The sequence below is a fragment of the Varanus komodoensis genome, unplaced genomic scaffold (assembly GCF_004798865.1).
Source record: "Varanus komodoensis strain SLA01 unplaced genomic scaffold, ASM479886v1 scaffold13_3, whole genome shotgun sequence".
NCBI classification, from domain to species: domain Eukaryota; kingdom Metazoa; phylum Chordata; class Lepidosauria; order Squamata; family Varanidae; genus Varanus; species Varanus komodoensis.
Genome location: NW_025335409.1, coordinates 1777773 through 2057385, shown reverse-complemented (window position 1 = coordinate 2057385; position 279613 = coordinate 1777773). Strand labels below are relative to the sequence as shown.

Sequence of the window (279613 nt, the reverse complement as noted above, 5' to 3'; positions counted from 1 at the left end):
GGGGTGGAAAAACATGTAGTGCAGATCTTGGTAGGTTAAAGGCTAACTGACAATACTGTGATGCTGACTATATTATGATTATATTAGCATTTAACAGTATCTGGTCTGTGACACATATTTTGTAGCCATTATCAGCAAAACTTTCTCCATTGCCTCAGCTGATGAGAAACTCAAGAAGTGCTGCTTGATTGGAGAGCACTTAAAACACAAAAGAAAGAGCAGCTCTTTGAAGAATACAAAGAACCTGGACTAGGTGATAATATACTACAGCAACATTTGGTCGCAAGATAGAACAGCACTTACAGGATGCTAGATTCCCTTCCCAAAGTTAAGGTGCTGTTGGTCAAAGTGGGCTTCCTTCATTGGAGCAGAACATGATATAAGATGGGGTCACTGTTCTGCCACTTGAGACATAGCTCATACACAGCAGAGAAGCTTCGGTGCAACATTTCACCAGTCAACTTTCCAAAATAGAGCAGTGCTTCTCCATTCTGCCACTTATAATTTTGAAAAAGACAATGAAACAGTAACTGAAGGTTTCCAAAAGTATACTAGAGGTAAAGGAGACCTTCATTGAGCCTTTAGTCCAGCCAAAAAATTAAAACACACACATACATCTGCAACCTCCTATATTTGCAGACTTGGCTGAAAGCCAAATGATTACTGGTGCTATCCTCCATAGCATGTTTAACTCTGAAGTAAGACCCACTTCTGTTTAAGCCTTCTGAGGCTTACCAAGGATTGGAATCTAACCCTAACCCTAACTCTAACCCTTAACCATCTTGGGGGAGGGGCATTTTCTGTAGAACCCTTTTTGAAATTATAGTCTTCTTCCCTTCATGTCCTTTCCTGGAAAATTAAGGTTTTTCAGTGACATGTTTTTTTCTGCATTCTTAACGTTATTGATTTCATAAGTGGCCAAATTAAGATACAGATTTCTAAACCAAAATCTTATGATTTATTTGACAAGCTGTTACTAGCTAACATTCTTGTGATTTTCAAATGCTGCTACTTAATACTATAATAGCAACTTTGTGGGTAATTATAGTAATATATCATTCTAAAAAAAGCTATATGTAATTTCAAGATATATTTTGTGCCCTTTAACTTACTTTATAGCATTAACAGAAAACCTTTTAGTACAAATTTAGAAAAGTTTCTCAAGGTCTATAAAACAGGTCTATAAAATATCTTGACCTGTGAAGAGCCAGGATTTCAAACAGTGAGATTATTGGATGATTTTTCAAGAGTTAGAAAAAGTTAACCAATTGTCTGATTAAAGGTGTTGCATTCTCTCAAGAGAAACTGTATCTGAATACCCAAACGATCCTCTGGTCTTTTCTTTTACTCAGGTTGGCAATGTCTTTAACCTAGAAAGGTGAAGCCTGACCCCTTGTGGACAAAATGCACCCCAGGTATCTATATAGAAGCCAAATATGCAAGTACACAAAAGAACTGTCAAGTTTAACATGGTGGCAGCCTGGTTGGAGATTGCCTAGCACTGGAAGCTCTGCTCTGGTTTTGTAATTTAGGGCTTGACTTTCCAAACTCTGGAAGGTGGTGTTTTCAGAGCAACTAGCTGTCCTGGGGGACTCTGCAAGCAAGCAGTTGTAACCCGGTGTCCACACAACTAAATTGTGAAGAACGCACCAATGTGTAAACTTACAGGATCTCAAAAAACTTTCTGGATGGATCCAGTAAGGTGACCTGTATAGCATACTTGTCATAGGCATAACCTATCAAGCAGCAAAAGTAACACACTCACCACAACAGAAAGGATCCAATAGAGTCACAGCAACAGCGCTACTAATGTTGCACTAGCATAAACAAGCACTAGAGCAACAGTGCTTGCTAATTCAAAAGCATACCTGTTGGTTTACACTAGTGCAACATTCTTGGAGCCACTGGATCCTTCCAGTGAACATTATTTGTTTTTGGTTGTTTATTATGATGATTGTTCTTGATATATAAATGCATTCATGAACAAATTATTCTGGGCAGAAAAACAGTGCGTGGCATGTTTATTCAGAAGTAAGCCCCGGTGGACTCAGTGGGTCTTGCTTCCATTTAAGTGTGCGAAGGACAGCAGCATGAATGGCATTATCTGATTATCATATGATTTTCACTGTGAATTATGTTCACTCTCATTCATAGGCATTCTTGTATGTCTTATTTGATTGTGTGGCACAGCATAAGTGACAGAAAGGAGACATGAGGAAAGGATACATAGATAGTCCCTGAATTATGAACTCCAGAGTTACAAATAATCCATACTCAAACTGCTGTAAAACATATTATTTTTTGAATACTGCAGGAAATCATCATCACCATAGAGAGAGAGGAAAAAGAAGGAGAGAGAGGGAAGATCTCCAAAGCATCACCATAGAGAGGGAAGAAGTGAAAGGGTAGAGAGGGAAGCCTCCGAAGTAGGCGTTCCTATCTTGCCCATCCACAGAGGGAAATCTTGCCAAGTATTTCCTTGCTACAAAAAGGAGGCCTGGTGAGTTTTGACAGGGGGCAGGAGAGTTGCAGTTTTTCCACTCTGTGGCAAATCCCTGCAAATGTGGAGGGTTGACTATATGTGATCTGACTTACATACAAATTTGACTTAAATACAAATTTCTGTTCTTCGTTGTGGCCTTAGTGCATCACACATATGGGTGCTGCGCCTGCGCAGTGCCTTTGGCCGGAAGATTACAAGCTAATGATTTTTTGGCAGGAAAAGCTCCGCTCCCCTTGCCCCACAGCCTATAAAGAGCGGAGCATCCACCATTTTGTTCAGTCTTTGCGACCGCCATTCGCTGTGCCTCGTGCCGCTTTCGACTATCGCTCTGACCGTTACTCGTATAGTTACTTCTTCTTCTTGATTATTCTCCCAGTTATTATATCCCTGTTAGTTCTTGCTGCTTCTTATAGTTCTTGTTAGTTTTATAGTTCTATCGTTCTACCTTCTTTCAATCTTCTATAAAAAACAAAAACAAAACAAAAATATATTTTTACCCTCTGCACTGTCTTCTTTTTTTCCCTTTCTTGCAATGGCACAGTGAGCGGCTTTCCGCAAATGCGCGGAATGCGGGTCAAAGTGTCTCCGACTGACCCGCATGACCTATGCCTCCTCTGCTTGGGGGAGGGGCATAGGACAGACAAGTGCTCTCACTGCCTGGCCTTCTCTAAGCAGGCCAGGAAAAATCGTGAGAACTGCCTCTGGAGGCTTCTGTGGGATCGGGCTCTCATGCAGTCCGACCCACTCGTCGTGGCTCCGAAGCCTGGCTCTACTACGGTGGTCCTGCCCTCACACCCTTCGGATGAAGGTGCATCTACCATGGGGGCCCCACCCGCTTCTCCAAAGAAAAAGCGTGAGAAGCGTAAGCGTGCTGACACCGACAAATCAGCAAAGAAGGCCAGGAAGGAGAAGCCTCCGAAACCAACTCAGAAGTCGAAGGACCCGGAGTGCCCATGGCATCATGATTCGGGTTCGACGGCCCCCTCCGTACCAGCGGCAGTCACTGTACCGACTCCACCCGATCCGGTACTCCAAGCGGCTATGAGGGTTACCCCTCAAGGGTCCCTTCGACGTGTGGCTGACCTTCCTGCCGAGCCGCTTCCAACTCTTCAGCAGGTGTCAATTTCTGATGGGGAAATTCAAGACTCTCCCCCCAGGGCTAGGTCACCCATGCCTATGCCCGTAGCCACGATGGAGGCGGATGTGGAGATATCCCTGCCTAGGGTCTGAAGGAGTTGCTCGAGGGAACAGTGATCCGAGGGATGGCATCGCTCCTACTATCCATCCTGGGGCGAGCCACACTCTATCGGGTACTATCCCGCTCCTAGGGGTCAGTCTCCACCACCTTCCCGTGACCGTCTGCTGTCCTCGGACCCGAGGCACGCGTCCCCGGTTCCTTGGGATGAAAGTAGCCAGTCTGTCTCTCCAGTGGAGTCCTCTTCTTCGGCTCCCCCGTATTATGGTGCGGACTCCGACAACTTGGATTTCGACTCAACCTCTCCTGATGTCACTGTGACCTCCCAGGGCCCTGCGTCACCGGAGTCTCATGTCTCCTTCGCGGAGCTGATGTCCCAGCTTGTCCAGTCCCTTGATATCGATGCCGTCCAGCGTCGAAGACCTTCGATGGACAAGTTCTACGACGTCGTCCGCGGGGAGCAGTCCACCTCAATCGTCCTGCCCTTGATTACCACCCTACGACAGGCGATGATGCAACCCTGGAACTTGCCTTCTCACCCTCAACCCACGTCGCGGAGGTACGAATCCATGTACCAGGTTCGGGAGGAGGACATTCCCTTCCTCCTCCACCACCCCAAGCCGAACTCGGCGTGGTGGAGTTCTCCCAGGGTAGAGAGGCAAGAGGCCACACCGCTCCGAGGGATAAGGAGGGACATAAAATTGACTCCCTGACCAGGAGAGTCTACGCAGCCTCAGGCCTGGGGCTGCGTATTTCCAACTACGAGGCGACATTGGTGAGGTACCAGTACTTTATAATGCAATGCCTCCACAATGTCGTCTTGACCCTCCCGGACCACCAGGGCGACCTGGCCAAGGTGCTAATAAAGGAGGCGATGCAGGTCGCCGTCCAGCAGTTGTCCACAGCCAGGCACCATGTGGACACTAACTCAAGAGCCTTGGTCGGTGCTGTCTCTCTCCACAGACATGCGTGGTTAAGGAGTGCCAACTTCCCGGAGGAGACTAAGCACCGAATTAAGGAAATGCCCTTTGACGAGTCCGGGCTTTTCCATTCCAGGACTGATCATCTCAAAAAACTCCATGAGTCCCGCATGACGGCCTGACGGATGGAGCTCCAGTAAGTGGGCATGGACCCGTCCGCCCTATAGACAGTCTTACCAGCCCAGGCAACAGCCCCAGCACCAGCCGCAGCACCAGCCGCAGCAACAACAACACTGCTGTCAACAGGCCCAACAGCGTTACCAACAGGGCTGTCACCGTTATGACGGAGATAGGAGGCAGCGTTGACGGGACTGGTGAACCATTCCTCTGACCCATCCCATACCCACCCCCCTCTCATCTGGGGACCGGCTGCGAAGCCAACTCCCCATTTGGGAGTCCATTACATCAAACCGGTGGGTATTGTCCATCATACAGCACAGCTATCAGATAGATTTCAACATCGTTCCTCCATCGAGTCCGATCCAGTTTACATCATGCGCACCGGTATTGCTCAATGAAATACAACATCTTCTTCGTAAAGGAGCGATTCATCAAATAACTCCACATGATGGACTCCACGGATTCTACTCCAGATATTTTACAGTCCCAAAGCAGGATGGTGGCCTACGTCCAAATTTGGACTTAATTAATCTGAATCGATTCATCGTGACGAAAAAGTTTCGAATGACCACCCTCCAAAATATTTTGTCGCTGCTAAGGAAAGCTTAGTTGGTTCGCCTCATTGGACCTGAAGGACGCCTATTTCCATATTGCGATCCACCCCAATTAGAAATGTTTCCTTCACTTTGCTGTTGCTCCCAATTTGTACAAATTTACGGTTCTACCCTTCGGTCTGGCCACCACTCTGAGAGTGTTCACTAAATGCATGGCCCCTATCTGCGCTTTCCTACACCTCCAGGGCATACAAGTTTATCCTTACCTTGATGACTGGCTCTTGGTCTCCCAGTCTAGGGAAACACTCCTCACTTCCATCCGTACTACCTATGTCTTATTGGATGATCTGGGCCTATGCATTAATACCGAGAAATCTTCTCTTCTTCCGGTACAGAAGCTTACATTCATCGGGGATCATTTGGATTCGACGTTGGAAAAGGCCTTCCTCCCTCAGGACAGACAACTGACTCTCACTCGCCACATCCATCGAATGTGACAAGACGGGACGGTTCCAGCGAAGTCCATCCAGAGGCTTCTGGGACATATGGCTTCCTCCGTTGCTGTGGTACCACACGCCAGACTCTGACTTTGTCCTTTGCAACTATTTCTCAACAAAGTGTTCCATCCACAGAGAGCTCCACCATCTAAGTTGCTTCGAATCCCATCCTCGGTGCTCCATTCTCTACTATGGTGGTCGGTCCTGGCCAATCTGACTGTTGGGGTTCCCTTCAGGTCCTGATGCCCATTGATAACCCTCTGTACCGATGCGTCTCTTCTGGGGTGGGGAGCGGTATGCTCCATCCTATATACCCAGGGCATGTGGACTCATCAGGAATCCACGAATCATATCAACTTCCTAGAGCTGTTGGCGGTATTCAAAGCCCTACGTTCTTTTGAGGATGTTCTTCAACATTGGGTCGTTCAGATAACATCGGACAACATAGCCACCGTCTTTTATCTGAACAAACAAGGTGGTATGAAATCCCCGACCCTGGCCAGACTTTCTATGCAGATCTGGGACTGGTGCATTTCGAGAGACATTACACTAATGGCAGTCCATTTGGCTGGTATGGACAATGTGGAAGCGGACCTTCTCAGCAGGCGCATGTTCACCTCTCACGAATGGGAGCTAGATCCTCAGACATGCGACGATCTTTTTCATCGCTGAGGGTTCCCCAATGTGGACTTGTTCGCCACCCAACAGAACAAGGTGTGCGAGACTTTCTGTTCGAGAGCGGGAATCGGGTACGGATCCCTAGGGGACGCCTTCATGATCCCATGGAACAACCTGAATTTTTACGCCTTCCCGCCGATTCTTCTTATGATGAGAGTCATAGCGAAGATTGTATACGATCGGGCCACGGGGATACTAATTACCCCTTGGTGGCCACGCCAACCTTGGTTTGCCACACTGCTCGACATCTCTCACAGGGAATACCTTCATCTTCCACTGCTTCTGTACCTCATAACGCAGCAGGACGGTGCGCTTCGCCATCCAGATATATTATCGTTGAAACTAACAGCATGGTGAATCCGATAGCTAACTTTGCTCCATCTGTACCGACGGCAACTTCAAGTGGTTCGAATCCTGCCTTCGAATCTGCTGCATTTGGAACCTTCAAATCCGCTGGGGTCAGCGATGCTTCCTCTTTTGATCCACCAGTACTGTCGGATCTGACGATTGTTCTACCGAATCCAACAACCTTTCATCCAGATATTCAACACATCTTGGATTCCACTTTAAAGCCTTCTACACGGAAGTCTTACGCGGCTAAATGGAAACGATTTTCCACCTTTGCCGAGTCTCGTTCGTTCTCTCCATTTACATCATCGATACATCAAATTCTTCAGTTCCTCTTAGAACTGCACCACTCTGGACTGAAACCATCTTCAATTAAAGTGTATACGGTGGCAATCACCTATCATCATGGCTTGGTGGACGGATTGCCCATCTTCTCTCAACCATTGGTGGACGGATCGCCCATCTTCTCTCAACTATTAAGAGGTTTCTTAAGGGTCTTTATAATCTCAATCCATCAATCAGGCCAGTAATGCCTACCTGGAGTCTCTCTGTTGTTTTGCAAGTGCTTACAAGAGCTCCTTTCGAACCGTTGGCAACAGTCGATTTACATCTTGTTTCGTGGAAGACAGCATTTCTGGTGGCAGTTACCTTGGCCCAAAGGGCCAGTGAGCTCTGTGTTCTCTGCATAGACCCCCCTTACCTCAACTTTCACAGAGAAAAGGTCGTCCTGCGGCTTGATCCATCCTTTCTCCCTAAGGTGTCCACACCTTTTCATATGGGACAAGATATTATTTTACCTGCCTTCTTTCCATCTCCGTCGACTCCCTTAGAAAGATCGTTGCACTCACTTGACGTTCGGCGCTGCTTAGCCTTCTACAGATCTAGGACGGAATTTATTCAGCGCTCAAATAGACTTTTCGTTAAATATGCTACCAGAGATCAAGCCGCTCCTGTCACTCCGCAGAGACTTTCTAAGTGGATAGTCCATACTATCACTTTGTCTTACCAACTGGCTAAGATTGACTTACCCACAGCTCCTCGAAGCCATTCGACTAGGGCTGTTGCTGCCTCCTCTGCCTTCGTAACAGGAGTCCTGATTGACGATGTATGTCGGGCTGCTACTTGGGTGAACCCCTGCACTTTTGCCAAACATTATCGTTTAGATGTTCAGGCTCGACAAGATTGCTCCTTCGGCAGAGCCGTTCTTTCATCTGTTCTTCGTTGAGGACACCTCCCCTCCTCCATTATGGTAAGCTTGTTAATCTACCCATATGTGTGATGCACAGAGGCCATGACGAAGAAAAGAAGGTTGCTTACCTGTAACTGATGTTCTTCTAGTGGCCATCTGTGCAGTCACACAACCCACCTGTCAGCCCCGCTTGGTGAGTGGACTTTTTCGTCAGTACCGAACATTTCCAATTTTTTTCTTGGTACTGATGTCTACAGTAGGACTATTTTTCCACATGAGGGCGTACATTCGGTTGTCAAAGACTGAACAAAATGGCGGACGCTCTGCTCTTTATAGGCTGTGGGGGAGGGGGAGCGGAGTTTTTCCCGCCAAAAAAACGTTAGCTTGTAATCTTCCGGCCAAAGGCACTGCGCAGGCACAGACCCATATGTGTGACTGCACAGATGGCCACTCGAAGAACATCAGTTACAGGTAAGCAACCTGCTTTTTTCTTAGGAACAGGACTCATTCATACCCTGAGGACTGCCTGTACTCTTGCCACAGTAAGAACAGGAACACTCCACTATAGTCAAAAAGTAGTCTCTCTGTGGAATTCTAGCATTTAAGAAGAGGACCTTTTCTCCCTGAGACTGCATGAAATACCTTGCCAAAGCAAACCAAAGGTTCTCAGTAACATCCACTGATGTCTTGAAATGACAGTTTGGTGCCGGTGCGTTCCCTGAGGATCCCAAGGGGCCAGTTGCAATTTAGAGTAGCCCTTTTGGACTCTTCATTGAGTGGACAAACTGGAAGTGAAGTGATGCTATTGCTATTTTTACTCATTCTGGAATGGAAGTACTTCTGCCAGAATTAAAATAATTAGGACAGGGTCAACTGTACCATGAGGTAGGGTAAGGCAGCTGGCTTGGTCAGCAGATTTTAGGTGTCATGATAGGGTGGTACATTAGATCCTAGAGTGCAATTACATGCTTAGGAGAACCGTAAGATTATTGAGAGTCCCAGTTCCAAGATCCTACAGTCTTGGAGAATGGACTCCAGAGGCTGAGCCCCTGCCCTGATGCCCCTTGCAGCCAGTATGGGAAGAACCACACTGGATGTCCCCAACAAGGTCACAGCTGGGTCTTGGAGTTGAAGAAAGAGGGAGTGGGAGGGGAGGAGATTGGGGCCAGTGACTTATGCTGTTTCCTGTCTGCATTTCAGGTTCCTTCACTCCCTCTCCACAGCACTAAGCCTGGACAGAAAATACATGATGTAGGGCATGGCAGTGGTGAAGCTCACTGCCATTGTGTCTCATACCAGGCTCAGGGTGCATGTAAACATCCATGTGCAGAGCTTTACATGCATGGAGGATGCATGGAGGGCATAAGCATCTGTACTTAATTTATTGGTTTCCTGCTTTTTTATTTTTACTGAGAAAAGCACAATGGCTGGACTGGTCTGGGGTACTATGCATTTAATTTGTGAGAGCTCAATGGTTGTTCAGACCCAAACAGCAAAATGGCTTGAGCTGGTGCTAGATTATATGGTGGAAGAGAACACATGTCTCTTACCTTGCTTTTTCTTGTCATTACATGATTTGGGTATCAGATTTACATTGCTATAGATTTGGATTTTTATATATATCTTTAATATGATGTATTTTGAGTGTACATGATTGCAAAGATCATGGAAAGCTTTCATAAAGAATACAAAGGAAGGAAAAATTGCATACGGGAGCATGAAATTGTACAGGCCATTCCATCTTGGGTTAGGTAATAACCAGAGATATTTGTCTTGCAACCCATGCCGTGGAAAAACATCCTACTGCAGAGCTGGACCCATTCTTTGCTTCAGCAATCTTGGAATAAGAACTGTTCTGATTGTTTTCTTGGCGAAGCATGATGAATTTGAGTAGTTTCTGGTTTCCAAGGGCCCAGTAATCTCTTAGACTTTGATTTTCAGAGGAGGCTCTCTTTCGCTGCCAACAGAACAGGGGAATTAAGAGTGTGAGTGGTGGCATTGTCAGATGTTCCAGATAACCTTGTAGACAGCAGCTGACAGCAGGCAGCCATATGATACCTGCTCGGTGCACATTTGGGTGCCATGTGCCAAATCTGATTGCCTTCAGGTTCTGTTTTTTGTTTTTAAAGCAAGTACATATCCCAGAATTGGTGAAAAGGAAAATGCACGAGCAGTGCTTGTGATCATGAAAACGATTCTTGGGGTCTTTCACTAAGGGAAAGCTGACTGACTCTTCTGAAAACTGCCAGATATCTAAAAATACATTTGAACATACTGGCTCATGAATTTAGGGGAATTCTATATTTTCTCATGCCTATGGATTGGTGGTCTGGCATCAAAAGACTTAAGGCAGCAGTCAGAATCCCAGCACTCTGCCAGACCCACTGGCAGTCTGACCCCCATAATATAATAACAGTGATGGGGGGAGCGGATTTTGATTTCTCACAATGCTGATAACAGCATTGCTCTGGGGCACTGAGTAAGACATTTAAATGGAGAAGGCCCACCAGGGGGTATTTCACTGCAGGTCTCTTCAAACCTGAGCAGGCCTTGATGGGCTGGGTTCTGGTTTCATCCATCCCAATATTTTATTTCCCCAGAATTTAATAAAATAAGGCAACCATGTAAATAGTGGAATCCTGTTCAGTAGTGTGAACCAATGATGTGTTCAAGTCTTACTCCAAATCTCGAGTCAAGTCTCACATCTTTACTTTCAAGTCCAAGTTGAGTTTCAAGTCACTGCAAGAAATTTTCAAGTGCCTTCTCAAGTCTTAAGAGCCAGCTTTAACAGAAAAAAAGGAAGGTGGTAGTTGGGTGTGTGTGTATGGGGCTGGAAGAGTTGTAACTCACTGATGTTCCCACCCTAATCCTTGCCTTCCCTTCTTCCTACCCCAACCCCCTCCTCCCTATCCTGCCCCCACCCATTGAAACGCCCTCCCTTCCACTTACTGCCTCTGCTGTGTTCATGTCCCCTTCCAGCCCATTGCAGATGCCTTTTGCCGAGATTGCCACAGGATATCTTGCCACACACCAGATGCGGGTGGTAAGTCCTGGAGCAACTCAATGGTAAAAATAGCAGAAATCTTGAGTCAAGTTGAGTCACTATTTGCTCATTGCTCCCAAGTCAAGTCCAAGTCAAGTCACTGACGCAGTTTGAGTCAGACTTGGGAGTGAGTCACTCAAGTGGAGTCCGCAACACTGTGTTAGCCACCAGAAATTCTCATCACATCTTTCCCATGTAGAATCACTGAGGAATTTCAAAAGCCAAGTTTATTTTGAAATCCCTGAGAGGTATGACTTGCACTGTTCTAGAGACTTTGAACCCAAGATTGGCTCAATTTTCTTGGGGCTTCTTGGGCAAGACCCTCTCTGTGCCTGCTTGCCTGCCTTCATGCATGAATCTATCTTGTAACTGCCATTGTCATTGAATGCTCTTGCTCCTTTCTCATCAATGCCTGTTTGACAAGCAAAGATCTAGTGAGCAAGTAGGTTGTGCCTAAGGACGTGCACAGAATCCATTTTGGAGGCTGGATGCATTGGATTCCCTAAGTTTGTTTCCCTGGACTCTGGCCCACTTTCTTGCTGCTGGGAGTCAAAGCTCCTGAGCAGTGTCCCTCTTCACACATGTGACTTGCAGCTTTTGTTTGTGCTGTACGTGAAGCAGGAGAAGGCCGCTGGTTGTGCAGCTGGGGTTCCCTGAGCATTCTCGGACTTCTTGTGAGGCAGCACCAAGCTTGGGCCAATTCAAGATCTTTTCTAAGGCAGGGCCAAGTGTGAAAGGAAGCCCACGATCTGAAGAGGAATGGATTCTGTGCAGCTCCATCCCAACACTAGTTTGGCATCTTCTGCTCCTCGCCACCACTGTTGCCTGGGCCATAGTGAACAGCAAGTGAAGAAGCAGGTTGCAAACCATGGTGAAGAGGAGATGCAACTCCAGGAGACTCTTGTCCTTGGGCCTCTGCTGGGTTGGAGGCTGTCGGCTGCTGCCTGTCTATGCCTAACCTTGACATCAACCCTGTTAGGCCCATTCTGAAACCTTCAAGCACTTTGTGGGAAGTCAGTGCCCTGCCTGATGAAATGAGTGGTGCTCCTCACAACTGCTAGACTCCTAGGGTTGGTTCAAGGAAAACATGTTCAACTCATACATCATAACAGATACATTAATCAGAAAGTACAAGATGGCTGAAATCCTTGGAGTGCTCGCTCAAACAAAATCAATGGGGCATGTTAACATTTATTTGGGATGGAGTGCTAATGTGGCAGATGGAATCATTGCCCCTCCAGGAAAGACTAACATGTAGGGCAGAGCTCACCTCCCCACAACTCCCATTCAGAAAGCAAATTCATCTTCTAAGCTTCCCACCCCCAGTATTTCCTTCTGGGATGACCACTGGGGGTCCTTCACAACTTTGGCTCTAAAACAGTGCTGTCTCTATGTGTCTTTAGTGTTCTTACATACAAATTACACGGAGACATGTATGTACCACAAGTCCATATTCCCCCACATCTTTCTGGTACTGTCACTCAACTGTAATGGTCAGAGCATTGGACCAGGACTGGGAGGTGGGTGGGGGGTCTAGTCCCCATTGTGCCCACCAGGTAACTTTGGGCCAGTCACAGACTCTCAGCCTAACCTACCTCCTACCTCCCAGTCTTGTTGTAAGGATAAAATGGAGAGGAGAAGAAACTTGCAAGCTGCCCTGAGTATTTGCAAGAAGAAAGGCCGGGTAGAAATGTGATGTGATGTGATGTGATGTCTTGAGGGTTATTCCATTCCCTCTGAGCAGGGGTTGCTGTTGCTGTTGTTAACCCCCAAACAGACACCCAGTATTCTGTGATCACTAAACACATTCAATCCCTGCTGAACTGAGGGATCATCAGGAACTTTTCCCTTAAAACGTTTGGTTCTTTTATCAACTTTTGAGGTTACCTTCAGCATGCCAATACCTTTCTCTTGTGTTTCATTGGCTCCAGTCTGGCTCCAGCTGTGTCTGCACTCACTGCCTAAGTATACTAGTAGGAATAAAAACTATAATGGCTCTCACTCTGACGACACAGTTCAGAAGAAGGAAAAAAAGGATGCCTGCACTGATGCTTTATTAATATGCAAGCATACATTCGACATTCAGTACTCTTTGTATTTTTAATAGTTCTGAGCTTTAAAAGTCCGCAGGACAACAGCCTGAATTTTGCAGCCCAGTGCACCACAGTACTTCCTGACTAGGAAACGCCTTTGGCTACCTGCCATACAAAGTGATGCTCAGCATGGACTAATCTCATAGAAAAGCACACTGTTTAATGAGGATGGTGCTGTTCTTTGACCTTTACAGCTCTGTGCAGAAGCTTATCATAAAAAGTAAAACCAAACACTAGTTTCATTCATGTGTGAAGGAGAGCTTATAATACTCATTTTCACAACAGGGCTCTCTTGATGGCATGTGTGTGATGCTTTTGTACCTGCCATTCCAGTAATGCACTCCAAACATACCGCAAGTTGCACTGGTAAACTACATAGATTGATGTTGTGTCCTGGAAAAGTTAAAGAAATTACAACAAAGGAGCATGAATGCTTCAGCATGATCCAAAGCAACCAAGTCATCACTTTGCATAATCATTGATGTTGTTAGTTGTGAAGTCGTATCCAATTCATCGCGACCCCATGGATGACACTCCTCTAGGCCTTCCTGTCCTCCACCATCCCCCAGAGTCCACTTAAGCTCACACCAACTGCTTCAGTGACCCCATCTAGGCACCTCATTCTCTGCTGTCCCCTTCTTCTTTTGCCGTCAATTGTTCCCAGCATTAGGTTCTTCTCCTGTGAATCCTTCCTTCTCATTAGGTGGCCAAAGTATTTGAGTTTCATCTTCAGTATCTGGCGTTCTAAAGAGCAGTCAGGGTTGCTCTCCTCTAGGACTGACTGGTTTGATCTCCTTGCAGTCCAAGGGACCTGCAGGAGCCTTCTCCAGCACCACAATTCATAGACCTCAATTCTTCGGCGCTCAGCCTTCCTTATGGTCCAGCTTTCACAGTCATACACTGCAACTGGGAAAACCGTAGCCTTGACTATACGCACATTTTTGGCAGGGTTATGTCTCTGCTTTTTAGTATGCTGTCTAGATTTGCCATCGCTTTCCTCCCCAGGAGCAAGTGTCTTTAATTTCTTGGGTGCAGTCACCATCTGCAGTGATCTTGGAGCCCAGGAAAATAATTGATCATTTATGCAGTTTGGTAATTTCAGACTCTGAGCTTTATGGGCTCTTGTGGGTAGGGATTTCATAGATGGTATTGCATCTGATTGCATGATCAAACAGACTCCTGTGACTTATTTATGCTGCAGGTCAGCAGTGCATGCTGGCAGCCAGTTTTCCATATTCCAGCCACAACCACAGCTTGTTGGGTCATCCAAACCTGGCAAGGGTGGGTTGTGTGAGGGTTAAGTAGCCTTCACAGGACTCATGTCCAGTTTTAGGGTTAAGCTCATGTGTGGCATGGCTCATTGCAGCTTAAATAAACCACAGCAAGCTGCAGCAAGCATGTGAACCAATGAATATTACCTCACCTCCTTCAAAATGTGATAAGCCAACCCTCTTGCATGTGGAAGACGCCTTGTTCATTCTGCTGAGCAGAGCTCTCGACTTTACAGCATGGCAATAATTTACACCTATCTGAAGAAAATATATTGTAGAATGCCATAATTCAAGAGTTGAGACACTGAACTACAGTTGCTTAAAAGTACATGTCTTTGTGGCATATTCACAGTCTGCTGAGCATCTGGTACCAGCAAGAGTCCCTGCTTTAAAGTCTGGTCCTTCCATTCTCAATATGTTCTGGCTGAGCTTACTGTTGCCAAGTCCCACGCAAGACTGAATGCCCTTTCTGCCCTTCTGTACCTGTTGGAGGCTTAGTTGCAGGTTTGGCCTCCTTTGCAAAGTTCATATTTCTGCCTGATGCTGTTGAAACCAAAGCTGTGGCAGCAGATAACCATCCTGCGGAGCAGTCTTGGCAGAGGAAACTGATCCTACTGGTAGAGTTGTTCAAGGAACAAAAGCTTCACTATGGATGGCAACTGGACAGTTGGTCCAAGGCAGAATGATGACATCACTGCTGTTATTTTGGAGGATAAGATAAACGAGCTTTCAATTAGCAGCTGGGGATACTTGTTGTTAACCAAGGGAAAACATCCATAGTTATTCACACTGCTATAACGTATAGTCCTGAGTGGTACACTCTGGGAAGGGATATACCACATGCTATCTATTTGTTGAGCCAGAGTAGTGCAATATAGTGGTTAGAATGTTGGACTAGGATATGGGAGGTTTGAATGTTAATTGGCCATGAAGTTCACTGAGTGTCTTTGAGCCAATCCCTGAGTCCCAGCCTGACTAACCTGCCTCACAAGGAGAGGAAATGGAGAGGGAAAGGATAATGTAGATTGTCTTGTGTCTCTTGCAAGAGGAAAAAAGAGGGGGAAAGGTGAGAGATTGATGTAATACAATGAATAACTTATACCTTTCCATTTTTGCACCATGGAATGCAAAGTGGTCACCAGGTGTTCTCCCTTCTAGGGCACCAATTGGATCTAGACCTCTTTAGCTTAAAGGAATGTGGTTGCATCCTGCGCCCTCAGATCACACTCTGGGACTATACTGCAAGCTACGTCCGCTCATTCGAATCAGACCTGATGCTCTTTCCCCTCTGTAAGAACTGGGCCTCAGAGCAGAGCAGTCTCTGCTTGCAGGATGCCACATCACAAAGACCGTCTTGCATCCATAGGTTCTGTGCCCAACGTACAATTGGTGGGAGGTTGCTGCAGTTGTCTTTTTGTATATCTGTATTATTTCATTAGATTTATGCTGGTATAATGGCTTCCAGATCAGCTGCATGCTGGAAGGAAGTATCCATATCCAAAGGCCTTTTTAAAAAAAAAAAATGCTATATGGAATGAAAAAGATTGTTTTCCACTGACTCTCCAGTAGATGGCAACGTTTCTTCTGTACAAGAGCTGTGAGTCCATTGGTCAGCTACACCAAGACCAACAGAACTGCATTGCATGGGCATTCAAGGAAAAAAGAAGTTTGAGCATGACAGGGCGGTAGCTTTCAAACCGGATGAGACAAGGACCATTGTGAGCCCTTAGACATGGTTTTAGGTGCAAAGCAACCTAGGGTGTAATGTAACCTTAAAACCATGAGAACAGCAAAACTCTGCAGGCACTTAAGTTTCAGTCACAAATGATCAATGAGACCAAAAAAAGTGAAATGGTTTATGAATGATGAGCTGCATTTTGCCTGTTCTGCAATCTTATAATTAAAAATAGTGTTATAGTAATAAAATTCAAAGTAAGTTGCAAGCAAGGCACCTTTTCCCTTAAAAAACAATAAATTGAAACACTGATTAGTAGAGCAATCTAAATGATAAAAAATGAAACTCTCACAGTTAAGATTGATATGAATTTTGGAACAGCAGTAAGCAGAGAAAATATTGCAAAGAGTGAAGAAAAGCAAAATTAGATAGCCAAAAGACAAATCTGTGGAAAAGTTTTAGAAAAGTCTTATGAGATTGGTATGAAAAGAAGTTGAACAATAGGGTGTTGGGAATTGACATATGCTAAAAAGGTAAGGAGAAAAGAAAAGAGCATAGTGCATAGAAATGTATAATGTATGGGTTAATGGAAATATACATCGCATCAAGAAATCCATTTTATTTCTTTGTCTCAGCACCCTGTGAAATCCCACCCTATGAAAATGAGCTTGTACGTACGTACGTACCCAACCATCTGTGTGCTTTGTCTCATACCATCCAGCCTGAAGTAGCAGCATCAGTCCTGCCAGTGGTAGCAACCAGAAGGCCCCAAATGAGGTGTTACCAGCTTGGATATAGGGTCAAAGCCCCGCTTGCATCTGCTTCACCCAAAGCAATTCCATTTCCACGAAAGAATCACAATTAGGACTGTTTCAGTCTATCATGGAAAGACAGTGAAAAAGCCCTGCTGCTCCAGGGGGAAAAGATGTGATGGGTCCTCGATCAAATCGAGCCAGAACTTCTCCCAGAGCAAACATGACAAAACTGACACTGTCATACTTTTGGCACATCAGGTAAGACTCCCTGGAGAAGACAATCATGCTACTGAAAGTCCAAGGCAGAAGAGGGAAGAACAAGTATCAGATGGCTTAACTCTGTAAAGGAAGCCACAGCAAGAGTTGAGGAGGGCTGTGAAGGACAAGACATTGTGGAGGGCATCATTCATTGGGTTACCATAAGTTGGAGACAACTTGATGGCACATAACAATAACTAATAGGCACTTGATTTCCCATTCCATCTACAGCACTTCTGATTGCTCTACCCATCTTTCTTGCTTGGAATAGAAAGCCCAGCTGAAGTGCTCGATTTCTTTCCTTAGAAACATCACTTCTAATGATAAAGTATCTTGGAAAAAGTAAAATAAGATTAGTTATTAATATTTTCTTATTATATGAGAAATGGAGCAGCACCAGGCAGTGTTCTTCTGGTACAGGCAGGCAGTCCCAGCAAGCACTGGGCACAGCCTCGTATCCATGTTATGTTTGAACTGGGGCTAGCTAGATATATATCTGCAGGCATTTCCATTCCCATACTAATGGCAGCATATTTTCAAACCATTGTTGGTGGGGGGGATTGCTCTTTGGAGCCAATGGGGTTTCTGCCCCAAACAAGTATCAACTTCAAAAGAGGGATTTTCTTCAGGAATGCAACAGAGCAGAAAGCATCACATGCCCCCATCTGTTCCCATGGTCCTGCTCACTATCACTCCTCCCCCAGCATGTGTGATGCACACACACATCAAATGATGCTATTTTTAATTGATAGTTCATTAATAAAATTTTACTGCAGTTCTGAAAATTCTACAACATTTACCAATTCTTGAGGGACGACGTGTAACTCTGAAAGTTAAAAACTCTTACTTCCTAGCTGCAGCTAACCAGGTATAGGAACTAGTTAGTGTTAATTTAGTGGGAAACTGGTGTTCATCTGCTAAATACAATGGCCACACGAATAATGTCTTTAAATTGGTTGCAATTCAGTCGAACAGACTTTGGTTGTTTTCTGTCTGTTTCTAGCCGGAGTTGCGGGAAGCTCAGGGCAAAGTTACGAGAGAGAATGGGCAAGAATGGAAAGGGTTACCAAGCATCCCCTGTCTATTCTATCCCAACATTCATGTTAGAGACTGGGTTCAGATGATAATCCACACTCCAAGTTTGAGTGTGGGTTGTCCCTGAACTGTCAGTTGTGGTTGAAATGGGGGTTATTATCTCGTCTGAACTCAGCTGTGCTCACAAACCATGGCTCTTCAAACAGCCCTTGGAGAGAACATGTGGTCTGTTGCTGGGTAGTAGATGGTGGGTTTTTTACTATACTTTGTTATCTTAGTTGGGTTCAGACAACATGGTAATCCATGTTTCAACAACCCACTGTTCAGCAACAACCCACACTTGACCTATGCTCAGCCCTTGAGTATCGGTTATTACGTTGTCTGAACTCAGCAGTTCTGTGAAAGAAGCACCTCAGGTCTTTAAAGAAATAAATTTGTGATATTTTACTCAAGAAATGCTAGTTGCAGCCCAGCATCCAGCCCAAAGTCTTTCATCCCTTCCTCTCACCCAAATTCCCACTGCATCCCTTAGGAATAGTGCACCATATAGAGGTGATACACATCACAGTCTCAATATAAGGTAATTATCTAAGTCTCCAGAAGTACAACATGTGGCCTGGGAAACACAGAATGGATCTGATAAATGCATGTCTTCCTAGAGTTCAGGACTTGCAGGCATGTTTTTTAAAATTACCACAGATATTTGAGAAACAGTTACAGAGACCTTGTTGATCCTGTTGGTTCAAAGATAAACCATGACTTGATAATTCCACTCAGACGGTAGCAGGAACCTAGCTCAAAAGGGCGTATCCTGTGGTTCCCATCCTCAACACACATGAGCCTCTGAATTTGGAGGCTTTTGGGCCTCCTGTACACGGTACAAGTTAAGACAGCAGCAAACTTCAGTGCCCTGCATCATACACTCTGCATGTCCCCTAGACCAGCCTTCCCCAACCGTGTGCCTTCCAGACATGTTTGAACTGCAACACCCAGAATTCTCAGACAATGGCTCTGCTAGACGGAAATTCTGGGAGTTGTGGTCCAAATGCCTCTGGAGGCCACCAGGTTGGGGAAGGTTTTCCAGATGGCCATTTTAGCCCTTTAGCTGAAGGGCCATGGAGGGAGAGGGAAGGATGCTGGGGTGCCATTTGGATATGGCATAAGCCTTGGGTCATGGGATCCTCCCCACCTACCCCTTGGCAAGCCCCTCTTCTTCCCTTCTGAGGCCGTTTTCCAACCTTGGAGAGGCAGCCAGTGTGTGTGTTTTTCCATGCCAGATGGAAGGGGTTTGTGGCAGGGACTCCCTGTTCAAAGTGGGGGTTCTAATTGATCCTATACCTCCCCACCCCCAGGCAGGAGGCCATATTATTTCACCCCAAATGAGTTAGGCTCCATTTGGTTTTTGCAGCTCTTACTTAGATAATTGTAGTTACAGAACAAGTAGTATAAAAGAATGGCATGACATGAATGCCACATTTTTGTAATAGTAGCTTCCTCCCTCCCCTCCCCTTTATTCAAACACCATTTTCATCTGTGACTTTAATAGACCTCTTTTTTTTTTTTACAGCGGTAGAGTACAACAGCTCCTGAAAGGCTTTTGTTCCACTTTAAGTACAGCCAACAGGAGATTGATAATTCTGAGAGTGAAAATTAATCTTGAAGCTAAAATGAAATTCCCTGTACTGGGTATTGTTTTCCACACCTTTACTTCGGAGATGGATATACAAACACCCATGAATATTTATAGACATGGAAGAAAAGGCATTGCCCATTTTGTGAATTTTTGCAGATGTTGTGCAACATTATTCTGGTGAAACTGACAGCTTGACAGACTGCCTCAGAAAGGTCACAAGACATAAAAGGTATCTCCGCTGAAATACGAAGACTAATGCAGTCGTTTCTGAAGCTCTTCTGTATTTATGGCAATATCTGTTTCTTTCTCTGAATATTAATCTGTGTCCAGGGAAAACCCTAAAAGAGTTTGTAATCTAGCAGACAAATGTGCAATAAATTACAAGTGCTGGAAAGATACAGTGGATAAATTTAATGGCAACCCCTCCCCACAAGAATCACAATTTTGACACAGAGAGAGCATAACAAACACAGTAGGTGAGCATTCTCACATCTAAATTAAAAGACTCATCTGCATCTTTCCTATCACTGCAGCTCCCTGTGGCACAGACCAAGTTGCAGCTGAGCATAGTGGCAATATAAAGAGAAAGCCTGCAGTTACTTGGAGCCTGTTCATTGGAATGGACTGAAAGGACAGGAAAAACCTCGCTTATTGATAATGGTTTGCACCTATGTTTCAGTGGTGCCCTCCTATGCTTGGCTTTTTAAAGTTTCAGTATGCATTTTCTTCTGTTTTTAACTGCTTTCTTGTTATTTCTGTGTGTCTCCTTTAAAGAACTTTTCTGCCCCAAAAGGTTTCAGATAAATAAAGTTATTGCTAACAGGAGGAGCTCTGGTGTGCCATTCTAGTATCAAATTCAGCCTGCACCTCTTCCTATGCACAAATGGAAAACAGAAATCTGTGCAAAGTTTCAGGGCTTGACATATAGAAACAGATCCCTCGGCAGGAAACCACAGATGTTCTCGGAGAAGCCCATGGTGAGGTGAGCTGTGTTGCATTTCACTGATTCTGATGAACAAGTTTCAAGGACAATCTCCTCTGATCCCAAATATGAAACAACATTAGCACACACTCTGGAAGCAGCAACACCAAAGCTGTAATTAATGCAGAACTTTGTGAGAAAAGATCTTCATTTAAATTAGGATTGCCACAGCTACTGGTTTCTCACACAGATAGTGTATGAAGTGGAGGTTTCAATATCCAGATCTGGATGCTCAAAACCTAAGGAAGGGAGCAGATTGGACAGGGCACCATTTTCCACATTTCATCTGCAGCAACTCAATTCCTGTTCTGGACTTGCTGGTGAGAACCATGCTTAGCAGAGGAACCTAATGTTATAGATTTGGGCTTTGCTGTGTGTTTTCAAGCTATAGTTCCAGTATCTAGAAAGCTGGAGTTAACTAACTAGCTGATTAATGCAGTTCAAACAAAGCTTTTACCCTGTGAATGTTCTGTCTTTAAACCCAGTGTGCACTGCAGCCTTTTCAAAGGTAGCAATTTCAATAAAATGGATAAGTGACCTGTGCAAGGTTTCAAAGCTTTATTGGCTTATTTCCAGACGATTTTAAGGGTAAACTTGGCATACAGCATTTCAAAATGATTTGATTTTAACAGGACATGAATATGAAATAATGTAATAGGTATCAGATTTAATCAAACATTATGGGCATAGGCCGTAGAGAAATGCATGTGACCGGCGTGCAAAATTGTGGAAGAATATAAAGGGCACCTTATGCATTTGCTTTTAGTAACATGAGTTTTGTGCTTCCCTCATTCCTAAATAGGTAGTTAAACATGCATTTTTCATGCATAAACAAAGCAAGCCTCTATTCACATTTCCCGCATTCTGCTTTTATACATTCATTGATTTTCTAAGATTTACATGTCTATGACTACACTGTGTTGCAAGATATATACAAATACAGAGAAAAATATAAAGATAATCATGCCAGGGAAAGTTGAAGGCAGAAGAAGAGGAAGATCAAGTATGAAATGGAAGGAAATCGTAAAGGAGGCCACAGCCTGACTTTTCAAGAGCTGAGCAGGGCTGTGAAGGACAGGACATTTTGAAGAGCACTCATTCATAGGGTTGCCAGAAGTTGGAGATGACTGGAGGGCACATAACATCCTTACGAGACTTTGCTTATATAAAGTTCTCTCTACTACAGCTTTATATCAAGTCTCTATTACATTTTACACACACAAGACTTGTCGGTGATGGCAGCTGTAGAAAACAAATTATACTGCAATCGAGCATACTGATTACCTGTGTCTACCTCATTTTGGGTGTATACATGATTCAAATTCAGTATTTACAAAAAAAAATTATTCCTCAACACCAAGTAATTATACAACACTGCATTGCACTTTCCACAAGTGCGCGCGCGCGCGCGCGCTCTCTCTCTCTCTCTCTCTCTATATATATATATAAATGTTGGAGTCATAAACAAATGCATACAATACTGAGCAATACGGAATAATTTTCATAAAAGTATTTTCATTTCAGAAAAACGTTCAGGTTCAAAACTGATGCAACCTTTCTTGAAAGCTTTTGAGATTAGATAATTTCCAGTAGATATGCAGAAATTGATAGAGATATATAGATATAATTCAAATAGTCAGAATAAGTTTTATGTTTTTGTTGTACTGCATTTTGCACATTCTCTCTTTGTCACATTTTCATTTTCTAAAAAATTTATAGCCTCAAGAAGACATTCCCGTCTTTATGAATTCATTAATATCCCCCATACACCCTCCTCCTTTCCCCACAACATCGTTTTATTCTATAGTTAAGTTTTCAACAAGGATATTTCATCAGGTGGCATTTTTTTCTCCATGATCCTATCAGTTTGAGATACTACATTTTTTTCATCCATGGAAGTGTCATTTTTATGAGCATATGCAATTCTGAAGATTTTCCAGGGAACATTGATGGAGAGACCCATATTGGCAAATGGTGCCCTCCCAGACATGTTCATCTTCTGAGAGTTACCTATGCAGAAACTGTGTGCTTGGGATCCTTGGAGATCCTAGCTGCCTAAGGACCTAGCTGCCAGGAAGATAGCACAAGGTAGAAGAAAGCACCACCTTTGAAGAACACTGTGATGTAAAAAGCTCAGAAGACATAAAAGGGAAAATGGAATATTGATAGAATATTGATTTCTTTTCTCCTAGTACAACAACTCGGTGTTTTGCAATATTGTGTTTGCCCCTGGAATCTGTTACTTCCCCAAGTGTAGCAGGTTGGATCAAGATTTAGGTGTGCAACTGGCCTGGCCAAAGGGCCAGCATTTCCCCATCCCCTCCTCCCAACAAGACCTGAAAAAGCCATACAGAAAGTCCCTGCTGCATGTGTTAAGCTATGCCGTAAGAGAGGGGGAATCCTTGACCACCAGGCTGAGGCACCTTGGATGAATGGAGCCCTTCCATCCATAGACAGCAGATCATGGGTCCAATTCAGTGTGCGATCATAGCAGACATACTCAAAGATAACGTAGTAGATGTCACATGGTAAGAGCAGGTAGAATTTTACCCTTTAAAGTCCTAAAGCTGTGGATTTTATGCCCATAAGGAGCTTTTCAGAAACATGGGATCCTCAAGCAGAATAGTTTGACATGTTGTCAAACAATTTTTCTTTTGAAGACCTCTAGGTATATGGGATTTATTCATGAGTAAAAATAGTAGAAACAAAGGCTGCAATCCTGGGTACCTAAGTGGTAGTAAATTGTATTAATTCAGTGGGATTTTCTTCTTAATAGACATAAAGAGTATTAGGTTGTCAAGGGAACAGGTTGTGACTAGAATGATTGTCTGTATAGTTAGGTATACTTTTAGAAGCTTTTCAAAGGGAAAGAATTTGATATGATCTTTTCAGCCAAACTGTAGCCCAATATAATCCCTAAAAATGAATTTTCTCATTTCAAATTACTTAGAAATGATGGCATTTCCCACATTTCAGATTACAATATATTCATTTGTATGTAGAGCTGTGTCATTTTACAGAAAGGGGAGTCAGCCAGGATCGCCTCTGAAGAAGTCTGCTAAGTCATCAGTTTAATCAAGGGTAGCATGCAATGATTTTTATCCTCCACCAGTTTACAATTAATAAAAACCATCACCACCACCATCATCAAACAGTGAATTTAGTCTCTTAACATAAACTTGCCAGGATTCATGTATCCCCTAATCACTAAAGTGACAATTACAGCTTGGTATTCAGCAGTCTGAAGAATTTTTCTGATCCTTTTAAATTGTGCGAAGGAACTGGTACAGAATCTATAGTGGACAGTTATAGCTATCCTTTCCCTTTCTCCCATATTATTTGCATTTTACTTCAGCATCACATGCAATAGCCTCTGCAGCTCAATTACACCTACTGAGATGGAAGCTCCACTGACTTTGATAGGTCTTATTTCCAGGTAGGTGTGTATAGAATCTCATCCTGAATTATTATGAAATGCCAGTGAGCCTTTCTGTTAGTTGAACTGAAAAGTATAGTTGTTAAAATCACTGCTTTGTGCAGTTTGGCCTATTGAACAATCTGTGATATTTCTTCCCTTTCCTAAAGCTCCTCTTTCCAGATTGACTGTACTAACCACTTACGTTTTCTTATCCATCCAAAAAGTATTTGTACTTTCATTTGCCCTGCCTCATTCAAGAAATCTTACATCACACCAAGGGATATGGGCATCCAGTCAATGCTGTCTTTAGTTTGAAACCCTTCTGCATTTTCTTACTGGTTCTTCCATCTTGTACCTTATCAGGGAAAAAATTAGGTAAGTAGGAAAAGATAGAATTGTAGCTGCTCAAACTCCTTTCACTGGTAGCGGTAGGAACCCTCCATCTGGGAGCACCAATACACACTTTCCGAAAGGCTTTGAAAGTACATCATTACCCTGCCCACTAAAGACTTCAGGTGAATCCTTTTTTTCCTGGCCCTTGGGTTGATCAAAAAGAAAACTAAAACAAAATCAATATGCTGCAGCTGTCACTTCCACACAGTATTTCTATCCCAGCCTGCAGATTTTATACAAGAGCACATCTTGTGGAAATGAGGCAGAAGGATAACAGATGAATTTATAAATCACAAAGTGAGGAAGGAATAATAAGATCTCATTTGTTTAAAAATTCTTATGCATCTTACACAGAGATGTTTTGCTACATTACAAGAATTGTGTATTACTGCTTATTTCCCAGCCAGCCAACTTTTTAAAAAATCTGTTTAATGGATTTAAGTCACCCTTCATCTCTTTCCCATTAAAGTTAACAGCCTCAGCTGAAATTTGATCTAACATTTGTTTATTGCAACTACGTAAAACACTGGCTGTTATCAAGTAAGACTTTGGGAGTTTTGAAAAATCGTGACATCTAGAACACTGCAAGTTCTGACAAAGACTTTTATACTTTCCATTTTTCTCTAGCTCTCTCCATCTTTAAAAAGAAGATGCAAAACATCAAAATGCCTAAGCAGAAGGGAGAAACATATAAACACATTTTTTTAAAAAACATAGGTGCTTCAAGGGTATAAACTCATTGTTTCTGACTGCAGTTTTGTACAGAAATAACACTCCTTGAAGTTTTCTGGGTTTTCACTGACTTTACCAAGAATTAAAGGGCTTCTTGAGATTCTCTTTCACAGTTTCAAAGATGAAATTGCCAATTATTTTTCAAGATCAGCTTCTTTATAAAGCATCAAAGATCTCTTGCATCACAAAGAAATACACCTCACCTCATCTGGTCCTCCACAGTCAAATAACAGAGTTAATAACGTTGGCTTCTTTCTTTCTTAGGATTTCTTCCGTTCCACTCAGGTTGAGGTGACCTTTCATGTCACACTCCCACTTTCATTCTAAATACAGACACAAATTTACTATACAAATCTGTCTCCTGTAGGCTATCTGCCGCTCATCCTTTCTCCTTCATTTTCAGGAAAGTGGGCAAAACTAACAAGGACAGAAGTACAGTGATGTTGCCAGTCTAGAGGTAGGTGGGTCCAATCCAGAGATAGGTGATGAAATATTTTAAGAGGAAAAAAACAGGTATTTTTCTCAGCCAACAAGAAATAGGGAGATACAAGGTGGGTTTCTGACACTGTAGCACCAATAGCATCATGAAAGACAGCAAGCAAGCCGTGAAGAATCAATAACAATTTTGAGAGTTCCCAGTCAGAGGGACGGCAAAATCCGAGGTGCCATGACAGCATGTGAGGCAAGTGTGGTAGGAGGGTTGGGTCTCATGTCCAGCTGGTGGTGAGAGAAGGTTTGGAGGATGGAAGGGAATGACAGTACCTTGTGAAGAGAGGCTGGAGAAGGGAAAGATCTTATGGCTTTGCCCAGGTAGGTTACACACCGTGTTCAGTGTGGAATGGCTCCTCTCTGTGGCTCAGCATGCGGCAGAATTCGGGAAGCCAGGAGGCAAGACAGGACGATGCCAACGACCTGCATGAGTGCCAGTCCAAGTGCAGCTGTGGCAATGTAGAACACGTTGTCACTGACGAAATCATACACCTTGCTGAAGCATCCCTCATGGAAGATGCCCCGGGCATCTGCTGGGAGAGGACTGTGCAGGCAGCCTTTGCGTGTCCTGCAACAGCTCACAGGAACCGAGCCATTGGGTGCCTCTTGCTCCATTGACCAGGGCGAGGAAAACCAGTCCCGGTAACTCTCTACCCCACAGCAGTCCAACATGCGCTGGATGGAATCCAGAGCCTCTGCCTTTTCCTCATCCTCGGTGTAGGAACGGATGGCTTCCCGCAGCCCATTCTGGAAACCTTCAGCAATATCCTTGCGATAGAACAAGCTAGAGAGCCCCGCTGCTAAACCAGCCACCAACACAGCCAGCTGAAAGCTCCCGTAAGTGCGCAGGAGGCAACGATGTTCTGTGGCAGCACTAAAGCAACCCACAAAGCCCCACACAATCACAGCAGTGCCCGTGGCCAGCAGAATGAAGGGGGTGTTGGGATATTCATTGGTGGACAGCACCAAATAGGTGCCCAGTGAAATCTTGGCCCAGACACCTATGGTAAGCATGGTCAGACCTGCTGCCCAGAAGACAAAGCTGAAAGCCATCAGAAAAAGCTTGAGCAGAGCCATGACACCTTTCAGGTGATGAGAGGTAAATTTCTTCGATGCTGATAAATGTTTCGGAGGAAGGGGTTTGATGCCTGAGTGCTGCCGATGAGTCTCGATGGGTGCCACCTTCGGATAATGATTTGTTAAAGATGCTGTTAATCTCCACTTGGATGCTGGTGAGGGTTGGTTACCTTTGTTGGGGGTTCTTGAGAAATGCCAACTGTTTTCTAGAGTTCTTGCCAGATGATGGCACAGGATGGTGTTCCCTTTAGGTTCAGTAGCTCTTGTGTGCCAGTGGATGTCGTCAGTGGCTTCCCAGGGCAGCTGTTGCAGAGTGGAACCTGTGTTGCTCTCTGCCTGCCTTGCCTGGTCTGAATCCAGTACATAAACCCCTTTCTCTTTATAGCTGCAATTGGAACCACTGGTGGCAGGGCTTGCTATAGAATACAAAGGAGATTGCAAAACACAGATCCAGTTGGATTGTCTCTCTGGTCAATTTGCGGTCCTGGCTGGTATGTCAGTGGGCTTGTAGTAAAAGTGTTTCTGACACACCAGAGACTCTCCAGGGAGGTGGAGACTGCCTCCTCCTTGGACTGTCACTCAAAGACTCCACTTGCATTCCCCCCGCCTGCTAATGGACTCGTCATGGTCTCTGCTTTCCCTGTACTTGTGCACTTTTCTAGTTCAGAAACTGCTTTTCATTTAAGTGCCACAGAGCAAAATTAACTTCACTAAGAGAACTGATTTCCCTGCTCAGATAGCTGCCAGTTCCTGCTTTTAATCTTGTTCATCTCAAGCTTTTTCTCCACCCACAAAGCTGAGGATCACAGTATTTGCCAATATTTCCCCATGAGTGATAAAACTGGAAAATTTCCTCACTCCTGTCTCTCAAGTTGGTGAATTTACTTCTTGTCTCAGATGCTGATAATTTGCTGATACAGCTGAGGGTTGTCAGAATAAAATATAGAAAATGAAAGGAGACATACGCACAGCTGGAGTGTTCCATAATATAATTTCTTTGGATCAGCAATATCCTGGAATTTAGGAAAACCTTTAAGATATAGGACACTTGACAATGCTATACCGTACTATGGAGATGAATGAGAACTTTGCAACCAGCCACTCCCAGAATCTACTTCACTAACCTTTGCATTAATCTAAAGATAAGAAAAAATATTGCCAGAAAGCAGACTGTTGCACTAAGATAATGTAGATTTCTGAGCTGAACATTCATCCCTTTCACACCCCTGCTACCGTTCATGCATAGCAAGCAGTATGGAATTCCAGGAGGGGGAAATAAATAGATTTCTCTTTGATAGATTTATGGCATAATAAATTGAGAGCTGTATTGCAGATCGATTATTCACTCTTTGCTTCAAATTGGAAGTCATAAAATGAAAAGGATTCAGCAGCTGGCAGCACAAGATTAGTCCTGGACACAATTTATGGTGGTCCCAGATTATGCTTTTAAAAAGAGCAGCTATTTCCTAGTCATACTTTCTATATCAACACAGGAAGACTGGCACAGGAAGGCAATATAACCTGTTAAAGAAAATTAGAAAAACATGCTTGTTTCATTTTTCAGTCACTGTCTAATATAGTTGAGGTCACACACACACACACACACACACACACTCATGCAACAGTATAACAAGTGTGCAATTGCCAAAGAATTCAAGGCTAAACAATCTGCCTTTATCAGATTGCTTGTGCAAGAGTGTTCCAACTCAGCCGCATGAAAGATTCATAAAATTGTTGCACATTGTCCAACACACTTTGTAAGCAAGTTTCTTATTATCGGTACCAAGTTTATATATATATATAGATATAGATATAGATATAGATATAGATATAGATATAGATATATATATAGTGTGTGTGTGTGTGCGCGCGCGCGCGCACGCGCGCGCAGTGTGCAGTGAGATGGAAAAGCCTGTCTCAACATTGCAATGGGTGCTTCATGCAAATGGCTTACTACATGGATGATGTATATATTGCCATCAGACACACAATCTAGCTAGCACTGTCCAGGAGAATTGCTTGAGAGGCACTCTAAAAATGCTGCTAGCACCTTCCCCTTCAAAACCACACAGACCTGCCTGGAAACAGAAATCCAGACTTCCAGAGTTTATCCAAGGAAGAATTCCTAGCCAAGTCTTTCTTTACCAGTTGGAGAGTGCAGCTTAGACACCTAGGTGGTGTATACTGTGAATTCTAATGAACCAGGCATTTTCAACACCTCAGATTCAGGAATTTTAAATTAAAGATTTAAGAGAGAGAAAAGTACAAATATGAGACATTGCTTTTAAAAGAAAATACAACATAAGCACCTTGAGCTAGTGTTTACTCAGAGCAGAGTACTCTTCCTAAGTGAAAGGGAATTAGTCATGTTCACCACCTGACTGGGCAGACAACTCATTAACCCAATTCAAGGTGTTAGTTATTACCTATAAAACCCTAAATGGCTTGGGTCCTGGTTACCTGAAGGAGCACTTACATCCATATATGCCCAACCGCCCCTTGAGATCTGCGGGAGAGGCCCTTCTCCGGGAACCCTCCATGAAAGAAATTAGGAGGGTAGGTACTCGGAGGAGGGCTTTCTCTGCAGTGGCGCCCAATCTATGGAATGCGCTCCCCAGAGAGGTCCGCCTGGCTCCGTCGTTACTTGTTTTTCGGCACCAGGTGAAGACCTTTTTATTTAAACGTCACTTTAATTGTTAACAATATTTGCTTATTTATCTGGCCAGGGCGACTTCTTTTATATTTTATATTTTTATTTATTTTATATTGTTAATTTTAATTTTATATTGTTATTTTTGTATTTTATTGTGTTTGTAAGCCGTCCCGAGGCTTCGGCAAGGGGCGGCATAGAAATGTTCTAATAATAATAATAATGATGCTTCAGCATCAACCTATGCTATTTCATGAGGCCACAGAGGGGGTCAAGGGATGTCCTTCTCCTCCCCATACCAGAATCCTGATCTAGACTAGCTCTCCCGAGTTTACTTAGGAGTAAAAAAAGGAAAAAGTCATTGCTGCTAGCTACATCTTTAAAGTAACATGTAGTTTGACCCCAAGACTGTGGAACTCAAAGCAGGAAGCTCATAGTCTGATGGTAGGACTTTATCTAGTTTGGTGATCCTCTTGAGACTTTTTAAAAACAAAGCCATTTGAGCTGATATGTATATAAAAAGCCACATTAATCAAAAAATGAATGAAGTCAATGGAAAAAAGAACACTAATTAAAATGTGTAAGAATGGAAGGACGTCAATTTTATTTCAAAAGTCTGAAGTCTATATGAGTTCTGCATTTTATCGTATAGTCCCACACATTCAGGTATGTGGGACTGCAACTCCCATAATTCCCAGACTGCAATTCCTATAATTCCCAGTGACCATGCCAGGAGAGAATTATCAGAGTTACAGTCCAATACATGTAAAATTCACCAAGCTGAGGAAGGCACAGCTATTTCTTGCATCAGGGCAGTATATAAATGCAATGATGATGTACACAACTGATACCTTCCTATTGTACATGTGCCATTTTGGCTGTGTAAGCTAAAATATTAGTGACATTTGTTGATATCCCCCGTTTAGTAGAACTATTAAATGTTCAGGAGCCCTCTTCTCCATGGCATCAGACTACCCTAAGCAACAGTTTCTAATTACTTAATATGCTAAGATCCAGAAGCAGTGATTTAAGTGCTGGTCCATGTTTGTTGTTATTTGTCATCAAGACATTTCAGACTTATGCTGACCCCATGTATGAAACCTCTTCAGAATTTCCTATCCATGACAGCCATGTTCAGCTGTTGAAAATTCCAGGCTGTGGCTTCCTTTAAGGAGTCAATCCATCTCATATTTGGTCTTCCTTTTCTTCTTCTGCCTTCAATTTTCCCTACCGTGATTATGTTCTCCAGGGAGTCTTGTCTTCTCATGATGTATCCAAAGCACGTCATTTTTGCTCCTAGGGAAAACTCTGGCTTGATTTGATTTAGGACCCACTTGTTTGTCTGTCAGTCCAGGATATTCACAAAGCTTTCCTCTAGCACCATGTTTCAAATGCATCAATGTTCTTCCTGTCAGCCTTCTTCACTGTCCAGCTTTCACACCCAAGATCAAGAATACAATGGCATGGATAATCCTAGCCTTGGTCTCCAGTGAAAATTAATACACTTGATTTTCTTTTCTAGTTCCTTCATAGCTGCCCTTCCAAGTTCCACTCTTCTTCAAATTTCTTGGTCCTAGCCTCCCTTTGAACTGATGACTGAACCCATGGAAGCAAAACCTTTCACAATTTCAACTTGTTGTTGACATTAAAGCTATGTAAATCTTCTGTGATCATGATTTTTTTGTTCTTAATGTTCACCTGCAATTAGTTTGCACTTTCCTCTTTCACTTTTCATCAGGATCCATAAGTGTGCCACTGCATTATTATCTGAGTCAATTAACAAATGTTATTAAGGATCATGTTGATTTTTTAGGTAACCCAGAAGCCCTGGTGAAGGCAATCTGAGTTGTAACCCTGGTATATAGTGTGGGCTGGTACATCACACTTTTAAATGAATTCAGTTATACTATCCCTAAAACATGAAAAAGGAGATGGAAGCTCCCCCTAGTGACTAACTTATAATACAGGATTTACCTTTCAAAGCCAGCTCTGCTTTCAACATGCCTTTCTATAAATTGGAAGAATTAAATATCACTGCTGCTTTGATCTGAACTGTCACTGTTTTCCCTCTACTGGATGCCAAATATTAGCTTGCTTTCCATAATGCCATCCAAAATTGTCCCATTTAGATATGCAAAGGAGGCAGAAAGAGAGATAAAGTGCAGGTGGTTCTGCCCCTGAAGTTTCAGCCATGGGAGAACTGATCTAAAGCACGTAAGATGTACCTGTTTGGACATCTCTGTCTAAACATACAGAGGGATGCACCCAAGAGCCTCTTTTATGTATCAGTTTATAGGAGTTAAGCTGTCAGATGAAACCTAGAAAAGCTGTCAGATGAAACCTAGAAAAACTCTTTGCTTGAAGCATGCAGTGTATGGGACTTCACAGCAGGGTTCTTTTGTTGGCAGCACTCTCCCTGCTGAAAAGCCAGGGCCACTTTTATTATTATTTTAGAGCCAGCAATAACCAAGAAGAAAAAATGATTGTGCTACTCTTCCTTTATTACAATTACTTAATATATTAATCTCCTTTCCCACCTAGCATGGAAGGAAAGCAAGCAAGGTGCCCGTGGAGGAGGTGACTCAGTTCTTGCTCCAGCAGTCTGGGTTCTTCCCCACCCAGCATGGAGAGGTAAATGTGTAAATGGAGGGGGGAATAGAAAGAAAGTGTGGAATGGGAAATGGATAGGTGTTTGTGTGTGCATGGATAGGTGAGCAGGATAGGTGGAAAAGAGAGAAAGAAGGGGCTTCAGTTCCCATCAACCCCAGTCAGCATCTGGAGGTGTTGTAGGCCAGCATCTGCAGGACCCAATGTTCCCCACTACTGTTACAGTATGTGAGTGGAATGAAGACAGAAATACTGACAAGGCTCTTGTGCACTCGCATGGGCTGATCACATGAGAATGCTAAGCTCCATGTAGCTGCTCTGTGATTTTTCTCTGATTTTTCCTTATTTTTTCACATCAGAAAAATAGCATTAATTTTATAAGGCATAACAGAATCCCACAAAGTACTATTTGTGTGATCCCTAATTTGGGGAGATGCCACATATTTGTGAGGGCACGGCTTATTTATTTATTAGATTTATGTGCCACTTTTTTCAGTTAAAGCACTCAAAGTGGCTTATAGCATTCTCTCCTGCTCTCAGTCTTGTCCCCACAACAACCCTGTGCGGTAGGTCAGGCTGGGAAACTATGACATGTTCAAAGTCACCCAGTTGGCTCCATGGCCAAGGGGGACTAGAACCCAGATCACCTGAGCCCAAGTCCCAAGCTCTTAACCATTACACAATACTGCTCTCTACATACTGGTTGTGATGTGCAATGTGGTATTTCACTGTGGGTGTGTCCTCAAGGCAATTCCCTTTTCTCCTCCACAACCTGCACCATATTGTCTACAACCCAAAAAGGGAGGATTTTGTAGAAGTAGGCCCTTCTCAGAATAAACAGCTTTCAGTTTTGAGGCTGACAGCATTTGTATCTGATTTTGTGAGTGTACTTGCCTTCTCTCTCTCTCGCTCTGCACTCGTGTGTGTGCATGCACAAACACACACAAGCACATGCACAAGTCTGGTAGATCTGTATGGTGGGCGCCCACCTATTGTGTAGCGTCGTTGTTGCAAACTGTCCGTGCCATTCCCATGAATGATCACATAGCAATAATGGTTGTATTTTCATGATTCATTCTTTGTGTGGGACTAGACAAAAGGTTCATTCTGCAATGGGAGATCTTCCATATTCTCTTTCCCTCAACCCCTGATTAAAGTTTTAAAATTGGCATTAAGTATTCCCACCACACCAACTGGTAGATGGATCAAGCCGGTCTTAGCACACTGTTTCTCTCTTCACCAGACGGCCCATTGACCAGCAGAAGCAGCAAGTTCCGCCTCCATTCCTACCATCCCTTGCTCTGCAAAATACAGGCTACACAGCCTCATGGTAGTATCCAGAACAGAGCCTCAATGCATGCATTAAGTTGTAGGAGTTATAAATGCAGCTCCATGGAAAAGAAAACAACTCAGGTAAAGACTGCCTGAAAGCACACCCAATGAAGAAAAGCAAAAGGGAACAACTTCAAATACCTGGAATTACATCTTGTTCAATTCCTCTTCCCCCGCCCCCACTACCTTTTTTAAAGCAACATGCACATGAGTATATTCATCTGCACCTGCTTACAGAGGGGAGACCAAAGAGAAAGGAGAGAAGATGGTGCAGGGGCAAGGAACAGGCAGCGAGAGGAAGGAATGAAAAACAAGATCTGCAGCACCATAAACTGCTTGTCTGACAAGTGCAGATGGGAGATTGCACAATATACTGGGAGAAATACCAGAAAAATATGGGAGACTGCAACAGAACCCATGTCGTTCCACTTCTAAGCCAAACCAGTGCAAAGCAAGCCAAACGCCTCCAAGAAGAGTAGGATGTGAACAAACCTGCAGTGCTGTAGTCCCACAATGGCATGCATAATAAGAGGAGGGATTATTTTTGTTTTGTATCCTAGGGCTCCAGAAAAAACTGGCTAACTAGTGAAATGTGCTTCTGTAGCAGAGAGCTGCAGCGAATATTCCTCCCCCTATATTCAGCATGCCCACACACTTCTGCAAAGCTTCTCCAGAGATTCAGGGCTCCTCCGCATGAGGCGTTTACTGAGTGGTCATGATCCTACACTCCCCAAAGCTGGTGAGTGTTTTCTACAATGGCATCATCCTCTAGGCCTCTCCTGTGTTTTGTAGCCACTTTAACAGCATTTTTAAAGCAAGGACAATGAGGTATTACATGTTAAAGGTTGACAAACTGCAATAAAGGACCAGATAAGTACTTTTCTTCATATGACATATAATCCTGCACTTTCCCAGACCCCTTTCCCATTACAGCCTCCTGGTGCTTCCTCTCTGTCTTTTCATGTTCCATGAAACAACACAAGGTGGGGTTGTGTCACAGAGTAAAATTGCAAAACTAAACTATGCTTCTGTGGCAAATTATGACACCATCTATGGAAATACGATCTAAACAAAAGCCGCAAAAATGGCACTCTAAACTCAAGAGAGGCCCTGTCTGGAGGATGATGGCATTATGAAAAGGCCCTGCAAGTTTTCCATGACTGAAGATCATGAGTGCATGGTGTCTTGTGTAAAGAAGCCCAAATTCAGCAACTGGGCTATACCGCAGCACCACTTTGAACTTGTGTCTGTCTCATCTAAGATTTTGCACTCAAGGATTCCATGGATACAGCTTTTGATTAATATGTTGTTACTGCATTGATTCGTGCCTCCCCACCCCTTGCCAGGTTTTGTTCGTAAAACATTAACCATTCGACCCGCAGAAGAAAGGTCTGTAGAAAAACACTGAAGAAACAAGTGGGATTTATATTCATTGCTTTTTTTAATATATCCAACAGTAGTGTAAAGTATGAAAAACATAAGTACCTATGTTTGCAAAAGGTGAGAAGAAAGTGAGAAAAAATGTAGAGCTGTATAAGAAGAAATGTTAGTTTTTTGAGCCTGCAAGTTTTCTTGACATAACAGCATAAACACCCCGTGACTAAACCACTTTCCAGTCTGTGCTGCTTTCTTTGCTATGCAAGCTGGAAAAGCCATAGGCACAGGTTTGTTTTCCTATTTTGCCCAGTCCCACAAAACTTTGTCCATGCAGTCTGCAAGAACCTGTAAGCATTCCTAAAGGAAAACGTATTTCTGAAGTCTTGAGCTGCAATGAGTTTTCATCATAGAATAGAAACATAGAATAGTAGAGTTGGAAGGAGTCAAGAAGGCCATGGAGTCCAACCCACTGCTCAGTGCAGGATTCAAAGTTAAATCATCCCTCTCAGATGCCTATCCAGCTGCCTCTTGAATGCTCCAGCGTGGGAATGTCCACTGCCTCCCTTGGGAGATTGGTTCTAATGCTATATTGGTGTAATAGTAAGGAAGCTCTTCCTGATGTCCACCTGCAATCTGGTTTCCTATAATTTGAGTGCATTATTCTGTGTCCTGCACTCTGACAGGATGAAAAAGAGATCCTAGCCTTCCTGTTTGTGACAAGCTTTTAACTACTTCAAGAGAGTGATATTATCTCCCCTCAGTCTTCTCTTCTTGGTGCTAAACGTTCTTTCATAATCCAAGAATTTCAGTTTCTGACACCCATGAATGGTTCAGTCGTGCAAACAGCATGACTGAGCTGGTGCAAGTTTGATCCTAGGCATGAAGTCAGTGCTGCTTATATGTAAATATGCATTAGCATGGAGTTATGCAGCTTACTTTAGTGTACATTTGTCCCATTCGGCCATAGTGGTATATACATAGGCAGAACATTACAATTTGACAGAACAGTCCTATGCATTTTGTTTATGATAACAGATCTTTATATCCTGTGTTTTCATAAACCATGTCCAAGGTGGCTCACAAGACTGAGTTCAGTGGGAATTAGTATGTCTAGGTCTACCACTATTTGCAACTTTCGCTGTTTTTCGTTAAGACACATTCTGATCTCAGGTTGCAATCCTATGCGCTTCCTCATAAGCGATCTCCACTGGATCTCCGAAGGATCAGACGGAACAAGTAACTCAGTTGTTGCAAACCTGGAAGACTTTGCACTGGAGCCAACGAAAGACTTATGGATTGAAGGCAATGCTCCAGTCCCTTGACCACAGTTTCGGTTCACTCTTATCGCAGGGAGCATAAACAACCCCTCTTACTCCGGAGCCGCAATATGTGCGCGTGCAGAACATACAAATTGCCCCGAAACACACCATCCGCCGAGACGGGCTGATAAAAACCAAGCCTCTCACACGGCTCATGCGCTTTGCTCTGCACCTTGGGAGCTGTAGTAGGCCAGTCTTTTCTCCGCCCTTTGCTGTCGCAGGGGCCGGAGCAGGAAGCCAAGATGAACTACAGCTCCCAGAATACATCGCGGAGCAACTCTTCCCCCCCCACCCTCCCCATATGAATGACTAATACAACATGTTGTCTGGCTAATGGGCTGCTGCGAGTACCTGGGAGGACTCGCCTCCTTTCGGATCCGCTTGCTTCTTTAAGTTCGGTCCCGGAATCGTTTGGAGTTTCAGCCGGGGGTTCCCAGGCGAGAGGCATCTCCCTTGGACGGGGGCGGCACTGCTCACAAAGTAAGTAAGGGGCGAGGTACTTAGCATTTCCTGATTAATTGCGTTTGGAGCGCAGAGTTGGCCCGGTGGGGGTGGGGGGAGGAAGAGGTTGCATTTGCGTGGCGTGGCATGCCGAGGAGCGGCCACTGCCTGTTGTTGGCCAGTCGTACGCTGTGCAGCGACGACAAATCCTGGTTTATGTTCAGGTAGCCCCCTCCCTCCTTTCTCCAAAATGGCCAAGAAGGAGAGTGCAGGGTGAAAAAAGAAGGGGATGATTTTCATATTTCTGGAAGTCTTGCTCGGAGTTTCTTCCCAGCCATGCTTTGTTATTGGCACGGAGATGAAAGGGAGGGGGGTAGCTGTGACGGAAGGACGAAGTTTTTCAACGCTGCCGTTGAATCTGTTCTGGAGCACCTCTACAAGCTCCCCGCCCTCACCCCGTTTCCCAGCTTATATTAGTACACGTCGCTCCTGGAGAGTTTCTCATACGCGGGGAGACTGCTTGAAAAGCTGTGCGTTACTTTTCCGTATGCATATGGCACTGAGGAGGCAAGTATCTGCAAAACTTTTGTGGGCCTGCGTTTGTAGGCGAAGACAGTAGCTGACAGTGCCACTTTTTAAAGTGTCAAACAGTACATAGCAAAAGTGATGGGATCTCAGCTCGTTGAGATATTTTATTCTCCCCTACTTTTCTGAGCCAACTTTTATTTTGCTAGGAACAGCTCTGTAGGGCAATTAAATTCAGAACGTGTTGCCTTTGAGGCTATCACTAAGTGAAAGAATGTGCGAAGCTGAGTATAAATTACTATTTGCCTTGTCCTAACTCTTTTAGTGAACAAAAATACTACTTGGTCAAGGCTGTTAACCAGACCCGAAGTTTTGCTGTGCCACTTCATTCCCCAAAGCTGGCCTACACAGTATAGCCATCACATAAAGGCTGTTGCCATATGGCTGTCGGTAGCATGTACGTGTAGTTGCACATGAGGTGGACCTCGTGGAATGCAGTAGTGGCACAGCCTTCCTGTAGTCAAGCAAGTTCTCTGGACTGTAAACAAAGTTGCCTAGTGTGATCCGCAGACCATTAAAGGCGTGCCGTGTAATGATAGCCACGTTTAAAGTGGCCATGAGGCTCTTCTGTGAGGCACAGTGAAATGTGCCTAAAACACTGGTTATTCCTTGATTTGTATTTTTCCTTTTTAAAAACTGCCCCCTCATCCTTAATTTGGTGCCACCAGAAGGATGCCATTTTGCATGCACTCTCACATGGATGCCAAAATGCCTTGGGCTGGCCATGGCGGCTCTAATGCATTGATCCTGTCAGCTTTGTTTTAATCGCATTTATGCAGAAGAACGTTGCCCTCGGTTCAGTTGAATCTGTTCCCTAATAGGTTTGCTTAGGATCGTACCTTCAAAGTAGCCTTCTCTATCGTGGTGCCTGCCATATGTGATGGAGTAAACCTCCACGCCTGCCCCAGCCAGATTGGGGAAGTTTACTTCAAATGGTTTCTGCCGCATGGTACTTTCATATCTCATGCTCCAGTGAAACTGATCCAGGCCCTCCAGCTTAACCTGCTGAACATTCAGAGGCCCTCATTTATGTCTCCGTTGTTTCTAATGCTTTAAGCGATCCCAAGGCCAGAGCGCAGGCCAGCCAAGACTTGAATTGAACCTGGGTCAGCGGCAGTCATTCCTATCAGCTGAGCTGACACATACTCAGTTGGCAGTAGAGAGTATGCAAGCTGTGTTGGTTTTACCTGACAGATGTTTTGCTGTATGGGAACATCTCCCCTTGTGCTAGGCCACAGAATGATAGTAGGGAAAGATCTCACATTTCTTGAGCCAATATTAAGTTCTTCAGTAAGAGTCACTTAAAAGGATTATTGCCCCTTAGCAAGTCCCCTGCATATATTCTTTTAAAGACAATGACAGCTATAAATTCTTTTGCCATATTATGTTTATATCCGGCCTTTTTTTCTCTTGCAAGAAATTCAAGGTGGCTTCCCCATCTCTGTTTTATCTTCCCAACAACAACCACTTTGTAAGATAGGTTAGGCTGAGAGTCATGGCTGACCCAAAGTCACCAAGTAAGCTCATGGGCAATGGGGACTAGAACCCAGATCCCCTGTGTCCCAGGCCAGAATTCTAACCATTACACTATGCTGGTACCATGTTTGTTTCATGAATCTGCTACCTAGACACGTAATGGGGAACCATTGTTGACCCTAGCATTTCACCATGTATTTTCAAGATAGAATAAGTGCTTATGTTCCTTTTGTGCATTATGAGGTATAGCAAATGTATGTGGTGTGGAAAATGCATAAATTAATGTCTCAGATGAACTAGTTTGATTGGAAATTAATTTGCTAAGATGGTAATTCCAGAATTTTATGACTTCCTGGCTTACATTAGTGCATGTGAAGCAATTGATAGTTCACTGGCACAGAACCAGTATGACTGGTGCAACCATCAGATGTTTCAAATTTAAAAACTAAACATTTCTGTTCACTGAAGTTGGTAATGGACTATCTTTTAGGTTATGTTATAAAATAAGAGGAGCAAACATTAGCACAGTCAGTCCCTGAGTTATGAATGTCCGAGTTACTAACATCCTATACTTATGAACAAACTGCCATAATGCATTTTAATTTAAAAAAAATTGCAGATAATCATCATCACCATAGAGAAAGAGGAAGTGAAAGGGGAGAAAGGCAAAGCATGTCTTCCTGCTCTGCCCATCTGGAAAGACAAATTCTCCAGCATTTCCTTGCTGCAAAGAGGAAGACACTGGTGTGTTAGGAGGGTGGTTAGAGATATTGCCGTTCTTTCACTTTCCTGGGGGTCCTGTGCCCCAACCCCTGCGAATGTGGAGGGCTAACTATATGCAATAGAACTTTCATGCAAATTCAACTTAAAGATAAATATTCGTTTCTCAGGAATGGAACTTATTTGTAGCCCAGGAACTAACTGCGCATTTTTAAGGTTATGATGGAAATGTGTAATAAACTATCATACTTGGTAGCTTTTAGATTTGAATGAGTGTTTTTGTATAGAAACAAAAATCAGTTTTGAGACAGATGAAAAGTCAGGTTGCAGACTTTGCTAATATGAGAGATTCCAATATGTTTTGGAGGTTAAACAAGTTTACCTTGCTAGTATTTGTTTTGAAAAACTTTTAAGTCTAAATGTAGCACAAATTTTCATCTAATCCAATGGTGTTGGAAGAAAATAGGAAGAATCTAAAATGCATAATAATGGATACAAAAATATTGATTTCAAATTTAGTAAAAATATGTGACCTTTATAGAAATTAAGTGAGCTATTGAGCTGAGGGATGGAAGTATGGGGAGCTGGAAAAAATCTAAGATTGTTAAAACAGAGAAATAAACATCTTTCCATGTAAGGATATTTTAGATCAAAATAATGTGGTTTCTTTTGCAGAGATAAAGAGAAGTTTAATGATCTAACTTTCCTATGGTTTGAATACTTTCTAACATAATATTTTAGTAAATGAATTGTTAAGGAATGCAACAGATTTTTAAAAACTAATTAGGAATGAAAGGTAATTTATCTTAATTTATTAATTGGTATTACAACACAGAACCAGTTAAGGAATGTGTTATTAAATGGACTCAAGATGCTGGCAAAAAACTTCTTTTGGAGAGATGAGAAAGGCTGATTTGAATATGTCATTCAGAGAAAATATGTCTAAAACATGCTTGGGCAACTTGTGGCCCTCTAGATGTTTTGAGTATAGCTCCCATGATCACTCACCATGGGCTGTGCTAGCACAGGCTGATGGGAGTTCATAGGTGAAAATATCTCGACAGCCACAAGTTGTCCACCTTGGTATAAAGTAACAACAAAGTGGTCTCTAACTCCTGTTCTTATAAACCATATTAAGAAATACTTGTCTAATTCTTGGAAATCTCAAGCAGAAAACCTTTATTATATATGCCAGGAATCATCATTGGCAAGAAATACTGGATGATAAGAAGGTAACTAGAAAAAAATATTAGGCTATGAAGTTCCATTGGATCCTTTGTTTTCCTTACACAATTATATAGTTGGATTTGTTAGTCACATAAGGAATTAATCATATATGATGAAAAACAAAACTATGTGGGAAAAAACTAGATACTGCAGGTTTCTATATAAATAGCTGAAATGTGGGATTTTGCTATTATAGCAAAATTAAGACATTATATTAGAATGACCAAAAAAAAGACAACAGTGGGACAGATTTGTGGAAAATTGGTAAAAATTTTATTGAATTCTGCAGGGTTAATATATCCAGATGCATATTTCAGCTTTTTGGTAATTTGATTTAATAATTCATAAAGATTATTTATTCTAGTTATTTTTGTTGCAAAAATGTAATGTTGAAAATGGATGTTAATTATTACTATATATTGTAATGTGCATTCTACTTTTTGAACAAAAATCAGTTTTTTTCTTTCTCCTGGGATAAAAAAGTGGGGAAAGTGAAGTTAAGCGGATTGCAAACAGTGAGTGCTTCCTGCTGAATTTGGGTCATGAAACCACATGGGAAGCTCGCTCGTTCTGAGGAACCTATTTGGTACTCCATTTTATTTATTTGAGTCTACCCTTCCATAGGCAGCCTCAGGGCATGATATGCTGTCTCTTCTACCTCAGCTCTTTGCCTTACAAAAACCCAGTAGGCTTGAGTGAGAGACAGTGACTAGCCCAGAGACACATGATAAGCCTCATGGCTACACAGGTATAGCATAATTTCATCAATTCATCAGTTTGGAATAACTGCACCCACTCCTTAACTGATCCAGCTTATTCAACCAAAGCAGCTGGTTGGTTAGATTCCAGCTTTCTTAAAAGGATGTAGGCACAGCATCTTTTCATGGATTGAACTATCTGGTTCTCTACTTTCAAGCACAGTGCATGTGTATGAGCTAGGAGCTCATCTTGTTACATGTGAACCAAACCATAGTGAATTTAGCATGTTGTTCCATTACACCTGAAGAGAATCAGTATATATCAGGTCACTTTCCAGTGATTTCCTTTGCCTCAACACCTTTGAGAGTATTATGTAGAAATTTGTGATGCTTTGTTTACCTATGAAGATTGTATGTTCAAAACCATACATAGTCCATATGGAACCTTCTAATTTATTTAAACTGCACACTTTATTTTACAGACCGAGGGACTGGAATGATCCCATTGCAAGCAAGACCAACTAAACAAACAACAAACCTTCTATCTGTAATTTGTTTAACCTTGCTGTGCAAACCAGAAACTTTGACTTATCTCTTCCCTGACGAGCAGAGCCCTAAGTCATAATTTATTCTCAGAATTCTCAGTTCACATATCACGGTAAGCAAACCACAGATGGAAGGTGTGTGGTTTGTTTAGCGCCTTCTTTTGCATCTGAAGCAATCTGGCAGTGTGCACCAGCTTAAAAGCAAAGTGCCAGGTGACATTCCAAACCAGAACATAGACAATGATGAGGCCAGCTCAAAACTAGCCAGGTGGTAACTTTAGGCACAAGTGGGATTGATACAGGCATGGTGGTATGTCACCTTTTCTTCCTTCCTGCCAAAGTTCCTCTGACACGTCCTCATCAAGTTCACAGACTAAGTAAAGGACTCTCTGTGGTTCTTATACTGGGCTTGTAAGTTTTCGCAGGGAAAAGTGAACCTCCATGGAACTCACTTCAGCTGGAATATGGTTGAGCTGCTATCCAAATTTTGTCTTCCTTGGTAGTGCTGTTACACTGGGACCTGATCCTTCTAGGTAAATGGAAAATTTGCATTCGTGCCATGTTTATGTGAGCTAAACTGGTGTGCTAATGTGTACTTTTCCCTGTAGTCTCCTGAGTCAAGTAGTTGGAAGTTGTACAGTTCAGAAAAGGCAGGTAGAAATACTGGCCTTACTGGAATAGCCAGGTTTACAGGTCCTCTTGCAGACATTTGCAGGAATGTCAGCCACATCATTGGAGAAAAACCTGGCTTAAAATGATTTGCTCTATGCTTATGTCTTTACAGTTCTGACTACTTCTAGAGGGATCACATATTCCCTAGTGCAGCAAAAACAGCAAATCCTTTTGTGGCATCTTAAAAAATAGCACATGATTGTAGACTAGTGAACACTTCATCAGCTTGCTTTCGGCTTATGCTAGGCAGGTCTGGACATGGTTTTGCACCATCCTGTATCATTTGAGAGAAGGCCACTTAATTTGAATTCCATTCCTGGCTCAAGGACAACTAGTTCTATCAGGGAGCAGGAGAGGGAGTAATTGAAAACCTGTTTAAGTAAGTTTGACCAAGCTGAATGTAAGTTCTGTCCATAGGTAATTGGAGGTTACAACTGTGAACTTACCTTTGCTCACCTGTTAGCCAAACAAATAAGCACTAGGCTTTAATACAACAACACAAGCTGATGGCACATCCTATCACATTCCTTGATGAGCTTCAGTAGTATGATTCCTACCATGTTGATTGCAGCAGCCATTGGAGGCTTGGGAGGAAGCTTTATTGTGAAACACTGTGTGGTAATTTTACGCTGAGAAAATGTTTACAGAAATGCTTTAGACATGGTTAATTTAACTCTTGAACTTACTTACGCTGTACTCTTTTGCAGGTCTTCTCTGGCTGGTGAAGTGGAAAGAACATTCAGGTGATGGAGGGGGAGCAACAGCAAGAGGTAAGTTTGGGAACTACAACATTTTGTGTAGTTGGCAGGAAGCAGCTCACTGGAGTGTTTGACGTTTCTGTAATGTTTCTGGAGCACTGCAGAGTTTGCTTTTCTGTGTCTATGCTTTTTAAGGGCACACAAACATCCTCAAGAGGCAGATGTCTGATTTAATGTGGAATGCATTTCTCATAGCAACAGTTAAACTAATCAGAAGTATAATTGCACTCTGCTTGTGCTAGGGCCCACATGGTCTACTCAAAGTAGGATTGACATTGAATTCAAACAAAGCCATTTACTTAAAGGCACCTGGTTTGGGATTATCTAGTAAATCTCGGGTTGGATCATTCTGCATCTTTCCTCTTTATCTTGCATGTATATATGCCAGGAGAGGCCAAACAAGGCGATGCACTGGAAGTGCTGTACTTAAAAGACAAGCAGGTTGGGGAGTAGTTCACATCTCCAGGGTACAATTGGAAGTGATTTCAGGTTGAAAATGAGACAGTCCTTTTGCTAAGACCACACAATTCAGCCTTCAAAATCCACTCTGTGTTGTGCAGCAGCAGGGATTGGTGAGCTACAGATAGCTGTAAATAACTCCAGATGACTCTTGAGAAAGCCAGGCTACCCACTATTATAGGTGGCAATAAAGCCCCCAGTGTCAATAAAGCAGGGGTCTTGTGGCCCTCCAGATCTTTCAGCCTTAAATCCCACCATACCTCATCCTTGGCTATACTGACATGAGTTGTGGACAAAATCATCTTGTGGGTGACAAGTCGCCCCTCCCTGCAGTGCGTCCTTCCACTTCAAGAGTTAAAGCTTTATGTGGTAGAGCTCTGCATGTGCCAAAAATCTTACTGACTTTTGATTTTTTTAAAAGTACCACATATGGTTGTATAGCTACTGATATAACCCAAAGGACGCAACTGTGCTTTCACCCATTGTCTTCTATGGAAAAAGCAATGAATGCTTGACTTACCCAATAAGACTCCAGAAATCAGATGAAAATAATATGCTAGTTTGGGGAACCTCCAGACCTTACCATGATCCCACAGAATGTGATCATTTTCTTGAGATCATAGTTATGTCATTCTAATACAATCTTCCCAAAAGGTGAAACAATTGTATAAGTGCATCTTTGTCTATATGTTAACTAGTTCGAAAAGCATGTGAATATATTTTACTGAAATCCCTTTGATCTGCCCTCTCCTGTTCTTTGTTTTTATTCAACACAGGCTGCTTCAGAACCTGCACCTTTGCCTGATGCCCGAAGAGATGGGCCAAAAGATGCTTCCGTCATCGCACCAAATATTTGTACGTTAAGGTCATAAATCATAAAGTTACTTTGCCTCATATATGTCTCTTGGTCCAAAGCTTTTTGTTAACTTTCCTTCCAAAATTTAAGTCTGGTCTATATATGCAGCAGAATGAAAGTGCTAGAATGGACTACACCATTTCAGGTGCAGGTCTTTATAATGTGGTGGCAGTCAGGTTCTGAATGCTCTCATATATAATTTTTAAAACTTTCCTACATTTTGCAAATGGCTCCAGCAGACTGGGACTTTTCTTCCAACTGTATTTATTTTTAACCTACAGTAGTTGAGCCTTCTGAAATGGGTCTGCTGGAACTCACTGGGTGGCTTTGGGGCAGTCATAATTTCTGAGCCTATTTCAACACACAGAGAAGCTGTAAAGGACAGATTAGCTTCCTACATGAACAGTGGGCTAATAAATGTAATAAAATAAACACCAGCAGTCAGTTCCTATATAAAATGTTCCTGTATTGAAATATTGTAGGACAGCTAATTCTAGTATTCTGTTTCTTGACACAAAGGTAAGTATAACCCTTAATTGATTTAATTAATTCTTCCTGTTCTGGCACTGCCATCTTGTAGAAACACATTATTTTCCATGAAGTAGCCATGTGTTTATATAAACTGGTGGTGCCAGAACAGGAAGACTTTTGTAGAAAATTGCTGCTCCAGAAGTGTAACACCTTCTCTCTTTCAGATTGTTGGATAGAGGAGCAGGGCAAGAAACATTGTAAAAAGCTTTCTTATTCAAAGTTGGGCAAAAAGCATTTGTCCTTGCTCTGATTTGGCTTTATGAGGTTGTCATGTATCCAAATCTGATTGGCTGTGTGGCAGTAGGAAGTCTGTACTCTGCCTATATAATCCCCTGATTGGCTGTAGTCTCCTGGCCAAAGTTTTTCCTTTCTGTTTTTTGAATGGCATCAAAGTTTCAGATTAGGGGGAAAGCTTCTGTGGAAAGATGGTGAACAGACCACAAAGGCAAGATGAAGTTTTCCTAGACTTTTTTCACCTTGTATTTTGTCCCGAAAGTATAAATGAGCAAAAATATGATTGGTTAATCCTAGCTTTAAAATTCTGGTCCATTCATATCCAGTTCAGAGATATTTGAAGTGAATATGTTTTTATTCAAATTTATGTAGCTGATGCTGATGCTTTAAAAATTCTTCTGGAAATGAAGATGAAGAAACGACAGAAGAAGCCAAGCCTGCCAAGCACTGTGACAGAACTGGCCACTGAAGAGGGCTCCAAAGTTTATGTTGTTGGAACTGCCCACTTCAGCGATAGCAGTAAAAGAGATGTAGTGAAGGTACATTTTAATATTGGGAGCATTTTTCTATTAAATTGCCTAGGAATCTTTCTGTGAAACCTTGAATATTTTAATGCTCAAAAAGAAAAGTACTTCATTACAGTGAGTTTGAAATTACAGCAGTGGTGTTTAACTTTATATAGAATCGGTTAGTGGACCACTTGTAGTATATACAGTGATTCATATTCCATTCATCCTGATTATATACTTGTCAAGGCATCCTCTTATTGTTGATGTTTTGAATACAGTTCTGAATAAAAGGAGGTGGGATAAAAGAAAAGGAAGGGATACTGAAAAATAGGGAGGAGAGGAGATGCTCCTTCACAGTTTGATACAAGAAAAACAAAATTTGAGGGGAAGGAGAACTTTTGTCATCATGGACTTGTGAGCTTATATGGAAAAACTAGGAAAACCTTTCTTTGATTAGCAAACTTGCATCTTTTTATTTTCTTGTTTGTTTGTTTGTTTTACTTAAATATTTGAAAACTCTAAGCCACTCTGGGAATTCTTGGAACCACACTATAAATATATGACACTTCAGATTCTCCTTCAAGTCCATTTTTTAAAATTTTATAAAATTGTGGCATGGGAATTGGTTATGGTATCCTTAATTTTCTCACTTTTAACATCAGTGAAGCCTTCAGTGCTTTTTAATCTTGTCTGCAAGCATGCAACTGAATCCATCTTTTTCAGACAATACAAGAAGTACAGCCTGACGTAGTTGTGGTTGAGCTATGCCAGTATAGAGTTTCCATGTTAAAAATGGATGAAAGGACATTACTAAAGGAAGCCAAAGAAATCAATCTGGAGAAACTTCAGCAAGCTATAAAGCAGGTATAAGTTCCTCAGTGACACTACCATCTATTTGTGTGTATGAGGTAATACATCACAAACTTACTACAATAATGCTTTCCCAAATTTTATAGTCTACTGCAGTTGAAACTTGTGCAATTATGCAATATGGTTTTTCACAAAACATTACGTTGCCTTAATGTTCACATTCAGGCATGATTCAGTAGGGAGTCTTCAAAAATAGAGGTAGGTGGAAAGCAGATTTATACCATAGCAAAGCTAGGAATGCCTGTGAGAATTAAATGAATGGATTAAAATCAGTGGTGCCCCATTACCACTTTTTGCATCTGGGTTAATTTCATAAACGTTCAGCTTTGTATGTTTCCTGGCAGGAAAAGGGATGAATTCTTTTATGCACTTGTTGTCTGCACCTACTGCTATGGTAGAGATACAGCAAAAATTCAGGGAATGTGAGGGAAGGACCAACTGGGTGTTTCTTAAGATCTTCTCCCTCAATCTGATGTCGTCATTAGAACCATTCTGGGTATTTGCATTTTCCAAACCTTGATTCTAGAAGCAGTAAAAGAAGAACACCTTGTTTTTCTCTTATCTGAATAGGCCTCAGGCTGAATTGCGGTGTTCTGCAAAGAACCAGCATGATGTGGAAAGCCATGGTCTCAATTCTTGCTCACCTGTGAAGATCACTGGGCAGATTTCGGGACATTCTGTTCTGAATTTCAAAGAAATGAGCCTCATATATAGGGTTGGAAAGAAATTTTAAAATGAAGAGCAGGGGTAACAGGAAAGAATTATATCTTGGAGGCATGTGCTTCCTCGCTATCCTTTTCAGCCATTTCTAAACTTGTAGGCACAAAAACATAATCCCCATTTGTTCAGTGGTAGACATGTTTCTATATGAGGGTTCATATCCTGGAATCTCAAATTACTCAAGTAATAAATACATTTTTAAATATTTATGAAGCCACACCCTCACAAAGCAACAAATAAAAGGGAGAGAGAGAAGATATAGAAAGATCAGACAAATTTTTGTTTTATTTTGAAAAAGCTGCATTATCTTATCAGCATGTGGTGATCTCCATTACAAGCAGCACTGAAAAGGAAAGTATTCATGGTATTCATGATATTGGAGGGACAAGGCACAGATAAATTGGAAGAGTTCAAAAGTTTTGGAGCCACCATCAAGGAGGACCTGTCTCTTGTGCATACTAGTCTAACCAATCTTAAGAGCAGGTGCACAATAAAAAGATGTTAGAGTACGGACAGGATTATATGGATGAACACAGTCCTAGCCTTCTAACCTACCATCCTTTAGGTAGGTCTTTGCTGGAAACATTAGAGAACTGCGAAGGAAACTAGACAGTTCTGAGATAAATGAACCAGTGATATGACTTGGAAGCAGCTTCATATGATTAGCTCTCACAGATGCTGATCCAGTTGCTACTAAGGAGGTAACCTTGAGGCTGGGCTGGACCACATCAGACTTGATTGAATACCCTTTTATACAAAAAAAAAAACCCCTTTCCTGTATATCACTAACATGGTCAAAAACGTTCAAACACTTTTCTCTTGACAGCTTCCTGTGTACAATATACAACTTGTGTCGATCATATAATATGATAGTATGTTAAATGGGTGTGTGGAGGTGTTAGTTAATTTTTGGTACAGTTCTCAGGCACAGGCTTGCCTTTTCTTCAGCGAGAACTAGGTCTGTGAACCTCATAAAACTCTACCAGTAATTTTTATGTTATTTCCGGACAATGATACAATCATGTAATAACATATGTAGTATTGCATATGCAATAGCATTTTACACCCATAGAACTCTGAACTGCATCCCTTCTCAAGGGAAAAAATGCAGTCTTTGTACCTGTGACTCCCATCATTTCCCCCTCAAGGCACTCATGCTAAACTTTATTTAACTTGGATATTCTGCTCTGTTTAGCCACAGCCTCTTTGGAGGGAAGGGGGGATGGAAACATCATACATAGCTTGGGGGACATTTAGATGGGCAAAGCAAATCAAACAGAGAGATGTGGTTTAATGAAGTGTTGTGCTGGCAGGCCAAGGTAAGAGATTGCACAGTATATCTGGATAATCAGGAGGGGCTAATCAGCAAAGACTCTGAAATGATGGCAGGGTTTATTTTGTGCCTCTTCAGCAATATTCCGAATAGTAGTGCATCGTTGGCATGACAGATCTTTTTTGAGTAGGCTTAGCTGGCCCATCTCATACACATTTCTGTTCATAGTGACCACTGCCATTGAAGTAAGTAGGCCCATTAGTCATTTGGCATCTGCAGAGCTGTCTGTTTAGTAGCCTAATGTGCAGGCAATGAAAACAGCAAAGCAGAAGCGAGTGTCTGAAAGTGCACGGACTCTAGCAAAGATCTGTCTAGACACAATTTGTGCCTTCCCCAAAGTTCTGTTAGAAACAAGACTCATCAAAACCTTTTCACCATCCCAGGATGTCTAAATGTTTGAGAAAAGGACCATGTGACGCTGCCTCTCATTGAATGAGGCCATTGTTTATCAAGCCGAGCATGCTCTGATGATCAACAGCTCTCAGCCAGAGGCCTTTTCAGGCTTTGATAGTTTGGTCTTTTAACTTGAAATTCCAGGACTGAACTAAGAATACTCTCCATGCAAACCTTTGCCACTAAATGTTGGGTTATCCCTACTCTTCCATAATTAATTCAATTTTTGTTGCTATGCCAAGAAAGGAAAAGGTTCAGTATAAGCATATATATAGTTTGCATAGTTTATTCATCATCTTCTGCATGTTTTTCTAAGTTGTGTATTCTGTGCTGGTTGTGTTCATGGAAGGAGCACAATCTAAACAGAGCTCTGATGCTACTCTCCTCACCACTGAAAATTGTATTCAACCACTTCTCTGGCTTCTAACATTTCACAAATGTTTGGTGCAACTTCACACTGTTAAGGACTAGAAACTTGCTAGGTCTCAGTCTCTCTCTCTCTCTCTCGGCAAGTCTATCCCTAATACAACTTTCTAATGTTGTCTGTACCACAAAAGCAGCATTGAAGTACTCTTGAAGGCCTCTGTGACCTGGTTCAAAACTCTCTCTTTTCCTCAGTCAGCATTTATAAAGGATTTAAACAGGATGTTTTTCAGGTTATGTTTGAAGGAAGGAACACAAGCACACACGTCTATGCAGCTACATAAAAGTCTGGAACAAACTTTTTGTAAAAAAATATTAGATGCATAATACTGGAACAGTGCATAAAGAGCACCATGGAAATTTCAATCAGTTGGCACTAGAGAAATGGTGATTAAGTCTGGCATATGTAGTACCTGAGGTATAATTTTGGAACAGAAACATCACTGGAAAATCTATAACCTACTTTAGTCAGTCTTTCAAACTGAGAAGGTATCAAAAAGCTAGGCCTTTTTAGTTGGTGTTAAAAGAAACTGAGAAGTACTTGTAGAATATTTACAAAAGGTTCTCATTTTAGTCTTTTACATCAAACACAAGACTTTGCAAGGATGTGATCAGCATAATTGTCTGTGAAGGCTCATTATTGATCATGTGATAATTGTCAAAGCTAAGATGGACTGTTTCGAGGTGCTTTTGTTGCATTAAGCATTTATTTTGATTATAACTGTTGTGACTAGTTTTAAAATGGAATGGTTCTTTGTTGTGTACTAAAGCTTACTGGTAGGAAGAAACAGATACATGCTTGCGGAGGAGGAAGTCTGTCTGAAGGCCTGGTAGTTATCGTGGAGTTGGGAAGGTACAGAAAAGGGTAACCAAAATGTTCAAGGTGCCAGAGCAGCTCCCTTACAAGGAAATGTTTGGGACTACAAAAAGGCAAGGAAAGGGATACCTACTAGAGATGCAGAAAATTATGTTTACAGAGAAAGTAGATTGGGGGATTTTCCTTCTGCTCTTATGATATTAGAACCAGGGCCTCCCCATGAGGCTGAATGGTAGAAAATTGAGAACAGATAAAGGAGGTAGTTCTTGTAGTACATAGTTTAACTGTGGAATTTGCTGCACTAACATGAAGAGGGGCAGCTTTAAAAGGGAATTAAACCAGTTCATAGAGAATAAGGCTATCAGTGGTGCAAGTCATGGCTCTCCTTTTGTTCTTGGTGAAAGCAACCAGTCACAATCACCATCCCAACTAAAACTTTTGTCTCCAATAGCAACACGTGTTATCAGTACCATGAACATGGCCCCAAACTGCTCTTCTTACTCTGTTCAGAGACAATGCATCAGCTGGAAGCCATGTAAACCAGCAAGGGAAAAGCACTGATCCATTGTACAGGCACAATGTTCTGTGAAGATGCAGTGAACGATTAAAGTGTCCCTCACTGGATCAGACCGGGTACAGCTGTAACTGGCAGTATGCCCCCTTTCCTTTCTCAGTTCCTCTTTGCCCAGAGAGTGGTCTGGAAGCGTGGATTGACCCTGGACTCTTAAGGAGGGTCAGTTGGCTATCCTGTAATAAAGTAATGAAGGCCTGCTTTATTACATGTTAATTTGCATACAAGAGTGTTCCAGAATGGTATAGAATCTTATATACTATATTATATGCTGAGCCGAAGCCAAACCCTCTAGTCATTGCAAGTCACTCTGTCCCACATGAAAATAACCACAGGTGTAAAGGGCCCACTGCTGCCTATCTATCATTAGAAGCATGTGTTAGGTGCTTCCAAATGGCTTGGTCACATAAACCTTTGTTCATTCTCTGTGCATAGAGGATACCAAAATACATACAAACAATGTGTTTCTAAATTGTGCAAGCACTTCATGTCCTGCTTCCTTCCTCACCCCTTAGTTACTTTATGCAGCATGTAACTAATTCTGTGATGTGTTTGATCCATTTTAATTACTGTGTTAGGAATTACTCTTGCTATTCTGTGGAAGAGAGCCATAAACAATAAACATTACCATGACAAAGCCAGAGAGATTAATTTAGTACTACTTTCTCTCCTCTTCCTTCTCAAGGAAACAAATTAGCAGATGACTAAAATGCTTTTTAGCAACCATCCTGTATATATGTATTGAAGTAATGGGAATTGTGTTCCACAATAAATCAGCTCCAAAAAAGGAGCGCTGCTGTTTTCTTCTCTTTTGCCAGAATGTCTGGTGCTTCTTCATGACTATTAGCAGCACCATGTCTATCCTTTATTTAAAGCAATCTATAAAATTATCTCATTTTTTCTAATGCATTCCCCCTCCTTTGCTAGAATGGAGTCATGTCTGGACTGATGCAAATGCTACTGCTGAAGGTCTCTGCTCATATCACAGAACAGCTGGGAATGGCTCCTGGAGGGGAGTTTAGGGAGGCTTTCAAGGAGGTAAGCTTTCCTTTTCTTTTTTCAAAGAATACAATGTGCATGTTTTTCTTCCCCTCTGAGGCAAAAATGCTGAGTGAACTACTGGAGACAGGCAACTAAAAAAGAAAAAAAAATGGTGTGGGATTTCACTTACTCCGAGTCTGTGTGCACGTCCTGCTACATTGCTACATAAAGGCCTTATGTTCAGACTTGCTGGGAATACTGGACTCCTGGAAGACTTGTAACAGCCCTGCTTTCCCCCCTTTCCAAATATGTTTGACCATTTAACAAAATAGTCAGCTATAGTCTCACCATAAGGATACCGTGCCTTCCCCACTAGATACTTAACTTAGTTTGTGACTGCAGAACCACCAATGTACAAACTGATATCCTGTTCTTTATTTATTAATTAATACATTTCTATGCCGCCTCATTCGCCGAAGCCTCGGGGCGGCTCACAACATTAAGTTAAAATACAAACATTAAGTTAAAACATTAACTTAACATAACATTAAGTTAAAATGTTTGTAAAATACAAACATCAAGTTAAAATACAAAAAATAACAATATAAAATAATTTGGTTTGATTCTTACACTATACATCCAAGGAGAAATAGTTTGGGAAAATTTTGCTGATATTTACAGTTCAAGATTTCTCCTGGTACTATATTAATTTAGAACTTTCAAGGATAGTCTTTTCTGCTTTCAGATTTTTTTCTGGGGGGAATCAAACAGTTAATGAGATAGATAATGATTTAAATTAAGAATTTCTTTAATTTTATTTTCTTCAGTTTGCTAATCCAAACTCACTTTATTCATAGACATCTATTAAACAGATGTATGGTTTTGAAATAAATGAAAACAATTTTGGAGAATGTTGATTTAAACTGTCAAGATCAAATGTTAGCCCACTTCTATATGCAGTCCATGATGCTTATGTTGTACAAGATTTTTTATTTCTCCAGTTAACCATACTCCCAGTTTTTTTAAAAGCAAGGTTCAATATCTAAAGTGAAGATTGGACAACTTGTTGCCTTCCAGAAGTTTTGGCCTACAACTTCCATGACCATCATCTTTGTTGTGCTTTCTAGGGCCAGTAAAACTTGTAGGCCAAACCATGGGGAGGGTCACAGGTTGTCCATCTAAAATATAGCTGTTAAATGAATAAGCTCCTCTTCATTTATGCCTTGGAAATTAAAGTCTATCTACATCTTACTAATCTTCTATTCAGATACGCTTTCACATGTCAGTATTAAATCCTGTATGGAGATGATGCAGTTATCAATTACAACTGAGTAGAAAACCCCATCTGCGGAACCTGTGTGTATCAGGCACCCTTCAGGTTATGTAGAAGGCTATGAATTTGCTTGTGTGTATTACAAAAGCAGTAGTGCAACTTCTTTTAAATATGCGAACCCTGAAATAGTCTTTGTACAGGAAGCATGCTTTTCCTGGTACTGCAACTGAAAATGAAAATGTTACTTGTGTACCTTAATTTGTAGTGCCTTGACTGAATGCCGTATAAAGCATTAGGTTTATGGCTAATGGCTAATTCTTTTGCAGGCTAGTAAAGTGCCATTCTGCAAATTTCATCTTGGAGACAGACCAATCCCAGTCACATTTAAGAGAGCCATTGCTGCACTTTCTTTCTGGCAAAAGGTGAAGCTTGCTTGGGACCTCTGCTTCCTTTCTGACCCTATCAGGTAGGAATGAATGTAGCAAATCATGGACTGTACTGCCCCGGTCTTAGAAGAGAATGTCTGATTCCTGCAATATATTTGCTGAGGGTATTTTTGTGTGCGTGTGTTTGTGCGCATGTGTGGGCCAGTAATGGAATTTATGTCTCAAGTACAATGGAACACCAAACCAACAGCACCAATTGCAATGACAGACAGTGAAATGCTCTCAGCATGTGAATATGAGTCCACTGCTGCACATAATGTGATATGTAATAAACAATAGTGACAAAATGGTAAATATTAATCACACTGAAATGTAAACATGAAAAGAACTGCTTATGATAATGGACAGGATCCTTTAAGCTGCTCTTTCTTTGAGTATTCAATGCCAATTCATGGAAAACCTCTGTGGAGCAGTGAAGGTAATGCACTTGAGATAGACAATCTGAATTTGGAGCCTGCCATGCAGACATCCAGTTCGACACAGACTTGGTTGTACTTGTAATGGGACTTACCATATTTTTCAGTCTATAAGACGTGCCTGACCATAAGACGCACCTAGTTTTTAGAGGAGGAAAACAAGAAAGAAAATATTCTGAATCAAATGGGCACATAATCACAGGCACATTCCCCATCACTTCCCCATGGGCTGCACATCTGACAGACTTACTGCACACACACATTCGCTCTATAAGATGCACAGACATTTCCCGTTACTTTTGAGGGGGGAAAAGTGTGTCTTATAGAGCAAAAAATACGGTAGGTTAGTTTACTCTGTCAGTCTGGATGCAATCCAGTGGGTCCACTCACAAGCAGGCTAACCCACCTTGACGATAAGCAACAGTGAGTTGTTTGTTGGGCAAATAACCCTCAGTAGCTGTATATGGGTGCATTTTCCTATATACGACAGAAGAAGCAATGTGCAACAAGGGCCAGGTTAGAATTACAGCATGTACTAAAGTGATGCAGCCATGTTGGATATTTAAAGGGTATGTGTTGGCTTTACTCATGTGTCTCAGGAGCACTGTATGGGGCCTGTTGCTTATCAGAAGCCAGTTTCATATGTTCCATGGAAGCCAGGATATAGCTGGTGGCTGGAATGTGTTGTTTCTACAATCCAGCTGTTAAACTGCTGCCCTCAGAGTTGAAGATGAGCAGTGTAACATGCAAAACACAAACCTAATGAGTGCTTATATAAGCAGTTAGATGCAACTATCATTATTGCTCAATTAAACATTTTAGGTGGGGAAAAAAGTAATGATAGTTAAAGAATATGTTGTCGCATTAGAAAGTTCATTGTCTCTTCAGTAGCCTGTTGAAGGGTTTTATAAAAATTCCTTCTTTGAGCACCATCTCTTACAATGCTGCTATATGATATTTGTCAGTTTAACAATGTGTTTCATTTGGTGTCTTTTGGTTCCCTTTAGGATTACATTGAATAAGGAGAACCATCTATTTTGTCAAGCATAGCAAATATATATCCTGAATCACTGCTTCAGTCAAAGGGCCACCATTAAACCAATCAGAAGCAACTGAAATCCATATATGTTGGGATGGGTCCAGACTTTTCTCCCACCAGTGGAAGTCAGAGAGGAGACTTTTGTCAGCTCCTCATCTCCTTGCAGCCCTTTGTGCTCTCATAAACTCACCTCCAGTGAATTGGGAGGACTGTCAGGAAAAATGTGAGAGGTGCAAGCAGAGGGAGAAGTAGCAAAAATCACCTTCCCGTCTCTTGTGCCAATAGGATCCATCTGGTGATTAGAGGAATCTTTTCCATTCATGGCTGGTGAAATCAGGATCCAACCCAATGTCTAGAAATTGTGACTTTAAAACAAGAATTGCTGTATATAATTCAAAAATCTGTATGCAGGAATATATATACCTATGAAAGAAAAGTTGCATTTAGAGAGAATAAATATAGCCAAAAAGGGACATTTTAAGGAAATACAATTTACCATGAGGCTAACAAAACTAAAAGGAAAATGAGAATCTGCATTTGTGCTTGAACTGTATTTTAAGAATTGTAAGAACATCTGCAAAGGTCACATTGACCAGAGGTCAAATTACCTCCATATAGTATGTTTTAAAAATCTGCCTTGTATACACATTCTTGTGAGGAAAATACCACTTTAGTGAATATACTATATGTAATTTCAGCAGCAGTCTCAGATTAAGAGAAGAGCCACACTGAACAGATTGTATTCAAGGTGTGAAACTGCAGGCATCATTCTCATTTTTGGCTGCAGCTTTTATTCTTGACAAAATTTACAATAGCAATGTCTTATTCCTTGATAATGATCTTAGGTAAGCAACCCAAGCACATTCTGATACTCCTTCATAATGAGCTGGACCAGAACATTACATGCTGATACGGGAAAAATTTAACAGTGACGCATCACTGACTTGCTGAGGACGTGTTTGTCTTGTGCTGCTGCTTTGTGTTTTGCCAGCCTGGAGACCTGCATTGTAGCAAACACAACATAGCCATAATAGCAAAGTGAGGCTAAACTTCTCCAAGAACTAACATGTTATAATTAGAATGAGTTTTAGATGTGTTTTTTACTTCTCCACACTTCCCACTCACTACTTGCATATACAAGGGTAGAAAATGTTTTATTTTTATTTTCCTTGCACTAGACAGCAGAAAGGTCTGCCACATTGGTTTATACTTATTTCTATGCAAGCACAGACAAACAAATTTGATTGGCTTCAAAAATCCTAAAAGTAGGATTCTATAGCACTAAATTCAAGGGATGCACACAACACGTCTTACACTGTTAAACTGTAATATGAGTCTTCAGTAACTGAACAGTGTATAAAAGGTTTTACAAATAAAAATAAAATAAATTGTTCTTGCAATTCCAATTTTCATACAAGGAAAATTTCGTAAGAATGGTAAAGACAACTGAAAACCTTCATTTGGAACTGGAAAAAAAAGCAAGGATTGGATTTGAAGTACTACAGGATGAAAAGAAAGAGAAGGTCTAGCATTACATAATATTAAATTATATTATTATGCAGCTGGATTGGCTTGGATTACAGAATGGATTAAAAATCCTGATGAAAGGCTAATGAAGTTGGAAATAGTAGATCTTGAAGAATTAATACATAAGTATTTGTGGGACAAGGAATCTATTAAAAAAGATCCAACGCAAAATAAAAGTCATATAATTAGAGATGGCCTAGAAAGAGCATGGAATGCTTTAAGGAGAAGGATTAGCTCTTCAATATCTCCTTTAGTGTCTCCAATAGAAGCATATTATGACAAAATATTCAAGGAAAAATAATGTTTTTTTAACATACGGATAGAGGGGATCCCACCAATACCACCATCCCCTGCATAAAACTGACCATGTTTAAGATGCTGAATTTCCCCGATGCTCATTGTGCGGGGGAAAGTATGACAAAAATCCTTCTCCGAGACTGGAAGGCTACCACCTCCCCTCACCTTGTGTTGTTGTTCCAAAGACTATCAGTCCCCTTCCCCATGCCTGGTATTTAATTTAAAAATAACATTTTTATTATTGCATGTAGCAGGACTTTCATTTCTGAGACCATAATATAGACATTGAGACTCTTTGTTTCAGTAAAGATGATGTGGAGAAATATAAACAAAAAGATTTGTTGGAGCAAATGATGGCAGAAATGATTGGAGAGTTTCCTGACCTTCACCGAACAATCATCTCTGAGCGAGATATTTACTTGACGTACATGCTGAAGCAAGCTGCAAAGCATACAGAACTACCTTCTACTTCTGAATGTAAGTTAACATGTATGATCAGAAAATATGCCTGGTGGTGTGGCCCCTTACCCATGATACTTCTCAGGAAATCTGATCTAGAGAAACAATGACTCAAATCAGAGAAGCTTGAATGATCCAGGATAATCCCTTGGCTAGTCATTTTGGAAGCTGTCTAGATATCAGATGGAAATTAGAAAATTTGTGGATACAGTGCTGAATCTGGATTCAGCAGTAGAATTTACAATGACCTTCTTTGCATGATTATGGAGGATCCTATGGAGTGCATTGTTTGTGTAACAAAATCATACATGTTCAGATCTTTTTTTCTGTTGAAAGAACTGGCCTCATGTGGTAGTTTTATACACCCATGGCAAGGTGATACGCCTAGTAGCAGATATTAAGCTATTTTTATGATTATTATATCACATTTCTATACTACCCATAGCCAAAGCTCTCTTGGAAGTTCACAATATTTAAGTCACCCATCCAGATTTCAGCCTTGCTTAGCTTCCAAGATTAGGCAGGATCAAGCACTTCAGTCTATGTAGAAGACTAAGACTATGAACAAGCAAACACTAACCCGCTATCCAGTTTCATATTCAGCTATACAGAGAAGGTCTCTTCATACATTACTCACAAGAAAGGACAAAGTTTGTACAAAGGTGTTGCAAGGCCATTTTTTAAAGATATCAAATGTAACCATTAAAATAATGCCAACTTAAAAAAAACTGCTTAAACGGTGGCATATAAAAATGCATACAAAATAGTCTTCACCACTACTTGCTAGCACAGATGGCCTGCTGAGTTTCTCTTGAAAGGAGCCTTCCTTAATTATAGTACCACTTTTGGAAAGGCCTCTTCTGTGGTTTGTATACTGAAGAGCACGTTAAAGTAATTTGTTTCCTTGAACCTCTTCAGCACTGGTTTTGCCCATCAGTTATTGGTACTCGGCATCTTGGCTAGATACTGATTTGATTTAAAAAGCAAAACAAAACAGGAAGCTGCCTTATACTGAGTCCACCCATCAAATCCAGAATTGACAACACTGATAAGCAGCTGCTGCTCAGGGTTTCAGGCAGTAATTCTTCCTGCCCTACTCAGAGATGCTGGGGATTGAAGCAAGGGCCTTCTGTACGCAAAGCATGTGCTCCTCCACTGACACACAGTCCTTCCTGTTAAAGGACAAGTGAAAATCAACAGGCTCAGGTAACTTAATAAGAAATGGCCACAAATAGCTTGGCTCTGTTCCTGCCATGATGTCAAGAAGTTTAGTGGCTTCAAAATATGGCTGTAAAGTAAGAATACACTGACCCTGAAAAGGAGCATCTTAGCAACATCACATTGAAATACTTGAAAAAGGGCCCTTTTCACTTATGGTATCTCCATTTTTAGAACTCCTTGCCCAGAGATGCCCGTCCAGCGTTCTTGGTGCCAAGTGTTTATACTCCAACCCCTTGTGGATTTCCTCAGCTGTAAGAATCATTGTATCTAGTGGAGTTTACTCTCTAGCAGAAATATTCTTAAGCTTGCAGCCCTAGTTGTTTGGCTATTTACCTTTGTAAAATGCTCATGGCATGAAAGGCATGACAAAAGAAAGCTAAAGATTTAAATGAATGAATACTATCCATTCAATACAGGGTCTTTGCTTGTGTTTTTTTTTTTTTTTCTGCATTTTAGCTGAACCCAGAAGATGTGTCCCTTCTGTTGTAGTTGGGGTAGTTGGAATGGGTCATGTGCCTGGAATTGAAAAGAACTGGAACACCGACTTGAACATCCAGGAAATAATGAGGTAATTCTCCCATTGGTAGGTCTGAGCATTTTCCTAATAAGTTACTGTGCCTGCAGTTAACCTGGGGACAGGAGGGGAAATGCCAATGAATAAGTATTGGGCAAATAGACAGTTGTACTATGGATGAAATAGGATGATTTTGAAATTCAGGTAATGCAAAAAAAAAAAAAAAACCCAAAACAAAACAAAAACCCTTGATTAGGCAGAAGTTATTTTCTTGAAAATAAATATTTGCAACAGGGCTTGTTAAATTACTTCCACATGAAAATATCTTGTCACATAACAAATTTCTATTCATTTATTCTGAGCAGTGTTGTGGCCTGAGATGCAAAAATAATTTCCTCTTAGCTGTGGCAAATAAAAAGTTGAGATAATGTGAATACAAAGACAAAAATACAACGCTCAAACACCTAATAAGAAACAAAAGTATCCCTATATAGCTATTTTAATAAAAATAATTTTATATGCATCAGTTAATTATTTATTACAAAACTGTATGTGAACAGTAGATACAGTGTTCTTCTACTGTTACAGATACAGTTACAGATATGTAACTATATGTTGATGAATGTACATAAATGGTAAAATGAAAAATTATGTTTTGGGAACCCTAGAAAGTTAATTTGAACTGAACAGGTGGCCTTCCTATTTCCATACTCCTTCTCTAAATTGGAAGATACAGTGTAAAAATAAAAAGGATTTCAAAAATCGCATCATAGGATTATAATGTACATAGTGTTTATATTATCTGGTTACCTCAACATACCTTATATGCTGTTATTCACCAGGTAAGTGCCAGAATGCTGTACGTTCAGTGGTTGTGGCATTAGTCACTTCTAAACAACTGAATGCTGCATTAATTAATGTCTGAAACCTGCTATAGCATATATAGTGGATTTAACACACTCATCTGGGTTATGAAAGTAATGGCAAAAATGGTAACGTTCAAGTGAAACAATGATCAGTCATATTTCTTCTAGCATGACTAGATGGTAATTTGTTTTCCTTCCCTCTCCTGGTTTCAGTGTGCCTCCTCCATCAATGTCCAGTAAAATCCTCAGACATGTTTTCAAGGCCACAGTACTTGGACTAGTGGGCTACGGCTGCTACAAGATGGGACAAAGGACAGTGCGATTTATTCTCTCTCTGCCTGTTGCACAGAACTATCTTCAGAAACTAGCAGATATAAAATCGCAGCATTGAATTGGAAGCTTCCACAATTAGTTGGAGCAATAATGTAACATACCTGAAACTGGATTAGGAAAATGACGGAGAATTTCTGTTCCACAGTCTCATCTGATACTGAGTTACGGCCTAACCAATGGAGTGATAGTAAATGCTATACCAGCTGTGACCCAAAAGAATAAACATTCTTCTACCAACCTGATTCAATGTGTGGCATAGAAGTATATGCCAGTGTAAGGTACATAAAATATGTACACATATCTATCATACTATTATGTGTATATGACATATTTATAAAGATGATATCATAGACAAGAGTCATATTCATGGACACAATCCACTGGAAACTTCCAGCATGTAAGCGTTGTTGAGATGAATGAGGCCTGTTCAAGAATGCAGTTCATCATTTAAACTGGAAAATATGCTGGTGAATTGTGTCTTTGAGCTCTTTCCAGAGAAACAGAGCAACCAGACATGATCTCTGTTCCGAAGCAGAAAGCACAGTGGCCCATTAGGTATGTGAGTTTTCGGTATAAGTAATACCAAGTTATCCTTCCTGGTGCCAAGCACCTATAAAACTACTTAGAAGGACCTCTTCTTACTGGAAGACTTTTATACATAGTGGCTTTAAAAACAAACTGCAGCAGCTTTTGAAATATCGGAAACATGCTGGCTATTGTTGATGAACCTCTTATCTTTTACAAGCCTTACTGAATAAAGAAATAAAGAAGTTGCCTTCTTTACACTGTACACAATGGGGATGATCCAACCAAAGTTAAGTACTTTAAAATCTCATTTACTTCGATGGAAGAGCGCTTAACTTTGGCTGAATCGTTCTTTTTTCTTTCTTTTCCTCTTTTTAAGGCCATCCAGCTGTCCCCCAGTGCTGGCATTAACAACATTGTGCGAGGGTAAATCAGTGTTAGTGCCACATCACTAGCATTTGCTAAGGCAATGGGGAAAATGGCAATGTGTTAGTAGATTTCAGTGGTGCATGGCTTTCTTGCATTGGCTAAACAAGCACTACATTGTGCAAGTTTTGCTTTATGCTAGCACATCACCCTTAGCACTAGTTTGGGGCAGAGTTGGATACGATCCAGTTATTTGTTTTATTTTTTCTTTGAATAAAAGTTCAGCAGCAGTATGTCTGTCTTTTTTCAGTTACAGTTAGGCAACTAATGTTTACATAGGATCCAGTTCCTCTGGCTTAGATTAATTTTATTCATATTAGTGAACCAAATCATGATGGCACGAATTTGAGAACTGCAAAACAATTGAGGAAATATTCCTTATAGAGTTTACGTTCTTCCACTCTGGGAGAAAAATACATCTGAAACCTGATAAATGCATAGTATTTACCATTCATTTCTTGGATGCCATATAGGCAAGCTATCACAAGTGCACTCGAATGTAATAAAATCCTGATTTTAAAGAGAACCAATGGAATGTTACTTTATCATTGACCAATCATTTTTTAAAAATTGCCTGGACTTCTGTTTGTGTAGCACCACTCTGAATTTTTAATATATACATTTTTAAAAGTTTTCATGTACATTTTGTAGACATTTATATGTCCTTAAGATTACTTTTGAATTTATATTGCTATCATCCCAATAGAATATTGATGATAGAAATTATGATAATTAATTTGTCCTGTGAAAGCGTCTTCTACTGTGACTTCTATGTGACTGTCCATTGGATGAAGAAAAGACAATTTAGTCCTCTCTCCCTTCCTCTTTGTTTGGGCAAGTGTAGTTTGGGCTCTGATCAATTGAACAAAGATATCAGTTGATTACCAAAGAAAACCTTTTATCTAGCCACTTATGTATTAGACCAAAATTTGTGCTGGTCGTATTTCTAAATCCTTCATATGACAAATTAATACCTTTGCAGCCTCTCCTTCCTAATCACTAGACACAATCCAGCACAGGTAAGTGCAGGTTGGTTCTGTTAAAAACTAGGAGGACTTAAACCCAATTCTCCATGTAATGTGTGCACCTGTTTTTGGTTCTTACCTTAAGGAGACTATAGATTGGATTTCTTATTGGTGATTTTGTAACAGCCATGCTAAGGGGACCTTATAACTTCCTCAGCTTGGTGTCTTCAGATGTTTTGGACTTCAGCTCTCAGCCTGCATGTCCAACCATGAAGAATACTGAGAATCAGTCTCCAAAACATCTGGAGGGCACTACCATTGAAATTAATACCAGTGGTTATACCAGCAACATCCCAGTGGATTGTGCTATCCAACATCAGTGGAAAAATATCACTGAGATTTGATCTGCTTTTTTGTTGTAACGTGTTGCAACTACATGTACAGCATCTGAGTTAGCTGGCTCTAGAAGTGTACCACTCAGCTGTCCTGAACAGTCAACAACTTGTATGCACAATGTTTTGACTCCAAAAGTGATATGAATACATACACCAGCAATCCTGATGCAGATAAGTCTTTCCTCATTGTAGGGATGGAAGGAGATTCTCATATAGATCACCTTTTCCAATGAGGAAAGGGCAATACTTATAAGGGACTTTGGGGGAATTAGTAAGAAAGAGTGGTCAGGACACCTTTGTAAGCTGCAATGAAAGCTTTGCGGGGTCACATATAGCCCTCAGACTATAGGTTGTGCATCCCTGTCTAAAGGAAATGAGTTGAGCTCTAGGGATACGGTAGCTATAGGACATGTGGAGAAAATATCCTTAGGCATGTCCTCCATGGCAAACCTGTTGATTAGCTTCGTCACTTGAAAAAGAACTGGCCCTTTGAATTAGTGAAGTAAGGGCAGGGGGGATTCAGGTTGATCTACACAGACTGATTTTTGGTCCATATTTTAAGGAAATGGTGCATAGTGTCATTGGTTTTCAGAACTCCATATTGGTTTGCTGATGCCTTGGCAGAAAAAAAAGGAGGCTGTGTGTTTTGACGGTGCCATGTGTAAGTAATTTCTTATCAATTAGAATAATAATAAATTGATTCTAATGGATTCTCCTTTAACTATCACAGAATTTAATAAAATGTCTTCAATGAAACTATTATACCCTTTGGAAATGGAAACGTGTCACAAAACCTGTTGGAATATTAAAATGTGTCTCTTTCCCCTTCCCCACTTCCAACTTGTAGGTTAAGTATATGCTGTTTACTTTAAGTATTCAAATGTGGGTAAATTTTACAAACCATGAAAAGCAAGGTAAATGGCAACATGTGAGCCTTAAGCTTGGAAGGACTCATGCTAAATGAGGAACTTGCAGCATGCTGCACTGTACGTCTTTCCACATGCCAAAATAATAATAAAATGTCTACCTGTATGCAGACATTTCATCTTTACCCATGGATGACGTGTGCTTTATTCAAAAGTGTATGTGCTCTAAAGCTTTATTTTCAATGCAGGGAATTCACATGAAGATGTGCTCATGATTAAATTAAATGGAGCAGCCTGCAGTGTGATGCTACATTGAATATTACTTGGCTGTAAACCTCGCTGAAAATAGGTATCATGATGTCCGATATATATTTACTTCATTACAGTTCTATTATCCATTAACCAATGTTCTCTGAGCTGGTCACAAAACAGCCATAACAGCAAAACATACTATTAAAATCTTAACTTCAGAAACAGAATAAACGAATAAATAGAAAACAAGCAGCCATGCAAAGATACAAAAAACAAAAAGAGTATTTTTTAAAAAAATGGAAGGACTATAAAGTTTTGGAAAACAAAAAGACCACAACACAAGTGCAGACAAGTAAAGGGAAGGCACCACTGAAAATGCCCCATCCATAGTGGTTACCCCATTTGGCAGAAGCTCCTGGAAGAGGAACAGCTATTCTGTAAGACTATCAACTGAACTATGAGCAGATGCTACAAATGTAGAAAGGCAAATCCTACTTTCAGGTTCAGCCTCAGGCTTCAGTATCCAGGGCAAATATTAAAGCAACTGTTTTTCCTCTTATGTTTGTGGGTCTCGCATCCTTGCAGCTGAGTAAACTGAGAAGAGGGTTTCGTTCACAACCCTTTATTAGCATAACAATCCAAGTTGGCTTCTTTCTGCACTGATATTTCCACTTATTCCTTTTCTATCCGCTTGAGATGGGCTGCCAGTGATTCATTTTCCCAATCATAACAAGCCCATAAGTGGGCCAATCTAAACTAGTGCTTAGCACGATGCTGTTACCATCTGGCTCATTTGCCTAGCAAACAACACCCCCCCAACCCTGGACCACCCTTCCTATTGTTTTCTCTTAGTGATTACTGTTTCCATGTGCTACCGAGTGATCCAGCATAGCAATGTTTTAACTCCAAGCAGTGGAGGTGGCTTCACTGTTGAGCCTGTTTGCAGTATATTCCCCTACTGTGGGTGTGTGTGGGGTTGGGGGGTGGGGTGGATTTGCTTGCAAGGAATCTAGATTATTCCCCATTTCTTCTTCAAAGAAAGAAAGGTTGTGCTTATTTAGCCACAATTTTGCTGGCTGGCTATTTTTTCAATATGTGCTGATTATTATTTTAAAACCTGTATAACTGCAGGTATGTTTATTTACTAAACATGCTTTTTCTACTGTAAGCTACCTAAGAAGGGCTTGGTAGTTATAGGCAACCTATAAATACACGTATGAATGAACCTGAAATGACAGACTTCTGCAACTGCAGTGTAACACTGTGGCTTGGCCTTGCACTGCAACCACAAATGAGAAAAACACATGAACTTTCAACTTCTCCCATAATTACAACAGTATGCATTGATACATGGCGCTCATTCATAAACACAAAAGATCCTGTGCCGTATGCATCAATACATGCCCACTGCATGCCACCTGCATTGGTGATGGACGTGGTGGAAATGCCCCAGCACACCTGCACCTCAGATGTGACTGTAGAGTCTATACTATTTGGACATGAGTCATGCACGAATTTTAGTGCAAGTGCAACACTATAAACAAATCAAGGAAGGTGCTTGTTAGTGATAAAATCAGCCTGAGATGAGTTTTCCCTGCTGCCTTCCTTGCTTCCTTACCTTCAAGTCTGCAGCCAATTAACATTGACAGGAGTGAAGAAAGTACCCAGAGAGTCCACTGGGGGTGCACAATCAAAAGAACATTACAGTTTATTCAGACTTACAGGAAATCTATGCAGGGTACAGGAAGACCTCAAAGGGACTACAAAGATGGGGTCTGTACAAGATTCTTTTATAACTTTATAATAACAACAACAACAACAACAACAACAACAACAACTTACCAGTTACATACACAGTTTGGAGGAGGGGTGGTGGATCAAGTGGAGAATCTTATACACAGTATACTAGAGGCGCATTAGACTAAAGCAATAGAGATGAACACAATACAAAAGAGAAGAACCTTCAGGGCAGACAGAGATTAGCATGTGTAAGGAGGGCCTTTCAGGACAGAGGCACTTCTAAGGTGTTAACAAGAAGCAAAACTTGTAACATGAATTCTATTCAGAACAGGAAATCGGGAATGCCATCCTAAGTCTAAGGCTGTTCTTACACTGCCAGGCTTTTATGCAAACTCCTTCATGGATCACTGCCTTTTCGTGGCGAAGGGGCTTGTGTAGCTCAATGAAACTATGAGCTATGCCGTGCAAGGTCAGCTAAGACGGACAGGTCATAGCAGAGAGCTCTGATCCACTGGAGATCCACTGGAGAAGGAAATGGCAACCCACTCCAGTATCTTTGCCATGAAAACCCCATGGACAGTACCAAAAGGCAAAAAGATATGACGCCGGAAGAAGAGCCCCTCAGGTCGGAAGGTGTCCAGTATGCTACTGGGGAAGAGCAGAGGGCTAGTACTAGTAGCACCAGAAAGAATGAAGCGACTGGGTCAAAGCAGAAAGGACACTCAGTTGCAGATGTATCTGGTGGTGAAAGGAGAGTCCAATGCTGCAAAGATCTATACTCCATAGGAACCTGGAATGTCAGATCCATGAACCAAGGCAGGCTGGATGTGATCAAACAAGAGATGACAAGACTGAACATCGACATCTTAGGAATCAGTGAACTAAAAAAATCCCTCCAAAGAAATGGAGTAGTCTTCATAGTCAATAAAAGAGTAGGAAAGGCAGTACTGGGATACAATCTCCAAAATGACAGAATGATCTCAGTTCAAATCCAAGGAAAACCATTCAACATCACAGTAGTCCAAGTCTATGCCCCATCCACTGGTGCTGAAGAGGCTGAAGTTGACCGGTTCTATGAAAGCCTACAAAACCTAGAATTAACACCGAAAAATGATGTCCTTATCATCATGGGGGATTGCAATGCTAAAGTAGGAAGCCAAAAGATAACTGGAATAACAGGCAAGTTTGGCCTTGGAGTACAAAATGAAGCAGGGCACAGGCTGGTAGAATTTCGTCAAGAGAATACGATGGTCATAGCAAACACTCTTTTCCAACAACCAAAGAAACGACTACACATGGACATCACCAGACGGTCAACACAGAAATCAGATTGACTATGTGCTCTGCAGCCAAAGATGGAGAAGCTCTATACAGTCAGTAAAAACTAGACCAGGAGCTGACTGTTGCTCAGATCATGAGCTTCTTGTTGCAAAATTTAGGCTTAAATTTAAGAAAGTAGGGAAAAGCACTAGGCCACTCAGGTATGACCTAAATCATATCCCTGATGAATATACAGTAGAGGTGACAAATAGATTTAAGGAATTAGATCTGATAGAGTGCCTGAAGAACTATGGACAGAGGTTCACAACATTGTACAAGAGGTAGCAACTAAAACCATCCCAAAGAAAAAGAAATGCAAGAAAGCAAAATGGCTATCTGAGGAAGCTTTACAAATAGCTGAGGAAAGAAGGGAAGCGAAAAGCAAGGGAGAAAGAGATACACCTAATTGAATGCAAAATTCCAGAGAATAGCTAGAAAAGATAAGAATGCCTTCTTAAATGAACAGTACAAAGAAACAGAAGAAAACAATAGAATAGGGAGGACCAGAGACTCTTCAAGAAAATTGGAGATATGAAGGGAACATTTCATGCAAAGATGGGCATGATAAAGGACCAAAATGGCAGGGACCTAACAGAGGCAGAAGAGATTAAGAAGAGGTGGCAAGATTACACAGAGGAACTATACAAGAAAGAGCTTAGTGTCCTTGATAACCACAATGGGGTGGTCACTGATCTCGAGCGAGACATCCTGGAATGTGAAGTCAAATGGGCCTTAGGAAGTCTGAGCAACAACAAAGTTAGTGGAGGTGACAATATTCCAGCTCAGCTATTCAAAATCTTAAAAGACGATGCAGTAAAAGTGCTACACTCAATATGCCAGCAAACTTGGAAAACTCAACAGTGGCCACAGGATTGGAAAAGGTCAGTTTACATTCCAATCCCAAAGAAGGGCAATGCCAAAGAATGTTCAAACTACCCCACCATTGCACTCATTTTGCATGCTAGCAAAGTTATGCTCAAAATCCTACAAGCTAGGCTCCAGCAGTATGTGGACCGAGAACTACCAGAAGTACAGGCAGGATTTCAAAGAGGGAGAGGAACTAGAGATCAAATTGCCAACATACGCTGGATCATGGAGAAAGCTAGGGAGTTCCAGAAAAACAACTACTTCTGCCTCATTGACTATGTTAAAGCCTTTGATTGTGTGGATCACAACAAATTGTGGCAAGTTCTTAAAGAGATGGGAGTACCAGACCATCTTATTTGTCTCGAGAAACCTATATGCGGGTCAAGAAGCAACAGTGAGAACTGGACACGGAACCACTGATTGGTTCAAAATTGAGAAAGGAGTTCGGCAAGGCTGTATACTGTCGCCCTGCCTATTTAACTTATACGCAGAGCACATCATGAGAAAGGCGGGGCTAGATGAATCACCATTTGGAATTAAGATTGCTGGGAGAAATATCAACAACCTCAGATATGCAGATGATACCACCCTAATGGCAGAAAGTGAAGAGGAACTAAAGAGCCTCTTGATGCGGGTGAAGGAGGAGAGTGCAGAAGTTGGCTTGAAACCCAACATTAAGAAAACTAAGATCATGGCAAATGGTCCTCTCACTTCCTGGCAAATAGATGGGGAACAAATGGAGATAGTGACAGATTTTATTTTCCTGGTCTCCAAGATCACCGCAGACGGGGACTGCAGCCAAGAAATTAAAAGATGCTTGCTCCTTGGGAGGAAAGCGATGGCAAATCTAGACAGCATACTAAAAAGCAGAGACATCACCCTGCCAACAAAAGTGCGTATAGTCAAGGCTATGGTTTTCCCAGTTGCAATGTATGGCTGTGAAAGCTGGACCATAAGGACGGCTGAGCGCCAAAGAATTGAGGCCTTTGAATTGTGGTGCTGGAGGAGACTCCTGCGAGTTCCTTGGACCACAAGGCGATCAAACCTGTCAGTCCTAGAGGAGATCAACCCTGACTGCTCTTTAGAAGGCCAGATCCTGAAGATGAAACTCAAATACTTTGGCCACCTAATGAGAAGGAAGGAATCCCTGGAGAAGAGTCTAATGCTGGGAAAAATTGACGGCAAAAGAAGAAGGGGACGGCAGAGAATGAGGTGGCTGGATGGAGTCACTGAAGCAGTCGGTGTGAGCTTGAGTGGACTTCTGGGGATGGTGGAGGACAGGAAGGCCTGGAGGAGTGTTGTCCATGGAGTCGCAATGGGTCAGACACGACCATGACTAACAGCAACAATTATGGCAAAGCTTTTGCTGATTTTGTCCTGACAACATCCTGATCTGCAGTGGGGAGGGCATAAAGACAGAATAAGCTAAGGGGGAAAGGTTCTTGTGCACTTAACTCTCAGTTACAATAAATGAAGGCTCCCTAGCCATCTGGGCTCAACCGACAGATCTGGAATGCTGGCTGATTACCCACTAACATGATTGCAGAAGTAGCTGGTCAAAAACTCCCGTTTCTCAGCAGCAAAAAATGGGCGAGACTAACAGAAAAGTAACTTGTCCATAAACCTAAATAAAAGGCAAAGATGGGCTATAAGCTCCAAACCACTAAACCACATTGCCGCCTCCAGCCCACAGTCATTTCCCAGAAGGCAAAGTGCTGAAGCTCCGAGATGTAGCGGCTGGAAATTTCCTAGGACGTAAAGGTAATGCTTGAGGGTGATACTTGCTTTGCAACATGACTGCTTCCTGTTCTTTTTTTATTATTATTAAAAACTTTTTTCCCCCTAAAAAATCAGAAAGGTTGCAAAGCCCAAAGAACATTGAGAGGTGTTTACAGGCACCTGAATGCTCCCGGGTCCACTTTGGAAACTACTGGTACACACATTTTATATTTTATTTGCACCATTTATATATCGCTAAATATTTTTAAACAGTACGCAATTTCCATATATTCCACTGAGAATTAGTTGCAGGAGACTTTTCTTCTTCCTCCTGAGAGGAAGTGAGAACTACTGATAAAATTCAGTGGAAAAACCCTCGATTTTACCCCCCCTGCTATTATAGAGAAGGTGATTTGTCTCCCTCACCCTTTTTACTTTTTCTGACTGGCCATTTTGTGTCAAATTTTAGCAGTGAAATTATATGCGTGTCTACTTAGAATACGCCGCATTGAGGTCAACAGAGCTTCCTTCCAAGTAAATATGTGTAGGTTTGTAGCCTTGATTTATATTTTATATTTTTATTTTTTTATTTTATTGGCGAGGGTGTGTTTTCAGTTCAAAGCATTTAAAAGCAACTCAGAAGCATATACTGTACCACAAGATACAACAACGCTTTCACGTATAACTGGCCTTGGAGTGGGTCTGAAGGTACAATGCCGCTATTTGGTTTTGCTGCGATCTGGAAGGCGCCTGTATGGTTGCAAATCAGCCTTGCCTCACCTAATTTTCCATATTTACGGGGGACTACATTGCAGTATAAGAGTAATGAACTGTACGTGCATTACATTTTTTTTAAAATGAGTATTTGAAAAGGATTAAATATTCCACACCAAAGCAGTAATCCTATTCCAGTTCAAACGCAAGGTAAATCCTACAATACCCAGCATTCCCCAGCATGATCAGCTGGGCGTTTTCCCTCCTCGTCTATATCTAAGAGAGAAAGAACAGAAGTTCGTTTTTCAGTTGCAACCTGCGGGAGGCTGCGCTAAATGCTTTTCCCAATGTCTTTTGCGGGCGGCGGAGGGGGGGCCACTGTCGGCACATTTGAAAATGGCTTCTATTGTGAATCCGCAAATTCTCTCGGAAGGCAAGAAGAATATTTTAATATTCGTATTCATATTAATATTAATATTTTAATAATAAAAGCAGATTAACATATCCTGTCTGCGATTGGTTATTCTCCTGGAGCACTGTGATGGGCTGAAAGGCGGAGACGGTGCACACGTGAGAGCTCGGATAGGCCCAATGGGGACGGGGGCGGGGCGAAGCGCGCGACGTCAGGCGCCCGCTCCCCGCAGCGCCCCCTTGGCGGACGGAGGCCCAGAGGCCGCTGGATGGCCTCGGTCTTTTCCCGCAAGTGGCGCTGCGTCCGTTGCTTGCTGCCGCGGACGGAGCCGCGCGTCCCGGCAGTCGCGTCGCGAGCGTCGGCTAGCATGGAGCCCGCGCCATCTTCCTCTCCGCCGCTCGCTCCTCCTGGCGAGGCCCCGAAGTGGCTCGGGGCACTCCGCTTCGACAACCGGGCGCTGCGGGCGCTGCCGCTGGACCCCAGCGAGGAGAACGCGCCTCGGCCTGTGGCGGGCGCTTGCTTCTCGCGGGTGCGGCCCACCCCAGTACGGAACCCGCGGCTCGTGGCGGTGTCCCTGCCGGCGCTGGCGCTCCTGGGCCTGCGGGAGCCGCGGACGCCGGAGGAGGAGGCCGAGGCAGCGCTGTACTTCAGCGGCAACCGGCTGCTGCCAGGAGTGGAGCCCGCCGCCCACTGCTACTGCGGACACCAGTTCGGCAGCTTCGCCGGGCAGCTCGGCGACGGTGCGGCCATCTATCTGGGCGAGGTGTTGAACCCGCGTGGCGAGCGCTGGGAGATCCAGCTCAAGGGCGCCGGCCTCACTCCCTTTTCCCGGTAACAACTGCACCAGCCTTTCCACCCAGTGAAGTCGGAGGCCAGGCCCCGTATTGGTCCACGAAGGAACTGGCTTGGCTTGGCTTGGCTCAGGATGTAGCCTGCAAGGCTTAGCTCTGGGGCGTAGTAAATCCCGTTCAATTTAGTAAGCCTTACTCTGAATGAATACGCCTAAGATCGGGTGATATCCGTTATCACTGCTGATATCCGTGGAGCTCACTCCAGTGAAAAGCATTGCACCGCAGTCTTAGTTTCTTCTCCCCTCCTTTACTCTTGAATCATGGCTCATTTCTCTGACCAGCTTCTCTTGTAAAGATGAGGCTGGAAAATACAGTGACTTCATAGCATGTCTCTAAACAGGTGCAAAATTTCTTTTTCAAACTGCTAAAACGAGTAGGGAATGTATGGCTTTCAAGCACCCATCAGTGTTGCCAGCATGGCCAATGCTGAAGGATGGTGCAGATTGCAGTCTGACAACATTTGGAAGGTAGCACATTCCCCTTGTAGCCCCTTGAAGGTGCTTATAGTTCACAGGTAGCTAAATGTGTGAGTAGATAAGAGGGCTGTGTGCAGAGGCCTCAGACATCATGTCCCAGTATGTACTGACCCTTCTGGAGAGTTCAGATCTTGCCACCTTTAGTGCCTTGGCTCAGAATGTAGCCTGCAAAGGTTACTTTATATCCTGCTTTTTCTCCCTCTTGTAAGACACCCAGGGAGGCTTGTGAGGGCCTTTTCTCCATTTTATCCTCTCATTGCCCTGTGTGGCAGCTTGGGCTGAACACTAGTAGGCCTTTCCAGTGTGATCAGGGATCCTGCTTTATTCACTGCAAAACGTCTTAACTTTGCTGCCAAGGCAAAGGTTGCTACAACCTTTTGCTGTGCTATTGGGTATTTCCAGTTACCATGTGTATGGTGAGTTCTGGGTGCAGAGATTTCACATGCTTGACTTATGTAAAATGGTTGCTACTAGTACAAACTAAAGTTGAGCAGTTTCTACATGTGTTGTGCAGTTCAAAGGAGGGATGATACTGCTTTATCAATCTAAAGTCTGGAGATGGGAAACTTGTGACACTCCAGATACTTTGGCTGCAACTCCCATCAGCCAGATCCAGCATAGGTAGTAGCAAGGGATGATGAGTTTTGGGCCAAAATATCTGGAGAGCCATAAGTTGTTCAACCCTAGTAGAGGCTTCTAAACTAAGGTTATTCAAAAGAATTAGCAGTGTAAATTAGTTAAATAACTTGTATAGCCAAATGAGTCAACCACAAAGGATTCTTATATATGAATGAGTGTTGCGCCTTTCTGCTATATGCAGTGTTCATAATAGAATCTGGTTCATTCAATTGCTTCATAGACTGGACAGTCCAAGAGCACTTTTACTGATGGAATAAATGGCTCTTTAAGAGTTTAGTTCAGGTACATGATTTTTGGATATTGAGTACACTTTTTGGTTAATTCCATCCTATAAACCTTATTTAAAAAAACAAAATATTTAGCTTAAAATATGTAACATTTATTCCATTAATTGCAGGCAAGCAGATGGTCGTAAAGTTCTACGGTCAAGCATAAGAGAATTCCTTTGCAGCGAAGCAATGTTTCATCTAGGAATACCCACAACCAGAGCAGGAACATGTGTAACATCTGATTCAGAAGTTATTCGGGACATATTTTATGATGGAAATCCCAAAAAAGAAAAGTGTACAGTTGTCCTGAGAATAGCACCAACATTTATTAGGTGAGAATGCTGTTTGAGTTCAATATGGAATAGGTATTCTAGTATAGAGCATAAATATATTCTGCCCATAGGATGTACATTTCAGGTACCTGGGGCTTTTGCTTGCTATAATTGTAAATATTTAGCTTCAAAGCTTTCTGACTGTGTTGCTGTCAATGTGTTTGTAATGCCTTCTGTCGTAGCTATTCCTTTTATAGAAAGATTCCAGGGTCAAATTTCAGCATTAAGAATATAATTTCTTTCCTGTGCTGTAAAAGTAAAGCCTGGAATATATACTCTGAGTAGCATGATAGCTAGTAGCTTTTTCCTTAAAACATACTTCATTCTCTCTAATAACTAAGGAAAGTATAAATTATTATATTTTTATAAAATACATGGTCTCATAGATTGAGTTTTAAATTAGAGTCTCCAGCTAGAATCTGTATTGCAGTAGTAAAACTGTACCATGGGCGATCATCATTGCAGCCTCATCCCTAGATGTTCCCCAAAGACCATTTATTTTCGTTATTATTTAAACATATTTTAAATATACTAAAATATTCTATTAATAAATTACAGTAATTAATACAACTTTTATTTTAAACAGATTTGGATCATTTGAAATTTTTAAACCTGCTGATGAATATACTGGACGTAAAGGCCCTAGTGTTAATCGAAACGATATCCGAATACAAATGCTTGATTATGTAATCAGTACTTTCTATCCAGAAATTCTACAAGCATACTCAGATGACAATGTTCAGAGGAATTCTGCTTTCTTTCGAGAAGTAAGACAGCTGTTTGTTGTTACTATGTACCATCAAATTGTCTCTGACTTAAGGGAGACCTCATGAATGAAAGCCCTCCAAAATATCCTATCCATGACAACCCTACTTAGCTGTTCAAGACAGCTGTTACCTGATCATTTAAAACACTTAGGGTGTAATCATAAGTTCCTGAACTTGGAGGCTTATACTTACCAAATGTAAAGTAGGAGGAGTGCTGCAGATTATTGCAAGATGGGCTGCTGCTTCTTTTTTTAACAACTATCTAGCAAAGCATTTGAGGAGGGATGGGGAACGTGCTGGAGAAACCCTAGGCTAGCTCAAATCCTGACCTCTCCAGTCTCTTCCCCTCCCTGCCCACCAAAAGTCTCGCCCTGGCCCTGGTTGAGTTCCTGAACTTGGCAAGCCAGCCAACACAGTTCTTTCTACATTGATGGGGAGGAGGATGGATCATGGATTCCGCTCTCTCTGGTTGCAGTGCTGTTCCCAACCTTCGATATGGAAATGCAAAGAACTCAGTGGATCCTCAGATACTGTCTAGGGATCATCAGATTGTTACCCTATTATTTTTGCATTCCCTTCTTCCTCCAAGGCAGATCAGGTGACATTTTAGCATTACGTCTTTTCAGTACAAAATGTGGATTAAGTGATAGGGAGTCTTCCAATGCCGCCCAGTGGCCTTTATAGCTCAGCATTTTGAATACAAGCTTCCCACACCCAAACCTGCTCATCTAGCTACTGTGCCGTGATAGCTTTAAGGGCATCTCTACCCAAGTAATTTATTGTATGCTCATGCTCCTTCACTTTTAGAAGTTTCCACATGTTATCCTTCAGGGCCTCTCCCAAATTCTCCAACCATTTTAACACTTCTTAAAAGAACAAGGAAAGGCTGGTATGTTCCTTTATGATGCCATTATTCAGCACAGACATTCACCACAGCTCCACCAAAAGGAATATAAAGAAAGGCAGAGAGGAAAATCCCCAGGAAATAACCTTGTGTGAAGGATGTTCCAATTCTCCTGCAAAGAAAATGAAAGACACTTCAGTAAAGCACCAGGTTATATGCCTCATGCAGAGAAGCCCTAAGACTATAAACATAGCTTCTCAGTATTTTGATCTGCATTGGTGTGCAACAACATGAATTACTCCTTTGCAAAGATTTTCAAATTTATTTTGATTCATATTCATGAATCTGTGTCTGACAGAGGACTTGTGTGCATGTAGTTGTATTCCATTTATTTAAAATTTCTTATATACCATCTGATTATTATAAAATCTCAAGACTTTATATAAAAAGTCAAAAATATAAATATAAAACCATATTGCAGCCATGAAATATTTAAAATCTCCTTAGTGTCCACACTTGCTACAACTAATTAAAATACATTATTAATTTAAAAACAGGAGAATGAACAAGGTTTTGGCCTGGCACCAAAATGAATAAAGCATCAATGTCACATGCACCTCTTTGGGGAGCGAGTTCCATAATTGGGGTGCTATCAGAGATAAGGCCCTTCTTGTAACCATCCTTCTCACCTCTCTCAAGGAGGGCTCTTGGATGAGGACCTCCGTGACAGATCCCAGGGACAGGCAGGCTCATGGAAGAAATTTCCTTGGATAACCAGGATTGTTTTGGGGTGTGTAAATACTTTGGAAGGTTATACACCTGAAATAAGAACAAAATGTGTATTGTTTTGTTGCTGTGGATATGTTGCATATAGTGAGATCTGAAGTAGGATCTGCTACTCCGTTTTCTACTTTGTCCCATGTGTGCCAGAGTAATTTCACAACAAAGGAACTTTTATTGTTTGTTGGTGGTCTTAAGGATCTATAATTAATGGCATATTTGAAAATGTAGAAGGAAAATGCTCAGAATTTTGCTCAGAAAATCTTAGGGTTCCTTGTATACTCGAATTATTTTGTGTTTATTTCATATTACTATAGAGTATGTATAAATAGCATTTTTATATATCAAAAGAGCTTGAAATCTGATCCAGTGCTATTTTCAGGTTACACGGAGGACAGCAAGGATGGTTGCTGAATGGCAGTGTGTTGGATTTTGTCATGGTGTGCTCAACACTGACAACATGAGTATAGTTGGACTTACAATAGACTATGGGCCTTTTGGATTTATGGACAGGTTTGTGTAGTTACAGCGTATCTCTTTAGTTAAAACACAGAAATATTATTTTGATTGTGTAAAATGTTACTAGCCTCTTTGTTTTTTTAATTGTCTAGTGGACTCTGGAAGAAATTGCAGCTTCTGTGATATATTTTAAGATGAAGTTATGAAATTTTTGTAACTGAAATTTTCATACTGAAATTAATAGAAGATACCCAGAATGATTCTGCTGTCTGTTGCAACATTAGTCTTGTTCAGCTGGTTAGATCTCTGTCACAGGCTTTTATGTACAAGTTTACATGGCAATTTGTCTCTGTCCCAGATTTTATTAACTAAGGTGAAATAATACACAATAATGTTTTTGCACATGATATAGAATATTCCTAAAACAATTTAAATGTATTTGTTAAGGTATCTAGTGACAATTCAGTCATGAAAAATAAACTATGTGGCAAATGTTTCTCTTTTCTAGATATGATCCTGAGCATATTTGCAATGGATCTGATAACACAGGACGCTATGCTTATAATAAGCAAGTCGAAATTTGTAAATGGAATCTAAGCAAACTTGCTGAAACCTTAGTCCCAGAACTCCCACTGGAAATCAGTGTACCCATTCTGGAAGAAGAATATGATGCAGAATTTGAGAGACATTATTTACAAAAAATGAGAAAGAAGCTAGGATTAATCCAGCTCCAATTAGATGATGATAACAAATTGGTGTCTGACTTCTTAGAAACTATGCATATCACAGGTTAGTGTAAACCATAACATTTGAACAGTATCCTTTTTTAACTTTGGTCAATCACGTTTAATAACCTGAATCATTTTAATACATTGGAAGCAATGGCATGGTGAAGCAGTTTTAATTGGGTGGAAGAAAGTGAAATAAAAAAGCTGAGAAACAGGGCCTGTTCACATGAACAAGAACCCAGTGATTTAAAAATTCAAGAACAAACTGGTTTAACTGTTGGGTCATTTAGTCCAGCTGATTCAGATTTTCATGCCATGCTCCACAATCCATAAAGGAGCCCTTTGTGGGATAAAAGGCAGAGATGGGCAAGCCCACTTGTGCCCAGCAACCCTTCAGTTCTTAAAGGAAAGAAGTGTGTTTATGTACAGAACCAGATCGTGCTTTTGCATGACCAGTGTAAAGTTTCCATTAAATCTGTTTCTCAGGTGCAGATTTTACAAATACTTTCCATTTGCTGAGCTCTTTCTCAGTAGACTCTGATCCTTCAAAGTTAGAAGACTATTTAGATGAGATTTCAAAGCAGTGTGCATCTTTAGAAGAACTGAAAGTTGCTTACAAGCCTCAGATGGATCCCAGGTATGATGCAGTATATTCACTGTTTGTTCCAGGTTTTACATTTATTTCTATGAAGGAAAATGTGAGCAAAATGGCAACAGTGAATCCATTTTTAAGTTTTAGAAGCTGACATACAACAAAGTTGGAATCTGCCCAGACAAAACTTAGGGAAAGATGTTTGTCATCTTACATTAAAATGCTTCTGGAAGTAAAACATTTTGACTGCCGTTATAAGTGACTTCATAGACTTTATGTTGAATAATAATATCTAATTTATAGCTAACACATAACTGATGCTAACTCATTTCTGTCAGTATTTGATTGTTTCTTATCTTTTTTTCTAGACAGCTTTCAATGATGCTGATGTTAGCACAGTCTAATCCACAACTCTTTGCTTTAATTGGAACAAAATCAAATATAAATAAAGAGTTGGAACGCATAGAACAATTCTCTAAACTACAGCAGTTAACAGAATCTGACTTACTTAGCAGAAATAAAGGGCACTGGAAAGACTGGTTGCAAAACTACAGGTAGGACTAGTGGGTATATTCTATTTATTTTATTCATGTTGGTGGAGATTTTTAAAATTAATTATAATGAATAATTAGCAAGCACAAACTGTTCATACGGCCAGCCTCTCATACACAACTCAGGGGCTGAAGGTTTCAAAGATTAAGTCTTAGCATCAGGGTATGGTTATAGGATATATTCTTGTCTTCCTTGATTTGGATGTTTTGGTGTTTCAGGAATGTGAATTAAAAAGAAGTATTGATTCTTTTGTTTTAAAAATCCTCTTTCCTTGGACTCAGCTTTGCCTTCTCATTTCTGTGTGCTTTCAGAATTCGCCTAGAAAAAGAAATGGAACATGTTAGCAATGCTAATACCTGGAATGCTGAGCGTGTAAAAATTATGAATTCAAACAATCCAAAATATATCTTGAGAAACTATATTGCTCAAAATGCTATAGAGGCAGCAGAAAATGGTGACTTCTCAGAGGTAAATCGCATCACCAGATAATGCAAAATAAACCTGGAGGGCATAGTAACTAACTGGGAAGTTTTCTGGTCTCAAAATTGGTATAGAAATAACAATGCTTCTTATTGATGCTAAACATATGTATTTTGTTGCAGTCATTGTGTTACTTCTCTTACAGATAAGGAGAGTCTTGAAACTCTTAGAAAAGCCATATGAAGACGCAGAAAGTCATGAGGTAACAGAGGGGACCGAAGAGGAAGCAGCGGTGGCCGCCGCAACTGCCTGCAGTTCAGCAAGCCAGCAAAGGATTCCATATAGTAGCAAACCTCCTCTCTGGGCCTCCGAGCTCTGTGTTACATGATCTTCGTAACTGCCTTGTTAGCCTTCTCCGCAAAGAGAGCTTGCACTTCTCAGTTGTGGATGGTGTTGCAAGGCACAATAGAAGTGCTGTTAAATCTCAAACAGATTGTTTGGATGTTGACACAGTTTTACCTGAGCCATGTTCATTTTTGGAAATGTGACAATCAGCTGTCCGTGGACACTGTAAAGGTGTTGGGAGGCAAGCCAAAGTTTTTCCTTCTGTTCATCCTCCACAAAATGCTGTTGCATATTTATGCACACTGAACTGAAAACATCCAAATAAAATCTGTGCTTGTGAAGACAAAAATAGCAAATCAAATACTGGATATATTTTTGTCTGAAAATGAGTTAATAGTACTTCCTAACAATATTTACGGCACTTTTCTTATGCAGGGATAGTTTAATTCTCTCTTTGTGGGGAGTGAGTTTAAGCTAATCATTGCTTATTTGAAGCCATGTTTCTTTTAATTGTGTGTTCATGCTTGTATCATTTTTAGAAAATTATCATTGGACACTAGGGAAAAGAGCAATAAACTGAAGCAAAAAGAAAAAGAAAGAAGAATTTTCAACTTAACTACATAATGACTTGTTTCACACACACTGCTAACCAAGGGTTGTTGGATTCTAGGTTGTCAGGAAACAGAGCTGTGCTGACCCGCTATAGTGTGTTAACTATGGAAAACCCAGAAAGAGAACCCTTGGTTTCAAACACTGAGCTATTTAAACTATTGTTATATGTGATCCCGGGGCTATGGGTTTTCCATGGGTTGTTTGCCAGGAAACAGAGGTGGCAGTCAAGAGTGGTAAAAAAAACAAACGAACCTCCATTCCTCACGCCTGTACTGCAGTGCCACAGGGCCATTTAAGATACAGGAAGGGAGAGGTGAAGGGAGGAGGAAGGCAAACCAGAGATCGAGAGAATAAACTACATCTTGTTTTATAAGCTTCCAGGTAAAACCTTGGTAGAGGAAAAAAACATGAGTTAGCATTATGTGCAGCCTATGTTTATATGTGGGGGCAGTTCACATGTCACTGGCATATCATGGGTCAGTTCATGATTTGTGGATATGTGCATCATATGCAAGATGCTTCTGTTGTTGGTAGACAACCTGCAGAGGACATGATCAAATGTTGTTAGTGGGACATGAAAACCCAGACCAATGGATTGTTTAGCTGCCCATATGTTGCTGCTCTGGTAAGCAAATGGCCCTAGTGATTTGCTTTACCTAAGATTATGTGCATACAGAAACTTAGGCCCTTACATGCATCTCCAGTTGGATTGGGGCGTGTGTATGCAAATGGTTGCTGTGCTTATAGATCAGCAGTATATTCTGGTTTTTGCTTAGTACTTGGTATTACTTTCATCGGATCAGGCATCAGTGCAGTCCCCAGAAAGGAGATGTTCAGTGCCACATAGTTGCTTGGTGCAACAGTTGGGAGAGCTGAATTATGCCTCCCTCCTGCCATATGATTAGCCCTGGCAGGAATGGATTCTGGACACTGAGAACAACTTTAAGACAGATTTTGCCAGCAAAATGATTCTGTCAAAATTTATTATGGATAAATTGCTTAGTATTCAAACAATGCTTTCCATTTCCAAATGTTGCGTACTTTCAAGCTTGCATTTAGTATAATGTATTTCTTTTCTATATTTCAACTTTGCTACCTCAGGAAAGTCTTCCATTCTTGCACCTTTTGCTCTTTGGGATAATTAATTATATTTTAATTATAATACCATTTGATTTTTAAAAGCCCAACACATTTAGCATGTATCTTGTCAGACTGCATTGGGGGTTTTGTTTATTTTACGGAAATTAAAATCAGTAGGATGTAGCTTTTATTGATTTGGAAAAACAAGTTATGATGTGCCACTAAGGAGAAATTGTGTCCATTCTGCCTTTATAATAGAAATACAGGCTAGTAAGATCACTTGGTGATGAATATTGGATAGTGACCAATGAGAGATGGTATAGACATTTCTGCAAATAAATACAGGCTCTCTCACTTTTCAGTAATAAGCAAAACTTAATTGTGGCTTCTGCATATCCTATGTATAGATTTGATTTAAAAAATATACAATGCCCAGGGCAAGTGTTATGAATGGTTTGCTTAATGTTTGTAATCTATTTGAATGAATTTCTGTTGAATTTTTGCAAAATAAGGAAACCATGAATGTTTTGTTAAGCTTTAAGTATTGCACTTTATATTTTCAACAGGTATCACAGACTTTTTTGTTCTGCATATAGTTAAACTGGACATTAACATCCTGGAACAGTTTTAATTGAAAATAAATGAGTTTGACCATATTAATATTAAATGTTGCCTTTTTTTTCTTGACTATGATATCCAGAAAACATACCTCTTGTGCTACAGTGCTATAGCTGGTCAATGCAATTTTGAAGATTCCCATATGAGCATTGTTAAGCTACTCAAGTCCTGCTTGGAAAACCTTGTGATATGGCATGAATTGGAACAGATAAAAAGTTAATTGAGGTTTGGAATCCCTGCAAACTTAGACATTCGACTTAACCTTTCCAAATGACAGTAACTGCATAGCAAAGTACTGTTAAATACTGGCTCTTTCAAAATCAGTTTGTGATAGAATGCAGGCATTTGCCACTTAAAATGTGGAGTGGTGGGGAGGAGAAGACAGTAAAATCTCACTAGGCGTGCAAAAGCTCTGGGCAGTCCTTGTAGCAGCTGTTTGGTTTTAACCATTGCACCATGTGAGGGTGCAAAAAGATCAAGCCAGTGAAGGGAAAGGCATAACAATAACTGAAACGAGAGACAGCAGACTCCAATTTAAGAAAATGGCTAAAAAGCTGAAAGTTTAGAAGGCTGGGTTTAGGGGTGGTGAAGCATAGAACCTGGAAACAGCCATAGAAAGGCCTATCAGGCTAAAGGTCAAGAGATACAACTTGGAAACTGTAAAACAAGGCAGCCTTTTAAAATCCAGAAACGTAGAAGAATGTAGCTAGACCAGTTAGTCGTGCCAGCTCCAGCTTTTCAGAAATACCTCACGTCTTTTATGTAGATACTATCTTCAGGGATCACGTAACTCCAGCTTAGACACGTCAGGACACATCCAGGTTATGGCAAGGATCATATATTACTTACAATGGTCACTCAGGGTGGCAGTATGCATACCATTAATGATGTGGCAGAGTATGATTGGTTATTTGGGGAACCGGCTTAGGGGAGGTTCGCCACCAATTGGGATTGCATTGGATTGGTCTGGGGACTTCATATGAACCATGTGGCTGAAATCCAAAATGAAAGAGCATATAGGCAAGTATAAAAGCCAAGGTGAGTGAAGCCATGCATCATTTGATGCATAGGTAGAACTGTACTGTGAAACCGAAGTAGACATGACTTGGGGTTTCTTGCTTCACTGCTTTCACTGAGGGGATCCAGTCCTTCTGTCATCATCACTGGGATGAAAGGTTTGCCCATCTGTTTCATTCTGAAGCATCCTATGATCCACTTGGACAAGGTATAAACCATGCTTAATTGTTCTTATTGCCAGTGTGCTGTGCTAGTATGCTAGAATAACTGGATTATGGTCTGAGAGTAGGGTGGTTTGCTCTATTTACCTTTCTTTGGAATTGGAAGAGCCTGTATATTGCAGTTAACCCAGGAAAGTGCTACAGAATGGAACAGACTAAGCAAGTCAGGAAAAGGGTTTAAGAGGAAAGAAGGCCAAGCAGAAGTCCATGGCTCCATTGTTTCCTTCTGGAAACATTTCCCTATGGATATATTGTATATCTAATGAGCTACACTGAATTTATTATTATTATTATTATTATTATTATTATTATTATTATTTTATTATTATTATAACATTTCTATGCCGCCCCTTGCCGAAACCTCGGGGCGGCTTACAACATGATAAAATACATTGAAATACAATTGCTAATGATAACATGATGTAGGAGACTTTGAAGAAAATTTCTTTCATTACAAAAATAATTTTGATAATCCCATTTTTTACTTTTCAGTTACAAAAAAATGTGTTTCCCTTTCAAGAGCATTGCTGTGTTTTTATTAATCCTGGACTTTCAGCAAGTCAAGATTAAGGTAGTAAACAATGATATTGGTACTTCAGTGGAAAGAAAGTAGAACTCCGGGTGATACACAGTAGATTTGAATCTTACCTCGAAAGTGGTGATGGGACAGCATCCTGCATTGTGCTTGAAGGCAGTATAGTTCAGGGAGCACAGGGCAGGCCTAGCGGTACACAGCTTTCTCCTCCAACGTTGTCAGTGCTTTGCACTCCTGTCTCCTCAGCATTTTCTACTTGATACACAAGGCTGATCCGATGGTTAGGCAGCATGAGATGGCAGCACTGGGTGGCCATTATATTTAAGAGACTTCCCCCAACCAAATACTCGGATGGCATTTATTAAGCTTCGAAGCAATGGCTGCATGCAAACATGGGCATGCACATGATGGTTTTTTACTTGGCTGGATCTAGGTATGCTTGTACCAACAGTAGATCAGCTGAAATCAATAGGATTACCTTAGCCATGACTAAGTTAAATCTGTTTGATTTCTGTGGATCTCTATATAAAAATGACTGAGTTTGAATGGCTGGCATTTGCCAAAGTATGCTAAAAATATAATTTGCCCTGGGAGCAAAAGGAAGTGCACTCTGGCCTCTGCCACTGGCTGGGAGAGGTTGCCAAGGGCTACTGATAGGTTGCACCACTGCTTCTCGGGAAGACCATGATAGCACAGGAAAGAACGGGCCTGGCCAAATCCATCAATTGGAGAAAGAGCAGCTGCGGGAAGTTTGCTTCCTCACACCTCTTGCTCCTCTGTTCCTGTTGCCCTGGGACTCAAGAGGAGAAAGAGATGCACACTCTGGGCCATCCATCAGCCCGAGAACTGGGGGCTTCTGGGTTGTGGGTAAGGGATCTATGGTTGTGGGAAGAGCAGTTGTGTTGGTTCCTGGTTGCTTGATTGAAAAGTGAGGCGCACACATTTTAAATAATAATTTTTAATCTTTCTCTACAGGCAGGAACACATCAAGGTATATATATTGTTATATGTTTTCATGATAATTTGATCTGCATATAATACAAAGCAGGGACAGATCCTTGTTCATCTACCCCAGATCAGGGCTTGATATGAGATACTGAATGTGAGAAGCCTCTTCATACTGCAGTGGAATGCCAGGAAGCATTTGTAAAAGTTGTCACTCTTTAGCAAGGGAAGAGGCTGCGAAATTGACAAAAGCAGCATTGGCCATTGCAAAATATGGGCAAATTGTGGCAGGGTGGGGGCAAGGTTGTTGGAACGCCGTTTAGAAGGTGTGATAGCATCTCTGGATGGCCCTTCACTGCTTTGGTGACTTATGCATCTGTGGCTGGAGATCCCCTCCCAGTTCTTGCTTTGACTAGAACAGCAACTGAAGGAAAGCAGCTGGAGACCGAATTTCTTATTCCTCTGCACAAGAAAAAGCACACACTTCTGGAGGTGAGTGATAGCAGCTGTGGCCTCTCTTCCCTGCCTGAATGCTTAAGGAAAACTGCTCCCATGTGCTTTACACCAAGGTATCTATGGGAGATCTCGACTTTCTCTGAACTTAAGAACCACTATTCAGACCTGCAAGACCTGAGCAGAAAACCCTCTGTGAACACTGAAATATCACTAGTTCACACAATTCCAGGCTGAGATTGTACCTCAGTCAAGCATTACCAGTTGGAACTGGGCTATTATGAATTTGGATGCAACCCCTGCTCATCTTGAGAACATCTGCCATTTGCAGTAGGTGTGCATATAGACTCCAGAGTCCGTCAGGCTCCATCTAGGTCCAGAGACTAGCCAAGCCAGGCTTTTCTCTTGACTTCCCAGGTGCTGGTCTACTTTGCTTCTCTCCCACCATGCTTCACCTTCTGAACTGTTAACTATCACCGCTTAACTCCACTCCTTGTATTCGGAACTCCAGGGGGAATAAGTCATCCCTTGAAGCTGTCTTGAATCCTTGGAGCAGCAATCTTCATCTGCTTCTCTCTCCTTCCCATTCAAGGATCTGATTGTACAGAAATATTTGCTGCAAATTCTTCCCTCAAAAGTGGTGCTTACAAGATCCAACCAAATGCATCTTCTGATCCTTTTGAGGTGAGGCATGATTCCACAATTACATATTCACTTCTTGACAGGGCCATCTTAATGCATGGGCCTGATGGGCACTTGCCCATGGGCCCCATACTAATCTGTGTATGTTAACCCTTGGAAAATTGGAAAACTTCCAAAATTAACAGTAGTTGTAGTTGTCATAGGGGCCCCAGTACACTGCTTTCCCCGAGGCCCATCATGCTGTTCAGACAGCCCTGCTTCTTGAACTAGCTTCAGTAATGCCAAATTCTAAAGTTTCCTATATTGAGTTCAAGAAATTAGCTTGGCCATCAAATGACAGCTTTAGTTTTGCTTAAATTGCCTCTGAGTGTTTGTCAAGTTATAAAGTTTAGGTCTTGGATTTCTGTTTTTCAGATTTGAAGATTTTTTGTTTTGCTCTTTTTCAGATTTGTGGTTAGGATTAGAGAAAATGGTGCTTGATTGTATAAGTAGCAATCAAAAAATGTGCTTGGTTGCTGCTTATTTTTCAAAGAATTCCTTTTTTTATTCTTTCAGGCCAAAATGCAGGTGGGATGGGGGAATGAAGTGCTTTGATTAGCAAAGTCCTGGTTCTGTGTTGCCTTATGAAGCATCCACAGCAAATTAAAGGTTTATTGAAAAGGGATTGTGTATGAACTTAATAATTAATATGGTGGACATTCTAGGTGTTCTGTGAAAAGCGAGAAAATGAAGGATGGACTGTTATCCAGCGACGCAATGGGAAAGGCGCAGATGGGAATCCTGTGAATTTTGGGAGGCCTTGGGATGACTACCAAAGAGGATTTGGACATGTCAAACGTAAGTAAATTCTTTTAAGATAATGCAAGCTCCCAGATCTGGTGGCTTGTATGTTTAAAAGCCAGTCTGTCTATACAAGGGGTATAAATATTTCTCCTCAAGATTGTTAAGGGCTGATCTACATATGCTGCGTTGTGTAAGTGGAAAGGGAAAGGATCATCATTTGAATAAGGTCTGACCACCAATTAAATCATTTCAGTTGACCAATCACCTCCCTTTAATCTATCCATTCAATGCAAATACATTCAATGATTCCCAAAAGTTCACTGGGAAGTTTTTCTTAGGTACTGAAGGAAGTGCAGCTGGCAAATGTAGCTGTGCGGTCCAGATCTGGGTGCATGTGCCTGGGCTGCCTGAAGGTGGACTCCCACATTTCTTTCTCCCACACGGTAGCCCCTCCAAAATGACACATGGAGCATTGAAGGGCCCTGCTAAGTGGGGCAGGCTGTGGGATAGGGGCAGGAGACCCCTCCTTTACCATGCATACAGAGAGATGCTAAGAGAGATTAGTAGGCCAAGAGAGATTAGTAGGCCAAGGAAGAAATGGAGTAGACATATTCCTCCCTTAAGAGGGTGAGGGTTGCACCTGTCAGGGGGTGTGCCTGGGGTGCCCTCACCCAGGTAGAGAGGGTGAAGTAAGTCCAGTCCTGTGGCTTTGCCTGAAGTCATCATGCCACCAAACACAACCTTTTGTCCACACTCTCCTCAGAACTATAAGTCAGACTATTTGTCCAACTAGTCCTATGTTACCTATTCCAGCAGTGGATCTGTTACGGTCTTTCCCACCTGATCTTTTCACACTGGAAATGCCAGGAATTTGACCTCAGATAGCCTTCCCTGACCCAGCACTCTCCAGTTATTTTGGATCACTTCTCCCAGAACTCTTGACCATTGACTGTGCTTTCTCGGGCAGATAGGAATTAAAGTCCAAATCACCTATTTGGAAAAGTCTGTCCTAAAACTGCATTCATTTCATCTGGCTTAATGTGGGAAATAAAAGCAGCCAAGTTAAAGTCCTCCAGCCTTTTGGGATCAGTGGGTACTTTTGGAATGTTGAGAGCTTGTTGTGGGCACTGGCACAAAATGGCTGCTGTGGTTGGAAGTCTTGCCTGTTTGTAAACACAACTGTATTTCTTCCAGATGAACACTGGCTGGGGCTGGAACACATGCATGATCTCACCAATCAGAGAGACAAAACATGCCAGCTCCTGGTGGATATGTTTAACTGCAAAGGGGAATGGGGCTATGCTTTCTATGACAGCTTCAGCATTGGCAGTGAACATGGAAATTACTCCATCTTTTTAGGAAACTACAAGGGAAATACAGGTAAGATTCTGCAGTGATATGAGCGAAACAGCTCTGGCAAGTAATAAACAGTATGTCATTTCTTACCATTTAGGGGCAAATATATTACAGTAACACTCACCAAAAATACTTTGAGTAGTGTTACAACTGTCATCAACTCTCAAGATTGTTACAGCTCATATACCAACCCTCCCATTGGTGTTGAGTAAATCCTAAACCTAATTCAGTCACTTTCTTGAAGAGGGATGAGGGAAGTGGGTGATTTTCCTATTCCCACCTAGCAAAGAGGGAAAATTCAGTCCTGCAACCCTTAAAATTGAGACTAGCATTCCTTGTTTTGAGCAGGATTGGTAATCCTTCTCCGTTAAAAGCAAGACAAAAACTCTTTCCTGGATATTAAAAAATTGTGGGAAACTGTACAGGTAAAAAAAGGGTTTGATGTACAGCATTATTTCATCAGACTTGATTTGGGAAATAAATTCAGCTAGCTTAAAGTCCTCCAACCTTTTTGGACTAGTCAGTACTTTTGAAATTTTGAGAGCCTGTCATAGACACTGCCACAAAATGGGTGCTGTGGCAGGAAGCTTTGCCTATTCATAAAATGGCTGCCATCATTTGTATGGCTGGACATAAAACACTGGTTGCTCAGAAGACAAACAGGGGAGACTACAAGAAAAGTAACATACTGATGATTCTAAAGGAGAGGTGGAATTCACACTATTCACCAAAATCTGCATTCAATCCACAGACAGCTGTTCAATTTTTTACTGAGCCACCCGCAAGGTGCCAAGTCCATGTTCAGGTCTGTCGAAGAAATTAGTATTCTGTGTCTTCAACTATAGAATCAGATCTTCCACATACCCAAACAATATAATCTTAGGTTTGTGGGAGACATATCTGATGTTTCACTAAAACACACTTTTAAAATATAGTAATCTTCAGAGGTGTTTTGTTTTTATTTTTTTGCTTTGGTTTAATGTGGCTCATGGCGGCAACTGTACCCTGATAGCTCCAGCATATATTATACTGAGGCCTGTATGTTTTCATTCCCAAGGAATTCAATAGCATTGCCATCCTGCAATTCATGAAAACTCTTAAGAGAAGTCTCTTTTCCTCCCATTCTTTTGATGTGTATGTTCAGTTTGGTGTATTAGCGTAGTGCTGGAATTTTGTTTGTATACTGCAAACTAATATCGACTCCAAGTCACTGGGCGAAAGATAAGTTATGTTTTTTTAGCATATATACTACAGAAAAATTCTTGTAAGCACTGCATTGGGGTGGAGAAACTTTTCCAGCTCCAGTGGTGAAATCAGTGCAGCAGTTCTTTGGGTCAACTTCCCGTGATGGACAGGCCAAGGGCAAAAGGGGAAGGGTCCAAATCCACCAAGGACCTGCATCTTTTAGCCTAAAGCTCTTCCAAGAACAATCTCTTAGGAGAGGCTTCTCGACTCTTCAGGATGTGGGGGAAAACAGGCAAGAGCCAGGAAACTGATCAGCAGCCAGCTATCGAACCAGAGGGCCAGGTTGGGACCCCAGGAGGGCTGGATTTGTCCCCCATGCCTAAGTCTCCCCAATTCTACAATAGATGATGCTATAAGCCAGGTGACCTGCTACAGAGGACTGTAGAGGACTGCCCCTTTTTCCCCCAGTGCAGGAGATAAAAAAGACTGATGTTCCTGTTCTTTTTTAGGAGATGCATTTAGAGGAGACCACCAGTCTGGGAGTCAAAATGCTCATCCCTTCAGCACGCCGGATAGTGACAATGACGACTGTGACATCTGTCTAAGGGGGGATGAGGCATTCAGCAGCTGTGCTGGGCAGCTCTATGGCTCTGGATGGTGGTTCAGCAACTGCGGCCAGGCAAATCTCAATGGAAACTGGCACCCCAGCAGTGATTGCGTGGGCTGGGTGTCTGGCATATACTGGGAAACATGGAGGAAGTCTTATTCGTTAATTTTTAGTGAGCTCAAGGTGAAATGTACCTTGCAGGAATAATGTGAGGCAGTTTGCATGCCCCTTTGCTGCTGTAAAACATCATTTATCTGAAGGAAAAGGTCACAACATTATTGCATAATGTAGAATATTTCTTCAGTACAAGGAACAGCAGCTGTCTAGAAAACCATTAAATATGTGGCATGTAACCCATCACCATGTAACTGACAATAAAAAAATGAATTTGGCTGATAAAAGCTCAAAAGGTCATCAGCTTTCATTACTTGTTCATTGAGCATTTTGGTGTATTTCAGTGCAAGTTGTTTCAACACCTGTTCCTTCCTCCCTCCCTCATTCCCAATTTTGTGTCAGCCAAAATTATTTTGGGGTCAAGAATATGTTTTACTATAGCCATAACTCTATATGCGAGTCTGTTGAGTGCACATTCCACCATCAATGGATGGAAGGGCTCCATTCGACTGCTAGTATATAATTTCTGGGGTGCCCTCCTTTCCGCCATCACAGCTCATCCATTCTGACTCTCCATGTAGCATTTTCAAAAGATTGAACAGACCTCTGTGGGGATGGGCCGAGGAAGTTCATTTCTGCCAGCCCAAGTTCATGAAAGTAAATCTGGATCCAGCCCATTATCTCCCCCATAACATGACTGGGGAGATGGTACATCCAAATCTACTGGCAGAGCTCTGGGTGATGAGCAGAATAGATGAGAAAGGATTTGCAATCCCAAGTGCTTAATAATAGGATCAACAAAATGTAGATAACTTGTACCGCTAAAATGCAGAAAGTAGCGATATGATGAGAAGTCCTCTGCTGTGGAACAGCTGAAACCAGAAACTCACTCATGTTGCTATATTGCCACAGCCCAGCTAGGAAATGGCTTGATTCCATACAGGAAGACATCACAACCTCGAGTTTGCCAGAACTGAGTAGGGTTGCCAGGAACAGGATACAAAAGAGTGCATTCTTTTGTAGGGTCTCTGTAAGACGAAGATGACAATATATAGCAACACAAAGAGAGAGAAAGAAGAAAAATGGGGCAAAATGAGTGAAACTTTGCTTAGGAAGTAATAGATATGTGTTGTGTATACTTTAGCAGGACAACAGATTCCTGTAGGCTAGTTTGAATTTTTGTCAAATCTGAAATTTCTCAAGGATACCACTTTTTTCCTAAACCCTTTCATATTGCCTTTGAAGTAGGAATACGGCATTAAAGGTTTAGGAAATACATTAGATATTCCATCCCTCTCTAATACGTTAAGAGGGAGTTAAAGATGTATCTCATCTGACAGACCTTCCCAGATTAGTTTTATTTAATATGCTTGTTTTTAGTTGAAATTAACAATTAAGAATTGTTTATTTTAAACTCTTGTAAACTGCCCAGAGCCTATGGGAATGAGGCAGTACATAAAAATCAAAATAAATTACATTCTTTCACTTTCTTTTAATGCATCTAGAATAGTACCATATTCTGCTTCCATATTCACTAATTAGAATTGCTACCCCAAACATAAGCATTTGGAAAGGTGAAGAAAATTCTGAAGTTTTGGTGATCTCTTGGTGTCAAAAGGATGGCTATAGCGTGTTAAAACATAACTTAAGCTAGGTGAAGAAGTTTGCTGCTCTTAATTTAGTGCTGAATAGAAAAATAAGTCTGGTTTTTGATCAAGGCAAAGGTATCTAACTACAGAAGTGACATTAACTTACACCAACTCTGAATCTACATCACAATTTCTGAACCTGGAAGAGTTGCTAAATAAGAATTCTATGGACCAGGGTCAGGACTGCAGTTTCCTGTATAGCTCTTTGTCCCTTCCTCCAATTAGTAGAGGCGGAACACCATGAAAGAAATGAAAATTCACAAAACTCTACTTTTCTTGCCACAGATTGTGCATGCACAAAATGCTGGGCTTTTTAAAAATACAGATTGCAAACAGCCTTGGAAATGTGGCTCAGTTTGCAGAAAGAGCAGGATAGGAATTCTTAACCTTTTAGGGCCCATGCATAGATGCTGAAATCTGAGTAACTGGAGGGCACCATCACAAAACAGCTGCCTGGGCGGGAGGTGGTCAAAAAGGGGAAGTATTTTGCCCATGAATGCACTGCTGAGGTCAGGGTCTGAGCAATAAAAGATCCATTTGATGGAAGCCAAACTGCTGAGTATCAGAGAAGTAACTTCACAGCCAACCCATCCACACGTGGACCAATACACTTGGGTGCCTCTCACCCTCTCTCTCCCAAGATCACCCCCAAATAAGCCCCCACTCACTCAGGATCACCCCCACCCAAACTATTTCCCTTTTTTCCACATATGGGGCCTAGAGATATTTTGGGAAAATTACAGTGGTAGACAGTGGTAGGTCAATACCTCACTTAGACATCACCAGGTGTTAAAAAAATAAATCGGGGCACTTGCACTGCAGGCACTAAGCGAAGGGTTGGTGGGTTCTGTGGTGCAAAGAATTTCAGTGCTTCATCTTGTAATTTGCTACAGCTAAAAAGATGGCTCTCAAGCTGATGAGTTCCTCTTATTCTTCCCCAAAGAGATAGACTTATATCAGTATACAGGTTTTTGTCTCAGATACCAGCATACTAATCACAACATAGTGTGTTTTGACTTTGCTTTTTATTGCACATTTACATAAGATTTCACAATGCTACAAGGAAGAATTTACACATTAACAAATTTACATCGATGGGCACATGAGTCTATTTGCAACATGCTTTCCTGCACTGAGAAGGAAATAAGAACTTCTGCCATGCTATAGAAATATGGGGCAATGATATTTTCTATCCATCTTAATGGAACAGCTGTTCCTCTTAGAAGCATCTTGGCATCAGCAGCTTTCAGTAGTCCACGGTTCATAAAAAATACGAACATAGCATATATAGCTTCAGCAGCCTTATAGCATCAGTTTGTATTATACCATAAAAGTTCAGTTATCTTTGTAGTAGTTATTGAAGTTGATGCGTAGTAGGAAATCTTCCAGGTGGGGCTGGTACCCTCTGTTTACAAGTTTAGTTACAACTGCAGGAAATGGAATGGGAACAAAACAGAGAAAGCTTAGTACATTCATTCAGCCAGACAAATTCAGTGTGTTTAAAGTAGCTTGGGGCAAGAGATGCATAATGCAGTCTCTTTAGAACTTCTTGGAGATGCAAAATGACCCTGTCACATATCCACTTATGCATATGCTTGATGTGGGGTGCTGCATTCTTTTATTTGACTCAACAGTTTCATCTCATTCCATTTAAGCCCACCCAAAATCCTATTTCCAAAAGTGTCCAAAGGTATCTTCTCTCTTCTGTTGATGATGATGATAACAGGCCATGCTTCAGCAAACACTCCAGCAAGCATAGTGGTGTTTTGCAGATTGGATCTACTACTGAAAGGGTTCTATGGAACATACTGGGATGATTGTAGGGCTGGGAAAAACATTATTACAAGGTTGAAGGGACTGCAGCAACTTCCCTATGAGGAAAAGTTACACAATCTGGAACTGTGAAGAAACTGTATAAGAGATCGTTTTCCTCCCATTCATATCTGAAGCTGAAGCTGAATGGTAGGAAATTCAGGACAGAGAAAAGAAATTACTTCTTCACACAGCACATTGGAATTTGTCACCAAAAGATGTAGTGATGGCCACCACTTTGGATGGTTTGAAAAGGGGATTGAACAAATTCCTTGAGGACAAGCTATCAATTGCTTTAGGTTACCCCAAATATCAAAGACACTATGCTTATGTGCACCAGTGGCTGGGAAATATGGGCATAAGGGATGCACTTATGCCATGTTTGTGGGTTTCTTACAGGCAGTGCTTCTGGCCACTGTGGACAGAAAATTGGACTAGATGGACTCTTATTTTGGTCCAGCATGGCTTTTCTTATGAATAAAAGAATGGAAACAGAACCTTACAGGGAAGGTCTGCATTTCAGAAACCTGGTTTGCAGACAGAAAGTTCTAAGTTTGATCCATGTCATTTGAGCAAATAAGCTGCAGATGCTGAAAATCTCCAAGTGAGACTGTGCTGTAACCAGAGACAAAAGGTTAAATCCAGATTTAGATGCAGAATGATCTATTTATGACTATATCTGGAATCAACCCATTTTGTGCAAAATGGACAAGAAATGAGACACCTTGTGTTCTCTTTCATTCTTTCAACAGATAAAATATATCTCACAGGATTGTCAAACTTACACAAGCTTGTAAATATAGCAAGAATAAGTGGAAGCACATCTCAAGCTCATGTGCCCTGGTCCTCTCAAGGCAATTTTAGAAAGCAGAAGACAGTTTTTACCACAGTAAGGAAAGTGGCCAAGGGACATGGTTTCATTCACCTCCCAGCCTGACTAATTATGACATTTTCTCAATAAAGGAAGTCTTACCATTGAATAAGAAATGGGAGTAGTATTTGAACGTGTTATAAGACTGCTGCATTAGGCCAAAGTTGGGATGAGTAGCCATTTGTTTACCAGAATCAAAACTCCATGACTGAGAGATTAACTGGCTACGGAACTTCAAAATGAGGCTAAATATGCTGTGAATTATATTCATCACAGGGGCTGCCTTTTCAGTCAACAATCCCCTGTCAAAAGAAAAATGAAATATTAAAGACCTATTATCTAACAAGTAGCAAAAAAACAACACAAAAACACCAAACTTGTTTTCATCTGTAGCCAATGTTTAAAATGTTTCTTCACATTTTTTCTGAAGTTGTAGAACTTGCTGTCTGTATCCATTTTCATCAGTGTTTCCCATCCAGACTGAGTATAATCCTGGACAGAATACCAAGCTAAAACACAGCAATAAGCAGCAAGTTGAAGGTACTCTTCAACTCTGTGCTCTTCCATTTACAAGGCAGACACTGCAATCACTCTGTACAGCAATCACAGGCCAATTTGTCTGCAGACCTGTTGTTCTGGGGAAGTGTCCTTCCAGGAAGAAACAGCCTTGTGGTTGCCATGCACAATATGCCACTTACTGATATGCGAAGGAGTTTAGGGTGTTGCTCCAAGTAAGCTTTGTTTAACACCTCACTTCAGGAGACTCGTCTTTCTCCACTTTCTTGCTCTGTTCATCTCACCTAAGTTTTTCCCTTAGTTCTCACTCACTCCAGATTGGTGCTCATTTCTACCTGTCCTATCTGCTCCTATTACTCTTTTGTGCTGTACCACCCCATTATCAGACAGGCTATAAAGTCTTTCCACATAGCCTGAAGTGCCTGATCCTGCCTAATCTTGGAAGCTAAGTGGGATCAGGCCTGGTTGATATTGGGATGGGTGACTTGAATCCTGCATTGAGCAGGGGGTTGGACCTGATGGCCTCCTAGGACCCTTCCAGTTGCATGATTCTACAACTGGAGATGTGCATGCCAAAGTTCTGTGCATCAGGACATACACACGTTTGGTTTTTACAACCATTAATTGAATCCTATTCGGACAATAGCAATGTCAAGTTTTACAGAAAAATGAAGAATTATAATATTCCGGTCAATCTCAATGCTGCAACACAGTCTAACCCCTTTGCCCTATCCATGCTGAACAGCTTATATACAGTAGGCATCAATCTATCTAAGGTAGGCCTCTCCCAGACGTCACATCAATGGCAGTAAGTCAGGAATGGAGGGGAGGGTGTTGCTCTTCAGCCCTCATCTTAGATTTTGTGTTTGCGATGCACAAGAGCTGGGGTTTATTAGCTCTTCCCACTGTCCTCATCAGAGTGGCACTGAAACCAGCACCAAAAGTCATTATAAAGAGCAGGAATATTTATCTAATTATCTAAAAAATGTCCATTTCTCTAGGCAGATAAATTAACCATTGTGTATGTAATAGCTTTCTTACCGGAAAATTGCTTTATTGAGATACTCTGCATGTGTTCTGTGTATTTCTTCCAGGTTCCCTACAGAAGACAGTTTATTTCCAAATTCACACCAGGTCACATGCAGGATCTGGTTAGCAATGTAACCTTGAATAACTTTAACAAAGTGCTGCATTTCATGCTTGTAAAGCTGGAGCTGTCGAAACTGAACTGAGTTCGATGTGTGTTTTATTAATGCTGAAAACCCACAAAAGAAAAATATTACAGAAACAGAAAATATACAGTTGTTCATTTAATAGTTATACTGCTATAATGGCAGTATGGAAACCAAATTCACTTTTGTAGAAACAAGTTTATGGAAGCTCAACCATAGTACATCCATGTATCTAGTAATCTTTTTGTGACTGGTGATCTGGATCAAGGAAAATCCTCTCACACTGAAATAAAGATCTGTGTAACTACATATGTTTTCTCATTTTGTTGTGGTGTTGTAAATCTGCTCCAGTGTGTAGTGCACATGGTGCACTAGGTGGAGGCAGAGTTGCTTTCAGTGGTACTGCGTAAGTTCCCAGAACAAATTGGGGATGGTGATGGGGGACCAGTTGACCTTTCCCTGATAAACTGTGGAAGAAAGGCCAAAACCCTTTCTGTTGTTAGAGCAGACTGCATTAACTTTCAGCTAGGGTTATGCGGATATTCTCTTAAATAGCCTAGACTTATAGAATATACATCTAGGAGACAATTGGTACATGTGTATATAGCCTGTATAACTAAACAAGGTAAATTAAAGTAGTCAGAATTATCTTACCTGTTCGCTTTAAGTGGAACCAAACATCTTTAAGAGTCCACACCATATGCTTCAGTTGCAGAAGGAAGGAGAAAATCTTGTTGTATTTGTTCATGCAGTTCTCAGTAATGACAATATTTAAGGGCCAGTCGACCTTAATAATAATGATGATGATTAATAATAATAAACCTATTACTCTGCAAGTCCCCCGTCATCAGAATATTTGGCTGCTTTTAATGGAAAGGTTCCAAGACTATTGCTATTAGCAACACAAAATGCATGTATAAGTAGCATTATAGAACAGCAAGAGTTAATTATCTAGAATGAATAAGATTCATCTAGAGGACAAACATAAAATATCTTCGCATTTCTCAACTTTTCTTTGAGACTGCTCACCTTATATCGTAACTCCAAGCAGTTTAGAGCATCTGGTGCGTTAGGCTTGAAAATATCTGGAAGGTACTTCAGTGCAAAAGAAAGATTGGATGCCAAGTGGGTGTCTCCATGAAGACTGTATTGCAGTGCCTTATTTAAGATGGAATTGAGGACTAGTGGGTTCAGAAGTTCACCAGGAGTTTGTCCTGATCCAAGCTTGAATTAAAAGACACCATGTTAGAGGCCAAAAATCCATTTCTCATAATGACTGTGGTGACAGTATTTAATACTCTTTGCTTATTTTTATGTAGACCAAGTTTAAACTCAAGAGTACAATGAAAGAAGAAGAAAAAAACAGCATTTCTTACAGTGAAAACATCTGAGAGAGAGATTGTTTAGCTCATGATCAACACAGCTCCGCTTGGGACTTTGTGGTTAAGACCAGTACTGCCAGGGTCAGATGATGCACGATTTTACTACATTTAGTAACACACAAGCACAGTGAAATATTGTTTCATATGATAGTAAATCTGTTTCTGTTCAAGAAACAGAAGTTTAAAGAAAAGCCTCTGCAAATACCTTTTCAAAAAGCAGATCACTGAGTGACTGTGCAAATTCTCCATCTTCCATCAACAAAAAGTGCCTTAATGCTTCAAAATGCTTCTCAACATTTAGTTCAACAAAGTAGTAATCGACAATGGCTTTATTCACAAGGGAGACACTAGGAACAAGTAAAAATATGGTCCAGTTATTTGACAAATTAAGTGTTTCACAGTTTTCATTGATGAATAAGCAAATCCTTACTGGAACCATGATAAGGCAATTTAAATTTAAGTCAAACTGTACTTTGAAGCTTTAAAATCAAACCTTACACATAGAATTAATTTAAAATGCCCAGTGTTTGTCTTTGTATAGAGAAACTTATAGGATTTACTCTGATGGGTTCGTATCCTTTAGTGGTCATCTGCAGAGATTGCTTTCATGGATCAGAAGCAGTTCTGAATAGAGATTTATCAGGAAATGGAATGACCTAATTCTAGAACCCGAAAGTCTAGAACTTTTTATAGTCTGAATAGATCCATTTTTACAACACAACACTTTTATAAAAAGGAAATTATTTGGACTTTCAAAAGAAGTGTAAATCTAATTCTTCTACTTATGCTCTTTGATTATTTACAAAAACAGACCAGCATCTAATAGGATGCAGCAGGGACAGGATGTGGCAGACCAATGCAATAAGTCCATTATCAGATAAGCCTAGATACCCACTATAACTGTTTTTAAAACTACTTCTAAAATTATCATATTTATTACTGAAGTACCTTTATACTCCACTTCTCTTCCTCCTTCAAGGAACCCAAAACAGATTACAAGCTTTCTCTCCAGTCAGTTATCCTCACAACAACCCTGTGAGGTGGGTAAGGCTGCGAGTCCATGGCCCAAAGTCACCCACTGACCTTCATGGCTGAGCGAGTACCAGAACCTGAGTACTAGTCCAAGTGACACACTAATCACTACATGACACTGGTTCTGCTGGTCCAAGCAGTATTCAAAATTAACAACAGTGTTTATGCCCTAAGAAGCATTCTCACTTCTCATTCTAGAGTGTATAGATGGAGTATGAATGAGTTATAGAGAGCAATTCCCCAGGCACATTCAGCCTGGGGAAGAGAAGACTAAAAAGGAAACAGGATTTGTAGTTTGCAGATCTAAAGGCTGCTGTCTAAAATGGTAAGGGAATTGCATGTTGCATCTTCAGTTTGCATTTGCTGTTGCAAGAATCAAAATAAAAGGAAAGGTAAGCAAATTATCACATCAATGTGCCCTTCTTTAGAGAAGGGATATGAACACCAATGCATACTATTACAACAGAGACCCAATGCTTCAAATACTACTTACTGACAAACCAACGGAGCAGTAATTGATCGTTTCATCAGCACTGGAAGTGATAAGAGCTCACTTAGTTGTACGGCTGTTTCATCTGTTGCTGACTGTACTGATGGGTCCACGGGGAATGTGTAGGATCTTGGGATCACGTGATGCAGGAGATGGGAAACTGGAAGCTCTGCTATATTGGGGTAAAGGTGAAAAGATGGGCCACAAGACAAATATTCTGTACTTTCACAGTGCTGCATATCTTGTGTACATCAGTGCCATTTCAGTTCCAGCATGTAATGCAACAAAATGTGGAAAAGTCAAATGGGGTGTATATGTTCTCAAGACAGTGATTACTGCAGTTACAATTGACAAATCCATTGAGTCACATCTCACGTCACAACAATGTTAAGAAGTTTAAGCCCCGCATTATTCCTGAGCATGCAGGACCGGGCTTTAGACTGCTTGGCACTTCTGCTTTGTTTCCACTTTGGTAAACATGATTTCCAAACCCAGAGCTCTGAGTTCTGACTGAGAACCAGCCCAGAGTTTTAATCCGACAACAAACCATGAGGTAACATTCTGTGTTGTTTTCCCAGGTTCACACATCACACAAAACAAACCAGGAACATGGGTAAAACAAAGGCAAAACAAAGCTGAAGAAGGAAGGGATTGGGGGGCATTGGCTCATTCCTATGCAGTTACTACCAACCTGTTGTTTAGCCACAAACCATTCTTGTGACATGAAAATCTCATCATTCACTAATGGATGAAAATCAGAAAGAACGGAAATATCTTTATCACACATTCCTAGCACTGCTGTTAGATGGAAGCCTCCGACCCTGGAGGCTTTAGAGTATCCAGAAGAAGCAATGGGGGCAATTTTTGCCTCTCTGTGTTGCATATCCCCTGGGCTCCCCTGAAGAGGCACTTGAGCCAATCTTGAGTATGGGTGGTGCTAAGGCTTGAGGGGCTATGGCCACAATTTCTCCTACCCCGGCCTCTCCTCTCCACTCTGCATCCACCAGAATGCCTCCTTTCCATCTTCCACGAGGTGGTCCAAGGCTGCTTTGTCATCTCAAGCTTCCACAGCAGTTGTGAAGGGAAGGGATTGGATTCCGAAGTCCCACTTCTGAAGTCCTAACAGTGCCTATGGCTTTGGGAGGCAGGCTCCAAAAATCCTATGGTCCCTGGGATGCTCTCCAGGGATCACAGGATTTTCTTTAATGCTCTTTACAAAACCAGAAGTGACAGGAGGCAAAACATTTCAGAGGGCATTCACAGTAATATGCAATATTACTGAAAAATGGTGCCAACAAAAGCTATTGAGTGTTTAAACCAGAAATGTGGGAAGTATAACCAAATCCCTGCACAAGTTTGCATAGGATTTGGCACAAAAAACCCGACACGGACTGGTATTTGAATGGTGAATCACACAGCGACTCTGTTGTTTGGACTATTGAAAATATATTCAGGGACAGGTGTGATCTCTGTAGGAAGTGTTGGTTTGTCAAATCAAGTGTTGAATCAGCATGGCACCACACAAAAACCTTTTCTCCAACTGGGACATGTGGGAGTAGCTTTTCCATCAGTTCCTTGGATAACGTGCCCCTAGCAAGTGTGGATTTTACCCTTGAGACTGTTATTCTAGAAAGGGATCCCAGGGAAATGCCTAGGTGGCTTTGCCTTGGGAATTACTTTTAGCTTAAGTTCAAAAATGAGTCTGGAAAATGATATCCTAGAAGGGTCTATAGGGGGAGTGAGGAATCTGTGACTTTCAGATATTACTAGACCCTGTCTCCCAACAGCCCCAGCCAGTATAGTGAATGGTCAGGAACAATGGGACATGCAGGTCAAAAACATCTGGACAGCCAGAGAGAACACACTCATATATTCCTCATTATCCTCTCAAAGGGGAGCAATTCATTATGCTGTTACATTTCTTAATGTAATTCACTTTGAGATGACTCACACATCAAATCATAGCTGTCCTGATATTTTTCAAGGCAATACTGAGCAGATAATGTTTTCAGGTAATCTTCCTCTTTCTTCCATGTGACAATAGAGGTATTTCCTCCTCCTCCTTGGCTTTCAGATGTAGTGACTTCCGAGAGGGAAGTTTGCTGAGTCACAAGAACCAGTTCAGTGGATTTTCCAGATTCCTCCATCTAACAAAAAAGCACACCTAGGTATTACTCTGTCTCCCTCATTTTATTTAAAATATCGATATTCCACTCAAACTATTGTTTTATAAAATAAACAATAAAAATATAAGCAACACAAGCAAACTAAACAAAAATTAAAATAAATAAAAAAGTAGGATGACACACAGTTTCATATATCTAGTATGCATGTGTGTGTGCGGGTTGGGGGTAGAACCGGAAACTTACAAATTTTTTGACAGCTTACCTGTAAATTCTGAGGAGGATTTGAAGAGAAATCTTCAGCATTATCTGCTGTGCCTGCTATATTATCCAAAACTATTATTGTGGGAGAAAGGAAAGGTGTAAACACAATGTATTAATCACATACACTATTTTGATACATTGCAAACAAAAACTTATTTCAAAATATACAGCCTTTAACACATCACTTTGAACCATTATAATATTATTAAAACTCAGCACGCCACTCCTTTATCCTTTGTTTAATATAGGAATTTCAGCTGCTAAAAACTCTACTGCCTTCCATTTAGTCTGGATATGTCTGTCCCTCCAGATATTTTGGCCAGAGCTTCTATAACCCCTCAACATTGGCTATGTTGTCTAAGGCTCATGAAAATTATTGGCCAGAACATCTGGAAGGCTAGAGTTGTCCCTCACTAATTTAAATTCTAGGGGAAGAAATACGTAGGTCACATGCACAAATAATTAATTCCAATTTTAAGTGTCTGCTCAGAACATAGTTATCATTCAATTAAATATAATCCACAAACCAATTAATGTTACTTGTTAGCATTTTCAGATGCAAACCAGCTGAGTTTCCCTGAAGGCAATGAGTCCAGTGAATCAATGGTTCATTTCTGACTTTTTTTATAGAAGAGAAAGATTGACTAAACAATTCTTTGAGTGATAGTTACTTACCCTCCTTTTCCTCGACCAGGCTTCCTTCTTGCTTTTCGTCCAAATTATCAGCCGACATATGATCAGATGGTCTTGAGTCTTGTTCCTTATCATTCTGTCTGACTGTAGAGAATTCCCCATTGTAAAGGAGTGCCTGAACTGTAGAACTTGATGCAGGACTAGAAGCCATCTTGAAATGAGGTATGGAGTCATGGTCAGTCAAGGGGATCCACTCCCCTATTTGAATGCTTGACTGTGATGCATGACCAAAGGGACTCCACCGAGGCTTTGAACCCTCAGAATCAGGAACCAACTCTCCACCTTTAAAGTGTGATTCTGAGGCATGGCCATGAATGTTCCACCGAGGCCGAGAACACACATCTTCAGAAATGTTCTCCCCGATTCGGATACTGGCATCCGACATGTGCCCATGGATATTCCACCGTGGTCTAGCTGGCTCTGTGTTTGACACATACTCGCCAATCTTTATGTTGGCATCAGAAGCGTGTCCATGGATATTCCATCTGGGCCTTGAGGGCTCTATGTCAGAAGCATATTCTCCAACCTGGATATGAGCTTCAGAGACATGCCCATGGATGTTCCAGCGAGGCCGGCTAGATTCTACCTCAGGGGAATACTCTCCAATCTTAATATGTGCATCTGAAGAATGTCCGTGAGGATTTGAATGTGGCTGGTGGAGTTCAATATGAGATACATATTCTCCGATATTAATATTTGCATCAGATATGTGGCCATGAACATTCCAACGAGGTCTCCTACTCTGAGTATCAAGACTGATTTCTCCAGCCCTGAAATGGCTGTCTAAGACTGAAGGCCTGAGAACAGTATGGAAGTCATATTCACTATCTAGGGGAACCTTTTCCCCTTCTGCTGTACCTTTTGATAGAGAATTACTTTCACCTATTTGACCATTCAAGGAAAGATCTGAACTGATATTTTGCAAAGCTTCATCTAACAAACTTGTTCCATGTTCAGCGGAGACAAGGGGTTCTTCTTGAGGTTTTGGTAAAAAATCTTCAAAGTTCAGACCAAGTTCAGATGTGCTTGTAGGTATAGCCACTGCTGGTTCTGTACTGAGTACTTGGAATGCAGTTTCTCTTTCCTCCAACTCAGAATCAGACTGTGTGTTTGCTGGCTGTGCCAAATCCAGTGATTTGCCACCTGAAGGAACATCCACCAGTTCAGATTCTATAGCCATGGTGGTGTCCACAACATTACACGAGTCAGGCTCTGTGGCAGGTAACTGAAGTGCAGAAAATGAAAACCATCACTAGAACATTCCATAATCAAGTATACAGCTAGGATATCTTTGCCATGCTTTTACTGACAGCTTCTGAAATTACTCAACTGTTGCATTTTTACGTTTTAGAATGCCATATTTCTAATGGTGTGATACTATCTTCACTGAGTTTTCCAAATGCCCCAGTTATTATGTCTATTTCTCTTTTCGTTATCATTTATTCAATTTACGAAGCCCACTGCCGCCAAAACTGTCAGGGTAGCACACACCATCAAAACAAACTCACTAAGTCAGTTTCACTCACTATGGAAAAAGTTGGTGCTTGCCTGCATATCAAAAATACAAATACTATTAAAGAGGCATGTATTTATGCATGCATTTATGGAAGGGACTATAGCTCAGTGGCAGAGCACAAATTATGCCCACAGAACATTTCAGGTTCAGTCCAGGCTTTAGGAAAGACCTCTACCTGGAACACTATGGAGCTGCTTCCAGTCTCCATAAGTGGCTGACCTAGTTCTGATGCATTCGAGGGAAGAGTGGACTAGATGGTGTACTGTTGCTATTATTCACATTAAGGTATGAAACAGTCCTATTTCAAAAACGGAACAACGGGCAGCCTCTGTACAATATATTGCTCAATGTAGACATAAGAACAACACAGCCTTTTAAATGGAAATCTTATTCTGTCTGCTCTTTGGAACGTGATGATAAAATAAAGTGGCTAGGGAGATGGATAAAACACAGACTATACAAAGAAGGGAAGGCAAGAAAGAAGAGAAGTTCTAGACAGTACTCAGACAGGGCTACATTTTGAACAAAAATAAATAATGTAACATTTCCAATTTTAAAAAGTGATGCCGTTTTGAGTTCCTAACAGGAATAGCTGTTAGGACAGAAGTTTATTAAGGAAAAAAAAATCAAAAGGGCAATTAAACTTCTTAAAGGATATATCTTTGCGAGCCAGCTTCATCCAGTCGCTTTTTTAACATGAAATGTCACCGTACTTATAAGTTTTACATTACTTGTCATTGGGCTTTATATAACAGAAACAACACCAACCTGAAGGCTAGGATCTCCTAGTGGGAGAATTGCAGTTGAAATCTGCTGGCTTCGATCCCCTGGAATTATATCTACTTTCCTCCTGTATTTTCCACCAGGAAGTTTCTGAAGCATGGCCTAAACATCAAATGGAAAATGTCAAAGTTTAAATATACCACTAAATGCATATGATCTGTATTGATGGTCAATATTTCCTTTGCTTCCTTTTAAAATAAAAGATGCATTTACAATACCTCTATAAGTTTTTCATCTTCTAACAAAAACTTGAGACGAGCTGTTTCCAATTTATGTCTCTGAATTTTCCATAAGGCTTTTTTTTCCCTACGAGTGGCATCTTCAGAAAGTTTACTGTAATGGTCAATTAACTCTTGCCTAAACAAAATAAAAGGAAGATCATATTATTTCATATGATACGGATAAATGATACACATTATACATAAAACCAAGCAAAGTAGAAAGAATTAAGAGTCCTCACTCTCTCTATCAAAACCAAATATGTAGCCAACAAGCTCAAGGTAGCAGGCTAGCTATACGAGGATAAAAGTCAGACTTATCAATGTACCATATAATACAATGAGAGTTCTCAGCAATCAGTGCTTCCAGAACTCACAACCAATAAGAAAATCTACACACATAGCCCCATCTGAACATGCAAAAATTAAGAGAATGTGTGTTTGCTGTGCCTTTGGATGACAAAGAACTGCCCAATAGTGTGCAAGGTTAAGATCATTCTGCCACAACTCTACTACCTAAGAAAAAAAGACATACTGCCTTTGAAAATAGAGGTAATATATACTAGCTATTGATAGCTTTCTATTTTACAAATTTGTCGAACCCCCTTTTAAAGCATCCATGTTGGCAGCCATTGCTGCAACTCATGGAAGTGAAATCCATAGTTTAGTTATACATTGTGAAAGAACTACATTATTTCATCTGTCCTGAATTCTCCACCTGTCCACTTCCCTGAATGACCTCACATTCTACTGATAAAGTTGCTCCCTACCCACTTTCTCTACCCCAAACATAATGTTATACACCTCGATCTATTATTCAGCTTTTTAATCAGTTAAAATGTTCCTAATGATGCAACCTTTCTTTACAGGGAAACTATTCTAGCCATGTGATCATTTTCATTGGTGATTTCTGCACCTTTTCCAGCTCTCTTTTTAAGGTGAAGTGGCCTGAACTGTACAAAGCATTCCTTTGCAGGGTTCCAGTTTAACTGACACTGGGTACTTCTTAGGGTACAATGCAACATGGTACACCCTCCCCTAACCTTCCTGCAGAGTTTATACCCAGAGATGACTGTATCCCACTGGTTCACTCCATTCTACTTGCTTTCTGGGGTGTCCATTACATCTACATTCTCCTTTAAAACCAAGCACTCCTAACTCTCTGGCTTAGAAGCTTCTAGTATTAAAATAGAAAAACATACAAATATTGTCCATCTCTAAGACTACAATTCTGGGACTAAACTACAATGAACACAAAGGGACTTATTTGTGAGTAGACATGTCAAGGACCACACTGTATATGTCTCTTACCAAATCACCAGACTTTATTTCTTGTTCTCCCTTACCTTGCCCTTTTCTCCAAGTGTTCTTCTAAAGCCTTCAGTCTCTTCTCCCTCTCTCTGAGCTCCCGTGCATAACTAAAATCACTGTCAGTTTCTTCTTGTTTCAGAGCACGTCGGCGCTACATATAAATTCCAAAAGTTTTGAAAATCATTTTCCACAATCACACATCAAGCTCACATATATATTCAAAATATGTTTGAATGTGTATTTTAGATTCAAACATGTTTACTATCAACATACATTTTTCTAACTTTATTTTTAAACCACCAGCAGAAAAGGTGAATTTCACTCAAATAAAAACAATACCTCTAGATCTTTCGCAAACTGTTCCTTTAATTTCTGGAACTGCTCTCGTTTCTTTGCATCCAGTGCCATTTTCTCTGACATTTGTCGATCTAAATATAAATGTTATAGACCATAGTGTTATAAAAGGAAAAAAAAAGGAAAGTCAATTTGAATATTAAAGATATTATAACTTACCAGTAATGGCCTTTAGAGCTTTGCCAGCTGTTTCACGGGCATGAACAATTAACTCCTGTTTTTCAATTTCCATACGTAATTCCTAGGACACAATTTTACATGATCCACTGTGATTTTCAACCATATACTGCAAAAACATGTCTTCAATTGTGCAATTTCATGAACAAAGATTAAGTAAATGAAATAAAGAAAATTATATTTACCATAAATGAGTATTTTAGTAAAGCAGTTACAATTTTGTAATTTGAAAGGGAAAATTAGATTAATGCTTCATTTTGCATTTTCTTATTCTAAGATTTGCAAGTAAGTAGTCAGAATGAAGCATACTGAACATTTTGGAAAGAGAACACATTGCCTCACTAACACAAAAGCTATTCATGAAGTAGTAATATGTATACATAAATAATTTGCACTATACCTAGGCATCTGGGGGGAAAACACTGAGAGGCCTGATATAAATCTAAGTCCCATAAAAATCAGGGCACAGATATTAAAAAGAGAATATAGGAGATAACAATTAGCATAATAGTAGCTTACAAGTACAATTAAAACCCTTCTCAAAAGTGAAAATTTTGCGTCTCCCTCTGCTTCCTTCTATTCATGCATTATATATGGAGTGTGTATCACTGTCCAGTGCAGTCTGCCCAGATTAAAAGGTGCCTCAATAAAACGTCAAATACAATTCTCAGACAAGAAATAAATGAATGTCTAGGACCCAGTAAGCTGTTACCGTTACTCAAGGAAGAACTCCGTTTCCCAATCAGTATCTTCAATGAAGTCCCACTGCATGCAATGTTATTTACTTCTGAGCAGCCATGTATAGGAATGCACTGGTCCAACACAATGGAATCCATGGCTAGCACAAGATAGTTTACTAGAAATACACTGTTTATTTTTTTGGTCACTTTACCTTTTCTTCCTTGCTGATGGTACTGTAACGTGCAATCCTTTCCATTCGGCCCACATAAACTGCACAGTCCCTCTCAATCTCTTTTAATTCATCAAGTGAGAAAATTACAGAAATCCGAGGAACAGGAATATCAGACCAGCATATATAGTGCTGTAAAAATGAATAAATCTTTGAAAAGTGACCCAAACTTTTACACATTTCTTTTCTAAGTTGATGGACAGATTCTTGTTCAGTTTTGAGCTTGCACACAACACTTAGGATGCTTTAGGGCTGCATTCTTATATATATTTACTTGGAGTTAATTCCCACTGTATTTGTTGGTACTTGTGTCTGAACACTTATGTATGTGATGATAGGTTTAGGCACCTACTTTTTCTTGACATTACTCCACTTAAAGTATGGTCAGTTATAAAATTGGAATTCAGAAGCTACATTTCTTGATGATGTGGTAAAGAAGCTATATATCCATATTAAGAGAGCATAAATACAGAATGTGCAGTAATATAAACCACACTTATGACTGCAAAGAAGTGCTTCACGTGGAAGACCATCTTAGTATGAGCAGTGGAGGAGAAGCAGGGAATTTAATAGTCATTTAAATCAGCAACAATGAAGTCCGTAATTATTTTTTAAATCCTTCTAAATAGTGACTTTATTTCAGCCACCAAAACCTGATCAAAATAGAAAGGTTTTCTAAAAGAAGCAAAAACTTAACAGCTGGCAAGCCTCCAGGAGAAAAGAATGTCAGTATTACAGAAGAAATCACCTGTCTCCATGGACTCACCCTAAGGACATGCATCATAGTTGTAACGGTTAAAACTAATTCTAGAGACTTTAAGGGGAGGCATGGCTTCTTCAGATAAATGGACTCTCCTAGAAGTTAGAACTTCGAAGTTACTTAGAAATGAGGCCAAATCAATGACTTTCAAGAGAAAAAGTACCTACCTTGGGGCAGCACAACTTTAGTAAGTTTATGGTTTTCCCACAGATGTACACATCATTAGCGATATGTTTCAAGAACACAGGGACACAATCTTCTACTTCTTTTGAAATCAAAATGTACCCATGGGTCCAGTAATGTTTGTCTAGAGATCCAAACGAGGGGAACGGTTAGACAATGTACCACATTTGAATCTTCTGCCACGTTCAGTTTTTAATGGTTCAAGAAAGATCACTTCCTTTCAGGCTAGCAAGTTATCCTGGCATAAACTTTATTTATTTGATTTATACCCACCTTTTTTCTTACAAATAATTCAAAGTGGCTTACATTATACTCCTCTTCCTGCTCTCAATCTCAACCCCACAAAAACAACCCTGTCAGTTGCCCTGAGAGTCTGTGACTGCCCCAAGTTACTCAGTTGGCTGCATGGCTAAGTAGGCACTAAAACCCAGATCAACTGAGTCCTAGTTTCGTGCTCTTAACCACTACACAACACTGGCTGTCATAATCATAGGCCACTCAAGCTTATATAAGAACAAATTTGGTAGTCCTTAAGGTGTCACAAGACTTTTTACTGTAACAGACTAACATGGCTACCTCTCTGGAAATTTACACATTCCCAGTATCAGTTATACTTGCAGCATTTTGTACCTAGGAAAATGCTGTATGCCATCAGGAAGGAGCATCTGTGAATATTGTAGTTGCCATGGGGAATGAGGTGATGTAAGTATCATTAGTGCCCTCTAGCAACTGAAATAGTTAGAAACATTTCATGATGGGTCACCTGTCCATCCATGGAACCCCTGCATTGGAGTAATTACTTGGTATTTGCTTGGCAAGGTCTCTTTGTTTCACTTTGCTAAAATGTGATGGCCATTAGCCATAATAAAGTACTTACAGTGACAAGCAAATGTACAAAACAGGAATCTATTCAAACCAACAAATAAATTCATGCATAGCAAAAATACAAAGACAATGTCAAATTAAAAAGAAAGTTAACACCTGAGAGAAAAAGAGGGAATGGAATAAAATTTATTCTGATGTCGAATAGATGGTGCCATCCCTGAAGAAATTTTGACACAAACTGTCTGATCAAAGACTTAAAAAGTACAAAGGAAGTCAACACCTCTTCCAAATATTCTTTTTCTGGCTGCACAGCAAAGACCTGCTGTTACTAAAGCAATGTGACAGGAATTCAAAAGCTAGTGCATCTCTGAGTGTACATTTTAACTTAACATACCTCTGAAGCCCAGATAATCTTCATTCACTTGAATCATGAATTCACCATATACATCTCTAAATACACCACTGTACACCCAATCATGGATAAACCTAGAACACAAAATATTGAACGTCACAAGTCACCCTGTCCCAACAGAAATAATATCAGAATACTATCTCTAAAAAGACGATTCAGGTAAAATGGTAGTTAGAGAGATCTAAAGACTCCACTTTTAGTGCTGTCCCTTGAGAAGATGTGTCCATTCAACAACTTCCTTGTTTTATACAAGTTTGGAAATAGATTAATTAATATAATGTTGTATATACTATAAAGAACAGGTTCTTATTCATTGGGATCCTTGGCAAAAAATTTTATGTGGCATAAAATTTTGCAAATTTCCCAAAAAGCTCTCTTGCTTGATTCTTACACAGTTGAGCTGTCTAATGTTAAATCATCATTTTGCTTTGCAGAAGGAGCAGCTTGCACAAAGTTCCAGGACATATTTCACTCATTTCAAGTACAGACACATTTAAGATACAGTTTTATTTTAATACAGTAAAATACAGTGATGTGCATTTGGAGACAAAAAATCCACAGAAATGCCAGCTATAGGAAATTAATTTAACCATTCTTGTTGTGTTGCTATTGTAATGCATAATTTTAAACCGAGGCACAAACTTACCTTGTGTAAGGTTCACAGCTAGTTTTTAGCAGTGACAGAAGAACTGGGTAATGTTCATTGCTACAGTTATTAAGAGCCTCTTGATATAAATATGAAAGAAGTTTCACTCCCTGAAATATATAAAAGTCACTCTTTAAAAGATAAATCATAACTCATATATAGGCATTCACGCTCAACTGGTTGTTGTTATCAGATTTTGCCTTCATTGCAAGACCTCGTTGACGTAAAGAATTTTTTATTTATTGATGCTTACTGAGAGGCACCCAGTAGGAAATACTTTTTGTGCATTGCTAATAATGTTTCCTTTGAAAGTAGTATAATTACATTCGTTTATACTACCTGGCATAGAATTTCAAACACTGATGACTATACGTACAAGCTGAAACAGTTGGGGCAATAATTTTATAAAGCACCACAAACTGAAGCTTCCAAAGAACTCTGAAAATTCATGTTTATTTCAGTCATTTGAGACACAAAAATGTACACATCTTAATTTGCTGTGATTTCAGAAGAGAAGCAAAATCACACACTCACTGTTGGAAACGAAGCATCAGCAACTCCACTAATTCCCGGTGTAGCCATTCCTATCCCACAAAGCTCAGCTAAATACCTGAACAAAAACAACAGTGCAAAGGTCCATGATGGTTCCATTTAGTTCTTTGTACAGTATACAATGTATATATCACCTTATCATAGGTAATGGGGATGGCTTCTAGCTGAAGCAGCTAAATGAGGGTTAGACATCTCACATCCTCCAGCAATTGAGACTAAAATTGTGGTTTCTTTCCTGCTACCATCACTGGGGAAACAGTAATCTCAGAAACCCAGAAATAGTGTGGTTTCCTCACAGCCAGGCTGAAGGAGAAAGTGAAGGAGGGTCTTTGCTAGCTTCAGAGACTGCATAGAGATTGCCTGCAGACTGAGCATCCTTCCCAAAAAAGGCTTGTTTTAGCAATCAGAACAAAGTTACAATAATGTGGCTGTCAAAATCTGAAGGGAACATCTTTGATTCCTCTGTATTTTGGGGGCCAAGTAGGTAGCATTTCAAATGCAACTTTTAATTACCTTAGCTGGCGTCCTAGTTTTCTGAATAGAAAACTGATAGATAGAAGAGTTAAAGTCAGAGGAGTTGATAAAACACATGCTCGGTAGTACTGCAGGTATTTCCTCAGCCCACTTGTGAATGCCTGATAAGAGCAAAAGAGAGATAAATTTTATTATTAAAAGTGTTTTGTATATAATATATATGTATATGTACTACAGGAAGGTGGAATATACTATTCTTGGGTCATCTCCTTCAAAGTCTGCACAAGTCCAATCCACACTGTATGGACACTGGTATTCCTTGAATGGGGAGTGGGCACAATTCAGTAACACAGTACCTAGTTATAATGCAAAAGGGTAAATTTAAGCCATCTCTAATTAAAGAATCAGGTAGCAGATAACGATAGAAGTTTTTTCCCAAAACCCCGAAGAAGCCCTGGACAGTTAGAATAAAAAATACCTGGTACAAGCCAGCTTCATTAAGCATCTCCTGCACTTTCTGCCATGACAAGTAGACTTGTGCACATGCAGACAGGCTCTTAACAATCCAAGCATCCCTTTAGCTAGCCATTGAAAAAGCACTACATTTCAAAACACCTGCCAATACCATCTTCAAAAGGGAACTTGTTCAGTCTGGCAGCTCCCTTGCATCATATAACTTAACAGCCCTTTCATTAATTATTTCTGCTTGCACCCACAGTTTGACTCAAATGCCTCTTCAATCCCAAGTTTCAAGCTAAAGCAATCCACTTTGGGGGTTAAAGTTAGCATTTCACTGATTGTATTTTCATTCTCAGTCCACTTCATCTTATTGGTAAAGCCCAAAGTACACAGCACTTCTTTACCTCATTCACCAGCACAAATGCACTATGAAACAGACTACTGTTACTCCCAGGAAGCTGAGATGGGACTAATACTTAGCTTTTGGCCATTAAACAAACACTAAACCCAGTGTACCACACTGATTTGCATACAGACATTAACTTATGGCTTCAAGGTAGTCATATAACAAATTTTAACCCAAGAGTAGTGGCCAGAGCTTTCCTCTGCTCCCCATTCCCCAATTCATATCAAGAGTTTGAGATCTTGATCTAGAGATTCATTAGTGGAATTCTGCTCAGGGCCCCCTTAGCTCCTCCTCTCTCCTTGTAGTTTCTGAATATTTGCTTTGGAGCACTAGGAAACCCAAAAGAACTATATGGATCCAAAACTTTCTACTAATTTTTTCGATGTATATCCTGCCTTTTTCCTACAAAGGGCTCAAGGCAGCTTACATCTCCTCCTCCATCTTATCCCCACAACAACAACCCTGTGAGGTAGGTTGGGCTGAGAGTCTGTGACTGGCCCAGAGTCACCCAGTTGGCTCCATGGCTGAGCGGGGACTCGAACCCAGATTGCCTGAGTCCCAGTCTTAACCACTCTTAACCACTACACCACACTGGCTCTCTAATAGAAAGACCCATTACATCCAACTAAAAGACATCATATAAAGACAAAAACTTGTTTGGCATAGGGGTTAGTGCTGGAATGGAATTCAGGAGACCTGGGTTCTAGTCCCACTTGGCAACATGACGCTTACTGGGTGACTTTGCACCAATCACTGACTCTCAGGATAACCAACCTCACAGGGTGGTTGTGAAGATAAGATGGAGAGGGGAAAGGGGAGCTTTTAAATACAAGATGTAATAGTACAACATTTTAATGATATGAAAACTGAAGGCCTAATACCTGAAACACAAGTCCTTTTTTGTATGAGGAGTCCAAAACTGGTTGGACAGAGAAACGGCTCAATCGTGTGTAGTAAGTTCCATATTCTGCAACTTCTGACAGAAGACTGTTTATGCTTTCAGGTGATGTTCCAGATACATATATGCCTTGCTTGACTACAAACATCTGAGCTGCCTTAAAATATAAAAAAGGTGGAAATCACCAGTTAAAATGTGTATCACATAAAATCCTTCATAAATATATAGAATTGATGGTCTATTTGTGTCAGAATTTTTTTTCTTTTGCCAAGTCTGCTTTGCAAGGAATAGCACAGCCTCCATGAACTAGCTGATCTCCAGGCATTTTGGATTTCAACTCCTATCAGTCCCAGCAGGCATAGCCAATGGTTAAGGGACATCAGGAATTGTTGTCCAAAACAAATGAAAGGCACCATCATGGGGAGCCTGTAATCACTTAATAGCAGCATAGATACTATGGCAATGTCAAAAGAAAATGATATAAATGAAGATAAAGGACCTGTATGAAAATTATGGGATGTTTGAAAGGAAAATAAAATATGTGAAATCACATGGAAGGTTTTAATGTCTAGGATATACTTTTATTAATTTACGTATCATTTTTATTTATAATTAATTGTGTAATTATATACAATTTCTATCCCGTAATACTTATAGATGTTTCTAGATACCTGATTAAATGAGAAAGTAGTAGATACCACCCCAATAAGGACATTCAGAACATCCTTAACAATTTCTGGTTCTTTTACTAATACACGTTGTGGAAGCTGAAGTTTGTTACTGCTGAAAAGCTGCAATTCCTCTTCTCGAAGTCTGCAAAATTTATCAAAGGCTTCTCTTCCAGCTTCAGAAAGGTATGGTTCCTCTTTTTTCCCAGGCGGACTATATGAGCAAAAACAACAAATTTAAGTCCCAGAATTATCAAGCACCATTATAAACCAAGGTTCATGGTTGTACTATCAGAGACATAACCAACCGGTCAGTTATTAATTTCCTCTCCTGTTCTTTGGCTTCACGGTTTCACTTGGTCTAAATGCTGAACCTGACCCAAATATTTGCCACAAAAAAAAAAAAAATCTAATTATAGGTAAGTCTTTCCCACAGTGGCACTTTCCATATAGTTTGGATTACAATCCTTCTTTTATATATGGCAGAAGGTGCTTTTTAAGGTGGTTTCAGTTTCAAAGTTTTTTTTTTACTACCAGAAAAAGGAAAGAACAGAAACTTGATTTGTTTAGTCTGCTGTTTATTTTTACAATGCTCTATAGGTTTTGACTTGTATGTTACCCCGGAGAGCACATGAAGTAATTTTATACAATAATTTAATAAAGAAAGCTTGTATAAGATGCATTCAAGCATTCTGTATGTTTGTAGCATATGCACTGCTTTGTTTGAAGTGGCATCATTAACACTGGTCACCAAACAAAAGTTTTTGAGTGTTGCAGTACCTGTCAATTTAAAAAGATGGCTACATTTGTTAGGAATGTGAGAGGTATGTATGTTAATCTTGTTAACATTTGGAACACAATGTTGCTATCTGCCTTCATTTTTTCTGCAGTGATCCAAACAAATGCATGTGGGATTCTGCCAGTTTCTCCTTATCGCTGCAGCCTCCCTGACACAGGAAGTAATTCCAGAGTTTGCTCCACAAAAGAAACATGTTAAAAGCAAAAAAGAAGGAGGCCTAATTTTTGTGTGTGTGCATCTGGAAGCCAATCTATGTTTAGCTGCCATATTCAACACCAAACCTTTATCTGAAACTGAATTCTGGTTTCAAATCAAATGACAAGTCCTGAACCAATATTGTATTAATCAAAACAACTTCCTATGAGAACAGCTGATTTCAAATGCAACAGTTGATGCTTAAAAACAGTAACGCACCATCCAATCCTTTCCCAACATCTTCTCTTACTAGGTCCAAAGGTAAGCGCAGCTTCCCAGAGGTCAATATCTGGTGTCATACTGGGTTCTGATTGAGAGTCAGGAGTGAGATTGGATGCTGATTGGAATCCCTCATCTTCTGAAGGATCTATACTTTGGGGAACCTGAAGACATAAAGGTACTTATACTTCACACACACACAGAGATAATATTTTCCTTGTTATATATCAAAGCTTCCCCCATAATTGTGAAGAAAGAGATGACTCCTTTAGCTGCCTCCCAGTTCTATTTGCCTTCTCAGTTTACTTACAGTGCATGTTCAAATCAAAAAGAATACATCATGCAGTGTTATTTGATAAAACAATCTGTACATTTCAGATTGCCCGTTGCTATGTCAAGCACAGGAGAGCGAAAAGACATACTGAGAACCAGCATCAGAACTTTTCTCAGCTGTGCAATAAGATTGGAAAGAGAACAGTCACACAAGAAACTTACAAACTTATGGTCTCATATAGAGCATTTTGCCCATTAAAATATCAGCAAGCCTGCTAATAAAAATGCATAAATGCATTTTACACAATTTTGACTGCATACTTAGTATATGATTAAATATCTATACTAAATTTGAATGTGACACACAAAAAGATACCTTAATGCCAAGTCCAGACAAATCTGCGCTGTCAGGCACTGGTGGAAGATCCAACTTGATGTCCATGTCATACGTACGGCTGTGAACAAGAGCACCGAAGAGAGAGACACGAGTTTCTCTCTCAAATCTGTCACCTACTGGGCAGTTTTGTGAAAAGAGTTCTACCGTAGGAAGACCTGTGCCAGGTGGTGCCTCCATGATCTGCAGTGCCTTTTGAACTGTATCATTAAACTGATGTTCCTCATTTGCAATAAAAGCCTGGATATCAGCTTCAAACACACTGACATCATAATAATCGTAACCTTGGTATTTAACGTTTCTTCCAACGTATTTGTTGTTCAGAAAGTAATCCTTTTTGGGGGGTGAACGTTGAGGTGGCCCAGTTCCTGCAAGCTCCACCAGAAGATCCAGAACCGAAATTATTTCAGTAAATGGTAAATTATTAGACCTTTCCAGTTCATCAACAAGCTCCTCCAACCTATCTGCTTCTGGGCTCATTCCAGCAACTCTCAAGTTGAAAGACAGCATTAAAATTTTGTTCTTCACTGGAAGTCTGGGAATGTTTGCTCGCACTTTCCGAGCTTCATCTAGGAAAAGGTTAGCAAACAAAGCATCGTAGGCAATCTTCTTGAGACTTTTGTTGGACCTTTTCTTGCTGCCCTTTCCGCTGCCTAAATGCACTTTCTTTGATAAACTTGTGACATGGGCCTCACACAAGTCACCAAAGAGCTTTGTAATACTCTCCATGGTAGCATCAGTTAGCAGATGTTCCCTTGAAGTCTTGTGAATGTGAATATAGCACTAAGAATCAGACAGCAATCCATTACAGAACCTGGAAAAATGAAAGAAAAAAGAGCACTTAATTATCCTCTCTTTGTACTGGTGCCCAGTGCCATATCCATAAGCACTGGGCATTAATGCTTAGATTTCTCAGCTCTGAGTCAGGAACAGCTCATCAGTCATCCTAAGTTCAAATGTCAGGGCTCTGGGCCTCAAAAGCAAGTCATGAGAAGAATTTAGCAGCTGCAGCTGGTGGAAGGAAATGATAAAGCTGCAGCTATTATACTTTGGGCACATTATGAGGTAAGACTCAGTGGAGAATGCAATAATATTAGGGAAAGTCAAAAGCAGAAGGAGAGGAAGACCAGAGATAAGATGGGACGATCCCATAAAGGAAGGCACTACTTAGCATTTACAAGAACTGAGCAGGGCTGTGAAGGACATAACCTTTCAGAGGACATTCCTTCATAGGATCTGCTGAGTTGGAGGTGACTTGAAGGCACATAACAACACACAACCGAAAGTCAACAAAACTCTGGGGATTTCCTCCTACATACACAGGGGCATACACATCCCTAAGCTCCTGCAGCATGGCTTTGTTTCTTTTTTAAAGTGGCAGCAAGACCATCAGTATGTATGTATGAAGGAATGCCTGTCCTGCTTCAAAAAGGGTTACAAAAGCAAGCAGCTCAGTAGGGTTTAATACAGGGACTCAGGAAGCTCCCGCCAGCAAGCCCATACCAGACATCGACTTCATGACTACAAGAGTCAGTTCCACCAAAGGTCCACCCAGCCCAGCACTCTGGTCACTCAGTGGCCAAGCAGCTGCCGATGCGAAACCCACCAGCCAGACACAAGCGCAACAGCTTCCTCTCGCCCACGATCCCACGCAACTGGCATTTAGAGCCCAGAGGCCATATCTGGCCACTCTGCATAGACTTAGCTTCTATGAATTTCTCCTATCGTCTCCTAAAGCCATCCAAGTTGGTGGCCAGCACCGTGGAAGCGAATCCCGTGCAGGGCGGGCGCAGCAAGCCTCCCTCCTCGCTCGCCCAAAGGATGCGGGAGGCGGCAGTGCTGGGGCTGCAGGGGTGCGTGGGGGAGCAAAACCTGGCGCGCTTCGCCCGACACGGCCGCTCGGCTCCGTTGGGACATTACCGTTGCACGGCGCGGTGCACACGCCGCCGAGCATGCCCGTTGGCGGGGGCTTCTTTCTAACTAAGCCAGGCGCAGGAATGCCTGCGCACCCTTCAGCCTCCCTCGCCCGCCCGCTAACAGTTCAACCCAGGAACCGTCAACCTACCGCCAGAAGACGCCTAGGAAGGGAAACGAAGCGGGCGGGCCCACGCCGGGGAGGAGGAGTCGGGCAGGCTCAGTAGGCGAGAGGGCCACGTGAGAGGACGCAACGCGGAGGTTGGCTGCTGGGCTGTGGGTGTACAGTGCTCGGAGGGTTGGGGGCCGTGCTTCTCTTCCTCCGGATCCAACGTCGGGGAGAAGCCGGGAAAAATGCCTTCCAGCTACCCCGGGGGTGCCTGGAAGAGTGTGGAGGACGGGCACAAGCTGGCGGCGAGGCTGGCTTATTGCAGGCCGCTGTGGACTGGCAAGCAAGGTGGGGGTGCTCGGTGCGCCGGGCTGCCGCTCCGCTGCTTCTCTAGAAGGGTTCATTTTCTGCAAGCCTTCTTAAGTCGCTCTATCTAAAGTTGAGGGCAAAAACCGATGCCTTTTTGATAAGGGGGAGTGGAGGCCTACAACTCCCAGTGTGCTCCAGCTGACTGAGGCATGCTGGGAGTTGTAGGCCACTCCCCATCTCAACAGGCATCGTTTCCCGCGCGAAGCTGCTTATGCCGCGCTAGAGACCATCACCAGGACTGGCTCCCTTTTCGTGCAGCGTTTGCGTTCTTTTTAAAGGACACAGGCACAGGTGTTGGGCAGCCAGTCCGCTTTTTCTTGTCATGGGAGGTTGGGGACTCCTGTCGATGGGGCTCCTTATTCGCGGTTGCTTTTCTCCTGCAATGGGATTCAGCACCACGGATAACTCCTATGAAACTAAGCAGGCATGCCCCAATGGGCTTGGAGCCTCCCGACATAGGAGGCACCAGCTTTCCCTTGCTTTGTTTTTGTGACTGACACAGCCACAGGTGCTTGTTGCTCAACTCCATGGAGGTAAGTTAGCCCTGTCCTCGAAATCTTTACGAGCACAGAGTCTACCCCACAACCTTCCTGGGTTTCTATGGTTTAGATCCCCTTCCAATTTCCAGCTCCCCATGCACTGTGGAAGGATAATACCCAAAACAGGGACACAGTCTCAAGCACTCTGTTCACTTAGTTTTTGTCCTCTTCATCAGGGACAGGATCAAACATTTTTCACTATTTTCTAGGACTATGGTTTGCAAATTACAGGGTCTTCATTCTATTTATTGCTTGGATCATTGGATGGTTTGACATGTTTTCCACCTGGATTTCCTAACCTAGGAAACTGCCTTGTGAATCAAACCCTTAGTCCATCTGTCCTGGTATTGTTTGGCGTAACTTGTGCCATCTCCTCAGGGTTCAGACAGCATATTCTTCCTAACCCTCCCAGGACATGCCAGGAATTGCTTTCTTGATGCAAAGTGTGTGCTGTACCACTGAGCTAAGGTCCCTCCCCATGACTGGGTTTTTAATTAAAGCCTGGTTCTTGTCAAATGCATTCATGCTCTCCTGCCCAATCCAAAATGTGTGTGGTAAGTTTTGTATGGTCATTTCAAGGCCTACATTCATAGGAAAATGATTCCAACACACTTAAGAGGTCTTAGGTAGCAGATACCCTGCTCAGCAGCATCTTAGCTATCCAGCCTCCACAGTGTTACATGCATGCTTTGACTATCTAATAATGTCCTAGTTTCTCTAGGCTTGACCTTCAAATCATGCTATGTTCAGTGTATTTTAAAAGCACTCTCCTGTTATCAGTCAACAAACAGGACTTTTAAATGTAACTTCAGCTCTTTAAAAGTACCAGTAATATTGAATTATTATTAAAGGTAGATGTATTTTTATGCATAGATGTTAATCAGTCTCATTGTGATAAAGTTTATTTGAGCAAAGATAGAAAAGTAAAATGTGAAATACATAATTTAATAACTAGAACAGAAAAACATCAGAACTAAAAGTGCTTTATGTTATCAGTGGTTGGTAATGAATGTTCAGACATGACAGCTGAATTGACATGCTTCTGAACTTGGACTGTGTACAGATCTGTACAATTTCAGCAGTCTTCCCATTGTGGCAGTGCAATCACCACATATGTAACAAATGTGCAGAGTTGAAAAAGGACCCATGTTCTTCCAGTATGAGCAAAGCCAATTTACACAGCACTGGTCAGCTGGCCCTTGTGTCAGTCACAAAGCTACCCTGTTTCTCATCAGAGGTGAACTGAATGGATGACCTTTGTCAGTATGTCCCTTGTCAGACCACTTTTTGAAAAGGAAGAGAAGAATTGGGCTGTGTGTGTGGAACAAGGACTGAACAATGTTTAAGCAAATAACCAGGCAGGTACTTTAGGGGAAAACGAAACAAAGTCCTATCATGAAGTTGACAGCTTGCCTAAAGCATGGGATAGAAAATATAGCTTCCCCTGTGAGCCCTATATAAGAGTCAGTATGGGAGCAAAATGGGCATGTGTGGGTGAAATCTGTCCATAACAAACACACCCTGTTCTGATTTACAGATACATGTGTAAGCAATCTTGAAGTTAAAAAGAATTCATGTACTTTCCAGCCTAGGTTTAGCAGGTACAAGGTAGAATTCTCAATTATAACAGAATTAGAACATAAAAGCCATGTCAACAGATCAAAGGCCTATCTAGTCCATTATTTCCCAAATGTTTATGGAAAGCCTATCAGTAGGACACATGGGCAGTATTTCCCTCCCACTTTGTATTCAGAGGCATGCTGTCTTTTGCTTCTGTGGGTAATATATAGCTGTAATAACTGGTACCTTAGGAGACAATTCTATACATGTTTTAGACACAGCCCATGGGCATGGGGAGGTATATAAATACTAAGATAGGTTAGACAAGAAAAAAAAAGTTCTACAGATCCAAGAATGCCTTGGCCAGCTCTGGTTTTGGGACTTCTATTTTAAATATGCGCAGGAATGTGTCCCTATTTCCATGAACTTGACTCATACTGATTTAAAGCTATCCAAATGGGTGCTCATCACTGTATCTTGTGGAAGCTAATCCCATAGTTTCTGAATCTTCAACCAATCAGCTTCACGGGCTGGTTCCAAGCTTTAGTTTTGTGTATCTACTTTCTCTACACCATGCATAATTTGATATACCTCTATCATGTTTTCCTTACTTGCCTTTTTCTAAACTAAATTGTACCAAATGGATCCTTTGCTTAAAAGGGAGGTGTTCTTTTGCACTTCTCTGCAGCTTATGTTTGTAGATGTCATAACCTAACTCTTGCCTTCACCAGGCACACTCCACAACAATCAGTGTAATATGGTTAAACCTCAATAAATTGTCTCAAATATGCTGCAGCTGGTTTGGAACTACCTCAGAGCTGTCTCTAAATTTGCAGTAATACAGTATAAAAGGATCTTTCAAGTGACATTTCTGATGTGAAGCGCACACTTTATTCTTCTGCACTGATTTTGTAGACAGTCTATGTTTTCTTCTCCTTTTTCATCTGTGGAGCTTGGCAAAATGACAGCCAAGTAAACTTCAACTTTCAGCAATGGCAATCTTTGCTAATCAAGGCAAGGAGAGGGAAAAAGGAATAGGATCAGTCCCATTTTACATCATAAGCCCCCCTAAATGAATCTTTTCACCCTTAGGCTTCTCTGATGGCAGATAATTCAGGCTTTGCAAACATTTTAAGGAGAGCATGATTAAATGCAGTGTCCATTTTTCATTTTGCTTTTCTTCCATAATTGAGAGATTATTACTTGCCTGAACACTGGAGCAATTTCCATTCCTGTTGAAGTTGCTTTCTTAATTCTTTTATCCTTTGTACATTGTCTTTTAAATCTGGTGCATAACTTCCAAAGTAAGGCATTAAGTCACCTGACAATATTTTGGTTATTTCTTGCAGTAATGTTACCTCTGTATCCTTAACAAACAAAGACAAAAGAACAAAACAAGAAAAATTACACAATGTTTTGATACACCCATGCTGAATGGTTTAAAAAAAGAAGAAGTGTGCTATTTCAAAATACTGTGAATAGGCCCAAGCATGTAAGTGACATGTAGTCTTTACTGCCCTGACTGACTTCAAATACCAGGTTTTATGTGAAACTTATGAGTAGCCATGTCTCATCAGAACAACAGTCTCCGCTCACTTTAGTTTCACAAATATCAGCATAGAGAAAGCAGGATAGTAGTTACTTGATAAATGCATGCCTTCTATAGCTGGAGTGAGGAGCATCTTTCAGCCTGTGAGCTGAATCCAATTTTGAAATCTCTGTGCCATATTTCAGGGGTGTGCAGGGCCAAAGGCAAAAGGGGTGATGCTAAACACCCCTGCCCCGGCCTGTTGTAGCTTAAAGTTCAACTGCCCTTAACTCAGCCTTAGGAGAAGTATTCTGACCTTTTAGAATGAAAGGAAGGGCTTGGAAATGACCAAATGTTCAGAAGTTGTAGGGAATCAGCGGTGCCAGGGAAAGGGGGCATGGCCATCTGATAACTTCTGGGGAACTAGATTGGGACTTCATTCCCACCCCCAACCCCCCATTGGAGCAGTGAATGTGGAAATGTGAAACAACACAGACACAGTTCAGAAGGAAGGCAGCACCACTAGGTACCCACATGAAGACAACTCTTTGGTATGAAAGTATTTCACACTAGAAACAGACAAAAGGACTAAGCAGTGAATAATTACTATGCTTAACATTGCATACAATGTAAAGGTGTAGCACAATTAAAATGCAAGGAGGGATGTTTCTTTCTGGATCTTTTGTAATAATTGAAAAGGTATTATTTTGACATCAGATCAATGTAACCCTTTACCTGGATCAGAACAAGAATTTGAGACTGTGCTAGCCCTTGCAGTAAACTGATAAGCAAGGAAATCTCATTTCTGCCAAGGTTCTGGTTTGGCCCAAGTACTATAAAAGTTAGGTCAGGCTGATAGCTGTATGCTACTGGAAGGATGAATCCAAGGAGAGGAGAGAAGAAGTTGTTTGTTTCAACATCCTTTGACTAAAACAAAACATAAAAATAGTTGTAAAAAAGTCAGATATCTATATCAATTTTCCAAAATACACTTAGTAATCACTGGCTACATGAGCTGCCTTTTTGAAAAGCTATGCCTGTAGCCATGGCCCTGATTATGTGCAATTTCTTTCAGTCTTCTGTGTCACTTAAATGCATATATGGAATTTTGGGGCAGGGACACCTGGCCACACAGATTGCTGCACTTCCCTGGATACCGCCATTGTGTGTGATGAGGATTCTGGAATCCCTATGTAAACCTCCTTGCATAGAAGTGGACAGGATGTGAATTATGTGTGAAGAGGTCTATGGTTGCATATTAATCTCTGTGCCACACTCCCAGAAAGTAATTTTCTAAACATTTTAATCTTAGAGTTATCCCATACCCTTTACATGCCCAGTGTATTTGCAACACACATATTGGCATTTCTTGCAGCAATCAAGTAAAATGCAGACTTGCACAAATGGTCCTTAAAAATATAGGCACCTACTCAGTATCACTGATTGGGCTAGTGTTCCCAAATACATGTATGTCATCATCCATGCTTTAAACTAGAGAATCTTGCTGAATGTTTAGCTCAGCTGCAAGCCTGGGCTCTGTCATCATCACTAAATTATGCCTCCGGGAATAAAAGGATCAGAAAAATATTTGGTATACCTCTTTCCAGTTTAGAGATATATTGTATTTGGAGTTGGCTTGTTCAGGTTGCTTGGGCGAGATACTGATTAGAAGGACTTTGCTGTAAAATAAAAGTCATTTCAAAACACTGAAGGTAAAATCTACTAGTTGCCAAAATAAATATTTTATAAACAACAGTAAAATCAAAACCAAAGAAATGGACATGTCATATGAGAAACTGGTCATAAAGAAGCCATAAAGAATTGCTTTAGCAACTGGTTTCTTCCTTTTATTTTTAGTAGATAAATTTTCAGGATGTGTCATAGGAAGTTGCCATTCTGAGAACAGTAAACAGACTCAGAGTACAACCCTATATATGCTTACAAAGAAGCAAGTTTCATTGATTTTAAGAGGGCTTATTCCCAGGTAAGAGTGAACAAGATTAAACCCTTAGTAATAGGTCTATATAAGTGGTCCTCTGTAGGGAGTAATCTTATGCATGCTGGGAGTTGTAAGCCTTTTTTTCTGTCTAAACCATTTCTTTGTGTAGGGTTGTGTTCCCTTAATGTCCTTCTGAAACTATCTTAGTTCTCCACCAATAGTTCAGTGCAATTCACTGGGTTTATTGTTTGTAAATTTAAATTAACTGAGTATAGGAGGGGGCTCTTACCCATTATCCAAGTCAATTTTGAGATCCGTGTCACCAGCGAATATGCACAGGACCCTAGTAGGAAAAAAACATTTAAATGTTGCAACTTTATGCATTAAATTATATACCATTAAAGGTAAGCAGCATATTATACATAAAATAGGTTTTAAAATCTGCCCATGAGCTACATATGCAAAGTGGCATGGAAGACAGTGCAAAAAAATTAAGAATATATAATGAACTATCAAGCTCCAAGAAAAGAAAGAAGCCAGAAGACATGGGGAATAAACTGCTAGTAGATGCCAGGAAATTAACTGGCAAAGGTTTATAATATGGTGAGCATGGTCCCCATGGCACCTGCAAAGGGGCCCCCAATATGTTGCCCACAGACATCCTTAAACATGCTCACTTAATTTTATTGCACCATTAGCTACGGAGCAAATAGTCCTTTATTAAACAGGCATTGTGATGTATAGTAGCAATCTACATAAAATTTAGGTTTGCAGTGACTGCAGCAAAAAGCCTCACATTCTATACTTTACTCTCCAGAACTATTGTATGCTATGCACAATTAGATGTACCATTGGCATATATTTGCACCAAAGTAACATATTGAGGGCCTCTTCACATACTGTATTTGTATTTCTCACTAAGTCTAATCTTGTCCACTGAGCCCATCAACTCTTATCACACACAGCTGAAAAAAAATATCACACACATCAGACCAGATGTTTGATCATAGTAGAATACTGTATGTCAATTCCAGTGCAATCATGTGCTTGTATGCTCCAGTGTAAGTCCCTCAAAACAATTCTATATTTGTCAGAAAAAGGTTCTGCTGAATTGATATAACTTCTCAGCAAATGTGTAATATTACACTGTTAACAATGTCACCACTTAAAATAGTGCAAATCACAAGAGGATTGATACTTTCAAAACTATCATGAATTAATCCAAACCCAAAAATAGCAGACATGTTCCTTAGGACTACTGCAAGCATTTGCAGTAAACATAAATAAGTAGTAACAGAAGTTAGCCTTTAACTGTTTGGCACCACATGAATTGCACACACGGAAGGTACTGGGTCAAAAATAGTTTTACCTACTTTTGTACTTTCTGGTTACTACAGTGTTTTAAAGCAATGGCACAAGAAAGCGAAGCTTGAGAGGATACTGCAAGGCCATTGGTCACCTAAAAAACAACAGAAAGGCTCTTACTACATTGTATTTCTAATGACCAAATTAAGATACCCTTATAAACAAATGTAATAAAAAGTTATCATTAAAACAGCCTATATGTGAGTATCTAGTTGGATTCTCCCCCACCCCATCTGCTGAAAAAACAATAAAACCATTTTTTCTTTAGGAATATATATCCCTGCTTGGAAGCATGAACACAATTTTCTGTGAATTCATCCCAAAGTCAGAATGCGTGGGAAGCGGTATGAAATGTAGCTATTGTCTCCTAACAGAAAGAGTACTCAACTGCAGTGGGAAATGTCTTTTACAATATCCTGGCTATAAATATAGCAGCATTTCTATCAGAGCAAAGTGTTTATGTGCGTGTTTTATATAGGAAGGTGAGCTACTTTCTATTACTTTTTGCACACCAACACTGATTCATCCATCACCACACCAATTTCTGAGCATTCCAAAGTGGAGAATGAAGCATGAAGGTGAAAGTGGAAGTTTCAGGACTTGGGGGGTCAATAGTGACCACTCTTGCTCCTGAGAGAGTAGCTTTTCTAGAATGGACAACACATGGGGGAAAAAACTAACTTAAATGGTTCTCAGCAATCAGCTCAATATAAAGGCTGGGATATTGTTGATATGTTTCTGGGTTCTGTCTGCTACCTACAAACATCAGAAAGAGGATCTGAAAGAGACATGTGCTTGAGTGCCTCTTTACAAAAGGGACACCTCCCATTTTGAAAACTATGCACTTACATCAGTTGCTGCTAGAAAAAGTGATGCATTTTCATCAGCTGTAGAAATGAGTCCAGAAAATTTAGCAGCGCTTATGTACGTATTTAGTGTAGGGAGGGAAGAACCATTTAGAAAAATGTATTTTCTTAGATGACTCTGGAAGTCCCTTTCAATTCTATTATTTTATCCTTGTACTGGCAGGAAGGTGAATGATCTTTGAGGTTCCTTCTCTATAATTTCCCACAGATGAGTAAGCAAGCCCTACAAAACAGCTGTATACTAATTAAACATCTTATATTGGAGCTCTGTTTTGAGAAAAGTCTTATATGGGAAGCCCAAGTTTCCCTTCTCTCCATATGGTTGTTTATGAATGACATTAAAATTTTATTATTTATTAAAAGGACTGCTATCCTGCTGCTGTTCAATTGCGGAACAGTGCTCAAGGTCAGAATGCATGTTCAATCAGCAAAGGAGAAGAAATTACAGGCAATGACTGAAGAAGGATCAGAAAGGGCAAGATGCACAGCTATGCTTGCTTACATTACCTCTTTCTTAATTATTTTGTCTAAAACAGCCAGTGTGTTCATAAATGACTGAAAACCCTTTTCTTCTTTCACAAACTCAGCATCAAATTCACTGTAAAACACATTTTTGAATACTGGTTATAAAATTATGAACAACAGTACATATGTTGGTCAAAATGTAGGGCTCTTAGGCTTCAGTCTTACAATAGGGCTTACCTCCAAATAGACAGGTATAGGGTTATTACACTGTTAATCATATGAAAGTGTATACAACTTGCCAACGAAGGTTATGCTGTCGGTGTTGCTCAGTAAGTAGCCTTGCTTTAATTGTGGAATATTAAGCACCATTTGGCCCATTTTACAAGTTGAAAAAAACAAGGTTAAAGATGGTCAGAGGCCCAGAGAAGTCGTGTGCATGTGTGTGTGTGCTGCAAATGCAGCCTGCTTCCTACGTCCTTTCCATAAACATAGTTGACACGCTGCATGTACAATTAAGTTTGCTGCATGTGCTGCCATAAGCTCCAACTCCAAGACGAGGTGTACAGAAAGTACACAAAAAGTGCATTGCTGAAACCCTTGACCACCTTGAGGCACTTATGCGTGATGGAACTGTAAAAAGTGAGAGCCTTCTGGTCATAGCAAAAAAAGGACATAGTATAGACACATAACAGGGTATAAAGAAGTGGAGAAGGCTGGACCATGTCAGCATGAGAGGTAATAACATGTTGGAATGTTTCCCCATGTGAACAATTCTCTTACAACTGAATCGTCACATAAGGGAGAAAGTAACTGAAGGGGACACAACCTTCTTTCTTCTGGACTGGTGTTCTACTAAAGTTAAATTAAGACAGAGAATTATCCACTGTATGTACTGCATGAACAACAGAACTTGACAAGTGGAACCTGCAACAAATTGTTGCTGTGTGGAATGCAGCCATGCTCTGTTTCTGAGGTCCCCCCCCCACTCCACTTCAACAGGCAACCAGCATTCTGTGGCTTCTGAACACCTTCAGTCTTCACTGGGTCATTTGGGAGCTGGTGGTAGATGGTTAGCCCCTTAAAACTGTTCCTCCTGAGGAAGCATTTTTATACTTCTGCAAACTTTGATGTTGCCCCCAGACTTCCTGATGCATCTCTCCCTTGTGCACAGGTGGTACTACTTTGGCTACATAAGCGAAGGTCTCCCACCACCTCGACATCAGAAATGGAGGGACTATGAAGGCCAAAAGAGTTATGGTGATGGCAGATATGCATGTTGAAACCCAACACGCAGGGATGATTACCCTATTGCAAAGAACAAAATGCAAGGGATATGTGGGTGACAGAAACTGAACTGCCCCTCCCCCCACCCCCAAGTTGTCCATCCCATGGCTCAAGTCCAGCATCAGACTCTCTCAACTCAAACTGGGTCTGGGGACTGGGACTATGGAAACATCAGCTGCCAGGAACCAATCTATAATCTCCACTCACATGGTCCTTAAATAAGACACTACGCACATGCATTTTCTACATTATTATAGTGTCTTGCTTGGCCACTACTCACTACCGCGAGACTGATTTTACTTTTAAAATGGGTATTGCTTACCAAAAGCCATTGTTACAAAATAACATTGCAACATACAGCTAGACCCGACCCATATTATTGGCAGGCCAGCAGTGTAGCCCATTTCTGCATCATCACACAAGTGCCCTACATGCCTGTAATGGATGAATTTGGGGTTCTGGCTTCCACACATTTCAATAAGGAATGGGTTGAGTGTATGCTTATCTCGTCACTGAAATCTGTGGTTCGTGCAAGTACTTAGTGTTCATAGCAAGCTTGGTTCCTAACTGAGTGAAAGTATGTCAAACCTGATTGTGCTTTTGAGCTCTGTCGTATCTATTCCCTTCTCAATTTGGACAGATGCTGGTAGCAAGTATGCATCATTTTCATCAATAGCCACTGCTGTTTTAACGGGAGGTCTCGGACATTCAATGCTTTTCATATGTAGCTCCAAAAACCTATCTGTTCTGATAACTTCCTCATGCTTCATGTTTCCGGCATCTTGTGAAGTCGGCAGCTGTGTCCCACTTTGTGTAGCGTCTGTTTGCCCCACCTGGTAGGATTGAGTACTGAGGTCCTGCAATGGAGTTGAATCTGGACAAGACAACAAAATTTGAGCAAGACAAAACACACAGCTTGTATCTTAACAGTAGACAATCTGTGCCATGGACATGGCTTATATGTCTGCAAATCTGAGGCTCAACATTGCTTTCCCAAACCTACTAGAATGTCTACACCTAAAATGATGCAGGAACTTAAGAATGCACTCCAACTGAGGATATACTTCAAAATATCTTAGCCTCACAACATTTCTAGGATAAATAAGCAAACAAATGAACGAACAACCTTGTTTGGAATCTGGACATGGTTTAAAATACATTTTCCACATCCATGCTATCAAGTGCATTGCAATTAGAGAAGAAAATAGGCCAGTCTGCCATTACCTTCATACATCAAACATTGCCAATATGGCTTGTGTGCAGCTCTCACATTGTGGACTGATTCTACTGCACTACAAAAGATAGATAGGAAAAGTTATCTACAAGAGAAATGAACACTTATTCTACTCAATCTCCATTAAAAAGACTAAGAGTAATAATCTGCAAAGCGACTACATTAGGTCCTTGCAACAGCAAATGATGGAAAATTAGAGGACAGCTAAAACAACACTCAGTCTTGCAGTACCTTAAACGGTACTGCTTATACAATTGTGAGGTGCCCACACAATGTCTTCACAGTTCTGCATCCACCCAATGATTTCACCATACTTTGCCACATTTTTTCACAAGAAGGAAAAATCTAGTGTTTTCTAGCACACCATAATGCATCAAAAATCATGGGTATGTTCCTTGTTTTTGGAATCTTATGGTACTTTTGTGGGGGCATGATTGTTTACTATAGCATTTTGCAATAGGAAGTAGAACCAATTTTGCTCCCACTTCCATCATTTCATTTCCAGCTGGGATAGAACAAAGATGGATGCTTTCCCCTTATTTTTAAGGGCAGGACATCACCAGAAGACTTGATTCTCAAGACCACAAAATTTGTGCTTTACATGAATTTCTGATTTGGTGTTGCAAAACCCACAGATCTAAGGAATATGTACTATTCTACCTATGGAATTAAAAAAGACCCCAAAAAGTTTCTAATGGGAACTTTTACCAGTCACTTGTTAATCAACACTTTCTTTCATTGTGAGATTTAAGGATGAGAGATAAGCTTGTTTTCATCATTCTGTATGATGCACAGACCAAGTATCAAGACAGCCACTGTTATGTGCCATGATGTCACCATCTTACAGTGACCATATGAATGAAAGTCGTCCAAATGTCTTATCCATGACATCCCAGCTTAGCTGATCTAGTTTCAAAGCCGTGGCTTCCTTTCTGGAGTCAATCCATCTCATATTGGCTCTTTCTTTTCTTCTTCTAACTTTCCTTAGCATGATTGTCTTCTTCAGGGTGTTTTGCCATCTCATGATGTACCCAAAGTATGATAACCTTAGTTTCTTCATTTTTGCTTCTAGTTCTAGCTTGATTTGATTTCTGATTTGATTTGAAGGTTCCATTTATTTATCTTTCTGTCAGTCCAGGGTGTTCACAAAGCTCTGCTCCAGAACCATGTTCCGAATCCATACATTATCTTCCTGTCAGCTTTCTTGACCCTCCAGCTTTCACACCCATACATAGTGCAATACAGACCGGAAAGAAGGAATTTGTGGTCCTCCAGACGTTGGCAATTTTCATCATCCTTCACCACTGCTTATGATGGCTTATTGAAAGCCAGAACATCTAGAGAGCCATAAGTGGCTCATGCCTGCTGTATGCCCAACCTCTCCTCTGCATGGTCTCTGCAGACAGCACACGATGGGCAACGTATATGAAGCTGCCTGTTCAGAAATGGCAGCTGGATTCAACATGCCATGGCTTGTCTCTCAATTGAGGAAAGAGAAGGAAGGTGATCTGGTGCCCTCCAGTTGTTAGACCACAACTCCAATAATCCCTGACCTTCGGTCATGCTGGCTGAGGCTGATTGTAATTGTAGTACCATCTGGAAGGCATTAGGTTGCCTGCCTGGAGTAGACTGCTGAAACCCTGGTACACCAGCATGCCAAAATTTACACAGGCTTCCCCTGTCCTCTTTGGGACACAAACCAAGCTAAAATGGCTGAGAACTAGAAACCCCTCAGCAGTCTAGGCCCTACATAGACTAGAGACGACCTTATTTTGTGCATAACTTGACTAGAAGTTTCTTCCTAATGTCACTTACTACAGATATCAATTCTGACTACAGTATATTTGACTAATATTCAAGAAGCAGGTACATTTTCACAGACACCCCACCTTTCATCCACATTATGGTTTGGTTACACTACTGGGAATATTTGATTTATGTGGTGAACTATAAAGACTGAATTTTAAAAGATACCTTCATTTCAACTTCTTCACTGAAGAATGGGTGTTAAACTCCAACATACTGACATTATCTTCGAAAAAGTGGCAGTCCCAGACATGACAATGGGGTGACAATGCCATCCCATGAAGCACAATGTTTGCTTAGTAATCATTTTCAACAGGAGATGACCTAGCATGAGATTGGCATTTCTGCTGAGATCAGTGGGACCTAAAAGGGCTTCTTTTGGGCTGAATCAAATTTGTCACTTATAGAGAACATGCTTACACATACACATACCTTAAGCATGGTGCCATTTCTCCAGACAAACAGGGTAAAGGATCTCCAAGCAAAGCTTTTATAGTCATGCACACCGATTCAGACAGTGACCTCAAATGATATCCACCCTAAGTGTGACCCAATGGAAGTAAAGCACAAGGGAACATAACAAACATCAAATAAAATAGAATAAAATCAAGAATGTTGTGATGCCAGAGTGTTGGGCATTGTGCAATAAAACAGCTTGTATTCACATGACACATAATGTGTAATAGTCCCAAGATGTTATCTGGGGGCACATCATAAATGTTTGGCAGTATCTGATGGGAGACCAAAAGAGAGGCCCAGTGCTAGCTACCTGAAGTTCCATGATGGAGTGATGCTATTTGCAGGCAAGAGTCGACATTTAGGCATTTAATGAACAGAAGACTGTTTAAAATGCCCACTGTCTCAATGCAATACTCTGCTCTAGTTACAGAGTCCCTGACAACAGGTTCATAAGAGCAGCCAATCACTGGACTCCATTTCTTAGCATGATGCTCAAAATCAGAGGAAGCTCAAGGACGAGCTTATTTTTATTCATAGCAAAGTCAGTGTCTGAGATCTGGAGAATGTCAAGTGTCCTATGTTAACTTGGACATTTTCTTTTTTGCAAATATAACAAAACAGCTAGAAAAATTAAAAAGTTCAGCTCCATTCCTGCTTTAACTAAGTGCATAGGAAAAGAAAAAAACTAATCAAAATGCTATAAAGTTGGAATAATGGAAAGCAGCTCTTCTAAAATGCCTGCCTCTTGAGTGGATATGATCAGAACTGAACAAGAAGGCAGAAAGAAGTACATCCCACCAAAACTTTCAGTTTCCCTAATTTGCAAAAGTCCTGCCACAATTTACTGGCAGGTGATAATCCACACTGTGCATCGTTTCTGTAGACAGAATGCTGACAGATGTTAACAGTGACCTATAGCGTTCACTGGTGCTGTTTACAATTTATGTTCATGAATTGCATTTATGTTCTAGGATTTGACTGGGATTTTTTGTGATCAGATATGGGATATGGGAATATCTGCTTAAGCCAACACTTGGGACATCCAATGTATGTCCCAAGTTTTGGCCTGAGCTGATATTGTAACACTTTAACATTTATATGATACCCTGTGCATTTCTAAAATGTCACTATTGGTGATCTAAAACCTTATTAAATAAACAGAGCATAATGCAGTGAAAACTATACAGACCCTTATTCATGTAAAACTTACCTCTAGAACCACACATAACTTTCCTTTTGCTAAATTCATTAGGAACTTAGTAAGATGGGAAAAACATTCTGGTGTAGCACTCATATGACCCTACCAAAATGAAGAAATAAAGAAATGAATGATTCATCACTGACATTTTGCTGTTCTATAACAACAGGTTTTAAAAGTAAAATCAGGAGGAAATATACAGAAAAAACTTTAAGACCTGCTTACTTCTGGGTCACCAATGCCAGAATCATAACCAGCAGACACCAAAACAAGTTCTGGATCAAACTGCAATTAAGAAAGCAACACAAGCTCAGACAAAGCTTAACATACATTACAGTTTTATTCAGGATTATTTATTAAATACAATTGTATGCTAATCCTTTTAAAACATCTCATTGTGGTTTCCAAATAAAAACAACAATGCAAAACACAGATACTAATAAAGGAATGCAAAACTCCACATACACTTGAATTTATATTCTTTTTGGTACCAGGCAAAAACCTTCTTATTTGCCCATTATTTTAATGTTTAATTAGGTTTTAACATTGTTACGCTCAGTTATGCTCTGTTATGCTTGTTATGTTGTATTTTGTTGTGATTTATTTATTGTTGGGATAAGCCGTCCTGGGACTTTTTCATAAAGGATGGGGTATAAATATTGTTAATAAATACATTTCACAAATCTATGCATTCAGTTCTCTGATCCATCCTGAAAGGAGTTATATGCTTTAAGGATAAGGCTAAGTGACAGAAACTGATGAGGGAGGCTTCCTGAGTGTTGGCAAAGCTCCCTTACAAGCTCAGTCATTCTGTTCCCACTTCCAGAAATGTTCTGCTTTGTTTCAGGTTGCCCCAGAAGTACTAAACTAGCTGTGTGCAGAATGGAATTTGTCTGGTCTAGTCACACACACAAGAACCTTGTTGGATTCTGCTACAAATATTGATAATTTGTTACCCTCTAAATTTGTGCTCTAAACTATGTAGTGCATACAAAGATATGGTGCTTCCTTGCATGTACAAAATCAGAATATTCATCATTATCACCCAAATGTCATTTGGATGGGAAACATTTCTCCAAAGCATCAAGCAAAAGTACTTCCCAGCACTGCTGTCTGGAGTCCTTTTGACTCTGTGGCAGAGAACACTATTTCTGCTAAGCCTGCATTTTGTTTGGGGCAATGTTCTGGGGATGATATGCTCTTACAAGGGAGAAAAATGCAGAAATGAAACTTTGGGGTTTAAGGATGGTGCAGTTCTGAAGAAGAAAGTTAAAATCTACCTCAGCACAAGAATCTGATGGGTGGAAATAGTGAAGGGAGGGAAGAGTGTTGCCTACAGCTGCACTCACTGGTGTGAACAGAAGGAGGGGGCACATAGTAGCAATTCCCCCTGACACTGCTGGGCAGTGCATGGAATTCTACTTGCATTTTAAAGTGGACATCTAATTATTGGTGGTGGCGCTAGAAGCCCTTTGTCTCCAACAGCATTAGACTGGGATGATTATGATCTTGAAATTACAGTGGAGATTCTCTTAACAAGCTCATCTTCACCCATACTTTCTTCTTCAAATGCCCTCATTCCCCCGCGGGATGCGGGTGCCCCACATCCATCCAAGGGCTATCCTAGGAATCAAACCTAGGACCACAGTCATATAAAGCATATACTCATTAACTGAACTCTGATACTACCATTAAGAGAACTATCTTCATAATCTAGGAGCCCTGTTAATTATTACCACCTCAAGGTCTTTCCTCTGCTCCAGGTGATAACAGTTATATATTTGTGTATTGACCTCTGAGCCAATTAAACGTTTTGTTTTTTTTAAAATCTGACAGCTATCATTGCCCATGCAGATAACTTTTCTAGCAGAATCCATGTAACCTTTTAAAATAGTCACTGTTTTTAATAGCTGAAGATTTCTCAGGATGTCAGTAAAAGTAATATATTGCAACAGTTTTCAGATATTTTAGACAATCAAATATTATTTTAAATATATCTCAGAATATTTTAAAGTTACCTCAAAAGCTACTGGAAGCAACACATGAAGGAATGCTGCTATATAATCTGAATTTCCCATTCCAATCTGCAAAGTCAGTACATAAAATTAACAAAGAGTCACTTTTACGATTCCATTAAATTCTATGACGAAATGATACAAGGCTTTCAATAGGAAGGCAATGTTATGGCTTGCAAGTATACAGTTACTTGCAAGACTGAATCCCAAAGTTGTATTCCGAATGGAAAGTCTTATACACCTGTTTGCTGTTGGACTAAGTTCCAGCAGACAACATACAAGTAGAAGAATGTGAATATGTGATTCAGATGTGGGGGTACTTTCATTTGTTTTTATGACATCATCTTCACAGAAGTCATGTTTTTCAGCACACAATCCATTAGCATATGTGGGAAGTGCTTATTTCTGCTAATTACAGTGCAATCTCTGCTACTAAATAGATATGCAATGACAATTCTGTTTTTAAATGTATCAGATGCATGCCCTTATTGCAGCCTTTCCAGCCTGGTTCCTTCTAGATGGGTTGAGCTATAATTCCCAGCATGCTCAGCCAGCCATGCTAGCTGGGGCATGCTGGGAACTTCAGTCCAACAGACTGGAAAGGTGTTGAGCTCAGGTATGGCTGTCTAATCAGATCTTCATTATTATGCCATCAAGTGACATTCACCTTGTTCCATGGTACATTTATGTTGAATCCTCTGCCTTTCTCCTGACCAACTGCATCATAATTAGACTCACTGAGTGAAGGCCAGAATTGCTGGTGTTCAAACCGATGCCAGGAAAAATAAAGAACACTGACAATAAGAACAAAACAAAGCGATTGATGTTATTACAGCTAACTTGAAAGTTTTCTACCATGTACTATCCCCTTGTCTGAAACTCCAGAAATGGTCAAAAACACCGCAACGCCTCACATTTAAAGTAAAATATTGAAAGTGACCATACATCATTCATCATTCTTAAGGCAAGCAAGCAAGCAGCTCTTGAACCTGGTTCTCCAAAATCGGCTAGCAATTTTACAGCTAAATGGAGGTGTGGATCCTGGAATGTCAAAGCTTAGCATTCCATCTATTGGTTTACACAGAGCCTAACCAGAGAAACCACATCCATACTGGCATAGCATCTGCAGGGGTGGGGATGTCAGCCCTCCTCTTCACTCACAGGAAAACCTTACAAGGGCTTTTGGTGGAGCAGGCTGAGCAGAGTGAGCAGCTGTCCCCATCCACTGATGCTGGGTTGCAGCAGTGCTACATGGGTACTGCTGAGCCACACTCTGCTTGGTCAACTCAAGAGTAGGCCAAGCCATGATTGGCTCCCTCACAGTCCTGGCTGATTCTGCTCAGAGGGCAGGGGTGGTGAGCAGCACAATCCCAGGGAGGCCTCAGATTGCTGCTGCTCCCAAGTGCCACTTTGGCACTTTGTGGGTGGTTCTCAACTCTGCTCACCCAGAGCTACTCGGCAAGAAGGCACATCAGGCGTGTTGAAGCTAAGCAGGTCTGGGGCTGGCCTGAGCTTGGAGGGGAGACCACTGAGAACTGCAGGCAGCCACCTTGAGTCTCACGATGGAAGAAAGGTAGGATATAAATATTGTCAATCATTAAATAAATAAGAACGGCAGGTTTTTTTATAAGTCACCCCAAATAAGCCAGGGAGGCTTCTTGTATCACATAAGCCAGTCCCTCTCTCTTTTTCTCTACACACAAAAGATGATCTGAATTTTCATTTTAAGGATATCAAAATGAAAAGCATCAAAATGAGCTTTACTATTAAACATCGATATATTTGATAACCTTCTTTCAGGATAAATTACAGGCAATTTAAAAAGAGAGGTGCAAAGTCTGCAAATAAACAAGTAAGCAACAAACCTCGGATCTGCATCAAACAGATACTGAGTTCCTTGTCCATGGTGCACGTCCCAGTCAACAATCAGGATTCTGCACAGACCAGGAGAACAATATTCACCAGAAAAGCAGGAACTTGTCAAGGCAAGAAGGCAATATAGAGAGAGCAAGATATACTCCACCTCTGCAGGCCGTATGTTCTTTGGGCATATTTTGCTGCGATGGCAACATTGTTGAATATGCAAAAACCATTGGCTGCATTCCTCTGGCTGTGGTGTCCTGGGGGCCTGCAGGACAACATTAGGTTGCTGTAAGTAATTTGCAGAATGCCCACTTATTTCTTAAGTGTCTCTACATTCTTACCTTACGAGAGCCATCCCGTTACGTGTTTTTCCCAACATCACAGCATCTACCAGTTCCAACGTTGCTCCCACAGCCAATTTGGCACAGCGAAATGTAGTCTGAAGAACAGGAAATGTCACAATTCAAATTCTGCAGAATTTTGCTAAGGAATGCGCATTTGGAAATGCACAAATAGAACCTGCAATAAAATGCTTGAGTGCTCCTGTATATGGAGAACACTTTCCTCTCCCAGGATGCTGCATTGTATTCTCGCTTTTCCCTGGCTTTCCATTCTCTTACTCCAACAGCCAGTCAGCATTCTAGAGCCCATGTGGTGTACTGGTTAGAGTCTTGGATTGAAATTCAGAAGAACCATCATCCACCTTCATTCATGAAGCTCACTGGGAACTTTGGGCCAGTTGCTGATTCTCAGCCTAACCTACCTCACAGGGTTGTTTGAGGATAACACATCGTTATTTGCAAAAGGAAAGATGGCTAGATATAAATGCATTATTAAATCAATGGCCACTGAGCATGCAGAGTCTTCATGAGGTTTACCCAGAAAAATGTTTCCTACTTCTCCAAACTTTGGGGTTTCCCTAATACTGCAGATAGGTATCGCTTATACTTGGATGGTATAGTTTTGGCTTCCTTTGTGTCAACACTTGGATCACTGAGATCAGTCTTAGCATACATGCTTTACAAAGCAATTTAGCAAAGTGGAACATTACATATATGAGAAACAGTCAGGATTGTGGCTACGTACTGGATGAAAGTAAACAGAATCATAATCAGCAGAAGTTTTTTGAAGTTCTTCTTCCTTCATTTCCTGAGTGCTCTTCACAACCTCCAAGTAATCTGCACTGGAAAGGAAACCAAACATGATTTAGACATTTTAAATGCAACTTGGCACACTGGCTGGTTAAGGCCAGACTCCTACATGGGTAAGCCCCACTAAACAGAGAAGGGCTTACTTCTGAGGAAAGAGGCACAGGGCTGGGTTCCAAAACACTCATCTATTTTTGTGGCTGCCCATGAACAAGAAATCCTGAGAAGCTTAATCTATCCCCCAGCCCTTAACCCAAGAGTATCAGAAAATAGTTGACAAGGCAGCACCTACAGCAAACTCAAATGGACTCCCAGGGCTGCAAATTGAGCCTGCATGAAAAACTGGACTGCATAGCCTTCATTGTCCCCAAACTGAAACAATATCAGTGGGTCTGATCAGAAACAGCCACACATAGGTCAATCAGTTCAATGTATTTATTTTAATCAAGCGGGTGATTCGAGGCCCTCAGCCTAGAAAAATGAATTTAAACAGTGAACTACATATAAAAATATCACCTTTTATTGGCACAAGTTCCTTGAGAAGTTCCACCACGGCTCCTGAACTCAACTTCTATCTACAATCAGGAGATCAGGAGCAGGCCTTGAACAGTACTCATATCTCATTTGTTCTCTTGCGTAGATTTTCACCTTAGCTCAGGGACCACATGTGGGGCACTTCACATTCCAATCCAATAGTCTGGCAAGCCCCAAAATAGCCAGCCCCACCACTAACGCCAACCCCACCACTTTCCACAACTATCAACCATTTTGTGGTTTCCGGGCTTTTCCTCACTTCTTGTCCCATCATAAAAGGTTGAAATGCCTTCTTCAAGGCTTAAGTTGGTGTTGGTATAACCTTCAAGCTAAACTCTACTGGTACTTTTGGCCATTATTTTGCCTTTGGTCTCATCTACAGCGGCAATACAGTTTCCAAGAGCCCTTCTAAAATTGAGACCAAGCCTTTGGCTGAAAGAGATTCAGCACCCCAGGTTATACCAACCTAAGCGCTAATCCTGGTGAGATTTTAGCTTTGCTACCATGACTAGAAATGGGTTTACAATTACCTCCTGAAAAGAGAAAAGCAGGGCAAGTTATATAACATTGGAAGATCGGTGGGGAAGGTATGTGCACTTCATACTCAGGGTTTGTCCCACGGAGCAATTCATCTGTGAGCTATGAAACTGAGAGGCCTAAAATAATATGACGGTCTAAGTGCCTTATTAACCTAATGCTTAATCCAACTCTCTTCATCACTGTTAGGAAAGAATTTCAAGTTTGGATTTATGTTAACTTTGGAACTTGGTTGATTGCAAATACCATTCCCATGAATCTGATCAGTACGGCACATTTGCTATCTTTCACTTTAGGCCTCTTCTACTTTCCACAGTAAGCAGGAATTTCATTTCCTATCTAAGGGATTAGGTTTTCACTTGGGCTTTTTCATTATGAGAACAAATTGTAACCGAAAGTTTAAGAAAAAGATCATGGAGTGAAAAGCCTTTTCTGTTATTTATCTAATGGGGATGGGGATGAAAATATATGACAGCCAACCTGTGAACCAGCATGATCTCGTTCTCAGTTCCTTCTCTGACAGGGATAGTGATGCATCTTTCAACCAAATTGTAGCACTGAAGGTAGTCGTAGCAGGACAGAAGCCTCTCAGGGACTTCAATATTACAGATTGGGCTAAAAAGACACAGAAACATTTTCTTTTTTGCACTAGATGAACCAGGGAACCATCTGTATTCCTACTGAGAACAACTGGCAGTTCCCTCCTTCTGCCTGTCTGTCCCCAAAGGAGAAACAAAAGATTATTTATTTAATCACTGGATCTAAAGCCTGATGAGTTGTTTTTATTAACTTTTAAAATACTTCCAAACTGGGATACCCAACATGGCATCCATGCAGGCCACCTCGCTCAGCACCCACTAAACCCCTAGCTTTAAGCATTTTAGGTGACAATCCCATATGTCATGTGCAGGCATGAAAGCCTCCACGATAGCAGATCCCTGCTAATGAATGTCCACTGTGTGGGTTTTATCTAAACAGCCATTTTCAACTGTATAGCAAGTGTGAGGCTGATACACTGCTAGGAATAGGCTGACACGCTCAGCTACAGTCTTCTCCCCTCCCAGCACATCCCCTTTTGCCCTGAGATTCAGATAGGACCTTGAAGAAAGGCAGCTGCCAGCTGCAAGGCTGGTAGGGGCAAAGCCTTCTAAGTACCAGTTCCACGATCACAATCAGACCAATCGGAGCTAGCACTCTAAATATTCCTTTGGCCTCCCAAGCTGGTATTGTTAGGTCACAGGACTGCTCCCTAAAAACATCAGCCTGATGGCCAGGGCACATTGTGAAGAGCTGTCACCTTCATTTCCCTGGAATGCTGTAGCAGAGACAAACTGAAAGCACCTCCTCTCAGTCCTGTTCACTTTTTCAGTATCATTCACAACAGATAGACCTGAGCACAAATTATCTGCTTATAAATTATGTTCTGCAACAGGACAAAGGTCTGCTGATTCCTAGTGATACCATCAGGAGACATCAGGTCAAAATTAATTCAGGACTGATGCTGATCCTCCCTCTCTCTCTTTATTGGAGGAGAACTTATTAAAGGATCACTATCTCACATTTTCCCAATTCTGAGGAAAAGCACAAGGTGGCTTATACGGAAAAGATCACTGGAGAACTGCAACTGGGAAACAGGATCATTCCTGTAATTTTCTGTAATGTTAACGTAACATCAGTAACTGCTGAACATGAACATGCAACTTAATGAACTTACTCATCCCAAAGGAGCTTATGGCTGGTCATTTCATTGTCGTAAACCAGTGCGGTTCCAGAAGCCATGGTCCTTCTTAAAGCACTATAACAATGAACATTTGCACACATTTCAGACTAAAACAGAATGCATTTCTTGAATGGAAATACCACAGAATGTTCAGATGTCCATAACTATTCTTAGTACAATCTGAACAGAGGCACCATGAGAACAGTGCTCAGACTGGCCCTGTAGGAACACTAATGCTGGACATGTCCAGAGTATGTGCATGTCCTGAGCAGAACCGGCTGCAGCTGGGGGGTCAGACTAGATGGCCCAGGAGACCCCTTATGACTCACTCTGTTTCTATGTTCATTATTTCTATTTCCTTTGCCTCTGACCTCATCATGTCTCCCCAACTTTTTAGGTTTCTACTAGTGCAGAACACCTGTAAAAGTCAGCTCCATTTTACAGCAGAAATCGGAAGAAAATAAAAATCCAGTTGTTTTAGACTTCAGTATTCAGCTCTCAGTAATCAGCTCTCAGTATTCTTGTCTACTGGCCATGCTGGTACAGGCATATGGAAGTCAAAGTCTAGAAGGCTGTTTTAGCTGATTCAGACAGTAGGACTTTAATGTCATGAAAAGGCAATAATGGGTTAGTTAATAAGTTTATCGTTACATTTTAACTGCCAGGCAGGGGGAAAAGATGCTTGTGGGATTTTCAGCTTCAAGTGCCAAGATAACTAGGGATGCAATCCCATGCAGCTTTAGACAGAAAAATAAAGGGGTTTATAATGCCCAGCATGGTCAGGATGGCTGAGGCATGCTAGGAGTAGTTGGATGTTGCAGGGATGACAGATTTGCTATTGTGGCTCAGGCAGCCCTTTGAGAGCAGCCCTGGCACTCTAGAGGCATGGGCAGGTGGGGGGGGGGTCATGCCAATAAATGCCCACCAGGGTGTAATAATTCCAAGTGCATATATCAGTATTTGCACACTATGGTTCCTTTTTATACTCAGTGCATAAGTGGTCAGCATGCCAGTGGAGAGGTGAGGAAGCCACACAGTCCTGCATCTCCCCACCCCCATTCTATGTACAGGTTAACCCCCCCCCCTTCCCTGCTCATGCATCGATGTAGAACCAAGGTAGGAGTAGGAAACCTCTCCGGATTACAAATCCCATCAGCCCCAGCCACCATGGCCAATGGGAATTGCTGTCCAGCAACAGCCAGAAGGGCAGCAGGTTCCTTAGCGCCATCCGGCTTGGCAAGCAGCTCAGCTCCTTTTCTCCCCGCTCCCTTTTTCTACATGGCAACATTGTCTACGGACTGAAACAATGAGTCCCCCCGCCTCTCCACAATAAAGCTTTGAAGTATTGCAAAAGGATGCAAAAGATGGGAAGCACTGAAATTGTGCACATTCGCGGGTCTTCCCTTATCTTCTCTGGCTTCAAATCGAGCAACAAAATTTCAAGCACAGCCAAGCCGCGAAATGCTAAAGGCATGCAACTTGCACGTCGCGGATTTTACTCCAAACTGAACTTCAGCCCGCCTAGAATAACAAGCATTGATGCTTCTCTCTGCTCCCAACCAACGCAATACAATGTGCCAACGAAGAAGCCCGTTGAGCACTTCGCGTACGTACCCAACCTCGGCTGGAGATCCAAGACTTTCCCCGCTCGCCGCGGGGGTACGAGGCGACCGACCAAACTGCTTGAAGGGCGGGGAAGACAAGTTTGCCGTTCCTGATTGGCTTCGGGACAGCACAAAGGAAGCTTGGCGGACCAATCCAAATCAGCAATATGAAAATTGGACGCGGCGGGAGGAATGGGAGCGGGACAGTCCGCCCAAGGAAGAAAGGAGTCACCGGTCTCGCCTCTTTCTTTGCCTTGCTGCTCTGATTGGGCCAGAGGACTGCCATTCTTCGCTCATAGAAGCTGGAGAGGTGGGAAAGGAAAGTAGCAGCCAAACGACTTGCTTCCTGATAGGAATAGATTTAAGCTTAGCGTAGCCGCAAAATTACCAGGTCCGAACGCCCTAATATTTTAGTTTTAATTAGCATTGTTACTTTTAGTTCCTGCCTTTTTTCCAAAGAACGTAAGGTGGCCTATAAGGTGTTGCTGGTCTCCAGTTTGTCCAAACAACAACCCTGTGAGGTAGGTTAGGCTGAGAACGACTGGCCCGAAATCACCCAGGGAACGTCCTGGCTGAGTGGACACCCGGGTCTTCCTAGTCCTAGTCCTAGACTAACACTATACCGCTGCACTTCCAGGCATAGCCTCCTTTGAACGTGTACAGAAACCTTCCACGCTTCCATCTTGGAGCTCCGAACACGCAGATCGGGCGAGGAGAGGCATGGTTGGACCACCTGCCCGGGACCCAGGAGGAGCCATCTGCAAGAGCTCCCTGCATTTGCTCCTCGTCCCCATCCCAGCCTGCTTGTCCTTCTGCCTCTTGCTTTTGCCCCATCTCGTTGCAGTGGGAAGGGGACCAGTAGCTGTCACAGCTCACTTGGTCTTTGCCTTGCAAGCACGCAAGCGGTAGCAGCAAATGAGAGAGGATGAGGAGCAACAGCAGGAAGTGACACTGGTGGTGAGAAAGGAGATGTGGAGCGGGGCTTGCCCAAGAGCCCTCCGACCTGGGGCTGGTAAGGGCAGAGCTACCCATCTCTCCTTCTACACATCTGCCCTTACTTGACTCATCCAAAGCTTGTCCTGTGGCCTGGCAGAGATGGAACCATGTGTGCGGTGGATGTTGTTTTTGTCTCTCTTCCTTCCCCAGGTTTTGTGGGGCTGCGCAGTGAAAGTCTGAGATGCTCCTAGGGTGATGCAAAAGACAGGAGAGGAGGGCTGGGTGGAAAAGAACTCCTCAGATTGTTAAGGGCTGAATACCCATCATGGTTCATTTCTTAGCAATCTCAGCTGAGCACAGAGGAGAGGTTATTCTAATGTGAACCGAGATACAAATGTTCAAGTGAGAATTAACCCTAAAGCCACAGTGTTAATGTACAAATTGCTCAAAAGTGAATGAAATTACAGTAATTCCAGGATAACTGGCTGAGTAAATAGGAACTGGAAAGTACCTTATATTAATTGTGGGTTATAGCCATTTTTAATCTTACATAAAGTATACCCATTGACATGAATGTGACTTAATTTTATTTCTATGCTGCCCAATAGCTGAAGCTCTTTGGGTAGTTTACAGCAGCACACAAAACACAATAGAAATTTAATATAAAAATGCAGGCAATAAAACTGCATAAACCAATTTTAAAAATTACAATAGCTAACTCAAATTAAATCACAAAACTTGGTAGCTGACCACACTGTGTCATAGAGGACTGTCTTAACCTGATGCCAAAAAGATGGTAGCGTTGGCAGCAGGTAGGCCTCAGTGAAGAACTTGTTCCCTATTTGGGGGCTGCCACTGAGAAGGTCCTCCTCCTCGTTGCCACTCAGCAAGGTTCTCTCAGAGAAGGCAGAGGCAGGTCTTTATCATAGTAGCCAGGTAGATTCAGGTTGGGAGGAATGGTCCATCAAGTATTGTGATCCCAGGCCATATAAGGTATGACCAGTTTAAGGTCCATTACTCATATGGTTCTTTTCTCAGTAAGTCTAATATCAGATGCTGACCTGTGTTTTTGCAACACTCATCAACATGTCTTATGCAGATGGAGATTTAAGAATAGTTTATGGGCTGGTTCTCTCAGAATCCCAATGCTGCTGTCCCTTTTGAAAGCTCAGAGCTGCTTACACTGTTTCTTCTAGTTTCCCATCCAAGCACTGGTCAAATCATGCTCCACTTAGTGCAAAGCATATTACTGCATTTGACACTCCTGGGCCATTCATAGAGCTGTAGGGCTTGCATAAGGCATTTATTGTGCACTTACAGGAGTTTATGGATGCTTTACGTGACGTCATTGTCGCCCAGGGCCTTTCCCATGCTTTATAAGCGTATTTTTAAAGAGCAACGCAAGTGTGGTATTACCTGGAAAATGTGGCATGATCTGGAATGAGAAGCCTGAGTATCTCTGACAGTTCTACTATTCTGCAGCACCACCTTATGCTTGGGAAATGTGCTGAAGTGCTTAAGCATGCCAGACTGGGACTCGGGAGATCTGAGATATTTTGAAGTCCAGTTTTGAAGCCCACTGGGTGACTTTGGGCTAATCATGGTCTCTCAGCCTAACATACCTCACAGGGTTGTTGTGAGGACAGAAGGGAAAGGAAGAAAGGTTCCTTGGAAGAGAAAGGAAGGAAGGATATCAGTGCAGTGCAATAATGATGATAAGACTATAGAAAGGAAGGGGAAAAAACAGAAAACACATGTAAAAGAGCTGATCTCTCCATTGTTAGGGTTCATGACATGAGCAATAGAAACCTAGGTAGATGCACAAGGACCTAGGCAGTACAAGTCCAGTAGTAGGGCCAAACTGTGTTTATAAATGGGGTAAGGTCAAACCAAGAGTATACCATGAAACAAGGCAAGGCAAGGCAAGGCAACACAGCATGGAGCAGGTGCCTGAGAACAAGATAACAAGACAAGGCCTGGCTGGAACAGGTTCAGTCAGCTCTCCAACAAAATGCAAGAACAGGCTACAACCTACTCTAAAGCAGTGCCACTGAAGTGGTTTTGGGAAGGAAGAACCTGCTTTTAAATAGCCATTCCCCCAGGGTTCCTGGATGGTGTTCATCACGGCCTTGACAGCTGCAGTAGAGCCTGAGACTAATCCTGCAAGTCCCAGGATTGATATTCTGGTATTTATTCAGCAGAGGGAGCCCTGGAGCTGCCAAGATCCTGACATCCACAAAGGCTCTGAAAGCAAAAGCCTCCGTAAAGTGGTGGGTTAAAAGACTCATGCAGAAAAAATCCTTACGGATTACAGGACAGGGTGAGGCAAACATGCTTAAGTAAGCCTTATTTCAACCAAAATGTTCTTTATATAATGAGGATGGGCCAGCCTGAAGCCACCCTAATCCCACAGGGGCAATGAATGACCCACAGGGGCTATGAGTGAATAGAAACACACATTTCATGACAAGCTGGGAATTTGAAAACAGAATACTGTTAAAACCCACCATCACTGAAGACTGAATTAATTAAACATCTCTTGTAAATAGAAAAGCAATAGAAGTTAAAATGTTTTAGAAGTCCATTTAATTAATATGAATATTGTTGCCCATATTTCAGCTAAAGTAGAACAACACAAGATAGACTTGACAACCATCATTGGTTATTGCTGCGATTTATCAAACAATGCATTGATCAGAAGATCAGAAAGAGGCTGTAAAGCACGCACAGAAAGAATATAATCTCCTTAAAGCTTCAATAAATAGCAAACCAATCCATGTCCTGTGTTTTACTTTGTTATTGATTTTACTATTTAGAAAATAGAAAAAGTAGTCCAAAACCAAATTGTTATTCAATCAAACGTTTAATCAGTTTGGTGCACTACTTTAATATCAATTGCGTGTAGGCACAGTGGTTTAGAAAAAGCAAGGGGAACCTGATGTCGAAGGAGGCTGTGAGTTGACTTCAGCATTTAGTGTCGATATATGTCAGACCAGCTCAACCAGTCTTTAGGAACACAATCTGGCCAGACTCCAGAGCTGCCTCTAGCTGAAAGGTTGGTGTGAACTGGCTCTTGGTGCGGTGGGAAAAGTACTCGGCACAGATCTATATGCCCTTGTGGTTTGTTCCTATTGAACAGGGAAGAACCATGGTGCTTTAAAGCGATTATCCTCTGCACTGAATAATTACAGCCACTGCACCTCCTTGCTTAAGGGAGGAAACAAAGGAAACAAGTTCTGACGATTTCAGAATGCCTTGCTTGCTTCCCCTGTCCTTCCCCTGTTCCCCCAACCAATGAACCTTCAGTGGCTTCTTGACTTTTGTGCCATTCCCCCCTCCCCACCATTCTGAAAGTTTGACATGCCTTTGTTAAAGCTTGCTTAGTTACTAATGAGAAGAGATTTATTGTGATACATGCTGATGTTTTTGGATTGCCAACCCTGAACACTTTTCTAAAATGGAATTAGGTGCTTGGGCCAAAGGTTCTATGGCCACCTCAAATTAAAAGTCAAAGTCTTCCATGCCCAAAGGTGTGGCTTAAATAGTCTTGGCCTCTTGCCCATATTAATTAGTCTTGGCTTATGTACCTCTCTTTCCAAGGAGGTGCATAAGCTGAATTGACTAATTAATATGGCAGATAATGACCCCAGGACATAAGCAACAGTTTTTTGTTTTTGTTTTTTCAGTTGAGATCATCTGGTACATCAGTGCGCTACTTTTAACAGTATGACATCAATGTTTATGACCACGAGTTCTGATACGGTGGTCACTGTGATACTGTGGTGGCTGCTTCAAACCATACATCAATACAACTGTTAGCTAAGTAATATCTTTCCTTAATTTGTGCCTGAGACATGAAGCAACCACAAATAGCATGCTGCAGTCCTTAACAAACGACAGAGCCAATGCTGAGGTCATCCCGGTTGTCCAGAGTCGTCCAAAGGCTTCAGCTTGGCATTTTCCTCCACTTGTTCTTGAACACAGTTGATTGCTTGGGGTCAGAGCTTAATTAGCAGGAGCCCAGCAGTGGCCAAAAGGAGACTTCCACTTACTCCGGAAGGTACGGTGGCTATGCTGGCGGAGGCTGCCCTGCATTCAAGCTTTGTAATTGCTGAACTGGCTCCCGTGAATGCTGTTGTACCTCCTGCATCTGTAGCGCAAACAGCCTGGCTAGCACAGCCCTTCATGGCAACTTTTTCAGACCCTTTACCTGGTAGCAAGAAAGACAACAAGATAGGAGAGGGGCTTTTAGTAACTACTGGACTGTACATTTTAAAAGCCCAGAGGATCAACCATTGTTTGCTTCTTTCTTGTTCCAAGCACTCCTTGGGGCAATTCCAGGTGAAAACCAAACAGTTGCATGGCCTGGTAGAGCCCGTTGGAAAGCATGCTAGTTCTCTCCCTCCATTTTATCTTAAGACTTGACCGTACAGCGTAACTCCAGCATTAAGTCTGACTTTTTCCTCCTCCTATTCCTCCCATGCCCACCTTTGATTTTTCGTAGATCCTGCCTAATGAGATCATGAAAGCTTGCACATCTTCGATCACCTAATAAAGGCATTAAACAAGTAATGCATTTTGGAATGAGATGGGTGTTTGCCACAAGGGGGCAACAGTTAATCATAAAAACATTTCTCAAATGCCAACTAAAGATTATCCTGCCTGGCACTATCCACTTTCAGGTAGGACAAATATGCTTTGTGCTTTTCTTTTGATTGATTGATAACTACCTTGGATTTTGTTTTTTGAAAGACAGGATAATAATCAAGTATAATAAAACAAATTTGTAATGTAAATATCTTTAACTTGCGGTATGTTTAAAAATGCTGCAGATAGCAGAATCAACTAGGGCAGTGGCAGAGCCCAACAAGTAGGAACAAAGAACAACATATTTGCCTGGCTAACTTATTTGGTATATAAAATTAGGTTTAGTTTTTCATGGTGTAACCAAAATGATAATGTTGCTGTGCAGATATACTCATGGGAAAGCTGCTGTCTCTCTATTCTATCTGCCTAGATGCTGAGGAGAATTTACTCCTTGTTTGTCCCTCCCATGACTCCTAATCCCAAGGAGCAGAACTGATGCAAAGTCCTAGGATGTTCTGAGCAAAATATACTCAGGCAGTTCCCTTTCTCTAGTGCTGCATCTTGGCTGGCTGGCTGTGGTGGACAAGAACAGCACCAAGTAGGTGGTTCAAGCTGCCATTTTACCTTCCCACAATGCCCCCAATATAGCATTTCTAGAGGGCATCATGCCTGTATTTATGAACTCTGACTCATTCAGAGAGCCTTGGCTACTGAGTGGCATAAATATGAAATGTGTTGTTAGAAACGCATATGGTGGTTAGATGCTGCCTTTAGGCACTGCACCGAATGCCAGGCCAGACTTCTTTTTTTAAGTGGGGAGGGCAAGCATCAGCACTGGGACATGCTGGATAGATACCGTTGCTCTTCTCCAAGCTGCTGTCCAGCAGATCTCTTCCATACCTTAACTCCCATCAGTTCGATCATGCTTAATAGACAGGGAATGTAGGAATTGCAGCAAAGAATGTCTGGAGGGTGCAGGGTTAGCAGATGCAATCCCAAGGGAATTTTCTGTTCAGTGAAGTGAATAATCATATTTACTCATAAGCATAACTAATAATGAAGGGAGACAATGTTCTGCTGTAAAAGCAGTGCCCCCAATTCCGCCTTTGCTTTGGGACACAGGAAGGACTTCTGCTGCATAAATGAAACATGACTGGGGTTCTTGCTGGTGTGTACCATCTTTGCATACACAGCTGTGTGTGCACACCTTCCTTGCCAACATTCTGCAAGGGCAAAGAAGGTGTGGATGGGCAGAAGGCATGTGTTGGCTCTACATGTGTGTTTTCCCCTGTTCCATATGTTGTCGATGAGTGTGAAGAGGTCTCTTGTGGATGCCTTTTTGATGGACTCAAAGCAAAATTATGATTTAAAGTATATGTGCACATGTGTGTGCTGGATCCAGGTTTGTGCTGCACTGATAGAAGTGGACTTCCCAAGCCATATTTTCCATGCCCAGCCTCCTGAAAATGCTATACAGTCAGGAGGCCCTCTTGATTGGGGTGACATGAGGGGAACATTCCCAAAACATGGGCAGCAAGATGGACCCTTGTTCTCATGGAAGGCAGAACCTGGGTGGAACCTGTGCACGCATATTTATCTGTGTGCACACATTCTTGTGCATTAGTCACACTCTCACACACACAACACATTTCTCCCTCCAATTTGATCAAAACTGCATTTTCCTTGCAGGCTTTTCTACCTGAAGCTTTAAATCCACTTCCTGTGTTTCCAGATTCCTTATAGGATTGAGATTGGCTTCTTTTCATTATTTTTTCTCCTGGGTATTTCCTTTCTGTGCCTTTCTATATGTCCCACTGCACCCCCAGAATTGTCCAAATATTCCAGAGTTTCATTTCATCAGCGTACTGAATTTTCCTCCTTAGGAAACAACCCTGCGAAAGTGGTTGCCAAGAACAGGAGAGATTGTGCAGGATGGCCACATCATGTAATGCTCCCTCAGGTTACTGTGAGTGAGGAATCATAAGTGCACAACCCAAGCTCCACTAGGAGCACAGAAAGGCTGCTAGTGAAGTTCAGCACACCGGTCCTTAGTATGGCTTGAGATCCTGGCTCACATTCCTGTAGAAAGTCTACTTGGGTGCCTACAAGATCTAGCAGTCTTCGGCTTGATCTCTTGCATGTCTTAGGGTCTCTGTATAATTTTATCTTTAAAAACCTGAGGTAGGTTTCTGATATGGAAATAATGGTTAAGACATGTAAGAACACCCATCAAAAGCACCCATGTTTGCACAAATTACCCAAATCTACGTATGCAGCCAAATCGATGCACTGGGACTCCAATCCTGTGCAATCAACAGTGTCTTCACTGCACGGTTCAGAAGATGTCGCATAGCAGGCCGGGCACCGCATGCCATTGAGTCTGGTATCTAACAGGGGCACTGAACAAACAGGAAGAGAAAGTCAGCTTCTTGGAAGGACACCCTGCGTGCAGAACAGAACCGTGTGGCAAAGGGGCATCAGAATAGCTTTTGCGGTGTGTGTGATACTTGCTGCATTGCTAACCCACAGGAACCTCACCCCCTGAGATGGAAGGGCATGCCCAGCTCGAGAGCATGCTTATTAGTCATTAGTCATGCTTAGACACACCGCAGTGTCTAGATGATCAGCTCTTCATAAATGTACAATTACGGGGTCAAATCATTCCACATTACTTTAATTGTGTGCCATGAAGCTGAACCTTTTATTTTTAAAGCCATGATTCAGATCGGAATCAATGCATGCTAGGAGGCAAGAGGTTAGAGCTTCCACCGCAATTTCTTCCAAAAATCCTGCCCTTCTCCACATGGGGATAAAAGCAAAAGGGTTGAGAGGGTGGGAAAGGACTGACTGCACTGAATAATAGATGGCCATAGATTATAACCGACTGAAGGCAGAGACCTGTTTTGTGGGTGTTTTGTTCACATAATAAAGCAAAATTGGGGCTTAGGGGAAGAAGATGAGGAGGAGGGGAAGTGAGGGCAAGCTAAGATGGGTAATTATCTGCCCCTTCCCTCCTCTACAGATTCTTCACCCAGTGAGTGAAGGGAATCTGAGGAGGTCTGCACTATGGCCCAGAGCTTCTTGTGACATGGGAATAGGCCTCCTCAGAGACATTCCACCTCTGCATTTCACCTCTAGTGGATGATGAGATCTTGCTTCAGTCATGTGAGACAGCTAGCAAACCCCCCGTGAGCGTCTGGGTATAAAGGGAAAGGTTTCTTCACCCACCACCCTTCAACTCAAATGGTATTCTTGGAGGTCAAGCGCTTTGGATTCAGGTGGGACTGAAAGTGGCCCACCACATTTCTTGCTTGAGCTCAGGAGAAGCCTTCACAAAGTCCTCTGGGCTGAAGGAGGACAAGCAAGCTCACCCCCTGCTTCTTAACCTAAACCTGTGGGGTACAGTAGAGGTGAAAACAATTCCAAGGAAACCTGGGGCCGCTTTGTGAGAACTCTCCAAATGCACCACCAGGTCACTTTAGAATCTGGTGCCCAGAAACTCCGTATAACCATGAGGGACTCTGGGATGGGGAAATGGTCTTGCATCAGGGAGTAGAATGAATACCTACATTTAGTAGGAGAGACTGTATTGCAGGCGTCATCCTTACAGCAGAAGACAGTTGTCCGTGATCTTCCCCTTTTACCCAGGTTAATAACAGCAGAACCAGCTGCACAGACACTGAATGGAATACAGTTCTTAACAATGCCATGAACCTTGAAATCTTCTGTATTGGGGGAAAAGAGTTGGGGATTTCTAGCAGACAACAATGATGGACAGAGGTTCAAAAGTGAAACCTTTATTTAAATCTACGTACATATCACAGAGGACTGGGAAGATTCAAGATCCATTCTGCAAACCACTTCTCACACTGATGCAATTGCAATGCTTTTCAAGTTTATTTAATTTTATTGAAGCTGCAACTGGTGCAGAATGCGGCAGATAGATTAATAACTGGAACCCAGAGGTCCAAACATGTAAGACCCCTTCTGGTCTGTCTGCATAGGTAGTCTTCATTCTTTTGGTCCCATTCAAGGTACTGGTCTTAATCTATAAAGCTCTAAATGGCTTGGGACCACAATACCTGTCAGAATGCCTCTCCCAACTTCAATCTACCAGCCTTTTGTCCTTCCTCAGATGCTAAACCCTTAAGAGGCTCAGAGGTTGGCAACTAGAAGTGGGAACTTTTCTGTGGTGCCCCCCCCCCATCTTTGGGACAACCTTCCTGCTGTAGCCTGCCTGGCACCAAATTTGCCATCTTTTCAGTGCCAGGTTAAGACAACCATCTCTGCAGAGGCCTTTAAATACTCTCCTGGTCATTCAGGGGCCTGATATAGTTAGCCAGGTACCTTTTTTAAATCTTGGGTGGGTCATTTTTATTGTCTTTCTCTTGACTTTTAATGTTTCTTTATGGTATTTTAAATTATTTTTAAAATGTTGTAAATGTTTTATCTATTATATTTTACCATTTTTATACTTTGCTGTAAATTGCCCAGATAGCTTTGGCTGTGGGTGGTATAGAAATGAAATACATATATACATAATTTTTTTAAAAAATAGTGTTGCTATTATTTGCTTCCCAGCCAGTCTTGAAGCAGATTTCAAAATGAACCTCAATATGCATAAAGAAAGCACAGTACCATAAAATACTTAGTCCATAAAACTAAAGCATAAAGTTTAAAATTCCATCCTGAGTTTCTAGATACTACTGGTGTTAAAAGGAAAGCCTATACTAGCTAGGCAGAAACTACCATAGAAAAAGTTCCTTCTCGGATAAGGCTCTTAATAAGATGGAAACCTATAGCAAACCATCTCTGCAACAACAAAACCTGAGTACCATATACTGAATTCTGAAATTCTTACACCTATTTTAATGGAAAACACATTCTGTGGTGCTGCTTACCCCGTTCACTTTCAAACATAGTGATGCCACAAAAATCATGTTCTGGAGCACAAGTCTCGATTTCACCAGTACAGTTGTGGCTTAGACCTGTGCAAACTTCACATTGCAAAGCAGTCCCTGGAAGAAGACGAAAAATTGAGAGAGGAGGGAAGAGGAGGGATGCCAAGGGATGTACTGGTAGAATAGGTGGCATAGACATATTTTAAATAAATAAGAGGAAAGGGGGAAAGCTTTGAATTGTTTTTATCAACTGTCAGTCATTGTAGTCTTCTCAAACATGTTTTAGAACTGGGGCTGGAGTGTTCTCAGAATGGAAGCCCCCTCTTAGGCCTCATATATATTTTCCTGAAAATAAATACCTATCTGACAAGGTCAAAAATGGTCTGCATCATGAACTCAGAGGCATTACGGGTGTGTGTGTAGACCTGCATGTTTTAAAAGGATTGGGAGGAAAAGTAGATCAAGTGTGATACATGCTCAGCATTTGTATTGCCATCAAACTTAACAGAGCAAGCACTAGGCTTTGGAAGGGTCATTGGGCAAGATGTCCCCAGTGGCCTCCCTCCCTCAGTGAGTCTATCTTCTCACCACCGTGGTTGCAAGCTGCTGCCTCCTCTTTCTCATCGTTACTGCCACTAAGCAAGCAAGCAGTGGCATCCACTGCTCCTTCACTGCAAGTGTTGTCTGAACCAGAGTAAGAGGTGGGTGAACAAGCGGGCTGCAGCAGTGCAGAAGAGCAGGTCCAAGGGATTCTTGGCAGTGGGCCCTGCTTGGGTGTGGCCCTTGGCAGGTCCCAACCATTCAACCCTTGGTGCTGATGCTGCAAAGGAAGCCCAAAAGGCCACCTGGATGGAAGCACCTTGCAATGTCCATGCTTGATGCTAGTAGTGTGGCCAAGAGGAATGATAATAAACCTGTCTGATAAAGTTCTTAAGAGGAGCCAAGATTCCCGGAGGACATAGCCTGTTGTTCTGGTTTATATACCTGCTCATCCTCAGCTAAGGGACATTCTTACCAGCTTTAGGTGAGCCACTGATTGTAAGCTTGAGCTACTTTCCAAGATTGTTGTTGACAGAACTTTTTTAAAACATCCTATTTCTGCAGTAAAGAATTGTAATGCAATGTAAATTAGACAAATCTGCATGATTTGTTCTGCTCTTCCTAATGGCAAGTGAAATAAAAGCTGTGCAGAACTGTGATGCCTCAGCCCCTGGTCTGGCTCCTGAGATTAGGAATGTCCTGCACACCTGTGCAACTAGCGGGCTACATGAATTGCCTGCTTCCCCTTGTGGACACACTGCTATGCTGCTTCAGCCTGCTAAGGTGCACGACAGGGTTGGCTTCCAAAGTATCCCAGAACTCGTGGCTTGTTGGAGGGCCCTGAGGTGGTTTCGAAGCTGCCCCCTGCGACCCTCTTCACCGTGGCTGAATGACACAACAGCCCTTGCGCTGCAAGGATAATTAGGCGAATCACGCAGCACACAACTGGCTTGAACAGGGGAAAGAAAAAGAAGCCACCCTGGTGGTGGTTCCCTGGTGAAGGCGCAAAGCAAACCCAGCCATTGTCCGGCGATAGGAGAGCCACTAAGTCTCATTGCCAAAATTTAAATGAAAAAATGTATTTGAACTAAATAAATTAATAAAATAAGGATGGAATACATAAATTTATTTATGTATTATTTGATATCTTCAAATAATGGGATAAATGGGATTCTTAGTATATCAGTGGCAGACACTTGCGGCCTTCCACCCAGATAAAGGCTTGCCCCAGACAGCAGGAAACATCTAGAAAGAATCTTATTGGGAATTTGACCAGATTAACAGCTCAGCATGAAGACATCATCCACCCAGATCTCAAAATAGTTAAAAATAGTCAGGCACAGAAAAATCCAATCAAATAAGTCTGAAGAGGAAAGTTCATAAAATCACACAGGACAACCATTTGCCTCTTTGGACTTGTTTCCTGGGTGTAGGTCCCTTCCAATTCAGGCAAATTACATTTGTGCAAATGCTTTCTGTGCAGAAGTCAGAAAACATTTGGGAATATTTGGAAAGCTATTGTTGAAGAATGATCACAACTTCCCAGCAACAAAGTTAGGGCTGAAAGGCCCTCACAGTAACTGCAGTTCTCAGGAGACTTATGACATGGATTTAGGGGGGCATTCAGTTTACAGAAAAATCCTATGCATCAGAGGCTTTTCAACTTCTTTCAGTCCAAGGACCAAACTCTAACTGGGAGACATTCTCAGGGACTGCATCCCAGTCATTGGTGGAATCCAGCTCAACCGTAGTTGCACAAAAAGTACTAGTGTATTTTAGTTTAAATCTCTTACTGTAAATAACTAAGCCTCACGAATGTTAACTTTTTGAATAGGGGTTAAAAAGCATGCAAAAGCTGGGACACCCGCCCCCCCCCACAAGACTGGTGGCTGGGGAAAGTGAGAGGGGCCAGGGGAAGGGGTGTGTCTATCTGATGAAATTGGGACCAAATTGGGACCTCACATGGGCTGCAGACCTACAGACCTAAGGTTCAGTGCCCCTGTTATACATGTCTTCTTAGAATTAAGTTTGTTTGCATTCAGTGGGATTTACTCTCTGATAAATGAGCATATTTTATGAATAAATACTGGCTATATTTCAAACATTGCTATGAACAGCTGTTACAACCATCATCAGTGGTCTGTAGGAAGACATATTTTTTAATGGTCATACAATTACTTTATTTATCCTAAAATGTACCCGGTGCTTACATGCCACTCGGGATGATTAACAACAATGCAAAGCAACCATAGAACACAATGAATTTCAAACAATGCCTACAACAACAAAGAATGTTCCATTTAAGAAAAACAGAGAGCAAAAAGAGCAAGGCATCAGATGGAAACTCATCTGTCTAGTGAACAGAGTGGGAAAGTCTTTGCCATCCTGCAAAACATTGTAACAGAGTAGACAAGCTCTACCCCAAGCAAAGAGTTCCAAGAATTATGAACCCTGGAGCACCTGGTTACCTTCAGAGGCATTTGGACAGCAACTCCCAGAATTCCCATCCAGAAGGGTCATTGACTGGGAGTTCTGGGTGTTGCAGTCCAAATGTATCTGGCAGGCACAAAGTTGCGGAAGGCTGCTCTAGAGGGATAATATTCTAAAATAAGGGGCATAGTCTACCGAATGAGAAGAGAGAGTGAAGATATAGGATATATTTCTAGAAAGGAATCTCAGTGAATTTATTCTGCAATTAGTTCTGCATACACTCACGCACACATAGCATGTGTCGGCATCAAACCAATGCCCCCATATCACAGTTATTGCCATAACCATTGAATGAGATACTCACCTCCAGCTATGAGTGCTGAGAGGAGGCAAACACCAAGGGTGGCCTTCATCGTTCCTGGATGAGCACTGAGTTCAGCCAGCTCTTCAACTCAGAATTAGAGGCAGACACACAATTAGTGCAAAGGCGGGTGGAATGCTCCAAAGTGTCATTCCTCCTCGGGGCCACACTGGAGAGGAAGTTGTGCAATGGGAGAGTCTGCATTACATTTTTATCACACCTTTCCTCTAAGGAGCCCAAGGAAGCCAGCATTTCCCCACCCTGTTTTATTCTCATAACAACCATGTAGGAGAGCTGTCGCTGAGGAATGGTGGCCAGTGAGCTTCATGGTGGAAGACAGATTTCACGCTGATTCAGCTCAGCCTCTCCATACAGCAGGACTCGTGAAAGTATTAAAAACTATGACTGGTTTTGTCAAAGAAAGTGTTTGTACAACATGCTAAGCCCAGGGGCTATTAAGCCACATAGTGAGGGCTCTTTATATGAGTACCGAATGGAGCTGCAGGCATTTTGTGGGTTTTCTCTGTCCCTCCCTCCTCCTCAGTCTTCTGACCCAGGGCAGTATGTCTTCTGGGGAGTGTTGTGGCAAAACTGGCACCCCACAGTCCTTTGTACCTTTGTTGCCTCTCCAGAGGGAATGCTGGGAATGCTGTTTTTTCCAGTTGGGAATGCTGTGCATTTGACACATATTTTTCCTTGGCCAGCTCTTCTTCTATCTGCCATTTTCCCCAACTTATTATTTACTGTTGGCCACAATGGGATTCTGTCCCAGTGTACAAGCCCAATGATACACAGCAATGGAGTAAGAGTAAAAAAAAATTATTTTTTTTTGCAAAATAAAGGTTCCCTGCATCTCACGGTTGCAGAGAGCCCCGTTCAAACTTTTCACATCATTTATATACCTTCCCACACAAAGGATGTCAGGAGCTCTACTTTGGTTGGCTATAATTTGCTGCAGCACAGGCCTTCTTAATACACCTGTTCACAGCCATTTCTACCAATTAACATTTGCTGAAGCTCCTACCTTTATCAGTTAAAACTATGCTTGTTACTTGCAGTTTCTCATTACCTCAGCCTCCCTTATCACTTCGCACGTGTCCTGCATGCCTGAAGGTTATGGCTGCCTCGGCCCATCCAGAAATCATCCCCCTGTGTCTCCTTTGCCACCAAGCCTGCCATCCTTCTTCAGTCCAGTGCCCATTGAATGAATATGAATAGAAATGAGCATGATTAGAAATCAAGTGGCCAGAAGGAGGTAGCTCTGGGTGTGGGAACAGCAGCCGCAAAAGGGGTGGTGGCCATCACTATCAGTATCATTATCCCCATATAGATTTTGAAGTGGGAACAGCACTGCATTTCATGCACTGCTCTTAGAATCATTTCCTTAGGGGTGTGCATAAGGGCTTCATGAACTGGTTGTATGGGTAATTTGGCCACATAGATGCTGCAGCTGCCTTTGCAGTCAGACATGCTCAATGCACAGATTAGCACAGGGAAGCAATGTCAGGAGTGGGCTGAGAAGCTCAGCCCCAGTTCTACTTTAACAGGAGACTCTGCTGCAGATGAGTAAAGCATGAGGCCACATGACAAGTGGAAGGGAGAATGAAACTATATGAAATGTGTACACTGGTTCTATTTCCTAGGATGAAGTTGTCATACTTCTGACTGTGCATAAAAGAGGAAGCTGTAAGAGGAAGACTTACTGGAGGTACAACACTGCTATAAGTTCTTTTAGTCATATGTTTTGGCAATGTCCATTAGTCACCTCTTTTTCATGGAAATAATACTGATACATTTTGTATTGAAATGTTTTCTGGTTACACATTCTTTTAAATTATTTACATGATTCTTGGAAGTTAAATCATTTATTTATTTATTTATTAAAACATTTATATGCCGCCCCATTCACCGAAGCCTCGGGGCGGCTCACAACCTGAAGAAAAATACAATAGCAACAATCTAAAAATAACAATATAAAATAAATAATATAAAAGATACTTTTAACATTATCCCTATTTATTCTCTAACCCCTTCACTACGAAATGCTTCTAGGCACGTACAGGTACCTTTTACCATATCCCGAGAACCATAGTTTAGATACTTTTACAGCAAAACAGCGCGCAAATCGGAACCAGGCAAGGCACCTGGCAGGTACCTTTTACCCCCAGTGAATCCAGCCTTTCCGAAGCAGTGGCGTGGCTCTGAAAAGAGCCGTTGGGTCCGCGCTGCTCGTGCTGTGCTCTCCGCCACCGCTACTACTTGGAGCTGGTGTACTTGGTGACGGCCTTGGTGCCCTCGGAGAAGGCGTGCTTGGCCAGCTCGCCAGGCAGCAGGAGGCGCACGGCCGTCTGGATCTCATGGGAGGTGATGGTGGAGCGCTTATTGTAGTACGCCAGGCGAGACGCCTCGGCCGCGATGCGCTCGAAGATGTCATTGACGAAGGAGTTCATGATGCTCATGGCCTTGGAGGAGATGCCGGTGTCGGGGTGCACCTGCTTCAGCACCTTGTACAAGTAGATGGAGTAGCTCTCCTTGCGGCTCTTCTTGCGCTTCTTGTTGCCCTTCTTCTGCGTCTTGGTGATGGCCTTCTTGGAGCCCTTCTTGGCTGCGGGCACCGGCTTGGCTGGCTCAGGTATCCTGGCGTGTCTGGTTCCGACCGCGAGCAGACCGAGACATCCTCCATGCAAATCCTTTTGTCAGATAAAAGATGACACTGGAAACAGAAAACCTCACCTTCTATAAGGTGATAGATATAAGACCAAATGACACTTTCAGTATTTGAGTTGATGACATAGGGAAGCCATTCTCAAATGGGCATACAGATATAGTGGGCCTGCTTTTGCTGAAACTTGTATTTAAGTTATACATTTAAATGTCTGCATGTGTGTGTTCTTTATTCTTTTGATTTATTTTTTTTACGTTTACATTTTGCATATATGTTTGTTCTCTTTCAGGGAAATTTTGCATCAGATGTATCAAGATCTTTGGGGAGGAGCCCTGCAACAGTGGTAGGAAAGATGCTTTTCTTGCAAAATATCTCAGGTTCAACCCCTGGCAACTGCAGATGAAAAAACTCAATAGCAGATGATGGAGATGACGGCTGGTGATAATTGCTACCAGTCCAAATAGACAGCAACACATGCACAAGGTCTGGTTTAGTCTAAGGTGGCTTCTTGTGTTTCCCAGCACCTGATGCTGAAGAACGGACAAAATCCTCCCTCTTCAACAGTTACTAAAAGTGCATTGAGCCTGCCCTTTGAACACTGGGATTATTAAGATGTTGCTTCAAAATTTAGGCAGGCGTGCCAGCGTGGATGGTAAAGACCTGTGAGTCATGCCCAACTTCCTTTCAAACCTCAGGCACGCTCGTAAACAAATTTCATACTTCCCAAACACAACAAGGTTCTGGTTGCCTCCCACAGATCTCCGATCTTCCCAACAGGAAATGTTGGGTTCCTGCCAGTCCAACAGGACTGACACACAGCTTTGGCTCTCTTTCCACAAGCGTGCCTAGTCCTTAGTGGACGTGGTGGAACTCCCAAGAATCACACCCTGCTTCCAGATGCCAAGTGTGCGGACCTCTCCATTGAACAGTGGAATCTGCACTTTGGTGGGGTTGTTTCATAGGATTAACAGCACTACATTTGTACCTGGCTGCATACCAACACATTGCACGTGAATTCTGTGTTTACACAAAACTGGGGTGGGGGGTTAATCTTGTGTTCAGCAGGCTGTTTCCTAGATATTGGCAGGATTAGCTGTATTGGGGCATTTTAACAGCTTGGAAGCTGTTCTCTCTGAGCTCAAAAAGTTGCAGGCTCACTCTCAGCTAGATCTTTGAACTGTCAGTTCCTGCCACAAAGTGAATACTAACTGCTTGAAAAGAGATTACAGAGAGAGGTTTTTGTAAAGTTGCCTGCTTGCTTGCGTGCATGCCTTCCTGTCTGCTGTGGTATGCAACAATACTTGGAACTATTTTGTGTGCTAAGCCGTCCCATCTCTTTTTCTAGAGCTACATTTCTCTTTCTTTCTTTGGCACTTTGATAAGGAGCAGGCACACATCATTCATAACAAACTTTGCCAGGACTTTGCTCACTGGTGTAGTAAAGGGGAATGCATAGAAGCTCTGCTCTAGGATGTTTTTCTGCCAGACTGCTAGAGTAATTCGCTGATATTCCTTGTTCTGTCAAGTTAATGTGGTGAAAATTAGGCTTCTGAGTTTTACTCAAAGAAGCCAGTGTTACTCATGGATCCCATTGTGGGGTGGTGGTTAAGAGTGTTGGACCAGGGACCTAGGAGATCTGGATTCTAGTCCCCATTTGGCCATGAAGCTCACCGAGTGACTTGGGACCAGTCATTTACCTGGGACCTAACTTACCTCACAGGATTCTTGTTGTAAGAATAAAATGGAGGCATGTAAGCTGCTTTGGGTTCCTCACAAGAGAATTAAGGAGGGATATAAATGCCAGATGATGATCATGATGACGACGACGACAGAGTAACATAAGGGATGATTAACCCAAGCCCTCTCTTATGCTAGTTCTGGTTTGTTCAACCTGCACTCAAAGATCAAGTATGGGTTGAGAGTGGGTTGTCACTGAACTGTGGGTTCTTGAAATATTGGTTATTGTGTGGTCTGAATCCAGCTATGCTAATAAACCATAGCTTGTTAGCTATGAAATACCCTCAATTCACAACCTAATAACAAACCTTGTGTTCTCTTCAGTGGTTATTTGTGGTTAACAAACCATGTGTAATCAGTGCTGTTAGGTTCAGACATCAAAATAACCCACACTTCAACAATGATAATCCATGGTTCATTGATAACCCACATTCAATTCATAGTCATCCCCTGAATGGGGGTTGTAGCGTCTGCACTTAGCTATGCACTGGATTAAAATTCCCATAATAATTACTGGCAGTGCTGCATGAGACTGATGGGAACTGTAGTTCAAAACAGCAGGAGAACACCAGGTTGACAGCCTGTATGTTAGCCACAGTGGGTTTCTGCCTTGGCATCACAGCCCAATCATACATGACAAGGGAGTAAGAGGGGGGAAAAGGATTTAATTTGCAAAATAAAGGTCTCCTGCATCTCACGGTTGCAGAGTCCCATTTTCACATCATTTATATATCTTCCTGCACAAAGGATGCCAGAAACTCTACTTTGGTTGGCTATAATTTGCTGCAGTACAGGTCTCCTTAATAGGCCTGTTCACAACTATTTCTACCAATTAACATTTGCTGAAGCTCCTACCTTTATCAGTTAAAATGATGCTTGTTACTTGGAGTTTCTCATTACCTCAGCCTCCCTTATCACTTTGTATGTGTCCTGTACACCTGAATGTTATGGCTGCCTTGGCCCATCCAGAAATCATCCTGTGTCTCCGACTTGTAGATTTAGGCCTGCTTCAGGGAATCTCTTGGGGTGCATATTCCCATGTTAAACAGGAAAAAAATGGTCAGGGCCAAAAATAGCAGTAGCTTTTAGTGCAAAGCTCTTACCTCCCTGTAACTAAGCCTAAGGATGGGCATTTCAGCCTTCTGGGGTAGGGAAAAAACTGTGCAAAAGCTGTTAGACCACCAAAGAATGGTGGTCAGAAACAGGAGGGGGCATAGCCGTTTGGGAAACCCCAGGGAACTGGATGGGGATCAGAGCTGAATTTGGCCTCCAGGCCTGAAGTTCTATACTTCTAGGGCTTAGAGGTACTCAGAATTCCAGCAACACCTGCATCTTTAGCTTCTCCTTGGGGCTGTGACCATGGAAATTGTGATGAATCCCTGTATTTCTAAACTCAATGCATTAACCCTGCAATGCTTGGCCCATTGAATGTTGGCTCATTGCATAGCTGTTAACCTGCTGCAAGTACAGCAAACCTGACATCAATAAACCACCCTGAATTGGCAACCCTACCCTTTTCCAGGCGGCAAAATGCATGTTGTGGTTCAGTTTGATTTGTTGCCAGGTTGCAAGAGGGAAATGCTTGCATGATGACACAGAGCAAGGGAGAGTCCGTGTCTTGCTGGGCAAGCTTCTGCAAATGTTTCTTGGGTTAATTTGGCATGATGAAGCTGCAATAAGCTCCCATTACAAATTCCACAGGAAATACACTCTTATTGTTATCTCCATGCGACATAGTTTTTTAAAGTAACAATTATTTCATACACACATGTAAAACTATTTGTGTTTATTTAATGTTAATTCCAGACATTTCAAGCAGGGGCTGCCACAGACTGTTCCAGGGTGGAATGCTCCTTTTCTGGTTTCCATCTGAGTGGTCTTCCAGGGTACTCTATTCCATTTACCTGCCCTATTTTACAGTTCCCACCATTACTTCAACAGCCAGCCACCATTCCACTGTGGGAGATAAACCGAAAACTAGCTAGAGAACTGCAAGGGTTAAACAGAAAGCTGGTCAGATGAACTTGAAGAAAAATGCATGCATGAGATACAAAGTCCTAGAAGATTCTCTCAATTAGGTATCACTTCCTTGGATGTACTTAGAATGATATATAATAAGTTTTCATTACTTTATAATATGTAGCTACACCTTTGCATGTATTCAGATCAAATGTATCCATTTGTGATTGGTTAAACTTTATATGACACAAATAGTAGTATATATTCTTTGTCCAGTTTTTGTGCGGAGACGGCTGCTGTTTTAACTCCTCCTTCTGCAGACCAATAATAAATTTTGCTGCCTTTTCATTAATTGTTGTTTTGATTGAGGTATGACCTCCAAGTCAAGTAAAAAAACTGGAAGAAACTTCCTAAATCTCTCTCTTTCTTGTTTATGTGGGAGATACCTTTTCTCCCAAGATCTCAGTGGAACATGTTCAGTCCTCATTAGGCTGTACATGTTTTTTTTTTTTTTTTTGCTTTTAGTAATCCCTCTAAATTCTCCCCACCACCATTATTTTTGTACTTCTGCAAATGTTGGACTTTCCCCAAGCCTGCTGATAAATCCTTCTTGTATCGGTCTGCCTCCCTAAGGACTGGAGATATGACTTTGCGATGATATATATGATAGGGGGAAAGCTGAGCAATCTCAACAGATTCAGAATCATAAGATCATAGAAGTTTTAGACCATTGGGTCCAATTTCCTGACTGATATAGGGGCCCAAGTTACAGCATAACCAACACCCCACATTTTGCTTTGTATTTTTTTTCCTAGAAATTGGATAATAGCAGTACAGCTCAAGCAAAACAGCAACCCTTTTCTACAGTACATCTAGTATAATAGCAAAATGCCCTGAGCTACAACATTCTGCACAGCATCTCAGTCCAATAGATCGATGTAGGGCAGGATTCCTGCAAGTTCTTCTGCCCACCAGATCTTGTGCAGTTCCCATGTGTACTCATGATCCCCCCAATCACAGAAGTCTTCAGGGCCTTTTTATAATGTCATCATTATCCACCAGAGGCTCTCCATGTTTTCTGACCTTTTTGAAGATTTTTTGGGTTTGTTTGCTTTTTAAGAACACAGATAATCTGGCATTTTGTTTTATTTTGTGGTATAGTGGGAAAAAAGCTTTACATATTGCAGCAAATCTGTTCTAGTGAAGATGTGTCACAGCTCCAGCTTGTAGTTGGTTAATAAATATGAAAAGCAGAGAAATGCAAACCCCAGGAGGGAATAGAACAGTGTAAAGGATGCATCTTTTATCATGCGATGAAAATAGAAGCAGCATCCACAATACAACAGCAAGTTAAACCCTTCATGTAGAGAAGCCTTTAATTATCACGGCCGGTTACATTTGCTGAGAATGATGGGTATTGCAGTCTGATGCATCTGCAATGCACAAGGCTGGAAAAATTCTCCATACCAGCTCCTAACAGGCATGACTTATTAGAAACTACAGGGGATGATAGGACCTTTTCAGTCTGATGTGCATCAGATTGTGCTCCTAATATGTCAGGTGATAGTAGAAAACGGGGAACGGATCACTGTTGAAATTGCTGGGCAAAGTGTCTCCCTGGCATCCCAGGACAAGAACTGCCCCGAACTGCAAAGTGCATGTTTCTGCGACAATGAATGACGCTGGTGAGAAAGCATGTCAGATCCTGTTGGAAAGACTGGTTTTAAAACACCATTGCAATACTCTTATTTTTCTAATCGGTGCATTCTTCTACAATGCGCCCCTTCTTCTTGGTCATTTTAGAACACGAGAACAACATATTTATGGAGGGAAAAGGGTTATTTTACTGCCACCTGGGCATTTTTTTCATTTTTCCTGTTCATGTCTAGGAATGCGCATGGCGCTTTCCATAAATAAACTCTATATGTCATATGTTATACATTTAAAGAGATGTGAGGACCATCAGTAGAAAACATACCTTGGTCTATTATGCTTGTGTCTTAAAGTCTTGCTAAACATTGTAGAAACCTTAAATCTGCACATGCTCTATTCCAGGGGTGCACAGAAGTGGCTCTCCAGATGTTTTGGATTTCAGTTCCCAGGATTTGAACTAGGAACTGAAATCCAGTTCAGTGCTGGGAGCTGAAGTCCAAACCATTTGGAGATCTATTCTGTACACTTCCAAAGAAAGACTATTCTCTTTCTGTATTCTGTACAGCACCTACTACTGTATGGGAAGTAAATAATGCCAAACCTATTAGTCTGCATAGTGACTGCCACTAATAAGTGTTATCCATTGCACAGTCTCACATGTTTGAACTTGACAAAATAAATGTGATGCGTGAATCTCTGGAAAAGAAAACATGTTTAAGTTAGTTATCCAGAGATTAATTAATAGCAAACCAATTCTGCATTTTTAAAATTGAATCATGTGAGTGGGCTACTGTGTGTGTGGGTGTGTGGGTGTTAACAAAACCATGCATTGTTTACAGTCAGGGTGACCAGCAAGCAAGCCTATTAGCTGATGAGTAATCTATATTTTAATTGATTAATTAATTCATTTAAAAGTACCTTCTATTAAACTTCACTATAGTTGCCTTTTTAAAAAAAGGTAATTGAAGGAAATCTGATGCAACCTAAAATTCTATAAACTAATCCTATTCATTATAAGCAGCAAAATCCACCTTCATTTTTTTCTTGCTGCCTCTTACAGAAACAATTGTTGTCCTAATAAGAATATCAGAACAGTAATGGTGCTTGCAGTGTTTGTCGAATCCTATAGAATCAAAGCAAGCAAGCAAGCAAATCTACTTTGTGGTTGAGGCAATTGGTTAAAATTTGCCCCATAGAATTCACCCATTAAATTACCGGCCAGGTTACAGCTCTACTTTGTAACACAGCTATTTGTTTTTGTAACAATTGGGCTTTTAAAAGAAGTGTAAGGACTGAATTGGGATTAATTCTGTTTTTTGGTCACTGAAAACAGCTGCCTAAAGATGTAACTCATTTTGATCTGTAGTCAGTTTGATCTCTAGTCATTTGAAGATACTCAATGTGGGTATTCCAGAACAAACACAGAATCTATTTACAGAAGGTGTTTCATACTTGTTCCTGTTATTCTTCCTATCTTCCCTCTTGCCAGACAAAACTTGTTAAAAGCATGCAGAAACCAGGCTATTCACCCATAGCACAGTCCTTTTGTATCCAAACTGACCATTGCAAACAGAGGACATTAAAAAGGGCTTTGCAAAAAGATGGCAGCTTGTTCTATACGATACTGCCACCTGACAGATTTTGGAATGACCTCTGCCATGGTAGCATGAACCATTAAGTTGAGTAGCCATTGAGTGGTCTCATTTTTGAGCAGCCCATTCCATGGCTCCCAACCATCTCCTTAGGGATTGAGAAACACTTGGTGGATCATCTGATGGCAAAACTTGCTGACAGCCTCTGAGTCAAGACAAGGACGGATGGTGCAGGAGGCATCTTGTGGTCCTGCAAAATACAGAGGACATTCAAAGTCCTTTTCTGGTAAGCCTGAAAACCATTGATCAAAGTGCTTATTATCCATTTAGGTGATAAATGTGATAACTGGTTCAATAGGCACAAAAATACAGACTAGTGTAGCATGCACCTTAGATCTTTAGAGGGGCAGTTGTAAGAGTGACCATCAGGAATCCTAATTGGAAAAACCATGATCAGCCTGAAAAGATTTTGCTATATATGTGAGAAATGGAATTAAGAGAAGCTCTGGGAACAGCATGAAGGCAGACAGCCAGTCTTCTGGGATTGGGTTTGACTCTTTGGTTTCAGACATGGCTGGTTTTGTTGAAAATACAGACAGGATGGATTAGCAAGAGAAAATATTTTGCTTTTGCTAATTGCCTCCTGTCTCTTGCTCAACTGAGAAGTGTCCAGGAAGACTTTTCTGGATAGGGTCAAGTGCTAAATAGGAGGCAGCTGTCAGCCATCAAAATATGGTATATACTTCCTATATACATAGGGTATATATGAAATTTCTGCAAAGGCATTCCTGATTTCAGGGGGTTGCTGCCATGTGAGGCAGATTGGTCTGCTAATAAATATTGTTGATAAAGACATGATACTTGCAGTGGCTCTAGAGTCCTCCTGCAAAATTATGTTCATTTATATAGAAATGTCTGAATAGACACAAATTGCAATATATGAATAAATAAATCCATTTCCAAATGTGGGTTCAGAAATCAAGTTTGAATTTAGGATCTTAAGCACTGAATGGAAGCCCACTTCACAGGGAGTGAAAAACTAAAGACTGCTTTTCATGATTAAGGATGCAATCCTGTTCACATTTACTTGGGAGTAAGTTCATGAAACTCAATGAACAGCCATCTGAGTGGGACAAGTAAATTGGTGACCTGCAATAGCAATGGGTTGGACCCGATGGCTTTCTTGGCTCCCTCCAACTCTACTTTCTAGGATTCTATGTTTCTACTTCTGAGTAGACATGCTGCAGTTACATCACTTCCTTTATGGGATCTATGGTTCCTTTCAGCATGAAAGGGCATGTATAACTGCATGGAAAGAATTTTGGAAGGGGTCATTCCTCTCATTGTACTGCAATGGTAAGTGTGAGCAGATGTAACCAAAGAACTGGCTTCTGTATGTAAACTGTTGTTAACTGTTTTGCCTGCTGTGGATGAATGGCAATAATTCAATGACACTTGTTAGAATCTAGGTTTGGCTCTGTTGCTTTTACAGCTTCAGAGTCCCCTGTGCTTAGAAGTATCTAATAAGGCTGTTCAAATTTATCAGCCTATGATTCAAGGTTATAAATGCTTATTATAGATGAATAAATAGGATATCCAGGGTCTTCAGCAGGAATGGAAATGGGCATTGGATTGCTCTACTTTATGGGTATGTCTTCCTTTTTTTTTCTTCTGCCTTCAACTTTCTCTAGAATTATTTTCTTCTCCAGTGAATCTTGCCTTCTCATGATGTGTCCAAAGTATGACAGCCTCGATTTTGTAATTTTTTATAGAAAACTCTGGCTTGATTTGATCTATGACCCACTTGCTCATCTTTCTGTCAGTCGGGAGCATTTGCAAAGCTCTCTTCCAGCACCATGTTTTGAATGCATCAATTTTCTTCCTGTCAGCTTTCTTCACTGTTCAGCTTTCATGCCCATACATTGTGTTTGAGAATACAGTAGTTTGGATGATCTTGGCCTTGATATCCAGTGAAATGTCTTTTCTAGTTCCTTCATTGCTGTCTTCCAAGTCTCAGTCTTCAAATTTCTTGGCTGCAGCCTCCTTTTGATTTAATGACTGAACCAAGGTATGTAAAATCTTTTTCAGTTTCAATTTCTTCATGATTAACATTAAAGTTCTGTAATTCTTCTGTAGTCATGAACTTTGATTCCTTAATATTCAGCTGCAGAATTGCTTTTGCACTTTCTTCTTTCACTTCCACCAGGAGTTGAAGCCAGAAACCAGAAACCTGACGAATGGAGAGAACCAGTACAATATGGTCATTCTGGACCTAAAATCTATATGTAGGATAGGATCAGGTATACTGTCACTCTGAAAGTTAAAGCAGAGTAGACAAACAGGCAGACTCATCCACAAAAGCACCATGGGTAACAATACCAGGCTGTATAAGCAGTTTAATATTGGGGACATATTACTATGCTCTGGACCAGAACACTAAGGGTGATCATAAAATGGAAAATCAAATCAGGGAGGCATCCAAATGAGGGACTGCTGTAATAAGGAATGACTTCAGTTCTCCCCACATTGTTTCGATAAAGTCACAACAAAGAGGTCAGATTTCTCAATGCAATAAGCCCAAGAACAGTTGTTTAAGGAATCAACCACAGGGGAGACTATCTGGACTTAATCCTAGGTGAGATGTGAGTATGGTTGAACCCTTTTGGAAACAGTGACATTTAATGTTTATTTAAGCAGGAAATTATGCAACTGTGATTGTATAATAGCAACAGCTTGTTTTGTTTCACTTTGTTCTTACATAAAAGGTTGGGACCAGATATCTGCTCAGCCAATGGAGGTGGACTTCCCACCTGTTCCTTCCCAGGTAGGCCTTTCAAGTCCTCTACAAAGGCTATACAAAGAGTCAGGAGTCCTACTGAATGGTGTGAGCTGTGGCATATGTGTGAAGCGGGAGAAATTCCCTAAATATTCTGCCAGTGGAGCCCCTCCCCTCATGGAAGATCCTTTCCTCTGGTGGAAGACAGATCCAGCCCTCTGTTTTCTTCAGTTTTCAACTGGAAGACAATAATTTATTTTAAAAATGAAAAACAGTGGGGCTTTCTCCCCATGTGTGCAGATAAGATCTGACTAGGAAAACTTTGTGTTTGCTTGCTCTTTCCCCCCATCTCCAACACAGATTTAATCTAGGACATAGAGAACAGAAATCAAGTGAATACAGCCCCCTGCTGGATAAAATAGCAAAGATACATAAAGTATAATAAGCATGTTCCAGTTGGTCATGTCGACAGATTTGGAGAATTGCGTAACAGTAGAACTCTCCAATTCATTGATGTATTAGAGATGGGCAAAACAGGACTTTCTTCTGGCAGAACTCACTCATGTCCTGGCCCTCTCTAAATTGGGCGCACACGTCTCTGTGTAGGTCTGTCGTCAGCCCAAACTTTCTAGAAGGCCCACCCAAGTAGAGTCAGGGCAGTTTATCTGGCTTGTGGGCCTTTCTCCACAGTTCTTTGTAAGTATGTGTAAAAAAAATATGGGGCAGAGAAAGCTGAGGGGCAGTCCTCCAGGCTTCCCTGTTGCAGACCTGTCCCTGCACATGTTTCAGCACATATTCTACCAAGTAGTCCAGTTTCAAAACTCGGTCATAATCTCACAGGTAATGGACTGCAGTTCAGCACTGCCTGTCTATTAAAATGTATCAGAGAGTCAGCTGCTTAATAGTCAGAACTGATCTGGAGAGATCTAATAAGGACTGTACCCTGGGGGATCCCAATGCTGCACCTGTGGAAGTCTGAACACCTGCAGGGACCTCTGGTGGTGCCCACAAAGGGGACCCCAACATGCTGCTCATCGACACCCATTTTTATTATTTTTATTTTATCTTATTTTGTCAGGTTTTAACATACATACATGGGTTTGTATGAAACACGTGGACCTTTCTAGCAAATATATATCAATTTCAACAAAAGCAGACCAAATCTCCAAATAATATGCATTTGAAGATGCATCTGTATGCCACCCATTCAAATATTGTAAAGTCCTCAATCCATTGCATGACAGGAGGAGAGTTTTTATTCTTCCTATACTATAATATCACTCCTTCAGTTGTCAAATGCACTTGAAGAATCCATTTACACAGACAGCTTGTTAATTTCCATGAAGCAGGTGCATAATTTAAAAGAGTGTTTACCTCAGTGACCCTTCTAGTAGAAAATTTATGTGTAGAAAATTTATCTCCCTGTCAAATGACGCAACTTCTGGCATTTCCAGAACATATATTTAAAAGCAGCATTCAATGTATTGCACTGCCAGCAGTCAGCTGAATTAGAAAATCCCTTATTGAGGAGATGTGGTGTCCAGTAGATATGAAAAAAAAAAAAAAAGGTTTTGCTGAATAAGATGCAGCCTAAATGCATCTTAGGCATTAGATGAATCTTAGGCACCTCTTTGGCATCTTCACCATAAATGCAAGAGGAAGATGCCAAAGAGGTGACCCACTGAAAGGCATTTGTTGGGGGTGCTCAGAGCAATTTCTCAAATTTCGAAATGTACTCATATAACCGAAAAGGCTGGGGACTGCTGCCTGACCCTGTATCTACAGAGTGGTAGATATGGATCACTTACATGGCTGCAAATATTTCACATCCATCAGTCACAAGCTGGAAGAGAGAAGCAACAGAAACATTAAGAGGACAGGGGAAGAAGAGGCTAAACAACAGCACCCTTACTTTTGCTCGAGCCTGGGAACTAAACCAGCAGGACTGCATGGAACATGGGGGTGGTCAGTGCCACAGGCTGTGGGAAATCCAGTTGCTGTTTCTGCACTTGTTACACTTGAAATAGATCTTCACAGCTTATTCTATTTGTTAATGGATGGCTCCATGCGCTAAGCAGGTTTGTTGCCTATGGCTTTGGTTTGCACTTTAGTGGTAAAAAAATATGTGGTGCGCTGTAATGGTTGATATTGCCTATTTTGAGATTAATCATACTATAATCTTAATGGTGAAATGAACTATTTGGCTTGTTTATTATTGTAGTGCTGTACTCTTGTAATTAATGTACTGAGATATGTCCTTCTTTTTTGTTCCTCAAATTGAATTGTTCCTTCTGTTGAATTGTAAGCCACTTAGGACACTTTTTGTGGAAAAGCTGCATATAAATTAGATGATTGTGGTGTTGAAGAAAATGGCAGATGCATACCCCCTGCAGATAGCAATAGAGAAACTAGTCAAATGATAGGAGAAAGACCAATGGTAATTGTATGAGGAATATACACAAGATAGAGCAGATGGGGAACCTGTTATACTTCCAGTGTAGGATTCTTGCAATTCCCATTAGTCTCAGTCAGCATGAAAATGGTCAGGGATGATGGATACTTTGGTCCAACATCTACAGACACAGGTTTCCCAGCTCTAAGTTTGGTAGCAGCAAAGATATAGACAAGGAATCACTGATTCAGGAAATGCTTTGAAAACTGATTGCACACCCTTATGGCCCACATAATTTTGTATAATATTGATCCAGTTTTGTTTAACATAACAACAACAAATGGTTTGTTTTAACCCATGAACTGTCAGAGCTGCTTGGGGAAGAACACTCATATGACCTCAAGATCCCTTGCCACTTCTAATTTACAGAACAAGCATGGATGTCTTATTCCTGGCTTCTTTGCTGTGATGTCCAAAACATTGCTGTGATGTCCAAAACTTGAGGCTTCGGCAAGGGGCAGCATAGAAATGTAATAATAATAATAATAATAATAATAATAATAATAATAATAATAATAATACTCTGGATTGCTGAAGGAGACAATTGCCCAGAGCTAAATCCAGTTCCTTACTGGATTAAGTTCTGGGTTGTTCCTACTTCAACAATTCAGATTTCTAGGTTCAAATGTCACATCAAGCAACCTAGGGATAACACATTCTGGGTTGCTGCAGAAAGTGGAAGCAAAGCAGACATGGCCACCAACTGCTTCCATGTGGTCTCAACAATGCATGGATTAAACCACCCATGGGGTGTTCTTCTGTGCAAACTTGGTCACTGAATTTGAGGACATTCTGTGAACCTGGTAAGCTAGTCCATGGTTTCACAATTTCTGGCTGGTCCTGATAAACATATAATGATGCTCTTCCTATCTGAATTTTGAGAAACGGCCATACAACTTTACATGTGGATTGTATTTTTGGGGTGCATTGAGAAATAACATATGCCATGGGTATTTTACATGGGATTAGGATGGCTTCTCAACAGTTCATGTCACAATATCAGCATTCAAGAATGAACATTATAAAATGCACAGTAGAGGAATACACATCAGATAAAAGCAGCCAACCCAAGCTGAAAACATTATCTTCTAGCAGGGATAAGTCTACTGGATTCAGTCAGTCTTTACTAACTAACCAAAGACATCCAGTAGTACGGTGGACTGAATGCAACGGGGCCACTGAATTTCATGTTCTCATCTACTTAGAAGTCCACTTCTCTTCTCACAGTCCTATCCCATACTCCATAGTAGGCATGACACAGAAAAGCCTCTGTGCCAGAGCTCAGGCAACAGGCAGACTGGCATGGAAGGATTCCACCAAGACACTTCAAAAATGCACAATATGTACAGTTGCACATTTTGAACTCTGGGCAATGGTGGAAGGGCTCAAAAAGATGCTTCTAGATCAGTCTTGCAATGGCAATTAGATAGCGATTTCTTTCTCTGTGCCACCCCATTTCTGTGGGTTGCATGAAGTTAGGGAATTGAAATTAGGATGCGGTCTTCCCATCCCAGGTCTACTTCCTTCCTAGATCTTCAAGTTACCCTTATGGTACTTCTGAAAATACAATGAATGAATAAAATTACTTGGCCTAGTGCTTAACTGCTAGTTGGGGCAAAAGCCCAGATAATTTTAAGGCTTGTTTTTTCTACTGGCTGATGAATGTGTACTCAAATCATAATCTCTTCTTCTTAATAAACGGCTGTAGAATAACACAAGTGTGCTACTGATTGTTATAGTTCTACATCTATTTCTTTAAAGGTGGTCATGTACTTGACTGCATTTCTATAGACAGGATGCCAAGCCTTAGTTCTTCTTACTGACAGATGGACACCTGACTTCCTCCAGCAAATGAGCCTGATCTCAGTCATCCCAGCTTCATCAACCAATAACTTTAATTATTTCATCATGGTTGGACCCAGATACAGGTAAGTTAATAGGCCAAAAGACAATGCCAGGACAATGAGTAGAACTTTTCAATTCTGAGTGTTTCTGCCAAAGCAACCAGGATAGACATTACTCAGAAAAAAGTGTGAAAGAAAACTTTTAATATTTGCATCTGTATCTGTTGTTTGGTTAACTGTATATCTAATTCTTGTCCTATTCAAAACAGGGGCCTTTTATTTAAAAAAAAATATTTGAGTGATACCGAAGTTGCTTTGAAAAAGAAAAGAGAAAATTCATCATTAGTTTCTGGGGGAGACACAAAATATCTAACTTAAAAATAAACCATATGGGAGACTTCAAGGTGCCTTTGGGAATTATCTGAAACCAAGAGGTACCAAAGAAACTAAGGAAAGAGGGAATATTGTGTTAGTTATCATGGTTTAGGCAAAAAAAAGCCTAGAGACTAATTTTGCTATTCATTAACTTTGTTCCCGAAAAGGGTCCCTTGCAAAGACATTGTTTCCAGGCATGGCTATCAGGAGTGGTTGCTAGGCAGAAATGTCATTTTATGTGCTTATATAAAAGCATGTGACCTTTCATGCATGAGGAGTTACTTGGCAACAGTGTAGGAGGACAACATGAAAAACATGTTTATATTCATAGAAGTGTCCTTCAGGAAGGGCACCCCTTTTCTACCTTTCCATCATTCAATATTTGCTTCCAAAAATATACCATTGCTCTATGGAAGTCTTCTGGGAGGAAATGATTAAAGCAGGTTTGAAATTCTGGTCAGAATAAGTCAAATATATGACTAGATCAGATCTGGGCTGATGGAGGGTTGGTAGAGGATGTGTGTTTATGGGTCTTAGATCCATCATCTTCCAAGGCTCCTCAACACCATCACACACACTACAAATCTGTAGGGATGATTCTTGCAAAAATATCTATCTATCTATCTATCTATCTATCTATCTATCTATCTATCTATCTATCTATCATCTATCTATATTTCCTTTTCTATGCTGCCCCATAAACTGAAGGTTCTCTAAATAGAAGGCAAAGGTCTACTCTTTATAAAGTCTTTTAGGCAAATTCTTTGCATCACCTCCCACTTTTCAAGGGATCATTAGGAATAAGAAACCTGTACTCTTCAACCCAAGTATGAACTTGCTGTTTCGTTAAGTTCCATGCTGGACAGGCAGTTCATTAGGAGCTCGTTACACCAATGCCTGGAGTTCTTTCCTGCATTCCGAAATCCCAAAAGACATGGGTTTTGACTTGTGAAGGCTATCAACAAATGGGATTCATCCTATCTCAAAAGAGCCTGTGGTCTTCTCCTCTGTGTCTTCATGAGGTGGCAATTTGGGGACAAAACAAGCTCTTACTGTGTGTGTAGGGGTAGGCATCTCCTGAGAATGGCTTGTTGCTTATATTTATGTTTCACCATGTTTCCTGTGAGGAAACATGTTTCAATTCATGTTCCTGTGAGGAAACGTGTTTCAATTCATGTTCCTGTGAGGAAACATGTTTCAATTTCCTGTGAAATCGTATTCGCTCCTCGTATCACCCAATTGCTGCTGCATCTTCTGGTTTATAGCATTGGGGGTATCTAAACACAGTGCAAGATTTGGCACATCAGTAAACATGGTGTGGATTGAGGTGATCTCGTTGCCAAATTCCTGTTTGAGAACTCTAGTGGTTGTCCCAGTCTACACTTGGGACAGAAATTGAGAACAGCCTCTTGAAGTGACCATGTCTATGGTCAGTTAAACAGAAAGAACAAATTTGGGGGCATTTATCTGCAAGATACTTGTCAACACTGATATTCATTTAGAAAAATGAAGGCAATTTTCACCTCTCCTTTAGATATTTCACCCGAATTAATGAAATACTTTAGATTTAGCTTTTAGTTAATGGTTAGCTGATTAGGAAAAAAAAGAATATATTATTATCTCTGGGACTGGATACACACCTCCCCACAAAAATTGCAGGTGGAGCCTTATAATACATATTTAGTACAATATAATCATATTTACATTTTGATTTAAAAGCAAATAGGTATTGGGTTCTTATTCCTGCATTTCTAGGCACCAGTATAACTGGCAAATAAAACTTGGCACACTTCTTTTTCCAGTTAGCTGTTGTATGTTACAAGGTAGTATTTTCATCTGAAGGGTGTATTATTTCTGTAATCCCTGGGTCTTTCATTAACCTTTCCCCTTCTCCTACATTATCCTTTTAAAAGAAACATCAGGATTAATGAAAGTGCTTGTTTTTGGATGTTAGCTTCCTTTCTGCAAATGTTCATGCTGATTCAAAGCGAATGGAATACACAAAAAGAAAACAATCCTATTGGATAAAACCCATTCTTCAGTAAATATAAGGGAGAGGACCACAGCATAATGGCAGATCACAGGCTTTGCATGTCATCCTTGACATCATTAGATATCGGATCTGAAGCAGCAGGGCTGGGAAGAATGTACCTCTAAGGGCTTGAAAGAGCTACCAGTCAAAGCAGGCTAGATGTTTGGCTATATGCATTGATAGTGTGATTCCAGATGAGTTACTGCCTTGGATTAGAAGTGCATGTATCCAGATCTATCTTTCCCTTCTCATTTCAAAATGAGAACACTACAGGAAATATTGCGCTATTTCCTTGATTTTCTTCTCCTGACTTGTACTTACGTAAAGAAATAGCTTGAAGTAAAGCTGACCACTGATTCATTCTATGGGGGTCATCTGCACTGCACTGGATCCTTCACAGTGAATCTCTCCAGTAAATGTTTAAGCAGACTGTTTGATAATTATAAGAACGTAACGCTTGTGTCATTCCATCTGCTTGAAGCACTGCTTGAAGCACTTCAAGCTGCTTCACATAATTTACTGTGTGTTCATATGCAAGCTGTCATGATCTTTCCTGGTGCTTGTTCCTATGATTACGGTGGCCATTTTTCTAGCTGTTGCTATGACAGGGATGACTGTTGAGTATGTGTGTTAGAAACAGGTTCAGACAACTATATGAATGCCTATCAGGAACAGTCGGGACATATTTCATATAGATGAAAAATGTATAGCGTGAACTAGCCCACAGCCATGATAAATTGTAACTACTAAGAGAAAATATGTGAAATTGTGGGATTTTGTGATTCTCTTCTTTTGGGTTACATGCTAACTGTAAGATACGAGGAATGCGTTTCAGAATGAAACATTCACATGTCCTGATATGCTACTTGTAAAGTTTTAAGTTAAAACTTGAGACAAATATTCTTTAGAATGCAGGTTCAACAGTTTGCATCCAGTTTATTTATAAAAGGTTTGTACAGTTAAATTATATTAAAAATGTACACTCTTCTTCATTTACTTGATTTCTCAGAAATTTGGTCCTCATGCTTACACTGCTGTTTCTTTTGACTCAGGCCACTGTGGGGGCTTAAAGTTCATCATTTCTTTATATGTGATACCTGGAAATAATAAGAAAAAAAATAGAAATGTGTTCCTTTTGCATTAAGAAAGCACATGCTTTTCACCAGAATTTCCTAAACAATGTCACCATGAATGAGCACCGGCTGAAGAAAAATAACTCTTAATAAACAGTTTATACTTTGAGAAGCTCTGGTCTAGCTATAATTAATGAAGATGTGTGAGGCAGCCACATTGCTGAAGCTAAGCTGGTCTGGTCTGGTCAGTGCTCGGGGGGCAGACTCAATCGGCACAAAGAAAGGAGTTCAGCTTTGTTAAGCCCCAGATGAATTGAGAGCTTCCTTCCTGCACTACTTGTGTCTCTCAGAGGGTGTGATCAACACAGGAAGGGGCCCAGTTCTGCAAATACCAGCCAGATGTGGGGAAATCTCCTTTTTCTAAATCTCCAGTCTCCTAATGGCACGGCATGCTATGCAATGGGGAAGCCAAGGCATTGTGCCAACTGAGCAGTCCCATAGGAACTGCATGGCTTTCATTCTGTCTAATCATGTGCAGGGATGCATCCTGAGGTAGCCATTTGCCTAGAGACTTTCCTTCAGCACAGCAATAGCAAACATACGTTTCCATTCCTCCAGGGGAAGATCCATGTTGTCAAATGTGTCATCATATTTCTCTGCTTCATTTTCCTCTTCGGAATCATGAATGGCTTCAAAATAAGGATGTGCTAAAGCTTCTGCAGCTGTTATTCTCTTCTCTGCATCTAACACCAGCATCTTCTCCAAGAGGTTTACCGCTAGCTCAAAGAGAGACAGTACATTGATAACAGAAGCACAAAATCAAGTCTCAAGAAGGATACTCTTTTCAACTGAAAAGGATACTCTTTTCTTTTCCTTTTTTTTTTAAAAAAAAAGCTGGTCAGATTTAGGAAACACCATCAAACACATGCTTAAATATTTTGTTAACTTGAAGTCACTGAGAGCAAGGATGGCTTTTGCATATTTGGAGACCTCAGATTCTTCTGATATGGCTCGAAGGGAGCCAAATTCTACAATAAAGACCATAACCGCATTAAATATGTACGTTTGGCGAATATGAGCCCATCAGGAAGGGGTGGGAAAGGGACTACTGGAAAAACATAGTCAGAGAGCAGCATTTTCCTTTTCTGGCATAAAAGAGATAGCACTACAAGCAATTGTATGGCATTTGTTGTTATTTCCATTCATATCCCACCATCTGGAAAATATTCCAAGGCAGGTAGAAACAGACATTTTACATCTGTCTGCTAAACAAATAAACCCAGAGCAGAACTAACCAGCCACAAATGCCCTGGTGAAGAAATAAATCTTGGACTGACACCAAAATGATATTAAGCTTGGTGCTATATGTACCTATTGATAAGGTCTTGTTATTTTTTCCAAGTGCCTATTAACTGAGATATTACATATAAAAGTCAACTAGATATATAAGACAAAAAGTTCCTTCAACATACACATTTCGAAAATAGTTATTTTTTCCCTCTTACTAAGGAGACTGAGCACTTTTTTAAAATAAACATTAAAAACTGATCAGCATGATGTAAATTGGTCACTCTTGATTAAAAATAAATAGAGAAAAGTATCCTAATGTACAGAGAAAGGAAGAATCTTGAGAAAGCTTGTTAGAAAAGGGCAGGAAGTATCAAACTTTGATCACACTAATTGTTCACTGCCATGATAAACACAGCTTCATAATTTGTGGTACCCATACATATTTACCTACCTAAAGGATTTGCATACTTCAAGATGGCGGCAAAATCTTTTTTCTGCACTTTTGGAAGGCTTTTGATATAATTTTTTGCCTTGAAAGAATCCAAATAATAAGTTAAAATGTATCTACAGTAAGGAAAATAAATGCATTTCTTTATTCTGGACTGCTAAGTCAAGTCTACTCTCAGAGTCATTCATTAAGTTCAGGTTCACTTCTGACCCAAGGCCTATTCAGGAGTTCCTGGAAAAGTGCAGCTGAAGCACACAGGAGTGGGGAGTGCTCCAGCCCTGCTCCCCACTGCCATTGCTCTCATCATCTGTACACACGGAGGGGGATGGTCTGAAGAGGAGAGCCTCCTCTGTCCATGGGGCTCAACCATGTGATCTGGGGGTGCTGGATGGGTTACAGTTTTGAAGAGCAAATTGGTACAATCCAGGGAAATTGGTACATATGTAGTTTGGCTCTTAGGATGTACACATGTGGTTTTAGAAAACTGGACAACAGAGGCTACTTACGTCTTGGCTTTGTAGTTTCTGAACAAAATCTTGAGTTGGTGTGCCTGTTATTTTCATAATTTCTGTGAGCTGGTCCAAATCTGGATGCCAAAGTCAGGGGTCAAATCTGAAGTCATTATGCCAAAATGAAGATATAACTGATCTGATTTCCTTACATTTTAAACTGGATCATACCACCCAAGTGTAAAAAGGAGAACTATTCTGTATTGTCTGGGCCTCTATGCAACATAAAGAACATCTCCTTCCTATACGCTCTCACAGCTTTCACAGTTGACTAAATGTGATTTATTACTAATATTCAGACAGTGATGGTTCTACAAACATTAACTGGTGGGTCATCTCCAGTGTTAGTTCTGTTTATTGGGCTAACAATATCTCATATTCAGATGAGTAAGCATTTCTACAAACTTTAAGAGCCACTTTAAAGTGTCAGGTATGTTTTATATTTCTCTCGTAAAACCATTTCTGAGGATTCCTCCAAGCTTTTCAGGACAGGAAGCCTTTCAGTACTATTTGCTGAGGTTCTACAATGACCCACAGCAAAGAAGTAAGCAACAGATATGAAGCTTAAAGGCTTAGCTGACATTAAATTTTACAAGATGAAGTAAAAACTGGTTCTTTGTGCCAAGAATTATAGCCAAAAGAATGGGTTTCTACTTGCAAAGTAGCTGTGATGAACTATTAAAGTGTTTTCCTTTCAAACTTCAGCAAAAATACAGGCTTGATGTTTGCAAGTAGCTCGATGCTTATTTGTCTCACTTCTTTTGAACTCACTTACATTGACACCTGAGTGCTTGAGTATTTCTACATCTTTCTGCAGCTGTCATTTTTCACGAAAGGATACGATCATTGCCTTTGAAGAGTGGCCTGCCTGTTATCATCTCGGCCATTATGCAACCCACTGACCAAATGTCAACTGAAATACAGAAAATATTGCAATTAATCACTATGTGATTCCTCCAAATACACTTAAACCATATAGAAGAATCAAACTTATAAAATGTAGCCAACAAAGTAAAAGTGATGTTGATTGTAACTATAACATGTTTATTTGGTTTCTGCAAATAGGACTACTCCTTACCAGGAATCCTAAATGCGTTTTTAGAGGCTTATATCCACTTCCTTTGCTGCATTTATTTATTTGATTGATTGATTGATTGATTTCTATACTGCCCAATTGCTGAGGTTCCTTGGGCAGTTTACAGCAACACATCAAAAATACAGTTGAGAATACACCACATTATAAAACATCATAAAAAGAATGCCTTTTTTGTGTTTTGTTTAGTCGCTAATATGAAATTTAAAACCAAATTTAAAACACACATAAAATTACAATAAGCTAAACAAGGTAAATCTTAGGACATGTTTAAGCAACCAACAAAGCCCCAGTAAACTAATGCCTGTGGCAGAGGACAGTCCAAACCTGGCACCAAAAAGATGGCACCTGGCACTGAGGCAGGCATGCAAGTAGCTGTGCTGCTCAGCTGGGGCTGTTGGGTGGGTTGCATGCGTATCTTGCTTTTCTTTTGGTTCAGTTCCCACCCTGCTCCACCATGTCATCCTCACAAATGTACACCAAGGGAGATCAGGCACAACTGGTATGCTGGCCCAGTGGAGGAAGTACACTGGTTCAAGGTCACCCAATGAACTTCACGGCTGAGTGAAGTTGCCTGTGCCACTAGTGGGAAAGGCTGTTGTTGCTGGTGCATTGAGGCGGGGGCTTTGGGAAGCACCAGCATCCATCATCATGTATGAGGTCAGCTGGGCAACCAATGCTCAACATGCAGAGAAGTGGTTTAGAGTAAGGAACAGGACTATAGGAAGGGTAAACAGATATTAGAGGAGGGAATAAAAAAAACACCCACCCCAACATTGTTTTGGGTTTTGCAGATGAAGTAAGAGCAGTTTCCATGGGCAAGACCTTGTTTAGGGCAGACAAAAACTGAGGGGTTGAGTTAGTCTAAGAAGTTAATAAAGATGGCTGACAGGATGAAAAGGCAGGCTGAAGACCACACGGCAGCTCAGATGCCATATGATGAACTCTTGAATCCCCAGAGTGATAGAAAACTTACTTGACTTCCTGAAGGGCAGGCAAAATGAGCTGGGAAATAGGTGTTTCTCTCCAAATGCCTGAAAGGCCTCCGGGACAGTTTAATATTTGACTGCTACCCTCATTTTTTGTTCATGACATATAAAGACAAATGAATGCAACTAGCCAAACAGAGACCAGTAGGTGAGTATGAAGCATTCTTCCTGAGCTGGTGTACCAAGAGACCATTATAACCATAGGGTAGCTTTTTGCAATGCTACTACTCATTTGAAATTCGAGGCAAACAAGTTATAACAGCAGAGAGCTCAGCATGAAAAGCCAGTATTAATCATAGCACAAGCACAAAAATTACCTGTTTGTGTATAATGCATCCAATTAAGTATAACCTCTGGGGCCCTATACCATCTGGTAACCACATAGCCAGTCATCTCGCTATCTGTATGTCTTGCTAGTCCAAAATCCAGAATCTGTTGTAGAAGAACCAAATAAATGTTTAATTTACAGCTGCAAGTTAGTCATAAATGTACTTCATTGGGTCAATATTTACCCAAATATTAGAGCCATTGAAACCAATGGGATGATTTCATGGTTAACTTAAATTCTTTTGATTTAAATAAGTCTGTTCTATATATGAATAAATCTGCATCCACCCAATTTAAAAGAGTAAAGAAACAGAATATATTGCACTGATGTTCTATTCCTTCAACTGAAAGTCACATTATAATGGCTTATACTTTAGCCATATGATTGCTACCATTTTCTATTATAAGGCTCCTAATGAATCTGAGAAGTTCTCCTTAATGTGAAAAAATACTTTTCTTTTCTTTTTTTAACTAAGATCTCTAGCTCCTGATCAATAAAAGTTTCACAGCTCAGTTTGTACCAGGGATCTGCCCTAGCATCCATGTTTCAAAGCCAAGGATCAGCCTTTGGAATAAATGAAGTAAAAGAAAAGTTAGTGCCATGGGAAATATCATTTTTGATTATAATTCTCAAGGTCTGGTAGCTCAGATTAATGCTATTATAATTGGCTTGAGCAAATGAAAAGAATTTCAACAGTAATGAGAAAGGGATCTGGGAACTTTTATCACAGCAGAAGGTCAGGGTGCTATTCTTCCAGTCCATAAAAGATATTCCTTATCAGTAAGGGATACAGTATAAACTAGCATTTTTATGGTCCCTACTAGCACTGACCAGGCTTAAGAGGGTGTTCTCAACAGCTTCTTTTAAATGCAGAAATTTATATTTCTTAACACAGATCTTTTTGTATGTGGTAGAGGAAATACAAATCTAATGAGAGGAATCCTCTCAAAAATTTCAATGCAATGATTTAGCAATGAATCATTGCATTGGAGCATTTAACATAACAACATTTTAAATTTTCTTCTAGCAAGTTTATTGTTTGTACGTACGTACGTATGTATTTAATCCACCAATATAGATCCTTCCTTTCCATTAAAAATGGCAACTAACAATAAAATCCAGATCAAAAATAAACATAAATACAAATTGATGAAAATAATTACAAATGGAGCAATAAAGTGCACATAATAAATGTGGTATCAGCAAAATGTGTTTGGGGAAATTAAAGGACAAGCTTTAGCCTACCACATGAAAATAGCTTCTAAAGTGCTTTTATTTCCAAGAAATGGACAAACTGGTGGAAGACACCCATAGAAGAATTGGAGTGCATCATTTTTTTTTTTTTACTGAAATCAGTCCATTGGACAAAACAAATTAGATCAGAACTTGTTTAATGTCATATTTTATTCATGTACCTTTTTGGAAAGAGAGAGACTGGTGAGTAGACAATTTTATAGCTGTGCATTAGTGTAATAATTCCATGAAAATGTTCAACATTCACATGGGGCCATAAAAGAATAATTCAGATAGCAACAGCTGGTCTTTGGCCCTGAAGATGGTCATTAGTAATTCAGAAAGAAGTTGCATATGCTTGATGCTGCTGAGGATTTTATAAATTCTGCATTTCTCTACGAAGTTTTGTGCACACAAACATTTGGTGACAATACCAGACAGTTCAGCATGTTTGAGATCTTGACATGCAGTTGCATTCTCTAGTTCAAAAATATCAAGGCTGAATTTTTCATCATTTCTGGAGATATACATTGTGCATGGAAGCATTATTTTGCATTGTACGTTACAAGCAGCATTTCCTCAGAAGGATATACAGTGGAGTTTCATGAGTTCTATGAATTATAATACAATTGCAAAGATTGGATGTGATCACCACTACTTCAATCCTTTCTTGAGAGATGGTAATCTTTCCAATTCACTCTAAAATGTCTCAGGACTAATAAGGCCTGCCTGTTTTGATAGTAGTACTCGACACTACAATTTCTTCCTAGAAAATAGTGCTCTGAAGCACTGCTGTTCTTTTAAAGATGGGTGCAATGCACAGCAAGTTACCTTCTTGGGAACATAATGGCACTTTTGGAGCATGCACCGTCAATGCTCAAATTTCCTTACAGTAATACAAGCTGTATTTTCCTATAACCTAGTCAGCTACCGTCTGTTTCTTGATCAGTTGCAAAATCTGATGTTTCAGCCATATGCTTCCAAGTGGGAGACCTGGAATTATTTTAGATTTTGGCTGAAACATCTCATGTCACTATTCAAGACACAAGCAAACACAGCATTATATCATATCAATGGGTGAACATACAAAGCACTGACTTATTATAATTGAGAATTGGGTGAAGTGGGAAACTTTAGGCCTGGGGCCATAACTTTTCATCCAGTCTCTCCAGATGGACCCAACTCCTTTCTCTGACCACCAATCCTTTGGTAGTTTCCAGTTTTTGTGAAGCATTTCCCTTCCAAAAGACTGAAATGCCTCTCCCAAGGCTTTGTTGCTGAAAGTTAGAGCTTTAGGTTAAAATATTCTGATGGCTTTTGCATTCTGGCTTCACCCCTTTCGCCTTGGAGCTCACCACTACCAGAACATAGCCCCTGAGAGCTTCTCTGAAATTGAATTTAGCCCCTGGGCTGAAAGGGCTTCCCCACCTCCACTGTACAGCCGCCAATGGGGAAAAGCTTAGTCGTGCCCAAGTGTTTCATGGCTATTATATGGGCAGGTACATGGAGTGACCACTTTTCAAGCTATGTGATAACTATGCCAGTAGTGCCATGGATCAGAGCTTCTGGGAGTCTTGCACACAGGAGGCAAAACATGTCAGTCAACCCTAAGAGCTTGCACTGACCATCTGCTGGAGGTGCCATCCTAGGATGCCTCTCTTAGCTGGGCTCCAGGGCACTCAAAGCCATCCCTGCGATTCCTATGACACTAAGGAAAAGCACTGAGGCACAATGATATTGTGCGGAGGTCAGGAAGAGGGCACTGGCAAATAGGCAAGAAGGATCAAGGGAACAGGTGAGCCCTCCAGCTTCATCCAGTTCTTCTGCAGTTGTGGAGCCCACACTGGTTTGTGTTACAGCAAATAAAGCCAAAGGTTGGATTGGGTAGGTCTGTAACTCCTAAGTGCAGCTGGCACACATAGGGGTGAGAAGGAGAACCTGGATACTTAAGAACAATCACTGGAGAACAGCGTGTGAAACATTTCCATCATGAAACAGATGTCCCTGTATGTATGAATGTGTCTTACATACACATTGCTCACTAACAAACACACACTGCACACAAGCTCTTTGGCTGCATCTGACATCAGCACCAGCACTCCAAGTAATCACCATTGTCTAAAGAATCACTTGTACTGAAACAATAGGTTTGTTCAGAGAAATGCAGATGTCCTCTCCGGTTTTGATATCCTTGTTCATGTTCCATAGCACTTTTGCAAGAAACAGAACATCAATCTGAAAGTGTCTATTCATGAAGTACTATTTATTCAAATATCAGATGGGGAGGCTATCACAATCATAGCCTCTGCATACTAGCTCCCTCCACCCCACATCTGTAAATGAGAATTTCAGTTTACAGAAATTATCTTTTAAACTGTACAGTGGAGTTATAAACACAGCAAAACTCAGAATTCCATATTAGTTGGGCTGGGTAGACATTCTACTTTCTGCTTTTCTTTCCTGCACCAGTTTGTAGTGCAGAATAAAAAATAAAAATAACAATTTCCACTATTTTAGAAATGAATAAAATTATATTATCAACAATGGCTTGGTTCATACAGAACAACCCAGACTGTGGGCTGAGTAGGCATTGCTATTGCACATGGGCCATTAATGAATTGCAGGTCGTTGTTATATGCAAATGCTGTAATACGATTTAATTATGGATTAACGACAAACAACCCAGAAACAAAATCCATGATTTGTTGTTGCCCTATGAACTCAGGGTTGTTTATAGTTAACAACATGTAATGAAACCATCGTGCAGGGTTCGTATGTAAAGACAAACCATGATCAGCAAAACCCATGATTCAGTGACAACCCATATTCAGTCTGGGTTGTCTGGGTAGTCATTATGTGTGAAGCAGGTTATAAAATTCAGCAGCATGTGTATAAACAACATGTGCATTTGGCTTTCTTTGGGGTTTCAGCAGTAGCAGCTCCCTCAATTCAAATGCAAAATTTCTGCCATTCTGCCTCTTCTGGAATATCAAACATAGCTAGATGGTGCAAACACAGAGGTAAGGCTGCAGCAAAACTTAAGGTGACCACCCACATGCAGTACTAGGGACCAATGTCCCTTTCTGCTTTGCAGTGAATTCCTAACAATGCTGATAACATCAAGAAGCTTTGATTCTAACATACTCCAAAATTGAAGGTCACACTCTCAGTTCCAGTTGTACTTTTGCTACTATCTTAAAACCAATTTAACTGCTGGACTTCTAACAAGACATTCTGGCCACAACAGTTTTGGTGAAGTTGCTAAGAATCTTGGATTAAAGCTGATCCAAGCAATTAGAAAACTGCGTTTTCACATTGCACTTTAGTCATACCACCAGCAGAAGAAACACTACTAAGCTGTACTGGATTAGTGTCAGATCTCCCACTCATTCCTTTCTTTATACACAGCTTAATGAAGTATCTTAGGCAAAATTTATGCTTTGCAAACAAGAGCTTCAGCTTTGCTGTCCTCTTATAAGCAATAAACTTCTCAGCACCTTGGATGAAGTCCAATATTTATCAACAAAATCTGTCAGGCACAAGCCCCTGAAAAAGTGGCTAAGCACTTAGGTTAAGAACTAAGTAGTAATCATTACAAGTAGTGGAATGCTCTGGACTGTACTCTTAACTTTATTCAGAAGTGCTGGCTATCTCAGGCTTGTGGACATCATTTATTTCGGTGAAGATAAAAGCAGAATACCGCAGAATAATGATTATCATCTTCTGCCCCATCCTATGTTTAAAGGGCTTGTATTCCAAGTGACAGCCTTGTAGATTTCTCTGCACCCATTTTTATTTCTTCAAACCTCTGCAAACTCACATGCAGTCTTTTCTGTTTGTTTGCCGTTGGTTTTTTGGGGTGGAAAAAGCATTTCTTACCTTGAGTTCGCAGTCTTCATTTACTGCTAGGTTTCCAGGTTTTAAGTCCTGTAGAAAGATTTTTAAAACTTGAATTGGATTTTTAATAGAAAAAGCAAATGCATTTTTAAAAGTGAGCCATTTCTTTCAAGGGATGGCAGAGTTATGAGCTGCTCAAGGCAGACAGATGCAAACAGCAGCAATGCCCATGCACATGAAATTGAATGGCTGCCCAATTCTGAATAGTGCCCAAGGCAGCTAAGAAAAATACAAATAAAATACAGAATGATAATTAGGAAGCAAATACATATGGACTCTAAATATATTAATTCGAACATACAGTAAGAAAAAATAAAAAGCATCCACCAGATTAAACCCGCTTCTGTCTATTTATGTCTAGATCTCCTCTGCTTAAAAGTCAAAAGCCTGTCTGAATAAAAATTGTCTTTTGGTGCAATCCATTGGGGTGCCTGTAAGCCTTGGAATTTGGAGGCTTATGTGTATCTGAAGCAAGGTGGGAGAAATGTGGAGGTGATCTTTACTGTCATGCTCCTTGCATCCTGCAAATCAGTGACACTGTCAGTTTTGGCTGCCTACCTGAAACACTGTGGATGGAGAAGGAATGAGGCTGGATATGTTATATTCTAGGAATATACGCTGTCAGGATGTTATATCCTGGTGCACCCATTCTCCTTCCTTTCCCCTGAAACTGGCCCATTCTCTGAGGTCAGTCTTTGAAACTTAGAGATGCTGATGTAGTTCTTTCCATGTCAGCTTTGAGGGGAAAGAGGATCCCAGTTCTGAGGCTGATGCTCTTTTCTGACCTTGGAACCGAGAATCTGAATGATCCTGTGGCCCATTAGATGCTGCCTAGGAGCCATAGGATTGTTTGGCCCAGATTATCCTGCTGATTGATACATAAACAGCAGTGCCCAAGTGACTAAGCTACATTTAAGAATAAAAGAAAGGCCAAACATAGTGGTATCCAGAGCACAGATTACATACTGCAGGGAAAATTGACAAGTGAATTTCCAACATTTCCAGAAAGAAGACTAAGTTTTGAAAATTGACTTGAAATTGCTGTAGGACTCCCTGCATTGTGTCACTAGCAGTTTACTGGTCTAGCTGAGCCTAGACCCAGGCCTCATGAAGCCTGTCTCACTACTATTGCTATCATCCGCACAAAGGACAAAGATGAGATTTCTCATCGAATGGCAATTTGCCAGGCTAAGGCTTGGCACACCAATGTGGGTTCAACTTTGGCTCCTAAATTATGATGTAAGGGGAGTGGGGTTTGTGTGCATGCATACAGTTTATATTGTATTTTATCTTTCCTGAACAAACTGAAGAAATCATATACACAGTATTCCTGGTAATTAACTACACAAAAGATTGTTTCTTCTTAATGCCACACTGCACATATTCACACTAAACTGGCAATACTTTCTGAGCTACCAACAGTGGGACACACTTTTAGGCTGCATTGATTGTGTATTTTTCAGAATATAGAAAAGAGACCAAGAATTTATTGTACATGGAATGCAGTCTTGTTCACAGCCAATATTCTTAAAGAAAATATCTAGGTACTAACCGCTGAAAATAAAAGTGAAACAATCTTCGTTGAACTTCTTTTTCTCCTTACTATATCTGGGACCAAAGACAGTACTGGCATGTGTATGAATCTTCTTACTCCAGTGAATAAACTGAAAGCTGTCATAAGTCCTATTTTATTATGTGGCAAAGGTCCTCTGTTAAACAAGATTATCACAAATCTGCCACATCATTTTATAATCAGAATAATTACTTGTTTCCAAAAGCATTCTGCATTGACTGCTAGCTAACTCTGCAAGACTAGACTGTGTTGGGGATAAACTACACATTTAGTTAATGACATTATCTGATCCTTTTTCTACTCCATTGTGATCCCCATTCAGATTTGGACCAGAATACTCTGAGAAGAATTAAACCACCCTATCTATTCCTCCTCTCCTACTTCCACCCACAAGAAAAAAAGCATCCCTTGACTCTAATGAATTTTTGTCCTATTTTTTTAATGCTTTCCCCCCTCACCAAGTGATGGTGGCATTTCAGGAAAAAATGGAAGGTGCAGGAGGGGAGTTTTAACCCTTCCTGATGCAAATTGGTACCATGCACAGAATGAAAAACAGGGTCAGGTACCCCTCTGTGATTAACAAAATGTATAATTTGGTCATTTGTTTCTGCAAAATCAATCAATTCTGTTTCTTTGAGAGAACCATCTAAAACAATAAAAGAGAAAATCTGAAAGCTGACATTTCACTTACCCTATGAATTATGCCTGAAGAATGGATATACTATAGGGGAAAAAACAACAGCCGTATTTTAGTTATCATGGTGAAGAATGTTTGTGTTCAATTAGGGTTGTACAATTCAGGATTTACATTTCAGCCAATAGAAACTAGTAATTCAGGTGGAAAAAATATAAGGGGGGGGGGGCAATTTTCATATAACAGAAAGCACAAGTTTTGCCCACTATAAAGCACAGCATGGCTAACTCTCACTATGATATTGATGCAGATGTAAAATCTTTATCTGTTTATCTAATCTTCCCAATCAGCACAGCTCAAAAGTCATCTCTCTTCATTATGAAGACTAAGCTTACGGATAAAAGGTAGATCGAAACCAGACTAGCGGCTGAGGTTTCCTATAATAAAGCTTTATCTAGTTTTTGTTTTTCTTAGACACATGGGCTGCTATGGCTTGAACCTGCCATTACTCTGGGTATGTAATCCAAGAGTTTGTTCAGCCACTTTAATCTTAGCCTGCATTTCTTCTCTATGGTCTCAAGCCTAAACAAACATCAGAAACTTTAATAAAGGTATATGTACATACGCATATCAAGGGAACCTTTAGTAGAAAAAGAAATCTCATCACAGTCTCATGGAGTCAGCAAGGAGGAGAGGACTGCTGTGGAAGTATTTCCAGGAAAGTGGAGTTTCCTACTTGGAAAAACTGAGCACTCTCATTCCAAAGCACTCAGCTTAATTTGAATATGGGCATGTTAGATTAAACTAATCCAGAATTTGCAATTCTGTGTGCCAGTATTCTGATAAGAGTGCTGGCACAGTTGCACTCAATCAATTTACTCCAGAGTAGTTATGGTCAAATCAGTACAAATGCTTCGGAGAGTTTGGTTTTGCAGCTTAAAGCATACTTGTTTGGTTTCAGTTGGTCTTGGACTCTCCTCAATTTTCCCAGTATTGCGCAAGGATCCCAGGTAAGTTAGTTTAAGGAAACCCATAGAAGGAACATTTCCTTTTCCTCCTTTCCTCGTAGACACCAATGCCTCTCTGTGCAATGGGTCACAGAGGGCTACCAGGTGAGGGGGGAATTTTCCCCAACATCAAGTTTGCATCATAAATGCATGCTGGTGGAATACAATGGTTAAGAGCACAGGACTGGGATCCAAGAGATTTGGGAGTTCACTGGGCTAGTCACATCCTCTCAGCCCAAACTACCTCTCAACCTTGTTCTTGTGAGGATAAAATAGAGAGGAGGATAAGTATTTCAACTGCCTTGAGTTCTTTGAAAGAGAAAAGTCGGGATATAAATATATTAAATAAATAAACAGAATGTTCCAAGGAGAAAAGATACCCACCCCTTTCTTTCCTCCCTCCTGCCCATGAGGAGTGGAGGGAGAAAGAGAGAACAATAATATATTGCTCTGCTATTCCTGCAAAGAAAACAGGCCTAGCATTTGGGACCAATTCAGGCAAAGAAGGAATGACATGGTTGCTACTTTAATGTCCGGAGGCTGCTCTGAGCAGCAAGCCCTTCTGTGTGCTGCATTTCAGGCATTTCCCACCGTCAGATTGCAAACTGGGGTGTTAGATAAGGTGCAACTATGTTTAATGAAAGGAGCATGTGAGGAGATAAATACCAGCAAATAATGTGAAACTAAAGCACACGTGGTGGACTTAGCAAAAGAATAGCTTAGTAGCACAGTAGTGAACCAAGGACAGCATGAGCAGACTTTGCTGGATCTCTGCTGGAAGCCCACAAATGTAGCCCAAGGTAGATAATCTGTTCCTCTCCAGCCCCGATAGGCTATGTTTGTTTGGTTCAACACAAAGTAGGCAAGAGCTCCAACGAGTAATGATGTGTGTGGCAGGCAAGGAAATAATGGCTACATTATGAGCTTACGGTGCATCCATGTGGCGCTGAGGCTGATATAAGTAGACATGGACATGTGGGTCTACACAGAAAACATCTGGGAATCAGTAAGCATGGACTTGAAAGCTGTGTTTGTACAGGTCAAATCAAATTGCACTGCTTGATGGGAGACAAATTGTCTCAGTAAGGCTAAACAAAGCACAAAAAATGTGCAACATAGATAGATGCTAAGGTTAATCTGAAAAGTAAAGTATTGCCAAAGGCAGGTCAAGGTGTCCCGTACATATCCCCTGGTGACTTTTCCCATTCTGTCACACAAAGTAAATTGCCCCTTCTGATTTTATTTCTTGGGTTGTTTTGTGTAACACTGAACACACTGAAAAGATGCAGTGTGTCCTTCACCGATAGAATATACAGTTGAAATACTAATGGAAATAGTGAATATACATCTGTTCTCAAACTCACACCAAAGAAATCAAGAGATATAACTATTCTCTTGTTATATGGACTACATAAAGAGATGGACTGCTTAGAACTATAGCTTTTGCATCAGCTGATGAACAGTTTGTCCTACAAACCTGAAGGAAAATCATTCCTACTGTTGGCCATAGAACCAGATAAACCATTTCTCCCCCAAAACAATTAATCAAGATCTCAAAGGCCCATTAAAATTGGAATTCTGTTTTGTTGGGTTTTTTTTTTTTTCCAGAAAACAACATTCCCGGCTACCAGCACAACTTTACCCTCTTGTTATGTAATGTTTCTGTGCCTTCATTTCATACTGAGGTGTTTAGACAAATTTATGATGCTGTGAGAGGAGAGGTAGCAAAACCGTAGCTTTTCATTGAATAGATATCACAGTTCTACCCCAAGAACATCACTTATGTCCAAAACTGCATGGCTGATTCCCAGCTTGTTTATTTTCATGAAAGAAGAAATGGAAAACAGCTAAAGTGATGCCGGACAAATAAATACCAAAGCATAGTAAATATTGACCAAGGAATGAGCAGATTATCATAAAAACGCAGACACACTAAGACGTATTCAGAGTAATCAAGGCATTATGCAGACACAGTAAGTTTTGCTTGTTCAGTTCCCAGTAAATACCACTTCAGCAAAGATAATGGATTTACTCGTGGCAAAATGCATTTTCTTATTATTCCTTCAGTCCTGCCATTTTCAACGAGCATCTGAGTTATTCAAGTTACTTTGATGGGGGTTGGGAAATCACACATAAAAGATTAAATATTAGAGGATTAAATATTGATATTTGCTAAGAATATTAAGATCTCCTTTTCTATCTTTTTGCATGTCCTTTTCATTTAGTTATTCAAACTACTTCTATGCAAGCAATTTCTTATTCTCTAAGATTTAATACAATCACTATGGAAAAAACATGGGCTTCAACCAGTAAATCTAGGTCAAGATACTGCAATTGCATTTCTCTTATGCCTAGTTTTTTGGTGTGGTATGGAGAGAATGTGTGAGAAGCATATCACAGTAATAAGAATAAACAGCACGTTTCTGCCCTGTTCTTTTCATAATAAAAACAGAACAGTGGTAAGGAGTCGATGCTTATGTCAGGGAAAAATGTAAACACTTGCATAATACAGGCTGGCCTTGATCTTGTAGGGTCTGCATGTATCCCTGTGAAAGGAACTAACCCCAGCCTCCTGCTCCATCTTTGGGAGTCTGAAATCAGGATCTGTAGCACAAACTCTGATTATGAACCAACCTGATGTAAGATGTAACATTACTCCGTGCTGCAGATATATAATATTGCACCATGAAAGTTAAGCAGATTCCCTCACAACCAATGCTTGGGAAACCATAAGCAGTGCTGATTCCAATTTTTTTTTTTTTTTTGCAAGGGTAACCCTGCTTCTTGTAAGGCCAGTACATCACTGCCATATGGTTAAAGACAAACATGGAAGAGTTTGGAAGCTTATGCGTCAGGAAGCCTATGGCAGCCTGATCTCAGTTTTCCAACTCTGAGAATGTCTGTACTTAGGAAAATATTAGCATACAAAGAAACAACAGCAAACATAGAATGATCTAACCTTTAGACCCTTTAACATTTGATAGACCAGAAACTGGATCCTATCTTCCGTTAGTTTCTCATGCTTCATTATTTTACTCAAGTCAGTTCCCATAAATGGCATGACAAGGTAGCTAAAAATGGAAATCAAACATAAAATCATTTAAGGTTTTTTTTTAAAATAAGAAACTAATCTTAGCAACACATTGATAAGGCAAAACACAGTAATTTCTGTGCATTGTTTAGCTGGTAATACAACTACAGGAACACTGTTCTGTGTTCACTGAGTGGAAACCTGACCATAGCTCTTAGGATTCAAACTAATATACTCTTAAAGCTCTGAACTTTATAGCAGAATTATATAAATTAATAAATTTATTGCAATTTACAGTTAAAAAGTATACATTTCAAAAGTCAAATTGAAAGCTAAAGCAACTCCTTGGATTTGTTTCATAGTAAGGTATCAATCCGTTATAGATCATTTCTCAATTTAATTTAATGGGACTTAATCCTAAATATGCATAGGATTAATGTTTGTTGTAGGCTATGATGTGCTTTTCAACCAGATACTGAAGATACTGATCCATTCTGTGCTTTTCAACCAGATACTGAAGTTTTAAAGTGGAAGCAATGCAATTCACAGAAAAAATAAGTGAACACGAACGGAAAACTGAGAACATATTCAGTTTTGTAAGGCTTTATTTAGTGCAGAGGAGACCAACTAAGCTCTCAAATCAATAACTTGGATAAGCAAGGAACCAAGCTTAATCTTCAGAGTGCTGATAAACTTGAATAATGAAAACACAGATGTGCGCTCTTCCCTCATGATTTTATTACAGCTAATTTGCCAGAGCTCATGAATATTTCAAAGCCAAATGGAAATAGCTCACTAATTGCCCCAGAAACTCATAGGTAGTTAAAGAGAATAATTTGTTTATGTAGCGAAAGTCCTAAATAAAAACGTTTATGGTTTATATTGCTGTGTATCTATTTAACAAGTAAAAGCAGAATCTATACACAGGATTAAAAGCAGGCATAATCCATGTAAAAGTTCAATCCTCACTGATAAATGGGAGAAAAGCAAAAGAAAATCTGCACTTATAGAAGCATTCATTGCTAAAACATCAGACATCCTATTGAAGGGGGTATTACATGATAATGCATTTATGCATTACATGCGGAAATCTGCAATACGTTTCCATATCAACAGTCACAGTTGTCTTTATTTCAAGGAATTAGAAATAGACACCAGTTTTTGGCAAATGAGTGCAATATAAATTTGGATACATTACTGTTTGACAGGAGTCATTTCCCCTAATGACACAATGGCACACAACTTCCCAGCAGGAATGGGAATCTGGTGCTACAGACTTACACTTTTTAAGGCAACTCCTTGGCCACTAGAAAGCTGCTTCAGCCAAAGTTTTATTATAAAACCAGATCAGCAAACATGCTTACATGTTTTTCTCTTCTCTAAGAGCAAATTTCACAATATCTGCATTTTTCTTTCAATTGCATACCAAAGTTGTCTACAACAAAGATACTTTTAAGTATTCCATTTTATGCATTAAAATATTTATCAGGTATATTAGCAGATTTGGAAGTGGAAAGACATCCTGGTATTTTAAAAAAGGAAGAATGTGTGTGAATACACTGTACATGGCAGATGTATCTTCCACAAGTACACTGAGGAGGATTTCTGGTAAAAATCCAACACTTACATGTGATTGTGTATGACTTCATTTCACTGAGTTTACAGACACATGATCCCTTCTTCACATCCCTCCTATATAGCCCAAAGTAAATGAAATCAGAACTGTGGTTCCATACATGATATACTGCTTAAAAGCCACCAATAAGCCACCAATTCCCATGAGACTTTGTAGAAATGCAAATCTTAATAGAAATCTCAGCCTTTTCCATACAGTTACAAACTTACAAGTCATTAAATTTATCCAGTGACACATCTGGTGTGAAGACATCGAGTAGTCCAATTACCTATAAAAGAGGCAGAGAGAGGAGAAATAGGAGGGGAAAGGTTGGCATTTCATAGTCATAAAAATGAAAAGCACTCAAAGGCTCTAATTCACAATAACTTTAATGATACCGTGACATATGTCATGTTATACACAATTCATACAGGGCATCTTTCTGCAATCTGGCACACTCCAGATGTGTTCAATGGCAGCTCTTGTAATTCCCAGTCAGCAAAAAAAGAACAAGTTTTGGGGCATGTCTCCTTTCGACAGTAGCCTTCCCAAAGGGACCCCTGAAGGTGAGGGAACCCTTGAGAACATTGTGACATCTACATGGCATGGGAGGCTTCAGCGATATTTGGAAACCAGTGCAGGTTGTGCTTTCCCATGAGCAAGCACATGGGCCACTGATTTGCATGAAGTCAAGAATGCCCATAGCAAAGGAGGAGGGAAATTCACCTTGGCTTATGGAGTGAACTGGGCAATTTGTGGACTTCCAGTTGTTGTTGGAACTGAAGCTTTCATCAGTCAGTGGAGAAAGAAGATGAGAGTTGAGGTCCAACAACACTTGGAGGTACATATGTTGCTGAGCTCTGCCTCAGAGATTAATTTATTTGGCAGGAAATTTCATTGACAACAGCTGGCAAAAGGTTTAAGATGAGAAAACTGCCTATAATGGGAACTAAAAATAGATTCTGATTGCCATTTTGGAGTACATGTATAATAAGAAACCCAACACTACCAAAACTCTAATACTAAACAATTGCAAGGCAATTAACACGATTCTTTTAAGAAAATGGAGCTTTCGTAACTAAGAGCAGGGCACAATCTCTGTTTACAGGGATCTTGATTCCTAACCACACCAATAGCTGGACAAATAAACATTAAAGAAGTTGGACAGAATTTCACACAGCCAAGGTTGTGCCAAGAACACCATGAAACTATTAGTTGATATAACTAAAAACCTAATTCTATGAAGTCTGAAAGAAATGTGATGTGGACACTTAAGTGGACAGTATTTTGCACAATATGTTATTGAACTTTGGGTGGAGAAAAGCACAGCCTGACCTGGTTCTCAAATTACAGGGGCAAATCACTTGATTTGTGGAGATGTGGAACTTGTGAGCTGCTTCTATTTTCTACAGACAGCCTCTGAACAACACAGTGTGAACCCAGATCAAACCTGGCACTTAATCCAGCCACAAATCATGTTTTAGCCTTTGTGTGCACTAGTTTGTGAACAGTGTGTATCACTGTAAATTATGGATTAACTAATAATTTGCTGTAGAATGCTGCTGTGATACGCAAACAACTCCTAATCACAACACTTAACTATGCTTTAGCATTATGTGTATGAGCCCAGAGCTTTTCAGCTGCTCTCACCATCTTTTGTTTGGCCCTGGAATCTTCTGCTAACCAAAGTTTAGTGTTACGCCTCAATGCAGGCAAACTGTTTACTTTTACTTTACTATGGGCTACTGAATCAAGACTTCTTTATACTGTGCATCATGAAATTATTGTGTTACAAAATCAAAGTGGAAGGAACCAGTCTGGGTTCTGATGTAATGCTAAATTTGGTTAGCTGAAAATAAAAGAAAGGCTTACCATCTGTTCCTCGCGGTCTTACCCAAGACTTGTTCATTTACATAATGCTGAATCATATTCTAGCAGTAAAGCCAAACCAGGCTTTGTATTCAAAAAAATATCTGTGATTAATTTTGCTCTCTTCTCTTGTTGGTGTAATGGCGGATGACTGCATAAAAATTCTACCTCAATGAAGAGGCACAGTATGAATACTGTGTGCCAGAGAACACCTGTTTACTCATATGAAACCACTAAGTTTTAAAGCTATATATTTGTAGTTTTGTAAGCCTTGGTAAGGTAACCTGAAGATGAAAACAGAGCATTCATATACAACAAAAACATTTTGAAGCAAGATGTAGTATGTCAACTACACTCCTAGATCCTGAATGACTTGATGCATAATAAGGGTATCTCTTTCACAAGTAAGCAAGTCATTTTTGGGAGTTATACAATAAAGATCAGGAAAGCCAAGCAGTTTGCCTTATGAAAGACATCCCAGCTGCTTTGCATTGCACCTCGTAACATGGTAAGTTTCTGCAGTGTTGCTTTATTTTGGAAATCTGCATGTCCTGCTCTAAATGTGTCTGGTTTGCATATCCCTCACTTCCCTGGTAGTACAGCCACTGCTGCAACCACTTATTTCAGATTATCTTGACCTCAGCAATCCAATTAATCGCTGCTCTGTCTTCTAAATAACTCTCTTGTGGGCAGCAGTTTTCATTCCATTAGTCAGCCGAGTGATCTTAAATTCTCTTCCCACTTCCCCCTACAATGTTGGGTCAGCTTGCAAGAATTCCAGAAAACCCATCACATGTTAATGTAGGATGACAATGGCTGCATCCCAATGCCATTATTCTAATGAATCTTTTCTCAACAACTCCCCTTTTTCTAGTTTTGTGGTAAGTTTCTGCAATGTTGCTTTGATTTTGTAAATATGTATGTCCCATCCTAAATGTTTCTGGTTTGTATATCCCTTTCTCCTACAGCTATTCCTACAAAAAGAAGGCACTGCTGAGTTTGGGAAGGAGGGGAAGGTCTAGAGATATTCTTGGGTTTTCTACTATCCTGGTGGTCCCGCACCTGTAACCCCCACCTTGTTGAAGCATGGTTAAGATTCTTCTGCTTTGGAGCCATTGTTAACTGAGTTTGTATTTTTAAGCTCTAAAGAAATCTCCCTTCTTTACCCCTTGTTTTTCATTCCTTGGTTGTTTACTCAACCAGCAGTGCAAACAAAATCTATGCATCTGAACACTCCATCTTTGTCTTCTTAAAACACAGTATATCCGCATATATGATAGTTTTACTATATACATATAATTTCAGTTGCTAGCTGAAAAGCCTCTGTTTTTTACCTCTTTCTCCTAAAATGTGTTCTATGTTACAACTTATCTAGCTTGAGATGTCAAAAGACTGTCAAACCATCATAAAGTTTAACTTGCAACTGATCTGCTAAAACTTATCTTCTCACTGTTCTGGAGGAGAGATCATACATTTTTATCCTTATCCTAATCCTCCTGGGTGCACATTCATATATACAAATATAACATACATCATGACTATAAGGATAGCTATCTGTCACGGATGTGATGGCTCCATTTATGCCTGCACCTTTTTGGCTTGGGGTCCTCAATGTGCCTGACAGCTGATTGGACACAGCGGGGGGATCTGAGGGGGTCTTACCTCTGCCAGGTCTTCCTGCAGGGAACATCATGGGATCACCAAAGGGCATAGCCATCACCAACTTTTGAGTAGACTTCACAAGCACAGTGAGGGCTATTGGTGGGATCTTGGCAGAGACCACATCTCAAGCAGTGGTGTCCCACTGCACCAGCAGCAGCTCTCCCTTGGTGGAGGCCCCAGGTTGGGAGGCATGAACTATGCTCTGTACAGCCTTCCCTAGAGGCAATGGGGGTGGGGATGGGGGTGGGAAGGAAGCTGCCCTCTTCTTGGCTTGCTCTGTATAGGCTGAGCCAAGTGTGCTTTGCTCTATGCCAGGGGTCCTCAAACTGTTTTGATAGGGGGCCAGTTGAAAGGCAGCCGCTACATGCGCGGGCCGGTGGGGGGGGGTGCCTGCGGGAGTGGGTTGGCGAGGTGCCATCAGGCGTGCACGAGGCGGTGTTGGGCACGCATGGCGGCGGCTCGCTCGCTCAGAGACCATCTCCGATTGAGCAAGCCACCACCTCCCCCCCTCCCTGCCGTGCACGTATGGGAGGCAGGCAGCGGCGGCAGCTTGCTCACTTGGAGACCATCTCCAAGCGAGCAAGCCACCACCTCCCCGCCCGTGCAGCAAGTGCGTGCGCGGGTGGCGAAAAGCGGCGCGGGCCGGAAGGACGGCCATGGCGGGCTGGATCTGTCCCGCGGGCCGCAGTTTGAGGACCCCTGGTCTATGCTGTGATGACTGCCATGCCTTTCAACTTGGGCCCAGAGCGGTGAGGGGGATCTTTGGCCACTTTTCCTCAGTGCAACATGGCACACTGGGATGGCTGTCATCAGCATTCAGCCAGAGCCACTTGGCCAGAGCAGCAAGCCTTTTTTAAACCATTCTCACCAAGTGGCTCTGCAGTAGTTTTGCACCCCCCTGAGTTAGTTGTTTTGTCCAGGTTTGGATCCATGCATGCTTACAGAAGAGTAGGTAAACACAGTACAGTTAGCTGTCCACATTAGGTGCCACCATCAGCTATGGATTCTAAGATGTTAACTAAAGGAAGTCCATGGAAGGGGAAAAAAAATCAGCCAGTTCCTTTGCTCAATCTACATTGGTAGGCATCATCCTGCTCTTGAACCAACCCTTTTGGGAGGCCTTGGTAGATCCAGGGAAGAGAGTTCTTGCAGCTTCTTTTCCATAAATTACTTTAGTTAACTTATCTGAGGCTACAACCCTTTAATCATACTAGGATTAAGCCCCACCAAACTACATGGGGTTTACTTCTGGATAAATTTAAATACAAGTGCATTGTCCAAATCTATTGCATTTGCCTATATATGCAAGTGCTCAGGGGAAGACAGTGCTGTTGCCTTGCAAGAAATAAAATATTGTATCAAGTGTTCCTACTATACTTGATGTTGCTATTGCATCTGCTAAACTTGCTTGTAACCCCAGTGCTTATTTTTATCCTAAACAAAACATGGCAGGCTTTGCACCATCACATAAAGTTGCTCTTCAATCAAAGTTGTAAAGGACAGAATCAGAATAGCTTGGAACAAGACAAGCAGACACAATTAATGATGCAATATGAAGATATGATATAAAGATATTCACAGATATATAGATGTGCAACATATTTATAAATAAAGATATGAGCAGATGTTTGTGATAAAAGCAAGAATTTCTGTGCATACTGTAGACTTCTTGCTGTTATTTGTAACGTTATCTTTAAATGTCTATCAGATTATATATGACTATGCAATGATTTGAAAAACAAATTATTTAGATAGTAGCTGTTTCCCATTGTAGTTGCGTCATCAGACACAGTATGCCAGAACCAACTTCCTAAACTGTAGGATGAGTGGAGAAAGAGAGGTTTGTTCATGTTTGTACTTACGTTTTCATGTTTCATGTGTTTCAGGAGCCGCAATTCCCGGTAGGCTCGTTTGGCAAAAAGCTCAGACTGAAAAGGACGGTACAGCTTCTTGATAGCTACTTTGGTTCCACTTTTCCTGTCAATAGCTGAGCTTAAAGGAAATGGGAGCAGAAATAATGTGAATCAAAGCAAGCCAGAAGGCTTAAGAAGTGACTTTTCAAATAGGGACAGCATGTTTGCCATCAAGTCCAGGCAAAGGTGACCACATGCAACTTCTGACTTCACAGTTTTTGCTCCAAAGAGGATGAATGGGAATGAATAAGTACAGCTGGTTGGACAAAACTACCTCCAAGCCTGCTTTCTTAAGCTGGCCCTTTGTCAAAGTTGCTTGCTTACACTTTGCTCAGAGAAGAACTAAGCAGGCGGACTGACAGTTCCAGAAAGGTTTCATAATACAGGAATCTCTCTTATACTGACTTAGACTGCCTGGTCATTTGTCCAGAACTGTCTTCTCCGGGAGTGTTGAGCCTTAGGCCCGCAGCCTAAGCCCGGCCTACCTGGGCCAAAGATTCAGCCAGAAGAGTAGAAGAGTCAGGAAAGAGGCACATTGACAGGTGGGACACAACAGAGTTATTGCAGGAATAGCATTCCTAGAACCCAGTGCCTTAATGCTTTATTTTCCTATTCAGTGGCTGAGGTCCTGCAGACATTCACAGTAAGAAGGCTGCAATGCTCACTGCACCCCTTTACCTGGTTGTCCTCTGCTACAAATAACAGAAAGCAAAGCCAAAAAATTGTCCCTGGTTTTGATGTTCTCTCACTTGAAAACCAGGATGCTTCAAGGATGCTTTCTTCAAGGCACTCTTTTTAGCCTTCTTTTCAATATCCCTCACAAAGCAGCATATACTTTGCCCCATATTCAATGCTTGGCATCTTTATGTCATTAAGGGAAAGGCTCATGTCTGAAACTCTGGAGAACAGCTGCCAGTCAGAACGGGCAATACTAAGCTAGATGGAAGAATGTGATATAAAGTCGCTTCCAGTGCACATCCACGGTCCTCCACCTTTGCTATTCAAAGTCCTCCTTTTTCAAGAGGCCCTGCAGCACCTGCTCCTTCATGCGATCAATCTTTCCCAGCTGTTCTGTATGCTCCAGCTCTCTCACAGACAACCTATGATGTCACCTCTTCTTCCCTTGCATTTTTAAACAAGCTATTAAGACAGTCATCCCCACTTGTAAAGACAGGTATGACACAAACATAAAAAAGAGCACAGGCATGTGAAATATTGACCAGGGGGCACGCCTAGAACATTTCAAGATGTAAAAAGGGGCTGTGACAAGCCAATCACCGTGACTGTCGTGTCCCACCAAATGGGAGCATTCACACAGGGTAAAGCTTGCTCATGTATTTCTTTTAGAGCTTAATCAGATGTCACAATTAAGTTTTATTTTATGTAATGTAAGTTTATATAATGGCTCATTGCAAGTTCATAAATGTAGAACTATTAGACTACAACAAATAATCTTGTTAACAGATAAGAAGTTCCTGTTTATAGATAAAAAGATCCTGTTAGCAGGAACCTGTTAACAGATTTGTCCTTGGAAATCTTACATGATTCCTAAATTAATGCTTCTTATGAAGATGGGATCAACTTTAAAGAAAAGGAAAAAAGGTAAACATAGGCTGTGCCAAGACCCAAAGAGCCATTCTCTGTCTCTTGAAGAAAGAGATATACAGAATACCATCCAGGAAGCCATGGGCATGTTAGCCTTTTAAAGAACTTGAGTTATCTTGAAAGGTAGGCATGTCTAAATTTTGCTCTATTTTAATGGAAGTATAAAAAGGAATGGGAGATGAGAGAACTCTCCTCCACTGTTTAACGGTATATCCATGTGCTAATTTAGTCTGATGCAGCATGGCTCTGCTAATGTTCTTATATAGGCACTGAATCAGCATTCTGCATATATTTATTTCTGCCAGAAGTAACAGCTCAAGCCTTGATAAGGCAACTTACAAGTATTTTGTTTTGTTTTTAGACAAGACAATGCAACAGGGTATCCACCTTCCGCACAACTTCTTGTCCTGTGTAACCTGCTAAATACCCTGTGTTCCCTGCCATATTTTGGTGGCTGAGTTTCACAGGAATTGTTATGAGGAACAAAAGGAACTGCAAAGACTCCCAGCTGCGACGCATCTGAATGGTGCTCAGAGAAAGGCGTCTTATCTAGTCCACACAGTCCCTTTTGTACATCACTCCATATCTGACCGTTGCCATGCCTATTTTTTCCTTCTAACACTGTCCAGTCTCGAAACCATAATTAAGTGCAGTTTCCTCCAATTTTCAACCACCAGGGAAGGGTGGGCAATTTGTGGCCCTCCAGATGTTTGGGTGTGCAATTCCCATCAGCCCTAGTTAATATTACCCCTTACCATTGGCCATGCTGATGGGAATTGCAGGCCAAAGCATCCAGAAGGCTACAAGTTCCCCATGTTTGCACTTCTGAAATCAACCTCTACATTGGGTGGTGGGTGCAGTAGAAGACTAGATGGTTTTCCTGGGCATTTAACAAGGGGCAATATGGAGATGATGATGGGGAAAAGAACAACAGATGAAATCAGTCATGCGGCTGTTCAAGGTAGAAGTATGAAACCCACCAGGGGGAAAAAGGCATGCAGGACCCCAGAGAATTGGTTCTGCGAAAGGGAATTTTGCTTTCTGTTCAGCCCCCCCCCCACCCACCCCAAACCAGGAAGCTCTATCAGCACAACAAGCAAGTCAAAACAGTGAGTCACTTCCAGGGGCACATCTTTCAAGGAAAAAAAAAGGGGGGGGGGGAGAATAAGCATTTCCTCAATTATGCTGCTGTGTTCACATCTTTGCCCGATGCACGTCAGGTTCCCCACACATGAACTGATGCGAAGTTTATTTCCAAAACAAAACATCGCCCAAGTTTTTCTTGACAAAAGCCTGGATGCCAGAAGTCTGTTGGCTAACCTCGCCCCACCTTCATCACGAAATAACCTCGATTCCCCCATCTCCACTTCCACAGATGTGTGCGTGCGTAAATGTATGGGACGACAAAAGGAGGGAGTCCCTGCCCTGGCACGCGTCGAGATCGCACTAGCAGCTCCAAGTCCTGGGTTCAAATTTACCCCCCTCCCCAGGGATTTGAGAGACAGAAGATCAAAGGGGTAGGGAGGCGAGCGGAGGGTGGACCACCCGCACCCACGCCTTTTCCTGCAAGGGAGAGGAGCGCCCACACTCGCGGAAAAGCAGAAGTTGAACGGCGGCGGGGAATCGAAAGTGGCCATTGTTTCCTCCTCGGGCCGGGAGCAAGTCCCCGCGGGTTGGGGGGCTGTGGGGCGAGGCGAGTAGGAAGAGCTCTCCTCCGGGGCTGCTGCTGCCCGCGACGCGCCCCCTGGAGTCCCCACCCCACTTCTCCAGCCCGCTCACCAGACGGCTCCGTAGGCTCCCGACCCCAGGGACTGCAGCTCGCGGTAGCGCTCTCGCACTTCCCAGACGGTCTTGACGATCTCCTGGCGATAGAAGCCCTTTTGGGGGGAAGACATGGCAGCTCTGCTCTCCCCCCCCCCCACCGCGGCTCTTGCAACAAAGAGGGGAGCAGAGGCGAGAGACGGAGGGAGAAGGGAGTTGCTGCGCCGGGAGAGGGGCTGGCTTTGGAGCCGCTCCTCGCCTTTGCGCGCGGCTCTGTGCGCGCCCCTCGCTCGGTCGCCTGCGTGTGCGTGTTTCTCTTTTCCAGCGTTGATTGAGCGGCCGTCTCCCTCCTCCCCTCTCTTTCCTGCCTCCTTCCTCCATTCACTTCTTTGGAGAGGAGGAGAGTCGCTGAGCGTGAGTAAATAAGAGTGAATGAATGAAAGGATGGCGTGCTCTCCTTCTTCCAAAACTGTTTTGGGGACCGGTTGAGGACTGCGCGGGATGAGCTGCTTGCACAGCCGCGAGGCCCGAAAGGAGAAGCATTTAGTGGCTTCCCAAACGAGCGCTTGCCCTTGTTTCGCCATTGTTGTGGTCGCTGTTTATAACCCTCTCTCCTCCAAAAGATCGCGTGCGCGGGCTGCTCACAACCGCCGCAGTCGCCAAGGATCAGCGAGAGATTAAGCCTAGTTTGGAAGGAGTATTCTGCATAGAGGTGACCATTCAAAGAGAGCAAAACTAGGCAGCATTTTTCAAAGCCGGGTTGCAAGACTTTTGGCCTGATCCTGCGCAAGTTGATTCAGAAATAATTTGGGGACTTCGCGCGTGGCTAGCTTAGAAGAGGGCAAAGTTGGGAGCGCCAAGGGAGTTTGACGGGGCTGACTCCAAACAGTGGCAGCGCTGGCTATTTGCCAGGGCCCAAGCAGCGCAGCGGGTTCACCACCCTAACTGTGCCAATTAACACAGCGGGGCTGCAAACTTCGGGGGTCTTTGGGAACGCTGGAAAATTTGATTAATCGCCCTATCAAAGAGCAAGTGACTTGCCAGATAAACAGTTTTTTGGTAACCCAGTGTTCTTCGCATACCGAAATGTGTTTTCTCTCTCTTTCTGAGTGTGTGGTGTGAGTAAGAGAGAGCCAGGTTTCTCAGTCCTTGCTTGCTGATCGTTGTCCTCCCTGCCAGTCCCTGTTGCTCTCTCTCGCCCTTCCCTCAGCTTACTAAGCGAACATTAGCAGTATTCCCCTTTTCCTGTTTTCCACTTCTCGTTCAGCTCCTTTCTTTAGGATGACTGGGTATGCTTAAAAGGAACGGTTCAGCCTGCAAGTTGCTCACTGTAGTCATCTCTTAATTCCAAACATTTCTCTAAGCCCACCCCTCTGCAACTCAGATATATTCATGGGCTATGACAATGGCAGGAGCTAGAGAACCTTACTTTGAAGCAATCCTGGCAGCTGGTAGTATATATTTTATAAAAATCAAATTAATTTAGGATGGGTGGGCCACTGTAGTGAGTGCTATGGAAAATATCTGGGTGTGTTGTGTACCTACAAACACCACATTGCCTTGTCCCTGATGTAGAGTTTCTACAAAGTCCAGACTCATGTCCTGGCTCTTCCTGAGGTGTGTATGGTGGGGACAGACAGCCTGGATGCTGTGTACAAGGACTTAACAAATATTGAAGCCAGAACTAATTATTGAATAATCAACTTGACCTGTGAGAACTGCACTGTTCATTCTGCCTTGCAGATGCATGATCTGTTTAGTTTAGCAACTTGTTGCCGAGGGTGGCCTCTCAGATGCTTCTGGGAACACCACAGCAGGGCATGATGGAAACAGCCATCCTTGGTGATCCCCCAGCCCACCATCTTATATTTAGATATATAAATCCCTCTATTCATGGGAGCATCATTTAGGTACCCAAGTGGAACCTCCCAAGCCAGAACCAGAATAGCTGATGAGTCCACCATTTAGAGTTTTGCGATTTTTCATTCACTTAAAATGCCCCCACCCTTTTTATCACCACCAGTGTCAAAGATACCTGCTGGATTGGTGTTGAACCATTTTCAGCCCAATGGCTGGATTCACTTACAGAGAAGCTTCCCTGTTTAAGGCAAAGAGGGTGAGGCCAAAATGCTAAAAAATATACCAGCATGGCTTCACTAAAAGCTCTAAGTTCCAGTATCTGCCTTAGGAAAGGCTTTTCAGTTTTTTAGAATGGGATAAACTGCAAATTATCAGTGATTCGGAAGGGCTGGGAGAGAGACAACCTTCTGGTGGCATAGGGAAAGGGATGTTGTCGTCTGGAGAAACCCTGGAGGGTTCCTAACCTGAGATTCAGCCTCTCTGCTTTTGATTTTAAATAAAATGCATGAACAATCTTATCTTTTCCCGACAGTGCATCCTCCAATCTTAATATGGTATATCTATCCTTTTGCCACTGTTTGACTTGTTTCATAAGCTTAGTATAGTTCCCCCATTTTTCTAGTGCGTGCTTGTGAATAGAGCCTGGAGTTGGCTTACTTGTGACTGCAGATGTTCTTTTCTGTATCCCTGGGCAAGTGTTTGTATGACTCATTCATCATGAGCAAGAACAGCCTGTTTTACATGCTAGGATGAATCCACATTCACTCAGCTTGCCTGTAAGTGGGATGAGACTTGCCCTCTCCTGCTCACAGCAAAAGGGAGACTTGCCAGAGGTTGATGTAAAAGAGGGGCAATTATGAGCAGTGCTTTTACCAAGTGCCCCCAATTCCCCACATTCCAGCCAAGTACCCATGCTAGGACTGATTCAGACAGGCTCAAAAGTACCCCCCCCCCCGCCCATGTGTGTTGCATAAAGCAGTCATGAAAACCATGATGCAAACCCAAGCTTTATACCATGTGTTTGGGTGGGTGGGTGGGTAGGGGAGAGAGAGATGCTTTAATGGAATTGGTCCCTATTCTTTAGCAGCAAGACTAAGAGATCTGCATTGGAAAAACTGGTTTATCAGTTACAAGTTTTCCTAGACAGCACCTAACTTCATTGTATGCTGAATAAGGTAAGATAAAGGCTGAGTTAGAGAAGAGGATAAATTAGGTTAACAAGGCAAGGATGAAAGAAAACAGAAATAAAACATAAATCTTGTACGAAGGTGTATGTTCCAAGTGATAGTCTATGATATTTATTTCAGCAAATGTATGTGTGTCCTAGGTTTGTTTCTGATTTAGGTTTGTTTCTGACTTGCAGAATGCCTGAAACCTTATATACAAACATCAAACATTTATTGGAGTACAAAAGGAAAAGGAGTATGCAAGCAAAATGGGAAACATTTCACTTTTCTGTTTGAGAAAATTACAATAATCCTTGTTTGGTCTCTGAAAAGCCAAAGAAATTTATGAATTTGAGTTCTGAGCTTCAACTGCCTTTTGACAAAAAGTCTTTAAGCTGCCATAAAACTTCATTGTGGGGTTAACCCAGAGAGCTTAAGCTATTCTACCTCACTGATTTCTCCCCGTTTCTGTTTTTAATATCCAATTTTGACACTTGGCCACCCCTGCATTGATGAATGTGTAAAAGGTGGAAAGCTGCTTAGAGCAGACATTTCCCATGCTTGCATGTGAAGTGTTTCTCCGCAATGGATGTCTTCTTTGCTATACCAACACAACGCAGGAGGTTCACATTGGCTGTTCTTTGTGGAAAATGTCTTTACACAAATAACTTCACAGCACCCTGTCCATGCAATTCCCTGTACAGGAGCTTCCTGAACTATTTAGTGCAGTATATGGAATAGTTTCTCCCAAGAAGTGCTCCATTAGAAGTGTATCTCCACCTCCGGCATGTTTCTGAGACTCACACCAAGCAATCTGAGCTATACAATAGTGTTTGCTTGTTTGTTATTTATTTCATTTCTATACTGCCAAAGCTCTCTGGGTGGTTTACTCAGTCCGTAAAAATAGATGATAAAATACAATAAAATATCAGAAAAGCAGAAAAGGCATCAAGAAGTTTAAAACAGATAAAAACAAATAATAAAAGCAGACAATAACAAGGAACAGCAAAACACCTGGGGATCCCCTGGCTGGCCAGGTAAGTCAAAGCCCCCCAAAAGGAGAGCCATCTTAAACTGGCACTGCAAAGATGACAGATTTGGTGCCAGCCGGGCATCTGTGGGCAGGTTATTCCATTCATCAGGGGCCACCCCCTTGTTGCCACCGTCTGGACTTTCCTCAGAGTTGGCACTTGGAGGAAGGCCCCAGAGTTGAGTGTGGTGTCAGGATAGGCACTCTGACAGGTATTGTTGGCTTAAGCCATATAAGGCTTTACAAGTTAAAACTACACCTTGTATTGGGACTAGAAACATACAGGCAGCCAATGCATGTGGGCCAGAACTGGTCTTACATGTTTGAACCTGCAGGACTTGGTTATTCAGTTGCTTCATGGCCATTTTAGTATAATTCATATTTTAACATTTCAGTGGACTCAATTCATACCACAAAACAAGCTGCAATGGTTTTTTACCATTTTAAGTCAGTTGTGTTGTCCATACTCCATTGTGGTATTTTATCTTTAGAAACTATGAACAGAAACAATGATCTCTTCTATGATTTTTCCATACCATAATGGCTAGTTGTATCATTTGTCCTTGGAAAACTCAACCCATCACAGTATAAAATCCAGAACCAGAGTGCAGCTTGGTAAGAGTGGCCCATTGCTGCTCTTGCCAAATGGCTAGCCAAAGACTGTCGCTGACGGCTGCCATTTTGTGAGGCTGTCAGAGGTGCCATCACTCTGCCTGCTTCCTGCCCTAAGGATCAACTTTTGGGCAGAAGCAGACAATTGCTCAGCTGATTCCCCTGCACCCTCCCAAGGCACACACACCTAAGGGCCACAAGTCCGCTGGACAGTGGTACCTGATCAGTATATATACCCCCCATTGGCCCTCCTGTGGGAATCCCCTCATGTGCACAGGCGGGAGGGGTGAGAATCAACTGGGTGGCAGTGCCCAGTTGGGGGCAGAGCCATGCAGCTGATTCGCCCCTTGCCCTCCATTCTTGCTTCCACTCACCAGAGAGGTACCCCCAACCTTGTGCCCCCTCCGTCCTTCTTAAAGCCTGCATGTGTCTGAGCAGGAGGAACTCTTGTGCACATGCCATCTGAGGTTCCTGCAGGCAGCTGTTTTGCCACTATATGAATGAAGTGCTGGACTGGAAGCACCACCAGCTCTTCTTATGGTCTTACGCCCAAAGCAATGGGGTGTTTTGCTGGGGCCTGTTGTTGTAAGAATGTTTAGTACTTCATTCTATTTTTGTATGCACTTTAAAATTGAACGGTGTTCTTGGGAGGCTTCTGCCCTGCAAGACAGTCTGGAAATATTCTAAATAACTAAAGGTGTATCTGTTTATGCATCCTAGAAAGCAATCCTGTTTGAGTAGTGGCTTCAAAGTCTTAATAATCACTTCTTTTTAGAAAAAAGTCAAAGTGCAGAATGCTTTGTAATTGAAAATGATGTTTTCAGCAGAATTGCATCTGCTTAATAACTGTGACCAACTTGCGTCAGTAAACCTGGCTGTGTTTGTGTACACTGGCAGAATAAATACCTTTAAAGAAGTACTACATTTTCTCATTTTCTAGTGGGCAATTAATTAATTAATTCCAAGCAAGAGCTTTCTTTAGAAGCAAAAAGGACAAACCCGAAGCTGCCATACTTCAGTCGTATCACGAGAAGGCAAAACTCTGTAGAAGACAATAATACCACGGAAAATTGAAGGTGAAAGAAGAAAAGGAAGACCAAATACGAGATGGACCTACTCCTTTAGGGAAGCCACAGAGTTGAATTTGGAAGAACTGAGAAGGGCTGTCATGGACAGGACATTTTGGAGCACTGTCATTCATAGGGTTGCATATGTTGGACAGCACTTAACAACAACACAACAATTAATTTGTGTTACCCCTTGGAACATGGCAAAGACATCTTTCAGCTGCTTTTCTCCAATTCTGCCCAAGCAACATTGCTGGAATTAATTCAGGATTGAGGTTTTCATGACTCCCAGTCTTTGTGCCTTCTAGCATGCAGCAGTCGGTTCTGATGAAAATGAAGTACAGGTTATTTTCTTCTGGGTAGGCCAGTCAGTGTGTTATTCAGGGCCCTGCTGGCCAGAGGACAAAGCCTTGCCTCAATTCTCTAGCTCAGAGGATAAGTTCCCAGCAGACTGCCATCTTCCCAGCAGAAGTCTCAGGCAAAAAAACCATGCAAGGGTCCTTTAACAATCTAGTTTCTCAATGAGGAATGGAACGGACTGCACTATGGGTCTTGTCAGCCTACATAACGCTTTCCTTAGCTTTAGCACCTTGCTGAGACAGCCTCCTTCTGTTGTCTGCAGGACTCACATGTAACTGTTCAAGAGCCTCTTTTCTCCCTCTCTCTTGATCTTGCCACCTGCTTAATTCCCCTTTTCCCTGCTTTTTGGTGACCAAGACATCAAAAGTCTTGCCTATGTATCTTGCAAGATTCTTTGTGGAACTGATTGCTTTACTGATTCACTGATTCTTTTAATGAACAAGGACACTTCTGACCTAGAAATTTACATGCAGGAGCAATGCTAGGTACTAGATCTCTATGCCTAAGGTCCACAGGACCAAAAGAAAACGAAAACATTGCATATTCTGAAGAGTGTGTCTTTACAGAACTCTGTCTCCTAAGCACATCCATATTTGCAAAAGGGGATTTATGGGTGGGAAGGGAAGGCATCTGATTTCAAGGAGGGGCAGTAGGAAGAAATGCAGGGGGCAGCATGGGGGCAAAAAGCAGGCTAATCCAAGGGATCAGATGCAGCAAAAATCATCAGCGCCTTTGTCCCTTTATTTTATCAAGCATCCTTGGCTGCTGGGTACAATGACCTCCCAGAGATCAAAGGTTCCAAATGAAAGGTTGGGGTCTCCAGCCCAAATGACTAACAACATTGTATCTACTTTTATCTCTCCCCCCCCCCCCCCGCATAAAACACACACACCAAAAAGTTGAAACTTTGGTATGGAGAACCTTTATTTTTACACTGAAGTGGGTAGTACTGGATTTACTACTTAATGTGAATACTGACCAAATGCTAAACCTATTATGAGCCAAAGGGCCCAAGCATGTATATTTGTGATTAAAGAAGCAAGGCTCCCAAACCCAGTCTGGAATCTTTAACCTGAGTGTACCTGCTTCACTTGATCTTAGGCAAAAGACTGAGACGCAATGACTGCTCATGCTAGCATCTGTGCATAAGTAATTATTTGAATGGATTTACTCTCCACCAAGTGCGTATAAGACTGATATTAACTTGGAAGTCTCGATCAATGACAAAAGCTGATTGCAGCTGCAATACTAAGCATTTGCATTTTGAAAGAAGTTTTATCAAAAGTGTGAGTCCTAATCCTAAATAGATTAGCTGCCCAAGATTCATTGAAATCAATAGGAGAAGTTAACCACGAAATCACATTAATTACCTTAAATCGTGTTAATTTCAGTGCGACTTCGATGCAGCTACCCTTTTGATGGATCGGAAATGATGGATTTAGGCTTAAGGTAGTAGGACAATGAATTTTCGCTGCACTAGTAAACACTTGTTTCCTTTAATTCTCCTGTCTTTCTTCCCAATCTCAATTAACCTTTTCATACTTTACTTTAAAACTAGTATATTTTAATCATTTTATGTTCACTAGATCATAAATTGTAAGCAGAGGAAAAAGAATATTACTCTCATCAATCATCCAGATTGTTCTGAAAATATAGTAACATCATACTAATCCTCATCTTCCATGGAAATCCTTCCAAGCTGCGTTCCCTGAATTAATTTCCTTAACCGGTGGCAAAGCAATGGGTGCTGCTTTCTCCATTTGAACTTTTCATTCTTGGCGTACTGGTAACTATCAACTGAACTTGAAAACTACCCAGTAACCAAAATTCTCTGGCCAGTGTACAAGACTTTACAACAATCCAAAAATTAAAATTATTTGTATTTTTTTAACAGCTGAATAATTTCAAGACAAAACCAGAAGCAAAGTTTAAAACTTTGTACATACACCCAAATTAAAACCAGCAACAGAAAAGTGCTGCATTTTTAAAAAGTCGTTAATAAAATGGTTTCCACCTGGCAGTAAAAAGACCATAAAATAGCCAGGCAAGCCTCTCTGCAGGGAGCATTTCACAAACAAGGTGTCACCACTGAAAAGGCTGTTCTCTCATAGCATTCTTCTGACCTTATTTGATGGGGACCCTGGGAAAGGGCTTCAGAAGATGGTTAAATGTTGAGATTGGAACAAAGGAGAGGAGACTTTCCTTCAGGTAATCTGGTCTCAGGCTAGAGGGCTTTAAAAGCTAAAACCAGAACATCAAAAAGGACCTGGAAATTGACTGGCAAGCAGTACAGGTGGACAGGTATAATATGGTCACATCGACCAGTCCCAGTAAACTGTAGAGTGTGAATAATGCCACAAAACTACCTCCATTTAGACAGTTGTCATTGGTATGGCCTTCCATAAACTGATGGAAGGAACTCTGACCCATTGAGGCCACCTGCACCTCTACTGCCAATGATAGATCTATGAGTACACCCAAACCCCTCTAGAACAGGTTGGATACTACTAAACCTGTCAGACGGACCACCCTGAACAAGTCTTGTCTGGACTGAGCCTCAATTGATTGACTTTCATCCAGTCCGTTACCGTGCCTAACACTGGTTAGGAGTAAGAATTGGCTGTAAGTTATCAGGAAATACAAAGTATGCTTTTGAAATGTTTGGAAAGTGAATAAATTATAGGATAGTAATACATTTTTAATGAAAAATCATGAATACACAGTGTTTGTTGCCTTAGTTGTTGTTGCCTTTATTTTTATTTAGCATACTAATTGTTAATCATTATCATGTTGATGTTATTACTGTCTAAAGAATGTTCATTATTTTAAGTTTGTGAAGTGGGATAATGGGGGAAAGGAAGGGTACATGGGGATTCATACTAATTTCTTGATTTATAGAATTTGGGTTTACTTATGTTAAATCTCACTTCATGACTGTTTTCCCTGGCTTCTGTTCTCTAAATAAGAAATAATCCATTGAAAAATAGTATCAAAAAAGTTAACTTATAAAAAGCTTGGAAAAAATCAATGGCTCAGTTTGCATGCCAGGAGAAGTCAGCCTTTTTTTTCATTCCAGCTTTCCATGATTGAGCAACTAAGCTGGTACCGTTGGCTTGTCACTCTGGCTTGTGAGAGCAGCAGCAAACCACGGTTCCCAGTTTATATGTCACACTAAACCAATCATGGATGAAGATTTAGCTAATTTTGCTGGCAGAAAGAGCCAAGGATAAGAGTGCACCAGCCTGCCTGCTCATTTATGATAAGAACCCATTTTTTCCCTGGTTACTCTGACATCTGAATATTTACTGCAATAAGTGATACCAGGTGAAGGCAGAACAGCAGGAGAAAGAAAACTCAACTTTACCTGGCTCTCCCAGCATCAAGTTAACATCTAAGGAATGCTGGGAATTGTAGGACTTTTTTCTGCATAAGCACCATGCATAGGCACGGTGATATATTCTCACGGCAATGCAACTTCCTTGCTTGTCATGGTCATGCGCTTAATTAATATTTTTATATGCTGTCCCAATACTAAAAGTCTCTTGGTGGCTTACAAAAAACAAAAAAACCAACAAGCTTATCAACTTAACAACAAATCTATCTCCTTTATTAATTAACATGTTCAACAGACCCGGGTACGGTACTGAATCTGCCTTGGTCGCCCTGTACGATGACCTGTGCAGGGAGAGGGACAGGGGGAGTGTGTCTCTCTTGGTTCTTCTGGACCTCTCAGCGGCTTTCGATACCATCGACCATGGTATCCTTCTGGATAGGCTAGCGGGATTGGGGATCGGAGGCACTGCTTTGCAGTGGTTCCGCTCCTGTCTCAACGGCCAATTCCAGAAGGTAGTGCTGGGGGACTATGGCTCTGCGCCATGGCAGCTATGCCATGGAGTACTGCAGGGGTCCATTTTGTCCCCTTTGCTGTTTAACATCTACATGAAACCGCTGGGAGAGGTCATCAGGAGGTGTGGGCTGCGGAATCATCAGTACGCTGATGATACCCAGCTCTACCTCTAGTTTTCCACCAATCCAGGTGAGGTGGTGGCTGTGCTGAACCGGTGTCTGGCCGAGGTAATGGGCTGGATGAGGGCCAATAAACTGAAGCTCGATCCAGACAAGACGGAAGTCCTGTTGGTCGGCGGATCGGGCTTCGGAGAGGGTGGATTTGACCTGGTCCTGAATGGGGTTGCACTCCCTCTAAGGGACAAGGTCTGCAGCTTAGGAGTACTCCTCGACCTGGAGCTTTCATTGGAAGCTCAGGTGACAGCGGTGGCGAGGAGCGCTTTCCTTCAGCTTCGGCTGATTAATCAAGTGCGCCCCTACCTGGAGTACGACTACCTGGCGACGGTGACACACGCGCTGGTGACTTCCCGCCTTGACTTCTGTAACACGCTTTACATGGGGCTTCCCTTGAAGACGGTCTGGATACTTCAATTGGTTCAAAATAGAGCTGCCAGGTTGCTGACGGGGACGGGGCGTTATGTTCACATGACTCCAGTCCTCCGTCAGCTTCACTGGCTTCCCATTGAAGTCCGGGCCCAATTCAAGGTGTTGGTTATGACCTATAAAACCCTAAACGGCTTGGGTCCTGGTTACCTGAAGGAGCGCTTACATCCATATATGCCCGACCGCCCCTTGAGATCTGCGGGAGAGGCTCTTCTCCAGGAACCCTCCATGAAAGAAATTAGGAGGGTAGGTACTCGGAGGAGGGCTTTCTCTGCGGTGGCGCCCAATCTATGGAATGCGCTCCCCAGAAAGGTCCGCCTGGCACCGTCGTTAGTTGTTTTTCGGCGCCAGGTGAAGACCTTTTTATTTAAACGTCATTTTAATTGTTAACAATATTTGCTTATTTATCTGGCCAGGGCGACTTCTTTTATATTTTTTATTTATTTTATATTGTTAATTTTAATTTTATATTGTTATTTTTGTATTTTATTGTATTTTATTGTGTTGCAAGCCGCCCCGAGGCTTCGGCAAGGGGCGGCATAGAAATGTTCTAATAAACAAACAAACATATTCCAAGTTAGACGATCTCATCAAAGAACCTCCAGTTTCAACTCATGTACTACATTCATAAGTACTCGCCTAAATTAAAATTGATCGCAGCTCTCAAAAACCACAGGAAAAATGCTTTGTTTTTAAAATTGTTTATTCTTAGGGGAGGGGAAAGACAGGCACTCCAAAATCACAGAGAAAGTGCTCTAGCGGGGAGATAAAACTCCACTCATTAGAACCTGACACTGTGGACCATTTTAGGGCTAAATCACTAATCAAACTGTGCTCTGAAATTTTCTACAGCTATAGGAAAAATGATGACAGATTTTAATGGTATCAGAAAGTGATGATTTGACGGACTTCCACCTTTTCCTCAATCACTCATGTTCATGAAACAGCTACAAGTATATATTACGCCTAACACACTACAGTGACTCCTCTTCCTAAAGGCACTAGCTATAAATGAAGAGAAGAAAAAATAAAACAAAACATAGATTTAAGGTAATCCTTAAAAACAATACATTGCTTGTATGGACTTCTATTGTTGCTTGAACATACATTCATGCTTTAACTGTACAACTTCAAAATGATAAAAAATCACCCTTTTTGGCATCGCAACTGATAAAATGAGACATGCAGAGGAGACACGGTTAAAAAAGGAAAATTTCAGTGCATCATTTGTCAGAATGAAGCAGTTCTTAATGTTCTGTAATGATTACATTCGTAGTACAAGGCAGAATGCACCCCAGATACAATTCTCTTCTGTATTTTTAATCTGCTTTTCCATAGCTTTCCCAAGATCTTTGGATAGTAAAATCTATGCTTGTGGTATGTGAAATTAAATTGCAGCGCAATGTGTTTAATAATCTTCATAGTACAGCATAGCAAAAAGATAAGGTGTCTGGATTTATTGTTCAATTTCAAGACTATCCATCTTTAAATCAGGTGGTTTAAAGCTGATCACTTCTTCGTATGTAAGTTCTTTTAAAAAAGAGGGAAAGAGAAAACAGTGTGGGTAACAGTGTGGAAATACAAACAGTTTAAATTTGTATCAAATTTTGAAGCCACAAACAAAAGATACAAACATTTTCAAAATTGATGTTTTGTACATAGGGGATGTATAAATTGTGCTCTAATTTTATTTGTTTAATTTGCAAACTCCTGATCCTCAGATTTCTGTGCCAGTAACTAGGGGCTGGATCCAGATTTAGGTGCAGGCTACTGGGGTTGTGGAAGTGGACCTTGTTCCCTTTACAAGCTCTTTCAGTCCCTTGTAAATCTTACACAGAGAGTTGGGGGACCCTTCTGAAAGTGATGTGGCTCATTCATTCATTCATTCATTCATTCATTATATCTGTATCCTGTCCTTTTCTTTTTAAGAACCAAAAGTGGCTTACATCATTCTCTTCCTCCTGTTCTCAATCTTACGCCCACAACAACTCTGTGAGGTAGGTTAGGCTGAGAGTCCGTGACTGGCCCAAAGTTACCCAGCTGGGTCCAGGGCTGAGAATTCAGTTTGAGACCTATGCTCTCAACCACAACACCACACTGGCTCTCATGGGACCAACGCCGTTCAGCAGAGTCTCTTGGCCTTCTGCATAGCATTTTGGAGGGGCTACCACTGGTAGGAGGGAAGAGGGAATCATGTTTCCATCTACACAGCAGCATGTGCCCAAACCTAAAGGGAACCCTTTACAGCATGCGCTAATCATCACAAATCATGATACACCACTGACTTGATGTCTGACTGTCCTTGTACTAATAAAGCTGTGAAAATGACTGGAAAATTTTGGAGAGGTCCTGGAGGACAACAAAATAAAAAAGAAGACTCTGCAATCTTCCATTAGGATCATACACTAAGCATGCCTTGTATGGAGACATCCGAGATGAAACTTCCAATTCTACTGGGGAGGCATTTCAAAACAAACTTAGGGGCACTGTAGAATTAATGGCTCTCTTCACAGAAAGTACTTCCGTGTACAGGCAAGCACAAAAGGTGAGCATACCCTACCGTGGATGCAAGAAAGTTGAATGTATTCTTTTACACATTCAGAAAAAGCATAACCTTAACTCTGCTTATGTCCTTTCCAGCATGGTTTAAATAGGGCCCTGGGGTGGTTTCTTTCCAGCTGCAGATCAATTAAAACACACTTGGTTTCATTAGGCAAAGGTGCCCTAGTGCCGTCAATGATGCAAATGTCTGAAGCAGCCCCCGAAAGAGAGCCTGGAAATGTGGGATCTGCCCTGTTTTATGTGCATAAGCTGGTTTCTAGCAAATGCTTGCAAATGCTACAGGAATGGCTTTTTCTTCTTTATATTGAAGCTAAAAAATCCCTCAAGGCCCTGACAGACATTGAGCTAAACCAGGCATTTTCTTGTGCGGTTCTTTTGTCCTAAAAATGGAAGCAGAGGTTTCTTTAAAAATAGTCACAAACCCTGATTTTCTTTCTGCATTTTAGAACATTGAGCAGACTCCATGAAGCTGATAAAGAACTGCCATTTCAACAAAACTTTAAAGAACACTCTTATGTAAGAGTTCCTAGGCACTGAATTATTCACTATATGGAATGAAAGCAAATATATTTCACTGAATACAGAAATATTAATTCTGTGACTGCTTGGAGACTGTATGTGCATATGTGGGCACACACATGCCCACATACATTAAACCTTGAAATACACAGCCCTGGTATATTTTCTGCTACTTCTAAAGGGAGAAAGTGTTCCTGGAAGACATTTTCTGAGGCCAGATAAAATGACACTGGAAGCCAGAACTGCAAGTACAGCTTCCATGATCAACTCGCATGCTCTTGAAATAGGGTTTGAATGAAAATTTAATGGGGTCTTGCAGTTGACTTGGTGTGCAGCAAATATTTAACATACTTCAGCAACTATTAAACAAATGTTGATATATTCAACATGCCAGATACTGAAATATCAAGTTAAGGGGTAGCACCTGCTTGCAGCATATTAGGTCAATCCCAAGACCCCCATTATCTGTTCATCTGAACCTGATCTCAAAAGCAAATGTAGATTGCACTGTGCTTGCAATTCTGCACAATGAGATTTGTGTATTGTTTTGTTTGTGTTACCCCCAGTAATTTAAAGCCAAGCACAAGGCATACAAATGTATCTACTCTGACAAGACATTAAGAATGGTAACTTCTGTTGTAATTTCAGTTTAAAGTTTTCCTATGCAATCACTCCAAATAAGCCAGTTGGAAAAATGAGTAAAATGCGAAGCTTTTCTTCCTAACAACACAACCAACAGCAGGCATGGCAGATCTTAGACTGCTAAAAATGCAGGCATTGAGGATCGGTGATATGCATGCAGGCAAGAAAGACACAGCTGCAGCTGTAGAAACAGTGGAGGACATTGGATCCAGGATCTGTTTGCGTGGCATGATGGGCTGGATCCAAGATCTGCTTTGCACAGACAGAAGAGCTTAGCTTACAGAAGAGGCCCTTGCCTGAATTTTAGGGATCCCCTCTCCCCCCACCCCATTTGGCAGGGTCTCTTGGCTAGACGGGTTGCTGTAGGGGGAGAAAGTGAGATACTCTTTTTCTGCTTGCCTAGTTCCAAATGCCTAAATCTGGACAAACCCAATTATTATTTATCTTCCTACTACTACTGTACTGCCTAGAAAGGTTTACAATGAAAACCAAAATACAGTAAATCATGGCATGCCTACAAAAACCATGAAAATAAGGTTTAAAACCAATTTCAGAAAGTAAATTCAGATTCCAATCCAGCAACTTGTGAAGAGGGTAATTCCAGTTCTTCTACTTACCTTTCAGAGTCCCACTGGAATAAAACATTTAAGTATGTTTCATAAAAACTTTAAAATGCTACTGTCAATAGCATTCCAATAGCCTATATGAGCTACTAAAATGAGTTAGGTGTGTCCTGCCAATTATTCTACTTCTGCAGTTCTACACACACCAGATATGATCTTCAGTCTGTTTTCTTTACAGAGGTTTATCATCATTGACCTTTCTGGCATAGGAAAGAATCCCAACCATGCAGTTATTGATTAAAAGTTGTGTTTTAAGTGCCTGTTACTCTTGATCGCTTTATTGTTCAATCACAGAATAAAACAATTCCTTACCTTTCCATTCATCTATAACGCGTTCTTTATTCTCTATTGATTCGTCATACAGTTCTGCTTCTGGTTCATCATCAGGATCATGGTATTGTACAAAGTAAGGATGTGCAAGTGCTTCTGAAGCAGTTATTCTTTTATCACTGTCCAGAATTAACATTTTCTCAAGAAGATCCACAGCTACAATTGTAAAAATAAAACAAAGCGACTCAACCATTTTATCTTAACAAGAAAGCCTAGAGATATATTGAACTTTGAAAGAAAATTTTACATGCCTTCCCCAATCTAATCTCAGGCTGTCAATTTATCATTTGCTTTTCAGTATACAAAAATATAGAACTATTAATTCACAGAAGGAAAACAGGATAATTGACACATCTGATAAGTACAATTTTGTATTAAATATATGTAATCAGGTATTTTGTACTCTGAAACTAGTTTCTACATACACAATTTCTTGTACAAAGCCTCTTAAGGTACAGGCAGGAACCCAGCTAATGATTTACTTAGTGATTTGCATTATCAGAGAATTATGTGAAGACAAGTGCAAATTTGTTGCAGTATCAGATATGGCTGCCATTGGCTTAGTCCTTCTGATGTCACAAGTGGGTGGATCACCTTGATCCAGGTAGCTTTATGCTAAGGGAGATGTACACTTTGAATTAAAAGGTCCATGAGTGATTTTGGGTAATTTTTAATTGAAAGGTGAAAGTCAGATTATCATTTAATTGCAGCTTAAGTGTGCAACAGACAACCTGATCCTCAAACAAGGCTAAATTTAAGTGAGGGATACTGAACCTGTTGCAGCTCAATGATTTAATTATATTTTGGAGAAGCTCCAAAATATTTTGGTGGGGAGGTGTATTCCCATCTTCAGTAGGATCAAAATACAAAAAATACCGACATATTGTATCTTGGTTCTTTCATGCCAATGACTAAGCCCTAGGAAAGGGATCTCAACCTTTTAGAATAGAGAGAAATATTGTTCAAAAATCTGGAAACCATCAAACAAGTGGTTGGAGGAAGGGTGGTGGCCATCTAGGGAACCACAGATGTTTGGTCCCGGACCCCAAGGTTCAACCCTCATGATTTAACTGTTGCACAGTTATCACACATTTGCATATATTGGGAAGTCTTACATAGGCAAGAGAGTGAAAGGCAAATATACGCTGTGCAAGCCCTTTCCCCTGTGTCATATAACAAAATTTGGGCATGGGAAATGTGACAGGACATACTCTAGCAGAAGCCAAATATCTCTCTTCACTTTGCAAGACCATTGCCAAATAAGAGGATGAGGCAAAGAAAGGATGATTCTTCAGCCCCTTCCAGTATTCAACAAATAAGCAAGGCTGATCACATATTATCTCTCATAACCACCAAAAAGATCAATTCAGAAAATCACATGGGTGTCCCCTATAAGCTACTTTACAGTTTCTGAAACAGCAGCAAAGAGGTGGCTTTGAATCCTCCACATAGTTCCTGTTCCATCTTCAGATTTCTGAGCAACTAGCAATATTTGGACACTCCCGTCACATTGCTTTTTCCGTGTCATTTGCCCATGTCTCTGTGAAACAGCCGTACTAAATACCGAATGCTCAGAAGTTCTCACCTAGTGGGTTGGCTCCACGAAATACTGCTTTCAGATCCTGTTGTGGCATCTGTGGTAACGATTCTATGTATTTTCTGGCCTGCAAAGAAGGTGTATATGTATGCACTTGTGTTTGTGGTTAAAAACAAATGTTCAGTCTTAGAAAAGTTGCACACATAACTGTTAGGGTACCCAGACTTAAAAATAATTGCATTTTATTACAATCAGCTGTTCCTGTAGATTTGCAGGGTTTACAGATATTCTGGAGGGAGGAAAGTGTCAGAACTACAAACAGGCTGATGAAAGTATTTCTTTAGTTTTCTTTACCCAGCTCATCTTTGCTAAATAGAGGTTTAAATTAGGCACAACTTCCCCATAAAAGCTCCATTATTAAACACATGACTGCAGAAACTCCACAGTCCTGCAGAGATAAAACAGAACCCCTATATTCTCCAAAGTGACATCTGTAGGAATTGTACATTGTCAATATTCCTTAATGGGAATATCCTTATAAAAACTAAGGCATACCCTTATAGCAATAACAAGGCAAGAACATCATTCTCTCCCATGTTTAAATTAAGACCCAAATGGCATTTTTCACTATCTCAATTATTTTCTGTTCCATGTTTTCCAACCCATATCCCTACTTTTCATATCAAAAAGCCATCCATAAAGCAGTTCAAATCTGCTTTTATCTTTGAAATAATAAACGCCACCCTTTCTCTGCCCCACTTCGGCACTCCGTTGCTCAATATTGCAGCTTTCTGACAATGCCTTTCATTAAAAAAGAAAAAAAGAAAAGAAAAACCACTGGAATCCTGACAAGCCTATTATACGCATTTGAACATTCAGTTTGCCTCAATGGGACTTCTGATTAAGATTCAACAGGAGTTTGACTGTATCTTGTTTACTTGCCAGTCTTTCCTTGAAGCTGCAGTAAACTCCACAGGTAACCACTCTTTGAAACCTAGAGCATTAAATAATTTTGATTCTGAGAACAGAATAGTTGTTTTAGATAGCTGAATGTTTTTGAAAATCTCTAATAATGTCTATCAGTTTCTGTGATCAGTTTCTTTGAATGGGATGAAGTCCTTTGCTCATACCCCAGACATTCATGTAAGTTTGTCAACTCCCTGTTGATGTAACAGGTATCAACAAAATCAAGGTTCTAACAAGGGAATCCAATGCCAATAGAACAATATATGACAGTGGAACAGTTTGCCCTGCCTAGGCAAACCAATGTCGCCTCTGAAAATCTGCCTTAGAGTGTTTAGGGACCTCCAAAGCTAATCGGGGGAGATGGGTGAGGGCTGCTAGTAGGTGAAAGGAAACTCCTACTGCATGAGCAAAAGTCTGCTTGTGCAACATTAGATATTGCCTAAAAATGTTTGCATTTTTGGCGGGAGATTGCTTTAGGTAGGTATCATGATACCCAAAGAACATATATTTCCATCTATTGGGGAGAATGGGAGGCGTCATCCTTCTGATTCTCCAGATTTCATAGCAAATTTGCATTCAGTTGGCTGTTCAACAATGGAAGTCCACCAAAATGTTATTCATTTTGTTCAGAGTTTCATTACTGATGCTTTTGGAATGACTGAAAATTCCCTTCTTGCCTCTGTACAGGAAAGGGTATGGTCCCTGGGTACGGACTGAAGACATGCTGGGCAGCCACTGTGCTGAAGCTAAGCAGCTCTGGGCCTCGTCAGTGAAAGGGAGAATATCCAGGAACTACATATAGCCACCTTGATTTACACAATGGAAGAAAGGTAGGATATAAATAATAACTATACTGAACACACAGCCATGATTATTTGTCTTCTGTGTTACTAGAGAGGGAGATAACTACAAGCCAAGAGAAAGAGCACTTGTGATCTTGGGAGGGGGCAGCTACAGGGGAGAGGATGTCTAGAGCAGGGGTCTCAAACTCAACTTACCTGGGGGCCACTGGAAGTAGAGTCTGGGGGAGGCTGGGCCGCATCAAGTATTCCACCACCGCGGTGGTGGTGGGCTGCTCATCCCGCGTTGCTCCCAGAGGCCGGCCCACATGCCGCCGGCGCTTTGAAGGCCGCAGGGTCCCTCCCCCGTGCCCCGCCTGTCCCGGCAATTGGCCTGCGGGCCGCGAGTTTGAGACCCCTGCTCTAGAGATCCTTCAATCTCTAGACAATGTTGGGAGACCAGAAGATTGCATCCGTAATTTGGCTGAATATGTAAGCCACCTTGGGAGGGTAGGTAGAAGTCTATGCAACAACAACATCAGGTCATCTATATGGCCCTACCAAGCAATAAAGAGGATTTTGCCACACATAAAGGGTACAGTTATGGTAGAATATGTGATGGACCAGTTGTCCTAGATTATGACCACTGAAAAAGCATTTTCTTTTCCTGAGTTTCTCTACTAAAGCAAAATATGATATCCAAGTTATGAAGTACAGTGCTCAGTTTGGTTTTGGTCCTGTGCTACACAACATGATCATGTGGATGTTTCCTCCCTACCCCCAAAAACAATTTTCTTTAGTTCGTTATTGTGCAGCTGCATCTGAAAGAAGGGTCGTGCTCCCTTGGATTAATGTACTGTAGTGTAACTGAGATAAAACATGTATGTAAATTCTACCAGCAGTTATTAATCTCCCTAGTATTATTTCCTTGGGCAGTTTCCAAAATACTTGCATTATAAAAACCTGTTTCTATATCAACCTTTTATATATTTGGTAATAGCAACTATCACAGCAGCCTATTTAATAGCCATACTTTTTATTACATGTAATCATTATTTGTTCGCAAATGGGAAGAGAATTAATCTCTCAATTACCTCTTTAATCTCACTGCTATTAATCTTTCAGTTACCCTTTTAACCTACACAATATGTTTAATGGTACTTAAGTGCATAATTTGCGAAACAGGGTGCAATTTTAAGGAGGATACGGGTAAGCATTCCACTCAATAGAAAGTCATGTTTGACTTTAACTGCTTTCGTGCATTCTCTTGTAATTCTGATGAATATTTTAAGGATCCACATCTCCAATTTCACGGTGTTACACAAGCCAGAATAGGCATCTACAAGGTACAAGGATCACTTGTATGTATTATTTAATGATTGTCAGATGTGTGTGTGTGGGAGGGGGGGAGAAATTCAGGTGTGCTGGGAGCTTATGATATCGTTCATTCATACATATAAACACATGCACACTTGTTTATTTACCATTGCTGTGGGTGCAAGTGCAGACACATAAAACAGTGCAAGACAGAGAGCGGTACTAGTTGCAAGTATGGGCAACTTGTGGCATACCAGATGTTTTAGCCTACAACTTCCATCAGCCCTAGGCAGTGGTGAAGAATAATAAGAGTTGAATGTCAGAACACCTGGAAGGCCAGTAGATGTCTGCCTTTGACTTACTGGGTTGGATCCAGACTGGGCCTTACTTAGAGGAGACCCATTAAATTCAAGAGAACAAGTCCCATAGATTTCAATGGGTAACTATGATGAAGTGTACCTCTAATACACAGTTTTCTATGGTTCCAGCATAAACTACTACAATTGGACTACTCTATCAATTTGTCAAAGTTTTTGTTCAGTAGGTCTGTTCTCATGAAAAGATTCATTATCAAATATTGACCACCTAACGATTGGAAAAAAGGATCTAGACTCTGCAACAAACCCATATGCCAGTTCTTCCCTTATATCTCTGATTATAACACTATACTTCAAATTTACCCCCCCACAAAAAAAAAAAAAGAAAAAAAAAGCAGTGACAATACAATTCTTATCCTTAAAGTTGCCACATAGGTCTTTGCTGGGTTCATCACTAACCTGGGAACTCCTCTGTAGTATGTAAAAGGATGAACAAAATATCAGTATGTAAAAGGATGAACAAAATAAAACACAGGTACACCGGCACCTTTGAGCACTGACTGGGCAGACAGCTTCCTTGACCCATGTTTGAAGATGCTCATACAAGGGCTCCTCCTACACAAAGGATGGGACCCCCCCCCCCGAAAGTGCTTTCCATTTCCTTTCATTGACAGGCTGCTTAGACATGTGAATGACAACCTGAATTCTTCTGCTGTGTCTTCTGGGCTTCACCAGCCCACAATGGGATTTTATCAGTGAAAACTGACACCTTTCAACAGTTCTAAAATGAAGCACTCCCGTTCAGCTATCCTCTACATTACAAAGCTGCTGTTTCTGTGCAATTTAGGAAACCAGTATGTGCCAGCTAATAGATTCTAATGATGCGTTAATGGCCACTCTGTTGAAACACATCACACTTACATGCTCTGATGAGATTTTCTTGAGAAGTTCAGAACTGGGTGTACCAACCACTTCCATTATTCGTTTTAGTTGATCAATATCTGCAAGGATTTAAGAAAACTACAGGAAAAAGAGGATGGCAGATGCATCACTTGCTTAAATGGCAGAACCATGTGGAGCTATTGCTTCCTCTTCTCTGCCATCTCATGAAGATGGAGGCATTGCAGACATGAACATCACTGGGAGAGAACTGCTAATGTAACCCTGGGTGGGAGGTTTGGCTTATGTTTATGTAAAATCTCACTGAGACAAATTCCGTAACCAGAGATGGGAAAACTGAGCCATGGGATTACAGGACAACAACCACATTAGCTATTTATTGTGCTTTCATCATTCCCTAGTCATAACTGTTTCTATGTTCGTCATCATTACAGTGCATTAGTACCCTGCCTTTGTTCTTCTAGCAAGGAAGCCAAGGCAGCTTACAAGTGTCTCTTCCTCTCCATTCTGTCATCACAACAACAACCCTGTCAGGTAGAGTAGGCTGAGAAACGGTGACTGGTCTAAAGTCACCCCGTGAGCCTCATGGCTGAGTGGAGACTAAAACTCTGATCTCCTGTGTCCCAGCCCTGCAGTCTTAACCATGACACTATACTGGTTCTCAGCATGACCCTCCCATTTTGATTCTGCTGTAAAAATGTGCTTTTGATGTGTCTGACAGATGAGCAAGTGGTTTCTATACTAGTGTGGTTTCCACCCTCATTCACTTCTCCCACTGTTGGCATGTGACCTGTTAGCCACCATACCTGAAATTCAATCCCATGCTGGACACCCACAGCAGCTCCAGGGGGCTCTGTGGTAGCTGTACACCCGACACATGAAAAACATGGTGCCAGTTTTGGACGATCAGAGAAACCATGGTGAATCATGGAGAGCTGAGAACAGACTGGTTTTTTAAAATCATGGTTTCCAAAGTTTAAAGGCACTATGAAGAAATACCACAACAGGGTTTGGACAATACAGTGGGCCATCATGCCTAAGAAAAGACCATGGTTTGTTGAGTCATGCAAATACGCCTCTTATTTCCATGTAGCTCTGGGTACCACCAAAACAGAAACGGATCCTGTGTTTACCAGGAAGGTTAGATATTTCCCAGCAACTCTTTTTCATCTATTTCAAGCTGTGTTTGTATCTGGGTCATTATTTAAATGAAGCATACAGAAACCAAGATTTTAGGCAGCCTACTGTGGCTTAAGGACATAGTGTTGTTACTCTTGATGGCTGTTTTCATGCCCAGCTGTGAAAAACAGTCACGATTAACAATGAGCAACATGCTTGCTGAACCAATTTTGTTAAATGACTAACACTCCCTTAAAAGCCTTTTGGGGAAGAGAACAGAGCAAGAGCTGCAGTATATTGGCACTTGTGTTGCTTCATAATAGGAGGAAGGATACAGTCGTTTCCAGGGAAAAGGGCCTTCCCTTTTAGGAGCTCTGCCATGATGCATCCAACCGACCAAATGTCCACTGCCAAAACACAGACAAGCCAGGAATTTCAGGGGTTCTTCTTGATATTACATAAATCTTCCCTCCCAAGCCCTTATGGAAATATTTTTTTCATAGAACTACAACAGGAGCAAGGAACTGTCTTTGATCTTACCTGTTTGATTATAATGCATCCAGTTTAACATGATTTCCGGAGCTCTGTACCACCGAGTTGCTACATAACCTGTCATTTCGTCATCAGTTTGCCGGGCTAAACCAAAGTCTAAGATCTACAGAATAATTAATAAAATGTTTTCTATTATTTTTATTATATACACATTCATGGTTTTCTTTATTCTGGCTATTGTGACTCATCTAAGCTGGGGATTGGCAACAGAAATCTCTGATCTAAATCTGGCCCAGGGTGGAACAGCACTTGATCCATTTATCATCAAGAAATTCCTGTCTTTTCCCTGTTACTTGACCAGAACCTACAACAATGCTCTACTTCATTTAGTGGCTTGAGACATATAACAAAAATCATGGGTTAGAGAAAAAGCATGCATTATCATGCTAGCTACGCAATCATGTAACATCTGTCATTTCCTAGGGCCCAGATAAACAGTACTTTAAATCCATCCATCCATCCATCCATCCTTCATTTCTACTCCAGAGTAGGTGCTGGGGTCTTGATCCAGATCTTCTAAGACCCTCTACCATTCACACTATGAAGCCGATCTGGATGAAGGGCCTTGCACCTACTCTAGACTTCAAAAAAACCTCTGCCGCAAGAGTATGATTAAATGTAAAGTCCATTTTAGCCCTTCTGTACTCTAGAAGTGACAGGTACTCCTGGGTTATTTCAGCTTCCAATCTAATTCTGTTGCTCATTCTTTCTTTCTTCTTCTTTTCTAGAAATAGTCTGAGAATCAACCATGGGTCTGTGTAAAAAATATCAGTGTAAGGCGGGAGGGAGCTGATGGTGACACATGGCATTCAGCCCAGAAAATCAGTGGTAGGGCTGAAGGAGCTATTTAGTATGTTCCTTGTGTCTCTGGCCTTAGGAACATCAGAAGCTGTCTGTTACCAAGCAAGTCTCTTTGTTCAGCTAGCCCAGTGTAGTCTACTCTGACTGGCATGTTCTCCAGTGTCTCAGACAATATTCATGACATCTGCTCCCCAGTCTTTTCAACTGGAGATCATGGGGACTCAGCCTGGACCTCTTGCATGGTAGGTGTGTGTTCTACACTTAGAACCCTATAGTCCTTCTTGACTGAAAACCATTCCACCTCACCTGAAGGACAGTTGAGAAACAAGCATACAATCAGAAGGAAATTTTTTCTAGCCATTTCATTGATTATCATTGATCAGGAGTAACAGAGTTACCACCTCCCCATCTGTCTTTTTAGGAAGCCTTTTGTTTTTCTAGGTTTTTTCTAGGGTCTACTAGGCTCTTCATCTTACAAAAGAACCACCTCTCTACTATATGGGAACCAGTTCTACATGGGAAGCCTTCAACAGGCAAGGGGGGCTTATAACAAATTCTATAGTATTTCGTCCAGAAAGTTTGTCAGCAATGTGGTCACTCAATGTCACTTATAAGATATAAATCAGATTTTTAATGTGTCTCATTTAAATGTTGCATGAACCTTAAAGGATGAATTAGTGATGAGAGAGTTAAAATATTTGCCCAGTGATTGTAAGTGCGTAGTGAATTAGAGACAGACCTCTTTAGAATGGTGGCCTGATATTTGTGATCCTAAATATCTTGCTGCAATGCCAGTTCACATCCTTGACAAAAACATATTGGTCAACTTACAGGTAAACACTAGCCAATTTTCATGTCACAAACCAGGATTCTGGGGAAATGTGGCTTACTGAGAATGATTAGTGTGCTCACACACACTGTCCCGTTGCTCCCACCTGGCTCCTCCTGCCAGTAGAAGCAGCTGAACAAGCCATGAACTCTCCACAAGAAATGATGGCTTATGCCTCAGGCTTGTTTTAGGAAAGAAACAAACAAGAATTCCTGGTTGGAACATCAGAATAAACAAGTCACAGATGTAAAGTTCATGGTCTGTTGGGAAATGTGGAAACTGCCTAATACTGACCTGGTTTGCACAACAATACAGAGTTGGGTTGGGTATGGGTTGAAGATAGGTTGCCATTGAATTGTGGATGGTTATTGTGTGCAAGCCCTGCACTATGGTCTAATGTAGGCTAATTAACCACAAACAACCCAGAGATCACAACCCAGCAACAAACTACAAATTGTCTTCCTGGGTTGTTCATATTAACAACCCATATTTAAACTCTAGTGCTGGTTTCACATGTAACAACAACTCACAATGCAACAACAATCATATGCTACCCACATTCTGAGTTGTCATTACATGAAGACCATAGCAATGGGTCAGACTGGAAACAGTTCTCCAAAACTTCAGGCAGGAGTTTTTCCAATCCTACCGGCAGATGCTGGAGATCAAACCTGAATTTTCTGCAAGAAAAGCATGTGTTCTACTATGGAGCTACAGTCCCTTCCATGTTGAGCCATTCCCACCAACAGGGACAATCAAGCAGTGTGCACCAGCACATTTGTATGATCATGATAAGCTAGGATTCCCCTAGGTTATTATGATATGTGAACTGGGCCAGTATTTTGCAAGACCAAGCCCTCCCCTATATTATATTAATGTTCAGAATTCTCAAAACCAGTGCTGAAGATCTGAGATGAAAATAAAAACATTGTCTATGACATTCAAAGCTTTATTATACACTCTAAAAATACCCTGTTACAGGAAGCGAACATTCAATTGTGCTTGAAGAGCTTAAATTACAATTCTGATAAGAGACTTCAACCACGCAAAAAGCATAGCCTGATTCAAAGGCTTCATCAAAATATAAGTGCTTCAAAAAGAATAATCCATAAGCCAATTAATTCCAGTGCACTTGCTTCTCAGCCATAGCATTTAATGGGGCTAAGCCTAAGCTAGTACATTACCCAGGGCAGTGTTCTTCTTCACAGGGTGGGAGAGTAGGAACAACCCTCCCATTCATCAACATCAGGACTCGCCCCCATGTGATATGGGAGGCAAGTGGTCCATCATATGAAACAAAGCACTGTATATGAGGAAGAATTTATGGGCCACAAAAGCTATCTAAAGATTCAGAGTTTACTCCACCACATCAAATCAAGAAAGCAAGCAAAGCATCTAATTGCTAACTTATGTTGGACATGAAACTTAAGTTTGACATGGAAAAGAATACCAGATCAGCATGTTTTCAGCTTTTCCCCTCCCTGGTAATTATATTTGAGATAGCTTTACATTCACAAGATAAGTGAATAATCAGCAAATGAAATGAAACCAAGATTTCATTGAAACTACTGAAACTGAAATCTTTGGACTCCAGAAAAGGCACTTGGAACTGCACATTTCTTAGAGACTGTCTTCTTCTTTTTATCTCATGGCAATCCTGAAGACGGGCACCTGCCAGCCACATGTCAACGTCAAATAATCAGAGCAAATGGTATGGTAGTTTTGGTAGCTGCTTCACAGTTACAGAACTCCTTTTTCTCTGAAGGCTAATTAAATCAGGATTGTATTGTTTGTATTTATTTTGATATTTATATCTTATGCATCCATGAATTTACTTGTTTAGTCGGAAAGGGAGGATGCTGTAACTCTGAACTGTAGGATGTTTCCTGAACATAGATTCCATTCCGGATCACATGCCCAGTGGGATAGCAACCCATGTCTCAGGGGTCATTGCATCTAGTCCTTGCACCCGGGCCTGCTACATCCTGTGCTGAATTAGAACTGTACACACAGCCGTGGGCATATGGTCAGCACCATCAGCTGTTGCTACTGCCTGAGATGATCGCTGGATTTAAACCTATATGTCTGGTTTTATATTTGCCTCTATTCTTAAATGGATTGTTATTCCTTTGAAATAGAGAGGAAGAAAAAATATACATAAATAGTATCAGTTAATAGAAGGTTTCTTCTGTTCTGTCACAGGACAAAATATAGGCTAGAAACATTATTCACCAAGATTTCCTAAGGTGGGACTTGGCATGTTAGGAAGAAAGCTCAGAAATATGAACATCCTTAAAAAAATCAGTAGAAATCCGATGATCTGTCAAGCAAGACACAAAGTCAATTCCACTCTGTTAGTTTGTATATGCATTGCCATAACATTTTGGTTATTATGTATCTTCTTTTCAAAAGGCTTGCCTTGAACTACAATTGCAGCAGTGATGTCTGCTATATTAGTCCTGCTGTAAATAGTCTGACATCAAACTAATTGCCAAAGAAAGTAAACTGGTCTTATGTAATCCATACAACGTATTAGGGTGGATTTCATTTAAATCATGATTTAAATCATAGCCAGTATGGTTTTCTACATAATTTGCACATGCCTGCCTTTACCATAGGTAGAGAATCTTCATTAAAATATTCCCAAACTGGGTCTCTTCTATGGTCTGCTGCAAGTACAGATTTTCTCCTCCAAGGAAAGAATAATATGATAAACCTCAGGCTGTACACAAAAAGATCCAAAGGCTTTGTGGGGTATTCTGCTCAAAAGGGTTCACTTTCACTGTTACTGCTTGCCCCTCTCTCTTCACACTTAACTTCTTGTGCAGATATATTCCACTTTCAACATTCTTCCAGTTTGTGAAGGTGGCTGTACTTCTTTTCTATGTCACATTAGCCACCCTTTCATTTGTTCTGATGTTTACTTCTGATGCTGATGTAATAGTTTAAGAAGCTCGGGAGCTGGTGCCATGTCTATTATTAAAGTATATTATGTATTTTGAATTCACCCATCCATAATATTTGACACTCAGCCAATCCACATGTCCCACACAGCACTATATTTGATAGTACACATGAAGAATATGGAACCTGGCAGTTGCCGAAGCCACAGGAAGCCTGTGAATTTTGACAAATGATAGACTTTCAGATTAGAGGTTTATGGATTGTGTTAAAGTTGTTCTGTCTCTAATTTGCAAATTGTCATGTGTCTTTCATTCATCACTTGCTCATTGACAGAACTGGATTGTTAAAGTCAGAATTTCATTCTAGTCATGCTAACGCTACTCATGCTAATTTCATTTTACTGTCACATACATCTAAAGTGAATCAGTTTTAATTTACATTAGTGAATGCACATTTATGTAAGGGCACATTAGCATAAATCTGACCAAAGTGAAAACCAGTCTTCAAGTCCCTAGGCTCCACATGATTCTGAAAAAGCCAGTCCACTGAGGAATCCACAGGTCAGGTTCACAGAAATTAAACTTGTTTAACTCCATTGCAGACTTCACCTATTTCAGATAGCCTTTCACAAAAGTGGCTCTAATATAGGCTCTCACCAGACAAACCACTGGCTGGGCAAACAACTACCTTTTCACCAGTTTGGAGATTCATGCTTTGGTTACTTTGTGGTAGGAAACTTTTGCTGAGGAAGTGTGTGTTATTTCTTAGTTTCTACCAAGGCACACTTTCCCCCATGCTAAACAAATAAGAGGTTTTGTCATAGCTACCAACTGTATGTGTAAATGATAGCCAATTCAGATACAAATCCTTTCTTCAAACTTTTAAGGGTGCAAATTCTCTGCATGTTTAAAGAGAGAAAAAAATCACACATCTCCTAACACTGCTGGCTGGGAAATGCCAGGAGATGTAGACTTTTTTCTGCAGATACACATAGGATCATGCCTTTAAGGTTCCACACCTTTGGTTGCTTCTTGGGCGTTTTGATTTCCCACTGAGATGAAGCCTGAAACCGTCAATACTTATAAAGCAGCATAAAAGGTTCAATTTCTTTTGCAATTAGTTTGACATAAGAGCCCATGTTTCAATAGATTTACTGGCCTATATCTACTCTTTCATCCTGACATCCAGGGTGTGAAAACGAAACATGCATTCATGTGAGCAGTTACTCTGGGGAGCAAAAGGATTACTGCCTTGAAGAAAGATTCAAACTTTCACAGCAGTTCAGAGAGAGCTTTAGAAAAAATAGATGTACACAGATCAAGCAAGTTGTAATGTCTGAAAGAGTAACTAACTATGGTTCTTCCAAAATTTTTATTTCCTTGCCCAGTGTCACCATGGCAACATCTAAAGCAGGCTAAGCATAAAAACGGACATGCCTCTATTTTAGGTTTGCTTTGAAAAGAACTAAGTCAACATTTCACTGAAATAATCAAAATAGCATGAATCCTACCCTTAATTCACAGTCTTCATTTACAGCTAGGTTACTGGGCTTCAGGTCCTGCATCAGAATGAATAGTTAGGAGTGTTAAAACAGGGCTGAAATTGATAAGGTGAAAGGAGTCTTGTAACAGTTTCAGTACAGCAAGCCTGTCTGAAGTTGTGTACAGTGCATCACATCATTCATGCAGCTTACCCGGTGAATGATGCCAGCTGAATGAATATACTGGAAAACAAAATGAAAACAGGTAAGGTCAGAAACTGAAGCCAAATACACATGGGAAAAGACAGCAGTTAGCAGTCATCACCTGACTGATGTTTTTTATACAGAACAAATATTTAGGTTAACCTTTGAAGGAAGCACAGAGTGAAGTAACAGAATCATAAAGTAACCATAACCAAACTTTGTACTCACACACACACACACTCATACACATATAGGACTCTCATACAAAACACTGCTACTCTCTTGCAATATAGACCCTGGGAATTCAGTTTCACATTTCAACTAGAAAGCCCTAGAGAAGGTAAAGTAGAAAAAGGAAGTGTCCGGTGTACTTCACAATGCTTAAGAGGTTGGGGTTCCCCATTTCCTCATCTCAGCTCCGATGCAGAAAGGATACTGTATTCTGGATGGGAGAAAAAAAAATACACCTTTCCTTCTTCTTTGATCAAGATGCATCAGGACAGAATTTTTCAGGTCTCATGTATATCTTTCTGCATTTTTTCTGTCTTGTTGGCTAGGATAACCCAGCAATAAGAACAGATGCATTGGAATCAGTGAGAGTTAAGTTGGTGAGAATCATGACTCATGGGTCCCATGGAGTTCAGTGGGTTTCCTCTAACTATGATTAAGTCTAAGTCTGTATCCAACTGATACATGTGTTCATGTGTTCAATATAATAAGCAATTAGAAATTAAATGCACATGTGCACAGGGACAGATATAGTGTACCTGGTGCACACATGCACACACAAATGCTCAACATATATGCACAGAGACATACCAGACACGTACACACACATGGCTTTCAATATGTAGCTGCTTAGGTTCAGCAAAACTAATGTATCTTGGGTTCTCGGACAATTCATTGGGCCCCACAGGGACAGAACTTCAATTATAGTTCATTTCATTCATGCACTATCAAGCTAAATCTCAGAACTGATTTTCAATGCCCAACCACAGTGCTGGGACATATGAAGTAGAATAGATTAATATTCTTGAATGCATCTAGTTCTGCTCCCTCTCCAGTTAATAACCACAACCAAATACCATCCATCTGAGATTCAAGGGAAATGCATAAAGAAGGACTTCCTAACCAAACAGTAGGACTTTCAAAAATACTAAACTCATCAGAAAATGTTGATGCTGGTGCTTTGCTGTGGTGAACCTATTTTGTGGATATTCGGCATCATGGGTAGATCCTATAAAGCTCAAAATAAAAGCTGCAATGGATGAGGAGCTCCACTGAACAAGACATTGCCAGCCTCTCCTGCCAGCATTCACAGTATTTCTAAACTGTGTCATTAAACCTGAGACAAGCCTGCTGGGAGATGCATTATTGGCTTCATTATACAGGTAAGAAAACTGAAGCAAAGGCCATTCAATATTTGATCCCACAATCCTTGCTATGAGAATCTCAATTAAGTGACCAAGACCAGGACTACTAGTTCACTGGGTTCTGATTCACACTTTCAGTCGAAAATGAAAAGTAAAAGGTACTTTCAGTCAAAAGTAAAATCCAGCCACCAAAGGTCATATTTTCAATTTCTTTCCAAAATTACTGAGCCATGCCTCAGTCATCAAAGTAGTTCATTTCTTATTCAGTCACCAAGCATTCTATCTGCAGCTACACCTTTTAAATCGTGCCATATGGAGAGTTACCATTAAAATCTGTATTTCCAAAAAATAAAAAATAAAGGGGGGGTCTCCACAGGGTCAGCAGCATCTGCCAGCAATGTGATGAAGTATATTTTGCCCCTAAAAATATTTAAAAAGCTGCTGGTGGTGGTGGTAAGGTACCGAGTTGGAAATGCAATGGATTTTTCTGGGCTGTGAGTCTGGGGCTTGTCAAGGGGATGTGTGTATTCTTAAAATGTGCTCCTCTTCTGTACCCCCATACCAGATGCTTCTGGAGCCCAATGGTACCTGGTACTTCATATAGCAAATCTTGACAATATGCGTTACTTCTCTGACAGTGTCACAGTGGAAACACTAATCATGTCCAGCATTGCACACATTTTAAAACAGGGGTGATGAACCTCTTTCAGCCCATGAGCCAAACTCCATTTGGGAAAAGCTCTTGGAGGCCACATTCCACCTGTGGGAAGGGCTGAAGGCAAAGCAGACTGGGGCAAACATTCTGGTATATTTTAGCGTAAGTCCTTACATCCAGTGACTAAATATTAGGAGAGGTATTTCAACTTGTCAGAATGTGCATAAAAGTTTGGAAAACACCAAACCATCAGAGAGTGGGAGAAGAGCGGGGCCTGGGAAGTCATGTGTGGTCTTATTACTGCATTTACTGAGGCACATCCATGTTGCATTTATATATCGATTACATTTATATATCGATTGCATTTATATATTGATTACACACTCTTGATGCATGTGCAGAAAACAGAGCCTTGTGCAGTGTTTATATCCATTAAACAATTAGAGCTTTTAGCAGAGGGACTATGTAAATCTTCTGAAGCAAAAACAATTCTAGGATTTGTGCCACCTGAAAGACTAATGTATTTATTATGGCAAAATCTTTTCTGGTTTGCAGTTCACTTCATTGAACACATGAAATGTTACTGGCATTACAGGTATAACTGCAAACAATGAGACTGGTGGGAAATGAAAATGCAGGAAGTACAGATGGTGATAATTAGGTTACCAGCAGTGCCAGTTCACAACTGTTGGTGATAACACAGATTTCCTGGGGTGTTGATTAGCTTATCAATGCCAAAATATCTAAGTGATCACCAACAACAATTTTAATGAATGATTAAGAACATTATTATCACTGCCTATACTTTAGCATTTTTGCAACCTTTCATTTAACAAAACTGTCTTGCACAAGTGAGAACCCTTGAAAGTCCATGACAATGAATTTGTGTAATGTTCTCCACTTTACTGTTCTCCCATATTTACCAATCCTCTCAATCTGTCCACCTTGAAATTTGGTGTCTTTACCAATTCCCCTCACTCCCTGCTCTGTTTTGAAATTTATGGATGTTCACCAGTTCCACCTCTGCCCCCACATAGGTATATCTGACAGCTAACAATGGAGATCAGTGAAAGAAGGGACAAGCATGAAGAGCAGGAGAAGAGAGAGCTGAAAATGGTTGGTGACTGCAGGAGAAAGTACTTTTCAGACAGGTGCAATCATTTTTGTATGAAGGAAGCTGCCTTTGGGTTTGTTTGTTTGTTTTTTTAAGATGTTTGCTAGCAAGTTAAGTGGAGGATGGAATTTGCAGACACTGGCAGGAGGGGGTATTGGTATTCTAGGTTAAATAGCAGGCAGTTTGGTGTCTTTGTGTACTTGCCCAAGACCCCAGGAAAAAAGAGTTTGCAAACACATTGGCATGCCTATAAAAGCTCAGAAAATTAATTCCATTTAATGATCTGGTTGGCATGGAGAGAGATTCTCTCAGTACTTGGCACTACCGGGGGACAGATTGCAGAAGGGATGCTAATGTAAGGAGTAAGGAAATGAGGAGTCTGAGATACATGCTCAGAGCTGCAGGAAGACTGAGTAGGACAGAGGCAAGTGGGGAAACAAGCTACAGAAACTAGAGGGCTAATGAATGAGCAAACAATTCATGGTGGCTTATTTTCCAATTATTATTATTATTATTAGAACATTTCTATGCCGCCCCTTGCTGAAGCCTCGGGGCAGCTTACAACACAATAAAATACAATACAATACAAAAATAACAATATAAAATTAAAGTTAATAATATAAAATAAATAAAAAATATAAACGATATAAAAGAAAAGTTATAAAGGAAAAGAAAAAGAAAAGAAGTCGCCCTGGCCAGATAAATAAGTAAATATTGTTAACAATTAAAATGACGTTTAAATAAAAAGGTCTTCACCTGGCGCCGAAAAACAAATAACGACGGTGCCAGGCAGACCTCTCTGGGGAGCATATTCCATAGATTGGGCGCCACTGCAGAGAAAGCCCTCCTCCGAGTACCTACCCTCCTAATTTCTTTCACAGAGGGTTCCCGGAGAAGGGCCTCTCCCGCAGATCTCAAGGGGCGGTCGGGCATATATGGATGTAAGCGCTCCTTCAATTAGTTTCAGCCAACATGATAAGTAAGACTCAAGGGTTGAGTATGGATTGAATGTAGGTTTTCAAGGAATCATGGGCAGTTGTTGAAGCATAGGCTTTCATGTTGCCTGAACCCAGCCATGCTAACAAACTACAATTTATTAACCATGAACAATCCCTGAGAGAGCCCATAGTTTGCCAATGGGTTGTGAACTATGGGTTATTTTTGGCTACCAAACTATGATTTGTTAACATGAATAGATTCAGACAACAATAACCTACATTTCAACAGCAACTGATCATTCAATGACAACGCATACTCAACCAATACACAACCAATGATTGTGGATGATCATGTTGTTTGAACTACATGCCTTTCCATTCAGAGGTGTTTGTAAAATCTGAAAATCTGTGCAGATTTAATTCATTAATTGCTTGATTAATCAGCAAACATTAATGTGATTGATAAACTAAATTTCTGAGTGATAGCTCAGCAAATAAAAATCTGATTGAGAAAGAAAGAAAGTTGCCTCTACTTCCTCCTTCAAACAAAAAAATGAATCAACAAAAACCTTCATATGTTTTACCTTAAGTCCTCGAAGTAACTGATATATAAGAAACTGTATATGGTCATCTGTCAACTTCTGGCACTTCACAATGTTATTCAGATCAGCACCCATTAAATTTGTAACAAGATACCTGTAAATACACAAAACCTTTATCTGTGGCTTACAGAACACTTTTATGGTAGAACAGAATCATATATATCTGATTCTTACTCAGAAGTAAGCCCCACTAAGTTCAGTGGGACTTGCTCTGAGTAAGTTGTGCACAGGATTACAGTTTAATTCTTTATACATTTATTCTCAATCCATCATTTAGTTATGTTCTTTGTGAATTGCTGGCACATGAGATATCTTGTCCAGAATCAGTGGGCATTAGCACTGAACCTGCAGACACTTATAGGATTGGGACTCACAAACATTTATATGGTCCATGGACTGAGGAATGGTTGAACTCAAGGTGTCAATTGACACAAACAGTGGCTAGAGGGGATTGCACTTGACTTGTTTCTATAATTGCAGGGCGAGATCATTCCATTGTAGAAAGGCAACCTGTGGGTCTAACTCTCAAAATCTGATGGAAATTTGTGCAGTACATTGAAGATAAAGGACTAAAAACCAAGGTAAAGGGATAGTACAGCAAAAACATGATGACATTAACACACATCACTGGGGTGGGTGACCTTTGATACTACAGACATTGTTGGAATTCCAAGTCTCCTCAGCCCTCGATAAATTGGCCAATGGTCAGTGATGATGGTAGATTTGTCACTCCTGACATAGGTAAATAGAGGTTCAAAAAGGGAATATAAGGTTATCCAGGGAGGCAACGTTTAAGCACCACTTTCCCTTACACAGGAAAGTGACTTCTGATCAATATCGTATTTATTCAAAGCACCACAGTGCTGGTTTTTACTGGCCATTTAAAAATGTAATTACCTTCTCCAGACTGAGCTTAAATGTGTCAGATGAAGGGAATGACTCCTACAACCTAAGGCGTAGTTCACTCCTTGGGTAAAATGTGTCCAGTGATAAAACAGAAGAGGTTGTCCTGAGGCCCAAACCAGCAGAAAGCTCATATTTTTAGGAGTGTATTTATATTCATATAAATGTAATCTTCCCTCCAGTTAGTTTCCTATGACATCTTAATACTTTTAAAATGCCTTGTAGTTTATCACTCTTTGTAAGGTTGAATCAAAAAGACAAATTAAAAAAGGGATAACAGAAGACAGTAGTTTGTCTTGCACCGTATTGATTCAATTAAAATGAGAAAAAAGTATTACACCAGTGTCTGTCCTAAGCCCTTTCCCTCTGCTTTGATTCTAGGACACCATATTATTTGTCTCAATTATGAACACAGGGTACGACCTAGCCAGAATTAATTTTTTTAGGTCTCATCGATTCCAGCAGAAGAAGGCAAAGTACATGCTTAACTGTTCCATTGAAATCAATAGGACTTAAAAGCACTTTACTGTGCTTGGAATGGATCTACAGAATTTCTCTCAGCTCCTCACCAACTGACAAATTTTATGTTGGACTTTACTTACACTTCATTAAAATTTTCTATGGATGTTGCAGGCGTAAAAACATCTAGTAATCCTATAACCTGAAACAGAAAAGAGGAATTTCCACTTTAGGTAGAGAAAGGAATGAGCTCATGCAGCGTTTTTGCTATCTGTACCTACAACCTCTTAGAGCAAAGAGCAGAGCAGTCCAATACAAGATCAGGTATACTTAAGCCCAATGAAATCAGTTGTGTCTTACTCTGGGCCTAACTAAAGGTGCAAACAAACTTACATGCAAATTAGGAGTTGCTTCTTCCTACATCCCGTTTTCCCTCCCTTCTTGACAAAACATTTCACAGGCATTCCTGTCTGAACACTGGTGATTCTGTAGTCTCCACTGCCCTCTTGTTTATCCTTCATACAGGCTCTTTGCCTTTATGTTTTAAAAATGCTGCAAGCATATTTATTCACTTAGGTGAATTTTCCTTAAAACAACACAGAATCAAATTATAAATTCTACCCCCTCTTAAAAAAGAAATCCAAAGGCAACCCCCCCATGCTTTAGAGAGGGCGGAAGTATGTTTGGGATGTCATTTGCTTCTAGCCAAACAACATTGTATCCTAGTTCTTCTATAAAGACAGAGAAATGGATTCCCAAGGGCTGAGTCTGGGAGAAACGGTTTTGCATCTAAAAATTCAAACTGAGCCCACTTCTACAGCAGGCTCACTGCTCAAATTATGTTCCATTGTCTCTTCTAATTCCAGTGTGCAGGAAACTTATAATTCTTCTAATTCTGATATAATTGCAAACCACAGTTTGCTGAAAAAGAGTAATTATAAGAAGATGCTAAGGCAGGAGGGACTGTGCATTGATTGCAAGCTAATCTTTTAGCTAAGAGAATATTCACTGAAATAAAAATAATTTTTCAGTGTGCTCTAAAATGGACTTTAGGTTATTTGATGGTAAGACATAGGAAACCTAATTTCCCATTCTAGGACATTAGTGTTTAGTAGTTCATCATGTTACAGTCAAATAATGTGCATTTTATTTTATTTTTTGCTCTCTGCAGCAAGAGTTTTGGGCTCAACCAATACAATTTTATATCCTCCACCACATTACTATTATTTTTGTTTTGTAGTGACGTCTTCTAAATGTGTCATCAAGGCTGTGATCCTTAGCTGGTCAAGGCGACACTGGTGAAGGGGAAGGGAAGATGTGAGGGGGAGGAGCAATGCCCATATTATTCAGTGCTCCAGTCCTTTAACTGTGACCATGGAAAGAAGACTACTTGACTGAACTTGCTTAACACTTCTCAGTGCTTGGCTATATCACAACAGTATACAGTGGTACCTTGGCTCACGAACGCCTCAGTCCACGACCAGATTGGGTCCCGAACAAAAATTTCATAAAAATTTTGACCCAGGTAGCAAATTTCGCACTGGGTGGTGACCGCAATCACAGCCATCTCGTGCTGGGGGTGGCGGGGAGGGGGTGAGATGGATGAGTCCATGCCGTTTTTCCTGCACGAGTGCACCCGTGATTGCGCCCACCTTTCCTGCATGAGCACAACCACGATCTCGGCCATTTCCGACTCCCCCCAGCACAATCGCGCCCGTCTCCCACCCACCAAGCATGCCCAGGTTTGTGCCTGTCTCCCCCCGCCCCCAGGGTTGTGTTTGCGCCCGTCTCCCCACCCAGCGCCTGCGATCGTGCCTGTCTCTCCACGCCCCCCCAGCATGCTGGGATGACGGGCGTGTGCAGGGATGACAGGCGTGATCACGGTGGTGCTGGAGGCGGGCAGGGAGATGGTTGTGAAGGGCCATGGTGGAAGGGCAGATGGCTGTGATCTTTGTTGTTCTTTGTCACTTTGCTTCACATTTTCTGATTTAAAAAAAAAATAGTTACAGAGCGGATTAACCTTATTTACATTGAACCTTATGGGGAAATTTAACTTGGCTCATGACCAATTTGGGTCACGACCAGAGTCCTGGAATGGATTAAGTTCATGAGCCAAGGTACCACTGTATATGATCTTTCCTTGAGTGTAAGGCTAAATAATGGAATCTGAATGTAAGAGCGTAAGAAATACAATGGTCCTGACTTTTGAAGTACATGGCAAAGAACAAGTCGTTCTGGCATGTACTTGTGCTTTTCTGTTGAATAAATAAACAAAATTTTATTATTCTGTTGAATAATAAAACAAAAAGAAAGATGAATTGTAAGCTTTACATTAAAGTTGTACATAGCACAATCTCTTCACTCACATTCTCATGCTTCATATGTTTGAGTAATCTAAGTTCCCGGTACGTCCTTCTGGCATGAATAAGGGATTGGAAAGGTCTTGAAAGCTTTTTCACTGCCACCTTCTGTCTGGTTTTGGTATCATAGGCTGAACTGAAACATAATCATATATAAAAACAATAATTTAAAAAGCTTTCAACTCTCAATATTAGTTTTCAGTCAACTCTATTAGTCTGCTTCCAAAACTCTTCTGTGGTTGCGTTCCAAGTGGAGGGTGGTGCCTATGTCAGTGGGGTTCCTTATCCATTGCAGCTTTTAATCTGAGCTTTGTAAGAATGATCCATGATGGTGAACCTATTTTGTGGATGGAGTACAGCACCTTGGATCGCTCCTATAAAGCTCAGAATAAGGATAAGAAGACAATTGATAAGAAGACCCGCTGACTACCATTCATTCATTTCATATAGGAAAAAAGTCTCAAGAGTTATGTGGAGTTAATGCCACTGTACACAACTTTTATCATCCATCTGCAGACAAATACACACACTGATACTGTTGAAGTGGCAGAAATCCTTAGACATCCAAAGCGATTAGATTCTTTGAATTTCTTTTAATAGGCTTATCTTGCTGTCCACTGTGCAAGACAAAACATTGATTGGTCTTTGTTCCAGTTCAGCGATGTGGCATTACACTGAAATGCTGCTCTGGTGAATTTACCCAGAAGTGAATTACTATACCAAAATGCAAGGTTCAAGTGCAAGGTGAATGAAGAATACAAAAGGACAGGAAAATAACAATGCTAAATGTAACCCTATCAGCATCCAACAGAACCAAGGGCTTCTCTTGCGGCAGTACAAGTCTGAATGGCACACACAATGGGGGTATAAATTCAATAACATGAGTAAATGCCATCAAAACCAATAACTCCAACAAATCAGAGAATATATTCCAAAACTAGACACATTGGAGCACTTGCATGATTTTACAAGCATTAGCAGAGAGAATGTTGGAAGGATCCCAGGTGTAATCTGAAATCATCTCAGTACTTTGTACAGCATAATTTAAATGTCTGTAATCTCCTTACAGGGATACTTCTATCTTACAGGGATACTTCTATCTTAAGGTTGTCATGAAACACAGACTCCATGGTTTCCATAACTCTGTTCCCCCTTTTGTTTTGTTTATTATCTTGTGTGATGAGGACCTTTGGAGACCTTGGAAGCTTACACAGTCTTTTGCAAATGTTTGAATCAACCTAATGCAGATATTATGGCTATATGGATTTTATTTTGCCATGCACTTATCTTTGCTTTTAGTGAAAACAGCTAAAGAAATAGCTTGCATTTTACTAGATTCAGTTGATTAACTTGCAATCTCTTTCACTGAGCTAGTTATTTAGCTAAAGTATTTCCATACACAAATTGGTTGTGTTTTCTTTAGAAAAGGTATTACTTATTTGCATCTTTCATTAACTCATGACAGCAACCCCTTAAAGAAAACTCCACTCTCATCAAATTAGTATTTCTTGCAATAACAACACAACAAGTATCCCAAGGTAATATCCTTTTCCCATCTGCCATGACAAATAACCAGACAATTAGCTTCATTAATTTGGCTTCTTATCTCCCATGTCACCAAGTCGGTGCTCTATAGGGAGCACTAAAGTCTGAATTTGGACCCCTGGTGAACAGACGGGAGCCTCTATTAATTACTGAGTCTGCCACCCTGTCTAGGTGTATCAAGTGTTAATCATGCCTGCCACACACTGGTGAGCTGTATGCAATCTTTTCATGTGCAGTTTAATTAAAATCCACCAACATACAATGCCACAAATGCTGCCATTGGTGCCAGTGGCAGGAAGCAAGCCTTTCATAAGAGTGCGTGAAGTTTTGATTATTAAGTGTAAGCCTTGATGATTTAAAATCTCAACATTTCCTTGTATTTCTTTTCCCTTTGCATGTCCACTGATACTTTGGACAATATTTTCCTATGGCCGAGCAGTTGTGCTCACTGAAGTAAAAGCTTCCCATCATAGCTATCACAACCAAATCCAAACTGAAAACAAAGCCGATAAAATTAAGGATATGGCTCCTCTGTATGTTTATTCCATTGCAGTAACTGATTATCCACAGAGAGGCTCCTAACATGGGACGAAGTACAGCAGCGGGTGTTGCCCCATATAAAGGGGCAGCACCTGCTCAAAATACAAAGACAATGAGGAAATGGAAGTTCCCATCACAGCAAAGAATGGGAACTTCTTCTACAGTTTCTATACATGTGGCACTTCATCACATGGAGGTTTGGTCCACACACCTTATTTTCAGATCACTGTTAAATCATGGAGACTTATCTACAACCATATCTGTAAGAACCTGGAATAGATCAGTATTTTAACACTAGATTTCCTTTCCATTCCAGGTGTATGTTAACATAAAAATATTGACGATCTATAAAGTCCTGAATATTAAAGATCAACAGTCTTGTGATGCAAATATGCCTAGTAGCATAAATGACCTGGAATTTCATGTAGATGAGGGCATGGAATTTGACGCAGGTAAGTGAGAAGGCTACCAGAGAATGGACAGAGTGCTTCATCCTCCACCAGTCTGCTTTATTTTTGGTTAGCTTCAGAGGGCAGAAAGTCTCTTCTTCCATAAGTACGGGTGGGGAGATAGTTGTGGGTTTCCTACATTTACATGACCACAGTGGAAATCTAAGTTACTATCCATTTAGCAGGTAACCCCCCAAAAAAGACAGAAAAAAGGCCTACAACTCCCAGCATGTTTCTCCAGCTATGCACCTTAAGTAAGTTTGGTTGGCTTCTTTACAAAAGTGAATTAATAACCTTTTTCTTATGAGCATATGTTTTAGAGAGTTCATTCTACCCTATGTCTTGTATGAACAGTTCCTGAAATTGTATGAAATTCCTGAAAGGAAATCTAGCTCCATCTCAGTTTTTGTAAAATTTATCCTGCCAATAACCTTGTTCAGGAAACTTAATGTATTTTTACTCCACTTCTCAAAGCAAAATGTCCAAATTAGTTTTATCCCATTTATTTATATGCCAGTTTCCCACCAAATTGTGTCCAAAGCAGCAAACAACAAATGAACAGCGAGAAATGTCACACTTCAAAACCTTGCAAAACTATTGGAAACACTCATGATAAAACAAACCAAGCAAAAGGACTTTTTTCAGTAGCAACAGAATCACAAAAATCTATTTCAAAACACTGTAAATGGAAAACACGAAAAGACAATTCAAAAGTCCAGGCAAACAGAATCATTTTCAGCTGGTCTCTTTAACCAATGATGGAAAGGAGTTCTAGAGTTGCCAAGTCACCACCACATACAATTTTGGAGCCATGTTCTTTGCCTCAGGAGGACTGATGTACCCTAAACTAGGTTTCCAGTGATAACTGAGCAGACTGATATGAGAGTACTCATTTTCTCAACTAGTCTGGTCCTAACCTATCTACGGTTTAAAAGTTAGTGCTAGCAATTTGCAATGCCCCTAGAACAAACAGGCAGTACTAATTTTTAAGTACTGCTGTTGAGATAGGTTCATTTCTGAAAACACTGGTTAATAAGTTGGGAGGCTTTTTCTGAACCAAGTGAAGTTTGCAAAGAATCTTCAAAGGCAGCCCCATGTAGTCTAATCTAGATGTTAGCAAAGCAAGGTAACTGCATCTGGTCACATTTTCCAAGAAGAATGACTCCTATAGCCAAAGCAGCTTAAAGACACTTTGTACTACTGAGGCCACTTGAGTATCTATCTGTTATCCTGGATTTTACAGCCTACATCTATTATCCTTTACAGAAAGCACAACAGCATCCAGAACACAATGAGCTGCCATTTTGTGGTCAGCTTTACCATTCACCAAGAATAGCCCAATCTTACCTGATCTGTTATAAACTTCAGTTAATCTGAAGTTTATTGCCATCTTGAGAAATGTGTGCAAAGTCCAAATTGGGTTGCCTGGTGTCTTCTGCACATGATTGCTTCTTCATTTCAAATCCCTAGATAACCTCTTGAAGCTCTTTGAAGGCCCCTCTACAACTGTACGAGCCTGTCTGTGCTCTAAGACTGGCATCACTTTTTGTTGGCTCACTACTGGGATCCATTAGACTGGTGGACACAAGAGTCGGGGCAGCAGTCACTGGTTTGGTTCTTCCAAGGGGAAGTGCTGTGTGGTCAAGGATGACCTAGGCTTTGAAGGCCCATTTGTTCCATCTTTGCTTTTAACTGAGCTTGTTTTCCCCACCAGAATGCATCTGGCTTTCAGATTATTGTTCTTGGGTTATTATTTTTAGAACATTGGTTTTAGATGGTTGGCTTGAATTTGTCATGGTTAAAATACTGCGGCTTGAAGAGCATTTTAAAGGGTATGTCAAAGAAATTATGGTTCAGTGGTTCCTCTTGCCTTTTGTGGTAAGTTTTTAAACTCGTAACTTATTTTAATTGTATCATTTTGTATACTTTGTGCTTCTTCTGTTATCTCTGTAAGCAGCCTTGAGAGACCTTTGTTTTATAAGTTAGCCTAAAAAAGAAACTCTAAGTAAATAATACATACAAAATAATTGGCCAGTTTAGGAAACAAGATAGAATTTTGTAGGGTGTTCATACCATGGGAAAGAACAATTTTCTGGAACCAAAACAATCAGGTTGGATCACCAGAATACAGTGATTCCAGGCCTCACCCTTAATCAATGGTTGAGCAAATCACTATGCTCAGTGGTATCAAAACATGCTGAGAGCTTTAGGTCCTAGGAGAATTCCTTCTGGCATCGATCATCTAAAGCAGTTCCAGCTCCAAAACTGGGTTTGATCAAAAGAGATATGACAATCAGTTTCATCCATGAATAGCTAGAGTTGAACAGCAACAACTGCCCCAAGTCTACTGGGCCAAATCTTTGGACTCTCACTGCAACCTTTTCAAGAAAAGCTGCACATACCCTCTTTCAAAAAAGCATTGAGGGAAACCTGTTCCCCCTGTGTAGCATTATTCACCAGTGTTGTGAACTAGGTTTCCTCCATTCATACATTCAAGCCACAGACCTTTCTTTGCAAAAATATTTTCCAGAAGCACAATCACCCAGAATGAGTCTCTGAGCATGCACAAAGCAGTTTGCTGAACCCAATCTAGCATTTACTTCTAGGAACTTTCCTGATGAGGATGTTTGGTTCCCATCCTTTTTGGAGGGGCCTTTTGAGACTAAGCACACCTCCTCTCTGTACACTGATCCTCTAACTGGGTAGCCCTCCTCTCCCACATCATGTGGTTGATAGCTCTACCCACCTCATCTGTCTCTGAGAAACTCCCTGTTCCAAGCCACATCACAATAGTTGTAGATGATGGTTCTTCTCAGAGGCTACCTGAGCACCTGGAAAGTCTGGCCTTGAGATAAACACCTTCACCTCTCTCATCTCAACATCTGGAACTAGCCCACATTCCAAGCCTCCCCCCCCCAAGAACAACTGCCCCTTTCAGTCCCAACACCCAGTAAGTGATCTCCTCCTATCTAAATATAACACACAACAATGAGTCAAGGCCAGACAAACATATAGGAGAACACTGTCGTCCAACTACTTGATTCACATCTTCACACTGTAAAACTGGAACACCACCCAACCACCAGCCACCAGACTGGACTCTGGGAACACACCGGAGCTGTACTTAAGACAGCTTCACATTCGAATTGGAACAGATATGAGTGATTCTATCTGTAAAATGCCTTGCAAATAAATCAACGATAGATAGACTGACCTGAGGAGAGAAGAATGAAACATGGAGTTGACTGGTCTCTAACTTAAATGATTCATGAAAAATTCATTGGATGAAACTGTATGAGTCTTAGGAAGCAATATTCTATTTGGCCCTATGCCAACCTGGTAATGAGCTCTTGGAGACCAGAAATTTTCAAATTGTGACCTAAAAGCCAGTGTGCTGTAGTGGCTAAGAGCATGGAACTGGAACTCAGGAGATCTGGGGTCCAGTCCCCACTCAACATGGAGTTCACTGGGTGACTTTCAGCCAATCATAGACTGTCAGCCCAACCTACCCCACAGGGTTGTTGTTGGGCAGATAAGATGGAGAGGAGGATCATGTAAACTGTCTTTACTTCCTTGAAAATAAAAATGGCAGAATATAAATATAATTAATAAGTGCACTTTAGACTATCATTATCAATGGGGCTTTAGTGGATAATCTGAGTCCTATTGATTTCAGGGGGACTTTTTAGCACACACAGTACTTTCCAAATTATAGTTTGTGGCTGTAATCATTTTGAATTCCACTGCTTCCAACTGAGAACAAAATTGAGACCTTTATTTCATTTCAGTGGACAGAAAATAAATGTATAGTCAGGTGCTCTAAGCATATGCTGGACGTGGGGCATGGGGAGGGGTTTGAATGCATTTCTATTTGCTCACATCTACCATTCTTTCTTGTTTGCTTTCCAGAGGTTTGTCCCTGAAAAGTCTCCACAGAAGAGACGAGAGGAAGGAACCATGGAGAGAAGGAAGGAAGGACTCAGAAACAGCAGAAAGAAATCCTTTGCACCTTTGCTTGTTTCTTATCAGAAGCAAGATACAAAAAGCAGTTGTTTTCCTTGGCTTCTGCATCTCTTTCCTATAGTTCTTCATTTCAAGTACTATTTTCATAGTCTCTCCTCCTCTATTTTCTTATACCACCCCACCATTGTACCCTAGGAATTTTGAGGCAGGTTGCTGGGTCCAATATGACAGAAGTTATCTTTGAGCCAGAACAATCACCACCTGCCACCCAGGCGTGGAACAAGCCAGTCAGATCTAACTATTGGAGATTTAAGCAAGCCTCTTACAACTGTTAAGGCTTAGTGCTTCGTGGTGCATACATACTTGGTCGATCAAGCTCCATGAAGCTTCCCTCTTGCATGTTTACCAATATGGATAGCATAGATTCTCTTGGTAAAGATCCAGTTGCCTCAAAATGCACTGGGATGTAATGCTTCATTAATCATTTCCTTTGACACATTGTATTTAATACACATTTATTTGGATGTTTTTACCAAATAAACAACTCAATAAACAATGAACGACTTTTTCCATAACAACATATATAGCCATGCCACAAATGCAATACAAAATTACCCCATGTCTAAAAATAGTTGCTGTATACAAGTGACTTAGAATGGTCTTCATATAGACACCATTAGCAAACCCATTAAGTTAAAAATGTTTAACATTCCATTCACTTCTCCTTCACCAAAACAAAAACATGTTATTGTTTTGTAGAATTTCAAGGAACTGGGCAGATGGTGTAGCCTTCAGTAAGTTAAATGAAATGTGAAAAGGCAAGAAGCTTCTCTGAGTAGTAAGCACAAAAGAGAACAAAGGTGTGGCAGAGATATCTCTGCTAACCTCCCTTTACTGTACAATTTGTCTGCCCTTCCCTTGTTTTGCCTTATCCGTGTTTCAATATTATTGCTGCATTCACAAGCAATGCTAAGCCAAAACCCCTTAATGGGCCCACATAAGCATGAGAAATGTGTACCTATCCACAGCCCCTTTCTCACCAGCTGCCCTTCTCTTTGCATAAGCAGCAAAGCGAGGCACAATCTTGCATTTAACTGCAGCTTCCCATGATATGAGAACGTGGAGCTATGGTTATGGTATTGGAGGCCAGTATTAAGCAGGGTTTAAAGTTGCTTTATGACTCCTGGCTTGTTTATAAGCATATAGCCATAATTCCCAGTCTGTGTGTTCCAAGAAGATATGTTTAACTGCTGGGTCCTGGTTCATGTGGAAGGAAGTGTGGGGCTCATGTTATTGTTGTTCACTTGAAAAGTCATGCCCAACTCTTCGTGGCCACACACAGAACAGATGATTACATCAGGATTTTTTGGTGGGGCTGTTTATGCAAAGCATAGAGAGCTTTGGCTACAGGGAAGCATAGAAATGAAATGAAAGAAGAAATAATACCAGATCTTTATGTCTGCACTAACCACGGTCAATTCCAGCAAGGGTCCCCATCTCAACCAAAGTTTGAGACTGACGTTTAATGTGGGTTTGCAAGACCTGTATAAGAGGCAACCTGGCTAGAGGTTCCCTTTTCAAAAGAGCAGTCATGGTGGCTAGATTGGGACCACAGCAGATGGGGATACCAATTCAGGCATCTTCCCCGTGGATATCACAGCCCCTACAAAAATATCCTGCTCTTGCTGCAGTTATTGTTTGTGATTTGCCTGAAAGGGAAGCAGCCATTGCCACTGGTACAAAAAGCAGTTTCCCTCATAGGGAAACAGTAGTTTTAGGAGGACTGGCCAGGGAAGGCTTCTCTGTGGTTTAAACTTGACTGGAGGACCCATGGTTGCTACTGAAAAAACAAATAAAAGCCCAAACCAATCATGTGAAAAAAATTTTGAACAAAAATATTGACATAGGAACATGGAAGTTTTCAAACTGCAGAGAACCTTTCCAATAAGCTGCGTTCTGTAAAACCTGAATCCATCCAGATATTACCGTCAAACTACACTGCTTTGGCAAAACAAATAATTTTATCTGCTTTGTATCTCCAGTTGTATGGGACAATCATGGGAACTACTTTTTCCTGAACTATAGGTACAGGTAAAAGCACAGTAATAAAAATCAAAACACAAAGGATAAGAGATTAGTAATGGTTTTTAAATTATGAATCATTCTGCCAGAAAGATGACCTTTGTTTCACCCGCTGAGATGGGGTTATTACACTGGAAAGCTGCGATAGAGATTTGAATATTATTCGTTATTACTTTAGCTCCTGAACCATCAGGGTCAGTTAGCTGAAATGAATCTCTTCAAATGAAATGAAATGAAATGAAGAATATACCAGTAAACGTTTTTATTAGCTCATGCCATATTGAAGATGAAAAGTGATAAAACATGCCATCTTTTATAGGTCTTTCAATAAGCGGTTAGAAAAGTGGAAAGAAACCTGGTTGTTATGTACAAATATACATCGACAGCAATATACATGCATCACTTAACCAATTTTTCTGTACACAAAGTTAGAGCTGATGTCCTCCAAACTTCACAGTGCTGAGAAGTCTATTTTTTAGGCAGAGTCAAAATGCATTTTTAGGAAAATGAATGTTTGTTAGAATACTTTTGAATAAAGAAGGATAAATAATTCCAATGAAATCCATTTTGAGCCAATAAACTGTGGTGAGAACAGATTATATTACTATTTGGTGGACTGTACACAAAACAACATTCATGGGAAACATTTTTCACTAAGGGCATTATGAAATTTTTGACATCACAGCACTAGATATATAAAATGCTGACTTAATAATTGCATAAGTCTTGCAAATCTAAGAGCCAATAACAACTTCCACTATTCCACAGAGGTCTTATGAACTGCTCACATGAATTTAGGAACTTTGGGAGAAATGGTGTAATACAGTGATTAGCGTGTTGGAATAAGTTTCAAGAGATCTGAGTTCTAGTCCCTACTTGCCCATTAAGCTTATTGAGTGACTTTTCTCTCAAACTAATCTATATCACAGGGTGTCATGTGAATAAAATGGGCAGAATATCATGTAAACTGTTTTTGCTGCCTTGAAAGAGGATGGAAAGCATGACATGAAAGTAATAACAAAACAGAGAATTTACATGTCATAAGATTTAGGGCATTTGTAACTTCATGCCAATCTATGATGGCTTCCCCACTTGCTTGCCTACCACTAATTTCACTTCCCATAGGCAGAGTAATAAGAGGATGCTTACAAATTGTAGGACGTTTCAGGACTGGATCTGTTGTTGAGCATCAAGGCTTTTTCCCAAGTGAAACTGTATGCTGTTTTGTTTTCTGTCTTTCACTAAGAAGGGTCTAATAGCTATATCCTATTCATATTAACCTGGAAAGAAGTTTCAGTGCACAATCCAGTTGGGATGCCTGTAGAATTATGGGGATCCTATGCAGAGCAGAATGAGTGGGATGTAATCTTCTTCTCCCTGCTCCTGCTGCACTCCATTTTTGTGAGCTGGGTTGCTTTGCAGGATGGGTGGGAGGAAGAAGGTTGCAGCAGTCTTAGGGTACCTTCTTTTCGGAAGAGGACCCTGCTCTCTTCCCCCTTTGCCTCCTTTAATCTCTCTCCAAAGTCACCCTCTCAGCCTGAGAGCACAGCTAGCATAGTTCTTTCCACACCAACTATGAGGTGGCAAGGAAGGAACCAGAGTGCTCATTACCAAATCGGAGAGCATGGTACAGCCTCTGCCTTCAGTGCTGGGAATCCAATGATCCTATGGTACTTTGGATGATATCTAGGAATAGCTTGATACATTGCTGAGTTTGTTTGTTTAACGCTTTTATATACAGTCTTGGACTAGTGTCTTGGGTCATTCTTGGGCCTTTACGGGAAGTACAATGCTCAAATGAATGTGCGTAGGAGTGTAGCCAAAGCAAAATAAGCTCCAGTACACTTAAAAAATGAAACACTGATTGGTACTTTCAATGGCTGGAAATGTAGAAAAAGACTGGGTGGGGGAGACTTGTTGGTTTGCTTTCTCAAATAGCCTTAGGATGTGATCACTGGTATCAATGTGGGAGTGCCTAGCAGTGACTACTTTACAAAAGAAACATGGGTATTTTGCCTGAATGTCACAAGATAAGATCAGCATGTTCTTGTGTGTAGTAAACACAGAACTTCTTCATGCAGACCAATCCAATTCATCCCTGGTGGGAAGAAAATAGATCTTCAGAGGCTTTGGTTCATCTGCCACAATTCCTGGCCTTTGCCCAACCTGGCAAAGGTTTCTGGGACTTGAGGTCCAAAACATCTGGAGATCTCGCTTCTGTTCATCCTTGCTGTACATGTTTATTTACAGGTAAGTGCCACTGAGTCTAATAGGGATTACTGTTGTTAAGTAAACCTAATTGCACAGGATTATGCTGTACATGTACATTCAGATCCTAGCTGTTTCTGATGCTTTACTATCTCAACAACTAGCCCTAGCAATGAACATTTGAAGGGAAAATTTGGATCTACCTAAGATAAAAGGGAAAAGAATCAATTGTAATGTCTCATTTAACTTCTCCAATGAGTGCTTAACAACACTGAATGGCAGATCTAAAAAACTGATACTTCTGTGGAATATGTAAAATGTACCTATAAATTTACTGGTTCATCAGTTAAAAGCCAGATAAACAGACATTAAAACATTCTTAATAGTTATTGCATCAACTCTGTTTGTTTTGCAGAGTCTCCAACTTGCAATACGTATAGATGTTTAATTCTACAGTGATGCTCTGCCTGTCCATTTTCCATTTTAAGCCACAGAGGAAAGAAAATTTAACTTGCCATTTCAACACTTGACACCTGTAAGAAATTCTGTGAGATAGAGGTCAGAAAATAAAGTCTGCAACACGCACACAATTTAAATCTGAACACTGAAGGTCAAGTGACAATAAGACCATTATTCACACTGAAATTTGTGAATATCTTTATCCATGCCTCAGAAGCCCAGGGCTGAAAAACTGGTCCTACTGTTTTCTCAGCGTTAATTTCCCTTTTACAATTGGCACACATTTATCCAATATAACTTTGAAAGGAAGTGCCATTTGCCTTTGATGCCAAATTCTACACCAATTATGTTTAGACATAAATGTGGAAAATACTGGGCACTGTTAATGCCTGTGTTGCTGTTGAGTGTGTGTGGGGGGGATTTAACAGTTACCAAACTTAACTTCTTTTTAAAAAGGAATTTAATTGCAAGTACAAAAACTGTAATAATCTTTGCAACTTTGCACCCTAATTACAGCAGCCCATATATATATAAATCAGGCAACCATTTCTGTACTGAACCCTACTGAACTCATCAGTTGGGTTTGCACAACACATTAAAGTCAGACTGCTGCAGTCTCACTTAGAAGCAATTCTACCTGCAATCCAGGTAGAATTCCACCTGCAATCCAACAGAGGCACCTTGTGGGTAGGGTGAACCATGCCTCCCCCCTTTCAGTCAACCACAGGTACCCTAGAGAAGACTCCACTGCAATGCCTTCTACTGTTACGGCTTTGAAAGAGGCAAAAAATAAACACATCCCAGGCAGATCTACTCAAGTAGCTGAATAAGATTGAGGCAGAACTAAAACTACTCTCATGCACAACATTTTTTCCCCTCTGAAACCATCATGCTTTCCCCAAATTTTGTACTATGTAATGTAACTAGGCCAAGTGTAAACATGATGGTTAAACATTTGCTAGGGTTATGCCACCTTCAGATTTCTGGAAAGTTTAGTTCTGGAAGGGTTACAGATCAGCTGCAGACAATATGGGAAACGTTGTGCAATGCTCTGTAGCCCCTGAAAAGTCCGAAACATCCTAGTTCAAAGGAAGGCTGGGAAGTGAAAGCCAAGTTACACAATACAGCTGGAGGGTCAGCCTGCTCACGTCAAACTGATAGGGTTCATCCTGGCAATAATGTGCAGAGAGGAAAGCAACTATAAGACAGCCTTTGACCAAGTAGACATATTTGTTCATTTAGCTGGCGCTGGATTATTTTGACTAGGAGCAGTTCCCCAGCCCAAGCAAATATCTCTCCCAGCCCTCTACTCAAAATCCTTTCCAAACTGGACACACCAGTATCTCCACCTGAAGATTTCTATATGCAAAGCTTGTGCACTTCCATTAAAGCATGAACTTTGGGAGACTTTCTGGACATTCAGACATTCTGTACCTTAGCAGCTCACATTGCCTCTAGTCTGTGTGGTACAAGGCAGATGCATAACAACTGCAGGAACCCTAATTGAAGATCCACAATTAAGCTGCAATCTTCAATCTAATTATTGATATGGCAGACCCATTACAATCACCAACATAATTCACAGGGTAATGTGAAAACTGCAGCTTAGCTCTCAATGAACGCTCAGAGTTCGATTATCTGCCACATCTATCATTCCATCATTCCTTTGAAAAACTTTCAGAGCCATATATACAAGGTCATCATGCCATTTCCCATCCATGTTTTGGCCTGGCCACCTCAGGATCAGAAATTGATCTTCAGCAGGTTTTTTTAAAACTTTGCGAGGCCCCACTTTTTTAAAAGTTGTTTTCTAAGGTAATCCTATTATCCAACTATACCAGTTGGCTACTGTGCTAGTAACAAATCCCCCCATCAGATACTGTGCATAGGAAGGAAAGGGTCTGTGCAAGAACCAAAGAGAACAGATTTGCACTGTTGGTACTACCTCAGGGTCAAGCACCCAATAGACCTGACCACTGGACACCCATGTCCATCTGTAGACAACAGGCAGTAAGAGCGGAAAGTGTGCCCAGTGTTAAAGGCAGGAACATTAGAGTGACCTCCGCCCCCGGCCCAGTCACCTTGCGAAGCCCCCTTCAGATCAGTGGCTGCAGTCACAATTCTGTGAACCCCAAGCTGAGAAACAACTGCTTTAAGCAAGCAGGGGTTGTATACTTGCTCTTTAGTCAGTCAGTCAGTCTATCAGCCAGCCAGCCAGCTAGTCAGTCAATCATCCTTGGTTGTTGAGGTTTTGTTTGTTAGAAGTGCTTCCTTTGTGCAAAATGCTCCATCTTGTGTGCTCCTGCTTATTGCACAAGGCAGATGGCTTGAGAAGAGAAGACTGAGGGGGGACATGATATCCCTCTATAAGTACCTCAAAGGCTGTTACAAAGAGGAAGGTACCGATTCACTGATACCTAAGCATAGGACACGGAATAATCAATTCAAATTGCAACAACTCAGATTCAGGGTAGATATCAGGAAAAGTTTCCTCACTGTCAGAGCAATACAGCAGTGGAACCAGCTGCCTAGAGAGTTGGTGGGCTCTCCCACAGTGGAGACATTCAAAAAGAAACTGGACAGCCATCTGAGTGGGATGGTGTAACTTGGCGTCCTGCAGCAGCAGGGGGTTGGACCTGATGGCTTTCATGGCCCCTTCCAACTCTACTATGCTATGATTCTATGATATAGTTTGACATAAGAAAAAAGTGCTCACTTGTGGGATTTTGAACACTTTTGGTGGGGCACTAGTTAGGTGGATTCTAGTCGTCTCCATGACATCGGAGAGGGATGAGACCAAGTAATAATCCAGGGATTGGCATTAATGGGATTGCTTTAATTTATGCCACATCTTCTGCTGGAATAATGTCACAGCATCAGGGCTCACTCTGTCTGTCTGTCTTTCTTTTGTTACTACAGTTTTCTCCCTTTCCACAGACATGTATTGACTGGGTTTATCATTGCTGTGTTCTGTGAACCTGAATGAGTTTCTGCATGGGTTGGCCTCACATGCAAACCCAGCACACAAATCCCATCATGGGTCCAGGGAAGCACTCAGCAAGAACAGCAACGCCACCCCTTTTGCCGCTCTGACTAGGCTCACCCGGCCAAGTGCCGGTGCCAGCTACTCCACCAAGAGACCAACCAAGCAGCACTGGAGCAGCTGTCACTGGTTCACTCTGCCTGATTGCAACCCCTTCTCCATCACCATGGTTCCAATAATAAAGCAGGCTTGCAAACTACATGACAATTCAAAATACCTCTAAGTGAGCCTGAGGTTCTGATTGCCTTTCCTTTCCACCATTTTCCCAATCCCATTCTGTCTCCCCTTGCACAGGAGAAGCACTGCTTTCCAGTTAGGGCTTAGGGCAACATTTGGTTCTCACTGTATACTTTAGCGCTACATCAGTGCAGTGTTTCCCCCACTGGCACAGCATTGTCCTCTGCCAACACAAGAATGTATCCAGCGGTCATAAATTGAGAATAAGTCTTCTACTGCCAAAGTAAGTAGGCCAAATAGGCCAAATCAGTAACTTTTATTAAGCAAAGATTCCTGGGGTATTTCACAGCATCCTGTTCACCTTTCTTTTTCTCATACCATTGACCACTTGAAGCAAATTCTGAACTCCACATACCTCTGCATACTTGAGAGAATGAGCAAGCAATCAGCCACTCAGAAACGAGGCAAGTCAAAAGCCTCTAAGTATCCAGCGATTCTTTACCTTGCCTCTGGTTTATTTCTCCTTGGATTAAGTCCCTGTTACTGAAAATCAGTTAGAAACAAGCAAAATCACTGGCAGCATAAAAAGTCCTGAAAATATATACACTTTTAAGCATTGCCCTTTTTAGAACAGTCTCTTAATATTCAATTCCTTCCTCAGGCTTTAGATGCTCGAGTTTCTTTGCAAGTCAAGCAACAGGACATACGCACTAAAGAATCCATCACCATGTGGAAGCTGACTGGCTGTACCATCTTTCTACCAGGCATCATTATGCCTGATTTTGGGTGGTGGTTTGGGGCGGTGGGGGGGGGGCATTTTCACTGTGCAAATGTTTTTCATAGTTAAATTGGCTCACTTTTTAAAACAATAGAAAACAAAAAGTGCAGTTAGGAAAATAAAGTGCTTTGCCACTAACAGTGCTCAACTTGCAGCTCAAGAGTTATTTGAAAGAAGTTTCCTAGAAAAGCAGATACAGCTCAGAGAACAAGAGATTTCTGAGTTTACATATAATTAGTCTTCCCCCCTGCTCCCCAGAACTGCTTCCTCAGGAGAAATAAAGATAATGAAGGCACTGAGATTCAAACTGATTTCCTCCCCTTTTCTTCTTATGTGTGTGGGTTTTTTTTTAAAGCTGCTATAGGGAATTGAGAAAATTGATCCTATAGGCACAGGAAAATATAAAGCCAAAACTTTGCAACAAATATGAGATTGAGCAAACAAGAATCCATCCGCACAGGGGTACACAGTGTAAGGACTGAAAAGGAAGGTAAACCCCACAGCATTTTCTCTATATATATATATATATAGTGCCAACAGACATGGTTTATGAGTTCTTCATTGTTTATTCCTGACCTACATAGCAGAAACATGTGATTGTTCCATTGTATAACTCAATCTAAATATCCCAGTTCTAAACCTGCCACCTAAGGCCACTTGAAGCATATCAGATTTCCAAGGATAAGGCTTCGGAAAATATGAAAAACATGTACACAATATGCATGGCAAATGAACACACATCTATCTGAGCGCAGGTACACAAGACTCCTGGCAGGTGTAGATGCAATAAAAGTATATCTATGATTTTATACATGAACAGCAATGGTTCGTTCAGAAAGTCACTGCTTTTAGAAGAAAATCCACTGCCTCTTGGATATTTGCTTGGATCATAAATTGCTCCTCCATTTATAGAGGATTTCTGCCAAGTCCCTCCAACACCTACAGCCCTCCTCATACCATATCCCACACAATTCCCAAGGTGCCTCCAATGCACAGGAACAAATTTAAAGGAATTTCAAGAGACCAGAAGAGGAAGGCACGGTAGAAAGGCCCCATTCTGTGCCATCCTTAGGAGGAAAATTGGGATGTCCGCTACCTTGTTTAGAAACAGGCAGAACTGTGCTTATTCCCCCAATTTTGTCTTTAGCACTATGAACTCCCGTCCCCGTGGTCATTTGAAAACAGTTTCCATTCATCTTAATGAAAATGATTTGGTAAAACTGTGCATATCTCACATAAGGATTCTAAGTAGCTAGAAAACAAACAATGAAAGAATCTGATTAAAAACAGCCTTTGAGCTGTATACATGCCATAAATTCTTTCACATCCATTAGAGATGGTACTTCTAGGGTCACATGGAGTCCTGACTTAATCTCCAGTATAATTCAGTGCTTCTGACCTCTGATGGATGAAACTGGTCCTCCAGAGGCTGAATGAATTCACAGCAGAAAAGTGTTATGACCAAGAACACCTTGTCACTTGTGGGTGGACATTTCTGTTGGAAGGGCCACTCCCACTCTGACCTGTCAAAGGACCTGTCAGGTGCTTTGACCTAAAATTAGACTTTAGAGATAATACTGGGAATTGCAGTTCATGACTACTAATTAAAAACAATTTCCTAAGGGTAGCAGTGTTAGTCTACTGTAGCAGAAACAACAAGAAGTCTTTTGGAACATTAAAGGCTACCAAATTATGTCAGTATAAATCTGCTAGTCTTTTAAAATGCCAAGACACTTCTTGTTTCTTTTAATGACAAAACAGGATTTTTATTTACATGCTAAGGGTTTAAGGTGACAAAAATGGGTCTCCCTGCCCATTTTGTTCTCACCTCTGTCATACAGTGGTGCAGAAACAGAGGTAAAGCCTTGCTCCATTAATATCAAGTATTATTTTATCCTTATGACAATTGAGTTGTCCAACTTGTTAGAGGAATATTCTTTTTTAAAGTATACTGCTAGGCTATACATATTGAGGTATCTTTGTTGGACCAATTTTATGTTTGAAGAGTATGTAAGCTTTCAGCAGCCACAAAACTCTTCATCTGACATTAAAAATACCTAATTCTCAATGATATATTCTCAATTATATAGAATTATCTATAACTTACTAGTACAAATACTTGTAGATGCAAAACATGCTTTACAACAATTCATATAATACACAAATTCAGCTTCACATTTTTCTTTCCCCAAGGCAAAATGCTGCTCTGCATTTTTTGTGATTAGGTGCTTTAACTGATTGCTATTGTTCTGTCATTTCATTCAACACTTAGAGTGCTTCAAATTGAAATGAAAACTTATAAATTTAGTAAGTCACAATGAGAAACCTAGAACTATTTATTCAGGATCTATGTCATAGTGAATGGAGTTTGATGGACTGGAAAGCTGTAGATTGAAATTCCCTCTCAACCATGAATTGCACTGGACTACTTGCCCTGTAGGTTACTGTGAGGGCAAAATGTGCAAAGAGATCCATGTATGTTGTCCTAAACCCTTAACAATGAGCATAACTCAGATGTAGATTTGGACAAGAAGCTGAACTATGAAAGAGTCCTGTTACCAGCTCTTCTTTTCAATATGGGCTTTTTCTTACCTCGAACTAGTATTGTTTCCACTGAGATCTGTATCTTCTGCCTTAAGTCTTAAGTCAATATGCCCATTAACCAGTTTGCCAAAAAAACACATAACTTATACAAACACACACCACTGTATTATTAAGGAAGTTATCAGGGGAACGAGAGAGAGGTAGGCAGGCTAAGGAGCAAAATAACTAAAAATAGATAGCATAGGCCAGAAAGGAGCAGCTTTTCTCAGAAAGGGATTATCAATATCAATAAGATCTACAAGATCCTTGTGTATGATTCTCAGTATAGTGCTACATTTCCTTCTCAGGAACTAAATTATATTTCTGATTCACATGATGACTCTGCAAAAATGTTTGGTGTTGCTTGCACAAAGTGGTTAAAAACATCAATGTTTTGACAAGCAGAGGGTGTGTAAATACAACAATAATTTCTTTCTTATTGCTAAGACTGAAGATGATGTCTCACATGGTACTATCCACAGTGATCCATCCATGTGACTTGCCTCATGCCAAATCCTGTAAATGGTGAAGACTCCTGTCTCCACAATAGTCTTGAGGATAAGGAGATACAATTAGGAAGTTTTATGGCTACCAGGAGATCACTAAATGGCCTGCATGTAAACAACGTAAGGGAAGTGCTGTGGTTCAATTGCACAGCCTCTGTTTCCATGCAGATGATTCCTGATACAAGCACTGCATCTTCAGATGAGCTAGATAGACCAGTGATATGGCATAATATGGGGAATCTTCCCATGTTCCTAATATATGGCCAGTTCTTCAAGCATCTTCAAACCAAGCCTATTGATTCATCTTGGCCAGTTCCTGTGTCCAATCTGCTTTGTTCAACTTTTTTGAAATGTTTGCATTTTATCTTTTTACATTTCTATCTCAAATTAACTTAAACACTTGTTTGTGGAAGGGAAATTCAATGAATGAAGAAATGGACAAACAAATGAACATGCCAGTGCTCATTCAGTGGCCATAGGCCCTATCCAGGAAATCTGTATTCTGAAACAGCAGCAAAAAAAGGAACTTGGGGTTTTGTAGGACAAGAAAAACAACAGTTTGCATTATTCTCATGATCTTCACGATCCAGGAGCATGTATGGTTATGTCACTCTGAAGAAATGTATCTCATCAGCCATTACTCAATCCATCTAGGCACAAAATGTTCATTGCCATACCACTTACATATGGAGGTACAGCTCACGCGCGCGCACACACGCACACACCATAATATTCTGTGAAATATACAGAGAATGCAAATAAATTCTACCATATCACACTATGGAAGTAGGACGTTCAGTTTTTTGTATATTCTAACACACATTACCAGATGTGAGGTTTACCTGGAACAATTTAAGAGGGATTCACATGATGGTATTTTACACAGTGGCAACCTCAAACCAATGGTTTCTGTAAGTAGAGTGTATTCCAGTGTCACCATAGTTTAAATAAGATGCTAAAAGAGAACTCTGCAATCTCACCAGCATCACACCAAGTTACAGCAAAAGCCCCCAGGCAATGACTCTGTTCATTTAAGTCAAACAAGCAACAGCATAGCAAACAATGGCCCAGCTACTGCGTCTTGCAAACCACATCAACAGTTGGCATTTATGCAAAACATTTTGCATACTCAAAGCACTTCTCAGGAATCTTTTCAAAAACCAAGAAAAACAAACAAGGAGACTCGCTGAATCAGACCTTCTGGTCTATCTAATTCATTTCCTGTTCCCAATGGGGACCAGTCAACATCTCTGGGAAGTTCTTGAGCAATGTATGGGGGCTTCCCAATCGCCCCGGATGGTCAGCCCTTTGCATCAGCTACATTGCTTCTGAAAAAGGAGCTTTCATGTGGTTATCTGGTTGAGCAGGTCTTGATAGACCTATCCTCCATGAATGTCTGTATTTTCCTTGTAATGCCATCCCGCCTAGAAGCCATCAGTGCATCCTGTGGCAGTGAATTCCATATGCCAGTGATATGCTATCCAAAGAAGTACTCCCTTTCATCTGTTCTGAGCCTGTTGCTGCCCAGTGTGAGTATTAACACCTATCTCTGAGCATTAGAGCATACAAGACCTTTTCTGGCCTGCCTGAACTTTGTGCCTGAATGTTCAAGCGTCTGGTTTTAACCTATCATACCTTAGTTGGCTCAGGGTCACCATACGAACGGAGCCTCACTCCCAGTATGTGCCCACAGTTTCACTACAATCCATATCTGAGGCCCTCTTTCAAGGAACTCCTGCAATGGAACAAAGGGGGGGGGGGCTTTCTCAGTGATGCCCCCACCCCCAGCTACAGAATGTTCTCCTCTCTGATGTCCACCCAAATTGTTACATTTTCAGCACCTGCTTAAGCCTATTCTCTACTCCCAGGTATATGATGGACTTTTAAATCCAGTTATTAGGTTTTGGCATTTTATTTATTTTTAGCTGTTTAAAATTATATTATTTGAAATCCATTTGCATCATAAAGGCACTACTGTACCAGCAGGTTTCCTTTCAGGACATTTCCAGATAATGTCCAACAGATGCTGCCTTTTTTCCAGTGCCACTGGACCCTGAGTTGACATGTTTAGGAAGCTGTCCACCACAGCCTCCAGGTCTTTGATCCTGATCCTTTGTCACAGGATCTTATCAGAATATGGTTGAAGTGACTGTCCCAACCTACTTGCCCCTTCATTACACTGAATTATATTTGCCATTTTGGATCTCCTGTTCATGCACACTTGATTACCTCACTGCTCACCTTCAGCTCTACATCATTTATGAACACGTTAAATGGCACCCATTCCAGTGCAGATCCTGGAGTGTGCGCGTGCATGAGTGCAATTCTTACTCCGCTCATTTTGGAAAAAGAAATGTCAATTGACTCCCAACTCTGCCTCCTTTTGACCATACAAAAATTGAGGTTTTAATTATTTAATTATTTGTTGGCGCGTGGTTTTTTTTACCCATCCCATTGGCCACACAGCTCCCTGGGTGGGTAACAGACAGTAACACGAATTGTGTGGAGCATGAGATGCATAACTTATTTATCCGTTCTTTTCTCTATGATATTTATATCACACCTTTAAGGATGTAAGAGCAGCCATATGTATCAGGCCAAGGTCCATCTGGTCCAGCATTCGGTTCACACAGCAACTGACTGACTCCATTTTTGTCTCTCCTGAATCTCCCACCCATCAGCTTCACGGAATTACCCTAGCTTCCAGTTCTATGAGGGAAAAAATATCTTGTTGTCCACTTTCTCCACACCATTTTTAATTTTGTATCTCTCTATTCTAAATGAAACAATCACTACTATTGTTGGAGCAGCTCTAACCTCTTGACCATTTTAGTTGCCCTATTTTGCACTTTTTCCAACTGTACAATATCCCTTCTTAGGCGTGGAGACCAGAAATGTACCAGAATATTCAAAGTGTAGTCACAGAACAGATTTGACTAAGGAGAGATTGAGGTTGGCCATTTTATTTTCACTCCTTTCTTGTCTTACACAGATCTTGCCTTTTTCCAAGCAGCTATACCCTGGGCTGATACGTTCACTGACCTGTCTACTACAACATGTAGATCTTTCTGCCAGCTCAGATATTGCCAGCTTATACTTGAAGTTGGGACATTTTGTCTCATTGTGCATCGCTTTATATTTGCTTACACTTGCTTTCTTCCATGAAATCCATTTCTCAGGCAATAATTCACCTGGCTACAGACCAGACCCAGAGGTAGTTTGGGTCAGTTTCCACAGCTTATAGTTCCCACAGCTCAGGTTGCTATGTCTGATTATGTTCTGGTTCTAAACATGAGAGAGAGTATTAATATCTGTAAAGAAACATAATCTGCTTTCAGAAGCACATGGCCACCCAGCATGGTATGCAACAATGCAATGACTAAATGAAAATTTAGACAATGGTTTTAGATGGTTTCTTATACCACAATCTTAATCTTCTTCACACTATTCCTTGTGTGGGCACACGTGTGTCTTGGGGAACTGGGACTAAAATTTTGCTCTTCCAAAGTTTTTGTTTCCGTAAGCTTCAGTGCTCCCACTCCCCCAAAGAACACTTCAGATTTGACCATAATAGCTCCAGGAATACAAGCATCACGCTGCCAAAGTCCCGTTCCTGGGTGCAGTTCAGTGGTGAGAAAGGAGATCTTTAAAAATAGTCAGGGGAAGCCTCTTTCGGTAGCTGGCATGGCCCAGGGTTACCCCTAGCAACCCATGAGGAATTTCAAGCTGAATGGCATTGTGAGAGGCTCAGCTCTGAACCAGAGTGGGGGCAGGGAAAAGACACAAAAACCCTGTGACAGAACACAGGGCGATGGGTCACCACACACACACACAAACACACATGTGCATTCTCAGGGCAGGGAAGATACCCATTATACTGTGTAGATTTCACACAAGCCATCTTCACACACACACACACACACACACACACTCTCAGAATCTGTACACAAAGCACTCAAAGCAAGGAACAGCACATATTTTGCTTCCTAAAGGTTAAAACAGCAAAGAGTCTTGCCCCACATGAAAGACTAACACATATATTATAGGATAATCTTTCAGGGACTTCGGCAAATGTATCGGCTCTTCAGCTGACCTGCTTCTCTTCTGATCACTTCCCCCACGTTTAATCTTTTGCTCTCCATCCCTTGCGCTTTACATGTCACAAAGTGTGGCCAATGTCCTCACAGGTGCACACACGGGCTCTTTTTTCTGTACACACAGGGATTCCCCTTCTTCCCTCTGCAACAGCATCACAGATGTGCTACATTCCACCTTTCTTTTCACACTAAGCTGTTACTAAAGGCGGAACGCGGCGATGACAATTCTTTGCTTTACGATATTTCGGGGCTGCCCTTCCACTCCGCGAGCGCCAGGGATGGTGGCCCCTCACTTCTTCCCCTCTGTACCTAGGCCTGCAAAACAGCATCCTGGCGCTCGGGGCACCCTGTGCATGAGAGCTTATCCTAACTAGGCTAGGCACCTAAGAAGCCTCCTTCCAGAGAGGGCAAGGCTGATATCCATAGCAGCTGTGGGCAGCGTGGCCCTGGTGCCCAGCGCCACGCAGACCCCGCGGAATGTCTCGGCGGGGCTGCCCCTATTGTGTGCGCCGCTCCCCATGCATGCCCGGCCAGCGCCGAGAACGCACCAGGCAGGCCTAGCGGCTCCCGTGCCAAGCTGCCGCTTCGCATTGTCTGCTCCCAGCTCCAGCAAGGGAGGGAAAAAAACCGATCGATCCTGCGAGGAGCCGCCGCCGGCCCCTCCCCGCCCCTCCTCCACCCCCTCGGCCGAGGATGCGGAGCGGCGGCACCTGCCCTCTCCCCTCCCGTGCAGAGCACCTTCCACCTACCACACGGAGCCGTACGCGCCCGAGCCCACCGGGGTCAGGTGCTGGTAGCGCTGCGGAACCTCCCACACCGTCTTGTTCAGTTCCTGCTTATAGAAGCCGCCTCGCTCAGACATTTTCCAGAGCCAGCGCTGGAGAAGGAGGCGGCGGCGGCGGCGGCACCGACAGCAACCGAGAGCCGGGCAGTTCCCGCTGGAAGTGGAAGGGCGAGCGAGCCACCCAGAGCCGGCGCGGAGGAGGGGCTAGGAGGGTGGGGAAGAGGGAGGAGAAGGAGAGAGCAGGGCGGCGAGGAGGAGGAGGGGAGGAGGAGGAGGGAGCTCGAGGGCATGAATGAAGTTGGGGGGAAGGAAGGGCGAGAGACGGCTCACAATGGGGAAGGATTTCCCTTCGGAAGGAACAGAAAGCGAATCTGGAGTGATCTGCCCGGCAGCGCCTCCCGCTGAATTGCATTGGTGTGGTGGAAGACTAACAAGAAAGCGGGCTTCCTAGGCCAGACTCGCCCAGCCTGGCGCTTTCACAAGCTTTGGACTGTATGGGGGGAATTCCAGAAGACGAGATCGGGACCTCCTGAAGGCTGCATGGCCCTCAGGGCCTTACGGTCCCCGCTGTTGCTTAGCATCCCGAGTGTCCTAGTGGAGCACCTTCATCTGTGCTTTCCTAGAAGCAAAAGGCTATGCAAATCCCATGCAAAGTCCTAAGCAAGCTTAGACAGAAGAAAAGCCTTCAATTCGCAAGGTGAATTCAGATGGAGGAAGCAGATGGATGGGAAAGTTACACCTCCTTATCCGTGCACAGTTGTCACAGTGTGAATCAGAGCTGCACACTAAGGTAGAACAAACAAACAAATAGGCTCAGCTACATCTTACACATGTAATATAGTATGCGGCTTAGACCTGAGAGTGGATGTCTGCTTATGGAAACCAAGCTGGCACTACCATGAGACTGAGTGAGACACTAACCTCAGGTGGGGGGTGGGGGCACAGCCTTCCAGGCATTCCTTTTGAACTTGCCAGCTTTGCATCTGTTGGAAGGCGGAGGTGTGCATGGTATACCGTGTATCCTTGTTTCCTTGGGTGGGGTGGAGGACACTGTCCCATCACAAGTCCTGCAGCAAATGTCAACAGTCAGTCCAGGCAATTTCTGCATGTGGGATGGGGAAGGGGCAGCACCTCATCCTTTGGACTGCATATATTTGATCTTAATTCTTTAATAAACCAGATAAAGGTTGGGAAAGGGTTTTTTTTTTTATAATATAAAGGGATTGGCTTATTTAAAAAAATCTGGAAGACTACCTGTTCCATCCGTGGGCAGCAGGCTCCAGAGCCAGCCCTAGCATAGACAGACCTGTATCAGGCAGCTGTCTCTAGCAGCAAGAGATCTCCATCCATCCCTTAAGGTGTGATGAACGGTGAATGTGGGAAAGCATGTAATAAAGCATGACTGAAACAAATGACTGTGTGTGAATCAACACATGTGCAAGATGTTGAGCATGGGCTTAGAATGCTAGTGGCCACTGGGTCAACAGCCTTGGCTTGCAGTTTTCCTAGCCCACACCTTAATCTGGACTTGTTCCTAGAAACCGCCCAGAAGTCACTGCTTTTTAAAATCCAAATTGCAGATTGCAGTGTCTGTTTTACCTGTTTGCATATTTCCCTCTAGAGGGGATTAAAACAGCTTGCAATACTAATGAATAAAGTACTCCGGAGAACCATTTCTAAATTAATTATATCAGAATTTCCTGCTGTCTGGTTTTATAGTGCTTCACCCAAATTTCAAATATGAAAGATGGTGCTGCTATCCATAGACCTCTCCTTACTTTTCCAAATGAGATTGTGTCACCAAAAATATTCTTAATGAAAGTTAACTGTGCTATAAATCAGAGGAGCCAGCTTTTATCTGCTTGAGTCTGAAGTCAAATAAAACTCTCAAGACACCAACTAATTATACATACAGGAGTGTGAAGATCATTGGTATTCACTATTTAATACTGTTTGCATGGAGGAGGGTACATCTTGCCATTGACCATCCCAAAACATCACATTTCTTGAATCATAGAATAGTAGAGTTGGAAGGGGCCATGAAGGCCATCCAGTCCAACCCCCTGCTGTTGCAGGACACCAAGTTACACTAAGCAACACTCTGAATCTCACTAAATGGACGACCCTACCGGTTCTTTTTCATCCTGATACACAGTGCATGAAATAATTTGATTTTTTACATCTGACAGTGCCTGTGCTAACAGCACATACAGTTGAAGAAGATAGGACAGTGGTTTCCAAACTGTCTTACAGAGTCAGGAATGCCTGGCACCTTGTTTGGGTGTTCTGTAATTGTTTAGTTTTAGTTATTAGATTTATACCCTGCTTTTTCCTTACAACAAACTCAAAGTGCTTACATCATTCTCCTCTTCCTGTTCTAAATCTTATCCACACAACAACAACCCTATGAGGTAAGTTGGGGTGACAGCCTGCGACTGGCCTAAGGTCACCCAGTTGGCTCCAGGGCTGAATGGGGACTAGAACCCAGGTTGCCTGGGTCTCTTAACCACACTGACTCTCAATAAACATAATAATAGGTTTCTTGATAAAACAATCAAGTTTGCTGAAGGACAAGCTTTGCAGAGCTGGCCCTGCCCTTAGGCAAAGTGTTCAGGTGATAGTTCTGAGGAACAGCAGTTCTGCAGCTGCTCTTTCTCAGCTCCAGCTATTCCTTTCGACTGGAAGCAGGGCTAATTTGTGCCACAACTGTCCAAGCACCAGTGCCAACACTTGCTAGTAACTTTCCGTATCTTTTGGTATGTAAGTATAATGGATATGTAAGTTTAATAAATAAAACAATACAGCCTTTTAAAAAGCTGGATACTGGTGATTTGAATCAATGAATAAATTTCCTGCCATTGTTATTCATTCATGATCTACCAATAGGAGGCGAGTATCATAATTCCAACAAACATATATATCATCTCATTTGCCTGTATGCTCAGGGCCATCATAAATTTAATAAGAAGTCATGCATAGGAAATCAACATTATGTCTTATAAATTTATTTTAGGCATGCTCTAGAAGACCCTTTAAAAACTATTAAATCTGCAGCGATGCTACTGAAACTACATAATCAGTCCAGAAAGTAGGAGAACAGGGATGTAAAATTTAAAATATATTAAGGACTTAATCCTGTGTGCCACTCAGGTATAAGTCCAACTGAGTTTGTTTATTTATTTATTTTATTAAAACATTTTTATGCCGCCCCATTCGCCGAAGCCTCGGGGCGGCTTACAACAATAAATGTTAAATGATTTTCTCCCACATAATGTATTGTTAAAATCTTAATTTCTATTATTTTAGGAGTTTTAAACTATTAGTTTAGGAGCTTTAAACTGTTACAGGAATAATAATGTAAAGGGGCCTTCTGCAACCTGATGCCTCCCAGATGTTTTGGACTACAGCTCCCAGCATTCTGGGTGAACTTGAAGGACATTCAAGGCCAGAGCATTGGGAGAAATTGAGACTAGGGAGGCTGAATTATATAGGAAAAGCAATGGCTTACAGCCAAAGATAAGCTAAGAAGGAAGTTCACAGAAAGAACATTTCCCTTTTCCTTGTTTTCCCCTTCATCCTTCCTCTCTGGAGGGCTAGGTAGCCCTCTTAACATTGAAGGATAGGATGTTTTAGAAGGGAAAGATCACCCCAAATATATCCCATGTTGTTTAGGGCCTTCAATCCTCTAGAGAGAGCACTGGACAGTAGCAGGAGGAGAGTGTATGTTAAGGTTAATGCAATTGACCTTAAAATGCAAACCAATGGCTTAATCTTGCATTGTTTTAACTAGGTACTCAGACTGTATCTTAAAGCATCATTAAACATGGGGCAACTATTCTGCAAATATAATAAATGTACCCTTGCAAGGAAGGTTCTCTGGAATATGATGCAGGGCAAGATGCCAATGTAATATTTCACCTGAAACGTTCTTAAGCTGTGACCCAATCCAAGCTGGTCATCCATGTGTGGATATATTTTTAATCAGACTTGTTGACAGTTCAAAATCAGCAAATGATTGATGCATAAGCTGGAGGCAGCTGCAATGAGGGTGTATCTAAGGCTCATTCCTCTCCCTTCCTCTCTCTCTCTCTCATTCTCTAGCTAAAGGTTAGTTGCTTCTAATTTGTATCTCATATAGAGAGATGCATATAAACTGGGTGACTAGAGATGCTCTTGTTTCAATTCTTAATAGCATCACTTGATGCTTGATGGAATCAAATACTTTCGGAGGTAAATGAAGCAGCCAAATATTACCTCTAGTTCTTTGATGTTTTTTTCCTGGACCTTTTTTAAAAAACATTTGTTTATGAGCATGTATGAAACAAAGTAGCTGTTGGTGGTTTCCTTTTTAGGGAGGCGACCCATTTACACTTGTGAAGAAAGTCATAGATTGCTGTATACATCATAACTCTTTTCCTGGAAAACAGCTTAGCATTGCTGCAGCTTGTGAGTTTATGGTGTCAGCAATGATTTATTTGTTTGCTTATTTAAGTTATAGTTTGCACCTAGGGCAGCTAACAATAACAAATGGATTAAAAATCATGTGCTAATTGTAATTTAAAACAAATACATAAAAGGGGACACTCCTATTGATTGTGCTCATATGCCCCCAAACTTGGATACTTAATAAACATCTTGGATACTTAATAGTGCTGGTTTTGATCTATCTAGTCCACCTTGGCCTTGTGATCAAGGTATCTTTCATATGAACTTCGCATCAGGTACCCTCTTCCATGTATTTCCAGCTTCTAAGGTGAGATAGTTAGCAAACACAGATGGAGTCTAGGCGATGGCATCCTAGTTGCTCAACTGGTGACTATTCTTTTATCTTTTGAGAAAATTATTCTCGCAAAGTTTTAATTAGATGACTTTGCTGCCCAGCTATTATACCTAAGATCTGTTTTATTCTTTCCTTTATTTTTATTAATGTGCTTGTGTATGATGCTTTAGCGCTTACCATTTTTGGGTTTGATTACTTTTTAATTTTATTTCTATTGTTCCAGATGCTGGGGCTGGTGTTGTTATAATTACAACGCTGAGTTTTGTAGTGACTGGTAAGTTTTAACTCTTGTTTATATTTTCCATCTTTTAAAGTTGGCAGTCAGATACATTTTTATGAATAAGTAAATATTTATAAAGCACAATTAGTGCTTGTGATTTTTCCTAATATTTAGCCAGAATCTGGCTTTTTGTGACTATAACTTTTATTCTGTGTCTTGCACTCTGGGATGATTGAGAAGAGATCCCATTCTTCCTCTGTCACAGCCTTTCAAGTACTTGAAGAGGGCTACAAAGCTCCTCTCAGTCTCCTCTTCTTGAGATTAAACATTCCCAACATTTTCAATTTTTCCTCAGATGGATTTGTTTCCATTCCCTGGATCATCCTTGCTGCCCTCCTCTGAACCCTTCCTAGCTAGTCCACATCTTTCTTAAACTGTGGTGTCCAGCACTGGACACATTCTCTTCCTGCTTCTGTTAGTCATACCCCCACAGCAACAACCCTGTGAGGTAGGTCAGGCTGAGAGATTCTGACTGACCTAAAGCTACCCAGTGGGCTCCATGACCAAGCAGGAACTAGAACCCTGCATTCCTGCTCCCTTAACTACTCTACCACACTGGCCCTCACATGTCATTCCACACACTTTTTAAAAGGTTGTTTTCTGCCTGAAAAAGCTTACAGACTATAATCAACAATGAGGAAGACTGAGGTAACTAGGCATAATTATCCACTGGGAATGGATTATTTTTGGGTTTTTTTCATAAATGCACACATGGATTGCAAGCCTAGGAAAAGGCCCCATTGAACTTGCTTCCAAGTAAAGATAGATGGAATTCTATTGTTACTTTCATTATTAATAATGCTCCCACCAAGTGGAGGAGCAGAATGGTTTCTGTTTGTCCCATTGCAGCAAAAACCTTAAGGCCCACTCAGGGCAACTCCAGTGCAACAAAAGTTTCCCTACTTGCTACTGTGAATGCAGAGCCTTCCTTTTCCAAAATGTGGCTGGCATCCACTTCTTCCTTGTCTGTCATCCAAGAAGCAAAGGGATCAAATCTGTTAGCTATGGTAGGACTAATTACCTACTAGGCAAGATGCCACATGTGGTGCCCTGAACAAGTGCTCCCCATGCACCGCGCCGGATGTGGGTCATACTTGCACACTTTGAATGGTAGCCATTTGCACTGGCAGTCCGGTTCTCTACATCAGTTGCTGCAGGTCGCTTTGTGCTACCCTCTGCTTTCATACTATTAATGGCTTTCTCGGTGCCAGCAGAAATTCTCCCTCTGCTTGAGATAGGCGAGCCTGCTGATGCTGCCACCACCACTGTGCTCCCTCCTCCCTTGCCGTCATGGTTGTGCTTCCAAGCCCATTGCCATCGCGCCGCCATCCTATTTCAGCTCCCCTTGCACTGCCTTCCCTCTGGGGAGTCTCACTGGCTGGAGGAAGCAGCTCCTCCGAGAGCTGTCCAGTCTGAAATGGCTGACTTCTTCACAGCAAGGCTGGAGAGCTGTCTGTTTTTTGTTAGAAACAAAGAAAAGAAAAGATAAAAAGAGGATGGGGCAGCTTCTGAAAGCCCCACAGGATGTTTATTTGCAGTGGCATTTGCCACAGTGAGAGAGTGACCAGTGAGGCTCTTCAGGACAACTGATGGAGGAGGCAAGCCCCTTTTTGAGGGACAGGGCTCCTCACACTCCACTTCCCGAACTGAGAATTCACTTTGCTTCATGGGGGGGGGGGGGGCTCACCCTCAACCTACTGCCAGTGCCAGCTCCAGGTTGGTTGGGGGCCCTTGGGCAAGGCACCATAAGGGGCCCCCTCACTCAGTGAGGCAATCCTCTCATCACTGTTATCACCAGCTGCTGTGGTTACTCAACCACTTTCTCCTCATTGACTCCTCTTGCTTGCTAGAGAGGTAGTGATTCGGTGAGCAAGAAGGCTGTGGCATTTACCACCATTGCCTGTGCCACAGTGAGAGGCATGAAAACAAGCAGGCTGCAATATTGAAAAGGAGGAGCAACTCCAGGGGGTTGTCGTCGTCAGTGGGCCCTTGGCAGGTGTCCAACCCCACCAGTTCCGCCTACTTCATCAGAAGCATGGCCACCTCAAATTATGCCACCAATGAAGAAGGTAAACCTGAAATCTGATATGAGTGCAACCTTATCACAGCCATTAAACCTATCACAACCTTATCCATCTGCTTTCCAACATCCTCTGTTTCATGGTTGTGAAATGTGAGAATGCTTGGATTTGTTATATGTGATGTGATGCCCTTGGATTTGTTCCTGAACCAAATCCCAACAGTAACATGTTGTTTCTGGCAACCATTTATGCTTCACCAAGGTCCACTTGTAGACAAGCTCTATTATGACAAGGTAGTTATGTCTTAGATACTATACATGAAAAATATTTAGATGTGAGAAGGTTTCCAGGGATAGCATTTAGATCTCACCTGAAAGTTGTTGATTGTCAGACAGTATATTCCCTGCCCCTTGTCCCAGGCTGACTGATACATGCATGTGTTTTGAAACAGGAAATCCACATGACACATACCATGCCCTACTAACAGGGAGTGGTAAAATGGAGTTCCCTCTTATGACAGTTTCTAACCTTCTGGTTCCTCCACCTAGCCTGACTAACAACTCCTATCAGCTTCAGACAGCATGACCAGTGTCCCCAATCACATGATGAAATTGAGTCTAAGGAGTGTCTCATGACTACCCAGCAGCATAGGATGGCTGTAGATCCTATTCATTTGGAGTAGTCCACTATTTGAACTTGTCCCCTATTTAAAGGGCTGTGCAGTACAAATAAACTTAAAAATATGAAGTGGGAGCAGGGGCTTTGAAGCATGAACTTGGATTGTAGACTAAGCAAGAACACAGGTCTTTCCCCACTATGGCAAGATATCTTATACTTTGTCAAGAAACGGTGAATGCAGGTGTGCCAGGCCAAAAGAGCTAAAAGAACATTTACAGTTTATTACAGCATACAGGAAATAAATGCAGTGTGTAGGTAGCCCCCAAAGGGACTACAAAGATGAAGCCTGTACATGTTGCTTTTCTAACTATTAGCAACATACACACTTTGGAGGAGGGTGCTGGATCGTGTAGGCAGTTTGCTAGAGGCACATGAGAGTAAAACAAAAGGAATGAATGGATTAAGATGAATGACACAAAAGGAAGAAGTTTCAGGACAGGCACACATCAGCAAATCTGAGGTATACCTGAGGAACAAGACTTGCAACATGGTTTCCTGATCAGATCAGGATTCCACCTTAAATCTAAAGCTGTTCTTGCAATGTCAGGCTTTGAGCAGCTGTATTACGGCAGAGCTGTTGTTCATTTCATCCTGACAATTTCTATTTAAATAGTATTACCTATTTCTGAAACTGAATCTGTACATATAAATTAGCACTTGTACTTTTTTCTTTAGCAAATCAGTGTCCTCCATTTTAGTGATGTGTTTCGATTTTTGCCAATGCCCAAGTGGCTCCCTACCTCAGTTCCATACAGTCCTTCTGGCTGCTGGATCGGAAATGGATGGAAGGGGCAGCTGCCAGCTCCTGATTCCCTGGATACAACTCCATTCATGCAAAATGCCCAGACAGCATGTTGCTAATGGGTGGCTTTTAAACAAATTTAATTTAAAAAAAAATATTTGTCCAGAGTGAAGTCCATGCAACTCAGAAGCTCAGTCCTGCAACCTGATGGTGACAGAATCTTGGTTTTCCATTTGTGAGGAATCAACACTCTGATCCATGAGGAAGATCAAATGTTTGAACCTCTGCGGCTTTATTGATCAGCAGCTCAGTACCTGTAGTCACTAACGATAATGCATTACTGGGTAAGGACAAACACAACTACAAAATCACAGCCCATGTACAGACACTTTTATAACCTGCTAGTCACATACACCAATACAGAGTGTTAAGTTTCCAGATAATGATAGTACAATGTCATCTTGATGTTGATCAGAAATACTGGTAACAATAGTATGGGAAATATTACTGATTGCTTTATTGAGATGTCAATCTAGTAAATTCTGGACAGTCCAGGTCAGCCAGTGTGTCTGCTGAAACATGCAAATGTGTCTGATTGAGGAACTATTTAGGAAAACTGGTTTGACAACTATACTGCCAGGCGCTTGCTCCTGTGCCACTAGATGATTAAGTGGGTCCGTTCAGAAAAAAATGGATCCCATTGTTTCAGTTTTTCTGCAGCTTATGAGAACACAGGTATTTCCTCACTGATAGCGTTAGCCTACAGCAGCTTCTCAGTCTAGTTAAAATGCCACCTTCTTAAAGTAACAGCAGTGCTAAACAGTAACCTGGCTTGGAATTCTGCTGCTTTGTAAGAAAGAGGTGCAGGTTTGATTTTGTAACACAAAGGCACATATAAGCAACCTTTTTCTCCCAGGGTTTATCTGAATTTTCCCAACAGTGGCATGACACATCTGGATACATCATGGCTTATCTTGTGGAGGCCTTGTGCTTTTTTCATTCCAAAAATTCTGTCCTGAAAAGCTAGCAAGCAAAAATAAAGTTATCAAAAGAGCAAACAACAATTTTTTACCTATACAAATTACATACCTTTTGCATGCTTATTTTACAAAAACATTTATTTCTGCTTGTTATGCTAGCTTGCTCCCTGAAGCCACTGGAAGTCCTCATCAGTCGTTCCTCTTTTTTTAGAAGTTCCACTTGGCATTCCTCACACACTCTGAACCCTGTATTCATAATCTTAGGGCTAGAAATATTTCTTCATTACAAGTATGGAATTATTTGTACAGCACCCAGTTCAGCATTTGCACAATATAATTACTGAATGCACACAACCATGTGGTACAATCTTCTATATCAGGGGTGGGCAATGTGTAGGTGAAAACATCTGGTGTGCCACAACTCCCATAATCCCTAGCCCACATAACTAATGGTGAGGAATCATGGGAGCTGTAGGCCAAACAACTTGAAGGCTGCAAGTTGCCTACTTCTGCATGTTTCCTTTGTATAATGTTTATTGGGTTTATTGGGCATACTCTGTAGGAAGCCTATTTAGTTTGTGGCCTTAATTGTGTTCCAGAAAATTCAGGGGGAGGACTCAAAACATCATCATGGGGGTGTAGGGGTGCAGATGAGAAACTAAACTGATCCTTATTGTCAATGGGAGACTTAATTGTCCTTGTTCAATGTTAACTATGTATATTTCTCATACGTTCAGATTTGGCCATTTTTTGCCAAATTGTTTAGCAATGTCCACCTTGCAGCACTTCAGATGGCCAAAATACCATTAGCAGGTTTTGCAACACATTGAATTGATGTGTTGGTTAATGTTATGGAATAACTGGGAAAATGTTCGAGCCATTCTAGCAAATGGCTAACATAAATCCAGGCAACATCTTGAGGGTATGCACAATGTAATGACATGCTTGACAAATTATGAAAATAACCAGTTAATTTTTCTGTTTAATTTGCCTACTTTGCCTACTCTTACAGAACTTGAAATATGGACAAGACCTAAAGCAAGTAATGAACAAAAATATTCCCGCTATATGAAGAAATGAATACTATTTTCCCAAGCAGCATGCACAGGAACTTAACTGCAAATTACTGTTTTTCAGCGTATTTGCTCTGCAATGAATAGCCAATTTGGAGGGTTTTGGCAAAATATCCACCCACTGGGCAGAGTAAGGCTGAACTCTGTAATGTTCCTGCAGTCATTAATCTAAGAGCCATCCTGAGACTTTTGTAAAGAATGAGATAAAAATGCTTCCAATAAATAAATACATAAATACATGAATAAGAGGGTGTTGGATGCATTGGCATTTCCAGGTTAAATGAAGGGCATCATCAAGAACTGGCTACTAACCAAGAAACTAACCAAGTTTTACAGGTTTATCTTAGCTTATCAAGAAAATTGACCAAACATACAATAGTTCACAGTCAGGGGTTTTCTCAGTGGCAAAAATCCTGAGCTCTGAATCAAGAAGTCCCAAATTCAGATCTCACTTATGCATTGAACTTACTAGGTTACCTTAAGCAGCTCAAAGCAACACAAAAGCTCAAGGCACCAAAACATCAAGCAATGCACAGTAAATTAAGCACAGCAGCATCCAGAAAGTGAACCTGTCCTACGGACTGACCTAGATTCAAGCTGCTTGAAAGTTGCCGAAATTCTGCATGGAGCAGCTATGAATGGACCTGAGGGCCAAGTGTCACACCCAAAGAGTGGCAGATGATGGCATGGCGAAGCCTGGTGGGGCTGGTTGCTATGACATCCTTTCCTCTTTATAGTCAGGCAGTGGTATGCAGATCAGGTGGGAGTGACACAAGATGCCTCACCGCTGCATGAAGTGGGAAGGTATGCATTGGTGCCTCCCACACTGCCACTCCCCTAGAATGAGAGATCGAATGAGCAACTGCTTTGGGGAGCTACCCAGGCTTAATTGCTGCACTTTCAAGTTTCCTTCTCCAAAACTAAGCATGTATTCTGTCAGAAATCCCTGGGTAGCCTTGTCATAAAACCCATTTTAAAAGGAAATTGCACAGTTAGCTGTGAAAACTTCATGGTCCCATAAAAGGGGTGGCTCATGGTTTTCCAGCTTCCTGAGCACCTAGAGTCTTGGGAAAAGGTTAAAGTTTGATGACACTGAGACAAATTGGGTCCAAAACCCATAAAAACCCTAGAAGATTTTGCTATGAAGAGGGTGATCAACTGACCACCCATTTTTGAAGCAAATATCATTGAAAACTTTGCTTTGCCTTGACAGTTCACCCTTTGACAGCTGTTGAGAGCGTCAAGTTTTTTTTAAAAAACTCTTTGTAGCTTGTTTCTTTAATGTTCCTGGATCATGCTTTGACAGGAGATATTTCCCAAAATATTCAAAGGCAAAGCTTTTTATTTTAGCCTTCTGAGAGTCTGCGTCGTGCCTGATGGGGGGCGGGGGGGGCAAGATACCCCCCCACCTTCTGACCACGTGGGCTTAGCTTTTTCTGTCATGTCTTTCCGCTCTTGGGCGGGACAAAACTCTTAAACTACGTCTAAGACTAGCATTGATTAGCATTGACTAAAGACGGCACACCTCCTTGTATCTCCTGGACCCTGTCCAGGAATGACAGCGTCAGGAGGTAAGGGTGGGGTATTTGCTTTCTTAAAAGAAAACAGCAATCTTCAGGAAAAAGAGTGGGAAGGAAGGTTGTGGTGAGTGCAGAAAAGGTTGTGGTTGGAGAGAAGGTAGGTCCTTCTGTGGAGTCCCCTGGGATACCCACTAGCAGACCAGGGCAGAAGCAGTAGGGACAACTCACGGTGAACCTGATACACAGAGGGTTGTTTCATGAACAAAAGTGGGTTGCAAAATGTATGCAAACCTGTGCTTATTGGCTTGATGGATTGGTTGTTGTGCCAACAATATCCAGCGTGTCACAGTGAGGCTGGTCTTGGCAACCAGTTCCTTTTTTCACACCTGGAGTTTGAAGGCAAAACTTCTACTTGATGGCTTCAAGAACATTTATTAGGTGGCCATGTACTGATCACCAAAGAAGAAGAAAAGCTAGGGCACAGATCTGCATAAATTTGGCACAGCCTAATTTTTATGGAGAGTCATAACTTTCAAAGAAGTTTTGTAATTTAGAAAGAAATGTGACTCACCATAAGAGTGAAGACAGACACTTGCCATCCAGGCGCTTCTGACTGTTCACGGCAACTTTGTAGATACTACTATTCCTTTCTCTTTAAACTAGATTGAAATAAAGGATATCTTCAAATAGAAGACTGCCCTGTGTAAGGCAGGGCAGAGGCTTACTCTTCAGAGTTGCATTCACCAGTCAAACAGTTGCTGAAGCTCAGAGAATTAACAGGGGCAAGACAAGGGGGTAACACCCTCTCTTATAGTCAGACATTGGGAGCAAATGTGGTGTGGAGGTTGGTTGCACTGGGTCTGGGGAGATTTGGGTCCATGGAGTTCTTTGGGCAAATCACTGACTCACATCCTAACTTACCTCAAAGGGTGTTTGAGGAGAGAAAAAGAACAAGAGGATCATGTGTCACCTTGAGCTCTTGGAGAAAAATGCAGGAAATAAATGTGATGCATAAATACATCAATAAATACATTGCATGTGTGTCCAGCATTAATCTGCAGTGATTCCCACATTCATCAGACCTTTGGGTTCTTCCATAAAATACTAATCAATTAATTTTTTCATGGCCTTTCACATTCTTTTTATAAAAATTTAATGGTACTTCCTATAAGTCACTGGTGAGAAGCGCTTCTTTACTACCTCAAATTCTCCTCTGAGACCCTGAGTATTTACAAACAAAGTTTATCATCTGTTTTAATGCTGTTGTGATGGTTCTTTGAAAGCACGGACACACAACACAGGAACATGTTCTGCTTTCTAAAAGCCAGCTCCAGCTGGTTTCCAAAGCAGCAGCAGTAGCAGCAACACCCACCCGCGTCTTTTTCTGGGAACCATCAGAATGCTGCTGGGATTCTGTGGCATGATGCCAGATCAGACTTCCTGACTTCCTTTCTGCAAAAGTCATGCAGAAAGCTCATGCATCCTTCTCCTTTCATCCCACCTCCTTCTCCTTTAAAGGGGCATCCCAGTAGGAAAAACACATCTTCACATCTCAGCTGCTTTCCCAGAACTCACAAGTCCCCTGGCCAGTTTGGATCTATCATCCAATTTCAAAGGAAACTTTTTCACAATCGATATGTCAGCCAAGGAAAAACAGATAAACAGTTTGTGGACTTGGGGAGTAGAACAGGATGTTTAGAAAATACAAGGCTGCTTATTCCACCCCTTCTCACTCTGAAATTATACAGGATTCCCATGAATTTTGAGATCAAATTATGGATTATTCATTTATTTGCAAAATGTATTAGTTCCTCTATAGCAAATAATTCTCAGGTTCAATTGAATCCAGATATATCCAAAAAAATAAGCATGATAAAACAATAGCTAAAAACGTAGTGGCTGATTGCTAAATTAGATGGTACATCAAATTTGCCAGGGGATTCTGGGGGTTGTAGTCCAACACATCTGGAAATTACCAAGTTGGGGAAGGCCAAGTCAGGATGAGAAAAAAACAACTTGGCTGAGTTCACTCACTGAGATTAATAACTGAGAGCATTTAATTGCATGTTTAAAACAGTCCATTCTTCTTTGATGGAAAGGAAGTTACAGTGGAATGCCGGGAAGGGCCACAACATGGGGGGATGGCATTAACCCTTCCATTCCTATGCCATTTTCCTGCCTCTTCCCCCTTGCAAACAGCAACTTCAGGAAAGAAAGCAGCAGTAACTGGGGAGGAAAACTTTGGCAGGAAAAGGTGTGGGAGCAAAGGGTTAAACTATTGTCTCTCGGTGCCACTGTCTCAAGCTGGATTTTGGAAAAGAGAGAGAGAAAAATGATGTACCATCAGATCCCTGGTTTGATATAGCATGTCTCTTTTTACTTGTCAATATTTACTTGTCAATATTCTTACGTATTATACTTTTCTGGCTTTCCAGTGTGAAATCTGGGAAGCAACTCACAGCCATCTGTCCAGGGAAATATGTTGTATGTACAATTTGTTGTATGTATTTTAATTTAATTTATGTTGTGAGCCACTCCAAGGCTTCGGCGAATGGGGCGGCATAGAAATGTTTTAATAAATAAATATGTTGAGTGCTTCCTCATGCAGTCAGGTGTTGTTTAGCAATACAATTGCATATTGTATCTATTCTACTAACACTTTCAGTTGTACTGCATCCCCCACCTTCCTCCTCCTGTCTTGTTCTTTTGGGGCCACTGTTTCTGATTTCAATTTTTTTGAATGCATGGGAAAGAATGCTCTTGATGTCTACAAAATGTGCCCCCACTTTAATGGAATCTTCTTAGCATCATTAGAAAAGGACACTGCTGTACATGTCTAATACCTTTTCCATGGGATACGACTGTCTTTTTTAAGGAGTCAAAGGAAAACACAGCAGCTCATACACTTCTCTATTCTACTTAAATGTACAATTCCTTTTCCGGCAGCCAGATACTCCTCACTTTGCATAATTGCAACCCATGACACTTACCTCAAACATCTGCCTTAACAGCACCTCTTGTTCTTGGAGTTTTAGCTCCCACACAGCCTGATTAGAACTTATGTAATGTCGAACACTCCTCTGACAGACGCTGATCCCCTGTAAATCCCCTTATCTCCTTTGCACTGCTTACTCTCTAGGATCAGGCAAGAAACATGAGGCAGATGTAATAACGCATGCCCAGCAGTTAGCCTGACCTACATAAGTTCATCAGCTCTTGACCCAGCAGGGAATCCCTTGTAAATCAGGGTTTACTTTTTTGGATTTTATAAAAGTTCAGTTAGGCCAGGTCTTAATATTAAGCTTAGGTTAATGTAACCTTAATTAAGCTTAGGCGACAGTCCTGAAAATAACTGGGGGTGGGGAGGCAGAAATATGATCTAGAAGAGACAGTAATGGCCTGACTAGCTGCGATGTTAATTGGATGAATCCAATTAATGTGTTTGGAGTTAAAAAATTGAATGGTTGCTGGGGGAGGGGGAATCAGGATTGGGAGGGTTTGATCTTCCATGCTCTCTTCTGATGAAAATAGCCCCCAAAGCATACCTTTTCCTGTAGAAGGAATGCTTCTATTGTGATGGTGCAGCCAAATTTCATGTTCTTAGGGTGCAATCTTGTGCATGCTTAGGTAGAAAAATGTCTCACAACTACTAGCATTCCCCAGTCATATTCTAGGCAGGATCCTGGATGCTTTCAACTGTACTTCAAGATGTGAGCCTGTTTGCACAGCAGACATTCTCTGACAGCCCTGGTGAGCCAATATCAGCCTATGATCACACAGACTCTCAAAGAGAAGAGCTTCGTTCCTCCCCATAGTCCCTCTGGGATGCTGGCAGGAGGAATGAGATGAAAGGAGTGGGAGGTAGGAAGCAAAGCATCCATGCAGAGCCTGACAGATGATTGGGCTGAATGCGGGTGCTTGGCACTTAACTATAACCCGTCATGATGATTTACTGTGATGGGTTGCTGTTACATGCTAGCTTGGCCTCATGATCAATGACCGTGCTGGCAGAGTTCATGAGAATCATAACTCAACGCATCTGGGGGCACCAGGTTGGGAAAGATGGCTATTGAGCTTAGCCCACAGTCCTGTCCACAGCTCAACTGCTCAAAATTAATGGAGCTGGCATCTAAGCAGCCTGCATGTACAGGATGGCAGCCTTATATCTCATTGGTCGGTATCCTATCCTGTGATGCCTGCATGACAACGTGGCCCACTGCTAGTACTGTGGTGTACATACACTTCTTTGAACAACTGGAGATGAGGAAAATTTCTCAATTCCAGAATGGGGCAGGTCAGCAAAGCTCAAAGGCATTTATGGTTGTTTCCTGGATTCCTCTAGCACTGGGAAGGTACTGGCATTACTAAATATCACCCAGTATTCCATACATGTATCCATAAGTGGAGAAGGAATGATGCACGCAGCTCCTGATACTCCAAAGAACCATCCAGCAGCCAGTCAAGTGGTTTGATGTAGCAGGAAAGAAACCAGGAAGACTGCTTGAGGCCTTAGCGATTCTCCAGTGATCAGGACATCCTCGCAAGGAATATCGTCCAATACTTCCATCAGTACTTTTTTTTTTTTTTGCTATTCCTCACAAAGAAGAGAACCTGCTGATAAAACAACCTAGAAGAAACAGTCAATCTCATTTTGGAGCATCTACTTTTGCTCTTGTAGATGTAGCAAAAACTGAAACAAAGCTAGTTTTGAAAGCTGATTCCTTGATCATATCTACCATGACACTAAGCTTTCGGTTAGCTTGTGCTGCTCCTCTTTAACAAAGTAGCACATAAAGTGACAATAGAAGAATCAGCTCAAGGTTTGGATGTCTCCATTTAAATATGAAATGCAATGGTTGGGCAGAACGTGACCTTGGAAAGCACCAGCCTTGCAGAACTTGCTGAATTCAATGAGATACATGAAGGGGAAACCATAAGTTACCACATTTCTGCCCATGAGACAGTTAATTAAGTCACAGTCATCCTGGCAGAAATAGAAGAGTTGGCTACCATAAGGTTTATTGTTAAACCATCCCTAGACTTCGGTAAGGGACATTCTAAAAAAGGGGGTTTAAATAAATAAATAGCTTGCTAAATTGAACAGAAGAAAGTGAAACCTGCCAAAAGAACTAAAGTAGCAGCTGGACCAACTGATGCCGCTGGATTGCCCTGATATTGTTTTAAAGATGGTGTAGAAGATCAGATACTGACCCAGATGCTACAAATACTTCAGAAGGTGGACCTGGACTAGCTTATAATTAAGGTCAGTGCAGACTCCACTCTACAGGGAACTGCTGTGCTAAATAGTGAATAACCCCATGCTTTCACACCTTTGTTCATGAGTATTGGTGTCTTCACAGGGTAGTACTGGGTTCTGTGCATCTTGCAGGAGGGCAGCATTCTCTGTGGGCCACATTTTTCCTTTCATTTTTTAAGCATCAGAAAAGCAGCATATAAGAAGCCACCTTACTGGACCATTGGTCCATTCAGTCCAGTTTTGTCTGCACCAATAGTAGAAACCCTCTGTGCTTTTCAGTTCAGTATTTCTGAACCCTGCCTGGAGACATCAGGGGCTAAACCCGGGCTCTTCTGCATGGGAGGCATGTGCTCTACCCCTGTGCTATGGTGCCTTTGTAATATGAACTGAGATTTTTCTCATCTGGTCTCCTCTGTAGCACAGCAGTGAAACAAAAGTCACTGCTATTTGGATAGCTTCTCCACTGCTGTGGCCTGCTTCCTGAGATAAGAAGCAGCTACAAGCTATGAGATACTTTCTCTTCTAGTTGCAGCAGAAAGAGAGGAAGCCTCAAACAACTGCACGGGCAGAAAAAAAGTCTCTGGATGCAGAGGCAGAGTCATCAGGAAAAATCCTCTTCTCTTTACCGCATGTTCATTCTGCATGAACTTCTTAGATAAACCGGGCCAGGCTGTCCTACAGACAAGCCCTAGACACTGAAACTTGCACAATACAATCTTTATTTAGGAAGTGGGAAAACAGGAAATAGCTCAGAACTGAACTTGCCCATGCTGGGCTTGTGATTGGTAAATACAGTGATACAAGCAACTCAATGAATTTTTTTTTGATGGGAGGAGGGGGAATTTTCATTGGGATTGTGCATGGCACTCTGCGACTCAAGCCACAGATGCTAGCCGGGTGTTTTAACCCCAGACCTGGCCCAGTCCACACAGAAACTGAGCAGAGGATACAGTAAAAAATAGCCCACTGGCTGTGGGTACTGAGCTTCCTCTTTGCCACATGTTACTGCCTTGCAGTCTGCTCCTGGCTTCAGTTTGCCCC

General features: G+C 41.3%; 10 protein-coding genes across 17 annotated transcripts; 3 read left to right on the top strand and 7 right to left on the bottom strand.

Annotated features, from left to right (window-relative positions):
• Window positions 1–26180: 26180 nt before the first annotated feature.
• Window positions 26181–26918, bottom strand: LOC123019941 (tetraspanin-7-like). Its single transcript, XM_044423144.1, has one exon. The coding sequence runs from the start codon at window positions 26916–26918 to the stop codon at window positions 26181–26183; it is 738 nt and encodes a 245-aa protein (XP_044279079.1).
• A 9606-nt stretch (window positions 26919–36524) lies between these two features.
• Window positions 36525–61890, top strand: TRABD (TraB domain containing). 3 transcript variants are annotated; one of them, XM_044423447.1, is made up of 10 exons: window positions 36525–36683; window positions 43275–43337; window positions 44561–44639; window positions 45778–45944; window positions 46638–46778; window positions 51969–52079; window positions 53622–53761; window positions 57325–57497; window positions 59157–59268; window positions 60294–61890. In XM_044423447.1, exons 2-10 carry the CDS (start codon window positions 43314–43316, stop codon window positions 60469–60471), a joined length of 1125 nt encoding a protein of 374 aa, XP_044279382.1. In that variant the 5' UTR covers window positions 36525–36683; window positions 43275–43313; the 3' UTR covers window positions 60472–61890. The 3 variants fall into 3 exon arrangements, with proteins under 3 accessions (XP_044279382.1, XP_044279385.1, XP_044279384.1); XM_044423450.1 differs by lacking the exon at window positions 36525–36683 and adding an exon at window positions 41094–42008; XM_044423449.1 differs by lacking the exon at window positions 36525–36683 and adding an exon at window positions 42034–42428.
• An 8990-nt stretch (window positions 61891–70880) lies between these two features.
• SELENOO (selenoprotein O) lies at window positions 70881–81020 on the top strand. The gene is made up of 9 exons (XM_044423485.1): window positions 70881–71445; window positions 72978–73181; window positions 73768–73948; window positions 75955–76085; window positions 76540–76820; window positions 77246–77396; window positions 77720–77905; window positions 78215–78371; window positions 78529–81020. The coding sequence occupies exons 1-9, from the start codon at window positions 70883–70885 to the stop codon at window positions 78718–78720; spliced, it is 2046 nt and encodes a 681-aa protein (XP_044279420.1). The 5' UTR covers window positions 70881–70882; the 3' UTR covers window positions 78721–81020.
• A 944-nt stretch (window positions 81021–81964) lies between these two features.
• LOC123019967 (angiopoietin-related protein 5-like) lies at window positions 81965–88929 on the top strand. The gene is made up of 5 exons (XM_044423257.1): window positions 81965–82016; window positions 84706–84833; window positions 85496–85628; window positions 86769–86954; window positions 88625–88929. The coding sequence occupies exons 1-5, from the start codon at window positions 81965–81967 to the stop codon at window positions 88927–88929; spliced, it is 804 nt and encodes a 267-aa protein (XP_044279192.1).
• Window positions 88930–91491: 2562 nt separating this feature from the next.
• TUBGCP6 (tubulin gamma complex associated protein 6) lies at window positions 91492–116526 on the bottom strand. Of its 3 annotated transcripts, none has more exons than XM_044423462.1 (26): window positions 116338–116526; window positions 114255–115086; window positions 113606–113769; window positions 112396–112606; window positions 111708–111881; window positions 110001–110122; window positions 109470–109545; window positions 108936–109045; window positions 108272–108363; window positions 107037–107176; window positions 106092–106241; window positions 105182–105263; window positions 105008–105096; window positions 104704–104819; window positions 103358–103496; window positions 103125–103241; window positions 100823–102065; window positions 100149–100219; window positions 99712–99907; window positions 97764–97932; window positions 96444–96585; window positions 95886–96080; window positions 95511–95643; window positions 94726–94939; window positions 93271–93470; window positions 91492–91912 (listed from the first exon to the last, which is right to left on the bottom strand). In XM_044423462.1, the coding sequence occupies exons 2-26, from the start codon at window positions 114999–115001 to the stop codon at window positions 91821–91823; spliced, it is 5184 nt and encodes a 1727-aa protein (XP_044279397.1). In that variant the 5' UTR covers window positions 115002–115086; window positions 116338–116526; the 3' UTR covers window positions 91492–91820. The 3 variants fall into 3 exon arrangements, with proteins under 3 accessions (XP_044279397.1, XP_044279395.1, XP_044279396.1); XM_044423460.1 differs by lacking the exon at window positions 116338–116526 and adding an exon at window positions 116193–116270; XM_044423461.1 differs by lacking the exon at window positions 116338–116526 and having other exon boundaries at window positions 114255–115144.
• Window positions 116527–119635: 3109 nt separating this feature from the next.
• On the bottom strand, window positions 119636–140485 carry HDAC10 (histone deacetylase 10). Of its 2 annotated transcripts, XM_044423486.1 has the most exons (21): window positions 140339–140485; window positions 138719–138799; window positions 137485–137619; window positions 135872–135968; window positions 135127–135224; window positions 134946–135050; window positions 134788–134856; window positions 133590–133716; window positions 132926–132991; window positions 131133–131192; window positions 130920–131009; window positions 129683–129789; window positions 127435–127502; window positions 126799–127084; window positions 124969–125059; window positions 123604–123689; window positions 122520–122573; window positions 121889–121970; window positions 121027–121218; window positions 119971–120130; window positions 119636–119768 (listed from the first exon to the last, which is right to left on the bottom strand). In XM_044423486.1, the coding sequence occupies exons 2-21, from the start codon at window positions 138781–138783 to the stop codon at window positions 119743–119745; spliced, it is 2064 nt and encodes a 687-aa protein (XP_044279421.1). In that variant the 5' UTR covers window positions 138784–138799; window positions 140339–140485; the 3' UTR covers window positions 119636–119742. The 2 variants fall into 2 exon arrangements, with proteins under 2 accessions (XP_044279421.1, XP_044279422.1); XM_044423487.1 differs by lacking the exon at window positions 140339–140485 and having other exon boundaries at window positions 135872–135963; window positions 138719–138785.
• Window positions 140486–145262: 4777 nt separating this feature from the next.
• LOC123019943 (phospholipase A2 inhibitor and Ly6/PLAUR domain-containing protein-like) lies at window positions 145263–154135 on the bottom strand. Its single transcript, XM_044423145.1, has 5 exons — window positions 154087–154135; window positions 150753–150869; window positions 149421–149576; window positions 148110–148250; window positions 145263–145474 (listed from the first exon to the last, which is right to left on the bottom strand). The coding sequence occupies exons 1-5, from the start codon at window positions 154133–154135 to the stop codon at window positions 145263–145265; spliced, it is 675 nt and encodes a 224-aa protein (XP_044279080.1).
• Window positions 154136–156338: 2203 nt separating this feature from the next.
• On the bottom strand, window positions 156339–159618 carry LOC123019966 (histone H2B 1/2/3/4/6-like). Its single transcript, XM_044423256.1, has 2 exons — window positions 159589–159618; window positions 156339–156773 (listed from the first exon to the last, which is right to left on the bottom strand). The coding sequence occupies exons 1-2, from the start codon at window positions 159616–159618 to the stop codon at window positions 156339–156341; spliced, it is 465 nt and encodes a 154-aa protein (XP_044279191.1).
• A 14453-nt stretch (window positions 159619–174071) lies between these two features.
• Window positions 174072–200989, bottom strand: MAPK12 (mitogen-activated protein kinase 12). 3 transcript variants are annotated; one of them, XR_006414015.1, is made up of 12 exons: window positions 200717–200889; window positions 197282–197411; window positions 192119–192177; window positions 190202–190313; window positions 186293–186322; window positions 184011–184058; window positions 178888–179002; window positions 177330–177401; window positions 176486–176565; window positions 175983–176061; window positions 174844–175021; window positions 174072–174265 (listed from the first exon to the last, which is right to left on the bottom strand). XR_006414015.1 is itself a non-coding variant. In XM_044423453.1 (12 exons), exons 2-12 carry the CDS (start codon window positions 197294–197296, stop codon window positions 174195–174197), a joined length of 855 nt encoding a protein of 284 aa, XP_044279388.1. In that variant the 5' UTR covers window positions 197297–197406; window positions 200717–200989; the 3' UTR covers window positions 174072–174194. The 3 variants fall into 3 exon arrangements, 2 of the variants coding, with proteins under 2 accessions (XP_044279388.1, XP_044279387.1); XM_044423453.1 differs by having other exon boundaries at window positions 174844–175017; window positions 197282–197406; window positions 200717–200989; XM_044423452.1 differs by having other exon boundaries at window positions 174844–175017.
• Window positions 200990–211927: 10938 nt separating this feature from the next.
• MAPK11 (mitogen-activated protein kinase 11) lies at window positions 211928–261448 on the bottom strand. The gene is made up of 12 exons (XM_044423329.1): window positions 261207–261448; window positions 238034–238163; window positions 235811–235869; window positions 234288–234399; window positions 229633–229662; window positions 229450–229497; window positions 223394–223508; window positions 223189–223260; window positions 221756–221835; window positions 217504–217582; window positions 215901–216074; window positions 211928–212772 (listed from the first exon to the last, which is right to left on the bottom strand). Exons 1-12 carry the CDS (start codon window positions 261317–261319, stop codon window positions 212699–212701), a joined length of 1086 nt encoding a protein of 361 aa, XP_044279264.1. The 5' UTR covers window positions 261320–261448; the 3' UTR covers window positions 211928–212698.
• Window positions 261449–279613: the final 18165 nt, after the last annotated feature.

Bases quoted from the DNA above. Each gene is read 5' to 3' on its own strand.
- LOC123019966 (XM_044423256.1), bottom strand. From the start codon at position 159,618: ATGCCCATCCTTAGGCTTAGTTACAGGGAG. The intron at 156,774-159,588 runs GTAAGAGCTTTG...ATCTGACAAAAG, and splicing joins TTAGGCTTAGTTACAGGGAG to GATTTGCATGGAGGATGTCT.
- HDAC10 (XM_044423486.1), bottom strand. From the start codon at position 138,783: ATGGCTTCTGGAACCGCACTGGTTTACGACAATGAAATGACCAGCCAT. The intron at 135,225-135,871 runs GTACGTAGCCAC...CCTGTTCTTCAG, and splicing joins ATTCTGTTTACTTTCATCCA to ACTACATTTCGCTGTGCCAA. The intron at 120,131-121,026 runs GTAAAGGGTTAC...TTGTTTGTTAAG, and splicing joins AAATTCTTGTTCTGATCCAG to GATACAGAGGTAACATTACT.
- TRABD (XM_044423447.1), top strand. From the start codon at position 43,314: ATGGAGGGGGAGCAACAGCAAGAG. The intron at 46,779-51,968 runs GTATAAGTTCCT...CTCCTTTGCTAG, and splicing joins TTCAGCAAGCTATAAAGCAG to AATGGAGTCATGTCTGGACT. The intron at 52,080-53,621 runs GTAAGCTTTCCT...ATTCTTTTGCAG, and splicing joins TTAGGGAGGCTTTCAAGGAG to GCTAGTAAAGTGCCATTCTG.
- LOC123019943 (XM_044423145.1), bottom strand. From the start codon at position 154,135: ATGAAGGCCACCCTTGGTGTTTGCCTCCTCTCAGCACTCATAGCTGGA. The intron at 149,577-150,752 runs GTAAGCAGCACC...CCCCCAATACAG, and splicing joins TATGTTTGAAAGTGAACGGG to AAGATTTCAAGGTTCATGGC. The intron at 148,251-149,420 runs GTAGGTATTCAT...CTGTTTGTTCAG, and splicing joins TACAGTCTCTCCTACTAAAT to TGCCCCTGTTAGATACCAGA.
- LOC123019967 (XM_044423257.1), top strand. From the start codon at position 81,965: ATGTGGCTGAAATCCAAAATGAAAGAGCATATAGGCAAGTATAAAAGC. The intron at 84,834-85,495 runs GTGAGGCATGAT...TGGACATTCTAG, and splicing joins CATCTTCTGATCCTTTTGAG to GTGTTCTGTGAAAAGCGAGA. The intron at 86,955-88,624 runs GTAAGATTCTGC...GTTCTTTTTTAG, and splicing joins AAACTACAAGGGAAATACAG to GAGATGCATTTAGAGGAGAC.
- MAPK11 (XM_044423329.1), bottom strand. From the start codon at position 261,319: ATGTCTGAGCGAGGCGGCTTCTATAAGCAGGAACTGAACAAGACGGTG. The intron at 223,261-223,393 runs GTAAGATCAAAG...GTGTTTTGGCAG, and splicing joins GATGCATTATAATCAAACAG to TGGACATTTGGTCGGTTGGA. The intron at 212,773-215,900 runs GTAAGGAATTGT...CTTTTTTAAAAG, and splicing joins CGTTATAGATGAATGGAAAG to AACTTACATACGAAGAAGTG.
- TUBGCP6 (XM_044423462.1), bottom strand. From the start codon at position 115,001: ATGGAGAGTATTACAAAGCTCTTTGGTGACTTGTGTGAGGCCCATGTC. The intron at 110,123-111,707 runs GTATTAGGCCTT...TGCTCTTATCAG, and splicing joins AAAAAGGACTTGTGTTTCAG to GCATTCACAAGTGGGCTGAG. The intron at 106,242-107,036 runs GTAGGTACTTTT...TCATTTTTACAG, and splicing joins TAAAGTTGTGCTGCCCCAAG to CACTATATATGCTGGTCTGA.
- LOC123019941 (XM_044423144.1), bottom strand. From the start codon at position 26,918: ATGGCTCTGCTCAAGCTTTTTCTGATGGCTTTCAGCTTTGTCTTCTGG.
- MAPK12 (XM_044423452.1), bottom strand. From the start codon at position 200,832: ATGTCTTCCCCCCAAAAGGGCTTCTATCGCCAGGAGATCGTCAAGACC. The intron at 179,003-184,010 runs GTAAGAAATGCT...CTTCTACAACAG, and splicing joins ATGAAGACTGCGAACTCAAG to ATTCTGGATTTTGGACTAGC. The intron at 174,266-174,843 runs GTATGTTTGCTA...TATTATTTCCAG, and splicing joins TCCCCTGGAGGAATGGAAAC to GTATCACATATAAAGAAATG.